This window comes from Myxine glutinosa, chromosome 9 (assembly GCF_964187855.1).
Source record: "Myxine glutinosa chromosome 9, kmMyxGlut1.1, whole genome shotgun sequence".
NCBI lineage: Eukaryota > Metazoa > Chordata > Myxini > Myxiniformes > Myxinidae > Myxine > Myxine glutinosa.
The window spans coordinates 58,899,251-59,156,012 of NC_136269.1; the positions used below are offsets into that span (position 1 = coordinate 58,899,251).

The following is a 256,762-nucleotide window of genomic DNA, read 5'->3' on the forward strand; positions in this document are numbered from 1 at the left end:
GGGCTAAAATGGCTTAATCGGCCTAAAATGGCTTAATCAGGCTAAAATGGCTTTATCGGCCTAAAATGGCTTAATCGGCCTAAAATGGCTTAATCGGGCTAAAATGGCTTAATCGGGCTAAAATGGCTTAATCGGGCTATAATGGCTTTATCCGGCTAAAATGGCTTAATCGGGCTAAAATGGCTTAATCGGCCTAAAATGGCTTAATCGGGCTAAAATGGCTTAATGGGGCTAAAATGGCTTTATCGGCCTAAAATGGCTTAATCGGCCTAAAATGGCTTAATCGGGCTAAAATGGCTTAATCGGGCTAAAATGGCTTAATCGGGCTATAATGGCTTAATCGGGCTAAAATGGCTTAATCGGGCTAAAATGGCTTAATCGGGCTAAAATGGCTTAATCGGCCTAAAATGGCTTAATCAGGCTAAAATGGCTTAATTGGGCTAAAATGGCTTAATCGGCCTAAAATGGCTTAATCGGGCTAAAATGGCTTAATCGGGCTAAAATGGCTTAATCGGGCTAAAATGGCTTAATCGGCCTAAAATGGCTTAATCGGGCTAAAATGGCTTAATCGGGCTAAAATGGCTTAATCGGCCTAAAATGGCTTAATCGGGCTAAAATGGCTTAATCGGGCTAAAATGGCTTAATCGGGCTAAAATGGCTTAATCGGCCTAAAATGGCTTAATCAGGCTAAAATGGCTTAATTGGGCTAAAATGGCTTCATCGGCCTAAAATGGCTTCATCGGCCTAAAATGGCTTTATCGGGCTAAAATGGCTTAATCGGGCTAAAATGGCTTAATCGGCCTAAAATGGCTTAATCTGGCGAAAATGGCTTAATGGGGCTAAAATGGCTTTATCGGCCTAAAATGGCTTAATCGGCCTAAAATGGCTTAATCGGGCTAAAATGGCTTAATCGGGCTAAAATGGCTTAATCGGCCTAAAATGGCTTTATCGGGCTAAAATGGCTTAATCGGGCTAAAATGGCTTAATCGGCCTAAAATGGCTTAATCAGGCTAAAATGGCTTAATTGGGCTAAAATGTCTTCATCGGGCTAAAATGGCTTAATCGGGCTATAATGGCTTAATCGGGCTAAAATGGCTTAATTGGGCTAAAACGGCTTCATCGGGCGAAAATTGCTTTATCGGGCTTAAATGGCTAAAATGGCTAAAATGGCTTAATCGGGCTAAAATGGCTTAATCGGGCTAAAATGGCTTAATCGGGCTAAAATGGCTTTATCCGGCTAAAATGGCTTAATCGGGCTAAAATGGCTTAATCGGCCTAAAATGGCTTAATCGGGCTAAAATGGCTTAATGGGGCTAAAATGGCTTTATCGGCCTAAAATGGCTTAATCGGCCTAAAATGGCTTAATCGGGCTAAAATGGCTTAATCGGGCTAAAATGGCTTAATCGGCCTAAAATGGCTTTATCGGGCTAAAATGGCTTAATCGGGCTAAAATGGCTTAATCGGCCTAAAATGGCTTAATCAGGCTAAAATGGCTTAATTGGGCTAAAATGTCTTCATCGGGCTAAAATGGCTTAATCGGGCTATAATGGCTTAATCGGGCTAAAATGGCTTAATTGGGCTAAAACGGCTTCATCGGGCGAAAATTGCTTTATCGGGCTTAAATGGCTAAAATGGCTAAAATGGCTTAATCGGGCTAAAATGGCTTAATCGGGCTAAAATGGCTTAATGGGGCTGAAATGGCTTTATCGGCCCAAAATGGCTTAATCGGCCTAAAATGGCTTAATCGGGCTAAAATGGCTTAATCGGGCTAAAATGGCTTAATCGGCCTAAAATGGCTTAATCGGGCTAAAATGGCTTAATCGGGCTAAAATGGCTTAATCGGGCTAAAATGGCTTAATCGGCCTAAAATGGCTTAATCTGGCGAAAATGGCTTAATGGGGCTAAAATGGCTTTATCGGCCTAAAATGGCTTAATCGGCCTAAAATGGCTTAATCGGGCTAAAATGGCTTAATCGGGCTAAAATGGCTTAATCGGCCTAAAATGGCTTTATCGGGCTAACATGGCTTAATCGGGCTAAAATGGCTTAATCGGCCTAAAATGGCTTAATCAGGCTAAAATGGCTTAATTGGGCTAAAATGTCTTCATCGGGCTAAAATGGCTTAATCGGGCTATAATGGCTTAATCGGGCTAAAATGGCTTAATTGGGCTAAAACGGCTTCATCGGGCGAAAATTGCTTTATCGGGCTTAAATGGCTAAATCGGGCTAAAATGGCTTAATCGGGCTAAAATGGCTTAATCGGGCTAAAATGGCTTTATCCGGCTAAAATGGCTTAATCGGGCTAAAATGGCTTAATCGGCCTAAAATGGCTTAATCGGGCTAAAATGGCTTAATGGGGCTAAAATGGCTTTATCGGCCTAAAATGGCTTAATCGGCCTAAAATGGCTTAATCGGGCTAAAATGGCTTAATCGGGCTAAAATGGCTTAATCGGCCTAAAATGGCTTAATCGGGCTAAAATGGCTTAATCGGGCTAAAATGGCTTAATCGGCCTAAAATGGCTTAATCAGGCTAAAATGGCTTAATTGGGCTAAAATGGCTTCATCGGGCTAAAATGGCTTAATCGGGCTATAATGGCTTAATCGGGCTAAAATGGCTTAATCGGGCTAAAATGGCTTAATCGGGCTAAAATGGCTTAATCGGGCTAAAATGGCTTAATCGGCCTAAAATGGCTTAATCGGCCTAAAATGGCTTAATCGGGCTAAAATGGCTTAATCGGGATAAAATGGCTTAATCGGCCTAAAATGGCTTAATCGGGCTAAAATGGCTTAATCGGGCTAAAATGGCTTAATCGGCCTAAAATGGCTTAATCGGCCTAAAATGGCTTAATCGGGCTAAAATGGCTTAATCGGGCTAAAATGGCTTAATCGGCCTAAAATGGCTTAATCGGGCTAAAATGGCTTAATCGGCCTAAAATGGCTTAATCTGGCGAAAATGGCTTAATGGGGCTAAAATGGCTTTATCGGCCTAAAATGGCTTAATCGGCCTAAAATGGCTTAATCGGGCTAAAATGGCTTAATCGGGCTAAAATGGCTTAATCGGCCTAAAATGGCTTAATCGGGCTAAAATGGCTTAATCGGGCTAAAAGGGCTTAATCGGCCTAAAATGGCTTAATCAGGCTAAAATGGCTTAATTGGGCTAAAATGGCTTCATCGGGCTAAAATGGCTTAATCGGGCTATAATGGCTTAATCGGGCTAAAATGGCTTAATCGGGCTAAAATGGCTTAATCGGGCTAAAATGGCTTAATCGGCCTAAAATGGCTTAATCGGCCTAAAATGGCTTAATCGGGCTAAAATGGCTTAATCGGGATAAAATGGCTTAATCGGGCTAAAATGGCTTTATCGGGCTAAAATGGCTTAAATGGCTTAAGCGGGCTAAAATGGCTTAATCGGCCTAAAATGGCTTAATCGGGCTAAAATGGCTTAATCGGGCTAAAATGGCTTAATCGGGCTAAAATGGCTTAATCGGGCTAAAATGGCTTAATCGGGCTAAAATGGCTTAATCGGGCTAAAATGGCTTAATCGGGCTAAAATGGCTTAATCGGGCTAAAATGGCTTAATCAGGCTAAAATGGCTTAATCGGGCTAAAATGGCTAAAATGGCTTAATCGGGCTAAAATGGCTTAATCGGGCTAAAATGGCTTAATCGGGCTAAAATGGCTTAATCGGGCTAAAATGGCTTAATCGGGCTAAAATGGCTTAATCGGGCTAAAATGGCTTAATCGGCCTAAAATGGCTTAATCGGGCTAAAATGGCTTAATCGGGCTAAAATGGCTTAATGGGGCTAAAATGGCTTAATGGGGCTAAAATGGCTTAATTGGGCTAAAATGGCTTTATCGGGCTAAAATGGCTTAATTGGGCTAAAATGGCTTAATCGGGCTAAAATGGCTTTATGGGGCTAAAATGGCTTAATCGGGCTAAAATGGCTAAGCGCTTAATCGGCCTAAAATGGCTTAATCAGGCTAAAATGGCTTAATCGGGCTAAAATGGCTAAAATGGCTTAATCGGGCTAAAATGGCTTAATCGGGCTAAAATGGCTTAATGGGGCTAAAATGGCTTAATGGGGCTAAAATGGCTAAAATGGCTTAATCGGGCTAAAATGGCTAAAATGGCTTAATCGGGCTAAAATGGCTTAATCGGGCTAAAATGGCTTAATTGGGCTAAAATGGCTTTATCCGGCTAAAATGGCTTAATCGGGCTAAAATGGCTTAATCGGCCTAAAATGGCTTAATCGGGCTAAAATGGCTTAATGGGGCTAAAATGGCTTAATGGGGCTAAAATGGCTTAATGGGGCTAAAATGGCTAAAATGGCTTAATCGGGATAAAATGGCTTAATCGGGCTAAAATGGCTTTATCGGGCTAAAATGGCTTAATCGGGCTAAAATGGCTTAATCTGGCGAAAATGGCTTTATCGGGCTTAAATGGCTTAATCGGGCTAAAATGGCTTAATCGGGCTAAAATGGCTTAATCGGGCTAAAATGGCTTAATGGGGCTAAAATGGCTAAAATGGCTTAATCGGGCTAAAATGGCTAAAATGGCTTAATCGGGCTAAAATGGCTTAATCGGGCTAAAATGGCTTAATTGGGCTAAAATGGCTTTATCCGGCTAAAATGGCTTAATCGGGCTAAAATGGCTTAATCGGCCTAAAATGGCTTAATCGGGCTAAAATGGCTTAATGGGGCTAAAATGGCTTAATGGGGCTAAAATGGCTTAATGGGGCTAAAATGGCTAAAATGGCTTAATCGGGATAAAATGGCTTAATCGGGCTAAAATGGATTAATCGGGCTAAAATGGCTTAATCGGGCTAAAATGGCTTTATCGGGCTAAAATGGCTTAATCGGGCTAAAATGGCTTAATCGGCCTAAAATGGCTTAATCAGGCTAAAATGGCTTAATTGGGCTAAAATGGCTTCATCGGGCTAAAATGGCTTAATCGGGCTAAAATGGCTTAATCGGGCTAAAATGGCTTAATCGGCCTAAAATAGCTTAATGGGGCTAAAATGGCTTTATCGGGCTAAAATGGCTTAATCGGGCTAAAATGGCTTAATCGGGCTAAAATGGCTTAATCGGGATAAAATGGCTTAATCGGGCTAAAATGGCTTAATCGGGCTAAAATGGCTTAATCGGGCTAAAATGGCTTAATCGGGCTAAAATGGCTTAATCGGGCTAAAATGGCTTAATCGGGCTAAAATGGCTTTATGGGGCTAAAATGGCTTAATCGGGCTAAAATGGCTTAATCGGCCTAAAATGGCTTAATCAGGCTAAAATGGCTTAATCGGGCTAAAATGGCTAAAATGGCTTAATCGGGCTAAAATGGCTTAATCGGGCTAAAATGGCTTAATGGGGCTAAAATGGCTTAATGGGGCTAAAATGGCTAAAATGGCTTAATCGGGCTAAAATGGCTAAAATGGCTTAATCGGGCTAAAATGGCTTAATCAGGCTAAAATGGCTTAATTGGGCTAAAATGGCTTTATCCGGCTAAAATGGCTTAATCGGGCTAAAATGGCTTAATCGGCCTAAAATGGCTTAATCGGGCTAAAATGGCTTAATGGGGCTAAAATGGCTTAATGGGGCTAAAATGGCTTAATGGGGCTAAAATGGCTAAAATGGCTTAATCGGGATAAAATGGCTTAATCGGGTTAAAATGGCTTTATCGGGCTAAAATGGCTTAATCTGGCGAAAATGGCTTTATCGGGCTTAAATGGCTTAATCGGGCTAAAATGGCTTAATCGGGCTAAAATGGCTTTATCCGGCTAAAATGGCTTAATCGGGCTAAAATGGCTTAATCGGCCTAAAATGGCTTAATCGGGCTAAAATGGCTTAATGGGGCTAAAATGGCTTAATGGGGCTAAAATGGCTTAATGGGGCTAAAATGGCTAAAATGGCTTAATCGGGATAAAATGGCTTAATCGGGCTAAAATGGATTAATCGGGCTAAAATGGCTTAATCGGGCTAAAATGGCTTTATCGGGCTAAAATGGCTTAATCGGGCTAAAATGGCTTAATCGGCCTAAAATGGCTTAATCAGGCTAAAATGGCTTAATTGGGCTAAAATGGCTTCATCGGGCTAAAATGGCTTAATCGGGCTAAAATGGCTTAATCGGGCTAAAATGGCTTAATCGGCCTAAAATAGCTTAATGGGGCTAAAATGGCTTTATCGGGCTAAAATGGCTTAATCGGGCTAAAATGGCTTAATCGGGCTAAAATGGCTTAATCGGGATAAAATGGCTTAATCGGGCTAAAATGGCTTAATCGGGCTAAAATGGCTTAATCGGGCTAAAATGGCTTAATCGGGCTAAAATGGCTTAATCGGGCTAAAATGGCTTAATCGGGCTAAAATGGCTTTATGGGGCTAAAATGGCTTAATCGGGCTAAAATGGCTTAATCGGCCTAAAATGGCTTAATCAGGCTAAAATGGCTTAATCGGGCTAAAATGGCTAAAATGGCTTAATCGGGCTAAAATGGCTTAATCGGGCTAAAATGGCTTAATGGGGCTAAAATGGCTTAATGGGGCTAAAATGGCTAAAATGGCTTAATCGGGCTAAAATGGCTAAAATGGCTTAATCGGGCTAAAATGGCTTAATCGGGCTAAAATGGCTTAATCGGGCTAAAATGGCTTAATCGGGCTAAAATGGCTTTATGGGGCTAAAATGGCTTAATCGGGCTAAAATGGCTTAATCGGCCTAAAATGGCTTAATCAGGCTAAAATGGCTTAATCGGGCTAAAATGGCTAAAATGGCTTAATCGGGCTAAAATGGCTTAATCGGGCTAAAATGGCTTAATGGGGCTAAAATGGCTTAATGGGGCTAAAATGGCTAAAATGGCTTAATCGGGCTAAAATGGCTAAAATGGCTTAATCGGGCTAAAATGGCTTAATCAGGCTAAAATGGCTTAATTGGGCTAAAATGGCTTTATCCGGCTAAAATGGCTTAATCGGGCTAAAATGGCTTAATCGGCCTAAAATGGCTTAATCGGGCTAAAATGGCTTAATGGGGCTAAAATGGCTTAATGGGGCTAAAATGGCTTAATGGGGCTAAAATGGCTAAAATGGCTTAATCGGGATAAAATGGCTTAATCGGGTTAAAATGGCTTTATCGGGCTAAAATGGCTTAATCTGGCGAAAATGGCTTTATCGGGCTTAAATGGCTTAATCGGGCTAAAATGGCTTAATCGGGCTAAAATGGCTTAATCGGGCTAAAATGGCTTAATGGGGCTAAAATGGCTAAAATGGCTTAATCGGGCTAAAATGGCTAAAATGGCTTAATCGGGCTAAAATGGCTTAATCGGGCTAAAATGGCTTAATTGGGCTAAAATGGCTTTATCCGGCTAAAATGGCTTAATCGGGCTAAAATGGCTTAATCGGCCTAAAATGGCTTAATCGGGCTAAAATGGCTTAATGGGGCTAAAATGGCTTAATGGGGCTAAAATGGCTTAATGGGGCTAAAATGGCTAAAATGGCTTAATCGGGATAAAATGGCTTAATCGGGCTAAAATGGATTAATCGGGCTAAAATGGCTTAATCGGGCTAAAATGGCTTTATCGGGCTAAAATGGCTTAATCCGGCTAAAATGGCTTAATCGGGCTAAAATGGCTTAATCGGTCTAAAATGGCTTAATCGGGCTAAAATGGCTTAATCTGGCTAAAATGGCTTAATCGGGCTAAAATGGCTTAATCGGCCTAAAATGGCTTAATCAGGCTAAAATGGCTTAATCGGGCTAAAATGGCTTCATCGGGCTAAAATGGCTTAATCGGGCTAAAATGGCTTAATCGGGCTAAAATGGCTTAATCGGCCTAAAATAGCTTAATGGGGCTAAAATGGCTTTATCGGGCTAAAATGGCTTAATCGGGCTAAAATGGCTTAATCGGGATAAAATGGCTTAATCGGGCTAAAATGGCTTAATCGGGCTAAAATGGCTTAATCGGGCTAAAATGGCTTAATCGGGCTAAAATGGCTTAATCGGGCTAAAATGGCTTAATCGGGCTAAAATGGCTTAATCGGGCTAAAATGGCTTAATCGGCCTAAAATGGCTTAATCGGCCTAAAATGGCTTAATCGGGCTAAAATGGCTTTATCGGGCTAAAATGGCTTCATCGGGCTAAAATGGCTTTATCGGGCTAAAATGGCTTAAATGGCTTAAGCGGGCTAAAATGGCTTAATCGGCCTAAAATGGCTTAATCGGGCTAAAATGGCTTCATCGGGCTAAAATGGCTTAATCGGGCTAAAATGGCTTAATCGGGCTAAAATGGCTTAATCGGCCTAAAATAGCTTAATGGGGCTAAAATGGCTTTATCGGGCTAAAATGGCTTAATCGGGCTAAAATGGCTTAATCGGGCTAAAATGGCTTAATCGGGCTAAAATGGCTTAATCGGGCTAAAATGGCTTAATCGGGCTAAAATGGCTTAATCGGGCTAAAATGGCTTAATCGGCCTAAAATGGCTTAATCGGCCTAAAATGGCTTAATCGGGCTAAAATGGCTTTATCAGGCTAAAATGGCTTAATCGGGCTAAAATGGCTTTATCGGGCTAAAATGGCTTAAATGGCTTAAGCGGGCTAAAATGGCTTAATCGGCCTAAAATGGCTTAATCGGGCTAAAATGGCTTAATCGGGCTAAAATGGCTTAATCGGGCTAAAATGGCTTAATCGGGCTAAAATGGCTTAATCGGGCTAAAATGGCTCAAATGGCTTAATCGGGCTAAAATGGCTTAATCGGGCTAAAATGGCTTTATCGGGCTTAAATGGCTTAAATGGCTTAATCGGGCTAAAATGGCTTAATCGGGCTAAAATGGCTTAATCGGGCTAAAATGGCTTAATCGGCCTAAAATGGCTTAATCGGGCTAAAATGGCTTAATCGGGCTAAAATGGCTTAATCGGGCTAAAATGGCTTAATCGGGCTAAAATGGCTCAAATGGCTTAATCGGGCTAAAATGGCTTAATCGGGCTAAAATGGCTTTATCGGGCTTAAATGGCTTAATCGGGCTAAAATGGCTCAAATGGCTTAATCGGGCTAAAATGGCTTAATCGGGCTAAAATGGCTTTATCGGGCTTAAATGGCTTAAATGGCTTAATCGGGCTAAAATGGCTTAATCGGCCTAAAATGGCTTAATCGGCCTAAAATGGCTTAATCGGGCTAAAATGGCTTTATCGGGCTAAAATGGCTTAATCGGGCTAAAATGGCTTTATCGGGCTAAAATGGCTTAAATGGCTTAAGCGGGCTAAAATGGCTTAATCGGCCTAAAATGGCTTAATCGGGCTAAAATGGCTTCATCGGGCTAAAATGGCTTAATCGGGCTAAAATGGCTTAATCGGGATAAAATGGCTTAATCGGGCTAAAATGGCTTAATCGGGCTAAAATGGCTTAATCGGGCTAAAATGGCTTAATCGGGCTAAAATGGCTTAATCGGGCTAAAATGGCTTAATCGGCCTAAAATGGCTTAATCGGGCTAAAATGGCTTAATCGGGCTAAAATGGCTTAATCGGCCTAAAATGGCTTAATCGGCCTAAAATGGCTTAATCGGGCTAAAATGGCTTTATCGGGCTAAAATGGCTTAATCGGGCTAAAATGGCTTTATCGGGCTAAAATGGCTTAAATGGCTTAAGCGGGCTAAAATGGCTTAATCGGCCTAAAATGGCTTAATCGGGCTAAAATGGCTTAATCGGGCTAAAATGGCTTAATCGGGCTAAAATGGCTTAATCGGGATAAAATGGCTTAATCGGGCTAAAATGGCTTAATCGGGCTAAAATGGCTTAATCAGGCTAAAATGGCTTAATCGGGCTAAAATGGCTAAAATGGCTTAATCGGGCTAAAATGGCTTAATCGGGCTAAAATGGCTTAATTGGGCTAAAATGGCTTAATCGGGCTAAAATGGCTTAATCGGGCTAAAATGGCTTAATCGGCCTAAAATGGCTTAATCGGGCTAAAATGGCTTAATCGGGCTAAAATGGCTTAATGGGGCTAAAATGGCTTAATGGGGCTAAAATGGCTTAATTGGGCTAAAATGGCTTTATCGGGCTAAAATGGCTTAATTGGGCTAAAATGGCTTAATCGGGCTAAAATGGCTTTATGGGGCTAAAATGGCTTAATCGGGCTAAAATGGCTTAATCGGCCTAAAATGGCTTAATCAGGCTAAAATGGCTTAATCGGGCTAAAATGGCTAAAATGGCTTAATCGGGCTAAAATGGCTTAATCGGGCTAAAATGGCTTAATGGGGCTAAAATGGCTTAATGGGGCTAAAATGGCTAAAATGGCTTAATCGGGCTAAAATGGCTAAAATGGCTTAATCGGGCTAAAATGGCTTAATCGGGCTAAAATGGCTTAATTGGGCTAAAATGGCTTTATCCGGCTAAAATGGCTTAATCGGGCTAAAATGGCTTAATCGGCCTAAAATGGCTTAATCGGGCTAAAATGGCTTAATGGGGCTAAAATGGCTTAATGGGGCTAAAATGGCTTAATGGGGCTAAAATGGCTAAAATGGCTTAATCGGGATAAAATGGCTTAATCGGGCTAAAATGGCTTTATCGGGCTAAAATGGCTTAATCGGGCTAAAATGGCTTAATCTGGCGAAAATGGCTTTATCGGGCTTAAATGGCTTAATCGGGCTAAAATGGCTTAATCGGGCTAAAATGGCTTAATCGGGCTAAAATGGCTTAATGGGGCTAAAATGGCTAAAATGGCTTAATCGGGCTAAAATGGCTAAAATGGCTTAATCGGGCTAAAATGGCTTAATTGGGCTAAAATGGCTTTATCCGGCTAAAATGGCTTAATCGGGCTAAAATGGCTTAATCGGCCTAAAATGGCTTAATCGGGCTAAAATGGCTTAATGGGGCTAAAATGGCTTAATGGGGCTAAAATGGCTTAATGGGGCTAAAATGGCTAAAATGGCTTAATCGGGATAAAATGGCTTAATCGGGCTAAAATGGCTTTATCGGGCTAAAATGGCTTAATCGGGCTAAAATGGCTTAATCTGGCGAAAATGGCTTTATCGGGCTTAAATGGCTTAATCGGGCTAAAATGGCTTCATCGGGCTAAAATGGCTTAATCGGGCTAAAATGGATTAATCGGGCTAAAATGGCTTAATCGGGCTAAAATGGCTTTATCGGGCTAAAATGGCTTAATCCGGCTAAAATGGCTTAATCGGGCTAAAATGGCTTAATCGGCCTAAAATGGCTTAATCGGGCTAAAATGGCTTAATCTGGCTAAAATGGCTTAATCGGGCTAAAATGGCTTAATCGGGCTAAAATGGCTTAATCGGCCTAAAATGGCTTAATCAGGCTAAAATGGCTTAATTGGGCTAAAATGGCTTCATCGGGCTAAAATGGCTTAATCGGGCTAAAATGGCTTAATCGGGCTAAAATGGCTTAATCGGCCTAAAATAGCTTAATGGGGCTAAAATGGCTTTATCGGGCTAAAATGGCTTAATCGGGCTAAAATGGCTTAATCGGGATAAAATGGCTTAATCGGGCTAAAATGGCTTAATCGGGCTAAAATGGCTTAATCGGGCTAAAATGGCTTAATCGGGCTAAAATGGCTTAATCGGGCTAAAATGGCTTAATCAGGCTAAAATGGCTTAATCGGGCTAAAATGGCTTAATCGGCCTAAAATGGCTTAATCGGCCTAAAATGGCTTAATCGGGCTAAAATGGCTTTATCGGGCTAAAATGGCTTAATCGGGCTAAAATGGCTTTATCGGGCTAAAATGGCTTAAATGGCTTAAGCGGGCTAAAATGGCTTAATCCGCCTAAAATGGCTTAATCGGGCTAAAATGGCTTCATCGGGCTAAAATGGCTTAATCGGGCTAAAATGGCTTAATCGGGCTAAAATGGCTTAATCGGCCTAAAATAGCTTAATGGGGCTAAAATGGCTTTATCGGGCTAAAATGGCTTAATCGGGCTAAAATGGCTTAATCGGGATAAAATGGCTTAATCGGGCTAAAATGGCTTAATCGGGCTAAAATGGCTTAATCGGGCTAAAATGGCTTAATCGGGCTAAAATGGCTTAATCGGCCTAAAATGGCTTAATCGGGCTAAAATGGCTTAATCGGGCTAAAATGGCTTAATCGGCCTAAAATGGCTTAATCGGCCTAAAATGGCTTAATCGGGCTAAAATGGCTTAATCGGGCTAAAATGGCTTAATCGGGCTAAAATGGCTTAATCGGGCTAAAATGGCTCAAATGGCTTAATCGGGCTAAAATGGCTTAATCGGCTAAAATGGCTTTATCGGGCTTAAATGGCTTAATCGGGCTAAAATGGCTCAAATGGCTTAATCGGGCTAAAATGGCTTAATCGGGCTAAAATGGCTTTATCGGGCTTAAATGGCTCAAATGGCTTAATCGGGCTAAAATGGCTTAATCGGGCTAAAATGGCTAAAATGGCTTAATCGGGCTAAAATGGCTTAATCGGGCTAAAATGGCTTAATTGGGCTAAAATGGCTTTATCCGGCTAAAATGGCTTAATCGGGCTAAAATGGCTTAATCGGCCTAAAATGGCTTAATGGGGCTAAAATGGCTTAATGGGGCTAAAATGGCTTAATGGGGCTAAAATGGCTTAATCGGGCTAAAATGGCTTAATGGGGCTAAAATGGCTTAATGGGGCTAAAATGGCTTAATGGGGCTAAAATGGCTAAAATGGCTTAATCGGGATAAAATGGCTTAATCGGGCTAAAATGGCTTTATCGGGCTAAAATGGCTTAATCGGGCTAAAATGGCTTAATCTGGCGAAAATGGCTTTATCGGGCTTAAATGGCTTAATCGGGCTAAAATGGCTTAATCGGGCTAAAATGGCTTAATCGGGCTAAAATGGCTTAATGGGGCTAAAATGGCTAAAATGGCTTAATCGGGCTAAAATGGCTAAAATGGCTTAATCGGGCTAAAATGGCTTAATCGGGCTAAAATGGCTTAATTGGGCTAAAATGGCTTTATCCGGCTAAAATGGCTTAATCGGGCTAAAATGGCTTAATCGGCCTAAAATGGCTTAATCGGGCTAAAATGGCTTAATGGGGCTAAAATGGCTTAATGGGGCTAAAATGGCTTAATGGGGCTAAAATGGCTAAAATGGCTTAATCGGGATAAAATGGCTTAATCGGGCTAAAATGGCTTTATCGGGCTAAAATGGCTTAATCGGGCTAAAATGGCTTAATCTGGCGAAAATGGCTTTATCGGGCTTAAATGGCTTAATCGGGCTAAAATGGATTAATCGGGCTAAAATGGCTTAATCGGGCTAAAATGGCTTTATCGGGCTAAAATGGCTTAATCGGGCTAAAATGGCTTTATCGGGCTAAAATGGCTTAATCGGCTAAAATGGCTTAATCGGGCTAAAATGGCTTAATCGGCCTAATCGGGCTAAAATGGCTTAATCTGGCTAAAATGGCTTAATCGGGCTAAAATGGCTTAATCGGCCTAAAATGGCTTAATCGGGCTAAAATGGCTTAATTGGGCTAAAATGGCTTCATCGGGCTAAAATGGCTTAATCGGGCTAAAATGGCTTAATCAGGCTAAAATGGCTTAATCGGCCTAAAATAGCTTAATGGGGCTAAAATGGCTTTATCGGGCTAAAATGGCTTAATCGGGCTAAAATGGCTTAATCGGGATAAAATGGCTTAATCGGGCTAAAATGGCTTAATCGGGCTAAAATGGCTTAATCGGGCTAAAATGGCTTAATCGGGCTAAAATGGCTTAATCGGGCTAAAATGGCTTAATCGGGCTAAAATGGCTTAATCGGGCTAAAATGGCTTAATCGGCCTAAAATGGCTTAATCGGCCTAAAATGGCTTAATCGGGCTAAAATGGCTTTATCGGGCTAAAATGGCTTAATCGGGCTAAAATGGCTTTATCGGGCTAAAATGGCTTAAATGGCTTAAGCGGGCTAAAATGGCTTAATCGGCCTAAAATGGCTTAATCGGGCTAAAATGGCTTCATCGGGCTAAAATGGCTTAATCGGGCTAAAATGGCTTAATCGGGCTAAAATGGCTTAATCGGCCTAAAATAGCTTAATGGGGCTAAAATGGCTTTATCGGGCTAAAATGGCTTAATCGGGCTAAAATGGCTTAATCGGGATAAAATGGCTTAATCGGGCTAAAATGGCTTAATCGGGCTAAAATGGCTTAATCGGGCTAAAATGGCTTAATCGGGCTAAAATGGCTTAATCGGGCTAAAATGGCTTAATCGGGCTAAAATGGCTTAATCGGGCTAAAATGGCTTAATCGGCCTAAAATGGCTTAATCGGCCTAAAATGGCTTAATCGGGCTAAAATGGCTTTATCGGGCTAAAATGGCTTAATCGGGCTAAAATGGCTTTATCGGGCTAAAATGGCTTAAATGGCTTAAGCGGGCTAAAATGGCTTAATCGGCCTAAAATGGCTTAATCGGGCTAAAATGGCTTAATCGGGCTAAAATGGCTTAATCGGGCTAAAATGGCTTTATCGGGCTTAAATGGCTTAATCGGGCTAAAATGGCTCAAATGGCTTAATCGGGCTAAAATGGCTTAATCGGGCTAAAATGGCTTTATCGGGCTTAAATGGCTTAAATGGCTTAATCGGGCTAAAATGGCTTAATCGGGCTAAAATGGCTTAATCGGGCTAAAATGGCTTAATCGGCCTAAAATGGCTTAATCGGGCTAAAATGGCTTAATCGGGCTAAAATGGCTTAATCGGGCTAAAATGGCTTAATCGGGCTAAAATGGCTCAAATGGCTTAATCGGGCTAAAATGGCTTAATCGGGCTAAAATGGCTTTATCGGGCTTAAATGGCTTAAATGGCTTAATCGGGCTAAAATGGCTTAATCGGGCTAAAATGGCTTAATCGGGCTAAAATGGCTTAATCGGCCTAAAATGGCTTCATCGGGCTAAAATGGCTTAATCGGGCTAAAATGGCTTAATCGGGCTAAAATGGCTTAATCAGGCTAAAATGGCTTCATCGGGCTAAAATGGCTTAATCGGCCTAAAATGGCTTAATCGGGCTAAAATGGCTTTATCGGGCTAAAATGGCTTAATCGGGCTTAAATGGCTTTATCGGGCTAAAATGGCTTAAATGGCTTAATCGGGCTAAAATGGCTTAATCGGCCTAAAGTGGCTTCATCGGGCTAAAATGGCTTAATCAGGCTAAAATGGCTTAATCGGGCTAAAATGGCTTAATCGGGCTAAAATGGCTTAATCGGGCTAAAATGGCTTAATCGGGCTAAAATGGCTCAAATGGCTTAATCGGGCTAAAATGGCTTAATCGGGCTAAAATGGCTTAATCGGGCTAAAATGGCTTTATCAGGCTAAAATGGCTTAAATGGCTTAATCGGGCTAAAATGGCTTAATCGGGCTAAAATGGCTTAATCGGCCTAAAATGGCTTAATCCGGCTAAAATGGCTTAATCGGGCTAAAATGGCTTAATCGGGCTAAAATGGCTTAATCGGGCTAAAATGGCTTAATCGGGCTAAAATGGCTTAATCGGGCTAAAATGGCTCAAATGGCTTAATCGGGCTAAAATGGCTTAATCGGGCTAAAATGGCTTTATCGGGCTAAAATGTCTTAATTGGGCTAAAATGGCTTAATCGGGCTAAAATGGCTTTATCGGGCTTAAATGGCTTAATCGGGCTAAAATGGCTTAATCGGGCTAAAATGGCTTAATGGGGCTAAAATGGCTTAATGGGGCTAAAATGGCTAAAATGGCTTAATCGGGCTAAAATGGCTTAATCGGGCTAAAATGGCTTAATTGGGCTAAAATGGCTTAATCGGGCTAAAATGGCTTAATCGGGCTAAAATGGCTTAATCGGGCTAAAATGGCTTTATCGGGCTAAAATGGCTTAATCGGGCTAAAATGGCTTAATAGGGCTAAAATGGCTTTATCGGGCTAAAATGGCTTTATCGGGCTAAAATGGCTAAAATGGCTTAATCAGGCTAAAATGGCTTAATCGGGCTAAAATGGCTTAATCAGGCTAAAATGGCTTAATCGGGCTTAAATGGCTTTATCGGGCTAAAATGGCTTAATCGGCCTAAAATGGCTAAATCGGGCTAAAATGGCTTAATCGGGCTAAAATGGCTTAATCGGGCTAAAATGGCTTAATCGGGCTAAAATGGCTTAATCGGGCTAAAATGGCTTAATCGGCCTAAAATGGCTTAATCGGGCTAAAATGGCTTTATCGGGCTAAAATGGCTTTATCGGGCTAAAATGGCGTCCAGGACGGAAGGTGCAGGTACCGGGTGCTTGGCACTCCCCAGCCGGCCTGCTCTGAAGGTTCGGATCGGGACACCGGGATTCATTCCGGTCGCCCGGTCGGCCCGGAGGTGGGGGTGCGGGGCCTGTCACGGAACGTCAAAACAAACGGCCTGCCGGGGCCGCCCAAAAGTCGGGCGTGAGGGGCGCGTCCACTAATGGAACGCCTCTCGCTTCCCAGATCGAGGGCCACGTGGTCAGGAGAACCTCGTCCCTTCTGGTTGCCCTGCCGTCCCACCGGGAGCGCTGGCAGGGTGTACTTCAAACTAAGCTTAAGTGTCAAGTGTTAAGTTCCTCCTTGCCCTCGCAAGGGAAAGGCTCGGGTCAAGCTCTTCCAAATTTCCAAACACTAGAAATCGGACGTCTCAAATTAATTAATTATTTGTTAATACATCTCAGTCGCCCGCGACCTCTCTAGCGCGGGCGTCGAACCAGTTCATTTCCGGGCGACCGGGCCGAGTATCGGCCCGGCCGTGGCCGAAGCCGTTGATTCCGCCGTAGCACGCTAACGCGTACGCTCGCGCGTCCCTGGTCCGCCGGGGCTCCGCGGGTGTCCTACCGTGCCCACGTCGCCATGCTCCCTGAATAAGAGAGTCAGACGTGGTGCCCGGGGACGGAGTTCGCTGTCTCAACATGGTAGCGCTAGGCCAGTGGGACCGCCGGGACCCACGTGCACTCACAAGTTGTTCTGCGCGTGGGCGGCAGTATCAGACCGGGGCGCCCAAACGCTCCCCGGCTAAAGTTCATCCTGAAAGCGCCCACATTGTGCGGACAAACCAAGTCAAGGGCCACGTGGTCAGGAGAACCTCGTCCCTTCCGGTCACACTGTGCCTATCGGCCGGCCTCGAAGACCGAAATTGTGACGGTGTCACCCGTCCCCGCCCCCACCAATTCAATTGGGGCAAATTCAAATTGGGGCAAATTGGGGCAAATTGGGGCAAAGATGGTTCAATTGGGTCAAATTGGGGCAAAGACCAAAGGGGGAAGAGGTCACCCCCCTCGGGGCGCAAACAAAGGCGTATTGGGCTCAGTGGCAGACCCTGGAGTTGAAAGGCAACATCTTATATCGCAAGTGGGTGGAGGTTCCCTCTGATAGAACTTCCTGGCTGGTGATATTCCCAGACAAATTCAAGAACGTCATCTTACAACAGGTGCATGGTACCCGCTCCGGCGGCCATTTGGGCAGGACAAAGACAATATCTCGGGTCCGCCGGAGGTTCTATTGTGTGAATATGGGGCGTGACATACAGGACTGGTGTCGGAGATGCGACGCCTGTTCTGCCAAAAAGGGACCAGCACGGAGGATGAGGGCCCCCCTTCAATTACATCAGGTGGGGGCCCCCCTTGAGCGGGTGGCTATGGATATTCTAGGACCGCTGCCCCGCACCCGCCAAAGTAATAAGTATATCCTCGTTGTAATGGACTATTTCACCAAGTGGCCGGAGGCCTACGCCCTCCCCAACCAAGAAGCCGGGGTTGTGGCGCAGGCCTTCGTAGAAGGATTTGTATGTCGGCACGGGATTCCACAGGAGCTGCACACCGATCAGGGACGAAATTTTGAGAGCCAATTATTAAAAGACGTGTGCAGACTCCTGTCAATTCGGAAAACCAGAACCACGCCCTTGCGGCCACAATCTGACGGGATGGTGGAAAGGTTCAATCGAACATTGATCCAACAACTGGCATTGTTCACCACCACCCGTCAGGATGACTGGGACGAACATCTCCCGTACATGTTGATGGCCTACCGAACTACCCAGCACGGGGCCACCGCATGCAGTCCAGCGTTGCTTATGTATGGCCGGGAGTTACGGGCTCCCGCCGACTTGCTATGCGGTCCCGTGCCAGACACCACGGATACACCGCCGAGGGAGGGTTACGCACGTCACTTGGAGGAAGGCATGGAGCGGGTCCATGCCTTCGCCCGCCGCCAACTCCATCTGGCGGGGGCCAAGATGAAGCGCAGGTATGACGACCGGAGCCAGGGGAGTCAATACGCTCCGGGGATGAAGATTTGGTTCTTTAATCCCCGGAGGCGGAAGGGCAGGTGCCCAAAACTCACCTCCCCCTGGCAAGGCCCGGGAGTCGTCCTGTCGCAAATCTGTGACGTGGTCATTCAGATCAAAATGGGGCCACGGGCCCCCCCTCGGATCGTCCATGCCGACCGGATAAGACCTTATGCCGGCGAGCAGGCGCCCTCATGGATCGCCTCGGCTCTAGATGCCGAGGCAGGACCCAGTACCTCTTGCGACGGGAGCTCGTAGCGTCAGAGGACTGGGGGGATGGTAGTGAGAAATGCCCCCATGTGATGGGATGGCCAATCCACCATCCCTCACAGCGGGGGGGCAAAGGAGCACTAGCTTATGGGGTTTATGGCAGTGTAAGCTCGCCGAGGGAGGGTTTGGATAAGGTGTAGGGATCTAGCGAAGATGACATTAGGTAACGTTAAGGTTAGGTAGTGACAATGACACCTGTAGTGGGGACGCAGGTAGATTAGTGTGGATAATAATGACGAGGGAGTGCAATAGTTTAAAGGGACGACTGGGAAGCGCAAGTTTCAGAGGGGAGTAGTTAGATGAGATGATGCCGTGTGAGTGTTGGAGGTGTATTCAGAAGTGTATTGTGGAAGTGTAGGGTGAACAGGTGTGATTGAACAGGTGTGATTGCACAGGTGTGCAACTGAACAGGTGGAAGGAGCAGTGTATGAGTAAGAGTGATAGTGATAGTGATGTGTGTTGTGTTGACCAACTGGTCCAGGAAGAGAAGGAGGGTGCAGGTGGCACCAGGTGTGATTGCACAGGTGTGCAACAACAGGTGTATGTGGTTGTGTGAAATACATGGAGTGTGGAGTATATGGAGTATTGGTATGGATGGTCGTGGAGTGAGTATGGTGGAAATTGTGGAGTGGAGTGGATGGTGCGAAGGTGTGAATGGGGGGAGAGTGGACCCCCATCACGGATACCCGGGGCGGGTAGTGTAAGTGTTAGGTAGAGGGTATAGGTAAATTGTGGTTGGATATTGGCATCTGTGGTGCGGGTGAGAGAATGGTATTTGGATGGGTGCATTAGTGTTGTGGAAATGGCTGGGCGTGTAGCCTGTTAGTGTGTGTAGTTGGTTTGGGCACTCCACCACTGTGAGGATGTCGGCCAGGTGAGGCCGCAGGTGGGCTCCGGGAGCCGGTAGAGTTGTTGTGGATGGGGCCCGAGGATCCGGAGGACGGACCCGGGTAGCCCAGTGCCAGAGGGCACCGAGTGGGGTGACAGAGCCAGGAGGGGACTTCCCCAGTTAGTTAGGTTAGGGTGAGGAGCTAGGTAAGCTCGGGTGGCAACTACAGTGGTGGAGGTGTGCAGGTGGGTAGACCTGCTGGGAGAGCTACACGTCACAGCCCAGAAATTGTGCAAGGGCACCGGGAGATGAATCGGGGGAGTGAGACCCCAAATTGAGAAGCACCACAGTTTGGTCAATGGGAATTGGTTTTTAGAACCCATAGTGTAAGTTGGCCAATGGATTGGCAGGGAGAGACCCCGGGTAGTGTGACGTGTGTTAAAGTCATTTAGAGGATAGTTAGGATTGGAGTCTCCTCGCACCATCTGCATCCACTCACCTGGGGTGACAGGTACTCCACACCATGCCATGTTTAATTATTTTTATGATGCAAATGTTTGGATTGTGAGATGCATCATGACGTGGGTGTGACATTGTGCTTGATGTTCTATCTCTCCCTCCTTGTGAGGATTGATGACGAATTGGGTGATGGCAAATTTTGGTTAGAGGGATTGTGGAGACGAATTTGGTATTGAAGAAATATGGGGAAGACGTGACAGTAGCGACGAATTTGTAAATGTGTAGATTTTGTACATATGGGGTAAGGGCAAGGGTAGTGTAGGTGACAGGGGGGGTGACGTACGGTAGGGATGAGCTTTCTCACTTCGCCCTCCGTATGCATTTCACCTTGCATTGCCTTATTGATGTGTACCCTTGTGACCTTACCCCTCGCTCATTTGTCTTCCCCCCTTTTGTCTCCCACATGACCTGTGCGCCATTGGGTGCCGAGGGGAGCGTGCGTGAGTCCTCCATTGTGCGCACGGAATTCCCAGAACCAGCTGTCTGCATCGATGCACCACATTATGGACCACATGTCTGTGGCCGAGCACCACTTATGGACCCCATGGGTTGGGGCATGGCCCCTCTGCTGGAACCGGCCATGAGGGCCCGAAATCTTGCTGGCGGACCTTGGCCACAGGGCACCGATGCCCCACAGGTGAACCACACGTAGTCGGCCCTGTGGGCCATAAATAAAATGGACACGTTTGGGCAAGCTTTATTGCAAATAGGCCGCCAGTAAGAAAATGAAAGAAAGACAACAACTGGAAGACAATAATAATAACCAGCAGAGGGAGCCGAAGAGCAAGAGACCACCTGCAGGGTTAGGGGTTGGTGAGTTTATTTTCATGCATTGAACACTGATGAACTGTGGTGACTGCACCGATTGGTGCTTGAGGGTGTATTGGTGCGTTTTTGGGTGCTTTCATGGTGCATTGATGCAGAGCAGACTGTCTCCCCCCCCCCCCCCCCCCAGAAAGAACAATTACAGGTCCTGGGTTAGTTTTGTAAATAAAAGCAGAGTCATTGTAAATAATGCTCCCCACCGTCAGTGTGTAGTTTGAAGACCATTCCGCAATTCGGTTAACTGTGGGCGTAAGTCTGTTCGGCAGGGTGCAATGGAGCAGCGGGACACATTTATTTATGTTTAAAAAATGTCGCACTCAGGGTCAGGTTAAAAGTAGAGGGAACTACACCTACGTGTCACACTAAATAAAACTTGTAGGCCCGGGACGTGCCTAAGAGAAGGAGGGTGCAGTGTTGTGGATATGAGGACTGTATTTTTTTTATTGTGTGCTTTATTATTATTATTGTTTATTCTGCGCCTCCTGCCTCCGGAGTTGTGTAAAGGTCAAAGGGCGTCCCATAATTAGTCCAAAAGCATGCACGTCAGCCAATCATAGAATACCCCTGTTCGATAGTTATATCTTATTATGTGTTTTAGGGTAAGGCTGTGTCTCCCATTAATTGAAATACTCCATTGCACCAGTGAAAGAGATAGATTCCCTTCATTCCCATTCCCAAAACCTCCATTCCCCCTTTCGTCGATTGGCAATTACCTCCCCTCCAATTGCCGCCATTGACCACGAGGCAGGGTCGGAGAAGAAAGGCGTGTCTCCACCTCGTCATAGAGGGGAGGAGTGAGCCAGCCCCACTCGACCAACCATGAGCCAGGGGTTTGGCTAGAGAGGGCGGAGGAAGAGCGATCGGGGAGGTTCGCAAAGGTTGAGGGGCGGGGCCTATATAACCCGCCGGCGGGGCGTTCCCAAGTGCAGACGAGAGGGAGTCCAAGCAGTTGGGTCCAAGAGATGCGCTTTGAGTTGAGTCCAAGAGATGCGCTTTGAGTTGGGTCCAAGAGAGGCGCTTTGAGTTGAGTCCGAGAGAAGTCCAGAGTTGAGCTGCAGCTCGAGCCACCAAAACTGCATTTACTGCAGCTCGAGCCACCGAAACTGCATTTACTGCAGCTCGAGCCACCGAAACTGCATTTACAGCAGCTCGAACCACCGAAACTGCAGCCACAGCAGCGTGGGCCTGGACGCAGTTTGGAGCAGGGCCGTGAAGGAACGGCGGCTGCCCAACGAGCCGATCGTGCTGCAGGACCAGTTGGACCTCCCTATCCCGCCAGCCATCCACCTGCCATCCCTATCATCATTCCCCGTGTAAGTGTGCTCGTAGTCTGTCTTTTGTCTTGTCCCTGGGAATAAGTTAAGCCTGTTAGATAAGCTAGTATTTTCCCTGTGTCTCTAAAAAGCTTCTGTATATTATTTTATTATCTTTCCTTCTCCTTGGTTATTTTGAGCCTGTAAATAGTAAATAAATTTAGTAGTATTTTCAACCCTTTTCTCGTCTTATTCCTTTTCCTCTTTGCATTCGGTCGCTTTAGAGTTTTCCCGATTGAATAGCGGTGGCGCGATCCGGCCAAAGTTTGAGGTAAATCGGGTTTTAGAGTCGGGGAACAACTGTTCGGTCGCGGAGCCTCCGCTCGGCAAATATAACATCTTTAACCGCGTCCGTAACAATATATATATATACATACATACATACATACATACATACATATATATATATATATATACATGAGAATCCGAATGCTACACAACCCCTCATCCACCGGACCGATTTCGTCGCTTATTGGCAAATGCTCAGCGACAACGCAGACAGAAACACGTACCATCGTGGCTCCCAAGCATGTACCAATGCAAACATCAAGCAGTCAATATATAAATGAACAAGTACAAAAAGTTTTAAAATAAAACAAAAGCCGCGTCGATGTTACACAATGCCTAGATGCAGCTGTGCCTATAACGTCGATGTTATAGGCACAGGTTCCTATTGATTCGATTACTTGATGTTATTTTTGTGCAAAGTGAAAATATATCTCGGCAATTTCCCGTGTGTGGCGACGAATTTTTTATATGTCTCGGCATTTTCCCGTCTGTTATTTCAGGCGGTGTATGACTGACCATGCCGCGATTTAAAAAATATATATCTCGGCAATTTCCCGTATGTGGCGACACGTGAACGAAGCTATGCTCCTCTCTCCACATTATTGTGACGGCGTATAAATTAAATATTTCATCGTGACGATTGTCATCAAATGGACGAATTTTTAATATATCTCGGCATTTTCCCGTCTGTTATTTCGGGCGGTGTATGACTGACCATGCCGCGATTTAAAAAAAAAAATCTCAATGGACTTGAAGTTACAGGCCTTTGAGAATTCATTTCGTTCTATAAAGGGCAACTTTCATCGGATTTTCTTCCCGTTTTTTTTCAACCAAGTCTAAAACTATGTTAGCGACTGTGAAAAATGAAATGATATATCGAATTTGATTTGAAATAAAACTGTGTGAGAGAGCAAGACACCACGGGCCTACAAAACAGGCCTCAAAGCTATGCGAGTTAATAAAATGGTGGATATTTGTTTATATGAAGCCTCTCCCAGAATGGGTGGAGCTATGGTTCCCAGAATGGGTGGAGCTTTGAGGTTTTGTCTTCTCTGCAAGAACAAGAACAAGAAGAACAACAACAACAGCAGAGGGCACTCTATGACCAGTGTCTGCGACGTGGCTAAAAAGAGGTGATAGCTAGTTGGTTATTCCTTCCATTCACAGGTGAGACATGCGGGTGGGTCTTGTTACAGTTTTACAGTTACAGTTGCTGTGTATATTTATTTTTACACAATTTTACTTGTAGATAATTACTAATAATTAATTACTTATTAATTACTGGATAATTTTATTTAATTTACACAACTTAACAATGTTGTATGCCCAATTTCTATATTGGATAAAATCATCATCCTTGGTGATCTCGGTTGTTTGTGACTTCAAATACTATGGACCTGCCTTAGGCAAATTTGGAAAAAGAATATGTAACACAAATGGAGAGCTCTTATTTGGCTTGTGCATTCCACAACAGCTTTCTATCACAAACACCTACTCTACCAGCCTGATAATCACTACTATACCTGGAAACACCCAAGATCCAAACATTACCATCTCCTCGATTACATTCTCACACAACATATTGACATGAAAGACATTCTTAACAGCAGAGCCATGCGAGGCCCTGAATGCTCTGCAGAACACTTCCTTGTAAAAACTTCCTGTGACTTTCAAGTGTTCATACCTAGGACAGCTCCAACTGCACCTCTAAACCTCGATGTCAAGAAGCTTAAGTCCATGGAGACTCAAATTGAAATTACAATCTACAATCACACAAGCTTCAAAACTGTAAAGCCATCAAATGAGGAATCAATTGAAACATGGAATTCCCTCAAACAAACTATCTACCATGTTGCGCATTCCACTCTTGGGCACCCTAAGCTCAAACAATGCCGACTGGTTTGATGATAACAATGTACGTATGTATACAAAAAATATTGCAGCAAAAACAAAAATTCTACAAAGATTATTTTAAAAAGAAAACACCCGAATCAGAGGAAAAGTTTAAAGCAGCTAAAGCACATCTTCCAAAAGAAAATTCGTGCTATGAAAGATACCCGGTGGGAAAACGAGGCAAAAGAGATTGAAACTGTAGATGCAAGAAACGAGTCTCAAGGGTTTTACAGTGCCCTAAAGGAAGCCTATGGCCCAAAAATAAATACAATTCTACCCCCTTAAGAGTTTAGATGGAAAACAACTTCTAACAGATAAACGTGGTATTGAAGGAGCTGGGGCTCCCACGTCGATCAGAAGAATGGACGCGACAAAAAGCTGGAATTCATCTGAGTTGCTTTATTGAAATCAAACACTCAGGCACTCTGAAAACCCGTTTATCGGTCAGCAATATATATCTATTAACCCAGGGGGTTTGCCCAGGCCCGGCGCCAGGGGGCGTGGCCCAGCGTCCTGGCTGCGGCCTGGCAAGTTGAGGGCGAGCCTGCCCGGGCATGCCCGGGCATGCCCGGGCGTCCCGACCGAGGCCTGGCAAGTTGAGCGCGGGCCTGCCCGGGCGTCCTGGACGAGCCCGGCATGGTGATCGCTCCGCGTCCTTGATAGGTGCAAGGCGATTGTGAAACCCCAGCGGCAGCCGCTACACACGTCCCCCCAGAATCGACTTGCACCGGCAGGGTCAACTTGAGGGGGGTCCTGATGACCCGGCCGAAGCGACCCCTGGCGGGTCGTGGGAGGGGGTCCGGTGAGGTGGTGGGCGGTCGAGTGGGGGGCCCCGTGGACGGGGGGCGGCCTCGCCGCGGCGGAAGGGCCACCCGTGGTGGGTGGTCGACGTCCACGTGCGCCGGCTTGAGGCGGTCCACTGCAATCCGGTCCGACCTGCCGCCGATGTCGATGACGAACGACTTGTCGTCCCGTCGCAGCACCCGGAAGGGCCCGTCGTACGGCGGCTGGAGTGGCCACCGATGTGCGTCGTGACGCACAAAAACATACTCCGCTGTGCGGAGTGCTGGGGGGACGTAGGACCGGGGGTCACCGTGGTGGGATGTCGGCACGGGGGCAAACCGTCGGGCGGCCTCCTGGAGGTCCGAGCGCTGGTGAGCTGCGGACCAGGGACTGGTAGCGTCGGGCACGAATTCGCCCGGGACGCGTAGCACCTGGCCATAGACCAGCTCGGCGGTGGATGCCTGGAGGTCCTCCTTGGGGGCCGTGCGAAGGCCCAAAAGGACCCACGGCAGCCGGTCGGCCCAACCGCCGTCTTGAAGGCCGGCCATGAGCGCGGCCTTCATGGAGCGGTGGAATCGCTCGCACAACCCGTTTGCTTGGGGGTGGTAGGCCGTAGTACGGTGGAGCTTGACCCCCAGGTTGCGGGCGACCGCGCCCCACAGCTCGGAGGTGAACTGTGGTCCGCGGTCTGACGAGATGTCCGCCGGTGCGCCGAAGCGGGCGACCCAGGTGGCGATGAAAGCCTGCGCCACGTCGGCGGTGGTGGTGGAGACGAGGGGAACGGCCTCCGGCCACCTGGTGGTCCTGTCCACCATGGTCAGCAGGTGTGTGAACCCCCGTGACGGGGGGAGGGGGCCCACCAGATCCACGTTGACGTGGTCGAAACGTCGTTCGGGCACGGTGAAAGGTGCCAGCGGGGCCTGGGTGTGTCGGTGGACCTTGGCCCGTTGGCAGGCCGTGCAGGCGCTGGTCCAATCGCGGACGTCCCGACGAAGGCCATGCCAGACGAAACGCGCCGACACCAGCTTCTGGGAAGCTTTCCGGCCCGGGTGGGAAAGGCCGTGGAGGGAGGCGAAGATGCGGCGTTGCCAGGTGACGGGCACGATGGGGCGAGGCTGGCCTTGGGAGATGTCGCAGAGCAGGACAGTGTCCGCGCAGGGGATGTCGGCCAGGCGGAGGCCCGTGTCCGCCGCCCGGAGGGCTTGCACCGTGGTGTCGGTGGTTTGGTCCGCCGCCATAAGCGCAAAATCCACGCCCAGGTGGACCGCGTTCGCGCTGGCCCGGGAAAGACAGTCGGCCACGGCGTTGTTTTTGCCGGCGACGTGCCGGATGTCCGTGGTAAACTCCGACACGGCGGAGAGGTGGCGCTGTTGGCGGGCCGACCATGGCTCCGTGACCTTGGCCATGGCGTAAATCAACGGCTTGTGGTCGACGAACGCCGTGAAAGGTCGGCCCTCCAGGAGGTGGCGGAAATGGCGGACGGCCAGGTGTAGACCGAGGAGCTCCCGGTAAAACGTGCTGTATTTGAGCTCGTTCGGCCGGAGCTGCCGGCTGAAAAAAGCGAGTGGCTGCCAAACCCCGTTCACCCATTGCTCATGGACGGCGCCCACCGCGTAGTCGGAGGCATCCGTGGTGAGGGCGATGGGAGCGTTGAGCACCGGGTGAGCGAGCAGTGTTGCGTCGGCGAGGGCCCGCTTTGAGCTTTGGAAGGCCACATCCATTGCTGCGGACCAGACGATGTCGTGCTTGGCCGGCTTGCCCCGGAGGGCTTCGTAGAGGGGCCGCATGAGGTGAGCAGCGCGGGGCACGAAGCGGTGATAAAAATTCACCATTCCCAGGAATTCCTGCAGGGCCTTTATGGTGCGGGGACGCGGGAACGTGGTGATGGCCTCGACCTTGGTTGGCAGCGGCACGGCCCCGTTCTTGGTGATGTGGTGGCCCAAAAAATCAACGGCCGTCGTGCCGAAGTGGCATTTGGCCGGGTTGACGATGAGGCCGTGCTCGCTGAGGCGCTCGAACAGTGTTCGGAGGTGGAGGAGGTGCTCGGCCCGGGACGTGCTGGCGACGAGGATGTCGTCCAGGTAAACGAAAAGGAACGGCAGGTCACGCAGCACGCCGTCCATCAAGCACTGGAACGCCTGAGCCGCGTTCTTGAGACCAAACGGCATCCGCAAGAATTCGAATAAGCCGAACGGCGTGATGACTGCCGTTTTAGGGACGTCGGCCACCCTGACAGGTACCTGGTGATATCCCCGTATGAGATCAATTTTCGAAAAAATGACCCGTCCCGCCAGACGGGCGGAGAAGTCTTGGATATGCGGGATCGGGTACCTGTCGGGGGTGGTAGCGTCATTCAGACGGCGGTAGTCGCCACACGGGCGCCATCCACCCCCCGGCTTTGGCACGATGTGCAGTGGCGAGGCCCACGCGCTATCGGAGCGCCGCACGATGCCGAGGTGCTCCAACGCGTCGAATTCGGCCTTCGCTACGGCGAGCTTGGCTGGGTCGAGGCGGCGGGCCCTGGCGTAGACCGGCGGGCCCGTGGTTGGTATGTGGTGCTCGATCCCATGCCGTACTGCGACGGCCGAAAACGTCGGCCGCGTGAGGGCCGGGAACTCCGTGAGCAGGCGAGCAAACTCGTTCGCCGCCGGGATGGTGCATGCCAGCTCGGTCGGCGCGGAGCTGCTCAATGTGCATACCAGGGAGCTGAAGGTTTCAGCGTTGATTAAACGACGCCGTTGGACGTCCACCAGCAGTCCGTGTGCGCAGAGGAAGTCGGCGCCTAGCAGAGCCACGGGCACGTTGGCGGTTACAAACGTCCAAGCAAAGCGTTGGCCGCCGAAGCAGAGGGTGACGTTGCGCGGGCCGAAGGTGCGGATAGTCGATCCGTTGGCCGCAACTAAGGAGGGGCCGCAAACCGCGGATTGCCTGTCCTGGTCAGAGGCGGGTATGACGCTCAGTTGGGCGCCGGTGTCGCACAGGAAGCGCCGTCCGGACGCTTTATCCGTGATGAACAGTAAGTTGCCCGCATGGCCGGCGCTCATGGCTGGTAATGAACGCCGGCCCGGCCGTTTCCCGGCCTGCCGAAGGTGCACGGGGGTCGGCATGTCCGGGCCTTTTGTCCGAACCTGGCATGATAGTAACACCACGCTTGGTCGGGTGGAGGTGGTCGGCACGGTAGAGCGGCCGCCAATTGCGTCGGCAGTTCGGCCGTCGACCGTGCCGGGTGCTCGGGCGCCATGGTTGTTGCGTCGGACGGCGGTGGGTCCCATGTCGCCGCTGCCATGCGCCGTCCTGCAGCGGAGATCTTGTCGGCTTCTCTGGCAAGGGCCCGGGGATCTGTGATCGTCGTGCTTGCCAGGGCGAGGCGTACCGGGTTAGGCAGCTGACGGAGGAACAGCTCCCGGAACAGGAATGCCGGAGAGTGCTCGCCGAGCAGTGAAAGCATGTAGTCCATTCGCTCGGAAGGGCGCGTGTCGCCGAGCTCAGGCAGTTCGAGCAGGCGCCGTGCGCGTTCCGCCGATGGGAGGGCGAAAGCATCGAGGAGAAGCTGCTTAATCGCGCCGTATTTGTCAGCGGCTGGCAGGCTTTCGAGGAGGCTCAGGGCGCGGGCTGCGGTAGCCGACCCGAGCGCAGCTACCACATGGTGGAAGCGGGTGTCGTCGGCCGTGATGCCTCGCAGGGCGAACAGGGACTCCGCCTGTGCGAACCAAACCGCAGCGTGAGCCTCCCAGAAGGTAGGCAGTTTAAGGGCGACTGCCGTGTCCATGTCGATAGGTCACCAATGAAGGAGCTGGGGCTCCCACGTCGATCAGAAGAATGGACGCGACAAAAAGCTGGAATTCATCTGAGTTGCTTTATTGAAATCAAACACTCAGGCACTCTGAAAACCCGTTTATCGGTCAGCAATATATATCTATTAACCCAGGGGGTTTGCCCAGGCCCGGCGCCAGGGGGCGTGGCCCAGCGTCCTGGCTGCGGCCTGGCAAGTTGAGGGCGAGCCTGCCCAGGCATGCCCGGGCATGCCCGGGCGTCCCGACCGAGGCCTGGCAAGTTGAGCGCGGGCCTGCCCGGGCGTCCTGGACGAGCCCGGCATGGTGATCGCTCCGCGTCCTTGATAGGTGCAAGGCGATTGTGAAACCCCAGCGGCAGCCGCTACAGTATCATTGATCGTTGGAAAGAGAACTTCTCTGCTCTGTTGAATCAAAATGCAAATGTCAGTCCAAATGTTTTAAACCAGCTCAAACAACTACCCATGCAAGAAGAAATGAGTTTGCCAATAAGTGCAAATGAGCTTGACAAAGCTATCAAAGGAACTAGATGTGGAAAGTCGCCAGTACCTGATGGAACCCCACCAAGAGAGTTTAAGCACGGTGGCCCAGAGCTCAGATCAAAGCACCTCACATTCTACAATGCATGCTGGGACAAGCAAAAGCTCCCACAGGACAACAAGGACCCACTCATCATCACTATATACAAACGTAAGGGGGACAGGACAGAACGTGCTATCCCTGAAAGTCAATGTGGGGTCCAAAGTCAACAAATAATATGACATTCACTTTTCAATAACTACAGGAAAAAGCCATAGGTGAGGGCGAGACTACCGGAAGTAAGCTGTAACACGTGCCCTTTTGTGGTTTGTTTTCAACGTGTCCAATCACGTGACTGTTGTCGCGAAGGGTGCACTAACCGGAAGTTACGTAGTTCCACGGGCGCCTATAGAACAGCATCATGACTTATCGTATATGTTGTATTTGTCGACTTTTCAAAATAATTCGACACTGTGGACAGGGAAACTCTGGAAGATACTCAAGATCTATGGCTGTCCAGACCATTGCATAAAGATCATGAAAGAGTGCCATGATGGGATGATTGGCAGAGTCTCTGTGGTGGGTAATGTCACTGACCCGTTTGGTATATGCCATGGAGTGAAACAGGGTTGTGTGTTAGCATCCACTCTGTTTACCTTGTTCCTAACTGGAGTCTTTACCAGCATGTCATACAATCTCAGCTCTGAAATTTATGTCCATACCAGAAGTACCGTAAAGCTATTTAACCGAGCCATACTGCCTGCCAACACCAAACTGTGAGTAGAATGTGTAAGAGAACTTCTGTTTGCTGATGATTCAGCCCTAATTGCCCTTTCACTTAGGGATATCGAATAAATCACAACTCATTTTGCAACGCAGGAAAACAATTTGGACTACAAATCAACACCAGCAAAACAGAAATTATCTTTCAGTCAAACTATAAACAGAACATTGACACGAATGTTCAACCTGAAGTCTTTGTCAATGGAGAATCCCATAGATGTGTCAACACCTATACACATCTTGGGAGTGCAGAAGCACATAACAACTCTCCTGATGCCGAAGTTGCACACTGCATGCATGCAGCATCAAAAGCTTTTGGAATCCAGACCAAACGTCTCTGGTCCCAGCATGGCACCAGAACTACAACCAAGATCAAGGTCTATCGTGTTGTGATGATGACTGTGCTTCTGTAATCATTGGAAGTTGTGACTCTCTGCGAAGAAACTCAAGCTTGCAACTGAGACACCTGCGGCGGCTTCTGTGAAACAAATGGCAAGAACAAGTCCTAAATACCACAGTCCAAAGGAGAGCTGTGAAACCCAGCATTGAGGCATTAATTACATCTGCTCAACTTAGATGGACAGGTCACGTAATTCCTATGACAGAGCAACGGCTCCCAAAAATATTAATTCATGGTAAACTGAAGGAGAGCAAATGTGCACCTGGAGGACAAAAGCTACGTCACAAAGACGTGAAAAGGCAACTGAAGAAAGCAAACATTAACATAGAAAAATAGGAAGAACTTGCCAGAGATTTTTTTTTAAAACAGTGGAGAATTGTTGTCTACGACGCAGTTCAGATGGTTGAGCAACAAAGAGAGGATGAATATCAGTGCCGTCATCTCCAACCAAGAGTCGCAACAAAAACTGACCGACAAATTTATTTTGCCCTCATTGCAACAGAGGACACTCTGGACTGGTCTCACTTCCCAATGCCCTTTCCCATTGCAATTTACATCCAATGCCCTTTCCCATTGTCGTGCAGGAAAGTGCTAACCCATATGCCTCCATGATCATAGTATGCACTGAGGGTTGTAGACAAGGAACTGGGGTTCAAGGTTTACTAGGAGGGAGACTTCTCGGACTCCTCCTAAACTCTGGCCCTGCAGACCATACACCTCGGATAACTCCTCGATTCATACCGCCAAACCTGGCAGGGTTCTCAATCTTTTACAAATGCGTTACCTTTCTGGTGGTTTGGTGAAGCCAATTGGGGCACATACGCTCAGTACTTACTTGTCTATTTATTCAGGTACAACAGAGCTGAACCGTCAATTATGCCCCGGCTAGGTGTGGGTAAGGGTATTCTTCATGAGAGTCCCTCTCCTATGTTTAAAGTTTTGCATCGACCGGACAAGCGTTTGCAGAGAAAACCATTTTCAAAGTGAAAATATTTTGATGCGGGCACGCGCACATGTACACGTACATGCACAAATGGGCATTGCATTAGTCTTGCATCCCCTTCAGACCAAAACAAAGCAGATTCATAGAATACTGTCCTGTCCGTGGCCGATGAAGACCGGCCTCAGATGAATAGCCGAAACGAGCTTTAACTCCAAGGCGTACTTCGAACCTTGGTGGGATTGTCTTTGGCGCGTGCGGGCTAGCCCGAATGCCTGACCTAATCGGAAAGGCCGACACTGGGTTAATCCAAACCCACAAACACAAAGACGGGACAGCAAAATCCACAATACAAGAATGAAATGCAAAAATAAAGGATTTAATGAAAATAAATGCAAGAGACCAAAATGAAAGGCAAGGTAAAAACTATAATTCCTAATTGAGACGTCTCCACTCAGACTCGTATGCAAACAAGGGGGGGGGAGATTAAATAAAAAATAAATGATGTTCCTGCTGGCCATAACTTAACTCTGGTCTCAAAGTGCATCGAGGGAACGTTGGTCATTGCTGCCGGTGCAGCCGCTTGTGCGGGACACACCCCGATAATGGCGCTGAACCCACGCTTCAGAAAATGCCCAGGCGCGAGCAGGCACTCAACCAGCCCTTCCTCACTTCCACCGCCAAGTGAAACGCGGTCCCATCTCCCCCGAAAGACACCACGGTCCAACAACACCCCCTCCTCCAACGTTGCAAAAGCTCCACAATGCTCTGAAGGTTCTCAAGAGGAGCGACCATCCGCCACACAGCTAGGATCAGATGAGAGAGACCAAGATGGCGAGATGGTGTCTTTTCCTTCCTTAGCTCTCGAATGTTCGACTGCTTACGTCACACTCTATCCAATCACCGAGCTTTGTTCATCATCCCATGTAGTCTAGATGGACATAGGGGTCCACGCCCCCCCCCCCCGGTTTTTTTTATGCCACCTGATTTTTCTTAATCCTCAAAGTGTCTACTTTCAGAATCTGCCAGGTATCAAGCTGAAATAATGTCCAAAAGGCTTAATTTTTAACCCTTTATTGCAACTAACCCGAAACCGAAAAAAAATAATTGATGTAGAAAGAGGCATAACTTTTGAAGTAAACAACATACAGAGACAAATTAATACACTTTTCCATACAATTCTGACCCCAGGAATTCAATGGGATGGTTATTTTAGACATTTGACAACATTTTGACTCTATTTCTGGACAAAAACAGCCAAAAAATGCCAAAAATGTGTGTATAACCAACTATCTTTTCATTTTTTAAAGCGCATAGGGTGAATTTTTGTTCACCACCAGTTTTTTCTTAATCATTTAAGTGTCTATTTGAAGATTATATTGGGTACCAAGCTGAAATAATGTCCCATGGGGTTTATTTTTAACATTTATATGTAGCAGTTATATTATGCTGTTGGCAGTTGGTTGACAGTTGGTTGCCGTTGGTTGGTACCTGCAGATGGCAGTCTCCCTCTCCCACTGCTCTATCTTTTGGAACAATCTCAAGGATTTTCTTAGTAAGTATTTGAAACTATTATTAAGATATACCTTGTAGTCATGTACAAGCCTGCAAGTAATTTTTCAACAGTTATTATTATTATCATAGGCCTACAGAAATCAAATCTGACTGTATTCTTGACTAGCTAGTGTTGGTAGCTAGCTAGATAAGTTGGTAGCTAGCTAATGTTTTACTTTATTTTCAGGCTGATGACTTCATACATACCGACCATGGGGAAAAGGAAACATTGTATCACAGCTGAAGTGCCTCCAAAGAGAATTCGATCCCAAACATGTATTTTACATGTATCAAGTCTTTCTGTCTATGGTAATTTTACTGCGTTCAACGCATGCAATGGGGGGCAAAGCGAGAAGCTATTATATCTACAAAGAATTCGTGATATGAGACTCTGTGAAGCAGCCACTTCACCATACCGCATGAAGAATATTTGTGACCAAATACCATTGACATTAGAGGGCTTGCCTTTGGATAAAACTGGCTATCATCAAAACTGCTACAAAAGCTTCTCAGGGAAATTAGATCGTTTACAAGTGTCAACGGCTTCTTTATCTGGTGAATCATCATCATCATCGATAAAGGACTCCCTGCGCCATCTCAAATCTCTGTCAAGTCAATCTGAAGAAGCTCGGTGTTCCTTCTTGTTTCCAAATCAGTGTATTTTCTGTGACAAAGCACTAACCAAGTTCAAGGGCAAGACTGAAGTGCTTACAACGTTTCAGAGTTGGAAACGCAAGGAACCAGCCTGGAAAGTTATCGAACCTAGGGCACAGGAATTGAAGAAAGAGGCTCTTTATCGCAAGGTGCAGGGCAAGGACCTCTTTGCAATGGAAGCTAAGTATCATCCATATTGCAGAAACAACTTCAATAGTGAGTACCAAAACCATGAGCGTGGAAGGAAGAGGGCAGAAAAGGCAGCAGACAACATTGACAGCCTGCAGGCCCGAAATATAGCAGCACATGACAAGTCCTATTGTGTAGTAAAGGATTACATTCTTAGGAATGTGATTGAACGCAAAGAAGTCGTCCTGCTAAGATCCCTGCGCAACTTGTACATGAAGACACTGGAAAGTGAAGGTTTTCCTAATCCTGAATACCGCAGTGAGAAATTGGCAAGACGGTTACAAGGAGACAAAGACATATCTCATGAACTCACATTCTCCAAGGTGCCCCACCGTGGTTGTATTGAGTTGAGCCTCATATACAGCTCTAGCATTACTGTAGATGAAGCAGTTGGATGTGCGTACAAACTTGGAACAGCTGACCAACTACAAGAAGCAGCACTCACCCTCCATTCTCACATTATAAAGGCATTCAAAGAGTCAAAGGAGCTACCATGGCCCCCAACAGCACAGGAGCTGGATGCTGTGAAGATGGATGAGCTGCTTCCAGAGCATCTTGTACAATTTCTGAGCTCAGTGGTGATCGGGATACTTGATGGAGAAAAGTGTGAAAGGACACAGAGGCTGGTCTATTCGATTACACAAGATGTGTGTCGAGCAGCAACTAACAGCAAGTGGAAACTTCCAAAGCACATCCTCCTATGTGCCACACTTCGTCACCTCTATCGAAGCAAACAGGTGAGTAATCAGCTAATTTACTGCTTATGAGGTCCTACATTGTCATTGCTTTACTGTGTTTGATACAGGTATTTGATATTGATATAAAGCAATTTTCTATCTTTGCAGCTCACAACCATCCTTTCACGACTAGGACACTCAGAGACATATGACTTCAGTATGGAACTTGAGACAGCAATGGCCAAGGCTTTTGATGAGATTTCCACCCACCTGACCCCTCAAATCATCACCGGCGAGGGAAACACTGTTTTTCACAGCGAGTGGGACAACCTGAACAGAATCACCACCAACGTTCATGGCTCAAATGTTGTAAACAGCGCCGGGGGAATCATGATTCAAGAGGTGAAAGAGAGCCATGTGAGCACCAAGAACAGGACCCTTCCTCTCTATGACAGGTCATCCAAGATGAGAAGCCTTAAGATCACGCCTCCCGAGACGCTGCCAGAGCTGGCATTCAAAAGAGTTGGCCCCAAATTCCCCATGCAGGCCAACTTTACCCCTCCTGCTGAAAACCAAGAGTCATATGATGCCTCAATGTTGCAGTACAACGCCCATCTCCTCTGCAGATGGTTAGGCAGCCAGGGCAAGCAGCAGGTTCCTGGATTTGGTGGTTTTATTTCAAGCACAGGGAAAGTGCCTCCTAGGAAATCTACAATTGACTTTTACACCCCCATCAACCAGCCCATTACAGACAACGCAGTGGTGTATGAGCTACTCAAGAGGTCCGAGGCAGCAACGGAGGAGGTTGGACAGCCATACACTATCAACACGTTTGACCTGGGAGTGGTCATGAAGGCCTGTCCTATAGTATGGAAGTATGGGGAGGAATTCAGTAAGCATGTGATCCTCATTGGCAAGTTTCACACGGCCATGAATTACATGGGCAGGCTCACTGGGCGCAAGTGTCTTGGAGCTGGCTATGCTGAGATCCTCATAGAAGCTGGCCTCGCAACCAGTGGTTGCCTGAAAAGCATCCTGAGCGGGAAGTCATATGCCAAGGCTCTCTTCAGTCTGAAGGTGGTCACAGAGGCACTTGAACGGTTGCTGTTCAATGTTTTCCTGGAGGAGGAGAAACCAGACATCCCATACGAGACCCTCATCAACCTCATCCACTGCTGCACTTCTGAGAGCCTTGACTCCACTCTGAAGGATCCCGCACTGCTCAAGCTGATTGATCAGTTCCTCCGATACCAAGACAAGGTACGCAGGGGCCACCTGGGCAAAACGGGCATGTTCTGGCTCTCTGTGATGGATCATGCAAGGCTGGTCTTCATGATGGATTTGGCTGTGAAAACCAACGATTTCGAGCTCTTCCATCACTGCAACGGTGCCATGGCAGATCTCTTCTTTGCGTATGATGGCCACAACTACGCCAGGTAATCTATACACTCATTCCCTTAAATACTCGATATATAAAAATGTGTAAGTGGAGCTTACTTGTAGTATTAACTTTAATTATTATTCATTTCCTACAGGTACCTGACCTGGTTTGAGGCCTTTCTCACAAACATAGACCTCTCCCATCCTGTTGCTCTTGATTACATCAAGCTTGGAGCCATAGCTGTTGCAAGATCACTGATCCCAGGGGCTCTCGCAGCAGTGGACAAGACCATGGAGGAGACATTCATGAGGTTTGCTAAGTCTTCAGGTATGTCAGTGTGTGGAGACAATAACTATATTATATATATATATATATCACCTATATTTAATTACAGGTTCATGTTGGTTGTGATGATAAAATTCAAACTTCTCCCTCTCTACATTGCAGGTGGTCTACTCGGTCTCTTCAACAACTGTGGCGCATACCAGAAGTGGTGCCGCACAACCTCTGCCCACGCTCAGCTCTATGAGCTTACTCTTGAGATGTGCGGCATGATTGACGACCCTGAGATGCCGAAGGCAGGCAAGCACCGTGAGCTGGAGCCTGCCCAAATCAAAAAGTCTGAAGAGGCCGTGCAGAGCGTCATCTCTGCCATCAAGGGCTTCACAAACCCCTGGAGAATCCCAGACAAAAACCGACTGTACTCCCGAGCATCTGGAGCTCCCATCGATCCAGAAGTTGAGGCTGACGTGCTGTGGGCCGAGGCTGCAGGCAGGGCTGCCAAGGAGCAGTTCATCCAAGAGCGCTTTGTTTCCAAGAGGAAGGAGTTCTTTGATCGCCTCAAGAAACTTAAGCTCAAGACGATGGATCACTGCAGCAAGAGGGTCAAACTTACATCCGCACAGGGGAAGGTGGATATTGATTCAACTTATACTAATTGCATATTTCATTACACAAAAAAACATTCTTCAGAAAGAAAATTAAACTGTTGTATTTATGCCTTCCTCATTTCTTTATTTTCCATTGCAGCTCTTTGTATACAAGGAGCAGAGCAACCTCGCCTTTCAGCTGCTTGTTAAATCGCAGATTATGGAGATGCCCATAAATCTTGAGGAACTCATGTGGTATCCCCTCTCACCTGTTCCTCATGCCCTTGGCTCTCCGGATGGCTATTTTGCCAAAACAAACAAGGCCACCATCCTTCACCATCTGCTGCAGGACAGGGACGAAGAGGTACCTTACCCCAAGGATGCCCTCTTAATACAGGATGGAAATGCCCTCTTCCACATGATGTCCAACCTCCCACCAACCTGTGGAGAGATTTGCATGCAGCTCCTGGACCAAATGGTTGCCAAGCACCATTTTGTGTTCTCCACAGATTGCTACCAGCCAGATTCCATCAAAGCCCAGGAGAGGCTCAGGCGCGGCTCTACTGAGAAGTACATAATTGATGGTCCAAACACCCGCAGGCCCTATGACTTTAAGTCATTCCTTGGCAATGAGCTAAACAAGAAGCAGCTATGTGACCTGCTTCTCAAGGTCTGGGGGAGCAATGCGGCAGCATCCCGGATTGAGAAGAGCATGAAAGCAGTGGTGTGTGTTGACGGGAGATCCTATGACTTAACATCAACAAATGGAAAAGTAAGTTGACAGAAGATGCGTGACTTAAGCAGTCACCCTATACACAATGCTTTGAAATACATCTTTAGACTCTACAATACTAGATAGACCAAATGGCTCTTGAAATGTGAATATTCTCGACTTCACACATGTACAATTGCAGACCATATTTGGGCTCTTAAACATTTTAAGTCATGCAGTTTTTGTCATATGTATTATTTGTTACACTGTGTAGTAGTATTTAGTTTCTTTATTTGTTACAGGTGCAGACTTCTGAGATCTACGAACTGCGGTCCAACCAGGAGGAGACAGACAGCCGTATTGTCCTGTACATCCACCAGGCTGTCAAATGGGGGTACAAGTCCTGTGTGGTGAGGACACCTGACACAGACATTCTGATGATCCTCCTCTACCATACCAGCAGGATCAACCTCTCCATCTACCTTGACCACGGCTCTGGCAAACATCGCACACTCATAAATGTGACGGAACTGTCTGAATCACTGGGCCCTGACTACTGTAGCACCCTGCTGGGATTCTATGTATTTACTGGGGAGGACTGTACCAGCGCTTTTAAAGGCAAAGGCAAGGTGAATCCCCTGAAGAAGCTGCAGAAGAATCCCAAACTCCACAACGCTTTCAGGCAGCTTGGTGCAGACTGGCTGGTCACAGATGAGCTACAACAGGAGATGGAGAGCTTCACGTGCATCATGTATGGCCAAGCACGGATGACATCAGTTGACGCAGTACGAGTGAAGATGCTTAAAATAATGGTCGGTGCTGACAAAGTCCTGGACTCAAAGTCAAAAGTGGACCTGGAACGCCTGCCTCCCCCCCAAGGTCTGTCTCATTCCACATGTGCAGCGAGCCAACTACAGAGTAGCCTTCTATAAGAGAGCAGACGAGGCAATAATCGAGAGCCCAAAACCATGTGATCCAGGCATGGGCTGGGAGAAGACAGGAGAAGAGGAGGTGTTGGAACCCATTTGGACAATTGGACCCATCCTCCCTCCTTCTCTTGTTGAGGTACTGGCTCAGAGAGCAGAGCCAGAAGAGCAGGCAGCTCTTGACAAGGTGGCTGATTACGCCAACAATAACTTGTATGTGGGTGAAGAGGATGGAGAGTACGAGCATGAGGATGAAGAGCTGGAGTTGGAAGAAATCGAATTAGATTTCTTCAGTGATGATGAGGACAATGAGTAGTTTAGGTCAGCTAGTTGGTAGTGACATGAAAACATAGGCCTATAATTGTCTTATTAACATTCATGGCTGTATTTTTGCTGTTTTTTACAATAAAGAGTCAAAATGTTGTCGAATGTCAATACATAATTAGTAATAAAGAATTCCTTGGGTCAGAATTGTATGGAAAATGTGTTCATTTGTCTCTGCAAGTTGTTTACATCAAAAGTTATGCAACTTTATATAATACTATGATTTTTCAGGTTTGAGTTTGGTGCAATAAAGGGTTAAAAATGAAGCCTTTTGGACATTATTTCAGCTTGGTACCCAATATAATCTTCAAATAGACACTTAAATGATTAAGAAAAAACTGATGGTGAACAAAAATTCACCCTATGCGCTTGAAAAAATGAAAAGATAGTTGGTTATACACACATTTTTGGCATTTTTTTGCTGTTTTTGTCCAGAAATAGAGTCAAAATGTTGGCAAATGTCTAAAATAACCATCCCATTGAATTCCTGGGGTCAGAATTGTATGGAAAAGTGTATTAATTTGTCTCTGTATGTTGTTTACTTCAAAAGTTATGCCTCTTTCTACATCAATTTTTTTTTTTCAGTTTCGGGTTAGTTGCAATAAAGGGTTAAAAATTAAGCCTTTTGGACATTATTTCAGCTTGATACCTGGCAGATTCTGAAAGTAGACACTTTGAGGCTTAAGAAAAATCAGGTGGCATAAAAAAAACGGGGGGGGGGGCGCGTGGGCCCCTATGTCCATCTAGACTAATGGCTTCTTAACCAGTCACAAAGCTCGGGGCGGAGCCTCCCCGTTACGAGTCATCAGGGGGCGGAGTCTAGTCGCTGTTCGGATGACGGGGCTCCCTTGCCAATCGGCAAATGCTGTTTTTGTCAGCCCTGGTGGCGTTGTGAGCGAATGGAGTCATTTGTTATAGTTGTTGTAATAGGCGGGCTTTTTAATTGTAATACAGATGGAGGGAAGATCACAGAAGGCAAGCACGTACAGAGGAATTTAACCCTACCTATATAACACAACTCCACTCCTCCGTGTGGAGACACATAGAATCACCTTTGGAGGCCATTTTTCCCCACAGGGCGGAGGTTGGCCTTTTTTGGGCACCATGATCCCCTTTTTGTCCCCCGTCGCACAGCGGAGCGAAAGGGGGACTATGGCTTTCCCCTCCGTCCGTGTGTCCGTCCGTCCGTGCGTGCGTGCGTGTGCAGGCGTGCATGCGGGCGTGCGTGCGTAAGCAAAGGACCGCATTCGAATTTGGTGTATGGGTGCAACCCACATCAAAATCCAAGATGGCCGCCGCCATGTATGTCTGATGCCATGTATGTCTGAACCTTGTAACCTGCATATCTTGAAAAATAAGCGAAGTACCAACTTCTAATCTGGTGTGCGGGTGTATCTAGGCATAAGGAAGAACGCTATTGAAAATTGGGTCGCCACGTCAAAATCCAAGATGGCCACCACCATATATATGTCTGAAACTTGTGAGCGAAATATTTCGAAAAATAAGCGAAGTACCAACGTCTAATCTGGTGTGTGGGTGTATCTAGGCACAACGAAGAACGCTGTTTAAAATCGGGTCGCCACGTCAAAAGCCAAGATGGCCGCCGCCATGTATGTCTGAACCTTGTGAGCGAAATATCTTGAAAAATAAGCGAAGTACCAACTTCTAATCTGGTGTGTGGGTGTATCTAGGCACAAGCAAGAACGCTGTTTAAAATTGGGTCGCCACGTCAAAATCCAAGATGGCCGCCGCCATGTATGTCTGATGCCATGTATGTCTGAACCTTGTAACCTGCATGTTGTGGAAAACCATTCAGGTCCGCACAACTTTAGTCCAACGGTTTGGTTTAATTGCATTTAGATCATCAGAACATTCCTGTAAGTAGAAATACACAATAAGCATACGATGCGACATCTCATAAAGCCATTCATATCAGTCAATGCAAGCAAGCTAGATATTCTATAAAGGCGTACCATTAACGAGGCTACCGATGTAACATGTCACAAGGGAGAAGTCTCGGAGCCCTGACACAGCAACGGGTCTTATAGTCACGCCCCTAGTGGGGACAACAATGACAGCGAGCAGCGAGCATCCCCACCCGGGTTCAGTACGGATACGATTTCACTACATTCACCCCCCCGTCAGAATTATACGGCCGCGTGGCTAAAAGCGAGTGAGCGTCAGCATGGGCGCGGAGTATCAGTCGGCCCATCCGTAGCGGGCCGGGCGGCGAATTTCTCTGCCAGCACGCGTTCGAAATTCCCCGGGTACGGGGTCTCGTAACCCTGTATCCCCGGTGTCAGAGGCGTCAACAGGGTCGGGTGATGAAGGGGGTAACGCCAAGTCGTCGGACCCGGGCAGTCTCGACGGGGGGAGGGTCGGTGGACTATCGGCGATGGGAGCGTCGGGAGAGGTCATAGTCTCATAGATGGGTTCGACCGGTTCGTTCGATTCCCTACTAAGGTCGTCGACCCCGCAAGGGGCAAGATGACGAACGGAGACAGTAGTCTCACGACCATCAGACGTCATCACACGAGCATGCTCAGGATTAGCCTGGAGAATCTGCACTTTGTCCACAAGGGGGTCGTACTTGCTCGCGCGAACTGCCCGTTTAAGGTAGGCCGGCCCGGGCCCAGCGAGCCAACTGGGCAAAGACCGTATACACCCCGAGCTCCTGGGGTGGTGGAAAAGACGCTCGTGGGGAGTTTGGTTAGTTGCCGTACTCAGGAGTGCCCGGATTGAGTTCAACGCCGCAGGTAGCGACCAAGCCCATTTATCGAGGCCCCGGCCGTGGGTCCGGAGATGGAGCATGACGGCCCTCCAGATAATCCCGTTGAAGCGTTCGATCTGCCCATTAGCCTGGGGTCTATACGGCGTGGTGTAACTAGACGCAACGTTGTTTTGGAGCAGATAGCCGCGCACCTCCTGAGACAAGAAGACTGCACCCCGGTCGGTATGGACATAGGCCGGGTAACCGAACATTGAGAACAAGTTCTGTAAGCAACGCATCACCGTGGCAGCAGTCATGTCCGCGCACATATAAGCAAAGGGGAATCGTGAGTACTCATCAACGATAGTGAGCAGATAGCGAGAGCCGCTCGACACCGGCAAAGGGCCCTTGAAATCCATCGCCAAGTGTTCCCACGGGCGTGTAGCCTTCACCAGAGTCCCCATAGGGGGGTTATAGAAACGCGGTTTGATTTCCGCGCAGATAGCGCAGTCGCGACAGATACGGCGGATATCGTCAATCGAGTAAGGGAGATTCCCACTCCGCACGAAATGAGCGAAACGCGTTACGCCGGGATGGCCCGCAGTAGCATGCAGCACCCGTAGGCCCTCCAACGAGGTGATACCAGCACATGTAGTGGGGCGCGATAAGGCATCGGCGGCCTGGTTATCCTTCCCTGGGCGATATTTGATGGTGTAACAGAAGTCGGCGAGTTCGATACGCCAGCGAGTGATTTTCTCGTTCTTAATGCACTGGGCGTGTAAGGTGTCGTACATGAACGCAACGCTTTGCTGGTCCGTGATGATTTGGAAGCTCCGCCCGAGTAGGTACGGGCGCCATCGCCGAATAGACTCGACGATCGCATACGCTTCCTTTTCAACGGACGAGTGCCGCCGCTCAGCGGAGGTAAGAGTCCGTGAAAAGAAAGCCACGGGACGTCCCCCTTGGGAGAGGGTCGCCGCGATGGCCTGATCCGAGGCGTCACTTTCGAGGACGAACGAGCCGCTCTCGTCGATGGTTGCTACGGCGGCTCGGGCGATGTCGGTCTTAAGACCTTCAAAGGCCGTCAATGCGGCCGAACTCAGGGGAAAAGTGTCGCAGGCCACAAGGGGGCGAAGTTTCGCGGAGAAATTTTGCACCCATTTGGAGTAATGGGCGAACAGCCCAAGGGCGCGTTTCAGGGACGCCCGATCGCAGGGAGGGGCCATGTCGAGCAAAGGTCGCAGACGTTCCTTATCCGGAGAGACAGAGCCATGGGTCACGGTGTACCCCAGAAGATCTATGGTGCGTAGGGAGTATCGGCACTTATCCTCGTTCATAGTTAAGTGATACCGTTGCGCGACCTCAAGGAAGCGCTTCAGATTAGCGTCATGGTGCCCTTGGTCATATCCACAAACCGTAAGGTTATCGAGGTAGACGAAAACATCGGTTAAGTGCTCCCGCGCAACGAGGTCATCCATGGCCCTCTGGAAACAAGCGACCCCGTTCGTCACCCCAAAGGGCAATCGTGTGAATTGGTACAACCGCTGCCCCGACTCGAAAGCGGTATAGATACGATCCGCCCTAGAGATAGGGATCTGGTGGTACGCACTACGGAGATCGAGAGTACTATAGACCGAATACTGGGACACCTGTTGCACTAGCGCGTCCATCCCCGGAAGGGGGTAGGCATCCAGCTGTGTAAAGCGGTTAATCGTTTGGGAATAGTCGATCACCATGCGTTTGCGATGGGCCTCACTGCGCACCACTAAGACCTGGGCACGCCACGGCGACCTACTAAGTTCTATGATGCCGTCTTTCAAGAGCTGAGACGTTTCGTCCGCAATGAATTGCATGTCCGCGCGAGAGTAGCGTCTCGATTTTACCGCGACAGGGGTACAGTCGGAGGTTAGATTGGGGAACAGTGAAAGCGGACGGACGTCCATTTGCGCTAGGGCGCACACCGTTAGCGCGTCGTCCGCCCCCACAACAAGAGTGTCAGGCCCACCGAACTCCATTACCAGACGTCCATGCAGCTTAAGAAAATCGTGTCCTAGCAGAATATCAGCACATAATGCGGGTAAAACCATAAGGTGTACATCAGGGAAAACCCGTCCCTTTAGCACTAGTTTCAATCGGCATTCCCCTTTTGTGCTAAGCCGGAGTCCCTGGGAAGCCATGAAGATCCGTCTCGTAGACCGCCCGATCCGCCATCCATGCCTGAGCACAAGTCGCTGGTCGATAAAACTATCCGTAGATCCGGTGTCCACCAAGGCCTGAACACAATGGCCCTCAACCATAAGGGGAATAAGGGCTTGAGCCAGGCCAGACGAGGCAGCTGGGAGCGGGACTGAGCCCCCCGAATGGATCGGACCAGCCTCGCGGGTGGATCCTACACCAGCAGCAGTTTTGCGATCGTGGCCGGTGTCTGCGTTGACCATGGGGAATCCATTATCGTCATCAGAGGGCTTTCCCCAGCATTCCGGTGTTTCGCGATTCAAAATCCGACGAGAAAAGGCCTCCGTAGTATTTGGCATCGCCTTTTGACACTCCTGGCAGATAAAGGCTTCCGTTGTAGCCGAAATCGCCTTTTTCGTTTGGTCGCTTTGACAAAAGGCTTCCGTAGTATTCGAAATCGCCTTTTTCGTTTGGTCGCTTTGACAAAAGGCTTCCGTAGTAGTATTCGAAATCGCCTTTTTCGTTTGGTCGCTTTGACAAAAGGCTTCCGTAGTATTCGAAAGCTGTTTCTTCCTTTGCGTGGCTCGAGGTTTGGCCAAGGACGCGGCCTTTGTCCCCGATGGAGAATGAGACGTTGGTGGCTGTCCGGTGGCGCCAGTCAAGGTTGTCTGCGCGCCCAGCGGGCCGCGGAGAGGGGCCCTCCCCTTCGAAGTCGGGTAAGGCGCTGGGCTCGTGGGTTCTGCTACAAGCCCGTTCAAGGTTGCCGCGCCTGCGCGACCGCGGCTGCGCGAGTCGAAGGGCCGCGAGCCGCGTGCCGATTTCTTGCACACTTTCGCGTAATGTCCCTTTAGCAAGCACAAATGGCAAATAGCGTCACGTGCCGGACACACGACTCGGGCATGACGAGGCCCTCCACAAAAAAAACATGCGGCCCCGCGCAAGGCCTTGGGTCTGCTGGTCGTAACGGCAGCTGTCAGGGTAGGGTCATCCTCCGGAGCATCCCGGAGTTCAGCAGGCGGATCCACGTCCTCGTCAGTGGTACTCTCCGGCCGGGCGTGTAGTGAGGTGCCCGCCAAAAGGCGCGTGCGATCATAGGCGTTCGATTGCATCCGCGCTTCGGTATACACCGTCGCTTGCTCAACCGCCGTAGCGAAGGTCAGGTCGGTCTTCTCCAAGAGTTTGAGACGTAGTTCCTGGGAGGAGACCCCTGCTATGAAGGCATCTAAAAGTCGATCATCTTTAGCCTGCTCGGGAGTCCGTGGCTCCTTGGCGCTGTCCAGCATGAGCTGCCGGAGCTCCTGGGCGTAATGATCCATAGGCTCGTTGGGCTGCTGCCGCCGCGTCTGCAGCAAATAACGCGCATACACAGGGCTTTTTTCTTTTATATAAAGCCGCTTGAGCTCCGCGATGGTAAGATCATACGTCGTGCATTGAGCGACCGCGTGGTAGACCCGGTAGTCGATTTTTGAGTGTAATATTGCCAGCTTCGCGGCAGGCGTCGGAGCGGTCTCAGGCTCATCAAAGAGATGCTCCAGTTGTCGGAGCCAGTGCTTGAGTTGCAAGCCTCCGTCCGTGGCTTGTGGGTCGGCGCTGAAAATGGACACCGTCAACGTCTTGTTGCCAGCCATGTCAGCAGATCTTAAATGCAATTAAGTGTTGTGGAAAACCATTCAGGTCCGCACAACTTTAGTCCAACGGTTTGGTTTAATTGCATTTAGATCATCAGAACATTCCTGTAAGTAGAAATACACAATAAGCATACGATGCGACATCTCATAAAGCCATTCATATCAGTCAATGCAAGCAAGCTAGATATTCTATAAAGGCGTACCATTAACGAGGCTACCGATGTAACATGTCACAAGGGAGAAGTCTCGGAGCCCTGACACAGCAACGGGTCTTATAGTCACGCCCCTAGTGGGGACAACAATGACAGCGAGCAGCGAGCATCCCCACCCGGGTTCAGTACGGATACGATTTCACTACACTGCATATCTTGAAAAATAAGGGAAGTACCAACTTCTAATCTGGTGTGTGGGTGTATCTAGGCAAAAGGAAGAACGCTATTGAAAATTGGGCCGCCACGTCAAAATCCAAGATGGCCGCCGCCATGTATGTCCGAACCTTGTGAGATGAATATCTTGAAAAATAAGCGAAGTACCAACTTCTAATTTGGTGTGTTCGTGTATATCGCCATAAGGAAGAAGGCTATTGAAAATTGGGTCGCCACGTCAAAATCCAAGATGGCCGCCACCATATATATGTCTAACCTTGTGAGCGAAATATCTTGAAAAATAAGCGAAGTACCAAATTCTAATCTGGTGTGTGGGTGTATCTAGGCATAAGGAAGAATGCTATTGAAAATTGGGTCGCCATGTTAAAATCCAAGATGGCCGCCGTCATGTATGTCCGAACCTTGTGAGATGAATATCTTGTAAAATAAGCGAAGTACCAACTTCTAATTTGGTGTGTGGGTGTATCTCGCCATAAGGAAGAACGCTATTGAAAATTGGGTCGCCACGTCAAAATCCAAGATGGCCGCCACCATATATATGTCTGAACCTTGTGAGCGAAATATCTCGAAAAATAAGCGAAGTACCAACTTATAATCTGGTGTGTGGATGTATCTAGGCACACGGAAGAACGCTGTTTAAAATTGGGTCGCCACGTCAAAATCCAAGATGGCCGCCGCCATGTATGTTTGAATCTTGTGAGATGAATATCTTGAAAGATAAGGGAAGTACCAACTTCTAATTAGGTGTGTGGGTGTATCTCGCCATAAGGAAGACCGCCATTGTAAATTGGGTCGCCACGTCAAAATCCAAGATGGCCGCCACCATATATATGTCTGAACCTTGTGAGCGAAATATCTTGAAAAATAAGCGAAGTACCTTCTGGTGTGTGGGTGTATCTCGGCATAAGGAAGAACGCTATTGAAAATTGGGTCGCCATGTCATAATCCAAGATGGCTGCCTCCATGTATGTCTGAACCTTGTGAGCGAAATATCATATCACAGCATGTTTTCTGCGTGTTCCACTTTGTCAACTCACATCACTTCCCCGACGGGGGACCTAGGCGTAACGCTTGTTGAAGCAATGTTTTACAGCTGGATGCCCTTCCTGCCACCAACCCTGTTAGTCGCCAACCCTGTTCGTCGCCAACCCTGTTAGTCGCCAACCCTGTTAGTCGCCAACCCTGGTAGTCGCCAACCCTGGTAGTCGCCAACCTGTTCGTCGCCTCTTGCGACACACAGGGAATTACCAGTGAACTGGTACTCAATTTGCCAACCTCAGAAGAATGACAGGCTGAGTCAACCCCCCTGGTGTTAATTCAGCGATCGGCCGGGAATCAAACCCAGGATCCTAGGATCCCAAGCTGGCACCCTAACCACGAAGCCAACACCAGGTGGTGTGGAGACACATATACGATCTTATTCTTTAAAGATTCCCTACTTATGTACATCGAGATGGCTTCTTCTTCTTCGCGACACTCGGAGCATGCTAATTTATACGATTCTGACTTTCCTAAGGTATTTCATTGTTTACCCCAACAAACGTAACAATACTTACCCCGTGCAGTTGACTTGGTGCGAGCCAACTCTTCTGGGTTTTTTTCGGGTTTTTTTCTTTGATCCAATATGGCTGCCAGACTACGTGACCGATGACATCACAAGTTGTCATTCTCTAGTATAATTGTTGCATAGATCATGTTCAAGCAATTTCCTGTGTTCTGTGGAATATCACCCTCAACATTATTGGAACCTCCATTGCACTGAAACACAAGTTTATGTTTGCACATTCCAGCCAGGTTGATGGCCTTTAAAAAAAAAAAATTTTTTTTACCACCTCTCCTCTGGTTTAGTGCCTCGAAGATTCGTAATTATATCGGTTGGTCTGGTCTGTTATTCTGTCGACTGTTGTAGCTACTGTTGTAGTTGTGTTGGAGCTAGACACATCACACGGTGGAACGGAATTGGTTGTGTGTGAATGACCGGACCGGCGGGCCAACAACTGATTCACATGACGTTTCCAGATAAGCCCGGCCGAAGTACGAACAAGGTAGTTAGCCGGACCGAAAACTCGGACCACAACAACCGGCACCCATTTCTGTCGGTGTACATAGTCCCGTGCCATAACTGGCTGGTCCACAGTGAATGAACAAACATTGGTCGCCGTAACAACTCCAGGTGCACCAGGTCGAAGCAAATCCAGGCACGACCGCAACTGTCGGCCATACATGCGGAATGCAGGCGTTTCCTGTGTAGTAGAATGCACTGAAATGCGATAGACATGAAAAAACACATCAACCCTTCCCTGCACAGATCGAATCGTTTGGCCTCTACGCAAGGCATGTTTCAACGCTTTGCCAAATGACTCAGCCTTGCCATTTGTAGCTGGGTGGTAAGGCGCCAACCTCAGGTATTTGATACCATTAGCACGCATGAACACAGCAAACACCTCAGATACAAACTGTGAATCATTATCCAAAACTAAAATATCCGGAACCCCCTTGTTCACAGAAATACTCCGCAGCTGTTCCACCGTGTTCTCTGCCGAGGTGGACTCCATTATCGCTACTTCTGGCCACTTTGAGTAAGTGTCGATCACCACCAGAAACATGCGGCCCATGACTGGCCCTGCAAAAGCTACATGAACGCGCTGCCACGTTCTATCAGCAGGCGGTCATAACATATGACACACGTGAGGGATTATGAGCATCATTTTGACACGTATCACATGCTTTTACCTTCCGCTCAATGTCTGCATAAAGCCCGGGCCACCACAACAAACTTCGGGCTAAACTCTTTGTTTTGACCTTTGTTTTGTAAACCTTTTCACCTGGACGATACCCAAATGACCCTCATGCAACTCATTGAGACAGCGCTGACGTAAAGCAGCAGGAATGAGCACCCTCATGACCGACATTACACACCCTTGAGCTAAAGACAGCTCGGACGCCTGTGATACATATGGAGCATATTCTGACGTCGAGGGCAACTCGCGCCAAGAACCTGACAAAACAACGTGGGCAACACGTGGCAGCACAGGACCACGATGAATGGCAGCGGCCACTTCCGCAGTGATTACCGGACCAGATTCAATCTGTTCCAACATGAACACCTCAACCTCATCCGCAGGATCGGTACTGGCCTTTGTAGACGGCAATCGAGACAGGCCATCACAGTTAGCGTGCCGTTCGGAAGCATGAAATTTGATTTCACGCACTGAGGACAAGACACCATCTCTGTATTGGAGCAGCGGTAGTGACTGGAATGCCTTTCTCAGGATTAAACAAGAACTGAAGTGGCTGATGATCAGTTTTGAGAAGAAAATGCCGACCTATCAAGTACTGACGAAATTTCAACACGCCCTATACCAAACTCAGCGCTTTACGCTCAATCTGAGTATAGTTCTGCTCTGCGGCTGTCAGAGCACGTGACGCCAAACACACTGGATGCTCAGCACTGTCACTCATTACCTGAGACAAGACGGCACCGATTCCGTATGATCAGCTCTCACACACAAGAATGAGAGGACGTGGAGGTTCGTAATGTGTGAGTACCTTGTCGGCAGTAAGGCGAGCTTTGACTCATTTGAATGCTACTTGTTCCACCAAACTCCACCTCCAATGAACATCTCGACGCAGCATGCAAGTCAGCGGAGCAAGCTCAGTGCTTAGGTTTGCCAGAGGCGACCTCTGGTAATATTGAGAAAGCTCAATGAAGGAACAAAGTTGAGCTTTGGCCCTTGGGCTGGGCATGCCGGCTATAGCCTCGACTTTCTGAGGGGCTTTTGACAGCCCCTCTGGGGTGATTACATGCCCCAGGTCCTCCACTCGCTTCTGAAAGAATAAGCATTTGTCCTTGTTCAAGCGAAGACTATGAGCAGCTAACTTAGACATCACCTTGTCAATGTTCTCAAGATGTTGTTCGGCTGTGGCGCCCACAATGAGGATGTCATCCAAGTAGCATTGTGCAAGTGAGTCGGTACAAAGACGATCCATCGCCTTACGCCACATTGCCGGAGCTGAACCAATCCAAAAACAAAGGCGGGCATACTGGTACATACCCTGGCACGTATTGATGGTAAGGAGGTGATGATCCTCTGGCGCGATCTCGAGATAAAAGTACAAATCTTGCAAGTCCAACTTCGTGAAGTACCAACTCCCCGCCAACTTTGAATATATCTCGTCAATGGATGGCAGTGGATACTGCTCCACACAGAGGTTGGGGTTAACAGTCGCTTTAAAATCACCACACAGGCAAATACCTCCATTGCGCGAAAGCACTGTGACCACGGGCGTTGCCCACTCAGAGGCCACCGGTTCAATGACCCCAATCTTTTCCAATCGATCAAGGTCTGCTTGGACCCGATCGCGTAGGGCATACAGCACCGGTTGAGGATTACAGATCGTAGACTGACACCCTCCTTCAGATGCAGGTGACCTTGAGTACCTTTGAGCTTCCCAAGTTCAGGCCCAAATAGAACTTGGAGTTTTCCCAAGATCCCCTCCAAGCGTGAAGGAGACGGAAATGACGTATGCACACTGTAAATGTTTGCCCAATCCAGACGAATGGTGTGCAACCAATCTCGACCAAGTAGAGATGGTCCTGAACCATCAATCACATGCAAGCGCAACACCGCTTGCTGGTCCCGATAATGAACCAATACATTCATCAAGCCTAATGGCTTTATCATCTCCCCTGTGTAAGTACGAAGGTTGTGTGTATCGAGGCTAACACCGGACAACCCAACTGACGCCAGATCCGTTTACTCACGAGACTGACTGATGCCCCGTTATCACTGTGAAGTTGACTGACCTGCCATTCACACTGACACCCACCACAAAGGGGTGATACGCAGCTGACGTCATCGGAAAAACGCCCTGTTTATTAAACTCACTGCCAGCCCCGACCACATCAACCAATGACGGTGCACGGCCCCAACAGACCCTCTACACATGGCCCATCTTACCACACTGGTAACACACCGCATTCCGAAATGGACAGCTCCCACGAGAATGTGAACCACCACATCCCTGACAAGGCTGCTGTGGTAGTTGTGCCTGTAACGCACTGCTTGCATGTATCCGGGAAGAAGAAGAAGAAGAAATTCCCTGATCCACCAACCCAGTTGGAGAATTGCGAGCACATGTCCCTCCCGCAGAATAATTTCAAACCCGTGACCCTCCAGCAGCTTATGGCATTAACCGCAGAGTCCTCCCCAACAATGGCGCGAACATCCTTTCTAGCTTGTTCCACAACAGCTGCAGTTTTAACCGTTTCAGCAAACGTAATCTCTTCAAACGTTATCCGTAAAATTGACGCGACCATCTTCTCATCTCGCAACCCCGCGATAAAACGATCCTTCAATCTTTGTGATCGTTCATCGTCACCAAAACGACAATCCCCCGCCAGCTGCTTGAGCCTGGCCACGAAATCAGCTACCCTCTCATCGGGAAACTGAACCAGGTTGTCAAACTCTTACCGCGATAATTGCGGTGACTTGCCTGGTTTAATATGATCGTGCAACGTCTTCACCATGGACTTGTAGGTAACAGCATCCATCATCCGACGTCCTCGCCAGCGAAATCAAATCACACAGCAAACGGAAAACCTACGCCGAGAGGGACGATTGAAGAATCACTTCCTGCTTTCCCGCCTCGACGATGTCGTTTGCGATGAAATAAAAGCTCAGCTGCCGTGCAAAAAGTTCAAAGTTGTCCCCAGCATACTCTGGGACCTTTCCATACGACGTAGCCATGGTCCGAAAAATCCTCGTCGCCAATTGTAATGTCATTGTTATAAAGATGCGGATACGCAGATAGGATCAAGCACCATCTTTATTCCAGGCAATGGCAAAGCAGGCCTCACTCGGCCGTACACGGTACTACAAGTAACTGTAGCTACTGTTGAAAAAAACCCTTTAGACCTTTTGACCCCTTTGAACTTAAAGACCCTTTAGAGTTTGTTAAGACCCCATTAGACCCTTTAAGACTTCTAAGACCCTTATACCTTAAGACCCTTTAGAAAGATAAAAGCCTGTATACCGTATCTAGACAACTCTTGTATGGTGCTGTTCTCTATTGCGTTCTCATCTTGTGTAATACTGCGCATTGTTATTTGCATATTCTGTATCTATTATCTTATTCTAATATCTACCATCGCTTTCTTTGTCTTGCAGATTGATTGTTCATCGTTGTTGCTAATAAACCTGCATTCAATTGATACATTCTTGTTTATGAACAATCAACTCATCTGAAGATGCCTGCTGCAGTCTGCCCCTTCCCGAGCTGTGTCTACGTTACTGACAGCACTGACAATGCCGTTGCTGCTATCCAGCTCTCCATCCACGCCATGACTCACACGTCCATTGCACCAGCCAAACCGGACAAAGTCAGCCGTCCTCGTATCCAAACCGGCGGTACCAGCGAAGATTGGCAATATTTCACCAGAAGATGGGATGGTTACAAGGCAGCGACCCAGATAATCGGCAATGATGTTCGCGTTCAACTCCTTGAATGTTGTGATGATAACCTACGACGTGACCTCCACCGCAGCAACCCACGCATTGAAATCAAGGACGAGGCAGCTATACTACAAGCCATTCGGTCCCTTGCTGTCCGAGAGGAGAATACCATGGTGTCCCGCGTAAACCTCCACAACATGCGACAGGACCGAGAAGAACCAATTCGTACCTACGCAGCCCGTCTGGCTGGTCAAGCTGAGATCTGCAAGTTTTCTGTTGTATGCTCATGCAATCCCCCTACTGATGTCAACTACACCAAGGACATGGTTCGCGATGTCCTATGTCGGGGACTCGCCGATCAAGATATACAACAGGACATTCTCGGCGATCAAAATCAGAACATGAGCTTGGAGGAAGTTCTCATTTTCGTCGAGGCCAAGGAAGCAGGGAAACGTTCCCAGAATGCCTTGCTCGATAGTGAAGGCGCTCATGGCGCAAGCCAATACAAAAACTGGAAGAACAAAAGAGCCCTGATCACTACCGACAAGCAGGCGGCCATTTGTAGTTATTGCGGCAAAACTGGTCATGGCAAACAGCCGAACATCGACCAAAGGCGTCAATTCTGCAATGCCTAAGGGAAAACATGCAGTAAATGCGCCACTCGCGGTCATTTTGCAAATGTCTGCCGGGGAGGCACGAAAAAGGCGGACAACAAACCTACGGACAAATCAATGGATGCTCATGATGTGGAAGAAAGCAGCCAGGTCCACGATCTCCTCTGCTCTGTCACGGAACGAGAAACGGCCATTTGGAAGCCGCAAATTAAAAGGGCCATGGCCACCTTGTCAACTCCACTACACCTCGACCACCATATATTTGACCACCTCTCTGGCTGGACCAAGAAGAAGTCTCAACCACAGCCGTACATAAAACTCATAGCACGGATCGATAAGGAATCTTATGACCATTTCGGCCAGCCACTGTCATCCCGACCAAAATCGGCCAGGCTCCAGGCCATGGCCGACACTGGCTGTCAAAGCTGCCTCACAGGACTTAATATTTTCCACAAACTCGGGCTGCGTAATGAAGACCTGTTACCTGTCAACCTGAAGATGAATGCTGTTAACAGTGGAAGGGTCCGGATTATCGGCGCCATGCTCCTACACCTGTCTGGTCGCACAGCCAATGGCGACATCATTGAAACCCGACAAATCTGCTACATCTCACCTGACACACGGAACATGTATCTCAGTCGTGAAGCATGCGTCGATCTAGGCCTCGTGTCTAGTAGCTTCCCAACCATTGGCGAATCCAACACAGTTGGTGCTGCAGTGGCAGCAGTTATCGATGCAAATTGTAACTGCCCGGAAAGATCGCTTCCCCCTACACTGCCTACATCTATCCCATTTCCGGCCACTGACGAGAACCGAGAGAGGCTGGAGAAATGGCTACTGGAGTACTACAAAAGCAGCACATTCAATGTCTGCGAACACCAGCCACTACCCCACATGGAAGGTCCGCCTCTCACACTGATGGTTGACCCTGAGGCAACACCAAAAGCGGTGCACACCCCAGTGCCTGTCCCCTTACACTGGCAGGCAGAAGTCAAGGCTGGTATCGATCGCGACATCAGGTTAGGGGTTCTGGAACCGGTGCCAATTGGTGAACCAGTGACATGGTGCAGCAGAATGGTCGTCTGTCCAAAGAAGGATGGGACCCCACGGAGGACAGTTGATCTGCAACCACTGAATGCGCACTGCACACGTGAGACCCACCACACCCAGTCACCCTTCCATCAAGCAATGGCGGTGCCACATAACACCAAAAAGACGGTAACAGACGCCTGGAATGGCTATCACAGCGTTCCAATCAGAGAATGTGACCGCCATCTGACAACATTCATCACACCATGGGGCCGATACCGTTACTGCACCACTCCCCAAGGTTACATCGCTTCAGGTGATGGATACTCCAGACGATTTGACGAAATTGTATCGGACTTCAAAAACAAGTCCAAATGTATTGATGATACCATCATGTGGAGCGACACATTGGAAGAGAGCTTTTTTCAGACATGCAACTGGCTCGACCTGTGCGGCCGTAATGGGATTACGCAAAATCCGACGAAATTCCATTTTGGTCAGGACACGGTCGAATTCGCTGGATTCGAGATCACCATGGACAGTGTACGACCATGCCAAAGGTATCTCCAAGCGATACAGGACTTCCCCACACCAAAAACAATTACTGACATTCGCTCCTGGTTTGGGCTAGTCAATCAGGTAACATACTGCTTCAGCATGACCGAGAGGATGCGACCTTTTCGGGACCTCCTAAAACCATGCACCCCCTTCTACTGGGATGCAACACTACAATCCCTATTCGAAGAATCAAAACGACTCATCATATCTGAAGTCGCAAATGGGGTCCGGATCTTTGACAAGGAACGGACAACATGTCTCGCAACTGACTGGTCGAAGGATGGGATTGGCTTCTGGCTCCTCCAAAAACACTGCAGATGCCCTGGTGAAACCCCACAGTGCTGCCCCGATGGCTGGAAAATCACCCTTGCTGGAGGCCGCTTCACCCATGCAGCGGAGTCGCGCTATGCTCCGATAGAGGGTGAAGCTCTAGCAGTGGCGGACAGCCTGGAAAAAGTAAAGTATTTTGTGTTGGGATGCAAGAACCTGATTATTGCCGTCGATCACAAGCCCTTAATCAAGCTTCTTGGTGACAGACGATTAGAGGACATCCATAACACGCGGCTTGCCAACTTGAAAGAAAGGACCCTAGCATATCGTTTCCGAATTATCCACATCCCGGGAAAACGACACTGCGTACCAGATGCGATTTCACGACATCCGTCGGGTGCCAGACCATCGGAACGACTGCCACTGGTGGATGACATTTCCTCCATTATGGATGTGGCCACATCGACTACACTAAGACAGCACACCTTGACTGGGCTGTGGACCACAGATGACGACACTGGCATGGAAATGGCTATTTCTATGGCAGCCATCAAGACACTCGATTCTGTGCGGTCCGTCACTTGGGACGATGTTCGGGACGAAACAGCAAGTGACACTCAGATGCTGCAGTTACTCAATTCTATTGAGCAGGGTCTACCTGCCAGTCGGGACGATTTCCCTGTGTCCATTTTGGAATACTTTCCCTTCCGTGAACACCTCTACACTATTGATGGCATAGTGGTCTACAAGGGGAGGATTATCATCCCACCGAAGCTACGGAAGCTTGTCCTTGAGAATCTTCATGCTGCTCACCAAGGAGTCACGGCTATGACCACCCGGGCCAGCAGCTCGATCTTTTGGCCTGGAATCACTCCCCAGATTCATGAGATGCGCAATCGCTGCTCACACTGCAATCGGATGGCCCCATCGCAACCAAGCGCTCCACCTACAGCCTCAGCTGAACCTGCCTACCCTTTCCAGTACGTTTGTTCAGATTACTTTCATCACAAGGGTCGGAGTTATTTGGTCACCGTTGATCGTTACTCTAATTGGCCAATCATTCAGCTAACAACTGGCGGGGCACAAGGCCTAGTGAAATGTCTGCGGTCGAACTTCGCCACTTATGGTATCCTCGACGAATTGGCATCTGACTGTGGGCCAGAATTCACGGCACATGACACCCAAGACTTCTTGCGTCGGTGGGGCGTTAACCATCGGTTGTCATCCACTGCCTTCCCACACAGCAACTGTCGTGCCGAGATCGCAGTCAAAACATCGAAAAGAATGATCACCGATAACACTGGTTCCAATGGTGAACTAGACACTGATCGGTTCCAACGTGCAATACTCCAGTACCGGAATGCACCGGATCAGGACACTAGGTTGTCTCCAGCCATGATCATCTTCAAGAGGCCAGTCAAGGACTTCATACCCGTAATCCCAGGCAGATACTTGCCATCGGACACCTGGCGGGAAACACGCAACAATCGTGAGGAAGCTTTGCGCATTCGGCATGCCAGGGAGATCGAAAGACTCTCTGAACACACGACAAAACTACCTCCACTGGCCGTCGGGGACCATGTCGGATCCAGAACCAGACCGGCCTGGAACCACGAAAATGGGACCGGACCGGAACCGTGATTGAGGTAAAACAATTCGATCAATACGTTGTCAAGGTGGATGGCTCCGGAAGAATCACTCTCCGGAATCGTAAGTTCCTGCGACGTTTTACGCCTTTCAGCATGACAACTCCCACTACGACTGGCAAAAGTGGCATGCTGCCAACCGTTATGCCAAGTGTTATGCCAATCGTACCGAAATACTTAATGTCTGGTACCCAACCCATCGCCGCTCCAAGAGTCTGTCTCAATCCTGCTACCACTCCCCAGAAGGGTGAACCCCAACATGTCATTGCGCCGGGCTTACCATCACAGACACTCCGCTCCACCACCGCGATGACACCACCCGCGAGAGTCGCTAACCAACCACATGTGCAGACCACCGCCACACCTCCACGGTCACTGCCTATTTCTGCCCCCTTGACGGTTCGGGTGATGATGGACCAGCTGGAGGGGACTCCGGCGTCGGACAGGGCGATAGTGAACCACCCACCGGAGACTCCCACAATGGACCAGGAAATTACGAACTGCCCTCAGAGGACTCCGACGATTGATCGGGTGGTGACGGGCCGCCCGAAGCGAATTATCAAACCACCAGCCCGATTCAATTCAGAAGAATATCAATTATAAACTCATGTGATCCTTTTTCTCGGTCTCCAGTTTCGTTCTATTCTTTGTCACAATTGAACGTTTTTGGGAAAGGGAGATAGACAACTCTTGTATGGTGCTGTTCTCTATTGCGTTCTCATCTTGTGTAATACTGCGCATTGTTATTTGCATATTCTGTATCTATTATCTTATTCTAATATCTACCATCGCTTTCTTTGTCTTGCAGATTGATTGTTCATCGTTGTTGCTAATAAACCTGCATTCAATTGATACATTCTTGTTTAGTATCGACCCCATTATAACCCTTGTACTCCAAAGACCCTTTAGGACTCTAAGACCATATAGACTCTGTTAGACCCCGAAAACCATCCCATAGACCCCGTTAGACCCGTTTGACCTGTTACTTTTGTTGGAACATACCCTTTAGTCCTTTATACCCCTTCAATGCTTTAGACCTTTAATATCCTTTAGACCCATTTAGACACTTTAGCTCCCTTTAGATCTTTAGGCCCCTTAAGACCATTTTAGACCCCTAAAGACATTTTAAGACTATTTAAACCCCTTGGCTTAGACCTTTAGATGCTAACTACTAATACTATTGGAAAATACCCTTTAGATCTTTAGACCCCTTAAGATCCTTATAGACCATTTTAGACCCCGAAAGACCTTTATACCTCTGAGACACCTTAAACTCGTTGACCCCTTTGGATGCACACCGCACAGACATCGATAGAGTATTCTTGCAAAATACAGACTAAACTTGTTTTACAACAACTAATTCGCAATCTCCACTCACCAGGAGGTACCTTTCCCACTACCTGGCACCTTTCCGACTCTCGAAAGTGGAACAGAATTTACATAATGAATCACCGAATTGGTTCACCAATCAAAACCTGGAAGCATATTCATTGTTTATTGGATTTCGCAGGTATCGTGTTATGCACGTAATTTCTGTTGTTTGCACGTTTGGTGTGTGTCTCAATCATATCACATAGAGTAGGTCCTTGTTTACGTGTTTCATCCAAAGCTCCATAGTTCCACGTTTTACAAAGTAACTCGACACAGTACACAGAAATTCCGTGTTGCTTTAGCTCCGCCCCATTGTGCTCTGTCTCCGCCCTCCAAACGAGGGCGGTTCCGCTTCCTCCTTTCCATTGGACGCCGAGCCCGATCCTCGTGTAGGACCGCCCCTAACTATTTCGAGGCGGCTCGCTTTACCTCGACTGCTTTCTGAACTGCTTACACCACGGTATTACTACGAAAGTGTTTCACCCCCGCATGCCACTGGAGATCACCAAAGCCGCTTTACCTTGCAGTCTCTTTTATACCGCAATTTGTCTCGTCAAGTGAGCGCCGACCGACTTTTAAACTTTATCCTGCATTTTAAACTGTTCTCTCTCCATTTATCCCGTTCAATTCTTCTCCTTAGTAGGGCTATCTGTCCGTCTGCGATCGTTTATATTCGTGTTCAGTAAAGGCATCTGCAGCGCGGTGCTCGATTGTTTACAATTACAACTCTCCTGTACCACCGTGTGCAGCATTCTCTTGATTCTGTATTTGTTTCCAGTTCATTTTCCAATCTGCTTCATATTGCTTCCCGCCGGGGACGACAGTCGGATCCAGAGGCGCGCAGGCAGCGCGGATGGCACTGGATTTCCTGGCGGGATGTTTGGGAGGTGAGAGGTGTGTGTGTGTGTGTGTGTGTGTGTGTGTGTGTGTGTGTGTGTGTGTGTGTGTGTGTGTGTGTGTGTGTGTGTGTGTGTGTGTGTGTGTGTGTGTGTGTGTGTGTGTGTGTGTGTGTGTGTGTGTGTGTGTGTGTGTGTGTGTGTGTGGCTTTACAAGTAACTGTAGCTTGGCACCTTTCGTTCATTATGGTACATATATCATACAATTGAATGAATGAATATGAATGATCGTTTTTTAAGGCCATTTTCCCGCGAGAGCGGGGGTTAGCCTTGCGGGCCCCATGACAATCATGGTTCCCTGTTTGAGGCAATGTTTTATGGCCGGATGCCCTTCCTGACGCCAACCCTTGGTCGCCTCTTACGATGCGCAGGGATACGGTGTACCTATTCTAAATCGGGGTACACACCGTGATCATTCATCCTAGCAAGCTGGTACTCAATTTGCCGACCTCGGAAGGATGACAGGCTGAGTCTGACTCACCCCCCCTGGCGTTAATTCAGCGATCGACCGGGATTTGAACCCAGGATCCCAAGCCGGCACCCTAACCGCTAAGCCAACACCAGGCTATATATATCATATAATTGTGGCAATTATTTTGAGGATCAAGTTTTCATGTTTGATAGTTTATCTTTAGGAAAGTTTTCTAGCGTAAGCTTTGGAGCCGTCTCATCATAGACAGGTTGGTGGCCCAGCTTCTCATCTTGCTCCCTTGCACTTTGTTGTTGGTCCTCCACAGTTTTCCCAGCAACTCTTTCATTGTGCAACTCCCAAAAACTTTTGGTTTTCATTGCTTTGTTGTGCTTCAATTCTGTGTATAAAGAGTAACCTAACATTGTTGGCATACTTGTATCTTTGAACAGTAATTGCTGTTTTTTAATGAAGTTTATTATTAAAACAACATTGAAATGTTCCAAATTGAGGTTTCATACCTTTGTGGGATGCCATTTGCTTCATATTCCCAGTGTTTTGGTTTATTTTGGCTGTGATGCCAGTTACCATGACAGACTGTTGTGTGACATTACCATCCTCTCGAAGCCAACTTAGGCTAAATTAAATACTTAAAACCTCTTGGCTTCAATAAATATGTAATTAAAACCTCGTCGCTTATTTCAATACCATACTTAACACCACCAAACTTATTTAAATGTGTAAAATCTTAGCTTCAGGGGCTTTGTTCCTTGAATCATACAGGGTATCCTGCCCCTTCTCCCCACAAGGGGGCCTATGGCCACCACCCTTTTTCATGAGAGTTGGTCACCTAGATATGACAAAAAATTGTTATATAGAGAATCCCCCCCCCCCCTCCCCGCCCCCGCCTCAGCTGCGGCCACATAGCCTGTGTTACCCCCACACAAAGTTGTATTTGTACCCCGAGTTTGGAACTTAAAAGATGTGGCCATGCATAGAACAAATACAGAGAGAAACAGAGACGGAGAGATTGAGATTTTTGCCTTTTATAGATCTAGAGTGTAGACTATCAAGAGTACCTGCCACTGTCGGGTGTATTTTTTGTTGTGGTGGCCTAAAACAATTTGCGACACCCACTAAGGAATGGGGTTTCTCCACACATAATAGAGCGATAAAAATTAAAATTCCCAAAAATCCAACTTTTCATTTTAATTTCAAAAACATTATTTTTTGTCTAAAACACTCCCCGGTGGAACTCGATGGAACTTCTGAAAGTTTGACAAAGATCCGTTTAGCCATCTCTGAAAAAAAAATGTCGACACACACACTTTTAGTATATATTTTGAATGACCGTGTTGCCAATACTACTACCACTACTACCACTACTACTTTAATCTTTCTTGTTGGTTTGGCCCAAGTCTTTCAGAAGCCGGCTGGCCGAGCCTGATGTTTCACTGAATTAAACGGAAGACCAAATACTGCATTGGAATAATCAGAAGGAACCCGAATAAGGGTGGTTTTGACAGGAATTTGTCATTTCTTCATGCTGCTAGCACTAACTCAACTACTCTTCATGAAAGACACCGTGGTATCCATTACATCCACCAGCTAATGCGCGAACAGATGGGACACGTGGCTTTGACGTCCATCGGAAGGACGGAACACTTTGTGACACAACACCTTGCCTGAAAACTCCGATAAATCAACTGAAGACCTGATTCGAAGAACTTTAAGTCACATTCTTCGGTAAAGTGAGTTAGAACCAGGAACTCCATTTGCAGTATGGTAAAAATTCATGTCTGTAATAATTTTAGTTATTTTGTCTGTAATAATTTTATAATAGTTATTTTGTGACTTAAGTACTTCTTCCACTCAGGTCTTCATTTGTTCTTTACAACCTTTTAAAACAATTCACCAATATGTTATTATTTATCATAAACTGCTTTGGACGAAAGGGGTTGGTAAGGAATGCTATTAGGCAAATGCAATAAAGCCATCTACTGTATGTCTGCGTATTCCAAAAGAGAGGATTTGATACTCCCCATCCCCATTCCCACTTTCCATAGTCTCCATTTAACCCCTTCGTGCACATGTACACTACCGGTCAAAAGTTTAAGAACACCTCAATTTTTCCAGTTTTTATTGAAATTTACGCAGTTTAATGTCCAGTGAATCACCTGAAATGGTACAAAGGTAAGCAGTAAACTGCATTGGTTAAAAAAAAAAGCTAGCAAAACAAAAGGTTTAAAAAAAGTTTAGGTTAGCAAAAACGGGAAAATAATGTAAATTGCACAGTTATATTGGCATTGTAAAAAAAAAAAGGCCTTCAGGGAACAAGTAATGCGTTAACAACTTACAGCTCTTCTGCAGCAATGTAAGTAAACAAGCGTTACGCCTAGGTCCCCCGTCGGGAAAGTGATGTGAGTTGACAAAGTGGAAGACGCAGAAAACATGCTATGATATGATGTTTCGCTCACAAGGTTCAGACATACATGGAGGCGGCCATCTTGGATTTCGACGTGGCGACCCAATTTTCAATAGCGTTCTTCCGTATGCCAAGATACACCCACACACCAGATTACAAGTTGGTACTTCGCTTACTTTTCAAGATATTTCGCTCACAAGTTTAAGACATATATATATGGTGGCGGCCATCTTGGATTTTGACGTGGCGACCCAATTTTCAATAGCGTTCTTCCGTATGCCAAGATACACCCACACACCAGATTAGAAGTTAGCAGTTCGTTTATTTTTCAAGATATTTCGCTCACAAGGTTCAGACATATATATGGTGGCGGCCATCTTGGATTTTGACGTGGCGACCCAATTTTCAATAACGTTCTTCCGTATGCCAAGATACACCCACACACCAGATTACAAGTTGGTACTTCGCTTATTTTTCAAGATATTTCGCTCACAAGTTTAAGACATATATATGGTGGCGGCCATCTTGGATTTTGACGTGGCGACCCAATTTTCAATCGCGTCCTTCCTTGTGCCTAGATACACCCACATACCAGATTAGAAGTTGGTACTTCGCTTATTTTTCAAGATATTCAGCTCACAAGGTTTTTTTTGGGGGGGGTTTTTTTGTATACTGAATCGAGGATCGTGAAAGAGCTAACATTTACTTCACAAACAAATCAACCAGACAAACAAAATATGTAAAAAGAGTGAGCGGAAGACGAGAGAAGGGGAAGCACACAAGCACTTGAGAGCACACAACATTTAAGAGCAGGGAGATGTGTGGGAGGGAGAGGGCTTGGGGGGAGGAGGCGTGGGAAGGGGGGGGGGGTGGGACAAGTATGAAACACAAGGACACCAAGGACTTCCAAGACAGAAGTTGGTATTTCAAAAAAGTGGAATTGGGGTGAAATTAGCGGGGATAGAAAAGATCAAGGTTTTGGATGGGGGAAGATAAGAGATGGTGGTGAACAGCTGTTTTAAAGACCTGGAGGGTGGAGTGGGATTGAAGAGAGTGAGGGAGTTTGTTCCAGAGGCGGGAGAAAAGAGGAGTGAAGGTGAGCAGAGAGTCTTGATTTTGGCAGTTTAACCATAAGAGGGTTGCAGGCAGATCTTGTGCGACCTGTAGGAATATTTGCGGGACACAGCCCAGAGAGAGCTGGGGGGCAAGGCCAGAGAGGAGTCTGTAGAAGACGGAAAGACCACCAACCTGCCTGCGGTGAGTGAGTGAGAGGCCCTTGGAGTTAGCTTCATCGTGGGAGATTCCAATGATTCTGAATGCTTTGGTTTCAACAGCGTGAAGGCGAGGTAGGTGTGAGGCAGGAGCACCAGCCCAGAGGGGAGACATACATGACCAGAGGGGAGGTTCAGACATACATGGCGGCGGCCATCTTGGATTTTGACGTGGCGACCCAATTTTCAATAGCGTTCTTCCTTATGCCGAGATACACCCACACACCAGATTAGAAGTTGGTACTTCGCTTATTTTTCAAGATATTTCGCTCACAAGGTTCAGACATACATGGCATCAGACATACATGGCGGCGGCAATCTTGGATTTTGACGTGGGTTGCATCCACACACCAAATTCGAATGCGGTCCTTCGCTTACGCACACACGCACGTACGCACGCCTGCACGCACGCCTGCATGGACGGACGGACGGACACACGGACGGAGGGGAAAACCATAGTCCACCTTTCGCTCCGCGGTGCGACGGGGGACAATTAAGCCTTGAAAGTTGATGCAAACAATTCCTACAAGTGTCCCAACCTCTGCTGATTACCTGATTACAAACCCCCTGTCCGTATAAAAGCAGTATTGGAACAGACTGTTATTACACCCTCTGAAGCATTATTTGGACAATATATGCCAGTACGGCAGGAAGTAGTATATTGGAAACTGGAGGAAACTCTGACAGGAAGAGGTCTGGCAGACCCAAAGCCACAACAGAATCAGAAGACAAGTTTCTGAGAGTCAACAGCTTGCGTGATAGGCGGCTCACAGGACAACAGCTTCAAGCACAGCTGAACACTGGTCGAAGTAAGCAAGTCTCAGTTTCAACTGTGAAGAGAAGACTTCAAGCTGCAGGTTTTACAGGTCAAGTGGCAGTAAGAAAGCCATTGCTAAAATGGCAAAATATGAAAAAGAGGCTTGACTGGGCCATGAAGCACCGCCAGTGGACTACTGAAGACTGGAAGAAGGTCTTATGGACCGATGAATCAAAATTTGAAATCTTTGGTTCATCACGCAGGGTTTTTTTTACGCCGTCGAGTAGGCGAAAGGATAGTTCCTCAGTGTGTGACACCAACTGTCAAACATGGAGGAGGAAGCGTGATGGTCTGGGGCTCCTTTGCTGGATCCAGAGTCGGCGACTTGCACAGAGTGACTGGCACCCTGAACCAAAAGGGCTACCACAGCATTTTGTAGCGCCATGCAATACCCTCTGGTATACGCCTAGTTGGTCAGGGGTTCATCCTACAGCAAGATAATGACCCTAAACACACCTCCAGGCTATGTCAAAACTACCTTCAAGGAAAATAACAAGACGGTAGGCTTCAAATCATGGAATGGCCAGCACAGTCTCCATACCTAAACCCCATCGAGCTGGTTTGGGATGAGCTGGACAGAAGGGTGAAAGCAAAGCAACCTACAAGTGCAACACATTTGTGGGAACTTCTGCAACAGTGTTGGGAAGAACTTCCCAAACAATATTTGATTTCCATTGTAGAAAGAATGCCACGAGTGTGTTCGGCGGTTATATCTGCAAAAGGTGGCTACTTTGCTGAGTCAAAAATTTAAATTAAATTTTGTTAAACAAAATGATTCTATGATTTCTTTCTTTATCTCCAATTGTTTATTTGTTTTGTGCTTAATTTCAGAGTACATTGAGACATTAAACTACATAAATTTCAACAAAAACTGGAAAAATTGAGGTGTTCTAAAACTTCTGACCGGTAGTGTCAATGTAGCTTGCCCTGAATCCCATTCCCAAGTCATGACTGCATCAGAAATTATGTTGAAGTATATTTTGTTTGAAGATTTTTGTTTCTAAAATCTGACGTGTGCCTTTTTAAATTTATTTTATTTTTCCACATCCCTCCGATCCCTTCTTCACCCGACTCCGCAGGGGCTGTGGGTGTTATGGTAGGGCATCCTTTTGACACCGTCAAGGTTCGTATTGCTCAATCCAACAGGACGCTTTACAACTCCACAATCAGATTCCGATTGAATGTGATCTTCATGGATAATTTGTATCACATTTACACTTAATTTTCAACATTCCACACACATCCCTCTGAAATCACTTCCTTATTTCATCAACAATCCACATGTATAAACTCAGATTTTGCTTTTCCTACATTGTTGTGAAACATTTCACAATTGCAAAGCTTCTTTATGAAGGGAATGTCAACATGAAATCAATACCTTTATGTTCACACACCTATTCTCCTTTGGGAAATGTAATTCCAAAATAAGCACGACAACACTCCAGCTTTCCAGTTGAAGAATGATATTTTATTAAGTCGTAATTCATGTAATCGCATTCATGTAAAATGCACATTTATGCAAAACTTTTGCATTTGCTGACTTTGTTCGGTAGTGTTATGGAATCAAGTCGAGGCCTCGTTTCCAGAAATGAGGCTTTATTGAAATATATCTCCACATACCCTATAAGCACAGGATATAATATATAAAAATAACCACCTTTAGAGGCCATTTTTCCCCGCAAGCGGGGGTTGGCCTTTTTCGGGAACCGTGGTTGTTGTTGTTTTTCGGTCCCCTTTTTGAAGCAATGTTTTACGGCCGGATGCCCTTTCTGACGCCAACCCTTTTTGCCGCCTTTAACGACAAACAGGGAATTACCAGTGAACTGGTACTCAATTAGCCGACCTCGGAAGGATGACAGGCTGAGTCAACCCCCCTGGCGTTAATTCAGCGATCGACCGAGATTCGAACCCAGGATCCTGTTATGAGGCCACAGTTAAGGCCTGCCTTTTTTACTATGAAAAAAGGTAAAAAGTCAAACATTTGAACAGCCTTGGACATGCACCTTGACCCCATGGCCAAGGCACAACGTCAACAAGGCTGTCCCAATAACATTACACATGCACCTCAACCCCAAGGCTGAAGCACATGGTCATTCAAACACATGCATCATGCCCCCGAAGGGCCACAATGCATGGTCATACAATTGGGACCACTCCTCTCAATAGGAGTAAGACCCCTTGATCCACTGACAGGGGAATTACTCCTGTCAGGTAACCAACGGCAACTCATCTTAAAGATTAAGCCGCCATCCTAGGATCCTAAGCCGGCACCCTAGCCGCTAGCCCAACACCAGGGTTTCGATCCCAAGTGGATCCTAAGTTTCGATCCAACACTCTGGCTACATAAGCACAGGATAAAGAATAATATTAGAACAGCATTAAATATTATACTAGCATTTATTAAACCCATAAGCAAGTAAATGATCATTCCCTTTCATACCTTACTCAAGCGTCTGCTCTCAGAATACAGAAACGAAGCCAATCTCCTCCTCTACCCGACATCCCGTTATATCCTCTTCTCAGGGCCATTCCATCGAATCTTCTTCTTCATATTTCTTCACTGGTAGAATTACTTAAGGTGGCAGCTATGCTTGCTTAAGGTAGGTTTTCAAGTTTCCATTGTTACCTCCGCCACCAAAGGTGGATGGAGGTTATGTTTTCACCCTTGTCTATCTGTTTGTCCGTTTGTGAACAAAATATCTCAAAAAGTTGTGGACGGATTCGGATGGAATTTGTCAGAGATGTAGCGTATGTGACAAGGACGAAATGTTTCGATTTTGGTGAAGATCCGGGTTCGGATCCAGATACTAGAATTTTTCAAGTGATTATTCACCATTGTGAGATAGGGCCAAAAACGATATATAGCAGGATATCTCAGAAAGTTGTGCACGGATTATGACAAATCTCGGTGGATGAGTTGGTTATGTGACAGGAACAAGCTCATTAGATTTTGGTTTGGATCTGAATCCAGATCTGGCCAATCAGGGGATACAAAACGTAAACTTTTCAGCCTTGCGGGGGTGTGCGCTCTACTGAGTGCCAGTCTCGTTACCAAATGCAATTACTCTGCATGAATGTAACTTGTGAATTTTACATTCTAACTTTAACCTTTACATACTTTTGATTTATTTTTTTTCCATAAACTTATACATAGTTCTTTCTCCCTGAAACCCCTACCCTCGCAGGTGAGATTGCAGGTGCAATCAAGCGCTAAGCCTCGTTACCGAGGCACATTCCACTGCTTCAGCTCCATCATACGGCAAGAATCGGTGCGTCATTCGGGATGGAGTTGGGGGGGGGACACACACGATGTGATTATACACATATTATACGTGACACACACACACACAAACTAACGGAGGTGTATACCTTGAGATCTGCTAAGTCTCCATTCCACCTGTTGAAACCCACCCATGTGTGGAGATAGTAGTCAACAACAGCAACATACACACACACACACACACACATGAAGGTGAAGACTTTGAGACCTGGGAGGGCTCCGTTCCACCTTCTGAAACCCGCACATGGAGATAACAACCAATGACACACGTTGTCAGAGTTTCCTCTTCATGTTTTCCCCGCACCTAGACAATCGGAGGCTGTGTCGGGTTCAGTGATATGAAAGCAGCAAAACATAACAACTTGGTCCTAAAAACGTGATCCGAGAAAAAGAAGCCGAATACATTGGGCCCTGAGAGGACTTTGTTCCACCATAAAGATGGTACCACCAACACACCCGCAGACACCTCAAAACAGATAAAATCAAACAAACAAACATGCACTCACTTATACACACTCTTACTTACATATTGAAAACAAAGTTTAACTTGTAAATATAATTTAACATGAATGCGTTGAAGGAATGCCTCTGCTCACATTGGATATCGACCCACTGTTACCTTTGACGTGAATGAAAGGTCGCATTAAAAATTAAAGGTCACACGAGAGAGAAAAGAGAGATAAGTAGAAGAAATCTCGCGAGATCTCGCGAGATCTTGGAGACGGCGGCAGGGATTTTCGAAGCTCCACACGGTCTCCACGTTTTTCGAAGTTAAGTCTGTTCACAATTGTATTTTGTCGAAACTGTATTTATCTTTCGGTGTGTGAAGTTATTGTGTGCAACTTTGGTTGTTTCTCGGTGTTTATCTTTCATAAATTGATCGTCTGTTTGCCGTGTCGCGAGCAAGGCCTTGTACAGTGTGCACTGTACAACCTTGAGGCTTTGTTTTTCTCTCAGTGGTCCGTCGTTTGTGATCCAATAACTTTCGTTCTCTGTATTCCCAGTCTTTTCACCCATAGCCTACTTCCTTGTGTAAATCTCAACTCAAAAAAAACAACAAAAAAAAAAAAACATTTCCTTCTCTGTTCTCATTCGTTTATTCATTCTTATTCGTTCGTTCGTTCTTCGACCACGTGTTTCTCCCCCATTTCCCCAGATAGTTTTCACTCATTAACCTTCAATGTTTACACTTTCCCCTCACGTTATGTATTCCGTCATATTTTATAACACCTTTTTCTTCTTCTTCTTTAAAAGTCTGCTTTCGACTTGCTCACCAAATCAATTCATCCCAAAAAAAATATCCATCTCCTATAGTGCCTTTTTTCTACATTCCCTAAACTCTCCTGCACTCCATCCTCCATCCAGCATCCTTAAACGTATTTTTAACTCGAAGGTCACAAGAAACTCATTTTGCAATAAATGTTCGTTTCCCATAAATCGTACACTTTCAAAAATCCAATCTCACCCCTCCCCTCCAAATCTTCCCCATAACCCCTCCCCTCCAAATCTTCCCCATCACCCCTCCCCTCCAAATCTTCCCCATCACCCATCCCTTTCAAATCTCCCCCCTTGCCCCCTCCCTCCTAAACTACCCCCTCACCCCTCCCCGCCAAGACGCCCCCTCGCCCCTCCCCTCCTAGACTCCTGCCTCACCCCTCCCCTCCAAATCTCCCCCATATCCCATCCCTTTCAAATCCCTCCCCTTGTCCCTTCCCTCCCAAACTCCCCCCTCACCCCTCCCCTTCAAATCTCCCCACCCTCATTGCTTCTCAATTTCCCCCCGCTCACTCCCCCTCCTCAAAGCGTCCTCCCCGCTTCTTCCCCCTTCAAACTCTCACCTCCATCTCCCCCAACCTTCTGCCTCGCTCTTCCCCCTCCTCAAATAACACCTCATTGTGGCTCACCCAATCACCATCAAACCTTTTGTCCGCCCCATCCTTCCCTTTCTCCGAGCTATTCTGAAATCTCTGACACACCTTCAACAGCTCTCCCTTCCTCTTCCACCTCTTCCACATCTTACCCTACCCCTCCTCCCCCCTGTTCTGTATCTGATGCTCCCCCTTCCTCTTCATTAACGGTATGGACCTCAAACATCCGGGGCCTTCGTTCAAACTTAACTGATCTCTCCATACAGGTTGCTTCTGTCAAACCAGACGTGATCTGCTTAACAGAAACTTTCCTCCTTTATGATGTCTCTGATTCCATAGTATCTCTCCCGGGCTACTCCCTCCTCCGGTATGATAGACCTGAGCCTCGTCCTGGAGGCGGGGTTGCTATCTTTATCAAAAACTCTCTTCCTCACTCGCCCTGCACTGCACTCTCTCCACCTCACCCCCAGGAATACCTCTGGCTACGGCTTCCCCTTCGCTCCCACCTCTTGTTCATATGTGTGTTGTACCGTCCACCAAACAGTGATGACTCCATCTACATCTCGCTGTCTGATGATATGGACCAACTTCTATCTACTCATCCCAACTCTCTCTTCCTCATATGTGGTGATTTCAACTGTCATCATGCCAGTTGGCTGGGTGTGGGTACCTCTCTCACCAGCTATGGCTCCTCAGCAAAGGACTTCTGCGACTCACTGGGACTGACACAATCTGTCAATTTCCCGACCCGGATCTCAGTCAACGGAACATCTTCTCTTCTGGACTTGGTTATGACTAACTTCCCTGAAAATGTCTGCTGCTCTTCTTCTGCTCCGATCGGATCATCTGATCATGTCCTTGTTAAAGTGGACATCTCTCTGACCATCCTCAGGGAGCCTGCTCAGTGTCGACGAGTCTGGCATTTCACTCAGGCCAACTGGCACGGTCTTCAAGCAGCCATCAATCATCTGGACTGGTCTCCCATCTCTACCACCTCTGACATCAACTCATCCTGGGAATTCTTCCAAAGTAAATTGCTCTCTCTCATGCACAGATTTATCCCATCTCGTCTTCAGTTGTCATACCCTTCCTCCCGTCCATGGTACACGGAATCTTGTGGTGAGGCTGTTGCCCAGAAACAACTTGCCTTCGTCTCCTGGAAAGCAAATCCAACGGAAGGAAATCTCATTTCCTTTCACAAAGCCCGAAACAAGTGTGTGTCCACCCTCAGGAGAGCCAGGAAACAATATCTCTCCGTTCTCAAGACCGAACTCTCTTATCTGTCTCCCTCTTCCAAATCCTGGTGGCGTCTGGTCAAATCCGTTTCTGGTGTTTGTTCCCCCTCCATCCCCTCCCTTACCTCAAACGGCTACACAGCTGACTCCGCACGTGAAAAAGCTGAATGCCTCAACTCTGTGTTTGCCTCTAAATCTTGTGTCCCAAACCCATCCCTCTCTGTACCCACCATACCCAGTCGTACCCTGCTGCTCCTGGACTCCGTGTCCTTTCCCCCTGACAAGGTGGAAAAGTTTCTGTCAACCCTCGACTCTGATTCTGCAACTGGACCCGACGGCATCAGCCCACGGGTCCTAAAATCCTGCTCTGCTGCTCTATCTCACCCTCTCTCTGTTCTCTTCACCCTCTCTTTTGCTCAAGGTCAACTGCCATCTGCTTGGAAATCAGCCAACATCACCGCTTTGCACAAAAAAGGTGCAAAAACAGATCCTAGCAACTACAGACCAATCAGCCTTCTCCCAATTATCAGCAAAGTCATGGAATCCATCATTGCTTCTGATATGAAATCTTTCCTCTTCTCCAATGGCTTGATCTCTGATCATCAATTTGGTTTCAGACCAGGTCACTCTACTCTGGACATGCTGCTTCTGCTGTCTCAACAATGGATGGAGGTCCTCAATGCCAAACAGGAAATTAGAGCTGTCTCCCTCGACATATCACGTGCCTTCGACACGGTCTGGCACCCCGCTCTGCTCACCAAACTCTCCTCCTTTGGTATCCATGGAAATCTCCACGCATGGCTGGCGGAATTCCTCTCTAGTCGTCGTCAACGTGTGGCCCTGAATGGGTTTCTCTCATCTCCTCTTCCTGTTCAGGCTGGAGTTCCCCAAGGCAGTGTTCTGGGCCCCGTGCTTTTTCTGGTCTTCATCAATGATCTCTCTGACTCTCTCGAAAATCCTCTCTATCTCTTTGCTGATGACTCCACTCTCTGCCGCTCCATTCCTCTTCCCTCAGATCGGCAGTCTGCTGCCTCCTCACTCTCTGAAGACCTGGACAAAATCACAGACTGGTCAAACAAGTGGAACATGTCTTTCAATCCTGACAAATCTCACACTCTTACTATGTCTCTCCGAAAAGATCGACTGGACAACCCTCCCATCTACTTTCTCAACAATCCTCTCCAAGAAGTTCTGTCGCTCAAGATTTTGGGTCTCACTATCTGCCATGATCTTTCTTGGGAAAACCACATTTCCAAGCTGGCCTCCAAAGCCAGTCGCCGACTGGGCATCCTCCGTCGTGCGAAGTCCTTCCTCGGCACACCTGAGCTCCTCACCACATACAAGGCTTTCATCCGCAGCTCAATGGAATACTGTTCTCCCCTATGGGCCGGTGCTCCTGCCTCACACCTAGCTCGGCTTCACGCTGTTGAAACCAAAGCTTTCAGAATTATTGGAATCTCCCGCGATGAAGCTATCTCTGAGGGCCTTTCACTCACTCACCGCAGGCAGGTAGGTGGTCTTTCTGTCTTCTACCGACTCCTCTCCGGCCTTGCACCCCCAGCTCTCTCTGTGCTCTGTCCCCCAAATATTCCTACAGGTCGCACAAGATCTGCCAGCAACCCTCTGATGGTTAAACTGCCGAAATCTCGGCTCTCCGCTCACCTTCACTCTTTCATTCCTCTTTTCTCCCGCCTCTGGAACAAACTCCCTCACTCCCTTCAATCCCACTCCTCCCTCCAGGTCTTTAAAACAGCTGTTCACCACCATCTCTTATCTTCCCCCATCCAAAACCTTGATCTTTTCTACCCCCGCTAATTCACCCCAGATCCACCTTGTTTGAAATTCCAACTTCTTTCCTGGAAGTCCTGGCAGTGTCCATATGTTTTATACCTCTCCCACTGCCCCCTTCCCACGCCCCCCCCCCCAAAGCCCTCGCCCTCTCTCAGATCTCTCGATGTCTCCATGTCTCTCGGTCCCTGCTCTCAAATGTTGTGTTTGTGTCCTTCCCCCTCTCTCCCCATCTTGTCTACCGCTCCCTATGTTATATGTTTTATGTGTCGGTTTGTCTTTCTGTGTGATTAATGTTCGCTCTTTCACGAGCCTCGATATTGTATACAAAAAAAAATAAAAAATAAAATAAAATAAAATGAGGTGATTGTAACTCGAGTTATGGGATGCAAAATTATTTTCAAAGGGAATATAACCTTTGACCCATTGAACCTAAAATCGAATTGGTTCATCATTGTAATATCATCGTACATACTTGTAGAAAGTTTGGTCAAAATCCCTTCAACTGTTCACAAGTTATGCAATGAAAATCTGCGATGCACGAACAGCTGGAAAGACGACCCGGAGGCATAAAACACACGCACACACCAACAAAGAAGCAAGACCTAAGTGGTGTCGGCATTTAAATCACACAAACAGTTTCCATTAATACACCACAATGCTTTGTGAAGGCGTGTTTAGGGCGCACTGTGGCGCTATCTCAGGCGAGCTGACAGAGATAGGCGCAACACGATTGGCCTAGAGTAAGGGTGTGTGCCTCGTGGTAAAACCTATCCAGTGATGCCAGGAAAGGGGTGGCGTGTATGTTCATGGCTGTTATTTGGTTGCAGCTTGTGGCTGGTCACCAAGTCACGTGATCATCAGAATACCATGGTGCAGAAGTAAGCAATAACATACTGAGACTCAATGGCTGTGCGTTTAAAGGAATCGTCCAGAATTAAATTTACATACTGGTAATATTTGTCGTCGTTTTCAGATGTATTGACGAATGTACAAATGTTCAAGAGAATCTGTAAATGTTTGCGAAGGAGCCATATATTTATTACGAAGTGAGGGTAAATGCAAAATTAGTAAAACCAAAATGGGGAAAAGGAGTTAAAGGAAGGATTAGAGAAGAGAAAGGACAGGGGTGTGGAGAGAAGGGTAAGAAGAGTGGTAGAAGTTCGGGACAAAGGGGAGGGGCATGTGCGGAACACATATGGAGTGGGGGAGGGGTCAAATTGCCTTATTTGCATACGTCATAAATATATGCTCTCTCCAGTATGCTTCCACCTCTGAAGTCTTTTCCAAAGCGTGAGACTGAGGTGGTGCCGAGAAAATATCAACAGACTTCAAATGCTGCAATCTGGGGGTATTTTGATGGTCTCATTTTTGAGTTTGACTCTCTTTTCTGCACAAAACTATCTTTTAAAATGAGGTGAACTCTTCCCGGTGAGTATTTGGTGAAATATTCCTGGTGAGAACTTCCCAAACATTGCAGCAAAATCAGACCAGGCTGTCTTCGGGGAACTCTTGAAATGGATACTCCTGAACCAATGTCTTGTTGAATTGACACTTGTGTTTTGCAACTTCAAAGAATGATGCAATCAGCAGACAGGTGCTGAACACAAGTTGATTAATCTGCTGCAAAACTCTTTCCTTCTCTTCTTCCGTCTCCCTCCTTTTTTTCTCCATTCTTTTCTCAATTTAGCATCTCCTGATGATAACAAATAGACAAATATATACAATATACAATAGACAAACAAAATAGACAAATATATACAATAAAATAGACAAACAAAATAGATAACAAATAGATGGCCCCCCGCATTCCTCCACCACCATTAAACCCCCCTCAAGAAAATCAGAGCGACTCAGTCTACAAGGCTGGCAGTCCCGCCAACCACAAATATATATGTATATATATATATATATATATATATATATATATATATATATATATATATATATATATATATATATATATATTGTTACGGATCCCAACGTCGGCCTCGGATCCCTTCTCGAGGGGGGATTAGTCCCCTCGTTTGTGACTGACCGACATGAGTCCTGAAGCTGCACAAGCTCCCTCCAGAGGCAGGTGAGCAGCTTCATTCGCGACCGCGGATAAGATGTTAATTTGCCGAGCGGATGGCAGCCGCGGCACGAACCGTTAACAGAAACTAGACCCGATTCTCAAACGTTGGCCAAAATCGCGCCACAGGTTTTCAATGAGGGAAAAGACAACAACGACGGATGTAGAGGAAAGAAAGGCAAAGGGTAAGAAATACAAATATGATTTATTTGTTATTTACACAATTGAAAGCAACCAAGGAGTAGGAAAAGACAATGAAATAAAAACAGAAGAAGAAGAAGCGGACACAGTGAAAATGCTAGCTTATCTATTACAGTCTTAATTAACCCAGGGACAGCACAAACAAAGACAGACTCACATGGGGAATTGCAGAGTGGATTGGCTGGAAGGAGGAATGGGAAGGCCCAGGCCACTTTAGGCATCGAGGTCCGGCTCCAGGAGTCGACTCGCGTTCTTGGTGGGAAAACCTTGGTGTCCAGCGGCGCGTATCGTTCACCGCGAGCGGATGGACGCTTCGTGCTGGACTCCGGGCTCCTCAGCTCCACTTCAGCGCCACTTCACGCCACACTCAATGTCCTTCCCTTACGCAACTCAGCAACTCTCCAGCGCAACTCTCCTTCTTCAGCCACTCTTGAACCCTCTCACTCAACTCTTAGAACTCTTCACTCAACTCTGAGAACTCTCTCACTCAACTCTTAGAACTCCTCACTCAACTCTTAGAACTCTCTCACTCAACTCTTAGAACTCTCTCACTCAACTCTTAGAACTCCTCACTCAACTCTTAGAACTCTCTCACTCAACTCTTAGAACTCCCCTCTTGACGCATGCGCACGCGTTTTATATCGCGCCTCGACCTCTCTCCGCGAGCTCTCTGGGCATGCCTACCGGGTCGCTTACTGCCGTGCCGGTTGGCTCGCACGGCCTCTTTTGGCTCCGCCCTTGATGATGAGGGGTGGCCAACGCCCTGGATTCGGCGGCTCCTCCCCCTTCTTCTCCGAGCCCACCTCGTGGCTAATGGAGTCGCGGTGAAAACCGCCAAGCAGCTGCGGCAAAAACCACAAGCCCAAAGAACAGCGTAATGCAGCAAACCGCGCAGAGGAATTTGTTAATGCGGCTGACAAAAGGGGGATCCCATAGAGGTTCTGAGGAAATTGAAAGGGGATACTACCTTTGTTTGAATTTGATGCAATGCAGTGTTAACTAGATGGAAACAGAGCCTTAACCTAATACACAGAATAAGGAAATAACTACCAACAAGGAGGAAATCTATGATTTGGCTACGTGATGGTATATGACCTAACTAAGGGATGCCCTTTGACCTTTATACATAACAACTGGAGGAAGGAGGGTGATATTTTACAATTTATTACACAATAAAAAAACACAATTCTCATATCCACAACACTGCACCCTCCTCCTCTTAGGCACATCCCGGGCCTATTACTTTTACTTTTAGTGTGGCACGTAGGTGTAGTTCCCTCTACATTTAACCTGACCCTGAGTGCGACACTTTTAAAACACAAATAAGTATGTCCCCCTGCTGCATTGCACCCAACCTAACAGTTTCACACCCACAGCTAACCGAATTGCGGAATGGTCTTCAAACTAAAACATGAACGATGGGGGAGCATTATTTACAGTTGACGCTATTTTATTTACAAAACGCAACCCCAGGACCTGTGATTGTTATTTTGGGGGGGGGGAGACAGTCTGCCCTGCATCGACGCACCAGAAAGCACCAAAACACCATCAAGCACCATCAAGCACCACAAAGCACCCTTTGGTGCACAGTCATCACAGTTCATGAATAAAAATAACCAAACAAACCCTGCTGGTGCTCTCTTGCTCTTCGGCTCCCTCTGCTGGCTAGTGTCGTTTTTCCAGATGTTGTCTTTCTTCATTTTCTTACTGGCGGCCTATTTGGACATAATAAAAGTGCAGAAAACGTGTCCGTTTTTTATTTATGGCCCACAGGGCCGACTAGGGGTGGTTCACCTGTGTGGCATAGGTGCCCTGTGACCAAGGTCCGCCAGCAAGATCTCGGGCCTTCATGGCCGGTTCCAGCAGAGGGGCCATGCCCCAACCCATGGGGTCCATCAGTGGTGCTCAGCCACAGACATGTGGTCCATAAGGTGGTGCATCGATGCAGACAGCTGGTTCCGGGAGTTTCGGGCGCACAATGGCAGACGCCCACACGCTCCCCTCGGCGCCCAGTGGCGCACAGTCCTCGTGTGGGAGACAAGGGGGGGGGGGGGAAGACAGGTGAGCGAGGGGTAAGGTCACAAGGGTACACATCAAACAAGGCAATGCCAGGCGAGGTGCGTTTGGAGACGGAGCGGAGAAAAGCTCGTCCCTACCGTACGTCACCCCCCCCCCTGTCACCTACTCTACCCTTGCCCTTACCCCATATTTACAACAATCTACACATTTACAAATTCGTCACTAATGTCTCGTCTTCCCCATATTTCCCTACACCGAATTCGTCCCCACAATCCCTCTAACCAAATTTGCCATCACCCAATTCATCATCAATCCTTATAAGGAGGGAGAGATGGAACACAAAGCACAATGTCACACCCATGTCATGATGCATCTAACATTCCAAACATTTGCACAATAAAAATAATCAAAACAGCCATGGCATGGTATGGAGTAGCGTCACCTCAGGTGAGTGGATGTAGATGGTGCGAGGAGATTTCAAACCGAACTACTTCCTAAATGACTTTAACACACTTTACACTACCCGGGGTCTTTCCCTGCCAATCCATTGGCAATCTTACTCTATGCGGTTTTAAGAACCAAATTCCCATTGACCAAACTGTGGTGCTTCATCAATTTGGGGTCTCACTCCCCGGATTCAACTCCCTGTGCCCTTGCACAATTTCAGGACTGGGTCGTGTGGCTCTCCCAGCAGGTCTACCCACCTGCACACCTCCACCACTGTAGTTGCCTCCGAGCTTACCTGCTCCTTAACCTAACCTATCTACTGGGGAAGGCCCGCTGGCGCTCTCCGCACTCGGTCCCCTCTGGCACTGGGCTACCCGGGTCCGTCCTCCGGACCCTCGGGCCCCACCCACAACTCTAACGGCTCCCAGAGCCCACCTGCGGCCTCACCTGGCCGACATCCTCACAGTGGCGGAGTGTCCATTCAACTAACCACACTAACAGGCCACACGCCCAGCCATTTCCACGTCACTAATGCACCCATCCAACCATCATTCTTCCACCACGCACCACAGATGCCAATATCCAACCACAATTTACCTGTACCCTCTACCTAACTCTTACACTACCCTCCCCGGGTATTCATGATGGGGTCCATCCTCCTTTCCCCCATCCACACCTTCGCACCATCCACTCCACTCCACTGTTTCCACCATACTCACTCCACGACCATCCATTCCATACTCCATATATTCCACACTCCATGTATTCCACACAACCATTCTCCATTCACCTGCAGTTGCACACCTGTACAATCTCACCTGGGGCCACCTGCACCCTCCTTCCTCCCTGGACCATTTGGTCAACACAACACACATCACCATCACTCACTCATACACTGCTCCATACACCTGTTCAGTTGCACACCTGTGCAATCTCAATCGTTCCTCACTCACTGCTCCATACACTTCCACGCTCAATGCACCTTCGATTCTCAACACACGGCATCATCTCATCTAACTACTCCCCTCTGGAACTTGTGCTTCCCAGTCGCCCCTTTAAACTATTGTGCTCCCTCGTCATTATTATCCAAACTAATCTACCTGCGTCCCCACTACAGGTATCATTGTCACTACCTAACCTTACCGTTACCTATGGTCATCTTCTCTAGATCCCTACACACTATATCCTAACCCTCCCGGGCTAGTTTTCATTGCCAACCCCATAACGAGTGCTCCTTTGGCCCCCTCTGTGAGGGATGGCAGAGTTGCCAACCCACCACATCGGGCATCTCTCACTATAAATTTTGCTCACCAAATTCCAGCCAATTAAAAATTTGCCAATCACTCTACCAATCATTTGCCAATCATCAATCTGCCAATCCTTTGCCAATCATCAAATTTTGCTTTTCAATTTTGGGTCAAAACACTATCATCATCACTGTCCATTAAACTGAGCCTCGGTGCGTCGTTACATCATTAAAACTCGGCCTCGCAAAGCCGAGCAATGAATCCGGGTGGTTTGGTCGCCTGCAGGTTGAATCCGTCTGGCATTCGGTTCAGGGGGGGGGGGGGGGGGGGGCTTGGTCGAGCCGAGATTCCACGCATCATCGCGGCGCGGAACCTTGCGGTCCTCCGGCCCGATGATCGAGGCTCGCCCGGTCGGAACCCCGTCCCCGCCACCAGGGGCACCGCTCCGCTTCCTCCTACTTGCCCTTGAACCGGACCCGGTCGCCTTGCCCAAGGCCCGGACTCGACCGTGCGGGGCCTAGCATCCAACAAAGCGCGATCCGCACGAAGCTTCGCATTCAACAAAGCGCGATCCGCGCGAAGCTTCACATCCAACAAAGCATGCCGTGCACCGAGCGCCCGCGTCGGCTATCCGTCACCCTAACTGCTAACCCGGTTAACGTCGACGCCTTACTCGCATGCCCACACGCACACGCGACCCTTTCCACACTCACCAAGCCCGGCGTTCCAACGCCGCCCGTCCATTCCACCTCCGCACTCCCTGTTACACACCACACCTCTCGTGCCCTCTCTTGCGCACACTTTGTTCCACACCTCTCCTCCGTTACGTCCTCCGTAACACTCACCCTGGGCGTGCACTCTTGCATCCACCCACTCACGCGTTTCCATGGGCTCTCCCGCGCCCCAACCAACTCAGGTGTGCTTCTTCGCACACTCACCCCAAGCGTGCATCCTCGCACCCGCTCCTCCACCAACTCACTCCCCGAGTCACTCTCACCCTCGCACGTACACTCCGTCGTGCATTCCCGCTCACACTCGGCTATACTGCCACACTTTATAACACACCCACTCGCTGACGCACCCTTTTTCCTCACAAGCGCGCCATTTTCTTTAATACAACACACAATGGACCTTCCACGAACGCCCGGGTGCCATATCGATCCCAAGCGCGCGAGAATCCTGTTGTCACCAAACATCCTTCCACAAAATCTCCCCGCACAATACACAGCACGACTCACCTGGGGGATCCTTTTCTCCACGCGCACCTGCAAACTTCCATTTGGGTTAAGCACAGCATCGTGATGTGAGCAGGGACTTTGAGCATTATCCATTCCTTCCTCCAATTCCCGGGCTACCTCCGTCGTTTTTCCAATTTCGATTATTCCCACTACTGCTTTTTCTTTATTCACATCGACAACCGTTGGCTTTAATAAAATTTTCTCTCCTACCTCAGCGGTCGCCGGCTTTTCCAAACCCCGGTTCGCAATTTCTACAACCGTCATCTTACCCTCGCTTTCCTCCACTTCACCCAACCAGTGGTCCTCGACCCGCGTTGCCTCGTCGTGCACCGATGTGACCCCCTCGCCCAACCTGCGGTCCCTGTCCCTCTCCGCTTCCCTTACCTCATATGCGGCTTGCCCCCTCGCCAACTCCTCATTAGTTTCTTTAATTTGGTTTCCCAATTGCTTTCCATTGGCCCTTATTACTCCAATCATTCTGCTTTCCATTTCTTTCATTTCCCTGCTAAATTTATTCCTTTCTTCACTCTGCTCGGTCATGTACGCCAGGCATTGTCATGAACTGCTGCATGTTAAACGGCTGCATGTTAAAGCCCGCTGGTACAGCGGGCTCGGCTACCGTGCGCTCGTGCGAGGCGCCATTTTGCGCCTCCCAAACCACGTGCGCGAGGGCGCCATTTTGTCACCTGAAACTCCCTCAACCACCTCCTCATTGCTCTCCTCCATTTCTTCCCTCTGGTCCTGGGTTAACCCTAACCCCTCTTCTAGTTCCCCCACCGGCATCCCGTCGCCTTGACCATCCATGGCACGATTTTAAATTTAAGATTTTATAAAACAAAATTTTGCCCACTCGTAATTTTGAGCGCGCTTTTCGCGCTTCAGGTCCGAATCCCGCTCCTGGCACCAAATATTACGGATCCCAACGTCGGCCTCGGATCCCTTCTCGAGGGGGGATTAGTCCCCTCGTTTGTGACTGACCGACGTGAGTCCTGAAGCTGCACAAGCTCCCTCCAGAGGCAGGTGAGCAGCTTCATTCGCGACCGCGGATAAGATGTTAATTTGCCGAGCGGATGGCAGCCGCGGCACGAACCGTTAACAGAAACTAGACCCGATTCTCAAACGTTGGCCAAAATCGCGCCACAGGTTTTCAATGAGGGAAAAGACAACAACGACGGATGTAGAGGAAAGAAAGGCAAAGGGTAAGAAATACAAATATGATTTATTTGTTATTTACACAATTGAAAGCAACCAAGGAGTAGGAAAAGATAATAAAATAAAAACAGAAGAAGAAGAAGCGGACACAGTGAAAATGCTAGCTTATCTATTACAGTCTTAATTAACCCAGGGACAGCACAAACAAAGACAGACTCACACGGGGAATTGCAGAGTGGATTGGCTGGAAGGAGGAATGGGAAGGCCCAGGCCACTTTAGGCGTCGAGGTCCGGCTCCAGGAGTCGACTCGCGTTCTTGGCGGGAAAACCTTGGTGTCCAGCGGCACGTATCGTTCACCGCGAGCGGATGGGTGCTTCGTGCTGGACTCCGGGCTCCTCAGCTCCACTTCACGCCACACTCAACGTCCTTCCCTTACGCAACTCAGCAACTCTCCAGCGCAACTCTCCTTCTTCAGCCACTCTTGAACCCTCTCACTCAACTCTTAGAACTTTTCACTCAACTCTTAGAACTCTCTCAGTCAACTCTTAGAACTCCTCACTCAACTCTAGAACTCTCTCACTCAACTCTTAGAACTCTCTCACTCAACTCTTAGAACTCCTCACTCAACTCTTAGAACTCTCTCACTCAACTCTTAGAACTCTCTCACTCAACTCTTAGAACTCCCCTCTTGACGCATGCGCACGCGTTTTATATCGCGCCTCGATCTCTCTCCGTCGAGCTCTCTGGGCACGCCTACCGGGTCGCTTACTGCCGTGCCGGTTGGCTCGCACGGCCTCTTTTGGCTCCGCCCTTGATGACGAGGGGTGGCCAACGCCCTGGATTCGGCGGCTCCTCCCCCTTCTTCTCCGAGCCCACCTCGTGGCTAATGGAGTCGCGGTGAAACCGCCAAGCAGCTGCGGCGAAAACCACAAGCCCAAAGAACAGCGTAATGCAGCAAACCGCGCAGAGGAATTTGTTAATGCGGCTGACAAAAGGGGGATCCCACGGAGGTTCTGGGGAAATTGAAAGGGGATACTACCTTTGTTTGAATTCGATGCAATGCAGTGTTAACTAGTTGGAACAGAGCCTTAACCTAATACACAGAATAAGGAAATAACTACCAACAAGGAGGAAATCTATGATTTGGCTACGTGATGGTATATGACCTAACTAAGGGACGCCTTTGACCTTTATAGACAACAACTGAGGAAGGAGGGTGATATTTTACAATTTATTACACAATAAAAAAACACAATTCTCATATCCACAACAATATATATATATATATATATATATATATATATATATATATATATATATATATATAATTATAAATGATATATATAGATATATATAGATATAGATATATATATATATATATATATATATATATATATATATATATATATATATATATATATATATATATACAGTGCGTATCAAAAAAAAGGTAATCCGAATTAAAGGGGTTATATGCAAAGGTTATTTAGTTTGACAATTTACATGTGGTTTACCAATTATGAGGAGATCCTCAGCTTTCCATTGATGCCTTTCATGCATCATGGCTGTCACACATGACCGAGTACATGTTCATTGAAAATGACATGTTAAAATCGCATTTTTACAAGTTTGGCTAATCAATTCAATGCAAGACAGTTTGAAATGGACGCATTACTTGTAGACTGCCAAGTTGATAATGTAAAATTGTTAGCTGGTCTGGTACTCGTCAGTTGTGTCATCCTTTCTTTAAGATGGGTATTTAAGATGGGCCTTCAGTGTATGGGTTTAGAGACAGTCTGAGTCATTGAAAAGATGGTTCAACTTACGACTGAACAGCAGACCTTCGTGGTTACAACCTTTCACCAAACTGGAAGTTTGCAGCGAACTCGTGATGCGTTCAGGGAACGTTTCCCAGAACGGGAGCCTCCAGCAGCCAAAACCATCTGGGCGAATGTTAGAAAATACCAAGAGCATGGCACTAGGCTCAACCGCAACAAGGGGAATTCTGGTAGGAGGCGCACTGGGCGATCGGAAATGAACATTGAGCAGTAAGGCAGCAAGTTTTGGAGCATCCTAGGGATACCAGCGCAATACGAAATGGGACGGGATTGCCTTCGGCAACATTCAACTGAATCACAAGACTGGACCTCCACCAACATCCATATCGGATTCATATCCGGCATCAACTTACGCCAGGGGATTTTGCCAGGAGGCTGGTGCTTGCCAGATGGTTGATAGCACGTTGCAAAAGCAAATGTCAATTTCCTGTGGTATCTCGTTATCGGTGACGAAGCTGCTTTCGCCATAGACGGCAAGGTCAATACCCATAATGTTCTTGAATATGCACCGACAGGACAACCCCCGGAATTTAATTTTGACACCAACATGAATCGACAAAAGTGGACTGTTTGGTTGGGACTTTGTGGAAGTGGTCAGGTAATCAGACCATTTTTCTTTCAAAGGAATGTCAATGGTAACAGGTATCTGCAGATGATCAATGATGAAGTTTTACCGCAGCTGGAGGAGAACTTTGAGCGACAGGTTTGTGGTGTCTTCAGATATCTCTGGTGGGCCCAAGACGGCACCCCAGCACATCGTCTTATCGCTGTCCGAGATCGACTGAGGGAACTCTTTGGAGACCGAGTCATCGCCCTCAACCATGCAGTGGAATGGCCGCCAAGATCACCTGACCTCACACCATGTGATTATTTCCTTTGGGGACATTTAAAGAACAAGGTGTTCGTAACTCCTCCCCGTGATCTTGACGAATTGCAGGGCCGTATTCGACATGAAGTGGATGCTTTGCACAATGACCTGGCTATGGTGAGAGGAGCAGTTCAGTTCAGGGCATGCTCCGCCGCTGTGAGCTTTGTGTTGAAAGGGGAGGTGGACATGTTGAAGGTGTGGGTGCATAAAGGCCAATCATTCCTGAGAAAAGTTCACATCTGACGTTCATTTTGCACCAATTATCCTGACTTGCATCGATTAGCCAAACTTGTAAAAATGCGATTTGAACTTGTCATTTTCAATGAACATGTACTCGGTCATGTGTGACAGCAATGATGCATATTAACCATATTTAACCTCTTTTTGCATATTAACCTCTTTTTGAAACGGTTTTATTGTTGGGATCAACTCCTGTGGGGTTAATGAACTTTGAGGATGAACTTTGATTACCAATGATGAAGATGAACTTTGAGGTTCTGTGCAAAATTATATTTTCATGTCCAGTAAGTACATTTTCCCCTCGTACTGATGTCTCTCTCTGTTGTTCCTTCCCAGATATGGGGGCTGTACAAGGGCATAGGTTCTCCAATGATGGGTCTTGCATTCATAAACGCCATCGTTTTTGGAGTACAGGGCAATGCGATGCGCCTTTTGCAAGAAGATTCTCCTCGGAATCATTTCTTGGCCGGGTCTACGGCGGGAGCTATCCAGTGCATCGTGTGCTGTCCCATCGAACTTGTTAAGACGAGAATGCAGCTACAAGGCATGGGTGAAAAAGGTCGCAGCCGTACCCGTACCTACAGGAATTCTTTGGATTGCCTACGAAAGATATATCGACATGAGGGTGTGCGAGGAATGAACCGTGGCCTGGTGTGTACATTAATCCGTGAAACTCCTGCTTTCGGCCTGTATTTCCTAACGTACGACGGGGTTACCCGTGCACTCGGATGTGAACCCGAGGATCCTCATCTCGTTCCCAAGCTCCTCGTGGCCGGTGGCATGTCTGGGATTGCTTCATGGCTATCTACGTATCCCTTCGATGTGGTTAAATCAAGGTTACAAGCAGATGCGTTTGGATCGAAAGCACGATACAGAGGCATTGTCGACTGTTTCGCACAAAGCTACCGTGAGGAAGGCTTGCGTGTATTCAAACGAGGCTTGGTATCAACTTTGCTCCGGGCATTTCCTGTCAACGCGGCCACTTTTGCAACCGTCACACTCTTCTTGGACTACATGCGCGCAGGAGAGAAAGATGAAGACCTTGATGGGAATGCTGGACTTCCCACTCCTGTTGCGACGACAACAGGCACGCATGTTCCCCAGCCATCCAATCTTTAAATTTTCTATTCTCTCCATTGTGTCTACCATTTTATTTGGGCGGCCTTGGCCAGGACACAAAAGGATGGAAAGAGGTAAAAAAAAAAAAAGAGCTCTGCCTGGTATATCATTAATTTGGAAACAAACTATAACTATTTACTTCCCTCCAAAGGAAAATTATCCTGTCCGTTTGAAAAGCCGATGCCGACCTGCCACTTCACCTTAACTCCATTGATGTCCTCTCCTTTGTCTTGTGTCCACAAGGTTGCTATTTTTAAGCAGACTATCTTTAACAGAAATATTTTCTACAAGATTTTCCATCACAAGAGCAGGTTTTAACACTATAAAATACAAATTGATATATAAATATGTATATTTGTTAGTCATATGCCAAAACTGTGAAATTTTAACTGCAATATTGTGCTGCTTTTTCATTCTCCTTCTTTCAGTGGCCACAATTATTCCCACGTTATTGTGAGGTTGGCTGTGGAAGTTTGGCCTGCATTTTTCACGAACCGGCTGGCCAGGCCTATCGTTCAACTAAGGTTGGGGCAGGAATTTGTAATTTGTTCATGGTGCCGGCGATAGCTTGCATACTCTTTGTGAAGGACACCGTGGGGTCTTTAACATCCACCAACTGATCCTGGCAGACGGGATGTCCGCTCAACGTCCATCCGAGGACGGCACACACTGATGAATCGCCTTGCCTTTGACACACCAGGATGACAATTTATAGCAGGGTCGGGATTCAAACCCAGGCTAGACAGCTTAGAGGGGAGTGTGCGTCGATTTGAGTTACACTAACTCCCATGGGCAGCAAGGACAAGTTGACAGTTCAAAACTCATAAACAGAACATTATCTGCTTCTAACGAAGGGTTAACATCTGAAACTTCAGCTTCTTGCTTCCCATGGAGGTTAGTCAACCATCAAAGAACGTCTTCTCAATTCCATCCATTGTTTTTTTTTACCTGTCCACCGATTGAAGGTCGACATTATCATTTATAAAGTACAAATCCTATTTTTCCAGCCTATTGTCAAGATAAACGTACCATGTTCTAGCTATCTTGACATAAAAAATTATTTGTTGTGTTATTGGAAATTATCGGGTATGGTCGTTACTCCACCGAAAGACCTTGGGCAGATGTATTTATAACAGGGGTGAATAAACAAAAAGCACATGACCTGCAGAAAGGGGTGCGACAACAATGATCTTCAATGTGCCCTCGCAGAACGTGTGGCACTGAAATGAGATAGTTGTAAACCAGGCAGGGATAGCTGTGGTATTGAAGGGGTCAGAGTAAGATGAAGAGCGGAGTTTGTTTTGAAGTGTTGGAGACATGAAAACATCATCTGTTGTAACATAATTATGACTTTCACTCCAAGCATTTGTGGACTGCACACGATGTGCCTATTTGTGCAATTAAACCACGCATATGTACAAGGCAAAGCACAGTCAAACGTATATTCACACCAACAACACCACTCGTAAGGAGAAATGTACAAGTACTTATCTTGTATAATATAATAAACTTTCATAGAGCCATAGCTGTAAACACCACATCAAATGTATGACTATCCTGCCTGTATTATGAGAGTCATCCTTTCATGTTTGGTGTAAATGAACACGAACACGTACATCTACCCAATAGAAAATCTTTGTTTTACCTCCGTTACCGAAGGTGAACGAAAGTTGTTTTCACCCCAGTCAGTCTGTCTGTTTGTCTGTGAACAGGTATCTCAAAAAGTTGTGGACGGATTTGGACAAAATTTGGCGGAGAGGTTGGGTGTGTGACAAGGAAGAGTTTATTAGATTTTGGTGAAGATCCGGATTCTAGAATTTTAAAAGTGATTCTTCACCATTGAGAAATAGGCACAAAAACGATGTATAACACAAAATCTCAAAGTTGGGTGCATTCAAACGAAACGTGGTGGACAGGTTGGGTGTGTGACAAGCAAGAATCCATTTCATTTTGGTTGAGGTCTGGATCCAGATCCGGCCTATCAGTGGGATACAAAATGTAAACTGATCAACCTGGCGGAGGTACGCGTCTACCGACTGCTGTTATCGTTTTTAATGCATCAGTTGTACATACAAGTTTATTTTCTACATCGAAATGGAGACTCATGGAAACATTTTCTTCAAGCCCTAAAGATTTGTGCAATATATTTCACATGTTATGAATCTAAATCGCATATAAAAAGTATCGAGGAAAGTAGTGAAATAAGTAGGGTTAATAAATCAAAATCTGATGTCAGAATACAAAGTGTTTCCACCTTTGAGAACACAAAGAGTTTGTGATCGATGTAACGTACAGTCACGTGAAAAAGTAAGTACACCCCATGTAAAGTTTTGACTTTTTCAACATATTTCAACATACAGCTATTTGATCTTCATTTCAACAATATTGATAGATAAAGGTGATATAATATAACAAATATCATGAAACATTTACATTTTGTAGTCCATTGTATAATATAAATAAACATAAATGCAAATTTCACATGTGGAAAAAGTAAGTACACCCCTACATTTATCACTACTTCAAATACCTAAAATTACAATCAGGTGCACCAGCTCAGGTGCAAATGATTAGAACATCGTTAGAGAGGATCTTGGAGGAACTTGTCTTATTTAAACCTCCGACATTTAGTTTGGTTTGCTCTTTGTTGTTGAAGTGTGCGGCGTCACCATGCCTAATTCAAAAGAGCTCTCTGAGGCCTTCAGAAAGAAGGTTATAGATGCCTACGAGTCTGGGAAGGGATTTAAAAAGATCTCCAAACAATTTGAAATCAACCATTCGACTGTCCAGAAGATCATCTACAAGTGGAGAAGATTCCAAACAACTGCCAACTTGTTCAGGCCAGGCCGCCCCAGCAAGTTCAGCCCGAGAGCAGACCGCAAGATGCTGAAAGAAGTCTCGAAGAACCCCAGAATGTCATCACGGGACCTACAGGTAGCTCTTGCCACTGTTGATGTCAAAGTGCACGAGTCTACCATTAGAAAGAGGATGCACAAATTTGATCTACATGGGAGGTGTGCCAGGAGGAAACCTTTGCTGTCCAGAAAGAACATAAGGGCAAGACTAAAGTTTGCTAATGAACACCTCAGCAAAGACCAGCACTTCTGGAACAATGTGCTCTGGACAGATGAGTCAAAGGTAGAGCTATTTGGCCACAGTACCAGAAGACATGTTTGGTGAAAACCAAAGACAGCATTTGACCACAAGAACCTGAAACCAACTGCAAAGCATGGTGGTGGAAATATTATGGTTTGGGGTAGCTTTGCTGCATCAGGCCCTGGGTAGCTTACATCATAGAATCCACTGTGAATTCTTCATTTTACCAGAGGGTGCTTGAGGATAATGTGAGGCCATCTGTCGGGAAGTTGAAGCTCAACCGAAGGTGGACTTTGCAACATGACAATGACCCTAAACATACCAGTAAATCCACCAAGGAATGGCTGAAAAGAAAGAAATGGAGGGTTCTGGAATGGCCAATTCAAAGCCCGGATCTAAATCCCATCGAGATGTTGTGGGGGGATTTGAAACGAGCTGTGCATGCAAGAAACCCCTCAAACATCGCACAGCTGAAAGAATTCTGCATGGAGGGTTGGGCAAAGATTTCTCCCAGTCGATGTCAGAGACTGGTAGACAGTTATAAGAAACGCCTACTTGAGGTTGTTTCTGCCAAAGGGGGCAATACCACCTATTAGAGCCAAGGGTGTACTTACTTTTTCCACATGCTAAATTTGCATTTATGTTTATTTAAATTATACAATTGACTACAAAATGTAAATGTTTCATGATATTTGTTATATTATATCACCTTTATCTACCAATATTGTTGAAATGAAGATCAAATAGCTGTATGTTGAAATATGTTGAAAAAGTCAAAACTTTACATGGGGTGTACTTACTTTTTCACATGACTGTACATACCATTCAACATTTTCGGGTTTTCAAAATACGCCTGTTGTCCCATTCCGAAGGATGACCCACTCCGTTTGTTAGGTCCGATGTGACATCAATGTCACATCCTGCACTTAGGAAACCAAATAACATTCCACATTGACGGGCAGTTAGTTCTTTACAGGAATGATGACAGGTTGAATCAACCCAACTGGTGTTGCTTCAACGACATGACAGCGGCTTGAACTCAAGACCTTGTGGTCTTAAGCCAGCCACCTTAACCGTTAAGCCAACACCAGGCATAACATACACATTACTTGAATCCAAAGGTATAACAGCCATGGGCTAACAAGCCATCATCAAAATTAATGTTGAACACTAAAATGACAGAGGAGCAACTGATCCAAATGTACAACGGCAGTTCGAGGTTTTTGTATGGATGCAAAGTTGAGGCGGGTGACAGGGTAGAAGGCAACGCACTGGTACGGCAGCACAAGGGGATGAAGATGAACAAACAGAAGTGAGAAAACAGAAGGAAACATAGAAACCCGCAAAAAGATGGGGCGAGGTATGGGAGGAGAGGAGAAAAGAAAAAGATCATGGGCGTAGATGAAGTATGACCTGAGGTGGTGGTGTGCTGCCAGCTTTAAACCATGGAAGGAAGAGAGTAATCAAACAAACTGGTGAAGGAGGCTCTACGAGTGGGAGACGAGCGGAACAGAGGAGTGGATGTGGGAAGAGCAAGCCCTGGATTAGGGGTTTCACAAGGGGTGGGTTACTCGAGAAACGTGTGCAACCTAATGGAAAGGAGGGATGCAAGATCAGAGGGAACATTGAGGCATGACTATCAGCTGCAGAAAACACGTTTTGTGCAATTATATCGTCTATCCTCAGCAAGTTATACAGGAAGTGACTGGTGGTCGAACATTTCTGGGTAAAACAAAGATGCCAGCCAACAGCCACGTGTGCTGTGGGTAATTTCCTTGTGAAGGACCATCAACAAACCAGCGGAAATTTACAGAAGACAGTCGGCGCAATTCAGAGATGTTTGTCTCACATAGTGTGCATTTAAATATTGCAGAGTGATCAAAAATGGCCAGAAATTGGAGAGCGATCAAAAATGGCCAGAAATTGGAGGGCGATCAAAAATGGCCAGAAATTGGAGGGCGATCAAAAATGGCCAGATATTGGAGAGCGATCAAAAATGGCCAGAATTGGAGAGCGATCAAAAATGGCCAGAATTGGAGAGCGATCAAAAATGGCCAGAATTGGAGAGCTATCAAAAATGGCCAGGTATTGGAGACCGATCAAAAATGGCCAGAATTGGAGAGCGATCCAAAATGGCCAGGTATTGGAGAGCGATCAAAAATGGCCAGAAATTGGAGGGCGATCAAAAATGGCCAGATATTGGAGAGCGATCAAAAATGGCCAGGTATTGGAGACCGAACAAAAATGGCCAGAATTGGAGAGCGATCCAAAATCGTCAGGAATTGGAGAGTGATCATAAATCGTCAGGAATTGGAGAGCGATCATAAATCGTCAGGCATTGGAGAGCGATCAAAAATGGCCAGGAATTGGAGAGCGATTAAAAAACGGCCAGGAATTGGAGAGCGATCAAAAATGGCCAGGTATTGGAGATCGATCCAAAATCGTCAGGAATTGGAGAGCAATCATAAATCGTCAGGCATTGGAGAGCGATCAAAAATGGCCAGGAATTGGAGAGCGATTAAAAAACGGCCAGGAATTGGAGAGTGATCAAAAATGGCCAGGTATTGGAGACCGATCCAAAATCGTCAGGAATTGGAGAGCAATCATAAATCGTCAGGCATTGGAGAGCGATTTAAAAACGGCCAGGAATTGGAGAGCGATAAAAAATGGCCAGGAATTTAGTACATGGTGTTGTCATTGTAGTGCAAAATTTTCTACACTAGTGGAACCAATGTTTTTTGGAATCCTTATACCCTAGGCAACAAGACCTGAGTTGGTTCCATTTTTTTCAATGGCGTATTTGGCGGCCATTTTGACTTTCAAAATGGCCGCCATTTTTTGCAATTTTGTATGTATCTTTTCACATAAAACACTTTGATTAACCATTTTTTCTGGCATTTTTGTCATTCCTTGTACAGAAAATCCACCAGAACACTTATATCCAGTTAACAGACGTTTTTTGAGAAATATCAGTCATCTTAAAATTCAAAATGGCCGCCATTTGAACCAATTTTGCCATTATTTTCATTTTGAAAGATGTATCTTTTCACATAAAACACTTTGACCATTTTTTCTGGCATTTGTGTCATTCTTTGTACAGAAAAGCTACTAGAACACTAATATCTCGTTAACAAAAACTCTTTCGTGGAATATCAGCCATCTTGAAATTCAAAATGGCCACCATTTGAATTATTTGCTGTGCTTCATTTGCACAAAGGCAAGCAAAAGCATATTATAAGTAAATTTTATTATTTATTTAATATTATTTGTCTTGTCAAGCTATGCCAAAGTGTGTTAATGTTAATACCAAACAAAACTGCAACCCAAAGGAAGGTATCATTAGTCATCTTGAATTTCAAAATGGCTGCCAAATATTAAAGTTACTACTACTATTCAAATATAAGGTAACATTGAATAATGTTCCTGGTATAATCATCTCTTTAGACAATAGTGCAATACATTTTGACAATGGTCAAACATTCAAAGGTCCATAATTTTGTAAATATCAGTTTTGTTTTCTTCATTGTAATATCTATGCCTAGTTGTCATCATCAGGGTTTTCAAGTTCCTCAGTTTGTTGCACAGCCGTGTTGGCACATTCTTCATCTGCTCCACATGCACATGACTCTGTGCATGTCAGATTGTGTTGCTTACAGGAACATCTTCTGGAGCATTTGCTTATTCCACATCCACACCTAACAAGCTCGACCACAGATTCGGGAGCTATTGCAATTTCTGAGAGGATAGGTATTGGAATGTTATCTGCATCACATGACCAGCCTAGCTTAAACGGTTTTTCTCTCTGTTGGTTTCTTTTTCTGTTGCCAAGCTTTCTAACACATGTATCAGATCACTTTTACTGTCTGAAGTTATCAGCGACCCATCAGTTTTCATAAGAGTTGAATTGATGGCGGTGAACTCGTAATTTGAGATAACATCTTGAAGGTCGATTTCACGACTTGACTTTGCTATCATTAGCAATCTGGCAAAGTGTTTTTGTTGCTTTCAATTCAACTTCCCCCTTAGTTCCTCTCAGTTTGAGGGTTTTGCACATGTCATCCCAGTTGAGATACTTAAGTTTGGTCATGCGGTCCCGTAGGTTTGTTGATCCACATATGCGCTGTTCAACAAAGGATTTGAATGCTTGCTGTCCACGGACCTCCATGTTCAGTATGTCCTTCTCAATGTTCTCAGGCACCACCTGTCTTGTCATCAAATTGTACAACTTAGCTGATTTGTCAGCAAATGGATTACAATCCTTCAATGTTGCCAATAACTGATTTACACTCTGTTCCCGTTGATTGAATTTCGCTGACGTCAGGTGATGATGACGAGCACTGGCTTCTTTTGACATACCAATCATCATCTCAGACTCCATGGCCAGTCTTGCTAACTCTGGGGCACAAAGACAGTATTTCAGGAGAGTTGCAGGCTTATTGGTGATTCCTTTTAGTCCACCATCCCCTTTGAGAACTTTATTCAGGAACTCTTGTCCTTGATCTATACCGACACCTGTGAATGGCACATCCATGTTTTGGTGGTGGCTGCTCCCTGGATGATCCATCTCATCATACAGAACAGTTGTTCCGGTATTCCAACTTCAATACTGTCCTTTAGCGACCCCTCAAATTTCCAAGGATTTTGCCTCGCCTGTGTTATTGCATTTCTTATAATCTTTCCACTTTGAAAGAGAATTTTGAACTTTGCTTGCATATCCTTCTGTTCAGCAGAAGCTGCCCGAATAGCTGCAGCACCAGCATCACTGGAATGAACTGTTGATAGTTTTCCAGATATGCCTGTGATTTCGACATTATCCAGGTTGTTCTTCAGTTTCTGGTTTAAGTATAGCCTCTTGTTGGGATCAAAACCAGGAACGTTGTGGTTCTGGAAGATATCTTTATACAGAAGGTGCACATCAGGCATGGGGATGAACTCTCCTTCATCAATCCTTTGCTGTATGATGCTTGTAAACTCTGCTTCAGCTGCTATGGATTTCAGGTTCACTTCCTGTTTGGCTTCAAAGGACAACTCACCACCCTTACGATGTGGACGTTGAACATATTTTTCCCAGTTACGAGTGTAACAAATGTGATGGTACACAATATCTCTAGCAAGTAAATCACCAGAAGTTAGCACATCACCTAGGTTTACCTGCCAAGTCTTGTTTCCACTCTTATTGACAATATCTGTGAAATGCGAGCCTCTACTATAACTAGTACAAGGATGGAGAACCTCATTAGTATCTTTCTGGCAAAAGAAACATTTATCTCTGAAGAATGAGTCACTTTTGCTTTGAGATCTTGTAACTGTTGACACAGTTGTTGCTGAAGTTGACGGTGCTGCTCGGTTTTGAGGATTCGACGGGTCCCCTCTTGCGGTTGGTCAGATTTGAAATATTCTTTGATTCACAAGATTTACTAAAGTTCACTTCATCACGTTTGATATGAGCACGATTTGTCACTGCCTTGTAACATTGCTTGTGCCATGTAGCCTTTTTTTCTTTAAGTACTACTGAATAAACATCACATAGTCTCTTACTAGTTGACGCAAAGCTTAAGTTGCCAAGTTGCACTCTTTTGTGGAAGCTGCCAAGAAATGTTTCATATGAAGCACATTTGAAATTGGCATGAGCAACGTCAACCAAAGGTTCAGGAATTCTCTCTTGGCAGAATACACAAAGTTCGTAACTTGTGCATTGCTTCTTAGAAGGCGGCTCTTCAAACGATGACATTATGCGGCGGTGAGGCTGAAATCCAACTTGTCTATGAATACCTGTAAGATAAAAAAGAATAAAGTAAATGTTCATATTTCTTTCATTATTGTAATTATAGTTATCTATGTGTAGTTTAAGACTGTAGAAATTAGAATACATACAAAATTGCAAAAAACGGCGGCCATTTTGAAATTCAAAATGGCCGCCGAAGACGCCATTGAAAAAAATGGAACCAACTCAGGTCTTGTTGCCAAGGGTATATAGATGCAAAAAAACATTGGTTCCACTAGTGTAGCAAATTTTGCACTTACATATAATAATTCTACATAACACCATGTACTAATTAGAGAGCGATCAAAAATGGCCAGGAATTGGTGAGCGATCAAAATGGGCAGAAATTGGAGAGCGATCAAAAATGGCCGTGAATGGCGAGCGATCTTGAGAGTTCTCATCTGCAATCAACTGCTGTCGCTGAAGCATGCAGTAAACTTGTTGAAAAATTATTTTTAGAGAATTGTCCAGATCACTAAACATGAGATTGCAAAATAATTCGACTTTAGTTTTTGAAGTATGGAAACAACCATTCATTTCACAACGTTCAAGAAGGTTCGTGTAAGGTGGGAGACCAAAAGTACTGTCAAGTCACGGTATAAAACAAATTGACACTACTAGGAATTTCAGGAATGAAGTCGGAGATTGAAAGAGGTGGATTTGGGGTCAATTAGCGGGGGTAGAAAAGATCAAGGTTTTGGATGGGGGGAGATTACAGATGGTGGTGAACAGCTGTTTTAAAGACCTGGAGGGAGGAGTGGGATTGAAGAGAGTGTGGGAGTTTGTTCCAAAGGTGGGAAAAAGAGAAATAAAAGAGTGAAGGTGAGCAGAGAGTCTTGAATTTGGCAGTGTCACAAGAAGAGGGTTGCTGGCATTTCTTGTGCATCCTGCAAGATTATTTGGGGGACAGCACAGACAGAGCTGGGGGAGCTAGGCCAGAGAGGAGTCGGTAGAAGACAGAATGACCACCAACCTGCCTGCGGTGAGAGAGTGAAAGGCCCTCAGAATCAGCTTCATCGCGGGAGATACCAATAATCCTGAAAGCTTTGGTTTCTACAGCATGAAGCCGAGCTGGGTATGAGGCAGGAGCACCAGCCCAGAGGGGAGAGGAGTATTCCATCAAGCTGCGGATGAAAGCTTTGTATGTGGTGAGGAGCTCAGAGATGCCAAGGAAGGACTTCACACGCTGGAGGATGCCCAAGTCGGCAACTGGCTTTGTTGGCCAGCTTGGAAATGTGGTTTTCCCAGGAAAGATCATGGCTGATATTGAGGCCCAAAGGCTTGACTAACAGAACTTCTTCAAGAGGATTGTTGAGAAAGTAGATGGGAGGGTTTTCCAGACGGTCTTTTCGGAGAGACATCGTGAGAGTGTGAGATTTGTCAGGATTGAAAGACATATTCCACTTGGTTGACCAGTTTGTGATTTTGTCCAGGTCTGCAGAGAGTGAAAAGGTGGCTGCCTGCCGATCTGAGGGTTGAGATATGGAGCGGCAGAGAGTGGAGTCATCAGCAAAGAGATAGAGAGGATTTTCCAGTCAGAAAGATCATTGATGAATACAAAAAAAGGCACAGGGCCCAGAACACTGCCTTGATGAACTCCAGCCTGAACAGGAAGGGGAGATGAGAGAATTCCATTCAGGGCCACAAGTTGACTGTGACCAGAGAGGAGCTATGCGTGGAGATTTCCATGGATACCATAGGAGGAGTGTTTGGTGAGCAGGGTGGGGTGCCAGATACTATTGAAGGCACAAGATATGTCAAGGGAGACAGCTCTAATTTCCTGTTTGGCATTGAGGACCTCCATCCATTGTTGAGAAAGCAGAAGCAGCATGTCCAGAGTAGAGTGACCTGGTCTGAAACCAAATTGATGATCATAGATCAAGCCATTGGTGAAGAGGAAGGATTTAATATCAAAAGCGATGATGGATTCCATGACCTTGCTGATGATTGGGAGCAGGCTGATTGGTCTGTAGTTGCAAGGATCTGTTTTTACACCTTTTTTATGAAAAGCAGTAATGTTCGCTTATTTCCAAGCTGATGGCAGATGACCTTGAGCAAAAGAGAGGGTGAAGAGAACAGAGAGAGGGTGAGATAGAGCGGTAGAGCAGGATTTTAGGATCTGTGGGCTGATGCCGTCTGGTCCAGTTGCAGAATCAGTCTTGAAGACCATGCCAGTCGGCCTGAGTGAAATGCCAGACTCGTCGACGCTGAGGAATGGCTGAGAATGACCAGAGAGATGTCCATTTGTTGAAAGTTTTTGATGTTGTGAGACCTGGGTGCATTTCATCACAAAGTCAAAGTGCCAGCATGGAGTGGAGACATTCTCCATGCACACCTCATATAATTAAAGGTTCAGCCAGAAACATTATGGCAAATGTTTTGTGATCCTCAGGTTTAATTTGTGTGGAATTTCTTATTAATCGTGGAAAACAATCAATGCACGGTTGTACAGCGACTTGTCACAAAATGAAGCGATATGAGCAATACTTGGACAAAGGCCAGGCATGCTGTCGCACGCAGGACATGAATGTACTGCACGATAATGCTCACCCTCACACAGCAAATATGACCATTGCTGCTTATGATAAGATGGATTGGGGTGGTGTTATAAATAATCCCCTACACACTCCAGTCTTGTTGCTTTGTGATTGTTATCTATTTGAACCACTCAAAGTTCATCTGGGTGGCTTTAGGTTTACGAATAACGACCTCCCAGCACGTGGCCTGAAGTGGCTCTGTGCCCATCCTAAAGGGTTCAAAAGCAGATGGCATTAATGTAGGACCACATTGATGGCACAAGCATGTACACACAGTACACACCAGGGGAATGCGTTGAGAAATGGGTGAAGTTTCAATTCCCTCGCACTGTTTCACTTTATCGAATAGAAAGTCCACATACATCAACCTTCATATCTTTCTGAAAAGATCAACATGATTCATAACCATTATTGGGAAATGGAATGTCACCAAATTAATAAAACTAGCAGGGTACCCTCCTTATGGGTGTCTTGTTCTGATCATGCAACACGTTCTTTTCACACATACCTTTATTTGGGCGGTGTACAGGCAACTGAAAGCTGCTTCAATCGCTCCCGAAAAGAACAAAAAAAACAAGCGTTACGCCGAGGTCCCCCGTCGGTGAAGTGATGTGAGTTGACAAAGTGGAAGATGAAAGGCGGCCATCTTGGATTTTGACGTGGTGACGCAATTTTCAATAGCGTTCTCCCTTATGCGTAGACACACTCACACACCAGATTAGAAGTTGGTACTTCGCTTATTTTTCAAGATATTCCACTCACAATGTTCAGACATATATATGGTGGCGGCCATCTTGGATTTTGACGTGGCGACCCAATTTTCAATAGCGTTCTTCCTTATGCCTAGATACACCCACACACCAAATTAGAAGTTGGTACTTCGCTTATTTTTCCAAGATATTCCACTCACAAGGTTCAGACATACATGGCGGCGGCCATCTTGGATTTTGACGTGGGTTGCACCCACACACCAAATTAGAATTCGGTCCTTCGATTACGCACGCATGCACGGACGGACGCACACATGGACGGAGGGGAAAACCAAAGTCCCCCTTTCGCTCCGCGGTGCGACGGGGGCCAAAAATCCCTGGGTTACGTGCATGAAGCAAAAACATAACTACTGCTTACAATAAAAAACACCTCACTGCCCTGAAAAATATAGGGATAGGAAACAATCTGCTTCTAGCTTTTGATTGGTGAACAAATTAATTGACCAATATGCAAATTATTAAACTTTCAGGTCAATCGCATGAAAATTGATGATTTTATGTGACGCTGACCTTTGACCTTTTGACAAAATTATTAATTTACCTTCTCCATATTTCTTTGGTGAAAGCTTTGAATTGGTGAAAATTTTGGTGAAATAAGCTTTGGTGAAAATTTGATGACAAAACACAAATGGTAAAAGATTACAGGCCTGACATGGACACTGCACACACACAGGGACACACACACACACACACACACACACACACACACACACACACACACACACACACACACACACACACACGGACACACACACACACACACACACACACACACACACACACACACACACACACACACACACACACACACGTCAATGAATTATAGCAAGGACATTAGTTCCTTGAGGCTCAGAGGTACAACTGCAAAACGTGGGAATGTTCAAACAAGACAGCCAGAGCAGCCAAATAAAATTAACTCCTCAGTTATAAATTAGCATGTCGGAATTGTCACAAGACGGCTAGACATCAAAAATCTTGCAGAGGTAATGTGAAAATACAGACTGCTCAGGAGTTTGAGTCATCTGAAAGTTATCATTTGCTGTAATGGTTTCAAAATGAAACAGTAGAACTGTACAAAATGATTTATTCATCAAGATACATGTACAAACTGGTTCAACTAAGGCAGGGCAGGTACACAGGGATAGAAGGAATAGTGATAAATGGCACCCTCAGAAGTAGTGGTTGCAGTGGAGGTCGTTCAATGGTGTGAGCATGCCGCAATTAGTCAGAAAAGTGCGAAATCAGCAACCCACAGAGGCGCTGTTACAAATTGGTGAGCACAAAATCTCTTGGGTTTGAAATCAACAGGACAATGAGATATCAGTTTGATATTGGTAGGCTTAGAATTCATAATAGGTAACCAAGCATAAGCGGGATTCAACCCCAGGTACGGTATAACCACAAACTGTATGTACAAAGGTCAGACAAATGGGAAGGTGTGTAATTTGTCAATGTAAGCAATTGCTCATCCCTTACTGGGGGTTTGCATTCCCAATGTTAAAATGTATTGATTATTCAACCTCTTGCAAACTTTAATGACACCCAATACATTGCGAAGCAAACCCAGACATTTGAATTGCCAGGCAATGACAATGGTTGCAAAAACGACCAGGTGATTTGGTTTTTGAATGAGGATATAATAGTTCATTAAATAACCTTATAGCCAAACCTCCAATCAGCCATTCGGTGATCATAAAGGAGTGGAGGAGCTGTCTGCCAGAATGAGTTGGTGGACGAACAATAGGTGAGTTATCACCTGCACCATAGCTAAATTCCAAATTATTGCCTTGACTACTGCTGCAACGGCAAAGGCAAACCATCCAGTGAAATCTTTGCCATGTGACTGCTTTTGCAGTACTGAACCTGGAGAGACAGACAGAGACAGAGAGACAGAGAGACAGAGAGAGATAGATAGATCGATCGATCAATCGAGATCCATAGACAGGTACATTACCAGCTGCTTTAACATGAAACAAGCAGTTCACTCTCGCAAGGTAAGAAAAGACACAAGAATAACTCATCACTGGTGTGACTTTATATCCTCTGGTGCATGACTGTGTACAAAGCTGAGTATGTCCTCCTGGCTCAGCTTGCTGTTCCAACTCCAGAAAAGCTGCCCAGCATGGCAAACACTGCACTCGAGAATTACAATTACAGAAATCGATTAATTCATGCATCTTCCTTACGATCTACAAGTTGGGTTATGTCATACTGTTTAACTTGTACATTATATTCAGGGCAACACATTCGGAGGAATATGGAACCACAAAATGGTATATTGTCACCAATGCAGGCTCATTGAAAAAAAACAAAAAAACAAGAACAACACTCTTCGACGTCGACCATGATATGCCTCTGCCCACATTATTGCTACATTATAATACTTGTACCAAGTTTGATTTAAATCCATTCAGCTATTCTGAAGTTATCACATTTTACCTGACACAACCGCTGACCTCTTGACCCCAAAATGTATCAGTTCATGCCTACATCATAAAAATACCTGTACCAAGTTGTAATTTAAATCCCTTCAGCTGTTCACAAGTTATCACATTTTTACCTGACATGACCTCTGACATTTGACCTCGGGACCCCAAAATCTAATCTGTTAATCTTTACATCATTATACATACCTGTACCAAGTTTGAATGAGATCACTTCAGCCGTTCTCAAGTTATAGACCTATTACAGACTTTGACCTTTGACCTCTTGGCCCCAAATTATATTCAGGTAATCTTTACATCATGATACATACCTGCACCAAGTTTGAATTGGATCACTTCAGGCATTCTTGAGTTATAAACCGATGACAGACTTTGACCTTTGCACCCAAAATCTAATCAGTTAATCGTGACATCATTATACACACCTACACCAAGTTCGAATTAGATCACTTCAGCAGTTCTCAAGTTATAGACATATTACAGACTTTGACCTTTCACCCCGTGAGCCCAAAATCTAATCAGTTCATCTTTACCTCATTGTACACACATGCACCAGGTTTGACTAAGATCCCTTCAGCCGTTCTCAAGTTATTGCGGTAACGAAAACCTATCATGGATGGACAGACGGACGGACAACCTGAAATCATAATGCCTCCGGCGACGGCATACAAATATATATATGTGTGTGTGTGTGTGTGTGTGTGTATGTATGTATGTATGTATGTATGTATGTATGTATGTATGTATGTATGTATGTATGTATGTATGTATAAATATATATATATATATATATATATATATATATACTCAAAGGCAAAAGTTATTGTGACACGGAATTTTTTCATTGGTAATCTTGTGAATGAATTTTTGGATTTGAACCAGAGAAAGAGTGTTAAAATGGTCGAAGAAACGCAACCAAGCAGTTGTTGTTCGAATTGCACGAAATTTGCAAGAAGCATGACATATTCGAGAAAAATGGCCAGCAATGTTCACTTCAAAAGGCCAGACAACCAGACGCTGATCATTTCCACTCAATGCAGTCTTAAGAAGTGCAGAAGTCAGAAAAACACCTCTATTCATCGTTCTGGAACAAGATCGACATGCCACGCCTCGGGGAAAATGACAGATGGAGAGCTATAGGTATGCTTCAGTCTGGTACCTCGCAGCGAGACGTTGCTCGTCGATTCAACGTCCATAGAAACACCATTTGGCACTTATGGCGACGTTTTCAGCAAAACAATCAAGTTATAGACCATCCCCGTAGTGGCCGCCCACCAGTAACGACCCCACGTCAAGAACGATGGATTCGAACCACGCACCTCCAACACAGGTTCCAGCCAGCAACCCTTACAGCCCGTACCATACCTGGCTACAGAGATGTATCTGCAAGAACAGTTCGACGACGTCTACGCGTCTACGGCATCCGTGCAAGACGCCCAGCCCGACGGCCAATTCTGACGCCAGAACATCGACGTCGACGTCTCCAGTGGAGCAGACAACACTTGCGATGGGGAGCACGTGAGTGGAGAAGAGTTTTCTTCACCGATGAGTCACGTTTCCTTCTTCACCGAGCTGACGGCAGGACACGTGTCTACAGGCGCACAGGTGAACGTTACATCAGGCCATGTGTTCTGGAAGGGGATCGTTTTGGAGGTGGGGGCGTTATGATCTGGGGTGGGATAACAGCTGCAGCAAGGACGCCAATGATTGTGATTGAGGGGATCTTGAATGCTTTGAGGTACCGAGACGAGATTTTGCAAATGGCCGCTTTACCGTTTTTGCAACAGAACGGCCCTGGAGTGACGTTTCAACACGATAACGCCAGACCACACGTTGCTCGAGTTGTACAGCAGTATCTTAATCAGAACAATGTTAATGTGTTACCCTGGCCCGCAAGATCCCCTGATTTGTCACCCATTGAACACGTCTGGGATGAAATGGAGCAACGTTTACGACGTCATCCGAATCCTCCAACAACGCTGCAGGAACTCCGCCAAATCCTTCCTCGGATATGGAATGATATTCCCCAGGACTTTCATCGACGTTTAGTGGCCTCAATGAGGCGAGGGTGCCAGGCCTGCATCAATGCACAAGGTGGACACACTCGCTACTGACCGTGTGAACTTGCTTGTGAACCCCCTCTTGTGTTGTGGCTCATTTGCATATGCCAGGTGCGCTGTTCTCATGGACTGTTGATCGTTACCATACCTTGAAACACTTGTCTTTCCATGTAATAACATTTCATTCGCGGCAGTAAAAGTTTAACACTGATTCTGTTTGTTGTTTGTGTGTCACAATAACTTTTGCCTTTGAGTGTGTGTGTGTGTGTGTGTGTGTGTGTGTGTGTGTGTGTGTGGTGTGTGTGTGTGTGTGTGTGTGTGTGTGTGTGTGTGTGTGTGTGTGTGTGTGTGTGTGTGTGTGTGTGTGTGTGTGTGTGTGTGTGTGTGTGTGTGTGTGTGTGTGTGTGTGTGTGTGTATGTATGTATATATATATATATATATATATATATATACGTATATATATATATATATATATATATATATATACAGTGAAACCTTGACTTACGAGTTTAATTCGTTCTGTGACCGAGCTCGTAACTCAATTTGCTCGTTTCTCAAATTAAATTTCCCCATTGAAATGCTATTAATCCGTTCCAGCCCGCCAAAAACCACATATATATTTTTAAATATACAGTATATATAAAAATATCTCGCGCTTTATATTTCACCTGTATGCAGCATACAAGTTGGCAGGATGGCCTGGACTGGAGGTACGCACACTTGACTCTAAACTGTCCAGCCTGGGTTTGAATCCCGACCCAGCTATAACCTGTCATGGGTGAATCACAGGCAGGGTGATTCATCAATGTGTGTACCGCTAAACTGGGCGCCCCGTTTGCGTCCCATTAGTTGTTGGATGTTAAGGATCTCACCGTGTTTTCCACAAAGAGAAGGCGAGCTATCGCCGGCAGTCTGAACAAGTTGTGGCCTGGCATGCTCTTCTCTTCTGCCGTTATATACGTCCTCCTCGGCATCCTGCGAGCTGCTTCTCCGTCAACCACACAAACAACAACTTCTCCATCTCTTCATGGATAGAGGTCCGGAGCTTTGAAATAATCGTAACGCCCTTGGCTGGCGTTATAGCCTTTATCGACTCCTTCTGCTTCAAAATCGTACATATCGTAGAGGTACTACGATCGTACTGCCTCACCAAGTCGACAACACGCACACCTCGCTCATGTTTTTCGACGATTGCGTGTTTTATATCCAAGCACATCATCCTCTTCTTCTTCTCAGTACTGCCGTTGGCACTCAATTTCTTAGGACCCATGGTTAAAACAAAGAAATTTTCCAAAATAACCAAAATGCGAAAACAAAGCAGCAGCGATATACGGCAGACATGCTTGCACGGCAAGATAACCACGTGACCGGAACCCACCTGGTGGCGGGTGGCGTAAGCTCCAAAATAACCAAAATGTGAAAACAAAGCAGCAGCGATATACGGCAGAGATGCTTGCACGGCAAGATAACCACATGACCGGAACCCACTTGGTGGCGGGTGGCGTAAGCTCGTAACTCAGATCTCGGCTCGCATCTCAAAGCAATAAATCGCCCGAGCGACGGCTCGTATCTCGGAAAACTCGTAAGTTGGTGCACTCGTAAGTCAAGGTTTCACTGTATATATATATATATATATTGTAATCGATTTGAGAATCCTGTAATTTTTGTAAATACCACCCTTTGTAAATGTCATGATCTGTGTAAATACCTCCATAATTGTAAAGGTCAAAGGTCGTCCCCCTTAGTTCATTCATCGCATACACCGAGCCAATCTTAGAACCTCGAAATAGTTATTCCCTTATTCTATGTAGTTTAAGGCTCTGTTGCCCAGTAATTGACACTCGATTGCACCGAATCAAATAAGGATAGCTCCCCTTCAATAATTACATTTCCCAGCCAAACTCTCCCTCTCTGGGTAAAGCAGCTTGACAAGTGTGGGGTGCGCGCCCTCTCAACTGGCCTGGGTTTGGAAGCGGCGTTCGCTGCTATGGTGAATATGTGCTCCGTGCTCTGTTTGGACAGGAAGGGGCGGGGCTGTTCAGCCCCATGCCCAAATAAGGATACAAGCCCAGGGCGCGCCACGAGGGGCGGGGCTGTTCAGCCCCATGCCCAAATAAGGATACAAGCCCAGGGCGCGCCATGAGGGGCGGGGCTGTTCAGCCCCATGCCCAAATAAGGATACAAGACCGTGGCATTGCCATATAAGGCCACCAACACAGAGTACGGGGGCGGTACCCAAACGGCCGAGGGCGTGTCACGACCCCGCTTGATATATGCGCGTGACAATCGCGCAAGAGAGAACCGCAGCAGATGACCGAAAGAGCCCGAGGCGTGTCGAGGCAAGAACGAGCCCTGCCGCGTGGAACGAACGAGATACGTGTGCCGCCGCCACCCTGCTTGCTCCCAGCCCGGAGAGGACCTGCTTGCTGTGCGCCCTGCCAAACCTTCCAGCCTTGTGGTCCTACCTTCCTCTCCCTCCAGCCAATCCACTCTGCAATTCCCTATTCGTGTGAGTGAGTTCGTTCTGTCTGTATTGTCCTGGGTATAAGTAAGACTGCATAGATAAGCTAGAAATTGCTGTGTCCTTCTGCTCCTTCCATTTCCCTGTAAATTACATTTCTTTTCTTCCCTGTTTTGGTTGTGTGTAAATAATAATAAATCCTGTTCTTCCTACCTTGCCTTCTTTCCTTCACATCCGTTCGTCCTTGTCTTTTCCATCATTGAATACCTGTGGCACGATTTGGCCAACGTTTCGGATTCGGGTTAGTGAATGCTAATGACTCGAACTTCGGGTTGCTAAAAACCGCTCGGCAACTAGACTATCTAAAACCGGGGTTCGAGCGGGAGTCCCTCCCCTGCTTCACGGTCAGGAGTGGCACTCAGGTCCTTGGGACTTTTCGTAGACCAAATACCCTGGCTGCTCCCAACCGGAAGGAGCGTTGGGACCCCCAGGACTCACGTCGGTCAGTCGCGGACAAGGGGATTAATCCCCCCTTTTTAAGGGGAAAAGGGGCCGACGTTGAGATCCGCAACAATTGGTGTCAGCAGCGAGATTCGGACCTGAAGTGCGCTTAGCGCACTCAAATTACGAGTGGCCCAAAATTTTAATTTTATAACATCCAAATTGAAAAAATCGTGCCATGGATAGTCAAGGCGATTGGGTGCCGGGAGGGGAGTTAGAAGAGGGGTTAGAATCAACCCAGGACCCCAGGGAGGAGGTGGGAGTAATAATGGAGGAGGAAAGCAATGAGGATGTGGTGGCGGAGGCTTCAGGTGCAGAAGATGGCGCCCTTGCGCACAAGGTTTCGGACGCACAAAATGGCGGCTCGCACGTGGTTGTGGCAGCCGTGCCCGCGGCGCCGATAGACATGAACCTCTTTCTGATTCAACTCGCGGCAAGCCTGGAGAAGCTAAATGATAAGATGGATGCTCAGGGTGAGCGATTGGGGAGGCCAAATGGGAGCAATGAGGGAGGAAGCAAGGGGTACTAGTGCCCAAATTGGGGAATTGAGGAATGGCGTGGGAAACCAAATTGTAGGATTGGAAAACAGAATGGGGGAGCGATTAGAAAATCAAATCGGGGGGCTAGAAGCAAAATTTGAAGGGTTAGACAACAGGTTGGAAGGGCTAGAAGGTAAATTAGGGGGACAACTGGAGGACATGGGTAATCAAATGGGGGAAATGAAGGAGGGGTTAACGGGGTTGGAAAATAGAATGGCTGCCCAGGAGAACCAGATGGAAGGGGTGAAGAATTGGTTAGGGGGGTTAGTAAACACTATGGAAGGCAAATTGAGGGAAATAGGGGAGCAATCCGCCCGGGAAATTAAACAAATGGGAGATCAGATAGAGGAGGTGAAAATCGGGTTGGAAACTAAATTGGATGCCCAGAGGAATGATTTGGGACAGATGAGGGCAGCATCTACCAAAGAGATGGGAGAAATGGGGGAGGAGATCAGACGAGGTGTGGGCGAGGAGGTCGCGGGGGTACGCGAAGAGGTAAAGCGAGGTGAGGAGCGTATGGAGAAAGAGGTGAGAAATAGTACGGCTAGGTTACAGGGGGGAATAGAGCATCTGACGAGGGGAGTAGGGCAGCTGACGGTGGGACAAAAGGAATTAGTGGAGCAAGTGGAAAAGAACACGGCGGTAATCGGGGGGTTAAAGGCGACACAGAAAGAAATAAAAAAGGAACTCGTAGCGACGAAGAGGGAATGTCACATGGTACATGAGGGGTTGACAAAGAGGTTGGACGAGGTAACAGAAGCAATGGAGACGAAAGAACGGGAAGTAAGGACGCACATAGAAATGACCAAGGTGGCATTAGAGGAAGAAATTGAGGGGGCACACCGGGAAATGAAAGAGGTGAAACAAAAATTAGAGGAAGTGGAAGAGGGGGTGAATGAAATTAAGAAGAGACGGAGGGAAACTAAGAGAGAGATAAAGGAGGAGGTGATGGAATTGGTGCAAGGTCTGTGCTCAAATCGTGATGATGTGCTTACTAACCAAATAAAGAGTTTGCAGGTGGTGGAGGAGGAGCGAAGACGAGGTGCCGAGGTGAGTGGCGATATACTCGGAAATGTATATGGTGTGAGGGGAGATTCAGTCGGCTTGGGTGTTGGTTTAGACCCGGGTGCTCGTGAGGGACCAATGGTGAGGTGTATGACTGGTCCGGAGTGTATGGAAAGAGGAGGTGTGCGAGGATGTCCGACTATGGGATGTGTGAGGAAAAAGTGCGCGCCGAGGAGTGAGTGTGCTGTCGAGAGTGAGTTGGTCGGGGCGCAGGTGCGGGAGGGCACATGGAAGCGCGTGATGGGGAGTGTTACAGGGGATGTAACGGAAGAGTGCACACCTGTGGTGAGTGTTACGGAGGACGTAACAGGAGAGTGTGCACAAGAGGATGCACGAGAAAGGTGTGTAACGGACGGGTGCATGATTACAGAGTGCGCTGTCGAGAGTAAGGGTGAATGCGCGACCGAGTGTGGTGGGGAGAGTAGTGAGAGTGACACGGAGCACGAGTTGGTTGTGGCAGGTGAGAGAGAATGTACACCTGGAATTGAAGGATGCACACCTGGAATGGAAGGATGCACACCTGGAATGGAAGGATGCACACCTGGAATGGTCGAGCGTATGTGGGAATGCACACTTGAGTTGGTAGTGAAGCACGTGATTGGGTGTGCAGGTGAGTGCACACCCGTGGTTGTCACAGAGGATGTGACCGAGGAGTGGGCGCGAAGAGGTGTGTTGGTGAGGTGTACGAACGACGAGTGTGTGCCAAGCTGTGCGGTGGTCAGGTGTGTGACGAAGTCTATGAGTGTACCTGGCGGGTGTGTAAGAGAAGGTGCAATGACGGAGAGTATGGAGACAGCTGGATGTGTGAGCAAGGAACGGAACGCGGGGTGTGAGCATGCAAGTGAAGCATCGACGCTAAACGGGATAGCGGTTAGATCGACTTTTAGCCGAAGCGAGCCCCCGGTTCGTGCCGGGCTTTGTGTGCAGCGGGAACCAGCGGGGATCGTAACCACGGCGGTTTCGAAAGAACCGCCGTATGCGATCCACGCCGGGCCTCGCTCTGCATGGTCGCGTCCGTGCTCCACTAAGCGGAGCGGGCGGCCCGGTTTGAGGACACCTAGGAAGGGTCGACACGGCGACCCCTTGTGGTTGCAGCGCTCCGGCCGGCCGGGATTGGGGCATCGGACGGTTCTGTGCCGAGATGGTGCGTGGAATCTCGGCCCGAGTAAACCTCCTTCCCTGCACCGAATGCCGGACGGACCCAACCGCCGGCAACGAACCACCCGCATTCATTGCTCGGCTTTGCGAAGCCGGGCTTTGAGAATGAATTGACGCACCGAGAGGCTCAAGTGAGTAGACGTGTGAGGGTGATAGCAGTAGTGAATTTGAAAAGCAAAATTTGATGATTGGCAAAAAATTGATTGGCAACTGATTGGCAAATTTTTGATTGGCTGGAATTGGATGGGCCAAATTGATAGTAGAGGATGCCCGATGTGGTGGGATGGCAAATCCACCATCCCTCACATACGGGGCACATGAGCACTAGCTATGGGGTTTATGGCAGTGTAAGCTCACCGAGGGAGGGTTTCGATAATGTATAGGGACCTAGAAATGACCATAGGTAACGGTAAGGTTAAGTAGCGACATTGTACAGGTAGTCGGGGACATAGGGAGGTTAGAATGGATGATAACGACGTGGGATGTGCTTAGTTTAAAGGGGTGACTGGGAAGCGCGAGTTTCAGAGGGGAGTAGTTAGATCAGATGATGCCGTGTGTGTGTGTGAGAGTCTTAGTATTGAGCAAATGAGGCAATGCTCGTGAATGGTGCCGTGTGTGTGTGTTGAAAGTGCACTCAGCAGCGTATTGTGAGAAGTGTGAGATGAGTGACATTGTGTTGGGTGAATGAGCTTGCATGGGGTGCAAGTGACGAACAGGTGTGTGGAACGCTTGGTGGGTATGTCTGAGGTGCAGCCGGGGGGTGTGTCCGTGGTGCAGCCGTTGGGTATGTCTGTGGTGCAGCAGGTGGGTGTGTCCATGGTGCCGCCGGTGGGTGTGTCCGTGGTGCAGCCGGTGGGTGTGTCCGTGGTGCCGCCGATGGGTGTGTCCGTGGTGCAGCCAGTGGGTGTGTCCGTGGTGCAGCCCGTGGGTGTGTCCGTGGTGCAGCCCGTGGGTGCGTCCGTGGTGCAGCCGATGGGTGCGTCCGTGGTGCAGCCGATGGGTGCGTCCGTGGTGCAGCCGATGGGTGCCTCTTGGGCTTGGTAAAATGAGGAATTGCTAGGCAATGCTCGGGAAGGATGTGTGTATGAGCGTGGGAGAATCTGGGTGCCTGAGGCAATGGTTTAGAGAGTTAGAAGTGTATTGTGAAAAGTGTGAGTTGTATTGAGCGTGGAAGTGTATGGAGCAATGTATGAGTGAGTAATGATGATTGTGTGTTGTGTTGACTGAATGGTCCTGGAGGAAGGAGGGTGCAGGACGCACCAGGTGTAGGAGTGATTGCACAGGTGTGCCAATACAGGTGAGCATGGTTGAATGAAATGAATGGTATGGAATATATGGAGTATGGAATGGATGGTGTGGAGTGAGTATGGTGGAAACTGTGGAGTGGAGTGGATGGTGCGAAGGTGTGAATGGGGGAAAAGTGGACCCCTATCACGAATACCCGGGGAGGGTAGTTTAAGAGTTAGGTAGAGGGAGTAGGTAAATTGTGGTTGGATATTGGCATCTGTGGTGCGTGGTGGAAGAATGGTGTTTGGATGGGTGCATTAGTGACGTGGAAATGGCTGGGCGTGTGGCCTGTTAGTGTGTGTAGTTAAATGGGCACTCCGCCACTGTTAGGATGTCGGCCAGGTGAGGCCGCAGGTGGGCTCTGGGAGCCGTTAGAGTTGTGGATGGGGCCCGAGGATCCGGAGGACGGACCCGGGTAGCCCAGTGCCAGAGAGGCGTGTTATGATGATTATAATGATGATTGAGACAGTCATCATAGTTTGTGCAATTGATAAGACCTGTACATGCTGCTCAGTGCTGTGCATCCAGTGTGCATGATATTTTATTCATATACTGGACAAAGAATATCGTTTACTGAACAATGCTGTACTTGTATGTACTTTGTGAATGTCTCAATCATTATCATGATTGAGACAGTCATCATAGTTTGTGCAATTGATAAGACCTGTACATGCTGCTCAGTGCTGTGCATCCAGTGTGCATGACATTTTATTCATATACTGGACAAAGAATATCGTTTACTGAACAATGCTGTACTTGTATGTACTTTGTGAATTAGGCTCACAAGATAATGACTTGACCTTTGAATCACACTTCTGGCTGCCAACTTAATATCCCATGGGGTTTTCAAGTGTAAGTAGTTTGATGCCACATGCATTTTTGTCCTTCATGGATAAGTCAAGCCGAGTGTACGGACAACAACAACAACATGCATTTTAAAGGCCATTTTCCCGACAAGAGCGGGGGTTAGCCTTGCGGTCCCCATGACAATCTTCTCCATTTTGCCCTATTTTCTGCATCTCTCCTTGTTAACCCCCTTGCCCGCATTTCGTCTTCCACCATCTTTAGCCAAGTGTTTCTCGGTCTTCCCCGTCCTCTACCTCCTTCTACATTAATTTTCATCACTCTTCTCAACCAGTCACTTTCATCCTTCCTCAACACATGACCAAACCATCTCAACCTGTTCCTCTTCACAGCATCAATCACAGGCTCTATTCCCATCATCTTTCGCAATTCATCATTTGTCTTCCTCTCTCTCAACGATATTCCGCACATCCGTCGAACCATTCGCATTTCCACCCTTTCCAACCTTCGTTGCTGCTCGACATTCATTACCCATGTATCGCTCCCATAAATCATAACACTTCTCACACATGCAGCATACACCTTTCCCTTCAGCTTCAACGACACTCCCATCATCAGCACGCCACTCAGTTCCCGAAACTTCTTCCATGCACATCTCACTCCAGCAACCGTTGCCGAGTCTGATCCACCTTCTCCATTCAGCATGTCTCCGAGGTAGCAAAATGTTTTCACACCTTCCAGCTTCACGCCGTCTCCAAGATCCAACTCAACATTTCCTCCATCTGCAGCTCCCTCTGTGCACACCTTACATTTGAATGTAGCTGCCACACTGGTTAATGACCCTCTCAGACCACTACATTTTTGATGAACCCACTCAGCGCACATTGTACATTGAATGGAGTTCACTCCGACACCCTTCCTACACACAGCACAGGGCCACTTCCCAGTTCTTTCCACCTCACCACATTCTTTACCACTTGCCATCACCTTCGTCTTTCCGATATTCACCTTCAGACCTTTTGTCTCCATACATTCCTTCCACTTGTTCATCTTTTCCTTCAGTCCATCCATACTTTCCGCAATCAACAACAGATCATCTGCATACAACAACTCCCACGGTAAACCCTCCTTTACGTTCTGAGCCAGCACCTCCATCACAGCTACAAATAGTCGTGGACTTAGTACCGACCCCTGATGCACTCCCACCTTCACCTCAAACTCACCACTGTTCCCGCCCTTCGTCCTTACAGCTGTGCGCGCTCTTTTGTACATTGCCATCACGACTCTGATCAACCATTCCTCCACTCCTAACTTCCTCAATGCCCATGTCAATACTTTGCGTGGAACCCTATCGAATGCTTTCTCCAGATCAACAAACCCAAGAAACAACTCCTTCCTCTTCTCCATGTACTTCTCCTGCAACTGCCTCACAATGAAAAGCGCGTCTGTCGTTCCTCTTCCTGGCATAAATCCAAACTGCATTTCTTCGATCTTCACTTTCTTCCTTATCCTCCTCTCCAACACCCTTTCCAATACCTTCATTCCATGCTCCAATAACTTTATCGCTCGGTACGAGCCACACTCCAGAGGGTCACCTTTCCCCTTGTATAGAGGGACGAGGGTACTCAGTTCCCAATCCACTGGAATGCGGCCTTCTTTCACCACCAGATTACAGATCTCTGTCATTCTCTTCACACCCCAACTTCCTGCTGCCTTCAACATATCTCCCACAACTCCCGTCGGCCCTCCCGCTTTTCTACCCTTCATTGCTTTTATCGCTTCCTCAACTTCCTTCTCAGTTATCTTCTCTGCCGGTCCTAAAACTGGGTTACTCTCTATGTTGCCATCCCATTCATTCTCTGTATTCAACAGCATTTCCATATATCTTTTCCATCTTCCTTTAATTCCATCTGGGTCGACAACGATTTGTCCCACTTCATCCTTCAAGCAACTCACCCCCATCACATCACACCTCTCTTTCGCTACCTGCTTTGCAATCCGGAATACTGCTCTCTGACCCTCTTCCAAATCCAAGCGTTCTCCGAACATTTTCCTACATGCCTCCTGCGCCTTTGCTACCTCTTTCTTTGCAGCCTTCCTGGCTGCCTTATAACTTTCATGCTCTGCTGTTTCTGCTCCTGTACCCTTCGCCTTCTGCCACTCCTTGAACTTCTTCCTCTTCTCGTCAATCCTCTTTCCAACTTCATCATCCCACCACCATGTTTCCGAGTGCCTCGGTGGTCCTTTTGTCCATCCACATACCTCACCAACGGCTCCCAACAGACTAGCTTTCATTGACATCCAACCACTTTCAAGCTCAACCACATCATCCTCGACCCTACTCAGCCTCTCTTTTAATGCCTCCCTTACTGTCACCTCTTTCAACCTCCACACCTTCATTCTCGGTTGGTACTTCACCCGCCGAGCTCTCCTCGCACCTTTCACCCTTATGTCGCAGACAACCAAGTGGTGCTGTGAAACAGCCTCCTCCCCCGGGATCACCTTTGCGTCCCGGAAGTGCCCCCTATCTCGCCTACGCACCATCAGGTAGTCAACGGTTGACTAGTCTTGTACATACGTCTTGTAAATGGGGCTTCACCAAACATGTGTGTGAAAATTCTATGCATGTAGGCCTACTCGTCATTTTGCCTTGATATTTTGGCATGACAGCTTGGGCTGGCGTACAGATGGCGGGCGATGATTTACAGTATTTGTGTACAGTTGCAATGCAGATTATGCTTGAAGATTCAATGCAGATTATGCTGTACATAATAAATACAGCAGTATTAGAAGAAACATGTGCGTGTTTGTTTCCCATAAATTCCAATTAAAATCAGTGCTGGTCACAACTCATTGCTCGGGAAAAAAGTGAAAAATACAGAATATTGGCAAGGTGCTAAAAAACAAAATTGGCACTCGGCCAATAACTCTTATGGTACTTTTATTTACTTTACTTGTCCAAAATCATGCTTGAAAAAAACCTTTAAACCCTAGAAATTGATTCTGATTGTAAATTACTGGTTGGTATTTTTTGCGAAATTTTCTAGATTTCCTGGCATGAAAAGTTGAAAAACTTGACATTTTGGGGAACACATGAATATTGAAATTTTTGTTTTAATGAATTTGTAATTGCCCAATTTGACCAACCCTGCTATTTTATGAAGGTACAGGGTTGGTACTTTAATGTTGCAGGTATAACTCGAAATCCATAATTTGAGCATCTGGTACAAGAATCTGGTAGCGTGACACATATACAGTGAAACCTTGACTTACGAGTGCACCAACTTACGAGTTTTCCGAGATACGAGCCGTCGCTCGGGCGGTTTATTGCTTTGAGATGCGAGCCGAGATCTGAGTTACGAGCTTACGCCACCCGCCACCAAGTGGGTTCCGGTCACGTGGTTATCTTGCCGTGCAAGCATCTCTGCCGTATATCGCTGCTGTTTTGTTTTCGCATTTTGGTTATTTTGGAGCTTACGCCACCAAGTGGGTTCCGGTCACGTGGTTATCTTGCCGTGCAAGCATCTCTGCCGTATATCGCTGCTGTTTTGTTTTCGCATTTTGGTTATTTTGGAGCTTACACCACCAGGTGGGTTCTGGTCACGTGGTTATCTTGCCGTGCAAGCATCTCTGCCGTATATCGCTGCTGTTTTGTTTTCGCATTTTGGTTATTTTGGAGCTTACGCCACCAGGTGGGTTCTGGTCACGTGGTTATCTTGCCGTGCAAGCATCTCTGCCGTATATCGCTGCTGTTTTGTTTTCGCATTTTGGTTATTTTGGAAAATTTTCTTAGTTTTAACCATGGGTCCTAAGAAATTGAGTGCCAAGGGCAGTACTGAGAAGAAGAAGAGGATGATGTGCTTGGATATAAAACACGCAATCGTCGAAAAACATGAGCGAGGTGTGCGTGTTGTCGACTTGGTGAGGCGGATGTGAAGGCAGCTGAAGATTTTATTATAACTTTTGCCGAACTGATAGAAGCCGAACGATACATCCCCCAGCAAATCTTCAACTGTGACGAGACAGGGCTCTTCTGGAAAAAGATGCCGAGGAGGACGTATATAACGGCAGAGGAGAAGAGCATGCCAGGCCACAACTTGTTCAGAGTGCCGGCGATAGCTCGCCTTCTCTTTGTGGAAGACACGGTGAGATCCTCAACATCCAACAACTAATGGGACGCAAACGGGGCGCCCAGTTTAGCGGTACACACATTGATGAATCACCCTGCCTGTGAAACACCGACATGACAGGTTATAGCTGGGTCGGGATTCAAACCCAGGCTGGACAGTTTAGAGTCAAGTGTGCGTACCTCCAGTCCAGGCCATCCTGCCAACTTGTATGCTGCATACAGGTGAAATATAAAGCGCGAGATATTTTTTATATATACTGTATATTTAAAAAAAAATTGGTGTGCTTTTTGGCGGGCTGGAACGGATTAATAGCATTTCAATGCATTTTAATGGGGAAATTTAATTTGAGAAACGAGCAAATTGAGTTACGAGCTCGGTCACAGAACGAATTAAACTCGTAAGTCAAGGTTTCACTGTATTTATATACTTATATATCTCAAGTCATTGGGATGAAAATTGATTATTTATGTGAGTTTGACCTTATGAGCCATTGACGTCAAAAACCAATAGGCTTCCAGCTTGTCACTACCTCTACCAGGTGGTTAGGTTTCATTAAGATCAGAGTAATATTGTGACCTGTAGGTGATTGACGTACAGACAGACAGAAGTAGATTAGCATACCAGATCAACTAATATATTTGCGAATATTCAAATTCGCAAGTAGCAAACTTGAACATCCTTTACGTATAAACTCTTCAACCTGTAAACCAATATTGTAAATGCAAGACATTTTTGATTCATGGTGAAGAAGATGGAAGAAAATAATATACCCCACCTAAAAGATGCAATCGACTCTTTTGGGACTGTGTATGTCGATTCCTTTGTCTCGTGGTTGAAGAAATACTTTCTTCCACATTTTTTGCTGAATGCCATGTTCCATGGTTCTACAGTTTCCAGGCAGTGCGAGGGGAAAGACAGGTAAGAAGAAAACGAAAAGTTAACGTGCTGTTAAATACAGAGTAAAAAGTAATGAAAGAGGGCATAGTGAGACATCAGATAAGAAAGCAAAGACAATAGTAGACATTGTACAATGAATATGGTGTAAAATGAATTCCATACAACTAAAATGGTTTAAATAGCTCATTTTCCACCTCTGGTCACTCAGCATAGTCATTTCCATAATGTAAGGTTAGAATAGTCCCTCTCCCTGGTGTATTGGGTTGGAATGTGATACAATGCATTGGTGAGGATTAGAGAGGATTTCCTCTTTTCTCCCCATTTCCTAGTTACTCGCGGAGCTCCATAGCGTGTCATGGCTGAGCGACCGACTGGACAAAACTCAATGGTAGTCCCTTACCCAGACCCCAAAATTTCCGTCATTGGTATCAGTCACAGGGAGCAAGGCTAATTGTTATTTTCAGCAAGGCTAGGGTCGCTAGAGATGGAAAATGTGTGATAGCAGTGTGCTCTTAGCCTTCTCTGTATTATCACTCAATATACAACCCTACCCCATATGGTTGCCAGATTTTTCACTCAAATGTACAGGGTCATTCATCATTGTCAGTTTATGGTGTATAAAGAATGTATACAACTCCTTTCATCAAAGCTTTGCTTTGTTGGCAAAGATATTAAATTCCTCATATAATGGTATAAAAATTATGCACCAGTGATAAATATAATGGCCACAATGAATTTTCAAATGTGATTGAAAAAAATTAATTTTGAGCGGATTTGGGTGCGTATTTCTATCATATAGTTTTACATTTAAGTATTGAAAGACATAATGCACCCAAAAAAATTTGCGCTCTAAAATTTGAACATTGCACTCCAAAATGCCTGGGTAATGTCCTGATTTCATGATGCCATGCACACATTCAAGGCCCCCAGTGCGAGAGGCAGCACAGCACCCCCAAAACATCACTGAACCTCCTCCATGTTTGACTGTGGGGAAGGTGTTCTTTCTTTGAAGGCTTCATTTTGTTTTCTGTAAACATAGAGATGATGTGCTTTACAAAAAAGCTCTAATTTGGTCTAATCTTTCCACAGGCTATTCTCCCAGAAGAATATGGCTTGTTCAGGTATGTTTTGGCAAACTCCAGTCGGGCTTTCTTATGTCTCTCTCTCTCAGCAGTGGGGTCCTCTTGGGTCTCTTATCATAGAACCCCCTTTCATTGAGTTGGCGACGGATGGTGCGAGTTGAATCTGTCGTACCTTGTGTCTGAAGGTCAGCTTGAATCTGTTTGGCAGTTGATTGAGGTGATTTATCCACCATTCAAACAATCCTTCGCTGCAATCTTCGATCAAGTTTCCTCTTGCAGCTACGTCCAGGGAGGTTGGCTACAGTGCCATGGGCCTTAAACTTCCTGATAACATTGCGTACTGTGGACACAGGAACATCAAGGTCTCTGGAGATGGACCTGTAGCCTTGAGATTGTCCATGATTGGCTACAATCTTGTGTCTGACCTCATACAATTCTCTGGTTTTCTTTCTTTTCTCCATGCTCATTGCGGTCCACAGTGACACAAAACAGCAGAATGACTTCTTTTCTCTATTCAAACTGGTTGAATGAGTGATTTTTATATTGCAGGCACCTGTGTCTGAAGGTCAGCTTGATTTATTGACTTGAACCACAAGTGAGTTCAATTCCAAAGGAAAGGAGAATCACCTGCTTGAAATCTAATTATTTCTAACAACTTCGAAAAGGTGCCAATAATATTGTCCGGGCCATTTAAGGATGTCTGTGTGGAATAAGCTATGATTTCGTAATTTTTTCACCTTTTTTTGTTTTGTTCCACTGCAAACCAAAGAAATACTTATGTGAATACCAAAATATTTTTTAATTTCAACAACTTTCTGGAAAGATGGTGCATTATTTGAAAAAAAGTGCAAGGGTGCCAATATTCTTGGCCACGACTGCATATATTTCAAGACATCAGTGGACACATACTCCATTTACACTATTTCTTGGAAGCATCGATTGTATGGTTATACATGTACATGTAAAAGTGATGTTTATCCTGATTTCAGCACTTGTATCTGTTCGTACAGTAATATATCTGTTTAACACAATACATGAATAGACACAAGCCAAGGTGTGCAAGTCACATAAGTTCTTGTGAACTAAAACTATAAATCATACAAGTGGAAATACAGTCAACCCTCGTTAATCCGACCCCGTTTAATCCGGAAATCTCGCTATCCGACCAAAACATCCAGGAACAGATTTCCGCCATTCATTTTATACCTCTAATCCGCAAAATATTTTATCCGACAATCTCGCTAATCCGACATTGGGTGCTGGGAACAAGGTAGTCCGGATTAACGAGGGGTGACTGTACACTCAAAGTACACTGCCCCCATGCCAAATAAATAAATAAATTAATAACATCCTCCAGTGCGGAAATGCCAGGGCACCTTAGGTGCCTGGGGATACCGCCGTGCAGCACATAGACTGTATTGGGAGGATGAGGTGTGGAATAATTGATTAATTGCTTAATTAAAATCAATAAATAATAATCGTAAAATAATTTCTTAATCAATTGGCTAATAGCATACATACCTCCACCACCAGTGTTTCATCTGAAGGTGTAACTTTTTGAAAATAAATTAAATCAGTCATTAATTGGAAAAAATAAATAATTATTTGATTAATTGACGAATCAATAAATAAAAATATCCATTATAGCCACATCACTGTCGTGTCCGAATATCAGCTTCTTAGCTCAAAGGATAGCTGAGATATCGCCCGGACAAAGAAACAAGAAAACAAACAAAGAAACAAGAAAGAAAGAAACAAGAAAGAAAGAAACCGGAGTGAAAACTGAGTACTCCGTTTCCGCACGCATCATCTCCGGGCCCCCTTTGGTGCCCGGTGATGACGTCATGTAGCGCCTGGAGATGGAATAGGAAAGGAGCGGTGTACAAAACTATGTGTGGGGTATGGTCATCAAATTGTTCTAGTTATACTTGAAGAAATGGCTCAGAAGTCATCGTCCTCATCATCACATGGCTCATCTTCGGCAGAACTGTCATCAATCTCGACAGATGTTCGTTGATTGTCACAGATACTGAGTTTGCACATGTCTGTGCACTTCAGGCCACTGGCCGTGCATACACACTTGGGAAGCTTGCAGCTTTTGGGACGAGTATAAGCCAATTGCTCCCGCACAGCTTTAGGTGTGGGTTTATCCATCCATCCAATCTACTGCCAGCAGTCTCCCAGCACCAGCCTCTCTTAATGGGACTAGGTGCCTCTGGGTTCTTCTGCAGACTCCTTTTCCCGATGGCAGCTTGATAGTTGGCCCGTTGTGCATGCTTGCATAAGCAATCTTTGCAAGGTGGCAGTAGGTGACTCTTGATCTCACCGTTTTGGCACAGAATAGGTGATATCTCAGATCATTCACTTTTGTTGCACCAGATTTAGCTTCATACAGGAGGCACGTGAATTTCTTAAACATGAGTTGTCACTAATATCCCATTTTTTCTTTTGTATGTCATTGTTGGTACTGATGATTTTGAGTGCACTTAGTTTCCCTTTGCCTGCAAATGTGTTGACTGTGTCATATCCTGTATAGGTAGGTATGCCAATGAGAATGCCAACAACTATACATTTTGAGTGAAAATTCTGTCAACCAGCGACCTTAGGGGTAGGGTTGTATATAGGGTGATAAAACAGAGAGGCAAAGAGCTGCACACTGCTATCACATATTTTCCATCTCTAGTGACAATAGCCATGCTAAAAAAATCACAATTAGCCTTGCTCCCTCTGACTGATACCGACCAACCCCATTGGCTCATAGCCTATGGCAGGGCTAAGCAGAGGTGCGCCAATAGGCGTCCAGGATGCGACCAAGAGCTCGTTTTGCTCCACTTTCAAGCCCCACCCCTAACTAAGGGATTATAAAAGTGCTGCAGGTGAAAGTTAGGTGCGTTGGCTCCTGGCTTTGGTCCTACATTGGTTCGGGGTTGGTGTTTGTCCAGTGTGCTTCACAAGCGGCGATTGAGACTCGAGTGGTGGCAATGACGTTGGTGAGGCCGAGTTGGGAGACAAAGTCTTGGGGTGGACGGAGCGAGTGCACCGGTTAGGGCCGAAGCCAAGCCATGCATACGTACTCTTCTAGTTCTTACACAGTAGGCTATTTATCTCATGCATTCATTTCTTGACTGTGAATATAAAATTGTTCTACTGAACGCATGAGCTCAACAACGGCACAGTCCACCAACTGTCCTTTTCGGGGTATCATCAACTGGCAGCACTGCAGCATCCTAACTCCTCAGGAATGACAATTACTGATAACGCACCTTCACAGTTTCTCTTGCATCACACCACTGACACACATGACATCCTGCAACTCTACGACTCAACACAACCTGGACACCACAGTATTTCTTCCCCTTTGACCACTACCTTTAGCGTTTGGGTTGTGGGAGCACGAGGCTCCTGCCCGGTAAGATAAAGAGGCCAATAACCCTCGCACTTTCTGTTCCCTCCGCAGATAGTCTGATTGGGTACTCACGTTGTGTATGGCCGGTAGGTAAGGCATAGGTTAAGTTCTGCTCTTGTCCATTTTCTTTGTTGTGTAAATATCGCTGCACTCTCCATTGCTCGCGATTGATTGTACATTTTGAATTGCATTCACCCTTGTTGGTCCATTTTGATTACCCTTGCTGTACATTAAAGTCCTTGAGGTCCCTCCCCCTTTACATGATCCCGTATCCCACATTTTACACCATTGGTTCTCGTAATAATAAATCCCTCTTGTTAACCTTTATTTTCAATCTGTCTGTGTTCGTCATTTCCCTATTGATCCAGTGCTGTTTGCACATAAGTTAGACTGGGAAGTTATAATTCCCCCAATTAATTGGCCCTTCAGGTCTGGCATGCACAAGTGATAAGCTCGGCTGCCCTATTTAAGATCCAATTAAGATATGATTGGTACATAGCCAAAGGCGCGTCCCCCGATTGGAAAGCCATGTGGCTCAGGTAAACGGTTGTCAGACGGGGAAACCTGGGACCACGTGGTAGACCAATTGGCACTCGCGCTTGCCGAGCAATCCGCCGCGGTATGAAGGTATTGATGATCGGTGGCCTCAAGCCCAGTTAGTTTGAGGGGAACCAAGGACCCTCTCGTTGTAGACCCGAAACCCATGGCGGTGTGGCTGTAACAATATATTACACAAGAGGCCTTTCCGCCCTGTTACAGCTCAATAAGGCCCTCTGGCCTAGCTCCCCCAGCTCTGTCTGTGCTGTGTCCCCCAAATATTCCTGCAGGATGCACAAGAACTGCCAGCAACCCTCTTCTGGTGAAACTGCCAAAATCCAGACTCTCTGCTCACCTTCACTCTTTTATTCCTCTTTTTTCCTGCCTCTCCCTTCAACAGATCTCCCAATGTCCCTGTTCTCTACTGTTGTGCTTGTGTACTTCCCTCTCTCTCCCCATCTTGTCTCCCCCTCCCTTTATTGTTTTATGTGTCCGTTTATGCTTTTTGTGTTTTATGTGCTCTCTCTGTGCTTTGTCCCCCAAATATTCCTACAGGTCGCACAAGATCTGCCAGCAACCCTCTGATGGTTAAACTGCCTAAATCTCGGCTCTCTGCTCACCTTCACTCTTTCATTCCCCTTTTCTCCCCCCTCTGGAACAAACTCCCACACTCCCTTCAATCCCACTCCTCCCTCCAGGTCTTTAAAACAGCTGTTCACCACCATCTCTTATCTCTCCCCATCCAAAACCTTGATCTTTTCTACCCCCACTAATTCACCCCAGATCCACCTTGTTTGAAATTCCAACTTCTTTCCTGGAAGTCCTGGCAGTGTCCATATGTTTTATACCTCTCCCACCCCCCTTCCCATGCCCCCCCCAAAGCCCTCTCCCTCCCACAGATCTCTCGATGTCCCTGCTCTCAGATGTTGTGTTTGTGTTCCTCCCCCTCTCGCCCCATCTTGTCTACCGCTCCCCATGTTATATGTTTTATGTGTCGGTTTGTCTTTCTGTGTGATTAATGTTAGCTCTTTCACGAGCCTCGATCTTGTATACAAAAAAAAAGAAGAAAAAAAAGTGATAATGTGTGTTTGATGTGCTAGCGCTTACACGAGCCTCGATCTTGTATACAAAAAAAACAAACAAACAAATATTTCATAACGAATATATTTTTAAAACTTTATAATATAAAAAAAAAAAAATGGCAGGGCCATATGACGTGGTCAGGTCATGGTTACGCTTCAACAGATAAACTCTAAGCTGTGTCACTCCCTTTCCTCTATGCCAGTGTCATTACTAACTCGAAATTTAAGCTACAGCCAGCTTGGTTTAAGTAAAATAAAGAATGGACAAGACAACCATTGGACAAGACAAGAAAGACAACCCATGTTACTAAATATAAGGTATACTCGTAGACCCCCCATTTATGTTCACATACTTTAAGATTATATTTGCCTGTAATAAGTACACATGGTTCAGGTGAAGCTGTCTCATGTAGGTCAGCTGGGTGGGTCAAGTTATGTTAGTGTAGTGAGGTTGAAGATATCTTGTCATGTGTCCCTGCATGTGGAACTGGCTGGGAACCGGATCAAGGGTCGGTGTCTGTTTGGGACTCGCCGACTGACCTCGGGCCGGCAGAACAACACAAGTTCTTGCCACCGATGCGGGAGATAGCTCAGCCTCAATAGCCTCCGATCAGTGCTGTGCCAATGCAAATGCTGGTCATCATTAGCTGATGGCCATTGCGATATTCCTAAAAATGCCCCAAGGGTGAGAACTTGTGACGGGTGTCGGGCACAGAAGGTGCTTTAGAAACTTTGTGCCTCCACTCAGCGGTAGGATTTGCTTGGACTTCGTGGCCTGACTGAGCTCGCGCCTCTTGTTGTGTCTCACCGGTGTGCCTGCTTGTCGTCTCCACACCCCCTCTCTTGCCACCCTTGCCTCAATCCTGTGAGCCTTCCTGCTTTTACACAGCTATGAAGACCATCCTTCCCCCTGGTTCCATGTGAATTCTTGTTGGGTGTGTGTGGTACCTCGGAGGGAGGGGTGTCATTTAAGTGTTGTAATTATTTTGGTCTGCCTTCGTCTGGTATTTCCATATCAGGTTGTCTTGTGCTCATCAAATGATATATATTTCAAAGACTGCATGCATTTTGAATTACTGTCATACTTTCCCTGATTCAGCTCAATGAATGTTCCTGTCGGATTAAATTCCGTTCAGTACAGTAATTTATAACTGACATGTTTTAGACCTGTTCGGATTCAAGGCTCATTCCCTACTTGCATGCGTTTTATGTTAAATTTCTTTACGCATGGTTATCCGCCGAGAGATCTCCGCCACATTTGTTTTCCATGTCAGCTGTGGTTGTGGCGATGGTAAAAATGGTTGACGTGGGGCCGTACACGCAGCAATACTTTTATGATTTATTATTGATTGAAGTGAAAGCTTTAAAATCTCTTTATGGTTACCGGTAACTATTTTGTTGAGTTAAGGGATTTTGTCAAGCTTTCCTTATGTAAAACCAATTATGTTTATTGTAAGATTTTTGTAAAATATGTCAAAATTAAATAAAGCAGTCCATTGTCGTAAACGTACTGGCATTGTTCTCTTCATGTTAAAGGATTAACTTACATAAAGTAAATTTTCAGTTGCAACCACAGGGATCCATCGTTTGGCAATCTGTGAAATTGAATCACAGGAAGAAAGTTATTTTGACTATGGGGCTGTGGCACATAATTCCTTTAACATAGGCAAATAGACCTGTGGGATCATGATGAGACCCAGTTGTAACACTACATCTTCATTTAGTTGTAAACCATAAAATAAAGCCAAAACAGAGTAACATGGAAACCAGCCAGAAAATGTCTTTAGCCTATGGAAGTATATGTGAGCAGAAAGTACCTTTCGTAGTTTTGATGAAGTGCAGGCCACTCGGGAGAAAGTGCCGTGAATCTTGTCCCGTGTAAGCCAAGCGAGGACCACCACCACCCTTCATCACCTTCTTCTCCAACCTGTGACGATCACATTGTTCAACTCCTTCTTTGTCAAATACTCCTTAAACTATGATGACGGTAGAATAAAATACAATTTAAGTTGCTTCCTTTTGCAGTCATTTTAGTTATAAAGAGGACTTGTAGGGCAGGGGAGGGTATAAAGGTCATTTTTATTACTAAACATGGTTTGTTTATAACCAATCATAGTAAAACAGACAAATAATCGAAAGATTGTGCAGCAAGATGAATGAATAAATAAATAACTAAATAACGAAAACAAATAAATAAATGACTGCCAAAATCGTGCAAGGTAGCAAAAGAGACTTAGATGTGCTATACTGGAAACAACACAGACGTATGCTGCATATCAAGAGGCTTAGGATGGGATGTGGGTTCCCTTGGTGGCAGAAGAAAAGGAAATGTGCCGCAATTTGCAAATCAAACATCTGAAGGAAGTCAAGCATCAACATGAGGACTTTCAGCTTGGCATGGTGACAATAAAGAGGGCTTTTTCTGCATTTTGTTATGGCTTATATTTTGCAATCATAAACTTTTTCATGAACATTGATCTTGCTTCACACCATATGGTATTTACTGGCAAACCCATGTGTAGCCTGCCAAATTAAACATACGGGCAAGCAGTACAGTGAGAAGCAAGTCGAAATGCAATACTTTTAAGCATAACGTTTTGATGACAAAATACATACCTTCTAAAAATTTTGTCAATCTCCTCTAAGCGGAACACTTCCTTCACCCTGTCCAAAGAAAATGCAAAAGTCAAGTACACATACAGAGACAAGGAGAGAGAGGAAGAACAAGTCCGTATCAAGTCCCTAACAACACCATAAAATCGGAGGTGTATATTTTACATTCAATAACTATCTAAATAAAAAAATATGTTGATAGTGGAGATGGTAAAGTCTAAAAAAAACATTATAGGGGGGATGTAGGTAGCAGTGATGGTAAAGTGTACGGTACTGTACTATACATCGATAAATAAATAAACAAATAATTAACCATGGTGTGTAGGTAGTGGAGATGGTAAAATGTATACAAATGCATAATTCAAGGTGGTATGTAGAAAGGTTAAAAGCATATAAATAATAACGAAATAATTCACGGTGATATGATGGCAGTGTATATAAACAAGCATTCTGAGTATTGCGCTGCAATACATGTCCCCTACCGGCAGTCTGTCATCTGGAAAACTGTTGGGGAAATTACCAAAGTTCAAAGTGCCATAACTTTGTCAAAAATGATCGAAACGTCGTGAAGTTCGAACTTGATCTGTAACTTATCATGAGGAAGCCATGTACCAAGTTTGAAATCATTAGCCTTAAGAGTTTAGGAAAAAAGTCCGGAAAGCTGTTCTTTGCGTGACGGACTGACAGACGGACAGACAGACGGACAGACTGACAGACGGAGGGCAAACCTATAGTCCCCTCCGGTGTACACCGGTAGGGGACTAACAAGTATTCTGAGTATTGCGCTGCAATACATGTCCCCTACCGGCAGTCTGTCGTCCGGAAAACTGTTGGGGAAATTACCAAAGTTCAAAGTGCGATAACTTTGTCAAATATGATCGAAACGTCGTGAAGTTCGAACTTGATCTGTAACTTATCATGAGGAAACCATGTACCAAGTTTGAAATCATTAGCATTAAGAGTTCAGAAAAAGTCCGGAAAACTGTTCTTTGCATGACGGACGGACAGACGGAGGGACGGAGTGCAAACCTATAGTCCCCTCCGGTGTACACCGGCAGGGGACTAATAAACAAGAAGACGTCATGCAGAGCACAATACTTGCAAAATCCCCCCCCACCCCCCCTCCCCAAGAATTTTTTTTCCATCGATACAGCAAATTGTCCATTTCATCAAGATTAAAATTGACAATCTTGATCAAAGCTCGGGTCAATAGGAAGAAAAGTGACGATTTTTCAGATGAAAAATTATGATTTTGGAAGGTTGACCTTTGACCTCAAAAATAGTATGCTTCCCAATTTAGTGACTCGATATGCAAATGCTGTTCAATTTTCAAGTCAATCGGTTGAGAATTGACGGCTTTTTAGATGAAAATTGATGAGTTTTAAAATTTGACCTTGAGTTGACCTTTGACCTTTTGACCTCAAAAATAGTTCATTTCCCAATTTAGTGACTTGATATACAAATGCTATTCAATTTTCAAGTCAATCGGACTTAAAATGGCGAATTTAGAAATTTGACATCCAGATGACCTTTGACCTCAAAATCAATAGGCTTCTCAATTGGGACGACTTATACAACTTGGTGAAGTTTTGTGACGATCGGTTTAGAATTGTGACCTGTAGGCCGGTGACAGACAAACAGACAAACAGATGAAAAATCGGTCAGTTGCCGGAATGTACTATTTTATCGGCCATTTTGGACAAATATGGCGGCCGAACCACGTGACCGATGACGTCATCATTATTTGTTTTCTAAACTAATTTCTTCCTTGATGATGCTCAAGAAATTTCATCTTGATCGATGAAGTTTTGTACTTGTCGAATTATGACGCCATAATGGAGGCACCGATGACATCATCATTAAATTATTTTATTCCCCATGGAGTTCTTTACAATGAGCCATGTCTCAATTTTTTCTATTCAGCACTTTCGGAGATATAGAGATGCTACGTTTTCCGGTTTTTCCAAGATGGCAGTGGAACAACGTGACCGATGACGTCATCATTCTTTTTTTCTACACCAGATATGCAAGTCCTTTTCAAATTTCAAGTCAATCGGATGAAAATTGAGGATTTTAGAAATTTAGCAAAGTTGGTGACCTTTGGCCTATGTTGACCTTTTGACCTATTGACCCCAAAAACAATAGGCTTCTTGCTTTTGAGCAACTCTACCATTTGGTGAAGTTTCGTGAAGATCGGTTTGTTTGTTTTTTTGTTTGTTTTTTTTGTATACAAGATCGAGGCTCGTGAAAGAGCTAACATAAATCACACAAAAAGTCAAACCGACACAAACCGACACATAAAACACAAAATAAGGGGAGCGGTAGACAAGCTGGGGAGAGAGAGGGAAGGACACAAACACAACATTTGAGAGCAGGGACATCGAGAGAACTGTGGGAGGGAGAGGGCTTGGGGGGAGGTGGGAGAGGTATAAAACATATGGACACTGCAAGGACTTCCAGGAAAGAAGTTGAAATTTCGAAAAAGTGTATCTGGGGTGAATTAGCGGGGGTAGAAAGATCAAGGTTTTGGATGGGGGAAGATAAAAGATGGTGGTGAACAGCTGTTTTAAAGACCTGGAGGGGTGAGTGGGATTGAAGGGAGTGGTGGAGTTTGTTCCAGAGGCGGGAAAAAAGGGGAATGAAAGAGTGAAGGTGAGCAGAGTGCCTAGATTTTGGCAGTTTAACCATAAGAGGGTTGCAGGCAGATCTTGTGCGACCTGCAGGAATATTTGGGGGACAGAGCACAGAGAGAGCTGGGGGAGCAAGGCCGGAGAGGAGTCGGCAGAAGGCAGAAAGACCACCAACCTGCCTGCGGCGAGTGAGTGAAGGGCCCTCGAAGTTAGCTTCATCGCGGGAGATTCCAATGATTCTGAAAGCTTTGGTTTCAACAGCGTGAAGCCGAGCTAGGTGTGAGGAAGGAAGGACTTCACATGACAGAGGATGCCAAGTTGGCGAATGGCTTTGGAGGGCAGCTTGGAAATGTGGTTTTCCCAGGAAAGATCATGGCAGATTTTGAGACCCAAAAGCTTGAGTGACAAAACTTCTTGGAGAGGATTGTTCAGAAAGTAGATGGGACGGTTGTCCAGTCGGTCTTTTCGGAGAGACAGTGAGAGTGTGAGATTTGTCGGGATTGAAAGACATGTTCCACTTGTTTGACCAGTGTGTGATTTTGTCTAGGTCTGCAGGGAGTGAGGAGGCTGCAGACTGCCGATCTGAGGGATGAGGAATGGAGCGGCAGAGAGTGGAGTCGTCAGCAAAGAGATAGAGAGGATTTTCCAGAGAGTAGGAGAGATCATTGATGAAGACGAGAAAAAGCACAGGGCCCAGAACACTACCTTGGGGAACTCCAGCCAGAAGAGGAAGGGGAGATGAGAGAAACCAATTCAGGGCCACACGTTGACTACGACCAGAGAGGAAGTCTGCAAGCCATGCGTGGAGATTTCCATGGATACCATAGGAGGAAGTCAAGAGAATAAGAGAAAATGTCGGGGTGAGCGTACTTTTATACTCAAGGCTCTGACATCATCCGTGCCTCCTCCACCAATCCCAAAGTCCCATCTTAGCAGTCCTTTGAGCCAATCAATCCCGGACCAATCACTCTTCTTCGGGACGTGGCCTCCCGGACATGCCTGCTTGAGTTGTGTGACGGCTGTGGAACCAGCGGCAGTTGAATGTCCCAGTTCCGGTCGCTTTTATTTCGTGTTATAAATGCGGGATTTCCTGCTTGTGTGTGTGCTGCTGGTGATGTGCATGGAAGAAGTTTCGGGACCTGAGTGACGTGCTGATGAGGAGGGGAGTGTCGTTGAAGCTGAAGGGAAAGGTGTATGCTGCATGTGTGAGAAGTGTTATGATTTATGGGAGCGAGACATGGGTCATGAATGTAGAGCAGCAACGAAGGCTGGAAAGGGTGGAAATGCGAATGGTTCGATGGATGTGTGGAGTATTGTTGAGAGAGAGGAAGACAAATGATGAATTGCGAAAGATTATGGGAATAGAGCTTGTGATTGATGCTGTGAATAGGAACAGGTTGAGATGGTTTGGTCATGTGTTGAGGAAGGATGAAAGTGACTGGTTAAGAAGAGTGATGGAAATGAATGTGGAAGGAAGTAGAGGACGGGGAAGACCGAGAAAGACTTGGCTAAAGGTGGTGGAAGAAGAAATGTGGGCAAGGGGGTTAACAATGGGAGATGCAGAAAATAGGGCAAAATGGAGAAGATCGTCATGGGGACCGCAAGGCTAACCCTCGCTCTAGCAGGGAAAATGGCCTTAAAATGCATGTTGTTGTTGTGTGTGCTGCTGGTGTCATAAGGAACAGAGGAACAGAGGCCATTACATACAGGGGATTAATTACCCAAAATCCCTGACTAATTAACATAACTCCACCCCTTGTGATGGGAACGAAGATACGCGCTTGCACGACATACGGTCTACCGGATTCCTACTTATGACACATGGAGTTTCTTCTTTTCCACAACAGTCGGAGCACACTACCTCTGCAATTCTACCTGGATGAAGGTAATCACTCCCGACCCCCTATAAACATAACGTGTCCTATTTATAGCAACCCTCAGATCCTTCAGCCATTGGTGACTGGTGTCCTATGAAACCATCTCGGTTTGTATTACTACAACGACTAAGGACGCATTGACCCAGCATATTTGTTGGAATTCGAAAATTATTGCGCACCTGGAAGAATGGTTGGACCTTGGACCTGGGACCTTGGACCCAGGTTGAAAATGTGACCTGTAGGCCGGTGACAAACAAACAGACAAACAAACAAACAGACAGACAGACAGACAGACAGACAGACAGAACCACAAACACAACCGACCAATATACTTGAAAAATCTTCGATTTTGCAAGTAACAAACAGACAGAACCACAAACGGAACCGACCAATATACTTGAAAAATCTTCGATTTTGCAAGTAATAAATAATTCAATGTTGTGTGATGGTAGAGATGGTAAGTGCAGAAAAACAAATAAATATTTCAAAGTTGTGTTATGACAGTTGAGGTGAAGTGTATATAAATAAATAAATAATGGTCCCCAAATGAATGGTTCCTGTACTATTTTCCCCTATTATTTTCTTTAATTGTCAAAATTCCAAATTAGCTGCCATCCCAAAATAATTTGACATGCCTCAGTGAGCTTGCCTCACACCCAGATATTATGACAAACAGTCACGTGAAAAAGTAAGTACACCCCATGTAAAGTTTTGACTTTTTCAACATATTTCAACATACAGCTATTTGATCTTCATTTCAACAATATTGATAGATAAAGTTTATATAATATAACAAATATCATGAAACATTTACATTTTGTAGTCCATTGTATAATTTAAATGAACATAAATGCAAATTTCACATGTGGAAAAAGTAAGTACACCCCCACATTTATCACTACTTCAAATACCTAAAATTAGAATCAGGTGCACCAGCTCAGGTGCAAATGATTAGAACATCGTTAGAGAGGATCTTGGAGGAACCTGTCTTATTTAAACCTCAGACATTTACTTTGGTTTGCTCTTTGTTGTTGAAGTGTGCGGCGTCACCATGCCGAGATCAAAAGAGCTCTCTGAGGCCTTCAGAAAGAAGGTTATAGATGCCTACGAGTCTGGGAAGGGATTTAAAAAGATCTCCAAACAATTTGAAATCAATCATTCGACTGTCCGGAAGATCATCTACAAGTGGAGAAGATTCCAAACAACTGCCAACTTGTTCAGGCCAGGCCACCCCAGCAAGTTCAGCCCGAGAGCAGACAGCAAAATGCTGAAAGAAGTCTCTAAGAACCCCAGAATGTCATCACGGGACCTAAAGGTAGCTCTTGCTACTGTTGATGTCAAAGTGCACGAGTCTACCATTAGAAAGAGACTGCACAAATTTGATCTACATGGGAGGTGTGCCAGGAGGAAACCTTTTCTGTCCAGAAAGAACATCAGGGCAAGACTAAAGTTTGCCAATGAACACCTAGGCAAAGACCAATACTTCTGGAACAATGTGCTCTGGACAGATGAGTCAAAGGTCAAGCTATTTGGCTGCAGTACCAGAAGACATGTTTGGCGAAAACCAAAGACAGCATTTGACCACAAGAACCTGATACCAACTGTAAAGCCTGGTGGTGGAAATATTATGGTTTGGGGCAGCTTTGCTGCATCAGGGACTGGGCAGCTCACCATCATAGAATCCACTATGAATTCTTCATTGTACCAGAGGGTGCTTGAGGATAATGTGAGGCCATCTGTCGGAAAATTGAAGCTCAACCGAAGGTGGACCTTGCAACATGACAATGACCCTAAACATACTAGTGAATCCACCAAGGAATGGCTGAAAAGAAAGAAATGGAGGGTTCTGGAATGGCCAAGTCAAAGCCCGGATCTAAATCCCATCGAGATGTTGTGGGGGGATTTGAAACGAGCTGTGCATGCAAGAAACCCCTCAAACATCACACAGGTGAAAGAATTCTGCCTGGAGGAGTGGGCAAAAATTTCTCCCAGTCGATGTCAGAGACTGGTAGACAGTTATAAGAAAAGCCTACTTGAGGTTGTTTCTGCCAAAGGGGGCAATACCACCTATTAGAGCCAAGGGTGTACTTACTTTTTCCACATGCGAAATTTGCATTTATGTTTATTTAAATTATACATTGGACTACAAAATGTAAATGTTTCATGATATTTGTTATATTATATCACCTTTATCTATCAATATTGTTGAAATGAAGATCAAATAGCTGTATGTTGAAATATGTTGAAAAAGTCAAAACTTTACATGGGGTGTACTTACTTTTTCACGTGACTGTACATATGCCGAATATTAAAGAAATGTGTCGTCATTTTTGAGTCGAGGCTGCAGACAGAGACATGGACAAAACCCCCAAATATAAGCCCCCAGGCAGTTGGGAGCTAAAAAGAGGAATAATGAAAGAGAGACTACAACGGTACATCTATGGAGAGGAAAAAAAGGCTCGCTCACCTTATGGGATTCATGTCTGGGCAGCTACGCTTTGAGATCGAACGTACAAATTTCTCAGCCATTGACATCCTACAGGGTAAGGATACAAAGTGAAGAGGAATGGAAACAGCTGGTGAGTATAGACAGCAAAAGAAAATGGAGTGAGTAAAAATACAATAAAAAAGGGAGGCATGTGCATAAAGAAAGGGAAATCAGGAAGGGAATCCAGTGCTAACCGCTGACTAAAGTGATCGGTGCGCACATCGGTGCCATTGAGGAAGACAGCGTCGAGTACATGGACAGCATTGACCTTTCGCTGAGCCCGACCCTGTGAACAGAACATTCAGGAACCAAAGTGCACAATACTTGTAGTACACACTGCATCCTAATCACTTTCCAGCATTTTACCATGTCCAATGGCTGGGCTGGAAAATGGAGGCAATAAGTATAGAACTTGTTTAGGCCTCTTTGTACTCCCATTGCATCTTCTGAAGGTAATACAGTAAAACTAAAAACAAACCACCCAGAGCCATCTCTTACCTCACCACGCAACTCGGGAACCGCCTCAGTGAGCAGCAGCGTGTCCCGAGGAAGATCACAGTGCAGCATATCCTGTTTCTGCCATCGCATAGGTAATGTGCCTGCCCATGTGTAAAGCTGTTTCCTCTGCAAACATTGCATGTACATTAAACCAAATATGTACACAAATATCTCACATGTAAATTCACCCTCATATGAAAGTAGTTAACCCACTCATTATGCTTATGATGTCCAGAGATGAAAATGCCGATATTTTGTTTGCCTTTCTTCTTTTTAGTTCGCTTGATTTTTATCCCTTCGCTTTAAAAAAAATTAAAATGGGGTGATATTGCATTGCATTCGACCCCGTTCATCTGTTTGTCTGTCCGTCCATCACACTATCTCTTCCGAAAGTTTAAACGGTTGTGCAGAAATTCACCAACCTTGGTAGTACTGGGGTGCCCGGCATGGGTGAATTTTCATTTTAAGTTGCTGCAAAACTTTACTTTTCAGTATCACCTTGAAGGTTGGGGTCTATAGAACAATTTTAGTCAGAGTGGACAACGATCACCTCCCATGGGTGGCAATGGTGGGCATGGGGGATCCCTGACCCCCTCCCGGGCGGCTATGTGAAATAATGAAACTGTTGTAACTTTTGAACCAATGATCCGACCTGAACATATGAGGTCTCTAAATATTTCGGATGAGAAGTAGCAACGTTTATATTCTACAGGGTGAGTCATTGAATGTTCATTCATTCATTCATTCATTCATTCATTCAGGGTGAGTCATTAGACTCAGGTCACGGTTTTAGCTATTTATACAAGATTTGTTTATACCATCCATCAGGGTGATATATAAGGTCAAATCCCCAAAAATGCAATTACAGGCACATTTTAAAACATTTTAAAAAATAAACTGTATATGCAATCAACACTGGGGGATGCATGAAAGTAGTAACGATTTTTTGAATTTGAATCCTGGTTCATGCCCAGGGGGTGGGAACTTGGAGTCATAGGGGACAAAACAGAAGATTTTTTCAACTATAAATTTGACATTGGGTCATCCTTGCTGGACCTCAAACATGAAAAAGCAGATTGCCTATGTCCATAAATTTGTTCTAGAACCACCATGTAGTAGAGGTACAGGTGTCGAAAACAGGAAAACATTAATGACACAAGTTCCATCACCTACAAATTGGTTATGCTCACTCCCCTCCCGACACATTTTTACATATTTATTTGTATGCAACTATTTTCAACTGCCTCAAGAAAAGCAAGGTGAGAAACGGGAGCACCGGCCTACCTCTTCCAGTGGGTGTACAAAGAAGGGGATTGCACAGTTTCATTGCTGATCCTTGTGGAAAAACAGTGTGAGAGCATGTGACTTGCCTGCCTGCATCATGTCCCAACAGCTTCTCTGCCATTGAATAGTCTGTCACAACCTGGAAATCTATCTATATTTAATTATTTGTACAGCTGCATTTCACCGACTAGTACACCCACTCCATACAGGAGTGACAGGAGGGAGTCATGTTATCGTCCTCTTTGGGGTACATAGACTACAGTAGATCTAGGCTCGGGCTGCAAGAATGTCTAGGGGTGTATTCTGTTACCTGTAGAGTGCAGAGCACTCGCCAAGTGACTTAAGTATTCAAGCAAGAACTCAATTTGAAACTGGTGTTAAGGAACGGCTGGCTTGCAAAGCACTAGATAGTTGCTTGGTAACTGAACACACCCTGAGTTTCCTCCCTTACAATTGAGTGTTAAATAGACTCTTTTTTTTACGATTGAGAACCAATATTATTATATTATTGAGAATATATTTACCTCCGCCACTGAAGGTAGATCGAGGTTATATTTTCACCCTGTCTGTTTATTTGTCTGTGAACAAGATATGTAAAAAAGTTGCGGATGGATTCGGACTAAATTGGGTGGAGAGGGAGGGTGGGTAACACGGAAAAAATGATTAGATTTTGGTGAAGATCTGGATATGGATCAGGATCAGAGATTTTAAAAAGTGATTCTTCATCATTGAGTGACAGGGATAAAACCAATAGTGCATTCAGAAAGTATTCAGACCCCTTCACTTTTTTCACATTTTGTTATGTTGCAGCCTTGTGCTGAAATCGTTTAAATTCATTTTTTCCCTCATCAATCTACACTCAATACCCCATAATGACAAAGAGAAAACAGGATTTTAGAAAGGTTTGCAAATTTATTAAAAAGAAAAAACTGAAATATCACATTTACATAAGTATTCAGACCCTTTGCTATGACACTTGAAATTTAGCTCAGGTGCCTCCCATTTCTCTTGATCATCTTTGAGATGTTTCTACACCTTGATTGGAGTCCACCTGTGGTAAATTCAATTGATTGGACATGATTTGGAAAGGCACACACCTGTCTATATAAGGTCTCACAGCTGACAATGCATTTCAGAGCAAAAAACCAAGCCATGAGGTCGAAGGAACTGCCTGCAGAGCTCAGAGACAGGATTGTGTCGAGGCACAGATCTGGGGAAGCCTACAAAAAAATCTCTGTTGCATTGAAGGTTCCCAAGAGCACAATGGCCTCCATAATTCTTAAATGGAAGAAGTTTGAAACAACCAGGACTCTTCCTAGACCTGACCGCCTGGCCAAACTGAGCAATCGGGGGAGAAGGGCCTTGGTAATAGAGGTGACCAAGAACCCGATGGTCACTCTGGCCGAGCCCCAGAGATCCTGTGTGGAGATGGGAGATACTTCCAGAAGGACAACCATCACTGCAACACTCCACCGATCTGGGCTTTATGGCAGAGTGTCAAGATGGAAGCCTCTCCTCAGTGAAAGATACATGAAAGCCCACAGAATGTTGTTTCTCACAGTATGAGAGTCCTTTAGTTGCTTTTTTGCAAACTCCAAGCGGGCTTTCATGTGTCTTGTGGATGGATTTTCGACAAAATGAGGTGGATGAATTGGTGAGGTGACAAGATCAAGCCAACTAGATTTTGCTTCAAGTCCGGATCCAGATCCGACATACAAGTGGGATACAAAACGTAAACTGTTCAGCCTGTCGGAGGTAAGCACTCTACACAGTGCCGTTATAACTGTTGGTTTTGTCGCCGACAAAATGTTGTCTTTGTCTCTATTTATTCAATTAGTCGCAGAAATGTTGTTGTTGTTCTATGCCCCCCCCCCCCCCCCCCCCCCGTCCAATGCCATTTCATCCCATCACCAGTCATTGATGGGTATATTCGCTAGTTTACTAATAAATGGAGAAGCATGAACCTCATAACATTTTTGAAAATGTGATTATTGGTTGATGTGCTGTTTAACCATCACTGAATTAAAATAATATTTTCCTGTAATGGATATTACTTTCTTTTTTTCATTGCCTTATAATTAGTATCATTAGAAGTTCATGAAACATTTTTTTATTGGGACTGATTGAGGAACTACAATACAAATCATGCACACTCATGTAGACAAACACGTGACAACACCAGACTCGACTTCAAACAAACACAGCTGCTGAAATTGAGGGAAGTGAGGTGATTTCCTGGGGCACTCTGGGCACTGACACACCATCTTTGTGATGTCATTTTTCTCTCCACAGTTAGCAGCGCAATTCAGGAGTCACACTGATAATTCAACTGTCAATCTTACATCAGGCATACCTCACTTAAAGCTAACATACAAACAAAAATACACAATAACTAACCACATTATCTTGGCCCTCCATGCCATAACTCATATCTCACCCCCAGGCCTAGCAGGAAGGTCGCTGTCCCACCAGCAACCATGCAACGAAAGTCGAGCACCACCCTCATCCTCTCCAGATTGTCTTTTTCCAGCAAAGTAGCCTGACAAGCCATTTCCTTCATTTCTGCTTCCTGTCAAGAAAACCATACGCTTTCAGCTCTATTTACACAGTCAGGAACCATGCAAGAGGCTCAGACAAATTGTTTTCTGAAGTGAAAGTTTGGATTCTAAAGACCAAACTAATTTTTCATTCCCTGCAAGTTAATAGAGTTTGAGACCAAACCTTAACCAAAGAGATGAAATTAAATGATGTCCAAGAATATGTTAACCCGCTTAAGTACACAAAATCAAAAGAATATGCATGTTCTCCAATCTCTACACAACTGTTCATAAAGGTTCTGGGATTTAAGGATGGAAACCTCAACGATGGACAGTTCTCAGATTATTATCCACATGGGCCATCAAAGCTTCGGCTTCAATGGAGGACCAACTGAGCTATTTGGAGCATCCTTGGTTGTGGCACACTGTTTTTGTAAGGTCTATGAGCTCCTATAGAGCAGTTCATCCCTCTAGCGAATCATCACAGCAACACTGGAGCGATTCTTAGCGGTTAAGCTGACGTCATCAGTCTAAAAGTATTGTACACTTTGCATAGATAAACTAATTAAGCACCGTTTTTCAGCACCATTGACCTTGTAACATTATCGTCGTCTGCTGCTTCATCATCTTGTTCACAATCGCCTTTGTTATCAATTCTGACGATATCTACTGCGCACTGCACTGTCAAGTTGACCAAACACTGCTTTAAAAAAAAATTAGAGATGCAATTACTCAAGTCGATCATCACATGCTTGATACTACGTCTTAATATGCCTACACACTGTGACTGCTGCCCTGGCTTCAGAATTCAGAGATTGTGCTGACACATTCAATGAACTGTGTATTTGCTTCAAGGTAAGGATAGGCTAAAGGAAATTTGGTAAAGTACTATACAGTATGTAAATTATAAATAAAGATTTCATTTATATCACCAACATTGTCGGATAAGTCCTGTTTACTCCAACTGATTGGAATCTGGGCCACAACTGGCTCTGTGACTTAGGGTATGGTTGTCACCTCTTGGATATAGTCACCTGATTGTGCCCTGCGGGTTACCGTGACTCCCGAGCATACTATAGTATGAAAGACATATTTACTCTGGGAAGGTTACACCTTGGACTGGTTTGTGGTGCTTGTGTTTTTTGTTTTTTCACAGGGCAGGTGTACACGTCTTGTGCTGTAGTAGGGCGTGATGTGGTTTACCACTCATTGCTTTTAGCTATGGCTGCCGGATAGCTCTGCACGCAAAATGAAGGCCGAGTGTGTAAGCTTTTCCTTCTGGTACATAACCTCTACCCTTGCCAAGACTTTCAGACTACCTCCCAGTGGTGCACCATGGTAACAGTGTTCTTAAGGGCACTGGCTAAATGTCTGGAGGATCTCAGAGAAGGTTGGTACCCTAGAGGTGTAGTGTGCATGGCCCTCAATTGTGAGGACTTGCTGTGACACTCACTAATCCAACCAGCGTTGGTTGGTGGAGCTCTTTAGCCTTGGTAGGCAGTCCACCTCGGAGAAGGCAACTCTGATTGCAAATCCCCCTGCTGCCTTGCAGGGTATGTCTCTTTAGTTAGACAAAGGCTAGGTCCACAGCTGATTCTGTGGTGGCATCAGGAAGGGCATCCAGCCACAAAAAAAAACATGCCTCAAAGATGCCTTTTGGCGAAGCAGCCATGAGGTGAATCACAGCTTGCACATGCAAGCATAGAAACAGCCGTAAAACGACGATGATGATGACTGGTCCACAGATTAGCTGCATCAGACTAGTCATCAGCTTAGATAGGTCCTCAGCTTAGTTAGGTCATCTTGAGCTTAGCTTGGTGGTCCTCAGCTTCTTGGTCCTGGTCTTAGTCTAGAGCTTCAGTCTTGCCTTTTACTCGTTTGACTATTCAATGAGACTTGCTGTGCCTCTCCTGAAGTGTGACAGTTGGAGCTGACTTGCTGCGTTTCACTGGGAGCACACTGACCTGGACCAGCGCTGCGCACGAGGATCGAGACTTGTGGGGAGCCCTGACAGTCTTCACATCAGAGAGGTTGCGTCAGCTCCGCAAAGCTGCCGTAAAGTGCGGATGGGTTCGGCCACACACACCCCATCTTTCTCTTTTCTCTCGGATGGATGAGGCCAGCCATATTGTAAAGTGATAAGTGATTGCTTAGAAATCTGAGGGCCGGTATGTACACGTAGGGGATAAGGGGAATGTGTTATTTCCTTGTAATTATGTGCTTGTGCATTGCTTTGATAATATGTGCCAGATTTGATTACATGTATAAAACACATTCATGTCCTGACTATTGCTGTTTATCCCAATGGTGGCATATGACAGCTGATGATCTATTGGTCCAGCACAATTTGGCTGTAGATAAGAACGCAGTATGTAACGTGGTCCTGTTTAGCTGATCAGGTAAGTTCCATCATGCACGATACCCGTTCATAACGGTAACCTCACCTGCAATGGTAACACGGCTTTGGACCTGGGAGCTGGCTCGAGATTAATGGTACGAAAGGCAATTGTGGTCTTTAAAGATTCGTCGTGCACGGAGTTATCCACGGGCAACTACCGTCACAATATATTGTTGTGGAAATGGCTCCGAGGGGTTAATGAATGCATAAAATAGAGCAAATATTTCCTTAATGAATGTTAAGAATAAGCATGAAGTAATTAAATGTGACTTCAGATATGTGTCACTAATTTGTATAGACTATAGATAGAGACATCAAACCTACCCCAATGTGTGTGTCTATAAATCCTCATTTCAGTGATCCTTTATTTAATGTCCGAATCCTGTTATCTGTCCTAAATGTCTTTTCCAATCGCACTTGGCATTTTTTCACGTCTGGGCAGGAAAACATAGTCTTTGCCACAGGTCCATAATGCCTTGCCAGGTCAGGGGGAGAAAGAGGTTCACCCAACCCATCGGCCAGGCCGCACACCAATAGTGAGGGGGAGGGGAAAAGTGTAAATCGTCAGTGGTGACGTTAGTGGGCGAGGTTATAAAAGGTAAAGACTGTTAGGAACCCAAGGGAGAACTTGGAGGACACGATGCTGGAAGGCTGCATAAATTAGCATCTCACCCAGCAGAAGCCATGCCACATCCAGACTCCACACCAGGACCAGCTGACGCCACGCTCACCTCACCCATTCACGTCTCTCCCCCGTTGCTCCAGCACTGGGGGGTTCTCAAGAAATCAAAGCAGGGTGATCCTGCACGACCTCACTGGGTATGGCACAAGCTCTCTTCTTGTCTAGTGATTTCCCTAAGTATCTCTATCATGTGCTAACATGTCAAGGTTAAATAAGTAAGAATTTCTGATCGTTCCTTTGGTTCGTGGACATGTATGGTTCGGTCGGGGTAAGGGGTTTATTACAAGTAGCACTTTATTGTGATTGTTTAATTTTGGATTCCCATCCTCCATGTGCCATTTGCCAAATATATTACAAACCCGACTTGGTCTCTGGGTGGATTCTGTTTGTTCTGGTAGCTTCATCTGGTGGTTTATAGATCTTGTTAAAGGCAGATTGATGAGGAATAAAATGCATCACATGAGCATAAGGCTATTCAGCCTGACTTAATCGGTCACGTGGTCTCCTATCAACGCAGAGCTTGGGTGGCTCCGCGCTTCCAATGGATACGGTAGCGGAGTTAAAAGACCACGATCCGACTCAGAGCTGTGGACTCACCTGACCCCTGTGGTCGTTTTGACAAGACTCGCTGGATTTGAACCAAGCAATCGCAACGGTCTGGTGACTAACAATATTGTTGCGGATTCGGGGGTCGGCGCACCCCTTATCAAGGGGGGGGTTAATCCCCTTGTCTTTTAAGCTGGCCGCCCCCCAATCCTGGAAGCTATGACGCTCCTTCCGGTCGGAATTCGCTTGGATGATTGGTCAATGAAGTCCCAAATACCTACTTACTAACCCGACCGTAAAGCAGGGAAATAACTCGCGCTCGAACCACGGATAAGATGGAAATTGCCGAGCGGTTAGCAATCCGCGGCCCGAGCCATTAACAAAGACTAACCCGATCCTGAGCGGTTTCCAAATCGTGCCACAGGTACTCAATTGAAAGAAAGGACGGAGGCGATCGGATAAGAGGAAACCAAGAAAGAACAAGGTACATTTATTAACAAGCCACAGAGGAAACGGAAGGAATATACAGGAGGAAGAAGTAACAAAAGGACACAGGGCAGGCTTACCTAAACAGTCTTAACTTATTACGACCCCAGTACAGGACGAACAGACACATTCACACGGGATTGTAGTGGTAGGGGAGGAAGGTCCAGGCAGATGGTCCAGGCGATGGGATCCGGTTTTTCTGGTCCACTCTGGTCCACTCCAGTCCAGGCTCCGGTTCCGCGGGCGAAACCCGGCAGCCAGCTTCGCGCGTATCGTCGGACGCGAGCGGACCTTACGTATCTCGGGGTTACATATATCGGGGGGACTGGGATGCGGCGTACGTAATACGTAGCTTGTGCCAGCTCTCTCTCTCTCTCTCTTCCGATCAATGGCTCGTATCACAGGCAGTTCGCGCAATCAGCGTCTCCACGCAGTCCTTTGAAACAAGCGCGCCTCCCGATCAATAAGTTCATAAAGCGCCTTTCCCAACGAGTCCGTAAAAGGGCTTTGCGCGCGCGCTTATATAATGCGCTTTGAGATCAATGCGCGCACTTCGAAACCACGCCCGCCAGTGGCTCACCTCAGCCCTGGTTGGTTGGTGAGGGCTCACCGGCTCCGTCCTTGACGGCGAGTTGACAGGGCCACGCCTCGTTCCCGGCGCTCCGCCCCCTTCTTCCTCGAGCTTGACCGCGTGGTTAATGGCGTTTGTTTGAGCAAACTTCAGCTCAACGCAGCGAACGCTGCTGGCAAGCGAAGGCGCGTTTATAGAATTGGGAGAGAGAGATTGGAAAGGAAGTGAATGGGGCCTATCTTATTTAATTGATGCAACGCATATTCAACTATTGGGAACACGGCCTTATCTGACACATAATAAGGAAATAACTAAAGTTCCTATGGTGGCCTACGTGTTGCATATGGACTAACTATGGGTGCGACCTTTAACCTTTTAAATGATGGAATATTATTTACAAGTATTTACAAAGTGAGGGGTTCTCAAAACCGCAACAATATGTTGACCATAATCCCTAATTCCATTCGCACTAAATTGACTGTTTCATCCAAAATTTTGCTTGGATATCAGATAACATGATGAATACATAGGGTTTTGGCATGCAAGAGGGTGCAGGTGCTAAGTTTTTAAGAGCCATCCAACCAAAATTCTATCACTACTTTTTATCACGCCATACTTTTAATCACGGCATATTGCACTACTTTTTATCGCGCCATACTTTAAATCACGGCATATTGCACTACTTTTTATAGCGCCATACTTTTAATCACGGCATATTGCACTACTTTTTATCGCGCCATACTTTAAATCACGGCATATTGCATTACTTTTTATCGCGCCATATTTTTAATCACGGCATATTGCACTACTTTTTATTGCGCCATACCTTTTTATCAAGCCATATCACACTACTTTTTAACGCACCACACTTTTTATCGCGCCATATCACACGACTTTTTATTGCGCCATACCTTTTTATCACGCCATATCACACTACTTTTTATTGCGCCATACATTTTTATCACGCCACATCACACTACTTTTTATTGCGCCATACCTCTTTATCACGCCATATCACACTACTTTTTATTGCACCATACCTCTTTATCGCGCCATATCACACTACTTTTTATTGCGCTATACCTTTTTATCACGCCACATCACACTACTTTTTATTGCGCCATACCTTTTTATCATGCCATATCACACTACTTTTTATTGCGCCATACATTTTTATCATGCCACATCACACGACTTTTTATTACGCCATACCTTTTTATCACGCCATATCACACTACTTTTTATTGCGCCATACCTCTTTATCATGCCAGATCACACTACTTTTTATTGCGCCATACCTTTTTATCACGCCATGTCACACTACTTTTTCCCACGACATGGATTTACACCTGTGACTCCGTTGGCGATGGTAACATACAATTCCAATTTTAAATACATTTCATTATTGATTCACCGACGAACATTAGATGAAAAATATTTTTGTAGATAAAAATTGATCTTTCTTTCTTCAGGCCATGCATCCACGTAAAAGACCAAACGAATGAGAAGCTGCATTTGAATGTGAAAAGGGAGACTTCTCGAAACAGAGGAAGAAAAAAAGAAGCATGATTAAGAAGAATCGAGAGAATAAGGCAAGAAGAGCAAGTTTGTCTGTAACTGACTTAAATGCACTTAGAGCACATAAACAGAGAAGATCAGCAGAGATTTGTTTATCAACAAACATGATAGAGAGGACATCAAGGCAGACAAAATCGTCTCCAGCATCAGAGAAGGTGGCAAGCAACGTCTGAACAGGCAGCTAGCTGACTGCTAGGCCACTAGTGTTAATATCTGTGAGCAAAGTAATTTGAGCATTTAATTACTTCAAAATCAACTTGATGGATCATCATTGCTGATTTGCAATTGAATGAATGAATATGAATGAATGATCGTTTTAAGGCCATTTTCCCCGCTAGAGAGGGGGTTAGCCTTGCGGGCCCCATGACAATCATGGTTCCCTATTTGAGGCAATGTTTTTTATGGCCGGATGCCCTTCCTGACGCCAACCCTTGGTCACGCTCTTCGATGCGCAGGGATACGGTGCACCTATTCTAAATCGGGGTACACACCGTGATCATTCATCCCAGCAAGCTGGTACTCAATTTGCCGACCTCGGAAGGATGCCATAAAGTCCAGATCGGTGGAGAATGGTTGCTCGCAGCCTGCAATTTCCAACCTGGCCAGGCGTTACGGTGAAACTGGAACTGTGAATGATGGTCCACGAAGAGGAAGACCACAGGTAACCACCCCAAACCAAGACCGCTGGATTGTGCTGCAGCATCTCTGTGATCGTTTCCGCCCTGCGATGCAAACAGCTGCAGTGACAAAAGGTTGCCACAACAACTAAAATCAGTGTCTCCACTGTGCGGAGACACTTGAGAAGTTGGGGCCTGGTGGCAAGATGTCCTTGCAGAGGTCCAGTGTTGAACGCAGTGCATCGGCAGAACAGACTAAGATGGTGTCTGCAGCATCGCCGCTGGACACAGCAACAATGGTGTGCAGTCTTGTTCAGTGATGAGTCCAGATTTTGCCTCCATGCTGCTGATGGGCGTCAATGGGTATGGCGCAGAGGTTGGGAAAGGTATGCATCATGCTGTATTCGCCAGATAAATTGTTGGGGAGGACCCAGTGTGATGGTATGGGCCGGCATTTCCACCTATTTCAGGACAGGTCATCATCGAAGGCAATCTCACTAGTCAGCGTTATGTTAATGTAGTTTTGAGACCTCATCTGCTGCTATTTCTCCAGGCTCATCCTGACATCGCAGTTTTCCAGCAGGCCAACGCTCGACCCCATGCTGCTCGCCTGACCACCAACTTCCTCCAGGAACAGGGTGTTGAAGTGATGCCTTGGATGCCTTATTCCCCTGACCTCAATCCCATTGAGCATTTATGGGATGAGCTTTGTCAACATCTTGCATCGAGGAGATCAACGGCTGTCAATCGGCAAATGCTCATTCAAGGCTTGCAGGAGGAGTGGGACAGACTTCCCCAGGACCGCATGAGATGCCTGGTACAGAGCATGCGTCGGAGGTGTACAGAGCATGCGTCGGAGGTGTACAGCCTGCATCACAGCTCAGGGAGGACACACACGATATTGAGGACTGCTGTCGTTCTGTCCTTGACTGTTAGGAGTGTTGCGTCCAATCCTGTGTCATTTTGTATTGAGTGTATTTAGGTGTGTGCCTTTGTGTTGCAGTGCTGTGACTTTTGTTGCACCACCCCTTGTGATGTTCATGCTTTTTGCTTTTTTGTGATTGAGGCAACCTCTTGTTTATTGACATGTGTGAAGGAGCTCGGGCTCCCACGTCGATCGGAAGAATGGACGCGACAAAAAGCTGGAATTCGTCCGAGTTGCTTTATTCAAACAAAACACTCAGGTACTCTCCAAAAGCCCGTTTATCGGGCAGCAATATATATACACACATTATCCCGGAGCGTTTGCCCAGGAAAGGCGAGAGGGAGTGTGGCCGAGCGTCCTGGCTGCGGCCTGGCAAGTTGAGGGCTAGCCTGCCCGGGCGTCCTGGACGAGCCCGGCATGGTGATCGCTCCGCGTCCTTGATAGGTGCAAGGCGATTATGAAAACCCAGCGGTAGCCGCTACACACGTCCCCCCAGAATCGACTTGCACCGACAGGGTCAATTTGAGGGGGGTCCTGATGACCCGGCCGAAGCGACCCCTGGCGGGTCGTGGGGGGGGGGGGTCCGGTGTGGTGGTGGGCGGTCGAGTGGGGGGCACCGTGGATGGGGGGCGGCCTCGCCACGGCGGAAGGGCCACCCGTGGTGGTTGGTCGACGTCCACGTGCGCCGGCTTGAGGCGGTCCACCGCAATCCGGTCCGACCTGCCGCCGATGTCGATGACGAACGACTTGTCGTCCCGTCGCAGGACCCGGAAGGGCCCGTCGTACGGCGGCCGGAGTGGCCCCCGATGTGCGTCGTGATGCACAAAAACATACTCCGCTGTGCGAAGTGCTGGGGGGAGGTAGGACTGGGGGTCACCGTGGTGGGATGTTGGCACGGGGGCAAACCGTTGGGCGGCCTCCTGGAGGTCCGAGCGCTGGTGAGCTGCGGACCAGGGACTGGTAGCGTCGGGCACGAATTCGCCCGGGACGCGTAGCGCCTGGCCGTAGACAAGCTCGGCGGTGGATGCCTGGAGGTCCTCCTTGGGGGCCGTGCGGAGGCCCAAAAGGACCCACGGCAGCCGGTCGGCCCAACCGCCGTCTTGAAGGCCGGCCATGAGCGCGGCCTTCATGGAGCGGTGGAATCGCTCGCACAACCCGTTTGCTTGGGGGTGGTAGGCCGTAGTACGGTGGAGCTTGACCCCCAGGTTGCGGGCGACCGTGCCCCACAGCTCGGAGGTGAACTGTGGTCCGCGGTCTGACGAGATGTCCGCCGGTGCGCCGAAGCGGGCGACCCAGGTGGCGATGAAAGCCTGCGCCACGTCGGCGGTGGTGGTGGAGACGAGGGGAACGGCCTCCGGCCACCTGGTGGTCCTGTCCACCATGGTGAGCAGGTGTGTGAACCCCCGTGACGGGGGGAGGGGGCCCATCAGATCCACGTTGACGTGGTCGAAACGTCGTTCGGGCACGGTGAAAGGTGCCAGCGGGGCCTGGGTGTGTCGGTGGACCTTGGCCCGTTGGCAGGCTGTGCAGGTGCTGGTCCAATCGCGGACGTCCCGACGAAGGCTGTGCCAGACGAATCGCGCCGACACCAGCTTCTGGGAAGCTTTCCGGCCCGGGTGGGAAAGGCCGTGGAGGGAGGCGAAGATGCGGCGTTGCCAGGTGACGGGCACGATGGGGCGAGGCTGGCCTTGGGAGACGTCGCAGAGCAGGACAGTGTCCGCGAAGGGGATGTCGGCCAGGCAGAGGCCCGTGTCCGCCACCCGGAGGGCTTGCACCGTGGTGTCGGTGGTTTGGTCCGCCGCCATAAGCGCGAAGTCCACGCCCAGGTGGACCGCGTTCGCGCTGGCCCGGGAAAGACAGTCGGCCACGGCGTTGTTTTTGCCGGCGACGTGCCGGATGTCCGTGGTAAACTCCGACATGGCGGAGAGGTGGCGCTGTTGGCGGGCCGACCACGGCTCCGTGACCTTGGCCATTGCGTAAACCAACGGCTTGTGGTCGACGAACGCCGTGAAAGGTCGGCCCTCCAGGAGGTGGCGGAAATGGCGGACGGCCAGGTGTAGACCGAGGAGCTCACGGTCAAACGTGCTGTATTTGAGCTCGTTCGGCCGGAGCTGCCTTTGCTTTTCCTTTGCTTTCCGGCCAGAGTTGGCCGGAGCTGTGTGTGTGTGTGTGTGTGTGTGTGTGTGTGTGTGTGTGTGTGTGTGTGTGTGTGTATGTATATATATATATATATATTGTTGCGGATATGGGATTTGGCCTCCATATCCGCTTGTAAATATTCCCCTATTTCCCCAATACTCCCCAACTATCCCCAATCCCCCATTCCCTAGTCCCATTGTCTGTAAACAACACTCTGTAGAACCGACCTTCCCCTTTTTCCCCCATTAAATGTCGTGCCCAGGTCCACCGCATCTCACGTAGACAACTTTAGGACCTCTTGCTAGTTATTCTTAGTCTATGTCAGTTAAGGACTCGTTTCCATTAATTCTGACTCTTCGTTGCACCAGAATGTGATTGTATGGCACCAGTAGTGAGTTTAGGACCTCCCCATACCTCCTCCCATCTTCCTCATGAAACAATAACAACAACAACAACTACAACCACAGCGGGGGCGGCGCGGCCGCGGTGCGGGGAGTGTGCGTCCTCACACCGGCTTGGTTAGCCGCCATTGCCATGTGCGCCCACGGGGTTACCACGAAGGGGCTGGCTGTCAGCTCCTCGTCAAGGGCGGAGCTCGGTAACCCCCGCACCCAATAAGAAGCAACGGGCCGATTCCATCTGGGGCGGAGCTAACGAGCCGAGGGCGTGTCACTCCCCGCCGGATATACGCAGCGACTTACCGGACGTGACGTCAGATGCGCCCCGAGCTTGAAGAAGAACCAGTCGCGACCTCCGAGCGCTGAGAGACCTCCCTGCATCTTTCGGACCGTGTGGATCCTGTCCCTGAGCCAAGAGTGCACCTTGTGCTGTCCACCGACTACCTGCCCTTCCTTGCCATCAATCCCGGTGTGAGTCAGTCTTGTCCAGTTTATCTGTCGTCTGTCGGGGTTACTATAAGACCGTGATTAAGTGCCTACCTTTCTATGCTGTCTCTCTTGTCCTTGTAATCTAACGTTCCGAACTATTATAACCTCCTCCGGAGGTCTTGAGAACTGTACCCCTGGTGTCGTGTCATTTAATCCAGCCGTTGTGTCCTTTCCTTAATTGATTTAGCATAGCGCGACTCGGCCAACGTTCGAGTATAATCGGGTAAACTGTGCAGACGCGGTCATACCAAACCGCTCGGTAAACCAACATCCACAACCGCGTCTGTAACAATATATATATATATATATATATATATATATAATCGTTAGATTAAATAAGACACGGACGTAGCTTCAGGACGTCGATCTTTAATTGTCGACAAGCTTTCGACCAACAAAGGTCTTCTTCTGAGTCTACAAAAACAGCAGGCATGTATATCAGTCAAGTGTGTATGGTGATATGTGTGTGAGATGTGTGATGTGAGTAAAAAATTGCATACAGAAGGAAGAGCCACGCCAAAGTTCACTCACCAGCCCCAAGTTCGACGGAAGTGACCGTTTGCGTCACGGTCACTTCCGTTAGGGTGCACGTGTATATACAAATATAGAGATATACATACATAAACACACAAGCATATATTCATATCCCATTTATATTCATATAATATATTTATATATTTATATAAATGACATATAAAGGTAGAATGAATGAATGAATGAATGATGAATGAATGAATGAATGAATGGGTTACGGTTAACAATTTGATTGGGTTGATGTGGGAACATGCTTTAGTCATCAAAATTTATGCCATGAGGGACTTTTGTCCGAAGTTTGTGTATCCAAAAGGACTCACGTTTCAGAATCGTGGTGTGTGATCGATTTGTGATTGATTCAATGGCAGAGATCTGAATGTCATTTATAGAGTGATCCGGTTGATTAAAGTGTATCGTGTAAGGTAGAGATTTGCCCTGACTGGTGTGGAAGTTATTGATTTCTGACCGGGTGTTATTAAATCGTGTGTAGAGTGTATTTTCAGTTTTTCCAACATATTGTTTGGTGCACTTTTGGCAAGTGATTAGGTATATGACCCATGTAGATTTGCAGTTCATATAGGAGGTGATGGGGAATTTTTGTCCAGTGCTAGAACTACAGAATTTGTTTCCTTCTAGTAAATGTTTGTGAATAATACATTTGTTTGCTGTGCATTTGTAGAAGCCAGGGATCCTAGTTTCTTTGTTGTGGGGCTGTGGGTGCTTTGCTTTTACCAAGAGGTCCCTGAGTGTCCGACCACGTCGAAATGATGTTAGTGGAGGTTGAGGAAATGTGGTGCCGAGTGTTTCTGATTGATGGAGGAGAGGAAGGGCCTTATTCAGAATACTTGGCAATTGGGATGAGGTAGCAGAGTAGGTGGTTACCAGTGGGACACGGTTAGTTGCAGGTTTGGGTTTGTAAGTCAGAAGGTCTGCTCTCGGTATGCGTTTTGCTCGGGTTATTGCTTCTTGCACAGAGTGAGGGTCATAGTTTCTTGCAATGAAGTGTGTTTCTAATTGGCAGAGAGAAGTTTCTTCTGCCATTTTTGTTGAGCAAATGCGTCTTACTCTGAGTGCTTGACTGTATGGTATGCTTGCAATTGTATGTTTAGGATGAGATGAAGAAGGGAGAAGGTAAGAGTGGGTGTCTGTTGGTTTGGTGTATAGTTCTGTTTCGAGTCTGTTATTTTGAAGCGTGAGTGATGTGTCTAGAAAGTGAACTTCGGACTGTGAGCTGTCGAATGTGAACTTGATGGTCGGATGAATCAAATTTAATTCATTTTGGAATTGTGTGAGACTACGGGGGGATTTTGACCAGATGAACTGGATGTCATCAATATAACGTACCCAGGATTTTTCCAAGATTCCGTGATGAGGTTGTGCATTGATCTTGGCCTCTATCATTCCCATGAAGATGTTAGCGTACGATGGTGCAACAGGGGTACCCATAGCGGTACCTTGAGTTTGAATGTAATGTCGTCCGTTGAATTGGAAATTATTCAGTTTGAGTGTCAGTTCTAATAGGCGCATAAGGTCTTGAGTAGGTGGCATTGGGACTTGTCGTGTATCGAGGGCTTTGCGGCATGCAGACAGGCCTTCTGAATGTGGAATATTAGTGTAGAGGAATGTAACATCTGCTGTGACTAAAATGGTTTGGGAGTTGAAAGGTGAGTATATTCTGTTCAATCCTTGGATGTGGGTCAGAAAACTGGTTGTGTCCTTGAGGTATGAGGAGAGCTTCAACACGAGAGGACGTAAATGACAGTCAACAAATTTTGATATGAGAACAGTTGGACATGTGCAGCCAGATACGATTGGTCTACCTGGATTGTTTACCTTGTGTATTTTAGGAAGAAAATAAAGGTTAGGGCAATGGGGATCTTTCGGAACTAAGCGAGATTTGATGGTTTTATCCACCCGAATAGAATCTACTACCTTTTTAACCTCTTCAAGATGTAAAAGGGTAGGGTCGGATGGGAGCTCTTTGTAAGTATCACTATGTAGTTGACGATTACCTTCTGCAACGTAATCGGTAGTCGACATAATGACAATGCCAGTACCTTTATCTGCTGGCTTTATGACTATCTTTTCATTGTTTTGGAGATTGTGAAGTGCTCGTCGCTCTGCCTTTGTAAGATTGGCCTTATGTCTGGAACAATTATATTTTTGTGCCACCTTTTTGTTTTTGTAGACTCAGAAGAAGACCTTTGTTGGTCGAAAGCTTGTCGACAATTAAAGATCGACGTCCTGAAGCTACGTCCGCGTCTTATTTAATCTAACGATTATATATTCAATACAAATGAGACGCCCTGCTCGTACTTTGGAGTTTCTACTATTTCTTACAGTTATATATATATATATATATATATATATATATATATATATATATATATATATATATATATATATATATATATATATATATATATATATATATATATATATATATATATATATATATATATATATACATATATATATATAGATATATATATATATATATATATATATATATATATATATATATATATATATATATATATATATATATATATACATACACACACACACATACAGTAAAACTTCCTCCAATGCGGGGGATACGTTCTGGGATAACCTCATGTTGGAGGAATTTGCGTTGGAGGAATCATTAAGCGTATGGGGAAATTGGGGATATGTTCCAGGCTCCTAAAAAACTGACCCTAAAACAGCCTTTCTTGCTTTTTTTACATGTTTGTTTGTATGGAATGGTGCAGCATTATTAAATATACATTAAAATAAGTGTTAGTATCATAATAGTACTGTATTATTGCAATGGTGTTGAATTGCTGGTGGAAGGGGTTGAAGTGCTGCTGGTAGATGTTGAAGTAGGCCTAAAGAATTGTGTTATAGGCACTTGCTTTGCCTTCTGTTTTAACTCCCTGTGAAGTTCTGTGTATGGATTTCAAACTATTAAATTTATATTAAATATAAATTAAATCGTAATTAAGCAAGGTAATAAGGAATAAGGAAAAATAATAAAATCTTTGGGGCAACGCCGGCCGTTTTTGTCGCAATTAATCCAGAATGTAAAATCGAACTGCGATCGCCGATGATGGCAGGTGGCGACTCGTATCATCGTATGTATAAATTAAATATTAATTAACCCTTGTCCACACAAGGGGGGTCTTTTTAGCCTTGTATTTAGCTTAAGAACACCTGCCTTGTGTGTACAAGGGTTAAGTAAAGTACAGTACAGTAACAAGGAATAAGAATAATATAAATCTTTGGGAAAACACCAGCCACGATCGCATAAATGCGAAACACACCCTCGCGTTGGGGAGGTTTTGACGCATTTAATTCAGCGCGTAAATTGTAAACCGCGTTCGAGGAAGTTTTACTGTATATGTATATATATATATACACACACACACACACACACACACACACACACACACACACACACACACACACACACACACACACGAGTATATATGTTGGAGGCTGTACAGATTATATTATTTTAACATTTGTACTCATATTCCATGAATCCTTCCATAATAACCAAGACTCAGCTGCCTATTTAGACAATAAAAACAGCTTTTCATATGTTGTGTTTTGCTTTGTTCAAAAATTCTAAATTTGGTGGTGTCTCATAGTTCCTTCTTTCAACTCTACATATTCTTATTTGGAAGCCTTGGATTGCAAGTTTGCTAGCAAGTCGTCTATTTTGTTTTTGAATTCACCACTCATTTGTTAATAAGCACATGTAAACTATAAATCAAAAATACTGTATCTTGGTTACTTTCCTGCAGAAAAGAAAAGTACTTGAGAACGAAAGCAAAACAAAGAGAAAATAATTAAAGAGATAAAATTACAAAAAATCGATTCTGGAAAGAATAAATAAAATGAAAGCCAAGTGCAATAAATTGAAAACAATGGTAGTTACCGTGACGAGCTCAAGAAAGCTGTACAGTGGATCCCTGAAAACCGGAGCCAAACGTGCTTGGTCAGGTACCTGTGACCACAGCAGAGTCATTCCCTAAAGGGTCCATAGTATCAGGCTGGGCAGCAGATAAAGGATTGCAAAGTAACCATGGTAAAGTAAAGGTAATGAAGAATCAAATAAAGATCGCCAGAATGGGGTTATAGAAACATGATGAAAATTGAATTACATAAGAGATGTGAGGTACAATTATGGTTGAGGATTGTCAAAGAAAAGCAAAGGCTTACATCCCATCTCAGCAGGCAAGCTCTGCGTATCTCTGCCTGGTGAGGCTCGTGCAGGTTTCTGGCAAAAACAGGATCACTCTGTAACCATGGCAACATATAACAGTTCACATCATTCACACAGTACTTGTTTGCGTTGGTCTTTTAGTGTTGTGCTAAGATTGCTTGTTTCGAGTGAAGATGTGAACAACAGGGAAGGGTCTCATATTCTATTGATTTACCCATCATTCTCGAATAGCTTGGTGCATGAATATTATCATGCACACAGCCCCAAGTCAATCGCTTTGACCACAAATGCTACCGCAGCTGGAGTGGAGACAGAACACGCCAGAGATGAACGCAAATGACTGCGCGCAATTTGGTGGCAAAATGCACACGAGCGGAGAATGCACTTTGCACTCCGAACAGGTCTGAACCACGTCAGTTATTAATTAAGGTAATTTTGCCAATTAAATGACCACAGTGGTAATTAATTAAACAGAATTGATTTGCATTATGAGCACGTCCACTTAAAAAATAGAAATAATTAGTCTATTTAAATAATTTAAATAATGATATTTAAATAATATTTAAATAATAATAATAATTAATTGACCGTAAAATAATAATTAATTAATTACTTAATTTAAACAAAATAATAATTAATAACAATTAATAATTAATATATTAATATAATTAATATATTAATAATAATTAATAATTAAATAATTAAATTAAAATAATAATTCATTTAAATAATTAATTTAAATAATAATTTAAACAATTAATTTAAACAAGCATTCTGAGTATTGCGCTGCAATACATGTCCCCTACCGGCAGTCTGTCGTCCAGAAAACTGTTGGGGAAATTACCAAGGGTTATTTATCCACAGGTTCTGAATCGTTCCCAATCGCTAATTACCTCAGGACGGGCTCACCTGTGATTCGCACTCGGGACTTCGATTTATACACCTTGCAGACAGGTCAGCAGAAGCACGAAAAAATAAGTTGTTGATAAATAACCTTTCGAGTCGCTAAATATGAGTAATTTATTATATTTTCCGGTTCACGATCAATGAATAAATATGAATATGAATGATCGTTTTAAGACCATTTTCCCGGCGAGAGCAGGGGTTAGCCTTGCGGGCCCCATGACAATCATGGTTCCCTGTTTGAGGCAATGTTTTTATGGCCGGATGCCCTTCCTGATGCCAACCCTTGGTCACGCTCTTACGATGCGCAGGGATGCGGTGTACCTATTCTAAATCGGGGTACACACCGTGATCATTCATCCCAGCAAGCTGGTACTCAATTTGCCGACCTCGGAAGGATGACAGGCTGAGTCAACCCCCCTGGCGTTAATTCAGCGATCGACCGGGATTCGAACCCAGGATCCTAGGATCCCAAGCCGGCACCCTAACCGCGAAGCCAACACCAGGCTCTTCACGATCAATGATCGATGTGTATATATATGTTGCTCGGCTTGGCTCCGCCCCTCCGGAGCGCTGTGTGCGCTGTGTCACGCTGTTGACGTTCGCGAGCCGAGGCTGACGGCGCGCGGTGCGGCTTGAGGAGAACTAGAATAAACATGAGATATCAATTTATTTATTTTTTTCGTTCAATGAACGATATCTGCCAAACCGCATGCCCTATCGCAAATTCCAAAAGGACATTTTAGTAGATTGACATGCTGAACAGATCTGTGAAGTTTCCCCTCGATTGGATCAAAAATGAGGGAGGATCTCGGTTTTAAAGGTTCATGCTTAAAAACGTAAAACTCTGAAATCATGTGACGCATGACGTCATGCTCGTTGACATTTTTGTTCATCATGGGGATACGATTCTGCCTGCAAATTTCGGCCTCGATCTGTTCAGCCGTTGCAGAGAAAAAGGGGTTTTCGTGTTTTCACGAAAAACAATATGACGGCCGAACCACGTGACCTGTGACGTCATAATTATCATTAAAATATTATACAGACCGAGTACCTCCTATGGTGAAAATTTGATCTCAATCGGTCCAATTATTGCAGAGAAAATCTTTTTTAAAGGAAATTAAAACTTAAAATGCCACTGAGTTAAGGATCATCAGAATTATCAGAATTACCAAAGTTCAAAGTGCCATAACTTTGTCAAAAATTATCGAAACGTCGTGAAGTTCGAACTGGATCTGTAATTTATCATGAGGAAACCATGTGCCAAGTTTGAAATCATTAGCGTTAAGCGTTTAGAAAAAAAAGTCCGTAAAACTGTTCTTTGCGTGACGGACTGACGGACTGACAGACTGACGGACGGAGGGACAGCGTGCAAACCTATAGTCCCCTCCGGTGTACACCGGTAGGGGACTAATAATATTTAATTAACTAGCAACGGTACCCGCCCCAAAGGGCGGGGCTTCAATTAGGAGGCTCAAATGAAAAGGTAAAATATCAGAAATTGAAGGCTTTTTTTATTTTAAACGATTCATATAAACATCCGTTAAATCATATCACACGCAAATCATCAAAATCTAAACAGTATTTGTAGAATTTCAATAAAGGCCACATCACTGTTCATATCGGTAAATATTATTTCATCGTGTTTCAAATAGGTGTTACGGCATATTAGCGTATACACCGCCCAAATGGTCTGTTAGCGTACACAACAACAACAACAACAACAACAACAACAACAGGCATTTTAAGGCCATTTTCCCTGCTAGAGCGGGGGTTAGCCTTGCGGTCCCCATGACAATCTTCTCCATTTTGCCCTATTTTCTGCGTCTCCCCTTGTTAACCACCTTGCCCGCATTCATCTTCGACCATCTTTAGCCAAGTCTTTCTCGGTCTTCCCCATCCTCCACTTCCTTCTACATTCATTTCCATCACTCTTCTCAACCAGTCACTTTCATCCTTCCTCAACACATGACCAAACCATCTCAAACTGTTTGTCTTCACAGCATCCATCACAGGCTCTATTCCCATCATCTTTCGCAATTCATCATTTGTCTTCCTCTCTCTCAACGATACTCCACACATCCACCGAACCATTCACATTTCCACCCTTTCCAGCCTTCATTGCTGCTCTACGTTCATTACCCATGTCTCGCTCCCATAAATCATAACACTTCTCACACATGCAGCATACACCTTTCCCTTCAGCTTCAACGACACTCCCCTCCTCGTCAGCACGCCACTCAGTTCCCGAAACTTCTTCCATGCACATCTCACTCCAGCAACCGTTGCCCAGTCTGATCCACCCTCTCCATTCAGCATGTCTCCTAGGTAACAAAATGTTTTCACACCTTCCAGCTTCACGCCTTCTCCAAGATCCAACTCAACATTTCCTCCATCTGCAGCTCCCTCTGTGCACACCTTACACTTGAATGTAGCTGCCACACTGGTTAATGACCCTCTCAAACCACTACATTTTTAACGAACCCACTCAGCGCACATTGTACATTGAATGGAATTCACTCCGACACCCTTCCTGCACACAGCACACGGCCACTTCCCAGTTCTTTCCACCTCACCACATGCTTTACCACTTGCCATCACCTTCGTTTTTCCGATATTGAAAAAATGAAAAGCGCGTCTGTCGTTCCTCTTCCTGGCATAAATCCAAACTGCATTTCGTCGATCTTCACTTTCTTCCTTATCCTCCTCTCCAACACCCTTTCCAATACCTTCATTCCATGCTCCAATAACTTTATCGCTCGATACGAGCCACAGTCCAGAGGGTCACCTTTCCCCTTGTGTAGAGGGACAAGGGTACTCAGTTCCCAAACCACTGGAATGCAGCCTTCTTTCACCACCAGATTGCAGATCTCTGTCTTTCTCTTCACACCCCAATTTCCCGCTGCCTTCAACATATCTCCCACAACTCCCGTCGGCCCTCCCGCTTTTCTACTCTTCATTGCTTTTATCGCTTCCTCAACTTCCTTCTCGGTTATCTTCTCTGCCGGTCCTAAAACTGGGTTACTCTCTATGTTGCCATCCCATTCATTCTCTGCATTCAACAGTATTTCAATATATCTCTTCCATCTTCCTTTAATTCCATCTGGGTCCACAACGATTTGTCCCACTTCATCCTTCAAGCAACTCACCCCCATCACATCACACCTCTCTTTCGCTATCTGCTTTGCAATCCTGAATACTGCTCTCTGACCCTCTTCCAAATCCAAGCGTTCTCCGAACATTTTCCTACATGCCTCCTGCGCCTTTGCTACCTCTTTCTTTGCAGCCTACTTGGCTGCCTTATAACTTTCATGCTCTTCCTTTTCTGCCCCCATACCCTTCGCCTTCTACCACTCCTTGAACTTGTTCCTCTTCTCGTCAATCTTCTTTCCAACTTCATCATCCCACCACCATGTTTCCGAATGCATCGGTGGTCCTTTTGTCCATCCACATACCTCACCATCGGCTGCCAACAGACTATCTTTCATTGACATCCAACCACTTTCAAGCTCAACCACATCATCCTCTACCATACTCAGCCTCTCTTTTAATGCCTCCCTCACTGTTACCTCTTTCAACTTCCACACCTTCATTCTCGGTTGGTACTTCACCCGCCGAGCTCTCCTCGCACCTTTCACCCTTATGTCACAGACAACCAAGTGGTGCTGTGAAACAGCCTCCTCCCCCGGGATCACCTTTGTGTCCCGGAGGTGCCCCCTATCTCGCCTACGCATCAGCAGGTAGTCAACCACCTGACGTGTATCGTCGACCCACCACGTCGACCACGTGACTGGCACCACGTTGTCGTCGACCCACCTGACGTGTATGTACCAAGCTTATTATCCTCTTTCTGGAACTGAGTATTACAAGTCTGTTAGCGTATACACCGCCCAAATAGCTATGTGGAATTCTCTTATGTAGAGATTAAACGTCGTTTGACCTTTGGCCGAGGCCATTATTTACTTTTAATGATGTTTATGTATGAATGATGTTTAATGATGTTTATATTGGTTTTGGGTCGTCCTTTCCGCATATCTCGTGGGATTGTGAGTTGGAGAGACGGCCGTGATGGTGGGGAGGGGGTTGGAATTCTCTCAAGCAGGGATTCAACCCGTGTCCTTATAAAAGGTCTTTGTCCGATGTCACCGAGTCTGATCGGTGGAGACGTGCAGCGTTCGGTGCAGCCGTTTGTGCGGCACCCGGGAAAACAACATCGTCACAATGAAAACATCGTCACAATGAACGTTATGCCAACGCGAATGTTATGCGGGAGTCCAAACCTGAGAATGCTGGAGACCAAAGCTGAAATTGGAAAAACAAAATAGCCTATTTTACTCCTGGAGATCCCAGGATTACCCACCCAAAATATCGTTGCGATTGGTTCAGCCGTTTTTGCAGTACCTTCGAATGGACAGACAGACAGACGGACAGACAGACAGACATTTGGTGAATTATAGTAAGATATAAATAATTAAAATATAACACATAAACTATGAAAAAACAAGTGTTACACCTAGGTCCCCCGTCGGTGAAGTGATGCGAGTTGACAAAGTGGAAGACGCAAGGCGGACATCTTGGATTTTGACGTGGCGACCCAATTTTCAATAGCGTTCTTCCTTATGCCTAGCTACACCCACACACCACATTAGAAGTTGGTACTTCGCTTATTTTTCAAGATATTCCGCTCACAAAGTTCAGACATACATGGCGGCGGTCATCTTGGATTTTGACGTGGCGACCCAATTTTCATTAGCGTTCTTCCTTATGCCTAGATACACCCACACACCAGATCAGACGTTAGTAGTTCGTTTATTTTTCAAGATATTTCGCTCACAAGGTTCAGACATATATATGGTGGCGGCCATCTTGGATTTTGACGTGGCGACCCAATTTTCAATGGCGTTCTTCCTCATGCTTGGATACACCCACACACCAGATTAGAAGTTGGTACCTCGCTTATTTTTGCAGATATTCCGCTCACAAGGTTCAGACATACATGGCGGTGGTCATCTTGGATTTTGACGTGGCGACCCAATTTTCAATAGCGTTCTTCCTTATGCGTAGCTACACCCACACACCAGATTAGACGTTAGTAGTTCGTTTATGTTTCAAGATATTTCGCTCACAAGGTTCAGACATATATATGGTGGCGGCCATCTTGGATTTTGACGTGGCGACCCAATTTTCAATAGCGTTCTTCCTTATGCCTATATACACCCACACACCAGATTAGAAGTTGGTGCTACGCTTATTTTTCAAGATATTCTGCTCACAAGGTTCAGACATACATGGCGGCGACCATCTGGGATTTTGACGTGGGTTGCACCCACACACCAAATTCGAATGCAGTCCTTCGCTTACGCACGCACGCACGTATGAACGCACGCATGGGAAAACCATAGTCCCCCTTTCGCTCCGTGGTGCGACGGGGGACAAAAAGTGATCTGGGAGAAATTTTTGTTATTTCTCCTGAACATCCATTGATAGGAAGATTGATTATTTTCTGTCAGTACAGCAGAAATTGTATTCGCACGAATAACGAAAATAAAATCACAAAATATTCAATTTATATGAGCTTCAATTTCTGTTACAGAATCTATTAAAAAAAGCATTTACAGCATTTTACTATCAAAAAAGAAATGAATACTGAATACTACCTACCCTTCCAGGACTTTTGATAAACTAGTGGGCCCATTGGTCCAATGGACCAAATTTTCATTGGTCTTCACAGCCTTATAGCATACCTGCGTGCTGTGCTGTACTGCGTTTATGAACAAACATATTAACAAACATAGCTTACCAACATATTTTCAGGAACACATTGTGTTTGTAACCCGGGGACTCCCTGTATTGTTAATAGCCCAACGCCCGCACAGTGGTAGACGGCATTTTGCAATCACTTCTGTTTGTGTGTGTCTGTATGTGTGTCTGTGTCCGTGTCTGTCTGGGGCATAACTTTTTTTTCCATTTGAGCGTTTGTCATCAAATTTTCAGCAAAGCTTTATTATGAGAAAATGGAGGAGACAAATGAATAATTTGCATTAAGTTGCATGCTAATCCATTAGCTTTCAATTGATAATTAGAATGGAAGTTTGTTCAACACTACGAAACAACACTAATGGAAGTTTGAAGTTTGTTCAGTAGAAATGTTTGTGCTACTCACGGGTCCAAAGTGAAAGCATGGATCTTCGCAAGGGCTTTCACCTGCATCTTGGCCAAGCTGAAAGGTCAAAGTCCTATTAAAACCACCACGGAAAAACTATTTCCTGTGCAATGTCCTGCATTTCAAACAGTCACGTGAATTTGATACTTACACGTTTGTTTTTCAATCAGGCCAGTTATCTCTAAGCAGGGCGAGTCTCCAGTACGGTTGAGATACAAGGGTACATGTTAACATGCCACATTAGGAAAAGGAAGATCTAATGTTACCTCTGATTTGAGTTTCGAATGTGTTGACAGAAATCCTGTTCGGTAGCAAGATGATCAGAAGGAACAATTTGAAGAACGTCGTTTTTTGTGTCTTTCAACCTGCACAGCGTCTCATTCACATGAAAGAGGTAGTCGTGCACCATGATGGAGCCCGGATGCAGGTGACAGCACACTAAGTACCTGTCATGAACACACTGTTATTCCACCAATATTCTCCAACCAATAAAGTAAATTAAAAAAAGACGACTTAAAATGTGCAATTTTTGTGTCCTCCAATATCAGCAAATCCAAGCAAAAGCATTAATCATTCACTTTACAAACTTCATGTCATGTGTGCGCAGCACCTGATTGTTGGTTGCATATTTCTGGGAGCATGGCGATGGTGTTAATTAAGTGCTCCTTGTAAGTTACGGCAGCAATTTGGAATATAGTTCGAGTATTAGCATACAATAAACAAATGCTGGCAGAGGGCAATGGGCATCCTGACTTTTTATGAATTTAGATTCTTCTTACCTTTTCTCTTTGTAAAGTGCTTTGATTCTACTTCAAAATAAAAAGCACAGAATAAGAAATTGATTGATTGAAAGCTCAAAGGTGAGGAGTATGCTTTCTCTGAGCTAGCCTGTCAGCTCCACATGGATTACGAGGGGCTATGATTACTCATTGTGTGCATTTTAATTATCAACCTGCAACTATAACTAGCGTATCAATCCGACTATTCATTTGGAATTGGTCACTGGCTTTGACACCAATACTGCAACTATAACTAGCGTATCAATCCTACTATTCATTTGGAATTGGTCACTGGCTTTGACACCAATACTGCAACTATAACTAGCGTATCAATCCTACTATTAATTTGGAATTGGTCACTGGCTTTGACACCAATACTGCAACTATAACTAGCGTATCAATCCTACTATTAATTTGGAATTGGTCACTGGCTTTGACACCAATACAAATTTTTATTATGGACTCAAGGGATCAAAAAGCTACATATATATCGAAGAAAGCGTTTCAAATGGAGCACCTCACCGCCATCATAGCACTGGAATTGAATCAGATGTGGCAATAAAAGGGAATTATTGCCCCCAGCTTGCTGGCTCAATGACAGAAGACGTCACTTGCATTTTTGCACCCTCCATCCCGACCACGTTTAGATTCCCGTGCGGGCAGGAGCAACCTGCTAGTGATTATAGTAATTGAGTTAGTTATATACATCTTCCAAGTTCTTCTTGGAAGATACTATATACATTCTTCCATCTTCCTGTGATTGATGCTGTGAAGAGGAACAGTTTGAGATGGTTTGGTCATGTGTTGAGGAAGGATGAAAGTGACTGGTTGAGAAGAGTGATGGAAATGAATGTAGAAGGAAGTAGAGGACCGGGAAGACCGAGAAAGACTTGGCTAAAGATGGTGGAAGAAGAAATGCGGGGAAGGGGGTTAACAAGGGGAGATGCAGAAAATAGGGCAAGATGGAGAAGATTGTCATGGGGACCGCAAGGCTAACCCCCGCTCCAGCAGGGAAAATGGCCTTAAAATGCATGTTGTTGTTGTTGTTGTATATACATATTCAAAGTTACAAAGGTAGGGTCCAGAATCACACAATCAACTAGAACGGCACTCCTCGATGTTGCGGCATCGACCGATATGCCTTTGCCCATACAATTACATCATAATACATACTTGTACCAAGTTTGATTTAAATCCCTTCAACTGTTCTCAAGTCTCACATTTTTACCTGTCATGACCTCTCACATTTGATGCCGAAATCTAATCAGTCCATCTTTGCATTGAAGCACGCGGTGCTACGCGCGCGACTTGCTACCAAGGAGGAAGCGGACAACGCGGTAAGTTTAATGCTCTTTATTCAAAGAGGTCACTGTAGCACTGGCGCGCTCCGGGCTGCGCGCCCGGTGTATATCCTGAGGCCACGCCTACCCCTCGGGCGTGGCCGCCGCCCACTTGGTGCGCGGAATGATGTCACCACGCCAGTGGGCTTTCGTGTCCGCCACACGCGCCCCCCCAGAATTCCCGCGCACCTGGAGGGCCAGTTTGCGGGGCAAATGGATGACCAGGCCGAAGCGCCCTCTGGCGACCGGCGGCGTCCGGGGTGCAGGGATGCCAGGTGGGATGCCCCCGGCTGTACCCGGGATGGGTGCCGGACCGGGGGGCGGCGTGCCTGCGGTGCTGGGCGGTGCCGGGGGTCCGCCCGCAGGGGGGCGGCCCCGACGCGGGGGCCGAGCCACCGGCGGTGGGTGGTCCACGTCGAGGTGGGCCGGCTTGAGGCGGTCTATGGAGACCCGGTCAGGAGTGCCGCCGATGTCCAGGGTGAAATGTTTCACCCCGGTCTCCAGCACGCGGAAAGGCCCGTCGTACGGGGGCCGCAGTGGTGTCCGGTGGGCGTCGTGCCGGACGAAGACGTACTCCGCGGTGCGAAGCTCCGGGGCGACGTGTGTAGGAGGGTGCCCGTGGTGCGCCATCGGCACCGGGGCGAACCTCCGGGCGGTCTCCTGCAGCGCAGAACGCTCCTGCGCCGCGGACCAAGGTGCCGTGGGTTCGCGGAGGAACTCGCCCGGCACCCACAGCGGTTGTCCAAAGACCAACTCCGCCGCGGATGCGCGCAGGTCCTCCTTGGGCGCCGTCCGGAGGCCCAGCAGGACCCAAGGGAGCCTGTCGACCCAGCCGCCGTCGCGGAGGGGGCCCCGGAGCGCGGCCTTCAACGAGCGGTGGAACCGCTCGCACAGGCCGTTGGCCTGGGGGTGGTAGGCCGTGGTTCGGTGCAGCTGGACCCCGAGCCCCCGTGCGACCGCGGCCAGAGCTCCGAGGTGAACTGGGGGCCGCGGTCGTACGAGATGTCCGAGGGGGCGCCGAACCGGGCGACCCAGGTGGCGATGAACGCCTGCGCGACGTCTGCCGCCGTCGTCGCCGCCAAAGGCACGGCCTCCGGCCACCGGGTGGTGCGGTCCACCATGGTAAGGACATGGGTGAAACCCCGCGAGGGGGGCAGAGGTCCCACTCGGTCCACGTGCACGTGGTCGAACCTACGTGCCGGCACCGTAAACGGGGCCAATGGGGCCTGGGTATGCCGGTGCACCTTCGCGCGCTGGCCCGCGAGGCACGTCCTGGTCCAGCCGCGGACGGCCTTCCGGAGGCCATGCCAGACAAACTTGTCGGCGACCAACCTCTGGGAGGCCTTCGTGCCCGGGTGGGACAGGCCGTGGATGGCGTCAAAAACCTGGCGCTGCCAGCCTGCGGGCACGATGGGGTGGGGCCGCCCGAGGGAGACGTCGCAAACGACGGCCGTGCCCGCGCCGTCGAAGGGCACCTCGGTGACGCGGAAGCCCGTGACGGCGGTCCGCAAGGCCTGGACCCCGGGGTCGGCGGCCTGGTCCGGCGCCATCCGGGCATAGTCGATGCCAAGGTGGACTGCGTGGGCGACGGCCCAGGAAAGGCAGTCGGCCACCGGGTTGTCCTTTCCCGCGACGTGTCGGATGTCCGTCGTGTACTCGGACACGGCCGCGAGGTGACGCTGTTGCCGGGCCGACCACGGCTCGGCGACCTTGCCCATCGCGAAAACCAGCGGCTTGTGGTCGACGAAGGCCGTGAACGCACGGCCCTCGAGCAGATGGCGGAAGTGCCTGACCGCCAGGTGAAGCCCAAGCAACTCGCGGTCGAAGGTACTGTAACGGCGTTCGGGCGGGCGAAGCTGCCGGCTGAAGAACGCCAGCGGTTGCCAAGCACCACGCACCCATTGCTCGTGCACCGCGCCCACCGCGTAGTCCGAGGCGTCGGTGGTGAGGGCGATCGGTGCATCGGGCGCCGGGTGCGCGAGCATGGTGGCGTTGGCCAAGGCGAGCTTCGCACCCGAGAACGCCGCGTCCATCTGCTCGGTCCAGGTAACGTCACCTTTGCCCGGCTTCCCTCGAAGGGCCTCGTGTAAGGGGCGCAGGAGCTGGGCGATGCGGGGCAGGAACCGATGGTAAAAGTTTACCATGCCCAGGAACTCCTGGAGCCCCTTGATCGTGCGGGGGCGCGGAAACCCCTTCACCGCCTCCACCTTGGCCAGTAGGGGGATGGCCCCGTGCCTGGTGACACGGTGCCCCAAAAAGTCGATTTCAGCGACACCGAACCGGCACTTGGCGGGGTTCACGATCAGGCCGTGCTGGCCCAGACGTTCGAAGAGCGTGCGGAGGTGACGAAGGTGCTCTTCGCGGGATGCGCTGGCGACGAGGATGTCGTCCAGGTAGACGTACAAAAAATCCAAGCCGTGCAAGATGCTGTCCAAGAGGCGCTGGAACACCTGAGCCGCATTTTTCAAACCGAAGGGCATCCGAAGAAATTCGAAAAGCCCGAATGGCGTGATGAAAGCCGTCTTCGGGATGTCCTCCGGCCTGACAGGGACCTGATGGTAGCCGCGTACGAGGTCCACCTTTGAAAAGAAGGACATCCCCGCCAACCGGGCGGAGAGGTCCTGGATGTGGGGGACGGGGTAGCGGTCGGGGGTGGTGGCGTCCTTGAGGCGCCGGTAGTCCCCGCACGGTCGCCATCCCCCGCCGGGCTTGGGCACGATGTGGAGCGGGGACGCCCACGCGCTCTCGGAGCGCCACGCGAACTCCGCTTTAGCTACGGCGAGCTTCGTCGGCTCGAGGCGGCATGCCCGGGCGTAGACCGGTGGCCTGGCGGTGGGGATGTGATGTTCCACCCCGTGCTTGACGGTCCCCGCCGAGAAGGTGGGCCGCGTGAGGGCCGGGAAACCCGCGAGGAGGCGGGCGAATACATCCGCTGCCGGAAGCGTACAGATGAACCTGGCCGGAACGGAACCGCTCAGCAAGCCGCTCGGTGAGCCGCTCTGTGAGCTGCTCAACGAGGCGGGCAGCGCGCACGCGAGCAAGCTGAACGCCTCAGCCTGGACAAGCCTTCTGCGCTTTACATCGACCAGTAATCCATTAGCACATAAGAAGTCCGCGCCGAGCAGTGCCATGGGCACGTCGGCCGTAACGAACGACCAACGGAAAACCTGCCCTCCGAACCGCAGAGAGAGACAGCGTTTTCCGTACGTGCGTATAGACGTACCATTGGCCGCAAGCAGCGCGGGACCTTGGCCCGCGGTGTGCTTGTCGGACGTACCGGCAGGAACGACACTCACCTGCGCCCCCGTGTCGCACAGGTAACGGCGCCCGGACAAGGTGTCCGTTATGTACAGAAGGCTGTTTGAATTGCCGACGCTCACCGTTGCCACCGAGCGCCGGCTCGCCCGTTTCGCGACCTGCCGAATGAGCCCAGCGGGCGACACTGCCGAGCCTCGTGGCCGAACTTGGCGTGGAAGAAACACCAGGCGGGCAGCTGCGGCGTCAGAGGCTGCAGTTTTCTTCGCGGCGGCGGCGGTGGTGGTGGGCGGGGCGTGGCGGCGGACACGACGTGCGGTGCATCGGGGAAAGCCTCGGGAGCGGCAACCGCGCCAAGACTCGCCTGCGTGTCCAAAGCCGCGTAGTATTTGTCGGCCTCGGCAGCGAGCGCACGGGGTTCCGTTAACGCGGAACCAGCCAAAGCGAGGCGGACTCGTGCTGGCAGCTGGCGTCGAAATAACGCCCGGAATAGAGCGTTCGGGGTTTCGTCGCCCATGAGCGCCAGCATATGGTCCATACGGACCGACGGTCGCGTGTCCCTGATCTCGGGGAAGTCCAAGAGGCGATCGGCCCGTGCGTCCACTGTAAGGCCGAACGTGGCGAGGAGGAGACGCTTGACCGCCTCGTACTTGCCATCGGCAGGTGGATCCCTTAGGACCGATACGACGCGGGTGGCCGTGCCGGGCCCGAGGGCGGCGACCACGTGGCAGTACATGGTCTTGTCCACCGTGATGCCTCGAAGTCGGAACTGGGCTTCTGCCTGCAGGAACCAAACTTCGGCTTGTGACTCCCAGAATTCGGGGAGCTTGATGGAGACCGCGTTGGGTGCCATTGTTGCGGCGGTTTCGGGTGGTCAGCGACGGCTGACTCGAATGTCGGTCACCAATGAAGCACGCGGTGCTACGCGCGCGACTTGCTACCAAGGAGGAAGCGGACAACGCGGTAAGTTTATAGTTCTTTATTCCAAAGAGGTCACTGTAGCACTGGCGCGCTCCGGGCTGCGCACCCGGTGTATATCCTGAGGCCACGCCTACCCCTTGGGCGTGGCCGCCGCCCACTTGGTGCGCGGAATGATGTCACCACGCCAGTGGGCTTTCGTGTCCGCCACAGCATCATAATATATACTTACTAGAAAAAGTATCCGGTGTTGCCAGGTAACAATGAGTCGCTTCCTGACGGGAATATGATATAGGAAATCTGGGTCCATCACCGTGAGGGAACTTTAAAAACAGATCGCAAGTAGACTGGAGCAGTGGCGCATCGAGGAAAAATGACGCTCGGGGCGAGATTTCAAATTGCCGCCCCTCGTAACTTCCCATAAGTCTGAATGGTGTGTGTGTGTGTCCTTGTGTGTGTGTTTGTGTGTGTGTGTGTCCCTGTGTGTGTGCAGTGTCCATGTCAGGCCTGTAATCTTTTACCATTTGTGTTTTGTCATCAAATTTTCACCAAAGCTTATTTCACCAAAATTTTCACCAATTCAAAGCTTTCACCAAAGAAATATGGAGAAGGTAAATTAATAATTTTGTCAAAAGGTCAAAGGTCAGCGTCACATAAAATCATCAATTTTCATGCGATTGACCTGAAAGTTTAATAATTTGCATATTGGTCAATTAATTTGTTCACCAATCAAAAGCTAGAAGCAGATTGTTTTTTTAGATCTAAAGCTCAAAGGTCAAGGCTGCATAAAACCATAAATTTTCATTTTGTGTTTTTTTTTTATTTTACTATTTTCGTTATTTTTAGCATACAGAAGAAAAAGAAGAAGAAGATGATGATGTCTCAATACAAACGGACGCGGACGGGCTTTGCACTTTCAGATGCTTTCTGGTTTAGCAATTGCAACTGGTCCTACCCCCACAACCCCCAAATCCCCCCCCTCTATTTCATTTCCGCACACGGTTAAAAACCACAATGCGATAAGCTCCACAAACTCTTAATCCGAACTGATCTTAGAAATTCCAACTTCAGAATTAACTCTAACAGTAACAGCTGTCCCAAGTACTAAAAGTGTTCTTTGCTAAAAACGTTTCATTCAAAAACGCGTCTCCGAGCAGTTCCCACCAAAGATCGTAGAGCGGGTTCCCACGGAAGTAATAATTAAGTTAAAAACGATTATCAAGTTAAATTAACAAAAACTAACCCCAGAATGAGAATCACAGCCTCACTTAAATAAATGCATATATACATTTGGTTATAAAATTGGAGATATGGTAAATTTTGTCAGATTTCATTCCAGATTTGGAAATTATTTAGTTTACAGCATCCAATCCTCATATCAGAAACCAGATTTTGATGATATGCTTCAATTATGTAATGATAATAATCGATCGTGTTTCCAAGGCAAGGCATGTTTGAGTAGGCCGAAACAAAATGGCGGCTTAAGAACCCAGTGAGGGGCAGTGGGATGATCAAGATGGTGGGCCGCCATATCGGTTTCAAGCCACATCAGTTTCCGGATTCGCGGCAGGTTCGTATCGAGTTAATTTCAAAATCTAGTTTTATTGAGGAATTTTTGAAACCTTCGAACATCCACTGGGACCCCAAAACGTTCCACATGAGGTTTGGCGGGGCTAGCCCCAAAACTGAGGGAGTAGTTTGGAGATGGACAGACGGACAGACAGACACTTCTGTTTTATAATATAGAAGATACCAAATATAGTCAAAATCCCATCCCTGGTTCACAAGTTAGCATGGTAACAGAATTTTAACCAAGTTTGCTTTAAATCCATTCAGCTGTTCTCAAGTTATCACATTTTTACCTGGCATGACCTCTGACCTTTGACCTTTTGCCCCCAGAATCTAATGAGTTCATCTTTACCTCCACCACCAAAGGTGGGCAGAGGTTATGTTTTCACCCCTGTCTGTGTGTTTGTGTGTTTGTCTGTCTGTGAATTTTTATTTTTATTTTTTTTTGTGTACAGAGTCGAGGCTCGTGAAAGAGCTAACATTTATCAAACAAACAAATCAAACAAACAAGCAAAGTATATAAAAAGGGGAGCGGTCGACAAGATGGGGAGAGAAGGGGAGGAAGCACACAAACACAACATTTGAGAGCAGGGACATCGGGAGATGTTTTTGGAGGGAGAGGGCCTGGGAGGAGGCAGGATAGGTATAAAACGCAAGGACACCAAGGACTTCCAGGAAAGAAGTCAAAAGTCACCTCAAAAAAGTGGATTTGAGGTGAAATTAGCGGGAGTAGAAAAGATCAAGGTTTTGGATTGGGGAAGATAAGAGATGGTGGTGAACAGCCGTTTTAAAGACCTGGAGGGAGGAGTGGGATTGAAGAGAGTGAGGGAGTTTGTTCCAGAGGCGGGAGAAAAGAGGAATGAAGGAGTGAAGGTGAGCAGAGAGTCTTGATTTTGGCAGTTTAACCATAAGAGGGTTGCAGGCAGATCTTGTGCGACCTGCAGGAATATTTGGGGGACAGAGCCCAGAGAGAGCTGGGGGAGCAAGGCCGGAGAGGAGTCGGTAGAAGATATTGTTGCGGATATGAGGATTGTATTTTTTTTGATTGTGTGTATTGTAGTGGTAAATTGTTGTGTAACATTGGTTGGATATGGCCCCTCCTGCCTCCAGAGTTGTGTAAAGGTAAAAAGGGCGTCTCGGTAGTTAATTCCATGAAACACCACATTGAAGGACACGATAAAACCCTTGTTCAGTAGTTTATATCTTATTATGTGTTTTAGAGTAAGGCCTTGTCTTCCATTAGAATGACACTCCATTGCACCGAATCAATTAAGAATAGCTCCCCTTCAATACTTCCATTTCCCAGCCAAACTCTCCATCTGCGGGTAAAGCAGTTCACAAGCGTGGGGTGCACGCCCTCTCATTTCGCTGCTATAGTGAATATGTGCTCCGTGCTCTGTTTGAACAGGAGGGGCGGGGTCGCCTGGGAGAGGCAAGCCCAGGGCGCGCCACGAAGGGCGGGGCTGTTCAGCCCCATGCCCAAATAAGGAAACAAGCCCGTGGCTCGCCACGAGGGGCGTGCCGTCGGCGCCATGCCCAAATAAGGAGACAAGCCCGTGGGATTACCATACAAGGTCACGAAACAGAGCACGGGGGGGGGGGGAGGGCGGTACCGAAACCGAGGAGGGCGTGTCAGACCCGCGCTGAAGGTTTGGACAGAAGGGTGCGACGATCGCTGGGACAAGCTACACGAGGGATACGGCAGATGAGTCCAGGTGTGTAAGAGGGTTGGCAGTCCACCGGGAGAGAGTTTAGAGTTGCACCGGAGTTGCGTGAGAGATACGAAAAGCCTTTGACAAAGAGCCGCTTCAACCAGCCCCGTTTCAACCAGCCGAGTGACCCTGCCGGCGTGCGCTGTAAAGCCGAATACAAGGAGCTGCCGGCGTGCGCTGTAAAGCCGAATACAAGGAGCTGCCGGCTCCCCGCTTCGCGCCCGGAGTGGACCCACTCGCTGTGCCCTGTGATCCCACCTGCTCATCCCTCCAAACGATTCCTACCCTTCCATCCATTTGCGTACGTGAGTTTGTTTTGTTCGTGCTGTCCTGGGTAGGTAATTAAGTCCGTATAAGCTAGTAATTTTCACTGTGTCACCTGCGTTTTCATGTCACCTGTAAATAATCGTGACTGCTCTTTTTGCTTATGTGTGTGTAAATAATAAACCCCGTTACTCTTCTGTACGTCTTCTTCTTCCTCTTTGCATTCGTCGTCTTAGTCTTTTCCATATTGAGTAGCTGTGGCGCGATACGGCCAACGTCTGGGTGAATCGGGTTTAGTCGGGGAAAAACTGCTCGGCCGCGGCGCCTCCGCTCGGCAAACAACATCCTTAACCGCGGACCGTAACAAGATCATAGGATATCTGTCTGACAAGGACGAATTGACTCGATTTTGGTGAAGATCCGAATCCGGATACGAGAATTTTTAAATTTGTTAAGTGATTCTTCACCATTGAGTGAAAGGGCCAAAAATGATATGTAGCATGGTATTTCAAAAAGTTGTGGATGACTTATGACAAAACTTGGTGGATGAGTTGGTTCGGCGACAAGAACAAGCCGATTAGCTTTTCGTTCAGGTAGTCTATATACCCGACCATGGTTAATAACACCACCCTTCCTGCAGCTTCCATGGTGTTTTTCCACGGCCGCTTCGAATAACAAAAGTAACAAGCATTCTGAGTATTGCGCTGCAATACATGTCCCCTACCGGCAGTCTGTCGTCCGGAAAACTGTTGGGGAAATTATCAAAGTTCAAAGTGCCATAACTTTGTCAAAAATGATCGAAACGTCGCGAAGTTCGAACTTGATCTGTAACTTATCATGAGGAAACCATGTACCAAGTTTGAAATCATTAGCATTAAGAGTTTAGAAAAAAAGTCCGGAAAACTGTTCTTTGCATGACGGACAGACAGACTGACAGACTGACAGACGGAGGGACGGAATGCAAACCTATAGTCCCCTCCGGTGTACACCGGTAGGGGACTAATAACAGTACTAATGATAACAGCATAATATCAATGTATCCCCCCTCCCCAAAGTGTTTTGTGACTTGCGCCATTGCTCCCACCGCCCTCCTCCCCCCCCCCCCCCCCCCCGCCCCAACCCCCCACCCGCACCCTTGAAAGGGAATTTTATTATAGGAAATTTAGAATGGTAAGGCATGGTCTGATCCTTTCAATGACATGATCTAACATATTATAATGTCATGCACAGTCTGATCCAAAATTAAAACAAGCCTGTACACCAGTAACAACACGTGGTGAGGCAAGCATAGTAATGAGCCAATCCACGCTATTATGTAAAATGGAGGAAATTACATTACATGAACAGCTATGTATGCGTGTCTGCATATATTCATTATTACTTTATATCACAACTTATTAAAAGAACCTTTCAGAGTTGGCGGGTCGGCTTGTTACTGGTTTGTAGATGCATATGCACTTGAAGCAGCGCCAGAGAAGATATACCAGGCCCACACTGAATGGTGTAAATAGGTCAAAGGTCTTGCAAACAAAATGTCCACCTGCAAAGGTGAAATGTGTGAGATTTGTTTGCAGGGTGAGAAAGAATAAGAGTCGACACGTAAGCAATACCAAAGTTTTCTTTATGTCAGCTCCAGTCCTCTACTTTCCCTCGGCTGACCTTCCCTCCCTCCCCTCGCCCACATTTCCTCCCACCTTGCCACTGCCCTTAGCTGACCTATTCGTAAGGTGGAGAGCGCCGTCAAGCACTGGCACAGCAGCAGCTGCTTGCTCAACACTTCTTGCAAGTTTTCCTGGCCCTCAACAGAAAAACCCTGCACAGGAAGCAGCATCAATACAATCATCATATAACAATACAGCTCGACAAAGGAATGTACACCAAGTGCCAAAAGGACCTTTTCGGTTCATTTTTGAAATTGCGTTAAGACAAATTAGCAAACAGTAACCAATCCTATTCATCAAACAGGTTTGTGCCAAGCAGGAATTTTGGGGGATTTAAGGCTACATACGACTCAACTTTGTTATGCCAAACATGCATTGGGCACTGCAAGTACCTGAAGGATAGACGTTTATCTGTGTACTGTATACCCACTAAATAACTAGTCTTGCTGGTGAAGGCTAGTGTCAGTCGATCTGCGTCGGCGGACAGGTATAACGATAGATGAAACCAACAGGACATTCATCGAGGTATGCTAACCATTGTGGGAAGGATAAGCTGACATTTCAGAGACGTTAACCCTTCGTCAGAGCAAAAGAGGTGAGGTTTAAAGCCTGAAACATCAGCTTCTCCTTGCTTCACGTGGCGGTTGGCAAACCTCAATGGATGCCCCGTTGATTCCGTCCATTGTTTATCGGTATACGTTACATACCTAGAATATAATACAAGAGTATTGTGGTCAACGTCAAAGCAATGGCTTCAAAGATGAGTTGGGCACCCCAGGAGATGTGCACTCAATTTTACCATTAATTTGAGTGAAGGAGGAACGGAGGGAAAAGACTTTTAAAACAGTTTGGTGTCACCAACATGAGGGATAGTAGTTGTCTTTTCATAGCTGGTGTTGGCAGAAGGGATAGTAGCTAAAAACAACTCAGACTGTATATAGCCAGCCATACTTGTCATTCTTGAACTATGAGAACACCATGATTCAGACTTGGGCCCAATGCTTGGGCAAGCAAGATGCGATAGCCTTATAACTCACTGCCATCTTGTGACTTTTATCAAGTCTGCATCTCCATATGACGGCAAAAGTTTTCTGTTTACACCATGGACTGGTCTTCGGGTCAAATTGAAAAGCAGAAGCTTGATAATAAATAATAAAACAATAGCAGCTATGAACTAGATCTTTATGCATCAAAGTCAAATAATTCAACACACATTGGTAAAAACAAAATGGCAATCGTACCCCGTCTGCCATGAGAAAGTGCAGTCCTCGTCCATCAGTTCCCTGGGAAACAAACTTTTGGAACTCGCGTAGGTTTTCGGGTTTTGTAACATCACCATCCCCATCCACACCGCCCACCCCTGCACACCACATTGTACATAGCGCAGTCGGCCACACCAGACCCAATGAATAAAACCAGAAAAAGTGGTTATTGACACCACGCTGAAAAATTCATTGGCCACAATTGTGCAAAACATCACGATACAAAGGTAAGTTGTAAACATGAGAAAATAGTAGTAAAAGGTGAGCTGATGAAGACAGAAGGAAACACACCATAAAATGGCTCAAACATTTCACTGGGTGCAGCAAAGAAATCTTCAAGCTTGAAGTCATTTGCTCCACGCAGTGTAAAGCCAAAACCCTTGGCATGCCAGCGACGGCGCCACAGGATATATTCCGAGAAGCCCCCTGGCCCGGCGCATACATCCCCAAAGTAGAGTGGCTCTTTACCTTGATCCGGAGCAAGTTCCTCCTGCTCCACATAAGAAAAAGCAACAAACAAACAACCGATGAGCACGAATAAAACGCTACTTAATAAATCAGGGTTTTCACGCACCGGTTCATATTGTTGCCGATCCCGTGTCTGTCGACGTAATAAGGGGTTAGGCGGGAGTGGGGGTGGGGGGGGGAGGGGAGGAGGGGGTTAAGACCCAGTTTCCCCACAGACACCGGGTCCACTGGCCGTCGACTACGACAAAGCTCGCGCCCGGTGGGTTGCGGAGCAACTCCAATCGACAATCCCCCAACCACGGGCCGTAGGGTTATCGACCGTGATCCGAATACCTTTGAGACCACGTGACCGGGAAGACCGGGTATTGAACACCTCGCGATCCCACACCTATTTCAATCAGGCGCGCCGAGCAAATCGCGCGGTGCGGGTCACGGTTTTACACAGCATGATCTACGGACCTAATCGAGCAGCCAAATTCGGTTCAAACGATGCTGGGTCAATGGGGGAAAAGGACGCACACGAGCAGGTCAAGAGGAAACAAAATGTACACGTCTTTATTCACAAAAAAACACATAAAAAGGACGAGAAGCAGGCTTAACATAAATCCGTACCTAATTATTCCCAACACAGGTGCCTGGCACACTCGCACACAGGGTAAATCACACACAGGTTAGACTCGTACCGGAAGGACGTGCGGACGCCGATTCGGGTGAGGGCAGTTCCTGCGCGTGGCGTATATATCGATCCGGTAGACAGCACGAAGGAGGATCAGCACGAAGAATGATCAGCTCGGAGGACGACCAGCTCGGAGTAAGGTCCAGCTCAGAGGACGGCCAGCTCGGAGAAAGGTCAGCACAAAAAAAGAACCAGCTCGGAGGAAGGTCAGATCGGAGAACGATCAGCACGGAGGAAACCACCAGCATGGGGAACGATCAGCACGGAGGAAGAACCCGCTCGGAGAAAGATCAGTATGGACTTTTATCGGGGAGAAGGGGGATGCCCTTCTGGAAGGTTCCACGGCCTACCATTGGTCGCTGTTGGTCACGTGCGGTCATTCAGCCAAGCCTCCCTCTGTATGGTTCCACGGCCTACAATTGGCCGATGTTGGTCACGTGCGGTCGTTCATTCAGCCCCGCCTCCTTCTGGAAGGTTCCATGTGGACCATTCTCGCCCACCCATGAACCAACGTCTTCTTTCCACAACACGAGGGGTTGGAATTTTGCCTAACTCAATGCATATATGCTTTAATTATTACACAATGGAAAGGGAGCTGATCTTTACATTTAATAAGAAATAACTGACTAATGCAGGCTACATGTTGTCATGTAATAAACTAGAGGGGGTTGCTTTTATTGCTCAACCGTAACACTACCCCCTCCTCTCGCCTCGACGTCTCGAGTCGTCCACAGGAGGAGCAGCTGGGGGAGCTGGGCATTCATTTAACATGACCATTAGTGTGACACGTATATGTAATTTCCCTAACATTTTAACTCTAACCCCAATGTGTGCGACAATTTTAAGCTAAATATGTCCCTCCAAATGCGTTGAGAAGCTACCTAACAGACTCACACACACAACCTTATACTGTTCGCGTATTGCCGGAATTTTGAAACTAAAGACATATCCGGTGGGCAACATTTTTACATTTACTCACTACACACGGTATATTTACAAAAGCTATGACCTAGGACCTGGACTCAAAAAAGAAAGAATGGGAGGCCCTCGTTGCTGGGATCATCTTGTCACTTCTTGCCTTGGTAGGCTACCTAACAAAACCGGCTGGCCCTGACCGGTATACAGGCCATTTCAAGATCATAAGGGCCATCTAGTTTTCACCTTCCCACACATGGGCCATTTTATTTCGTGAGCAGGGCCACTGACACGTGGTCCAAAGGTTGTGGCATCAAGGCCACCCAACAGGTGGTCCACCCAGCAAGATGATGGAGGAAGCCAAGAGCTGCAACAGCAGGAATGTGTGGCCACTGGGCTAGTGGTCCATAATGTGATGATGGATGGCAGCAAGACACTGCGACAGCAGGGTGAGTCCTCATGATGGTCCTGTGGCAAGGAAGAAGACAAAGCGCAACGAGCACAAGGAAAGGGCAACGGTGGCACATGCAAAACAAAGGCAAACCAGGTATTGCCATACCTGTTGCGGTGAGGGGAACGCCGGCAGAGTGAGCTTGAGCTCGGCCTTAACCGTTCGCACCCCAACTGTCTACTACACTACCCTAGCCCTCCTTGTATTTAGGGAAAGGCGGAATGAAACACAATGTTTTGCACCCACGTCGTGATGCATCTCACCCATCAAACATCGAGGCCCGTGGCACAAAATTCATCCCCCTGTGGATGATGCGAAGGGGGTCCTCACAAATCCTAACTACACCAACATCATTACACATTTAACCTCCCCGAGGTCGTACCCTGCCAATCGGCCTTCTTTAAACTATGCAGTTCTAAGAATCAGAATTCCCATTGCCCACACAGTGGTGCTCCTCTGAATTTGGGTCTCACCCCACAATTTGTCTTTTTTTTTTTCTTTTTTTTTTTGTATACAAGATCGAGGCTCGTGAAAGAGCTAACATTAATCACACAAAAAGACAAACCGACACACAAAACACAAAAAACAAGGGGAGCGGCAGACAAGATGGGGAGAGAGGGGGAAGGACACAAAGGACAAAAGGACACAAAAGGACACAAAACGAAGGACACAAAAGAGAGGGGGAAGAGGGGGAAGGACACAAACACAACATTTGAGAGCAGGGACATCGGGAGGACTTGGGGGGAGGTGGGAGAGGAATAAAACATATGAACACTGCAAGGACTCTGGGGTGAATTACCGGGGGTAGAAAAGATCAAGGTTTTCGATGGGGGAAGATAAGAGATGGTGGTGAACAGCTGTTTTAAAGACCTGGAGGGAGGAGTGGGATTGAAGGGAGTGGGGAAGTTTGTTCCAGAGGCGGGAGAAAAGGGGAATGAAAGAGTGAAGGTGAGCAGAGAGCCTAGACTTTGGCAGTTTAACCATAAGAGGGTTGCAGGCAGATCTTGTGCGACCTGAAGGAATATTGGGGGGACAGAGCACAGAGAGAGCTGGGGGAGCAAGGCCGGAGAGGAGTCGGTAGAAGACAGAAAGACCACCAACCTGCCTGCGGTGAGTGAGTGAAAGGCCCTCGGTGTTGACTACATCGCAGGAGATTCCAATGATTCTGAAAGCTTTGGCCTCAACAGCGTGAAGCCGAGCAAGGTGTGAGGCAGGAGCACCAGCCCAGAGGGGGGAACAGTATTCCATTGAGCTGCGGATGAAAGCCTTGTATGTGGTGAGGAGCTCAGGTGTGCCAAGGAAGGACTTCGCACGACGGAGGATGCCCAGTCGGCGACTGGCTTTGGAGGCCAGCTTGGAAATGTGGTTTTCCCAAGAAAGATCATGGCAGATAGTGAGACCCAAAAGCTTGAGCGACAGAACTTCTTGGAGAGGATTGTTGAGAAAGTAGATGGGAGGGTTGTCCAGTCGGTCCTTTCGGAGAGACATTGTAAGAGTGTGAGATTTGTCAGGATTGAAAGACAAGTTCCACTTGTTTGACCAGTCTGTGATTAAGTTTATTTGACCAGTTATTGTATTGTATTTGACCAGTATTTGACCAGTATTTGACCAGTCTATCTATGCCCTTGCACAATTTCGGGGCTGGGTCGTGTGGCTTCACCGGCAGGTCTACCCGCCTGCGCCCGGGTCATGTCCTCTCCCGGACAGTGCCACCCCCCGTCCACTGGAGCTGCCTCCCGAGCTTGCCGACTCCTCACCCTAACCTATTTGGGGAAGGCCCTCCTTGGCACTTAACACCTGATGCCCACCTTGGCATTTGGCAACCCGAGTCCTCTCCCTGGATTCTCGGGCCCACTCGCACGCTAACCTAACTGGCTCCCTGAGCCTACCTACGGCCTTACCTGGCCAACGAGTGACCGGGGTGCCTCGGTCAATCATCTCTACCAACCAAGCCACACCCCCAGCCATTCTACTGCCTCATGCACCTCACAAAACACTACCATTTCCACAATCAGCACCACAGGTGTCAATATCCATGATAATTTACCTATACCATCTATCTAACTTTAAACTAACCCCCCAGGCCTCCGTGAATGGGGTCCCCTCACCCCATTCAATCCTTCGCACCATGCATTCCACACCATGCATTCCACTCGTACAACTTAAACAATTATTTTCACACAAACACAATGCGGGTACCGGGGGTCCGAATACCGCACGCCGGTCCCTTAGGGACCGGCGTGGGGCTGAAGCCTTCGGGTCCCCACGGTGCACCACTCATGGGGGGCTCGCATCCACTCATGGGAGAAATGAAATATAGGAGCTAGGCCTAGCCCCAGACCCGCCCTTTCACACCCTCTGTTCCATTCGTACCCTTCACACTGGGCCCTCCACGAACTCCCGGGTCTGTCCTTACTCCCAAGCTCATCGAACATCCGATCGCACCATACACATTTCCGAAATCATCGCACTCACCTCGGGACTTACCTTCTCCCGGCTCTCTCCAAGAACCTGTAATCTTTTAATTTGATTAGCAAGTACTTCATCACGCTGTGAGCACCACCCTTGCATACATTCCATCAATTCCTCCCGTATTTCATTCCCCGTTTCCCCTTGTCTCTTCTTAATATCACTTATTTCACTTTCCACCTCCTCCATTTTTTCTTTAACTTCCGTCATTTCCTGATGCGCTTCCGAGATCTCCCCGTCTAACGTTACCTTGGTCGTCTCCATTTGCGATTTTATTTCCCGTTCCTTTGTTCCCATCGTCTCTATTATGTCATCTACCCTCTTCGTCAGCTCTTCATGTACCGTTTTCCATTCGTATTTTTGCTGCCACAACTTCCTTCTTTAATTCCTTTTTGAGCTGCCTTTATCCCACCGATGATATCGGTATTCCTTCTTACTTGTTCCCTTAATTCTTGCTGGCCCATCATCAGTTTCTCTACCTCTCGCGTCAGTCCTTCTATTCCCCCGCCCAGTCTGGCCGCGCTCTTCTTCAACTCTCGCTGGCCGGGTATCTCACACCGCTTCACCTCATCACGCACGACCGCGATATCCTCGCTCATCTTACGCCCAATCTCCTCTCCCATTCTTTTCATTTCACAGCTTCATTCTTTACTCATTTTATCCATCCGATCACCCATTTTGTTCATGTCACAGCTTGATTCTTCCCTCATTTTCTTCATTTCACAGCTTGTTCTCTACTCATTTTATCCATCCGATCACCCATTTTGTTCATTTGCACCTCCATGTATGCGCCGAATTGTGTTATAAACAAGTCCATATCGAACAGAGCCTGCACCGCGGGTTCAACCAACACCGCCGGCCCCGGGTGGGGAACGAAGCCATTATCCCGACCCCATTCTGCGCCCTCATTAACTCCATGGTCCATCTGTACATTTTGTTCCTGGGCCATTAATTCATCCTCAAGGATATTTTAGCTTGATGGGTTGAGAGACTCTCTTAAGAGAACTTTAGGGTTGAGAGTTCAGGTTAGTCACATTGCTGGTATCTCCACATTGTTGCATGCCATCATTTGCAAATAAGAGGGATAATTGTACAAGGTACAGAGTGGTAAAGTCAGGCGTCTCACCTCCATTGCACCCATCCTATCCCTGTATGACCCATACATACATCCCCTCGAATAACCCTATATCTTCTAACTCCTTTAAACCTGTTTTTATTTTTCTCCTGCTCTCCCGTCCGCTCCGATTTCTTCACTCAAGCAAGAAAAGGTGCTCCTAAAGTGTCCAAGACAACTGGATGTTTCCATCATTTGCACAATGTGACAAAAATCCACTTTTCCAGATAGCTCTTAGTCCATCCACATCACGACCTTCACCTGCTATAATTAGAGGGCTCAAGAAAGGTCTGTCTGTCTGTGTCCCCATTTTTCTGAGAGGTGGCTGAACGGATCTTCGTCAAACTTTAAGAGGGTCATCAGTGAGTGCCTGGGAGTGTTATAGAAAAAAAAAAAGATTTTTAAAATAATTGCTCTATAGTGCCTGTCTTTTTGATTAATGACAGTTATATATAAGTACACATTTGCATAAATAAATACAAAACAATGACCAGACATTTGAACACAAATAATCAAACAATTCCGGAAGCGGTCGAAGTTGGTGGTAAGGCTTCTTCTTCTTTCTGAATGTCAACAGACTTAACTCAGAAACGTGATGAACGGCACATTCACCAGCATATATTCAACAAAAAGGTAAAATGATGATTTGACATTTGTGATTGATTCTGATATGGATGTAATTGGTTTTCCATTATATTTGCCCTCATTTCAAATACTAGGGCATGCCCGTACTATATATATATCTAAAATTATATCCCCCCCCCCCCCCCCTCTATTTACATGAAATGGTTTGGTCCATTCGCAAAGCCAAAGCGAACGGCTTGCGAGTACGGTGACAATCCCCCCCCTCTATTTACATGAAATGGTTTGGTCCAAAGCGAACGGCTTGCGAGTACGGTGACAATCCCCCCCCCCCCCCCCCCCCTCTATTTAAATGAAATGGTTTGGTCCAAAGCGAACGGCTTGCGGAGTTTGGTAAAGAAATCGCCATAGCGTGCACAAACGCGCAGGAAAGCGAAAGAATCGCAAATTAGTTTTAATTAGTTTTCAAACATAGTTTAACGCCAACATAGTTTGCCAACGTGAAATAAATGAATACGCTCTCAAATGTGCCGTCCGAGGCAGAGTCTGTTCGCCACGTTCGGCACACGTGATAGCTCGCTGCTCTCTGATTGGTTGAATCGTTTTTTGGACATAGCTCGCTAACTACTTGTCCGATTAATATGAAACCTTGAAAAGGCACATCCTCGGGTCCCCAGCAATATACCTGGCAAGTTTCAAGTATATCGGACCCGTGGTTGTCGAGAAACAGCGGTCACAGACAGACACACAGAGATTACTGGCATTATAGATAGATGTTAATGTTTCTTTTTCGCTTTAGCAACGCCGCCGGTTACTCCAGCTATAAACACTGTGATGAAATATGTTGTATTGTCTCGAGCTGTGTGGCGAGACTATCTGCGTGAAGGGATGACCTTGAGGGGGCTTAGATAGACTGTGTCCATTCGGTGCACTAGGGCCAGGGGTGGCATACTGTATCCCTGCGCAGGAGACCACCAAGATTTACGTAAAGGTACGTAAAGGCTGGCTTGCAAGGAACTAGAAAGAGATGTATGCTTTGATTGCCTTTATATGGAACTAATCAGAGAGTACGCTAGTACTCTCTTGTGGCGTACACGAAAGCCCACTGGCGTGGTGACATCATTCCACGCACCAAGTGTGCGGCGGCCACGCCCGAGGGGTAGGCGTGGCCTCAGGATATACACCGGGCGCGCAGCCCGGAGTGCGCCAGTGCTACAGTGACCTCTTTGGAACTATAAACTTACCGCGTTGTCCGCTTCCTCCTTGGTAGCAAGTCACGCGCGTAGCACCGCGTGCTTTATTGGTGACCTCCGACATTCGAGTCAGCCGTCGCTGACTACCCGAAACCGCCGCAACAATGGCTACCAACGCGGTCTCCATCAAGCTCCCCGAATTCTGGGAGTCACAAGCCGAACTTTGGTTCCTGCAGGCGGAAGCCCAGTTCCGACTTCGAGGCATCACGGTGGACGAGACCATGTACTGCCACGTGGTCGCCGCCCTCGGGCCCGGCACGGCCACCCGCGTCGTATCGGTCCTAAGGGATCCACCAGCCGACGGCAAGTACGAGGCGGTCAAGCGTCTCCTCCTCGCCATGTTCGGCCTTACGGTGGACGCACGGGCCGATGGCCTCTTGGACCTCCCCGAGATCGGGGACACGCGACCGTCGGTCCGTATGGACCATATGCTGGCGCTCATGGGCGACGAAACCCCGAACGCTCTATTCCGGGCGTTGTTTCGATGCCAGCTGCCAGCACGAGTCCGCCTCGCTTTGGCTGGTTCCGCGTTAACGGAACCCCGTGCGCTCGCTGCTGAGGCCGACAAATACTACGCGGCTTTGGACACGCAGGCGAGTCTTCGCGCGGTTGCCGCTCCCGAGGCTCCCGAGGCTTTCCCCGATGCACCGCACCTCGTGTCCGCCGCCACGCCCCGCCCACCACCACCGCCGCCGCCGCAAAGAAAACCGCGGCCTCCGACGCCGCAGCTGCCCGCCTGGTGTTTCTGCCACGCCAAGTTCGGCCACGAGGCTCGGCAGTGTCGCCCGCCGTGCTCATTCGGCAGGTCGGGAAACGGGCGAGCCGGCGCTCAGTGGCAACGGTGAGCGTCGGTAATTCAAACAGCCTTCTATACATAACGGACACCTTGTCCGGGCGCCGTTACCTGTGCGACACAGGGGCGCAGGTGAGTGTCGTTCCTGCCGGTACGTCCGACAAGCACACCGCGGGCCGAGGTCCCGCGCTGCTCGCGGCCAATGGTACGTCTATACGCACGTACGGAAAACGCTGTCTCTCCCTGCGGTTCGGAGGTCAGGTTTTCCGTTGGTCGTTCGTTACGGCCGACGTGCCCATGGCACTGCTCGGCGCGGACTTATTATGTGCTAATGGATTACTGGTCGATGTAAAGCGCAGAAGGCTTGTCCAGGCTGAGACGTTCAGCTCGCTCGCGTGTGCGCTGCCCGCCTCGTCGAGCAGCTCACAGAGCGGCTCACCGAGCGGCTCGCCGAGCAGCTTGCCGAGCGGTTCCGTTCCGGCCAGGTTCATCCGTACGCTTCCGGCAATGGACGAATTCACCCGCCTCCTCGCGGGTTTCCCGGCCCTCACGCGGCCCACCTTCTCGGCGGGGGCCGTGAAGCACGGGGTGGCCCATCACATCCCCACCGTCGGGCCACCGGTCTACGCCCGGGCACACCGCCTCGAGCCGACGAAGCTGGCGGTAGCAAAAGCGGAGTTCGCTACGCTGGAGCGGCTCGGCATCGTGCGGCGCTCCGAGAGCGCGTGGGCGTCGCCGCTCCACATTGTGCCCAAGCCCGGCGGGGGATGGCGACCGTGCGTGGACTATCGCCGTCTCAACGACGCCACCACCCCCGACCACTACCCCGTCCCCCACATCCAGGACTTCTCCGCCCGGTTGGCGGGGATGTCCTTCTTTTCAAAGGTGGACCTCGTACGCGGCTACCATCAGGTCCCTGTCAGGCCGGAGGACGTCCCGAAGACGGCTGTCATCACGCCATTCGGGCTTTTCGAATTCCAGCGGATGCCCTTCGGTTTGAAGAATGCGGCTCAGGCGTTCCAGCGCCTCATGGACAGCGTCCTGCGTGACTTGGATTTTTTGTACGTATACCTGGACGACATCCTCGTCGCCAGCGCGTCCCGCGAAGAGCACCTTCACCATCTCCGCACGCTCTTCGAACGTCTGGGCCAGCACGGCCTGATCGTGAACCCCGCCAAGTGCCGGTTCGGCGTCGCCGAAATCGACTTTTTGGGGCACCGCGTCACCAGGAACGGGGCCATCCCCCTACCGGCCAAGGTGGAGGCGGTGAAGGGGTTTCCGCGCCCCCGCACGATCAAGGGGCTCCAGGAGTTCCTGGGCATGGTAAACTTTTACCATCGGTTCCTGCCCCGCATTGCCCAGCTCCTGCGCCCCTTACACGAGGCCCTTCGAGGGAAGCCGGGCAAAGGTGACGTTACCTGGACCGAGCAGATGGACGCGGCGCTCACGGGCGCGAAGCTCGCCTTGGCCAACGCCACCATGCTCGCACACCCGGCGCTCGATGCACCGATCGCCCTCACCTCCGACGCCTCGGACTACGCGGTGGGCGCGGTGTACGAGCATTGGGTGCATGGAGCTTGGCAACCGCTGGCGTTCTTCAGGCGGCAGCTTCGCCCGCCCGAACGCCGTTACAGCACCTTCGACCGCGAGTTGCTCGGGCTTCACCTGGCAGTCAGGCACTTCCGCCATCTGCTCGAGGGCCGTGCGTTCACGGCCTTCGTCGACCACAAGCCGCTGGTTTTCGCGATGGGCAAGGCCGCCGAGCCGTGGTAGGCCCGGCAACAGCGTCACCTCGCGGCCGTGTCCGAGTACACGACGGACATCCGGCACGTCGCGGGGAAGGACAACCCGGTGGCGGATTGCCTTTCCCGGGTCGTCGCCCACGCAGTCCACCTCGGCATCGACTATGCCCGGATGGCAGCGGACCAGGCCGCTGACCCCGGGGTCCAGGCCCTGCGGACCGCTGTCACGGGCCTCCGCGTCACCGAGGTGCCCTTCGACGGCGTGGGCACGGCCCTCGTTTGCGACGTCTCCCTCGGGCGGCCTCGCCCCATCGTGCCCGCAGGCTGGCAGCGCCAGGTTTTTGACGCCATCCACGGCCTGTCCCACCCGGGCCCGAGGGCCTCCCAAAGGTTGGTCACCGACAAGTTTGTCTGGCATGGCCTCCGGAAGGCCGTCCGTGGCTGGACCAGGACGTGCCTCGCGTGCCAGCGCGCAAAGGTGCACCGACACACCCAGGCCCGTTGGCCCCGTTTACGGTGCCGGAACGCTGGTTTGACCACGTCCACATGGACCTGGTGGGACCTCTGCCCCCCTCGCAGGGTTTCACCCACATCCTCACCATGGTGGACCGCACCACCCGGTGGCCGGAGGCCGTGCCCTTGGCGTCGACGACGGCGGCGGACGTCACGCAGGCTTTCATCGCCACCTGGGTCGCCCGGTTCGGCGCCCCCTCAGACATCTCGTCCGACCGCGGCCCCCAGTTCACCTCGGAGCTCTGGGGGGCGGTCGCGCAGGGGCTCGGGGTCCGGCTGCACCGAACCACGGCCTACCACCCCCCAGGCTAACGGCCTGTGTGAGCGATTTCACCGCTCATTGAAGGCCGCGCTCCGGGCCACCCTCCGCGACGGCGGCTGGGTCGACAGGCTCCCCTGGGTCCTGTTGGGCCTCCGGACGGCGCCCAAGGAGGACCTGCGCGCATCCGCGGCGGAGTTGGTCTTCGGGCAACCGCTGCGGGTGCCGGGCGAGTTCCTCCCCGACTCCACGGCACCATGGTCCGCGGCACAGCAGCGCTCCGCTCTGCAGGAGACCGCCCAGAGGTTCGCCCCGGTGCCAACGGCACGCCACGGGCACCCACCGACGCACGTCGCCCCGGAGCTTCGCACGGCGGAGTACGTCTTCGTCCGCCACGATGCCCACCGGACACCACTGCGGCCCCAGTACGACGGGCCTTTCCGCGATCTGGAGACCGGGGTGAAGCACTTCACCCTGGACATCGGCGGTACTCCTGACCGCGTTTCTGTGGACCGCCTCAAGCCGGCCCACCTCGACGTGGACCATCCACCGCCAGTGGCCCGACCCCCGCGTCGGGGCCACCCCCCTGCGGGCGGACCCCCAGCACCACCCAGCCCCGCCGCCCCCCGGTCCTGCACCCATCCCAGGGGCAGCCGGAGGCATCCCAGATGGCATCCCTGCATCCCAGACGCCGCCAGTCGCCAGGGGGCGCTTCGGCCGGGTCAGCCGTTTGCCCCGCAAACTGACCCTTCAGGTGCGCGGGGATTCTGGGGGGGCGCATGTGGCGGACACGAAAGCACTGACGTGGTGACATCACCCCGCACACCAAGTGGGGGTGGGCCACGCCCGGGAGAGAGGCGTGGCCTCACGATATACACGGGGCGCGCAGCCCTGAGCAGCTCAGTGTTACAGTGAGCTCTTGAATAAAGACTCTTACAAGTTACCGCGTTGTCCGCTTCCTCCTTGCTCACAAGCAGCGCGCGTAACGCCGCGCTTTATTATCTTATTTTGATAAAGTTCTTCATTGAAGTTAATTTTACAAAACTATTATCAGAGAGAGTGCTGGCACTCTCGACTGTATAATATGTTTTATTGACACTTCAAGTAAGCAAAACAGTAAAACCCACGAGAGTGTCTTTCACGTCCGGCCATGCATAAATTCCTCCCGAGAGGCTCCGCCCCTCCCCTCTGTCCCCACCCTATTGGTTGGAGGGAAACCTTCAAACCACAACAGTTACATTCGAGGAGCGAACGGATGTTATCTGGTCTATCAAAGGGAAAGAACCGCTACAGCAGCTACCTCCAATATGCCTTCTGCTCAGCAAAAGAAAAGAGCTCAAAATAGAAAATATTATGCAAATAACAAGCAGATGATTTTATCACGGGCACGTGACAAGTACCTCGATGAACGTGAGGAGAAAAAGGCTACCTCTAAAGCTAGCTCTGCAGTTGGCCCTGAAAAGCGCAAAGCTGCTTTCAATAAATACAATAGTGCTCACAGAGACGAGCTCAAAGCTGCTTGTAGTGAGTACAATAGTGCTCACAGATACGAGCTCAAAGCTGCTTGTAGTGAGTACAATAGTGCTCACAGAGACGAGCTCAAAGCTGCTTGTAGTGAGTACAATAGTGCTCACAGAGACGAGCTCAAAGCTTCTTGTAGTGAGTACAATAGTGCTCACCGATACGAGCTCAAAGCTGCTTGTAGTGAGTACAATAGTGCTCACAGAGACGAGCTCAAAGCTTCTTGTAAAGAGTACAGTAGTGCTCACAGAGACGAGCTCAAAGCTGCTTGTAGTGAGTATAATAGTGCTCACAGAGACGAGCTCAAAGCTGCTTGTAGTGAGTATAATAGTGCTCACAGGGACGAGCTCAAAGCTGCTTGTAGTGAGTACAATAGTGCTCACAGAGACGAGCTCAAAGCTGCTTGTAGTGAGTACAATAGTGCTCACAGAGACGAGCTCAAAGCTGCTTGTAGTGAGTACAATAGTGCTCACAGAGACGAGCGCAAAGCTGCTTTCAATAAATACAATAGTGCTCACAGAGACGAGCTCAAAGCTGCTTGTAGTGAGTACAATAGTGCTCACAGAGACGAGCTCAAAGCTGCTTGTAGTGAGTATAATAGTGCTCACAGAGACGAGCTCAAAGCTGCTTGTAGTGAGTATAATAGTGCTCACAGAGACGAGCTCAAAGCTGCTTGTAGTGACTACAATAGTGCTCACAGAGACGGGCTCAAAGCTGCTTGTAGTGAGTACAATAGTGCTCACAGAGACGAGCTCAAAGCTGCTTGTAGTGAGTACAATAGTGCTCACAGAGACGAGCTCAAAGCTGCTTGTAGTGAGTATAATAATGCTCACAGAGACGAGCTCAAAGCTGCTTGTAGTGACTACAATAGTGCTCACAGAGACGAGCTCAAAGCTGCTTTTAAAGCAAACTACATTGCTCACAGCAATATAATAAAAGCTGTTCATCATGTGTACTGCAGTACTCACAGACATAAAGAACTAGCTGCTCGTCGTGCACACTATCTAAAGAAGGCAAAGTCGATTCTAAAGTGTGCTCGGACATGTCACACAAAGAACAGAGCCCAGCGTTGTGCAGACATGAGGCCGAGGTATGAACTAACTGAACCTAAGCCTTATGCAAAGCATCAGTATGTTTTTGAGGTGAGCAAGAAACAACTCTGCAATGCTGAAGCTTTAGTCAAAGCTTTCAAAAAGAAGCACCCAAATATATCCCAAACAATGACTATAGTTACTCTTGTAAGAAAGCTGTGTCATCTCCAGCAGCTAAGAGATTGGTAAACAAGGCCCTTCAGATGCGTAAGCAGTATGCTTCAGGCTATCAGGTCAATATGTAGCCTTGAGATAAAAGAAAGGGGAGACTTTGGTGAGGGTTTGCACTGTGCTCATAATGAGCTTGTGAGTGCTTTTATGAGGTGCATAACTGTGCTTTTATGAGGCAGCCTACCTGTTTAATGTGGAAGGTAATACTGTTGCAGCTAAGTCCATCTACCTGAGACACACGGGCAGTCATTATGATGGGATCATCTCAACTAAAGAGGTTCGCAGTTCAAGTGCTAACCCACCTAGGAAAAAGAAACGCACCAATTCACAGCAGAATGTCAATGATGGAAAGTCAGACAAGAAAAAGAAACCTGTTAATAACAGCAACCCCCAGACAGCCAATATACAGGAATGGCCTGATCATAGGTACTATTCCATCACTGAGAAATGGCAGCGCCCAGCATGCAATATGCTCGGTCTCGTTTTCTTCAGGTCCAATGGTATGAGTTGTGGTGGTCCAAATGTTATTCTTACATGTCCAGACCATCACAGATTTCAAAAAATCAAAGGCGACGGTAACTTTATTTCGCTCATTTGCACATATCACTGGCTCGCAACAACAACACGGAGCTGTGCGTTCTGCAATTGTCACACACATGTCTGATATTGAGCCATTCATACTTTCCTCTGGTGTGTCCAGTGTTGAAGCCGACATAAGAGCTTCTCGTATGGACAGTGCAGGTACTTGGGTACAGAAAACGAAATTCTTACTCTTGCACATTTGCTGAATACCCCAGTGTATGTGTACAACAGAGAGAGTATGGATTGGGTAAGGTACTCCCCTATGCATGTTGACAAAAATTTGCATGAAAATGTCACGCAGATGGCTATGTACATCAGGCTGCAGCATGATCACTTTGATGTTGTTCTCTCGACTGTAAATCCACAGTAACTATTTTGGCCGTTTCTAAGTGCAGGTCATTGTGTGGCATGAGGCTGGATGAAGACATTACTCTTTGAGAAACGAGCAATAAGACAGAGCTGAAAGATACAGTCAGGGTTAGGTAAGACAATATAGGAACATGTGCAGTGTTTGACATTGCTGACTAAGATATCTTGACACTTTTGCTCCAAGATTGGGTATCCTCTGAGTACCATATACCATTGTGTTATTCCACATTGTAAAAAATTAGAGAAACAAGTGAATAAAAAAAAATTATTATTGTCTATGGGCTAGGCCTAGCTAAAAGTATTAGAAGCTCCTACATTTCATTTCTGCATAAGTATAAGAAGCTCCTACATTTCATTTCTGCATAAGTATAAGAAGCTCCTACATTTCATTTCTGCATAAGTATAAGAAGCTCCTGTATAATTTCAGGGACTTCTTGCAGCTTCAGTTGTCTTTCCTACTTTTCTTTTTTATCAACTTCGAGTAACCAATCACAAATGCAGATAATTATAGAATGCTGTTATTGGAGATGTCCATGCAGTTTGTAAGAAGTTGATGATCATGTACTGAAATTATAACATTGTACTTGGGCTGCTAATTTGTAGAGTCTCAGTATGTGGCTACACTACAGGAGTAATCAAGTACTGTTGTAACCAGTGGAGTGTTTGTGGAAGCTTGAAGCAGTAACTGATGAAATGTAAATGAGGCGGTGATGTAGGGATTGTTATGTGATGGCAATACTGTTAGCTACTCTCTAAACCAACATCATCCCTATCTTGTTTAGGACCTTTTTTAGACTGTAGTTTGTCATCCCTACATTGCCATTTTAATTTAGCATATATTTTTAACTCAACTGGACTACCGTCCAGTTGAGTTCCTCACATACTGAACCCTCCAGCGTCCGTCGTCGTCGTCTGTCGTCCGTTAACTTTTCGACGTCAACACTCCTTCCGTTCGACGTCCGTAACCCCCCCCTTCCCATGCCTCCCCCCCAAAGCCCTCTCCCTCCCACAGTTCTCTCGATGTCTCCATGTCTCTCGGTCCCTGCTCTCAAATGTTGTGTTTGTGTCCTTCCCCCTCTCTCCCCATCTTGTCTACCGCTCCCGATGTTATTTGTTTTGTGTGTCTGTTTGTCTTTCTGTGTGATTAATGTTCGCTCTTTCACGAGCCTCGATCTTGTATACAAAAAAAAAAAAAAAAACCCCAGCGTCCACAAATATCAACCGATTCTGATCAAACTTGACATGCAGCATCCTTACCCCAAGGACCAGGTTGGTATTACATTTCAGCCCGATCCGTTGAAAAATGGCGGATTTAGGCGACCATTTTGTTTTTGGTCTTGAAAACGACGTTAACACTCTAGCGTCCACAAATATTAATAGATTTTGATCAAACTTAGAATGTTTGATCAAACAAATATTAATAACCCTTACCACACAAGGTAGGTTGCTATTGCATTCCAACCCGATCCGTCACAAAATGGCCGCCATAGGCCGCCATATTGTTTTCAGCTCCAAAACGACGTTAAGACTTTAACGTCCACAAATATTTGTGGATTTTGATCAAACTTGGTGTGTGAGACTCTTACCACACAAGGTAGGTTACTATCTTAAGTCAAATCTAGTACAGACAACTGACCTACTTTAAAGTTGTCCAGTCAGTTCAGTTGAGTTCTGCTTCCCTGGAAGCTCTAGTTTTTATTCACTTGTCAACTGTATTGTGTTGTAGGATTGGTATGAGAAATAGTTCAACAAAGTCTCACTTATTGCCAGAGGTCTGAGTTTGATTCCACAACAAACACTTTTATAGCTCATTCAGGGGCCGCAGCCTCATTCAGGGGTGTGGGGGACCGGGAGAGGGGCGGAAGTTCTCTATGTAAATGTGTACCATGTAGCGCCACCTGGTGATGGTGGCAGAAGGTATTACAATTTCCCTTTTTACCTGTGCAACAATGAGGTTATGAAGCACTCTGCACTGGAAAAAATTTCCTCCTTCCCTTCCCTCTCCTCTCCCAAAACGGAGGGGCCTGTCAAAGCCACCCTCCGCTGCACCCACAACGCCGGGTACTCCTGCAAGTTATATGTAATATATATATATATATATATATATATATATATATATATATATATATATATATATATATATATATATATATATTTTCAGACTTGGCAATTAATAAAGAAATATTTTTTTTGTGGGGGTGAACTTACTTTTCAAGATGTCTTAGAACCAAAAGTTCATTGGAATTATGTTGAAATTATTCTAGATTTTGTTAATGTGACCTTAAAAAGAAACAAAAACCACATTTGACATTTTGAAACAAATAAATTGATCCTTGAAAGTGATGTAAACTGATATCGAACTCAATTCATGGACAGTACTGTGTTAAACTTCTGTACGTTTTCCAGAAGTATCTCTTTATTTTGCACATTAGGCAAAAAAATTTTTAACAAAAACAAAAGTTACATTACGACTAGGATTACGGACAGTAAAATTACAGTTCAGTACTTCATGTAACCCGCACAAGCATTCAGGAGAGCACGTACACGTTGAGGCATGCTGTTCACGAGATTCGCCAAGGTTTGGACAGGAATCGCTTGCCATGCAGTGACAATAGCCTGCTGCAATTCACACACAGAGGTCGGCTGCTGGTCCAAGTGGTCGATTTGACGCGTTAATTCTGCCCACAAGTTCTCTATCGGATTCATATCCGGGGACATGGCAGGCCACTCCATATGCTCTACACCACGGTCAGCAAGAAAGTGTTGGGTCACGCGAGCACGATGAGGCCGTGCATTGTCATCTTGGAAGATAAGGTTTCCTCGAAAGGCTGCACGAGCAAATGGAAGCAATGTTTCTTCCAGAATGGCCCTGTACTTGAACTGGTTCAAGTTTCCATTCAGAACAACCAGGTCAGTTTTGCCCCCTGCATGAAAAGCAGCCCAAACGGTCACCCCACCACCTCCAGCTTGGACTCTTGGCACTATACAATCTTTGTTGTAGGCTTCATGCACTTGTCTGCGCACTCGGACGCGGCCATCTTGACGATAGACCAGAAATCTAGACTCGTCACTGAAGATCACGTGATTCCAGTGTCCTGGCTGCCATTGACGGTGCTCTCTGGCCCACTGCAATCGGCGCTGGCGGTGTTGTCTGGTCAGGCGTGGCTTTCTCAGGGGATGTCTGGCACAACAGTCTGCTTGAACCAGTCGTTGGTTGACTAGCCTTCTGGATATAGGCACATTTGTCAGTTGCTGCCACTCAGCCCTAAGCCGATTAGCTGACTTGGTACGGCCATTGCGGACTAACCGGTGCAGCTGGCGATCATCCCTCCTTGTGGTTCGGCGGGGACGTCCTGGCCTCGGTATTGGAGTAGGGACACCCCTCTGAACATTTCCTTTCAGGATCTTTGACACCTGACCTTGAGTGATGCCATACTGCCGAGCAATAGCACACTCTTTCATGCCGTAATTTCGTAAAGCCACCACTCCATGACAAACAGCATTGTCGAGTTGACGGACCATCTCCAAAGGAAGCGGCAATAACTTTTGGAGACGTGCAGCAGTTGTTTTCCACTAATACAGAATGCAACAACCCTTGTATACCCGACTGTGAAGCCAATCGTCAAATGCACCTGTCCGCACATTTTGCCACGCCACCTGTTATATAATCCTGTTGTTGACTTCTTGCTGCGACAGACAATCAGTGACATGGTTCTTTTAACAAATAAATCACCAAAGTGTAAAAGAAACTCACCAGATTGATATACTGAGTTAAGAAAGTAAACCCAAGTCAAGAAAAATATATATATTCCATATTAAATGCCAAGTCTGTATATATATATATATACAGTGAAACCTTGACTTACGAGTTTAATTCGTTCTGTGACCGAGCTCGTAACTCAATTTGCTCGTTTCTCAAATTAAATTTCCCCATTAAAATGAATTGAAATGCTATTAATCCGTTCCAGCCCCCCAAAAACCACACCAATTTTTTTTGAAATATATATATATAAATATCTCGTGCTTTATATTTCACCTGTATGCAGCATACAAGTTGGCAGGATGGCCTGGACTGGAGGTACGCACACTTGACTCTAAACTGTCCAGCCTGGGTTTGAATCCCGACCCAGCTATAACCTGTCATGTCGGTGTTTCACAGGCAGGGTGATTCATCAATGTGTGTACCGCTAAACTGGGCGCCCCGTTTGCGTCCCATTAGTTGTTGGATGTTAAGGATCTCACCGTGTCTTCCACAAAGAGAAGGTGAGCTATCGCCGGCACTCTGAACAAGTTGTGGCCTGGCATGCTCTTCTCCTCTGCCGTTATATACGTCCTCCTCGGCATCTTTTTCCAGAAGAGCCCTGTCTCGTCACAGTTGAAGATTTGCTGGGGGATGTATCGTTCGGCTTCTATCAGTTCGGCAAAAGTTATAATAAAATCTTCAGCTGCCTTCACATCCGAGCTTGCTGCCTCACCAGGCCTGACGACGGAGTGAATGCCGGTCCTCTTCTTAAAATTATCAAACCATCCCCGACTGGCTTTGAATGACTCTTCCGATGCCTCGTCCGTTGATGTTCCCGCCGTCTGCTGCACCAAATCCCCGTAAATGTCTCGTGCCTTCTCACAGATGATGCTCTCGGTCACGGTATCTCCTGCGAGCTGCTTCTCCGTCAACCACACAAACAACAACTTCTCCATCTCTTCATGGACAGAGGTCCGGAGCTTTGAAATAATCTTAACGCCCTTGGCTGGCGTTATAGCCTTTATCGACTCCTTCTGCTTCAAAATCGTACATATCATAGAAGTACTACGATCGTACTGCCTCGCCAAGTCGACAACACGCACACCTCGCTCATGTTTTTCGACGATTACGTGTTTTATATCCAAGCTCACTCGCTCGTAACTCAGATCTCGGCTCGCATCACAAAGCAAAAAATCGACCGAGCGACGGCTCGTATCTCGGAAAACTCGTAAGTTGGTGCACTCGTAAGTCAAGGTTTCACTGTATGTGTGTGTGTGTGTGTGTGTGTGTATATGTATGTGTATGTATATATATATATATATATATATATATATATATATATATATATATATATATATATATATATATATATATATATATATATATATATATATATATATATAAATATATATATATATATATATATATATCAGTAAAAGTGCGTCTCAAAGGTTTATCAGGTTAAATGAATCATTGGCTAGTTCAGTTGTGCCAATTAACTGATGAAACTGATCCTTGTGAAAGGCAGTTCCTGACAAATTTGGCTGACAAGGGCAAGACAAATTGTCAGCTCGATTTGAACTTCCACATTCTCTAGTTTTGTACCATCACTTTTGCAACCTATTTGTCACCTTTACGTTGTCACTTCATGTCAGTTTTGTGACCTGCCTCGTTAAATTTAAACCTGAATCTAAAACAATTTCTTGAACCCTTTCCCCCAATTGTGTACGACTGGATACTTACCCCTTTTTCATTCTTTGGTTTTGTGAACATGAAGTCAAACACAGCATCCATGTTTGCCATCTTCATTGCGGCCCTGCAACATATTACAAAATGACGTTATTTAATGGTTCATTGTCCCTACGTTGCTTTACAAGTTCGAATTCTACCTTAATAATGATCTCATCAGAGCATGATGTGATTCATAATTATATGTCTTGTAATAATTCTGGTCACCACCTTAAAATACCACTGATGGCACAAGTTTCAGCGAAGACAAGGTGGTGGCTTGGGGGGAGATGTTTAAAAAAATAAAATAAAATAAAAAAAAAAGAGGAGAAAAACATGGTATGAGGCAAGAAAATGATGCTCGACTTAAATCGGGACCCTTGTATCAAGAAATTTCAAACTGATCGGATCAAGCGTTCTACTTGTCTAATTATGACATCATAATGAAAGCACCATTGACATCGTCATCAATAATAATAATAATAATAATTCATTTATTTTGTATAGCGCTTTTCCAGAAGCCCAAAGGCGCTTTGACAGAGTGGAAAACATAATGCATAACAATACATGAAAACAACAATTGCAAAAAGACAAGAATCAAGAAAACAAACAGCAGCGATATACGGCATATATATAAGACAAGAATCAAAAAGACAAGACAAGAATCAATAGGGAAATATTTAAAGCAAAAGGAGGGAGAAGGAGAAGAGATAGTCAGGGGTTAAATGCTGTGGGTTGAATGTTGAATGCAGCGTTGAACAGGTGGGTCTTTAGTGATGTTTTGAATGTGGTGAGTGAGGAGGAGTCTCTGATGGTGTGAGGTAGTGAGTTCCAGAGGGTGGGAGCAGCGATGGAGAAGGCCCTGTCCCCCCAGGATCTGAATTTGGTCCGGATGGAGGGGGTCAGGAGGTTGGTACCAGCAGAGCGGAGGTTGCGGGTGGGAGTGTGTCTGGAGAGGAGGTCAGCCAGGTAGGATGGGGCCAGGTTATGGAGGGCTTTGTATGTCAGGAGGAGGATTTTGTACTGGATTCTCTGGGGGATGGGGAGCCAGTGAAGCTTGTAAAGGACGGGGGTGATGTGGTCACGGGTCCGGGAATGAGTGAGTAGACGGGCAGCGGAGTTCTGAATGTATTGGAGTTTATTGGTGATTTTTGAGGGTGAACCATAGAGGAGGCTATTGCAGTAGTCCAGACGGGAGGTGATGAAGGCGTGGATGAGGGTTTCTGCAGCCGTGGAGGAGAGGGATGAGCGGAGACGGGCAATGTTTTTCAGGTGAAAGAAGGCTGACTTTGTGATCTGTTTAGTGTATTTGTCGAAGGAAAGGGTTTGGTCAAAGATGACGCCAAGATTCCGGATGTGAGGGGAGGTGGATACTGGGATACCGTCGATGTTGAGGGCAAAGTTATGGGTGGATTTTGTGAGCGTTTTTGGGCCAATGATGATTATTTCAGATTTATCACAGTTAAGCTTGAGGAAGTTGATTTGAAGCCAGGATTTTATTTCAGTGATGCAGTTTGTCAGGATAGAGTGGGTGTCGGTGGAGACGGACTTGGTGGAGATGAAAAGCTGGATGTCATCGGCGAAGCAGTGGAATTGGAGACCATGACGGCGGATTAAGTGACCGAGCGGGGACAGGTAAAGGATGAAGAGGAGGGGGCCAAGAACTGAACCTTGGGGGACACCTTGGGGGAGGGGAGCAGTGGGGGATTTGCAGTTATTGATGGAGATGAACTGGCATCTGTCAGAGAGGTATGATTTAATCCAAGAGAGGGCAGTGCCGGTGACGTTAAAGGTGGATTCAAGTCGGGTGAGGAGGATAGTGTGATCGATGGTGTCAAAGGCAGCGCTGAGGTCGAGGAGGACGAGAATGTTGAGGTTGCCAGCGTCAGAGGAGAGGAGAAGGTCGTTGGTGATTTTGAGGAGAGCAGTTTCAGTACTGTGGTTGGAGCGGAATCCGGATTGGAATGTTTCATACAAGTTATTGGCAGAGAGATGATGTTTGAGTTGAGTGGCTACAGCGCGTTCCAAAACTTTTGACAGAAAGGGTAGGTTGGAGATGGGTCTGAAGTTGTTTAGGGTGTCAGGGTTTAGACCAGGTTTTTTTAGAATGGGGGTAACAGCAGCAATTTTGAGGGAAGGTGGGACGATGCCTGTAGACAGGGAGGAGTTTATTGTTGCAATGATAAGTGGAGAGAGAGCAGGGAGGGAGGCTTTGACAAAGCTGGAGGGGATGGGGTCAAGAGTGCAGGTGGCAGTTTTCATTCCTATGAGGAGTTCAGAGAGGTCAGTAGGAGAGATTGGGGAGAACCGAGACAGGGGATGGCAGGACAAGGGGGGGCAGGTGGTTGGAGGGGGAGCGGGTGCGGCGGTGGTCAAGCTGTTGTAGATGTTGTCAATTTTGCGTTGGAAGAAAGAGAGGAAGGAGATGCAGTTGTCTACTGTGAATGACTGGGTGGTGGTGTTCAGGGGGCGGAGGAGTTTGTTTATTGTCGAGAAGAGTGCTTTTGGGTTTCCGGAGCCAGAGTGGATAATTTGAGAGTAGTAGGCAGAGCGGGCGCGGGAGAGGGCATCTTTGTAGTGTTGTATGTGGTCCTTGTAGGCTTGGGAGTGAACTGTGAGACCCGTTTTATTGCGGAGTCTTTCAAGTTGGCGAGCACGAGTTTTCATCAGGTGGAGTTCAATATACAATATACAGTATGTTGTTCCCCAAGGAGAGTTCTTTACCATGAGCCATGTCTCAATTTTTTCTATGCAGTGCTTTCGGAGATATAGAGGTGCAAAGTTTTTCGGTTTTCCCAAGATGGCGCCAGTACCACGTGACCGATGACGTCATGATTATCAATAAAAATTCTGCAGGAGGAGTTGCACCTATGGTGAAAATTTCCTGTCAATCGGACCAATGGTTGCAGAGTATATCATATTATTCTATGCGGACAAACAGACAGACAGAAACAAACAAACAGACAGACAAACAAATGAAAATTGAGGATTTTAGAAATTTGAAATTGTTTTTGAACTTTGCCTATGTTGACCTTTTGGCCTATGCTAATCTCAAAAATAGTGGCTGGTTGAATTCAGTTAGCCGATATGTAAATCCCGTTCAAATTTCAAGTCAATCCGATGAAAATTGAGGATTTTAGAAATTCGAAAAAAGTGGTTGACCTTTGGCTTATATTGACGTTATGACCTATGTTGATCAAAAAATAGTTGGTGGTTGAATTCAGCTAGCCGATACGTAAATCCTATTCAAATTTCAAGTCAATTGGATGAAAATTGAGGATTTCAGAAATTCAAAAAAAAGTGGTTGACATTTGGCCTATGTTGACCTTTTGGCCTATGCGAATCTCAAAAATAGTTGGTGGTTGACTTCAGTTAGCCGATATGTAAATCCTTTTCAAATTGCAAGTCAATTGGATCAAAATTGAGGATTTCAGAAATTCAAAAAAAGGTGGGTTGACATTTGGCCTATGGCGACCTTTTGGCCTATGCTGATCTCAAAAATTGTCGGTCGTTGAATTCAGTTAGCCGATATGAAATTCACATTCAAATTCCAAGTCAATCGGATGAAAATTGAGGATTTTAGAGATTTGAAAGAAAGCGGCTGACCTTTGGCCTATGTTGACGTTTTGACCCTTGGATCTCAAAAATACATAGGAATTTGTCGGACCACGAACTCGACCATTTGGTAAAGTTTCATGAAGATCTGTTAAAAACTGTAACCTGAAGGCAAGTATAAGTGAGCGGACACACACGGACTGGTACCCTCGGTCCCCCGCCTTTTGGGTGATATGAGGGATAGATATCTGTAATATGAAAGCTAAATCTTGAATGTTTTTTGAAATATCGAGTACACAAGCCAGGTTGTGTGCCATGGCAACATAATTTAGCCAATCACTGTCATGACCTAATGAGATTGAGATAAATTCATATGGAGAATATATCTGCAATATAAAAACTAATTGTTCAACGGTGTTTAAAATATCGCGTGCACAAAAATACATGGACAGATGATTGGTGGTCGGTTGGATGGAGCACATTTTAATGTCCCCTGTATCCGATTTTGGCGGAAGGGCGGGGGAAAAAATGCTGATCATTTTTTTTATCTCTTGTGAAAAGAACCAGTCAGTGGGTTTTATCTCAGTCTATCTCCCCCGCCCTTCCGCCATTCATACTCGTGATATTTTTTACCATCATTAACCCTCCCCAAGCCCACCTCTTTCAGTGTTTCCATGTTATCAGGTTTCACTCACTCCCTAACCCTCCTCTTCAGTTTTTGTCTTTTGCTGCATTTGAGGCTTCCGACTTCCGGTCCCTCGAGCGACGAGGCTTGCTTCGATCTCTCCACGGCATCAAAGTTTCAGTGTTTTCCCGTTCGTGTCTTTGTCAAATTTCCGCTGGGTATTTTGTTGTGTATGTGTTATTGTGCATTTCTATTTGGTTTTGGTTTTGTAGTTGTTGCAAATTTGTGTGTAATTAGTCATTTTTTTGTTCGCGCCAAGTGCGCGGCCTGGTCTCCGGGCTCCCTCCCCCCCCCCCCCCCCCCGTCAGTGTTTTGTGAATATGGGTTCTTTCCTTCATAGTATTTGCTTGTTTCTTTGATTTTCTTTTCTCCCCCCTACCTCTCACGAACATCTTACCCTTTGTCCAGCGTTTTGAAAACAGAACAAACAAATAAACAAACAAAAAAAATTCTATATTAATTATTTCTCTCCTCCCGGACACGTGCTTGTTCACTCTCCTCCTCGTCTCGACTTGTGCCCCGCCCCCTATATCTCGTTTTTCTTCCACCTCTGCTCCTGCTTTCTCAAATCCACATTCTCACTTAGAGACTTTTCCCAGATTGTTTTTCATGGTTTTGTTTAAATATTATTTAAATATGTTTAAACCGCAGCCGTGATGCTGACGCCGCCCTCCCCCCCTCCCCCCCTCCCCCCCTCCCCCCCCCCAGAATTTCCATGTTTTAAACATTTCCCAGTGTGTACCCTGGATTAGAATAGGTACACCGTATCCCTGCGTGTCGTAAGAGACGACTAAGAGGGTTGGCGTCAGGAAGGGCATCCGGCCATAAAAACATTGCCCCAAAAAGAGAACCATGACAATTACAACTACATATGGGCAGGGTACAGCCCGAAGTGGAGATCGGTTTCTGAGGTTTGGGACATGGAATGTAGGGACAATGACAGGGAGATCAGGAGAAGTGGTGGAAGTATTGGTCAGAAGAAGAGTGGACATATGTTGTGTGCAAGAGACGAGATGGAAGGGAAGTGGTGTGAGAATGGTGAAGGGTAGGCAGGGACAGAAATACAAGTTTATGTGGCAAGGGTGCCTGAAGGGCGTGAATGGTGTTGGTGTCCTGTTTTCTGAGGAGTTTGTAGACAGTGTGGTGAGTGTGACTAGAGTGAGTGATAGGTTGATGATGGTGAAAATGATGATTGGAAAGCTCTTGGTGAACGTCATCTCGGGATATGCTCCGCACATTGGTCGAAGCGATGAAGAGAAGGACAAGTTCTGGTGTGCGATAGAGAAGCTGATGGAAAACTTGAAAGATGAGGAAGTTGTTGTGGTAGGAGGAGACCTAAATGGACATGTGGGAAGGAGTATGGATGGTTTTGAGGGAGTTCATGGGGGTTACGGATATGGTGTGAGAAATGGAGAAGGTGAAAGGATTTTGGAGTTTGCTGATGGAGCTGATTTGTTGATTTGTAATACTCAGTTCCAGAAAGAGGATAATAAGCTTGTTACATACACGTCAGGTGGGTCGACAACAACCGTTGACTACCTGATGGTGCGTAGGCGAGATAGGGGGCACCTCCGGGACATAAAGGGGGAGGAGGCTGCTGTTTCACAGCACCACTTGGTTGTCTGCGACATAAGGGTGAAAAGTGCGAGGAGAGCTCGACGGGTGAAGTACCAACCGAGAATGAAGGTGTGGAGGTTGAAAGAGGTGACAGTAAGGGAGGCATTAAAAGAGAGGCCGAGTAGGGACGAGGATGATGTGGTTGAGCTTGAAAGTGGTTGGATGTCAATGAAAGCTAGTCTGTTGGGAGCCGTTGGTGGGGTATGTGGATGGACAAAAGGACAACCGAGGCACTGGGAAACATGATGGTGGGATGATGAAGTTGGAAAGAGGATTGACGAGAAGAGGACGAAGTTCAAGGAGTGGCAGAAGGCGAAGGGTACGGGAGCAGAAACAGCAGAGCAGGAAAGTTATAAGGCAGCCAGGAAGGCTGCAAAGAAAGAGGTAGCAAAGGCGCAGGAGGCATGGAGGAAAATGTTCGGAGAACGCTTGGATTCGGAAGAGGGTCAGAAAGCAGTATTCAGGATTGCAAAGTAGATAGCGAAAGAGAGGTGTGATGTGATGGGGGTGAGTTGCTTGAAGGATGAAGTGGGACAAATCGTTGTCGACCCAGATGGAATTAAAGGAAGATGGAAAAGATATATGGAAATGCTGTTGAATACAGAGAATGAATGGGATGGCAACATAGAGAGTAACCCAGTTTTAGGACCGGCAGAGAAGATAACTGAGAAGGAAGTTGAGGAAGCGATAAAAGCAATGAAGGGTAGAAAAGCGGGAGGGCCGACAGGAGTTGTGGGAGATATGTTGAAGGCAGCAGGAAGTTGGGGTGTGAAGAGAATGACAGAGATCTGTAATCTGGTGGTGAAAGAAGGCCGCATTCCAGTGGATTGGGAACTGAGTAGCCTCATCCCTCTATACTATGGAAGTACCCTCATCCCTCATCCCTCTATACTATATCTATGAAATGAAGGTATTGGAAAGGGTGTTGGAGAGGAGGATAAGGAAGAAAGTGAAGATCGACGAAATGCAGTTTGGATTTATGCCAGGAAGAGGAACGACAGACGCGCTTTTCATTGTGAGGCAGTTGCAGGAGAAGTACATAGAGAAGAGGAAGAAGTTGTTTCTTGGGTTTGTTGATCTGGAGAAAGCATTCGATAGGGTTCCACGCAAAGTATTGACATGGGCATTGAGGAAGTTAGGAGTGGAGGAATGGTTGATCAGAATAGTGATGGCAATGTACAAAAGAGCGCGCACAGCTGTAAGGACGAAGGACGGGAACATAGGTGAGTTTGAGGTGAAGGTGGGAGTGCATCAGGGGTCGGTACTAAGTCCACTACTATTTGTAGCTGTGATGGAGGTGCTGGCTCAGAACGTAAAGGAGGGTTTACCATGGGAGTTGTTGTATGCAGATGACCTGGTGTTGATTGCGGAAAGTATGGATGGACTGAAGGAAAAGATGAACAAGTGGAAGGAATGTATGGAGACAAAAGGTCTGAAGGTGAATATCGGAAAGACGAAGGTGATGGCAAGTGGTAAAGCATGTGGTGAGGTGGAAAGAACTGGGAAGTGGCCCTGTGCTGTGTGTAGGAAGGGTGTCGGAGTGAACTCCATTCAATGTACAATGTGCGCTGAGTGGGTTCATCAAAAATGTAGTGGTCTGAGAGGGTCATTAACCAGTGTGGCAGCTACATTCAAATGTAAGGTGTGCACAGAGGGAGCTGCAGATGGAGGAAATGTTGAGTTGGATCTTGGAGACGGCGTGAAGCTGGAAGGAGTGAAAACATTTTGCTACCTCGGAGACATGCTGAATGGAGAAGGTGGATCAGACTCGGCAACGGTTGCTCGAGTGAGATGTGCATGGAAGAAGTTTCGGGAACTGAGTGGCGTGCTGATGATGAGGGGAGTGTCGTTGAAGCTGAAGGGAAAGGTGTATGCTGCATGTGTGAGAAGTGTTATGATTTATGGGAGCGAGACATGGGTAATGAACGTAGAGCAGCAACGAAGGTTGGAAAGGGTGGAAATGTGAATGGTTCGACGGATGTGCGGAGTGTCGTTGAGAGACAGGAAGACAAATGATGAATTGCGAAAGATAATGGGAATAGAGCCTGTGATTGATGCTGTGAAGAGGAACACGTTGAGATGGTTTGGTCATGTGTTGAGGAAGGATGAAAGTGACTGGTTGAGAAGAGTGATGGAAATGAATGTAGAAGGAAGTAGAGGACGGGGAAGACCGAGAAAGACTTGGCTGAAGATGGTGGAAGAAGAAATGCGGGCAAGGGGGTCAACAAGGAGAGATTCAGAAAATAGGGCAAAATGGAGAAGATTGTCATGACCGCTAGGCTAACCCCCGCTCTAGTAGGGAAAATGGCCTTTAAAATGCATGTTGTTTGTTGTTTGCTGCATTTTTAATTCTTACCCAGTTCTTCCCCTCCTTCTATCTTGTCCCTCTACCCTGCTGCTGGTGTCCCCCCTCTATTAACACTGTTCTTTTTATTCTGTTATGTCCACGAGCCTCAACTCTGTATATAAAATAAATAAATAACCCCACAAGACCCAGCATGTGACAAACAAATAACCTTAATTGGCACCAAGAAACAAACAGATGATAGGACAAACAGAACAAGGAGGATGTGATGACCTCCGAATTTTCAACCCAGAAAGCCCAAAATTACCTCTTGAACTAACTGTGAAAATAAATGACATTAATCAGCCAATCGGAGTACTTGCACAAAATAAAGTGAGCTCGCATATGTGCCACTGAGGTTGAAGATTACACGGCAAGAGCTCACGGCATGTTAGAGCCCTTGTTATCAGCCAAAATGTGTGTCACATGCAACACAAGAGTTTTTTTGTGAAATCTAATAATTACATATGCAAGGACGTTGGAAAAGGGAGGGAAGTCAGTTTCCATCACATTTGCTTATGTAATAAATAGATGGCCCCTTAAATCGCTACACATACCACCAGCACATGCAATTTACTTCTGGAAAAACAAATTATACATTAGACCAGAACATTTACTTTTTCGAAAAAAATAATAATCTTTTTTTGCGAAGAAAAGTAGACATGTGAAACTTTAATAATATTACTTGTGCAGATTCCTTGTAAAAGCAATCTCACATTTTGTTAACAAGTACACCTACTCCCTATGGAAGTGGCAGGAAGAGTCAGTATTTGGGGTATATAGATTACAATAGATCCGAGCCTTGGTCCGTTAGTCTGTGGTGGACACGATAAGCAAATAAGGCCTCAAGGACGTCGGGATTCCTCCAAATTTATTTCAGTTTTGTGTTAAAGGGATTTTTTTTTTCCTGAACACCATTTAAAATCAATAATCACGGTCTAATTTGAAGGGTAGCTTTATTTGAAATTTTTTTGCCAATCAGAAAGTGTCGACAATAGACCTTAAGTTTCCATTTTCTATTTTTTTTTTTTTTTTTTTTTTTTGTATACTGAATCGAGGCTCGTGAAAGAGCTAACATTCACTTCACAAACAAATCAACCAGACAAACAAAATATATAAAAAGAGGGAGCGGAAGACAAGATGGGGAGAGAAGGGGAAGCACACAAACACAACATTTGAGAGCAGGGAGATGTGTGAAGGGAGAGGGCTTGGGGGGAGGAGGCGTGGGAACGGGTGGGGTGGGGTGGGGGGGGAGGGAGAAGTATAAAACACAAGGACACCAAGGACTTCCAGGACAGAAGTTGGTATTTCAAAAAAGTGAAAAAAATATTTCAAAAGGAATTGGGGTGAAATTAGCGGGGGTAGAAAAGATCAAGGTTTTGGATGGGGGAAGATAAGAGATGGTGGTGAACAGCTGTTTTAAAGACCTGGAGGGTGGAGTGGGATTGAAGAGAGTGAGGGAGTTTGTTCGAGAGGCAGGAGAAAAGAGGAATGAAGGAGTGAAGGTGAGCAGAGAGTCTTGATTTTGGCAGTTTAACCATGAGAGGGTTGCAGGCAGATCTTGTGCGACCTGTAGGAATATTTGCGGGACAGAGCCCAGAGAGAGCTGGGGGTGCAAGGCCAGAGAGGAGTCGGTAGAAGACGGAAAGACCACCAACCTGCCTGCGGTGAGTGAGTGAGAGGCCCTTGGAGTTAGCTTCATCACGAGGGATTCCAATGATTCTGAATGCTTTGGTTTCAACAGCGTGAAGACGAGCTAGGTGTGAGGCAGGAGCACTAGCCCAGAGGGGAGAGCAGTATTCCATTGAGCTGCGGATGAAAGCCTTGTATGTGGTGAGGAGCTCAGGTGTGCCAAGGAAGGACTTCGCACGACGGAGGATGCCCAGTCGGCGACTGGCTTTGGAGGCCAGATTTGAAATGTGGTTTTCCCAGGAAAGATCATGGCAGATAGTGAGACCCAAAAGCTTGAGTGACAGAACTTCTTGGAGAGGATTATTCAGAAAGTGGATGGGAGGGTTGTCCAGTCAGTCTTTTCGGAGAGACATCGTAAGAGTGTGAGATTTGTCAGGATTGAAAGACATGTTCCATTTGTTTGCCCAGTCTGTGATTTTGTCCAGGTCTGCAGAGAGTGAGAAGGCTGCAGACTGCCGATCTGAGGGATGAAGAATGGAGTGACAGAGAGTAGAGTCATCAGCAAAGAGATACAGAGGATTTTCAAGAGAGTCAGAGAGATCATTGATGAAGACCAGAAAAAGCACAGGGCCCAGAACACTGCCTTGTGGAACTCCAGCCTGAACAGGAAGAGGAGATGAGAGAAACCCATTCAGGGCCACACGTTGACTACGACTAGAGAGGAAGTCCGCCAGCCATGCGTGGAGATTACCATGGATACCAAAAGAGGAGAGTTTGGTGAGCAGAGCGGGATGCCAGACCGTATCGAAGGCACGTGATATGTCAAGGGAGACTGCTCTAATTTCCTGTTTGGCATTGAGGACCTCCATCCATTGTTTAGAAAGCAGAAGCGGCAAGTCCAGAGTAGAGTGTCCAGGTCTGAAACCAAATTGATGATCAGAGATCAAGCCATTGGAGAAGAGGAAAGATTTCATATCTGAAGCAATGATGGATTCCATGACTTTGCTGATAATTGGGAGAAGGCTGATTGGTCTGTAGTTGCTGGGATCTGTTTTTGCACCTTTTTTGTGCAAAGCGGAGATGTTGGCAGATTTCCAAGCAGATGGAAGATGACCTTGAGCAAAAGAGAGGGTGAAGAGAACAGAGAGAGGGAGTGAAAGAGCGGAAGAACAGGATTTTAGGACCCGTGGGCTGATGCCGTCAGGTCCAGATGCAGAATCCGAGTCGAGGGTTGACAGAAACTTTTCCACCTTGTCAGGAGGAAAGGACACAGAGTCCAGGAGCAGCTGGGTACGACTGGGTACGGTGGGTACAGAGAGGGATGGGTTTGGGACACAAGATTTAGAGGCAAACACAGAGTTGAGGCATTCAGCTTTTTCACGTGCGGAATCAGCCGTGTGGCCATTTGAGGTGAGGGAGGGGATGGAGGGGGAACAAACACCAGAAACAGATTTGACCAGATGCCACCAGGATTTGGAAGAGGGAGACAGATAAGAGAGTTCGGTCCTGAGAACGGAGAGATATTGTTTCCTGGCTCTCCTGAGGGTGGACACACACTTGTTTCGGGCTTTGTGAAAGGAAATGAGATTTCCTTCCGTTGGCTTTGCTTTCCAGGAGACGAAAGCAAGTTGTTTCTGGGCAATAGCCTCACCACAAGATTCCGTGTACCATGGACGGGAGGAAGGGTATGACAACTGAAGACGAGATGGGATAAATCTGTGCATGAGAGAGAGCAATTTACTTTGGAAGAATTCCCAGGATGAGTTGATGTCAGAGGCGGTAGAGATGGGAGACCAGTCCAGATGATTGATGGCTGCTTGAAGACCGTGCCAGTTGGCCTGAGTGAAATGCCAGACTCGTCGACGCTGAGGAGGCTCTCTGAGAATGGTCAGAGAGATGTCCACTTTAACAAGCACATGATCAGAAGAGCCGATTGGAGCAGAAGAAGAGCAGCAGACATTTTCAGGGAAGTTAGTCATAACCAAGTCCAGAAGAGAAGATGCTCCGTTGACTGAAATCCGGGTCGGGAAATTGACAGATTGTGTCAGTCCCAGTGAGTCACAGAAGTCCTTTGCTGAAGAGCCATGGCTGGTGAGAGAGGTACCCACACCCAGCCAACTGGCATGGTGACAGTTGAAATCACCACATATGAGGAAGAGAGAGTTGGGATGGGTAGATAGAAGTTGGTCCATATTCTCAGACAGCGAGATGTAGATGGAGTCATCACTGTTTGGTGAACGGTACAACACACATATGAACAAAAGGTGGGAGCGAAGGGGAAGCCATAGCCAAAGGTATTCCTGGGGGTGAGGTGGAGAGAGGGCAGTGCAGGGCGAGTGAGGAAGAGATCTGAATGGAGAGATCAATCAGGTTTGAGCGAAGGCCCCGGATGTTTGAGGTCCATACCGTTAGTGAGGAGAGAGGGGGAGTATCGGGTGCAGGACAGGGGAGGGGAGGGGTAGGGTAAGATGTGGAAGAGGAGGAAGAGGTAGGGAGAGCTGTTGAAGGTGTGTCAGAGATTACAGAATAGCTTGGAGAAAGGGAAGAATGGGGCGGACAAAAGGTTTGATGGTGATTGGGAGAGGCGCAGTGAGGTGTTATTTGACGAGGGGGAAGAGCGAGGCAGAAGGTTGAGGGAGATGAAGGTGAAAGTTGGAAGGGGGAAGAAGCGGGGAGGACGCTTTGAGGAGGAGGGGTGAGAGGGGAGTCTAGGAGGGGAGGAGCGAGGGAGAGTCTCGGAGGGGAGGGGTGTGGGGGGAGATTTGAAAGGAATGGGTGATTGGGAAGATTTGAAAGAGATGGGTGATGGGGATGATTTGGAGGGGAGGGGCAAGGGGGTAGATTTAGAGGGGAGGGGTGATGGGGAAGTTTTGGAGGGGAGGGGTGATGGGGAAGTTTTGGAAGGAAGGGGTGATGGGGAAGATTTGGAGGGGAGGGGCAAGGGGGAAGATTTGAAAGGGATTGGTGATGGGGAAGATTTGGAGGGGAGGGGCAAGGGGGAAAATTTGAAAGAGATGGGTGATGGGGAAGATTTGGAGGGGAGGGGCAAAGGGGTAGATTTGGAGGGGAGGGGTGATGGGGAAGTTTTGAAGGGGAGGGGTGATGGGGAAGATTTGGAGTGAAGGGGTGATGGGGAAGTTTTGGAGGGGAGGGGTGAGATTGGATTTTGAAAAGTGTATGATTAATGGGAAACTAACATTTATTGCAAAATGAGTTTCTTGAGACATTCGAGTCAAAAATACGTTTGAGGATGCTGAAGGATGGGTGGAGTGCTGGAGAGTTTAGGGAATGAATGAAAGATGCACTATGAGATGGAATTTTTTTTTGGAATGAATAGATTTGGTGAGCAAGTCGAAAGCATCCTTTTATAGAAGAAGAAGAAAAAGGTGTTATAGAATATGACAGAATACAGGTCTTCAGGGGACAGATTCGACATTTTTTAACAACGTGATCACGTGATCACAAACAAGGTGGTCGAAGAACGAACGAACAAATAAGAACGAATAAACGAATAAGAACAGAAGGAAATATTTTTTGTTTTTGTTTTTTTTTGAGGAGATTTTAAAACAAGGAAGTATGGGGTGAAAGGACCGGGAAAATCAGAGACCAGAAAGTAATTGCAGCGCGATCGAAGAACCGCTGAGGCAAAAACAAAGCCTCAAGCCAAGGTCGGACATGGTAGCCTAGAACTACACTTAGGCCTCAGAATACGCGATACGAAAGACCGACGATTCTGTACACAGGTATGAAAAACCAACACCAAGAATACTATTAAAGACACACCAATAGTTACATACACCGAGAGAAAGATACAGTTTCGACAAAAACACAATTGTGAAAAGTTACTTAACTTCGAAAGCGAGCGCGCATGGACAGCTTTGAAGAGACGACCCATTAGTTAGTCATAACCAAGTCCAGATATTTTGCCGATGATTTCACATGCTGAACTCACCTTGATCCAAATGGCGCATTTACATCAAGAAGAGCGTATTCTGAGCTTGGATTCCGATATCTATTCCTCTGTCATTAACAACTCTGAAGGTTCTCAGCATGGTCATGGGTATTGACAGCTAGGGTTTTTGAGCTCTTCAGATGCGTAGGGCAAGGTGGTGACGATGCTAGCCAGCGCATCTAAAGAGGTGAGATCGGTGGCTGGCATGCCAACACGTGTTCGATTTACCACTCAAATTGACAGTGCCCCCATGCCTGGTAGCTCGGCAGACATGGCATTACACTTTTGTGCGACGGTCGTTTCTTATGCTTAATTGCGAACCATTACATCCTCTCTCAATTGTGGCAGAAAACCACAAGATCTAGAAATTTCTGCTGTTTCATAACAGTTCTTTGTAACATGCTCCGAACACAAAACCAAACATCTTGTAGGCCCGATCCACACTCGGGTATTTTGGACAAACCTTGTCCAATTTCTGCAAACCCTTGGATCTATCTACCATTGGTGTAGCATGAAACCATCTCAATTTGTATTGCTCCAACCACCAAAAACACATCAACGAGTCATATTTGTAGAAATTCGAAAATTATTCACTGTTTGAGTTCAATCGTTCCTTGATGTTACCCACACACAATACGGAAGTGACGGTCACCTTCCTGGTGCGACGTCAGAGCTAAATGTGAAGAAGACAATTGCGACTTTTAATTGCAAAATTACCAACTTTACAAATCGGAAATCGGAAAAAGAGACACACCACATCTATTTTGTAGGGTGTCGAGGAATACATTAGTGTTGAGGTGGTCTGACATTTGGGTTGCCCTTTAAACAGCAGTGGCAACTTAAAAAAGGTAATCATACGTTTTTGTGGATTATAATTTTTATATATTTTTTTCTTTTTGGTTGGCTTGCCACACGATATGCCACGATAAGCTATATATTCATGTTAACACGGCGTTTGTCCAGAGGAAAAATCGCTTGGTGAGAGGCGATATTATTAGTTTGAATATTGTTTTGTAATAACATTAATATTATGCTATTATCATTAGTGTTGTTAGCTCAACTAGACTTTAGTCGGTGAGCTTATGCGATCAAGCAGTGTCCGTGGGTCAGTGAGTGAGTAAACACTTCAGTCATTATCGCTTCAACCAAACACACAATTTTAATGAAACTTCAAATCTGATGCCTCATGAAGGTGTATTGAATGCATCGAAATCTGCACTCATCGAGGAGGTTTACGGAGGAGCTTCTTACCTCCCAAAATAGATATTTGCCCTCTTCTCCAAAACTACACACACGATGTTGATATGAAACTTGGCTACAAGCTTCATATCTGATGCCTAACAAAGGTGTATTGACCGCATCAAAATCTGCGATCGATAAGGGGGTCTACGGGAAGGGGGAGGGGGGAATTAAGTCGCTACAACCTCCATCGTGTGACCATTAATCCTCTTGTCAAGTTTTGACGAGATTGCATAAGTAACGACGGAATGTATCGCAGATAGACAGACAGACACCAATTTGCGTATTTTACTGTGATGATAAATAAAACACTTGGCCAGATGAATGATGATGATTGGAGGAGATAAGCCATGGCTACCTGCTATTTCTGTCGTACTTTGCCTGGTAGAAGTGAATGCATGATGAATGTTAGGCCGACTTTGATATGTATTTGATTTCAAAACAACGGTGATGGCAAGTACATGGATACACAGTCACTTCCACTCTGATAACGTACATGTGAAAGTATTTTAAAAGGTGAATAAACTGTGTAAGAAAGGGTGAGTAAGAAGGTGAAAGCAAAAGGACAAAAGAAGAGAGAAAAAGGAGTATATATTAAAAACAAACAGGTAAAAAATACGAAAAGAAAGAAAAGAGACAAACTGAACAGAGATTTTTTTAAAAGTTTGTAAGAACGACTTCTGTGAGTGCAAAGACAAGGAGTCCAAGCTTACCTGTTGAGAAAAATGGCTCCACGAATGGTCTCAAATGCATTAGCTCTTGTGCGTGCCTTCCTCATCTCTTCGGCATCCAGCTCATCAAACACACTCTAAGGGGAGACAAACTGAGAGGCTAACAGGAACCATGAAAGATTTTGTTTTCACAGACACACGCAGGACACCCCTCCCGACAACCTTCCCCTCTTCCCTGTCCATTTCCCACCTTACATTGAAGAACGTTCATCAGAAACTCTTCATTGCAGAACTCTGTCTCATCATCGATATTTATTTTTCTCTGCCAAATGGGATCACAAAAAAATACAACAAAGGTGAAAATACATCAACAGTACATAGGAACAGAAAGGTAAGCAAGGAAAGAGAAGACATGACGAAGTAGTTTGTACTGCAAGAGAGTATACCGTTTGAAGGGCTGTGATCGAGCGATTATGGTATGAAGGATTGCAATGGAATCACTACTTGTACCAAACTTGGGGAAGACAGCGAGGTTCAAGATACTGAGGGTAAGTGATGATATGAAAACTCTAACCTCTCCTTCGGCATCCCAACCATTCAACTCTTCTGCTGTTGGTAGGACGTACATACACTTTGGGAACCATTCCACAGGATTATCCTCGTCAGTCTAAAATAAAATAAATAAAGACAAATCATACAAACAGAGTTAACACTTGGTTAAGAGCACGACCGCTTCAAAAACACCAATGTTCATCCTCAATACCTTTTCATGTTTCATCAATATTTTCTGTATCCACACCACGTGCTCCAACCTTTACACCCACCGTACCAAGCACATCCTCATTACGTTCCTACATCCATGCCATGTTATATATTTAAATTCTTTAACATCCTGTGACCAATGGGAATTTGTAAATGAAGCTGAAACACACTTGCACAACCTGCTCCGTTTTCCAATCAATGTCCATCTTCGCTTGGAAAGCTCTGAGTTTGAGGCCGAGACCTCGGCGCCCACGATGATCGGATGGTTCCACAATCTCTTGCCGTCCCTGCTTGTTCTTCCCCAGACCCTCACCTTCCCGAAAACCCATTTTAGCCTGAACAAGGACGCAGGAAGAATGGCAGACACGACACATTGTTACACACAACAGCAAACCGATGTACGGCACACATCACATTTGCAAAGGTCATATGAATGAATGAATGAATGATCGTTTTAAGGCCATTTTCCCCGCCAGAGCAGGGGTTAGCCTTGCGGGCCCCATGACGATCATGGTTCCCTGTTTTGAGGCAATGTTTTTATGGCCGGATGCCCTTCCCGACATAGCAAACTACATAAATCCAAGTGAACGATGTGTATCGATGTAAATGTGAATCCATGCTTCCTGTTTAAAGACACAGCAAGGCAAACCACATGGAACGCCGTCCGAGTGCGTGTGCAGTAATATAATTATAGTTTTGTATCACAGTATAGCAGATTCCATTCTTTTCTTATCTCTGATATCTTCTTTCGTACCCCGTTTAGGCCGAAAAAAATATATTGCTGGTCTCTGGTCAGACCAAAGTTCCAGAACTGATGCGGCGATGCGGGGTTTTTTTTCTTTTTGAAAAGCATGGATTGCACATATAAATGTGTTGTTTTTTGTGTCCTCATGCCTTGCGGTTCTCATCTGCCGTGGTGCCGTCCAGACAAAAATTAAAGACAGCCAATGGGACTGGTAGGCCTTTTTGTAAATAATGAACACAAGCTTAATAAGTTATTTTAAAATGTATTTATTCTGAAAATCATTAAAGTTCTTCAAGCATATTATAGACTGCCATTTCGTTCTCGAGATCGCCTCGCCGTACCGTCAAACATTCTAATGTGTTGATCGCGTCAACACTGCACATGCGCAAGTGGTCGAACAGGCGATTGCCAAAGCATTTGAATGCTGAAAAAACCACGCATGCGCAAATGACTACACCTCGGACCAATCTTCGTGTACGGGATGACGCTGCATGTGTATCAAAGCCACATATGCGCAGATGGGCTGTATGGTGTGGTTCAACTCCCACAATCTCTTCTCCCAGTCCACCAGATTATCACAGACACTTACAACTTCATGACAAACGACATAGGATCCAGGCCTAACTAACGAGACCACCCACAGCTCTCTCGGCTTTCTGGTTGCTTCACACGAACCCGACAAAGAACGTCTTCGTTTCAATAAATTACAATATGAATATACAGCCGATTGGATTCATGACGTCACGGCACACAAAACTACTCATATCTTTGGAACGGCTGTTTGGATTTGGACAAACTAAACGTAGTTTTGTAGGGGAGAACCGTGCGTGAACGTCGATAGCCGAGATCTTTCATATTTCCCAAGATAGCGCGCCTGCCCGGCGGCATACATACATTATATGGCTCCTCACGCTCGAAATCGCGTTTTCGGCGAGAACGTGACGTCACGGCTCACTTAATTGCAATTATCTCGTCTCGGCGCCGCCTCAAGTATACGCGAATACTTGAGGCGGCGCGGCATTGTTTATGTTTAATGTGCTCTATAATTTATGATGTGCTCTATATTATATAGATGGCGCGCGCTGTTGTCGGCACCGTTGGAAATTTGAAAAAAAAAAAATGTTGATGCGCAGGGTCAAAATCGATGCGCGCGCTGACCAGAGACCGGAAATATATATTTTTTGGCCTTATCCCTATGCCACCTCCTGTTGATATGCACATCATTTTCAGGCTCAGTTTTTCTACATTATGATCTTCCTCTGTCATAAAGTGATAACAGCTTCAGAAATTGCCAGTCATGTAAAGTTCTGCTGTGATTGTGTCTCATATCCTTTCAGCGTTTGTCGTTTGTAATTTATATGCACGTGCTTCAGTGAACAATTTGATTACCTTGATACGGATACAGCTTAAGGGTTAAATGAGAATATACAACAAGTTCTTCTGACACATACCTTTATTTGGGTGGTGTATAGGCAACTGACAGCTGCCTCAATCACTCCCAGAAAAAATAATAATAATAACCCGGGTTACGTGCATTAAGCAAAAACATGCTTACTGCTTATAATTCAAAACACCTCACTACACTATAAAACGTGGGGACAAGAATACTGCACTGTAAAGGATGGGGACTTGTAATACCCCCTCCCACCTGGAGGAGGCGCTACACGATAAACATTTACATAGAGAATATGCATCCTCCCCATTCCACCTCCCCCCAAGACCATCGGCAAAGATAAAAACACCCCTATACACTAACTGGGGTCATGCTGATCCGATGCAGGAAATCTTTATGTAATCATGAAACAATATACGAGTGCATACCCCACCAGTGTAAAGAAGAAGGTTTAGCACCTTCTTTACACTGGCGTGAGTTTAGCTGCCGCTCTTTTCAGCTCTGAAATTTAAACAACTTTCTTAATGACTGAACTTACTTTATTCATTGCAGTTACCTTCCCTCCTGTGCATTGTTGTCTACCTGCTAATCTTGACCTTTCTCTTGTAACGTGAGACGGTTATCTCGCTACTTCCGGATCTTCGTGCTGCAGCGCGTATTCTACAGGGGTACCATTGAGAGCATCCTGACCAGCTGTATCACTGTCTGGTATGGGAATTGCAATGTCTCGGACCGCCAGACTTTGCAGCGGATAGTGAAGACAGCTGAAAACATCATTGGGGTCTTTCTCCCCTCCATGCAGGGTATCTATTACAAACGCTGCACACGCAAGGCCACCAGCATAGCTGACGACCGTTTCCACCCATCCTATGGAATTTTTGCCCTCCTGCCGTCTGGGAAAGGGTACCACAGCATCCGAGCCAGATCTGCCAGACTCTGTAACAGCTTGTTCCCCCAGGATGTCAGGCTCCTCAACACCCTGTTACCTTCCACCACCCGCCTTAATCGAACTAACAGGGTCTAAACGCCCTCCTCCTCCTCCCCCTCCCCCTACTTGCACTACAAATATCATATGCTGCTATACATAATATGTTTCTACATAAATGGTTTACTTCTCAGATGTAACCTACAGTCAACTGTTCATCTCTATACATTTTGTAAAATAATTTATTTTATGTTGTCTTGGATATACTCACTTTGCCATGGATATTCATTGTGTATTTACTGTATACTATCCAGTATATTTATAGTATTGTTCTGTGTATTTATGGTACTGCATTACACTTGTCATGTCCAATTGCACTATGTGTAGTCTTGCTTGAATGTTTATATTGCACCGAGGTCCAGGAGGAACGTCATTTCGTTCCATTTTATACTGTATTGTATATGGATGGGATGACAATAAAGTTTATTGTATTGAATTGAATTGAGACAGAAATCTTTTTCCATCTGGAAGCTATCTCAGAGGCATTTCGAATCGAGGTCACCGTCTCAGCTAAGAAAAACAACAGTGTGCTGCAGAACAAGCTTCACGAAGACCAAAGTATACTCACCATGAGCTTTTGTGCAACAGGGGTGTACATGGAAAAGCGCGATGGCAGGCTGTCGTCCTGGGAAACACCATCTTGGAGTTCTTCTCCTTCTGGGGGTGGACTGCCTCCTGCTTCTTGCTCAGGGTCCTCATCTCCATCACTGCTCAATCTTTCTGTGCATGTGAAAAATAGTGCGAAAGAGGTAACGTGACACGATGCAATTCAGGAAATGAGAAGTTGAGACATATATGTGAAACATTAGGCCAAACAAGCGACAACCAGTTGCCAAATATATGTAGTCAGATGCATATAAACCGTCATGTTAAAAGCAAGAGGGTATGTAGATCAGGAATCGGTTACTGATAATAGCCAAACCACAGCAAGCCATCAATGCTACAGCCACAACATTTATAATTTCAAAAAGGCAAGTAAAACGATGTAAAAAACAAACACTAAACACAAATTAAAGGCATATTCAGTTGATTTATACTAGGCATGGGGGGAACCTCTTGCCCACGGGCTAGATCCCAGATACGGCCTGCGACATAATTTGATCCAGGCTGCGTGGTGATATTTTGGTCAGTATTTTACAAAGCTATTAAGTATTATGTAAGAAGGGCAGGCAGAATAATGTGGAGGTATGCAGACTCGCTTCTGAGCTGTCTAGCCTGGATTTGAATCTCGACCAAGCTATAAACCGCCATCCTGGTGTTTGACATACAGGGCGATTCATCAATGTGTGCTTCGTCCCTCACAAAGAGGTTAAACTAGGCGTCCCGCTTGCTAGAATTAGTTGGTAGACGTTAAAGACCCCACGGTGTCCTTCGCGAAGCGTCGGCAAGCGATCACCGGCACCATGAGCAAATTACAAAATCCTGCACTTGCAGTCGAATATCCTGTGTCAGAGTGGCGACCCGTCCAGGTTTCAACCCCAAGCGGCCTAGCCAATGAAACTGCCTCAGCAACCCTGTGCACCTAATGGTGCAAGGAGAGAAAGAAGAAGACAAATTATGTGGGAATATTAAAAGTCACATAAATATTCTTACCGAAGAAATGTTATAACTTCTTTAATCCAACCATGTTCACCACTACAAGCGATAGCAACATTTTTGGCAGGAAGTGAACAGGAAGACAGGAAGGACTAGCTTTGCAACCACACACGTGCTCTGGATACTGGAACATATTGTTGCCAGTGTATAACTTTGTATTTCCAAATAGAAGCGAGTACGAAGAAGAATTATTTTGTATTACCATTGCCTTAAAAAAAAGTCTGAATAGTGCGAGATAAAAAGTGTTAGTGAAATGAGTGAATATTTTGTTTATATCACTGGCTGTAGTTGATATAATGGCGAGCGTTACGAAGAGGGACGTTGACTTAGTGGAGGAAAAATAATTTTAGGTGAGAAAAATTGGGGACAGAGATGAAAATTGGCTGAAATGACCTAAATACCCTATAAAAGCTTTGCAGAAAATTCCCCATAATTCCTGGGGGTGGAAGGTACCTAATTTGCATATTTTCAAGATGGCGGACACCGGCGAAGGTAGAATTTATAACTTTTGAACCGAAGAGGATAGAAGCATATTTAACATGTCTAGTTCCACTAATTTTAGGGTGGAGAACTCATTTCCGAGGTTTTTGGGTGGCTACAGGGTCATTGAGGGGGTCAAATTAGGCAAATTAGGCACCTAAATTTGCATATGTTGAAGATTGCCACCACTAAAAAGCTGTAATTGTGATAATTGTGATAATTGTGGAACCAATTGTTATAGAATAATAAATGACACTTCTGAATTCATAGCAGATTTTAATATAAACAACAGGAAATTGGTTGTGTTAAGCTGTCGTGGGGTTTTTTTTAGCATACAAAACATACAAAACAATTCAATTATTTAGTGCATCCAAGGGAATACAAGCAAGTAAGTAAGCAAGCAAGTGCAAGTACAAGGGGATTTAAGGTAATCAAATCAATCTCCTCAACAACTGCGGCATTATAACAGTTCTCTCCTAGACATGTTTCACACATTGGTGTGCATGCACGACCTGCCTGCCTGCACTTGCAAAAGGCTGTCTTGCATCCCATTTTACAGTTGCAGAATATGAGTTCCAGGAGTCTCTCAGGGGCAGATGGGTTTGCTGAACCCACTGGACAAAGTACATCTGCCCACATCTCCCAGCCCCACTGGGTACAATCAAGCTCAACACCCTGCCTAGCACTGCTGAATCAGTAGATATGCCCGCAGACTATGCTGCTTGGCTGAACCAGATGTGGGAGGGAGGACAGCGAGGTTCATGACATTTGTCACAGACTGCTTCGCAATCATTTGCTTAAGCTTGAAGAACCAAGCATTGTTCAGTGAGGCAAATTTTTCGGCACCATACCAGGCAAGAAAGAAATGCTCACCCACAACACCGATTTCTTCCTGAGACGCGTCCTTCTTATAGAATATAGACATCTCGTCTCTCAGAGTGGATCTGTTTCTCAGCAGCTGACACACTTGAGCCTTACCTTGGCAGTATGCTGCTGATGTCGGGTCAGTCCCCGTGAAGGCATGGGCAAAAAGAATCACTTCCTTCAAAGGGCCCAGAGAAACTTGGAGCTTGTCAATAGCTACATACTTAGGCTCCAACCCACCCGATTGAGGATTAATGAGTATGATCGACTCACCAGATGGCTTACGATGAGGCAGAGATATCATGACATCTGCATCTTTGGAGACAACATGAACCCCCAGATCGACATTGCTGTACTCCAGAGCTGTGCTGACAATGAGGTTATCAGCATCAGCTTCTGCTTGACAGGTAAGAATGCCAACAGCCCTCAGCTCTGTTGAGACCAACTTCATCAGCGATGTCTTGTTTGCTCCATTCCCCAGAAACTCTGCTTGTGTTGTGGATGTGTTGATCTGTGGTGATACAGCAATGGCTGCAGATGTAACCTTGCTGGCTCTCCTGGACTGCTCGACAACCTTGGTGCTGAGTTGAGCACCATACCCATCAAATACCACGATGACAAGGCGGTTTGGGTAATGCTTTTGCACATAGCTCCCATAGCTTTTATCACATCTGCATCAGTACCGGGTGTATTCCATACAACGGCGTGCAGAAAGTGATCCCCATCTATAACTATGGGAACTGGGCCTATAACTGTTGAGTCAACGAGGTGTGAATTCACGTCAACGATACGATTCAGAGCAGCCTTTGCTGTCTTACGCATGGACACAGCATCGAACAGAGCAGGGGCGAAGTTCACGAATTCATACTGAACAAAATCTCTCGTCATTGCTTGATTGTAGAACAGCCAGAATCCTGTTCAGCATCTGCTGCTCATTGACAACCAAGGGCTCATTCCGCACTTTGACAGTGGAGCGCATGGCTGACAATGACTGAACTCTTTTCTTTTTGCTGTAGCTTCAAGTCTGAAAAGTTCTGCCCCATCATCTGCATGTGCTGTTCGGAGCCAATAGTAACAGCATTGTCACAGTTTATACTGGAATCCGCCTCAACTCCAGTGAAGATAGATACCAACTTGTCTCTGTACTCAAAGGGATTGTGTGATTTGAGCCATCCAACTTCTCTTTGACTCTTTCAATCAGCATCATCTTGAGTCTGTCTAGCCTGCCCCAACTCAGCATGGTCCTTATGTAGTGAGTGTTGGTCGGATGGCTCACAGCACTTGCCTGAAAGCTCTTCCAGAGCCTCACATATCGGTATACAAAGGGGTAGAGCGCCCACCCACTGGGCGAGAGTACTGTCAGTGATGCACCGACCACGTGTGAGCCCTCCAGTGGTCTTCATCGCCCTCATCGCCAGAAGTGACTCCGTAACCCACTTTTTACCATAACTTGCATATTCTTTACCTCTAAATGACCCCATTACCACCCAAAATGACCTCTAAATGACCCTGTAGCCACCCAAAAACCTCAGAAATGAGTTCTCCACCCTAAAATTAGTGGAACTAGACGTGTTAAATAGGCTTCCATCCTCTTCGGTTCATAAGTTATAAATTTTACCTTCGCCGGTATTGGCCATCTTGGAAATATGCAAATTAGGTACCTTCCACCCCCAGGAATTATGGGGAACTTTCTGCAAAGCTTTTATATGGTATTTAGGTCATTTCAGCCAATTTTCATCTCTGTCCCCAAATTTTCCCACATCATGCCAATTTCTAGCTAATTTTCCTCCACTATACGAGTGCCGTGCTTTTCAGTCAAAAGTCAAAATGATTAGTTACATTACGTATCTAGATATGTGCTGTTTACATTACCAACAAATAACTAAGGATACAACGGCATGCAAAAGTATTCACCCTTTACCAATAATGCCACATTCATATGAATTACAAATTAACTAGAATCAATTTTTCAAAATTAACCTTTTAATCATAACTGAAGAGATCAAACGAAAGGCTCTTATACAATAGTTGAAGGAGGTTACACGTCATGAATACCTGCAAAAAACATCAAAATACGAAAAGAAAGAAAAGAGACAAACTGAACAGAGATAAAAAAAAAATCTGCGAAATCAAAATTCACTGGTTACAAAAGTATTCAGCCCCTTAGGTTAGTACTTGGTGAAGCACCTTTTGCAGCAATGATGCCGATGGGTCTTTCTGGGGTAGGTCTCTACCAGATTTACACAGTGAGATGATGAAATCTTTCCCCATTCTTCACGTGAAAATTGCTCGAGTTCTGCCAAGTTTGATGGGGATCGTCGATCGACTGCAATCTTCGTCTCACCAAAAATGTTCAATTTGGTTCAAGACAGGAATTTGGTTCAAAGAACATGTATTTTCTTCTTCTTCAGCCACTCCAGTGTGGCTTGAGCTTTGTGCTTCGGATCATTGTTCTGCTGAAAAGTGAAACCCAGTTTCAGATTCATGGCCGACTCAAGCAGGATTTCATCAAGAATTCTCCTGTACTTTGCACCGTCCATTGTCCCTTCTATCCCGACAAGCTTGCCAGTCCCTGCTGATGAAAAGAAGCCCCATAACATAATGCTGCCACCACCATGCTTGACAGTAAGGATGGTGATGACTGGGTTATTATTATTTTCTTTTTTTGTATACAAGATCGAGGCTCGTGTTAGAGCTAACATTAATCACAAAAAAAACATAAACGGACACTTAAACATATAATATAAAGGGAGCGGGAGACAAGATGGAGAGAGAGAGAGGGAAGCACACAAGTACAACAGTAGAGAACAGGGACATCAGGAGATCTGTGGGAGGGAGAGGGCTTGGGGGGAGGGGTAGGGGAAGGGAGGGGTGGGAGAGGTATAAAACACATGGACACTGCTAGGACTTCAAGTAAAGAAGTCGGTATTTCAAAAAAGCGCATCTGGGGTGAATTAACGGGGGTAGAAAAGATCAAGGTTTTGGATGGGGGAAGATAACAGATCGTGGTGAACAGCTGTTGTAAAGACCTGGAGGGAGGAGTGGGATTGAAGAGAGTGAGGGATTTTGTTCCAGAGGCGGGAGTAAAGCGGATGAAAGAGTGAAGGTGAGCAGAGAGTCTTGATTTTGGCAGTTTCACCAGAAGAGGGTTGCTGGCAGATCTTGTGCAACCTGAAGGAATATTTAGGGGACAGACCACAGACAGAGCTGGGGGAGCGAGGCCAGAAAGGAGTCGGTAGAGGACAGAAAGACCACCAACCTGCCTGCGGTGAGTAAGTGAAAGGCCCTCAGAGTCAGTTTCATGGCGGGCGATTCCAATGATTCTAAAAAACTTTGGTTTCAACAGCGTGAAGCCGAGCTAGGTGTGAGGCAGGAGCACCAGCCCAAAAAGGAGAGCAGTATTCCATTGAGCTGTGGATGGATGCCTTGTATGTGGTGAGGAGCTCAGGTGTGCCAAGGAAAGACTTTGCATGACGGAGGATGCCCAGTCGGCGACTGGCTTTGGAGGCCAGCTTGGAAATGTGGTTTTCCCAGGAAAGATCATGGTACAGAGTGAGACCCAAAAGCTTGAGTGACAGAACTTCTTCAAGAGGATTGTTGAGAAAGTAGATGGGAGGGTTGTCCAGACGGTCTTTTCGGAGAGACATAGTGAGAGTGTGAGATTTGTCAGGATTGAAAGATATGTGCTACTTGTTTGACCAGTCTGTGATTGTGGCCAGGTCTGCAGAGAGTGAGGAGGCTGTTGCCTGCTGATCTGAGGGATGAGGTATGGAGCGGCAGAGAGTTGAGTCATCAGCAAAGAGATAGAGAGAATTTTCCAGAGAGTCGGAGAGATCATTGATGAAGACCAGAAAAAGCACAGGGCCCAGAACACTGCCTTGGGGAACTCCAGCCTGAACAGGAAGGGGAGATGAGAGAAATCCATTCATGGCCACAAGTTAGTTGCGACCAGAGAGGAAGTCCGCAAGCCATGCATGGAGATTACCATGGATACCATTATAAAGGAGAGTGTGGTGAGGAGAGTGTGGTGAGCAGAGCGGGGTGCCAGACCGTATCGAAGGCACGTGATATGTCAAGGGAGACAGCTCCGATTTCCTGTTTGGCATTGAGGACCTCCATCCATTGTTGAGACAGCAGAAGCAGCATGTCCAGAGTAGAATGACCTGGTCTGAATCCAAATTGATGATCCGAGATCAAGCCATTGGAAAAGAAGTAGGATTTGATTTCTGACGAAATGATGGATTTCATGACCTTGCTGAGTATTGGGAGCAGGCTGATTGGTCTGCAGTTGCAAGGATCTGTTTTTGCACCTTTTTGTGTAAAGTGGTAATGTTGGCTGATGTCCATGCTGATGGAAGATGACCTTGAGCAAAAGAGAGGGTGAAGAGAACAGAGAGAGGGTGCGAAAGAGCGGCAGAGCAGGAGGTTAGGTCCCGTAGGCTGATGCCGTCTGGTCCAGTTGCAGAATCAGAGTCAAGGTTTGACAGAAACTTCTCCACCTTGTCAGGAGAGAAGGACACAGAGTCCAGGAGCAGCTGGGTACGACTGGGTAAGGTGGGTACAGAGAGAGATGGGTTTGGGAAACAAGATTGTGAGGCAAACACAGGGTTGAGGCATTCAGCCTTTTCATGTGTGGTGTTAGCTGTGTAGCCGTTTGAGGTAAGGGAGAGGATGGAGGGGGAACAAACACCAGAAACAGATTTGAACAGACACCACCAGGATTTGGAGGAGGGAGACAGGTGTGAGAGCTCATCTTGAGAGTGGAGAGCGTGTTTCCTAGCTCTCCTGAGGGTAGACACACACTTGTTCCGAGCTTTGTGAAAGGAAATGAGATTGCCTTCCGTTGGATTAGCCGTCCAAGAGGAGAAGGCAAGTTGTTTCAGGGCAACTGCCTCTCCACAAGATTCAGTGTACCATGGACGGGAGGAAGGGTATGACAACTGAAGACGAAATGGGATAAATCTGTGCATGAGAGAGAGAGAGAGAGAGAGAGAGAGAGAGAGAGAGAGAGAGAGAGAGAGAGAGAGAGAGAGAGAGAGCAGTTTGCTTTGGAAGAATTCCCAGGAAGAGTTGATGTCAGAGGCAGTAGAGATGGGAGACCAGTCCAGATGGTTGATGGCTACTTGAAGACCATGCCAGTCAACCTGAGTGAAATGCCAGACTCGTCGGCGCTGAGGAGGCTCTCTGAAAATGGCCAGAGAGATATCCACTTTAACAAGGAAATGATCAGATGAGCCGATTGGAGCAGAAGAAGAGCAGCAGACATTTGCAGGGAAGTTAGTCAAAACCAAGTCTAGAAGAGAAGATGCTCCGTTGACTGAGATCCGGGTCAGGAAATTGACAGATTGTGTCAGTCGCAGTGAGTCGCAGAAGTCCTTTGCTGAGATGCCATGGCTGGTGTGAGAGGTACCCACACCCAGACAGCTGGCATGATGACAGTTGAAGTCACCACATATGAGGAGGAGAGAGTTTGGATGAGTGGATAGAAGTTGGTCCATGTTATCAGACAGCGATATGTAGATGGAGTCATCACTGTCTGGTGGACGGTACAACACACATATGAAATATGTGGTGTGCAGTGTTAGTTTGCGCCAGACATAACGCTTTGAATTTAGAACAAAAAGTTCAATTTTTGTCTCATCTGACCACAAAACATTTCACCACATGCCTGCAGTATCATTAAGATGCTTTTTCACAAAGTCCACATGAGCTTTTAGATGTGTCTTTTTCAGTAATGGCTTCTTTCTTTCCACCTGTCAATAGAGCCCAGCTTTGTGAAGAGAACGGGATGTTGTCGATTGATGAGCACTGACCCGTTCATCTCGGACATCGACCCTTGCAGATCTTTCAAAGTCATTGTTGTATTTACCGTGACATCCCAAACCAGCTTCCTGCTTGCCCGGCTGCTGAGTTGGGATAAGCGACCAGATCTGGCTAGACGCTAGAGCCTGGGTGGTATGATACGTCTTCAACGTCTTAATGATGGATTTCACCATTCTCAAAGGGATAATGCATGACTTTGAAATCTTCTTATAACCCTCTCCTGAACGATGCTTCTGCACCACTTTATGTCTGACTTCTTTGGAAAGCCCCTTGGTTTTCATGTTTGCCTTGTTTGTTGACGAAGTGAGTTGCACCTTGAAACTCCTTGGATTAGTGGGGGAGCTTAATTTTTAAGTTAAACCACTGATTACATACAAGTGAAACCTATTGTACTTATTTTGTAAACTTTCAAACAAATAATTTGCTGATGAAGTGATTCAGGGTTAATTAGGCAAAGGGTTTGAATACTTATGCAACTGAGAATCATCTGATGTTCTCTATTAATCTAACTTATTCACATTTTATGTGCATTTATTAGCTTTAGTACTTTGGAGTAGTTTGTGAAGACGATATATATCAAGTTTGATTTGAAAGCATCGTGAAATAAGCTCAGATGGCATCAAAATGTGAAAACTTTGGAAGGGGGTGAATACTTTTGCAGGCCATTTTATATCCGACCCGAACCAAGTTTTATAACAAGAGCCGTTATGGCCTTTGGACTAGAAAAGCTTCCCAACCTCGGAAATATACAAGAAAATAAAAAAAATAGGTCAAGGTGTCACCTTGCTAAACTTCCCTCCTCGTAATTTAAACCCAAAACATTTAATGAAGTGTAAAAGTCACAGTATTTGCAATATCGACATGCCTCAAAACATAGCACGGCATTCAAAAACTATCCAACAAGGTCCACAAAAAGTATCAACGATGCTTGGACGTCAACGACCTGCGCAGGTTGGCAATTAGACCAGTTACCATGTTGGACCAAACCACGACGGACATCTCAAACTAAGGCCCATCTCATTGCCAATCAAGGTGGCCCTTCACCAACATGTCTCACTTGAGTACAATTTCTTGTTTCATGGTGCAAAATGGCTTGGAACAAAGGAAACAATATTCAAAGTTATTATTACTGAAGTTTAAGATGAAAGTTCTGAGTCGATGTGCATTATTAAATGTGAAAAATGTTTGGGAAACCTCTTGCAGACGGAAATGTATTTATTATTTGATCTCTTCAGCTACTTCGATGGGAAAATACAGGCCAAGCATTGCAGTAACAATAACAATGTAATGCTCTATGTAGTAAACAGTTCTCAATCGTCACTGAGCACCTGCTGCAGCTCTTCCGTCGAGCCTGGCTTTCTTCGGGCTCCTAGTGTCGTCTTCGTCAAAACGTTTTTTCGAATACCACTGCTTAACTTCGCTATCCCTTTCCTCAGAACATTCCATGCTGTTCCAGAAACCGGCCCTGCACGAACTTCCTCAAATGTCACCACACAAATCGAGGAAGCAACCATTTGATCTCATCGACTTCGCCTTCACTTTTTCGGTCTTGCGTTTTAGACTTTAATCTTGAATTTATGATGTGCCACAACTTATTTGGTAAAAAAAAGAATTCACTTCTCGGAAATTACCAAACATGAACCAGACGTGAAAATACGAACCCAGTATCGCTTTATGCAACTGTCGCTATACACCTCAAATGGCAACCTTGCGTTTCCATGATTAAAAAGACTTTTGTCAGAATTAGAAAACTAACTAAAATTGACAGATTATAAAATATAGCAATAATTAAACCAAATTACATGGGGTTAACCAATCAACAAGTCATATAAGAGGGATAATTGTAAAATCTTCGAAAGAGCGGGATTTCGATTTTCGAGCCTCGCGGAAATGAAAGTGCCAGTAATGAGTAAACTCCTAAGAGAAGAAAATTCCGATTTTACCAGATAATATGTAATCAGGAGTGTTTACTATTATCAACTACATAATTCATAAGAACACGATATATTACGCAGTGTTCAAATATATACTCCAATTTTAATAAAATTGTGATTTTAAGATCGTTTAAAATCCGGATATTTAGTGTTCGCTTATTATACACCGCCTTATGTAACATTTTCATGTACAGTAAAATTGGAATGCTTAAGCCACTTGACGAGCGCTCTACAATCTGATGGGAAATGGAACACATCCCTGATATCGCCGACGGCGTTCGACGAGCAAATCTGATGTGTACACGAGTAGACTAATCAAGCGTCACATTTATGCCTATGGTTGTGAACGCAGAGGCCGAATTCGAAATTAATTAATCCAACCCATCGATTATTCTCCCTTCCATCCTCCACCACAAAGCACAAAGAGAATGTACTCGATTCAGTGGTGTTTGAACACCGGCTGCGAGTCTGGGAGGTCGGCGGTACGAACCCGGCCGAGTCTAACACTAACACCATGGAACGTTTACCCTGCTTGACACAGTGTTTAAAAAAAAATCACACGTGTCCGAAGGAAGCGGGTCAGTTAGGCATTTTAATATGAAATAGGCAAAGCCAAGAAACTAACTAAACCCTTTAAACCCCATTAGAAATACCCTTCAGAGTAACCTTTACATCCCTTTAGAACCCACTAGGATTACTTTTTAGACTCCTTCAGAAATCAGAATTAAACATGGTGGGTTAGAAAGGTTCTTCTTCATTTTTGAAGGACAGAGCCAAATATTGAAGCAGCTTCACCGCTTAAAAAGGATGGAGCATGGAAAAATAACCATATGTTGGCAATCATTGCACAGGCTTTCATCATCATCATTATTTATACCTATAAAAGGCCAAAAAAAAAATCTCTCTCTCTCTCTCTGTGTTCCATGCATGGCTAGATATTTTACGTAAAAAAATGCAAACTCTAGGTCTACTATGTAGCACCACCTGGTGCTACAGGGTATTACAAATCCCTTTTTACTTGGGCAACGCTGAGGTTACAGCACTACACACGGGTAAATTTATTTTGGGAAACAGGACGACTAATTGGTCCATCAGGGAAGTGATGGATAGACTCGTCTAGTCTATACTATAATGGGAAGTGTTATCCGCAATTGAGCATATATCGAGAACCGTTCAACGGAGGAAATTTAAACTTTACCACTTGTTACACGACTATTTGATATAGCGCATAATTGAGGGTACATCGAAAACCGTTCAACGGAGGAAATTTTAACTTTACCACTTGTTACATGACTATTTGATATAGCGCATAATGAGGGTACATCGAAAACCGTTCAACGGAGGAAATGTAAACTTTACCACTTGTAACATGACTATTTGAGAAAGCGCATATTGAGGGTACATCGAAAACCGCTCAACAGAGGAAATGTAAACTTTACCACTTGTTACATGACTATTTGATATAGTGCATATTGAGCGTATATAAAAAACTGTTCAACGGAGAAAATTGAAAAAGTGTGTGTGTGTGTGTGTGTGTGTGTGTGCGTGCATGCGTGCGTGCGTGCGTGTGTGCGTGTGTGTGTGTGATGAGATGGCTATCCCTGCAGCCTGATGTTGGCTTCACGGCTAAGGTGCCTAGCTTGAGATCTTATTTAGGGTCCTGAGTTTTCGAACCCTTGTCATGCCGTTAAAATAACACGACGTGGGTTGACTCAGCCCATCATCCTTCTGAGGTTGGCAAAATGAGTACCAGATGACTGTTAATCGGGGCACTGCATCAGCGGCACAGCATGTTGTCAGCAGATGATGGAGCCAAGCAGCCTCAGGCTGCACACAAACAACCTCCAGATATCCCTGCCACAATAAAATGTCAATGTTGAAACCAACAAGACTCCCAGGAATAGGCGCAGTGATGGCGGGGCAGACCGGGCGACCGCCCTGAGCGCGAAGTGGATGGGGTGCCAAATGACACCCCTCAAAACACGTTTTAATGCTCAATTTGGTTGTATACAACAGACTCCTTGTGAGAGCAAGAGACGTAACTTTCAGAACCACATTTTACATTTCAAACTCTGTGCTAAGTCTTAATGTCATGATGTTTACAAACTCTTTCCATCCGGTTTTATATTTTTCGTAATTCCTAATCACCTCCACACAGTAAATAAATCCGTATTAGTAATTATGAGGCTTGCAGCCTGTACTGCGTACATATCTTATCAAATTGTTTGATGGAACTTCGAACAGACCAGGATATGCATTCTGTCATTCAGAGAGAGAGATCGCCCATGATAGGCCAAAGGGATAGAAGGGTTATAATCGTCGGACAGATATTTCATAATTACGTGTCGATCATATCCGATGTCTCACACCGTAAGAATCCAATTAGCAATGGCCAGGATCACATGACAAGTTAGTTCTTTAACAATTCCTTAAGTCCCTCTCTCTTTTCCTGTGGACGTCTTGGATTGGAAACCACCGATCTCTGTACTAACTGAATAGGGTGCTTAATGACAATTGGTCGGGCGGTCCTGCAGGCACCGGAAGCCCTCCATCCACCATATTCCTTCTCCCACAACACAGAAATTCCCGTTTGCGTCAATACAAAAACAATACATATTTCCTATGAAAATTCCACCTTCCTACTTGATTTTATCCCATTCCGACTTGATTTTAGTCCATTTCTGGGGTTAAAATATATTGTTATACTATTTATGAAATGCCACAGCGGGCTGCTTTTGGTTGTAAAAACCAGGTGTGAATGGTTTTTCCATTCACACCTGGTTTGGCCACGACGGCCGTGATGAACGGAGAAGAGGAATTACATATCATTGGTAGTGGCATTCACCATAGTTACTATGAAACTCATGGGAACTCATAGGAGAGCAAAGATGGCAGACAAATGGCTTCAAAAAACGAGCCTTTCGATTTAGTATAGAGATCAGTGTTGGAGTCGCCCCTTTCCTATCATTTCACCCTATTTATAATGTGTGCGGCCATTCGAGGATAATTCTGATTTTTTTTTTCTCTCTCTCTCTTTCACGGGTTCCTTAACATGCACTTAACATTAAAGAGTTTCCTTAACATGCACCAACTAATGCTGGCAGACAGGACGCCACGTTTAACGTCCATCCGAGGGACACACACATTGATCAATTGCTTTCCCTGCAAAACATGGTGAGAGTTTATAGCTGGGCTGAGATTCAAACCCATGCTAGACAGCTCAGGTGAGTGCATACCGATAGGCAGATTTGGTGACTCAGACTCAAGTCGCAAAATGTTATGACTTTCGACTTGACAAAATTGACTTGAGATTCGGAATTGGTGTCTGCGGACTTGCAACTTGCTTACGAATTACATGCAACTGGGGTTTATAATGACTTGTTGGCAAAGTTCGGAAAATAATCGTTGAATAAGCTTTGGATGAAAACCAGGTTTAAAATGAATGGTTATGATTTTCAGTTGGACGTGCATGGTTTGGTCAATGACGACGTAGACATTGTACATGTATACTGATCTCCAGCACTCATGGCCGCCAGATGGCATATCGTTCTAAACTAAGGTTAAAGGGAGTGTCTGCTCTCTAGACAGCACAGAGCACACACACCCTGTCCAGGTGGCAAGCACCAGTCTTACCAACTTTATTCTTTTCTTTATGGGAATTTTATATTTAGCCCGTACCCTGCGCAGCATCACATTTGGGAATGAGGTGCGTGAACATCACATTTGGGAATGTGGTATGGCCTTGATCTACTAACCTGCTTTATTTCATTGGGTTTTCCAAGTTTTTGAAGGTTTCAAGAGATGATAGATTACGCATTCTATCATCAAATGAATGCGTTTCAGGAATTTCAGGAGATGTTTTTCAGGAGTTTCAGGAGTTTCAGGAGATGAAAGGAATTGATTACAAGATCTTGTATTTTAAAAAAAAAACGTTTTCAAATAATGAAACACATTGATAAGATAGATGCAGGAACGCTTTTTACCAGGGGGGCAATGTAGCTTGAGTGAGAATGTTCTCAGACCCATTCTCTTCGTCAGTGGCGTAGTGATGGGGGGGGTGTGGGGGGAGGGCGGAGGGGGCGACCGCACCAGGCACAAAGTGGATGGGGTGCCAAATTACACCCTCAAAAAAACGTTTTCATGCTCCATTTGTTTGTATTGTATATAAATTATAATACAACGAACTCGTGAGATGACGAGAAGCAACTTTCAGAACCATGTTTTACTGTTTAAACTTCGTGCTATGTGTCAATGTGTCATGTCCATGTTTACAAACTCTTTACATCCAGATTCACTTTTTTCAGAATTCCTATCGCACAGTAAATAAATCCGTATTACGGTGTTAGTAATTATCGGGCTGCCTGCTGCATTGATCTCTCATCTTGTATAATGAGGTTTAATACGTACTCTAACATGGAGATCGCCCATTGGCCCAAGGGCTGGAGGGGTGTAACTGTTGGATGTGTTATGTAATGACGTCGATCAAATCTAGATATCTCAGTGTTATGTCTCAATCAGCAACGGCCAGTATCACGTCAAGCGAGTTCTTTAACTTCCTTTTCTTCCTCTGCTGCTCTGTCTCATCAGTCTCTAGTCTCTGGGCCATATAAATACCACACCATGCTGCATGCGTGTTTGATGTAGTTTTTGTTAACGGCATTGTAGCATACCTGCCTGCTCTACTGCTTCAGCATTAGTTTACCTTTCACCAAGCCCAGGTGTGCTTGGACCAGGGTGGGGATTATACTGTTGCAGTTCTGTGTTTTTGAAATAAAGGTTAATTTTCCCCCTCATAGTTAGTCACACTACAACACATAGCCTTGCGATAGTTCAGTTATTTCATAGTAAATGTAAGCATAGGCCTTTTCCTGTTAGTTTTGCGTTGAGTAGAATAATGAGAGTTAGGTCCCCTTCCAATGCTTTATGCCGCCTCGATGCTTTGAGTTTTGGCGCAAATTACCACGAGGCCGGCCTGACAAGTCGAGGCAAGCCGAAGGAAGGCGGAACAGGAGGAGTGGGGAGTGACCGGTAAGCACGAGCCGCCAATCAGGGCTCGAGGGGAGTGGCTTAGCACTGCGTCAAAAGGCGTGGTTTGGAACATTCGAGGCAGGCCAGGGCGTGTCAATATAACCCTGTGCCCAAAAGCCCCCACCTCAGTTATGAGGGGAGAGGCGCTGGTTGACCAAGTTACGAGGGGAGAGGCGCTCGTTGAACAAGTTATGGGGAGAGGCGCTTGAGCGTTCTCAGTTCTGAGAGGTGCGCTGAACAAGTGAGAGAGTTTGAGGAGGACCTGCGCTGAGTGATGAGCTTGCGTTATCAGTTCGAAGCACCGTGTTGAATTGAGTTACAAGTTAAATGCTCGGTTGAGCTAGAGGCAGATCCTCTGTTGAGTTACGAGGGTGAAAGCGCGCCGTTATATAAATCGCGCTGTGAGGAACCGCCGAGCCAGGCGAGAGACGCGCATATTCGCCTGCCTGCCTTTGTTCGAGATACGCGCTGTGAGGATCCCTCCCGCCTGCCTTCGTCGGGGGACGTGCTGTGACTGGCAGAGGGCCACGCCGGGCGAGCTGTTCCTGAACAACAAAACTGGCGCGTTCAGCGCATGAACCATCCTTCCTTCATCGCCCCTGTGAGTGTGAATGGGCCCATTGTCTGGGTGAATAAGCTAAGACTGCTTAAGTGCCTGCTCTGTGTCTCTTCGCCTTGTATAGCTGTAAATAAACCTGTGTTCTTCCTTCTATTTGATCGTTCCCGTCATTTCCATCTATTGACGAAGCGTGGTACGAATTATATCGCTCTAATCGGGTTCCAATAATAAGGGAACTGCACGGATATGCACATGGTACGCCATCCGCTCGGACGTACTCAAATTACGCGTGGTTCGTGCGAGACTTGATCCCCGCTTGCGCGGCGGCGTAGGTACTTAGGTACGCGCGAGAATCGTCCCGAAACCCTGTCCTGCGTCTGCCCGGGAGTGGCGACTCGAGTCTCGCAGTTACGATGACCCAAAAAGAACAAGGGGTTTAATCTCCCCTTGGTAAGGGAGAGAGGGTCGTGCAAAACCGTAACAATACGTTCGTTTTATTATTGCCAAATGGTACGAATATTATTATTGTTGTAAATATTATTAGTATTAATAAATGCTTTGTTACAATGTTATCATTGTTTTTGTTATTTATTTTATAATAGGAATACCATGCCATGGAAGGACCTATTAAACTGCTCTATACACCTTAACATGGCGATTGTTTAGAAACAAAGGAATTCTTCCGGATTCTTTGTAGTCAATAAGCCAAATCATCTCAGGAGGTCATATCTAAATCTATCCTCATTTTGAACAGATTCCAGGGCTCTGCTGCTGATCCCAATGGGGAAGCTTAAGCTCTTTCGTGTCCCCCCCCCCCCCCAATAGGAATTTCTGACTATGGCAGTGCCTGCAGGGGGCGCTATTTTTTTTAACCTTCCCCCCGAGCGCCACAAACCATCACTGCGCCACTGCTCTTCGTCGTCTTTATTAATGACTCGCCAGACTCGGAGGGACGGGCCCAGCTTTGATCACTCGTCCTGCAGTTTATATCTCGGTCGAGATTTGAACACAGGCTACACAGCTCAAAGGTGAGTGTGCATTACCTATAAACTATCCTGCCAGCCAAACTTGGGTTGTTACCTACAAATTAAATGTATCAAAATAGTATTCTCAAAGAGATTTCAGATACAAGGATAAAAAAAACAAATTAAATTCCTCTGTGCCACCCTTTCTACACCATCCAAGACTCCATGCACTTTTTTTAAAATCACGTCAATGTTATATCATGCTTACGTTGTACCAGAAAGTATCGGTTTGGAATAAAAGAATTTCCCAAATAAATGTTTTCCCCACTGTCAGCATTATACCTTGCTCTCCTATGAGCATCGCTCCTGTAAAGAAAGACGAGCGTTACGCCTAGGTCCCCCGTCGGGGAAGTGATGTGAGTTGACAAAGTGGAACACGCAGAAAACATGCTATGATATGATATTTCGCTCACAAGGGTCAGACAAACATGTAGGCGGCCATCGTGGATTTTGACGTGGCGACCCAATTTTCAACAGCGTTCTTCCTTATGCCTAGATACACCCACACACCAGAAGGTACTTCGCTTATTTTTCAAGATATTTCGCTCACGAGGTTCAGACATATATATGGTGGCGGCCGTCCTGGATTTTGACGTGGCGACCCACTTTACAATAGCGGTCTTCCTTATGCCGAGATACACCCACACACCAAATTAGAAGTTGGTACTTCGCTTATCTTTCAAGATATTCTTCTCACATGATTCAGACATACATGGCGGCGGCCATCTTGGATTTTGACGTGGCGACCCAATTTTCAATAGCGTTCTTCCTTATGCCGAGATACACCCACACACCAGATTAGAAGTTGGTACTTCGCTTATTTTTCAAGATATGCAGGTTACAAGGTTCAGACATACATGGCATCAGACATACATGGCGGCGGCCATCTTGGATTTTGACGTGGGTTGCACCCACACACCAAATTTGAATGCGGTCCTTCGCTTACGCACGCACGCCGCACGGACGGACACACGCAAAGGGGGAATTTCAAAACAAGTGAGATTTGCACTGTAATTTATTAAGAACATTCATTTTCAAAACATACATTTGTATTATTAAAATGCTTTGCCATCAGTGTTGGATTCCAGTATTGTGGTCTTTTTTTGTGCAATGAACATTTACAGTGAAGAATGTAAACAGGAAAGAAAACCGCTCGTTGTCACATGTCCACGCGTGTTTGCATGCACCGCACACCCTTTGCTATGAAACGATGGTAGATGACATGTGCAAATATCTTAATATTAAAACAATTCATATCCTGATCATGTTCAAGTGTTGGAACTCGCACACAAAAAAAAAAAAAACAGCAACAACAAAAAAAAACAATCAATGCTGCACTGCAGAACCCTCCAACAACAATTTATCGAAAGGAAATGTTTGGTGGAAATAACAAGGAGAGCTGCATCGTTGCGCATTCCCAACATAAACACAGCTAAATTTAAACAGCAATGCTGTAAATAGGTTGTTGCACCATAGAGCAAAAGAAAGAAAGCAAGGGAAAAAAATGAGATACGAGGAAAGAAGGAATAAAGGAAATGGAAGAAGAATGAAAGCAGAAATGAAGTGAAACCCAAGGTATCAAAAGTTAGAAATGCACAATACACTATGTATACAACTGGAATGGCACTCGGTAGAGCACATACCTCCACCATGTTGAACAGTTTACATTTTGTATCCCACTGATAGACCAGATCTGGATCCGGAACTGAACCCAAATCGAATCAATTTGTCCTCGTCAAACACCCAAGCAAACCACCAAGTTTCATCCAAATCCGCACACATATCCTGTTCACAGACAAACAAACAAACAGACAGTGGTGACAACCTCTGCCCACCTTCGGTGGTGGAGGTAACTCCACAATTGGAGACGTCAGAACGAGAGTTAGAGGAATGAAATACCATCTCAAGAGAAAGGTCACTCACCACGTGACAATCAGCTTAGATGTTTTAAGACCACCGTTTGTCGTCGAGTGATTGCACACTTACCATGTGCGGTTGGCATCACTGTCGGTATAAAACTTCAGGAACTGTTGTACCTTCTCACAGTGGAGCTGATATGCTTAGGGATGGAAACAAAGTTTAAATTTGAGCCATTACCGGCCTCGATAATGATAGAACTACATTACTACCACATACTATTCAAAGAGCTGTGGACAGATGAGGCATAAAGTTTTTGTATATAGACACAGGTGAGGGGCATGTATGCAACATATGGGGAAGGGAGTTAAAGAGGATTCCATCACATTGGTATCCATGATAGCTGCACCAACATAGATGACCAATTGTGCCAAGCAACGTCGTATCATTCCATGAACCAATACAATCTGGGCCTGTTGATTGACGTCACTACTTTGTAGGGATGCCTAGTGTGGGAGTACCAGGGCATCGCTCCACGTTGAATGCTTGCAGTGGCTTTGAGTTTAGTGATCAACAGCATTTTAATGGAAGAATCTTCGATTGGCTCGCATGAAGACAGTAATGTATGAAACATTAACAAAGGTGACATTGCAGCTCAAGTAAACTTCATAAAAGTCAAGACACCATGTTTCCATGAATATGAATGCAACCGTAGCAAACTAATAATTTATCGTTTCTATCAATAGATTTGATCTACTTATTATGTATGCAAGGGATGTAGAAAGGGAAGCGGGTGGGTGTTTTGTGCGTCATGGCGAGTATGGAAAGGGAAGTGGGTGTAGAGAGAAGATGAAGTTCAGAATTCCACTACACAGTACTTGCACACATGATCATGTAAGATGTTTTGACAAAACGATGAGAAAAATAAACAAATTTTCAAAATTCAATTCAACAACCCAGTTTAAGTAAAAAAAAACTAGAACAATGCGACTGTGTCGCCAATATGCCTCCGCATAGTTCCACAACAGGTGGTAGATGCCATTGTTCACTGTCCTAAAAATAAATAATTTTGATCTAAATCCCTTCAGCTGTTTTCAAGTATCACATTTTCACCAGCCATGACAGGTTTCACATCGATCGGTGAAGCGGTTTCAGAGAAGGGATTTTTTTTTTTTAATCAGCTTTCAAGCTAATATGGCTGCCATACCACATGACATATGACCTTAAAAATGTACACTCTGCATATGTATGGGTAGGGTAGGGGATCACGTTTGTGAAGTTTTGTGTTGATCGGACAACGTTCTTTTTCTATCCAATATGGTTGCCAAACCACATGACCTACGACATCATTAACTATATGCAACAGTGCTGTTGGATGATATTTGTAAAATTTCACATCGATAGGGTGAGCGGATTCAGAGATATAACTATTTAAGTTTTTCGTTCAATCCAATATGGCTGCCACACCATGTGACCAATGATGTTTTCGTGATCATGTTGTAATCGCCAGGCCTGGTCAATTTTTTTTTTTTTTGGATACTGAATCGAGGCTCGTGAAAGAGCTAAAATGAAACCAACAATCAAGCAGGATGATCATTGACCAATGACACGTAAAGTTTCGAGTCAATCGATTTGGTGATTTGGGAGAAGATGTTTTTTTAAGGTTGTAGGATAAATCCAATATGGCTGCCAAACCATGTGACATATGATGTCATAAGTTTAATATTTCAATACAAATGGGTCATAGATCATGTGCATGCAATTTCAGATTTTTAGGATAAGGAATTCGATTAAAACATTTTTGGCTGGTATACCACTTCACCTATGATGGCATTATTATCATGCTTTTGTTCCCCATTGGGAGTACTTTACAATGTGTCAAGTTAAAAAAAAAATTCCATTCAGCAGTTTCCGAGAAATAATTTTTTCACCAATTATTTGCTTTTAACCAAAGAGGTTAAATTGCATTGTGCATATGGCTGCCACGTGGTATGGCAGCCATTTTCGGCTGCCATACCACGTGACCTATGACATCAGTTATCATAAAAAACATTCTGCATGGATGTCACTCCTACCCTGAAAGTTTCGTCTCAATCAGATATATGGTTGCTGAGAAAAAACGAGGTTTAGCCCGTACGGATGGACGGACAGACAGCCCAAAAACATAATGCCTCCGGCGCCTTCGTCGGCGGAGACATTATTACCTTTTATGTTTGGTCCCCAAAAACACAACCCAGCAGCTTCTCCAAAGTTTAACTTACATTTCAATCTTGAAAAAACAAAAAGAAAGAAACAATTCTCAGGTGCTTCATTATGCTTTTCCACACAATTATTTTTGTCATTACAGTATCTTAAAAATTATACACTCTTGGAATCAAAGGCAAGATCAATGGATGAAATCAACAGGAAGTTGATCGAGGTAAGGTAACCACTGCTTGAAGCAAGGATAAGTTGGAGAAGTTGATGTTTCGGGTCTTAACTGTTCATCCAAGCAAAAAGTATTTTTGACCTTTTTTCTTTTTTTTTTTCTTATTATTTATTTATTTATTTTATGCTCCGCTGAAGGATTAACACCTAGGTGGTTAGCTTTTCCTTGCTTCCCACCGCGGTTAGCTTACCTCATGATTGACACTCGCCTTCACCAGCGAGACTAGTTATTCATTCTTCATAAAAGCAAGGTTTAAAATAAATATCTCGATCAATCCTGTGTTCTATTGTTAACTCTGAACGAACAATGCATTGTGCATATTCCTGATGTATTGTAATTGGAGCATGTCTTGCCTTTGATAAATTACAAAATGATGGCATCAAAACAAGAACCCCATAGGGATACATAATCATCAAAATTACTGCACTCGGCTATCGGAACATAGTTTGAAAGCTGTGTTTGGATGGATGATCAAGAAAATTCACCTATTACTTCACACAGAATTTGATCGTTTTAGTGTGGACTTTTTATTTTAAAATATATATATATTTATTATTATTTTAAGTTTTTTATATTAATTTTTAATTTTTTGCATGTTTCTTTGCTTCGATGCAACATGTTTTTGCATGTTTTTAAAAACTTTTTGCATTTATTTATTTTTAACCAATGAAATTCGTATTCATGGAAACACTTTCCACTGAAAAAAACATGCCACCGTACAACAAATTGCTTCATTAGAAATGTAGGGCTTATCAAAACCTGGATATGCAAAACAAGATAACATCCAAAAACTCATGGTTTGAAAGAAAAAAAAATAGAAGGAAAGCCATCAACGTTAGAAACATTTTCTTTTACAGAAAATATGAAGGGCAATGGATGCGATCAATGTCCACACGAGGCCATTTTGTTAAGAAAAAAATAAAAATAAAAATCAGGCAGGTATGAAATTAAAAATGTATGAGAACTTTGGGTTAAAAAACAACATTGGCCTTATTTTTTATGTTTTGAGAAAAGTACAGAAAATGGCTAAAGATGGCCAGAACATTTTAAAATCAAGAAAAGAAAATGTAGAAAACAAAGGAGGTACTAAAGCTTGAGTGACAACAATTTTATCAAATATGGGGCAACGAGCAGTGTGCACTAATGAAAGATAGTTGTGTGGCACCAGCGATGGGCCAATCCTGTCTTTGATGCAACAACCTTACAGGTGGTGGCCATCATTCGAGCTTTATTTTGACAAAAAGGTGAGTGCACAAGAAGCCAGTGGAAGGAGGGAATGGGGTTGGGGTGTGGTGAGAAGTGCTCCAAAAAATAAAACTGTATGGCGTGTCTGTTACTACTTCAGAGGGTCCATAGCGGCCTTGAACCAAAGTCAATAGATTGCCATGTTAATCCTACTCCAAGACAGTGCACTCATGATTCTGCCAACAAATATGGCACGGAAATAAAAAGGGTAGCAGAAAAGGAAATGAAAGAAGAGGCACCTCAAGGAGTGCCATCACCAAGTAAAGCGCAAATAAGTGACATCATCCATAAAATGTCCTTTTCAGTGTAAGTCTGGCATCCTGCGGCAGAGCTCATGGTCTCTGGGGTCTGCCCAGCCACCATTCACAGCAGGTGGGTGCACCGCAATGGGATAATGCACCTGAACCACACGCACAGTATCGGGGAAGAGGTATCGAGATGCGCCTGAACTCACCGCCTCCAGACGCTCACGTGCCCGAGCTGCATTGCAGACCTCGCCAGCAGGTGCCCCACAGTCAGCACTGTGAAGCACACGTGGTGCACGCAGCACCATGACGATTAACGGATGTGCGAGGCACGTTGCAGAAACCTGCTGGAAGCTCCAATCCCAGTTGTAATCATCATACGAGCAAAACTCTTGTGTGCAGGAACGTAGCAACTCATAAGCATGACGAGTTATTGCGAGGCCTGCTGCATGGCGAGAGCTTTGCCAGCTTGCTGTGTCCGCAGCATCCGCTGCACCGGCAAACAAGGCAGACGCTGGACCAGGACCATTTGTGCTGCTTTCACGAATACCCAGACAGAATACATCTGGAGCAGCAACTCCACTTTGCACCACTCTCATTAGATGCAGAGTCGGCAAAAAGTCTGGTAGTACTGCCTGGGCCTCGTCTAGGAAAAGCACAAGGCCATTATTTCCAGTATTGGCACGTAACCGTGACCACACAAAATTCAGGGTCCACCACCAGTGGTGTTTGGCCTGTGTAAAAGCTGCTTCACGATAATGGCCATGCCTATCTGGAAATTGGGCATTTATGCAGCGCATTTTCTGGGCATCTTCATGTGTTGCATCTCGTGGGCAGCCAGCAGGGTCAGGTCCTGGGAAGTCATTTGGGTACAGTTGTAGGCTAAATGGAAAGTATATCCTTATAAGTTGGCAGAAGTCTACAGAACGTGCAAGAGTATCCAGTTCAGCAGAGACACGATCATGGCTCAACACGAGTAGCACATCAGATATGCCGCGTGCACTGTGTAGAGATTCTATGGTGATGCGAAGCAGCTCTGGGCTAGAGCCAGTTGCAACCACAACAATAACACCATCATTTGGTCGTTGTGGAAAACGCTTCTCATTATATAGTGTCTGAGCTAGATTTGCTGTATAAACAAAGTGTTTAAGTTCTTCTGCAGAGTTGTTGGCACGGGAGATGTTTCTTGCAAGTCTTGAGCCACTAGCTTTCACCTTTCCTGCTAGATTGGTGAACAGGAAGCTGGGGTCTTGATAAGAGTGCAACGATCTTTCTCGAAGCACACTCCACGTAGCCACAGCAATAGCTGCAAACAGCAGCATAAGCAGCAGTACCTTGCGCTTATGAACACGACAGCGCATGCTGGTGAAAGAGCTGTTGGACTCAGTGTGCACAGCATATATTTAGAGGTCCTGCGGCAAACAATATTTCCATTAGATACACATACACTACCACATGACGCCAAATTATATAACCATTATTTGAAAACGATTTCCAACTTAACAATTTTGGGGGGGGGGGGGTTCCCCCTTCTTTCATTCACTCACCTGATATATTTATCAAGACCCAATCACGTATATCACCCGTAATTGGAGAGAATAACCAGAGTTCTCACCGAATCAATTAGCCTAGGTGGTGAGAATTTCCATAATTAACCCCCATGCTCTTTGTCAAGAAAGCTGTATAAAGCAACCAAGAAAAGTCACACAAGGTAAGTAAGCCATTTGCCATTTCAAACCCCACACTGGGTTCCTCTACAGCTGCAGACATTCACAAGTATCACATTAACTGCTTCGAAACATGAACTACTATTGGCATGGTATATGGTACATGCTTGGGAGCCTTGAACAACGTTTCTATCTAAGCTGTTACTGATGATTGGCCCATAAAGCGATGAAACCAGTCCCGCGGCTGAGAGGAGCGTGCAGCATTGGGATTCTCTTGTATTACTTGTTATTCTTATGTAATCTCATGTAATTCTTATGTAATCCAGGAAGAATTTTAGCATCGACCCACCCATTCGGAACCCTCAAGTGTGGGGGAGAGGGGAGGGGGATAACCAACAACAAAATTCATCGACCAAAGATGGACACCAAATTTTGTATCATTACAAGGAAAGGTGCATCGTAATCCTTTCTGAGTATACACAATTTTTGTTTTTTGACCAAAACAGTGTGTATATGTGTCGTTGGTTGTTGTTGTCTCCATTTTCGGGTTTTGGGAAGTGGAACGGAGTCCTCTCAGGACCCAAAGTATCCACCCCCTCTTCCGTAAGGGATCACAGTTCATGGACCAAGCTGTTCAACTTTTTTAGAGTTTTCTTTTCCAAAGGTTCTTTTCAGGAATTGTCACCGAACCCCGGATTGCCTCCAGTTGTAGTTCATTTGTGGTAATATTCCCGGGGATGGTTTTCAAATATCAGTGAGGTTCTTCTTCTTCATCGTTCCTGTTGCTGCAATTATCACTGTGACAATTTTGATGCTCTTCAGCTTCCAAGATCGCTTGATCTCATTTTTGAGGTCCTGGTTGGTATTTTGTCATTTTCTTGATTTCTGTGTCCTTTAGGCTAAAATCGCTGGGTACTGATATCTCAATCATCAATGCTGTATTTTCCTTTTTGTTCCTGAGTACAATGTCCGGACGCAATGCTTTGTTTTCGATGTTCACACTTGATGGAATCATCAGGTCATACGTGAGCACGACATCCTCATTTTCAATGATTGCCCTTGGTTCGCGTTTCCATGAGTTTTCTGGAACTGGGATGTTTACATTTTTGCAGATTTGCCAATGGATCACCTTGCGCACTTTGTTGTGCAGTTGTGTGTAAAGTTGTTCTGATAATAGTTTTTTGCATCCCAAGAGCAGGTGACTCGTACTTTCTGTTTCTGACTTGCAAAATCTACACTTGTCCGTCTGTCTCGGTCCTGCCATCTTTTAAAATCCATTGGTGTATTGTCCTTGATCTTGGGCATTTATTATGATTCGTTTGCCATCACAGTTGAGCTAACCTCTTCTTAGCCATTCCAATGAGCCTTATTTGTCTATCCCCACTCTGTCCAATTCTTTTTTGTGTTTTCCTGCTCTTTTGTCATTCTCCCAGTTGTTGGCATATATTTCTGGATATTTCCCTTTATATATATATTTTTGTCTTTTTTTGTAATTGTTGGGGAATGGAATTGTTGCTCTTTCATTTTCCTGTATGGCATCTTCTATTCGCACCTGTTTTTGGAAATTATTTGCAAGGTAAGTCAGGTTTATTGTGTTCATGGCTGTTTCCAAAAGTTCATATTAAAAATGCCAAACTGAACAGCTTCCTTCGGACACGGGTGTGATTTATATGTTGTCTGTCCATTTTAGGTAAGCATAAGTATTGGAACAAATGACTGACAGGTGTATCTTGTTGGATTGATTGTTCACACATAAAAGAGCTGTGAACGTCTCGTCCTCTTTTTTATAAATAGGTTTTATCTCGGTTTTATCCTCTGTTTTTGCCTTGGGAGTCTGTAGGCATAAACCAACATGAAGACCAAAGAACTGTCTTTGAAAGAAAAACAAGCAATTTGGAAGCTGAAAAAACCAGAATAATTCAATTAGAACCATAGCACAAACATTGGGGATAGCAAATACAATTTGGAATATCTTGAAAAAGAAAGAAACCACTAGTGTACTGAGCAATAGACAACGGCCAGGTCAGCAAGGAAAACAACTGCAGTTGATGACAGAAAAATTATCAGAGCTGTGAAGAAAAACCTTAAAACAACTGTCAGTGACATCACCAACAACCTCCAGAGTGCAGGGGTTGAAATTATCACAATCTACCATTCGTAGAGGACTTCGACAGCAGAATTACAATGACCAAGTTAATCTGCTCCAATACTTATGCTTACCTGGGGCAACTGAACATTAAAATTGCTATTGTTCTACAATGGTAAAACATATATCCATAGAAAAACCAAGAAAAAAAGCTGACCTTCTGTACTCTTGCTTCATATTCATCTTTTGATTTCAAATCCAAATTTCTTGAGTATATAGCAATAACAAATTTGACTTCAGTATTCCAATACTTATGGAGGGACTTTATAAGACTGCTTCAGTAGCATTAAACTTCCGGATTTTTTAAAACGATCTTTAACACGTTGATCGCCAGCTCTTACAATATACCCCACTCCCATTTGCAAGCCAAGCGAGCATGTGGATATCCTTTATTTTCAAATTTTACCCTTCTATTAGCAAATCTAAGTTAATTTCTTGTCCTTTGTTAGTGAAACCCCACGTTATGAGAAAATTATTAGCAGGAATGCAGTGGGACAAGATTTTCAATTCCGTATGCCAGGTACGAGCTATCTGCTAGGATTATGTTTAGCACTAAATTGAAGTTGGTGTTGCATCATTGAATGGAAGAAAGTGTGCTGAGTACCAAGTGTTTTTTCTTTTTTGCTACAACCCTTCAAAATGGCACGTATGAATGCAGATGAAGTGGAAAAACTTCTAATGGAGACTGATAATGATGATCATGATTATTACACAGATTTATGTTCATTAATCTTGCAGCAGATTGCTTATTACGTTATCTGGCACAGCAGCATGCTCTGTTTACAACACAATAGTGTTATCCTTTCTACGAAAATACTTGTGGTGGCAGAATCTGGAACACCTAGCACTACGAGTATACTCATAGTCAGCAGTCAATGTGTTAAAATAATTATTTTCTTAAAATTGAAGTATACACTTCAACAATGCTCAGGGTATTGTGTTCTATGAACTCTAGTTTTGCTCATGCCATTCCATCCTTCATAGTTTGCCATATAACAGTCAAAATAGCACTTTGGTGGCTGTAAAGCTCAGAATATAATTTGATAGCGGGTGTACTTTCAAAAGTTAGTGAATCTTAAAAAAAAAAAAAAAGAAGAAGAAGAAGAAGAGGCGGAAGCAGAAGAAGAAGAAGCAGAAGAGGAAGAAGAAGAAGAAGAAGGGGAAGCAGAAGAAAAATGAAGAAAAGCCAACTTGTTAAAACTTTTCTTGAATTTTGAACAATATCAAGAGAAGTCATGATGGCACTCGCATACAAGACCCAACTCGACGACGTAAATACCAAACTTGGCTGCGATGGCTAACCTATGGGACAAGCACAAAAAAGGATTCCTGGGAGATCCTGCCCTCTGTGAGGAGATAACCAGCATCACAAGTTGGGGTTTGCAGTTTTGACACGTGTGCCCATGTACCATGTACAAGAAACTGCTTCGGCAGAACCAACACACTGTAACACAATGCTCCCGGTGGGAGTGGGTATTACAAGTCATCCCACACTAAAATAGTCCAATTCTGGGGTACTTAACTGGTCCTCAAGGACAGCTTATTCTCTTGTGAAGACAATCCACTCTCTACGTACACAGTATTTCATATGACGATAGACTGCATATCTTTTGTGAATCAGCGGCATATTTTCCGATCGCAGATTCACTTCCAGGGTCGTCACCGCAGACAGCCAAGTCTCACAATTCTACACCTTCTCAGAATATTTCATTACATTTGTCAACACTCAAATCCTTCAATTTAGCAAATAATCTCGATTATTTAAATAAGTGCAAATCGACCCAAAGGTTTTAGTACAATCACGACAACAGCACACAACCGGGTAACACTACACTACAACAGCACACAACTGGGTAACACTACACTACAATAGCACACAACTGGTTAACACGACACGACAACAGCACACAACCGGGTAACAGTACACTACAACAGCACACAACCGGGTAACAGTACACTACAACAGCACACAACCGGGTAACGCTACACTACAACAGCACACAACCGGGTAACAGTACACTACAACAGCACACAACTGGGAAACAGTACACTACAACAGCACACAACCGGGTAACAGTACACTACAACAGCACACAACTGGGAAACAGTACACTACAACAGTACACAACTGGGTAACACTACACTACAACAGCACACAACTGGGTAACACTACACTACAACAGCACACAACCGGGTAACACTACACTACAACAGCACACAACCAGGTAACACTACACTACAATAGCACACAACTGGTTAACACGACACTACAACAGCACACAACCGGGTAACAGTACACTACAACAGCACACAACCGGGTAACACTACACTACAACAGCACACAACCAGGTAACACTACACTACAATAGCACACAACTGGTTAACACGACACGACAACAGCACACAACCGGGTAACAGTACACTACAACAGCACACAACCGGGTAACAGTACACTACAACAGCACACAACCGGGTAACACTACACTACAACAGCACACAACCGGGTAACAGTACACTACAACAGCACACAACTGGGAAACAGTACACTACAACAGCACACAACTGGGTAACACTACACTACAACAGCACACAACTGGGTAACACTACACTACAACAGAACACAACCGGGTAACACTACACTACAACAGCACACAACCGGTTAACACGACACTACAATAGCACACAACTGGTTAACACGACACTACAACAGCACACAACCGGGTAACAGTACACTACAACAGCACACAACCGGGTAACACTACACTACAACAGCACACAACCAGGTAACACTACACTACAATAGCACACAACTGGTTAACACGACACGACAACAGCACAAAACCGGGTAACAGTACACTACAACAGCACACAACCGGGTAACAGTACACTACAATAGCACACAACCGGGTAACACTACACTACAATAGCACACAACTGGGTAACAGTACACTACAACAGCACACAACTGGTGACACTACACTACAATAGCACACAACCGGGTAACAGTACACTACAACAGCACACAGCCGGGTAACAGCACACTACAACAGCACACAACAGGGTAACAGTACACTACAACAGCACACAACTGGGTAACACTACACTACAATAGCACATAACTGGGTAACACTACACTACAACAGCACACAACTGGGTAACAGTACACTACAACAGCACACAGCTGGGTAACAGTACACTACAACAGCACACAACTGGGTAACAGTACACTAAAACAGCACACAACTGGGTAACACTACACTACAATAGCACACAACCGGGTAACACTACACTACAACAGCACACAACCGGGTAACAGTACACTACAACAGCACACAACTGGGTAACACTACACTACAACAGCACACAACCGGGTAACAGTACACTACAACAGCACACAACTGGGAAACAGTACACTACAACAGCACACAACTGGGAAACAGTACACTACAACAGCACACAACTGGGTAACACTACACTACAACAGCACACAACCGGGTAACAGTACACTACAACAGCACACAACCGGGTAACACTACACTACAACAGCACACAACCAGGTAACACTACACTACAATAGCACACAACTGGTTAACACGACACGACAACAGCACACAACCGGGTAACAGTACACTACAACAGCACACAACTGGGTAACAGTACACTACAACAGCACACAACTGGGTAACACTACACTACAATAGCACACAACCGGGTAACACTACACTAAAATAGCACACAACTGGGTAACACTACACTACAATAGCACACAACCGGGTAACACTACACTACAATAGCACACAACTGGGTAACAGTACACTACAACAGCACACAACCGGTAACACTACACTACAATAGCACACAACCGGGTAACAGTACACTACAACAGCACACAGCCGGGTAACAGCACACTACAACAGCACACAACTGGGTAACACTACACTACAATAGCACATAACTGGGTAACACTACACTACAACAGCACACAACTGGGTAACAGTACACTACAACAGCACACAGCTGGGTAACAGTACACTACAACAGCACACAACTAGGTAACAGTACACTAAAACAGCACACAACTGGGTAACACTACACTACAATAGCACACAACCGGGTAACACTACACTACAACAGCACACAGTGGGTAACACAACACAACAACAGCACACAGCGGGTAACACTACACCACAACAGCACACACCCGGGTAACACGACACTACAACAGCACACAACCGGGTAACACGTCACGACAAGAGCACACAGCCGGGTAAAACTACACAACAACAGCACACAGCGGGTAACACTACACCACAACAGCACACAGCTGGGTAGCACTACACTACAAGAGCACACAGCGGGTAACACTACACCACAAGAGCACACAGCAGGTAACACTACACTACAAGAGCACACAGCAGGTAACACGACACTACAAGATCACACAGCGGGTAACACTACACTACAATAGCACACAGCAGGTAACACTACACTACAAGAGCACACAGCAGGTAACACTACACGACAACAGCACACAGCGGGTAACACTACACTACAACAGCACACAGCGGGTAACACTACACTACAACAGCACACAGTGGGTAACACTACACTACAACAGCACACAGCGGGTAACACTACACTACAACAGCACACAGCAGGTAACACTACACTACAAGAGCACACAGCGGGTAACACTACACTACAAGAGCACACAGCGGGTAACACTACACTACAACAGCACACAGCGGGTAACACTACACTACAACAGCACACAGCCGGGTAACACTACACTAAAGCAGCACACACCCGGGTAAAACTACACTACAACAGCACACAGCCGAGTAAAACTACACTACAGCAGCACACAGCGGGTCACACTACACTACAACAGCACGCAGCGGGTAACACTACACTACAACAGCACACAGCGGGTAACATAACACTACAACAGCACACAGCCGAGTAAAACTACACTACAACAGCACACACCCGGGTAAAACTACACTACAGCAGCACACCCCCGGGTAAAACTACACTACAGCAGCACACAGCCGGGTAACACTACACTAAAGCAGCACACACCCGGGTAAAACTACACTACAACAGCACACAGCCGAGTAAAACTACACTACAACAGCACACAGCGGGTAACACTACACGACAACAGCACACAGCGGGTAAAACTACAATACAACAGCACACAGCCGGGTAAAACTACAATACAACAGCACACAGCCGGGTAAAACTACAATACAACAGCACACAACCGGGTAAAACTACAATACAACAGCACACAACCGGGTAAAACTTCACAACAGCACACAGCCGGGTAAAACTACACTACAACAGCACACAGCGGGTAAAACGTCACCACAACAGCACACAGCGGGTAAAACTTCACCACAACAGCACACAGCCGGGTAAAAACTACACTACAAGAGCACATAGCCGGGTAACACTACACTACAACAGCACACAGCCGGGTAACACTACACTACAACAGCACACAGCCGGGTAAAACTACACTACAACAGCACACAGCCGGGTAAAACTACACTACAACAGCACGCAGCCGGGTAAAACTACACTACAACAGCACGCAGCCGGGTAAAACTACACTGCAACAGTACACAGCCGGGTAAAACTACACTGCAACAGAACACAGCCGGGTAAAACTACACAACAGCACACAGCCGGGAAACACTACACAACAGCACACAGCCGGGTAACACTACACTACAACAGCACACAACCGGGTAACAGTACACAACAGCACACAACCAGGTAACACTACACCACAACAGCACACAACCGGGTAACAGCACACTACAACAGCACACAGCCGGGTAGCAGTACACTGTAAGGGCACACAGCGGGTAACTCTACACGGCAACAGCAAACAGCCGGGTAACAGTACACTGCAACAGCACACAGCCGGGTAACAGTACACTACAACAGCACACAACCAGGTAACACGACACTACAACAGCACACAGCCGGGTGACAGTACACTACAACAGCACACAGCCGGGTAATAGTACACTACAACAGCACACAACCAGGTAACCCGACACTATAACAGCACACAGCCGGGTAACACTACACTACAACAGCACACAACCGGGTAACACTACAACAGCACACAACCGGGTAACAGTACACTACAACAGCGCACAGCCGGGTAACAGTACACTACAACAGCACACAACCGGGTAACACTACACTACAACGGCACACAGCCGGGTAACACTACACTACAACAGCACACAACCGGGTAACACTACACGACAACAGCACACAACTGGGAAACAGTACACTACAACAGCACACAACTGGGTGACACTACACTACAATAGCACACAACCGGGTAACACTACACTACAACAGCACACAACCGGGTAACAGTACACTACAACAGCACACAGCCGGGTAACACGACACTACAACAGCACACAACCGGGTAACACGACACGACAAGAGCACACAGCTGGGTAAAACTACACAAGAGCACGCAGTGGGTAACACAACACAACAACAGCACACAGCGGGTAACACTACACCACAACAGCAAACAGCCGGGTAACACTACACTACTAGAGCACACGGCGGGTAACACTACACTACAACAGCACACAGTGGATAACACTACACTACAACAGCACACAGCGGGTAACTACAAAACAACAGCACACAGCGGGTAACACTACACTACAACAGCACACAGCGGGTAACACGACACTACAACAGCAAACAGCGGGTAACACCACACTACAACAGCACACAGCCGAGTAAAACTACACAACAGCACACAGCCGAGTAAAACTACACTACAACAGCACACACCCGGGTAAAACTACACTACAACAGCACACACCCGGGTAAAACTATACTACAGCAGCACACCCCCGGGTAAAACTACACTACAACAGCACACAGCTGAGTAAAACTACACTACAACAGCACACAGCGGGTAACACTACACTACAACAGCACACAGCAGGTAACACCACACCACAACAGCACACAGCCGGGTAAAACTTCACCACAACAGCACACAGCCGGGTAACACTACACTACAACAGCACACAGCCGGGTAAAACTACACTACAAGAGCACACAGCCGGGTAACACTACACTACAACAGCACACAGCCAGGTAACACTACACTACAACAGCACACAGCCGGGTAAAACTACACTACAATAGCACACAACTGGTTAACACGACACGACAACAGCACACAACCGGGTAACAGTACACTACAACAGTACACAGCCGGGTAAAACTACACTGCAACAGTACACAGCCGGGTAAAACTACACTACAACAGCACGCAACCGGGTAACACTACACTACAATAGCACACAACTGGGTAACAGTACATTACAACAGCACACAACCGGTAACACTACACTACAACAGCACACAGCCAGGTAACAGGACACTAAGGCCACGCAGCGGGTAACTCCACATGACAACAGCACACAATCGGGTAACAGTACACTACAACAGCACACAGCCGGGTAACAGTACACTACAACAGCACACAGCCAGGTAACAGTACACTACAACAGCACACAGCCGGGTAACAGTACACTACAACAGCACACAACCAGGTAACACTACACGATAACAGCACACAGCCGGGTAACACTACACTACAACAGCACACAACCGGGTAACACTACACTACAACAGCACACAACCGGGTAACAATACACTACAACAACACACAACTGGGTAACAGTACACTACAATAGCACACAACCGGGTAACAGTACACTACAACAGCACACAACCGGGTAACAGCACACTACAACAGCGCACAGCCGGGAAACAGTACACTACAACAGCGCACAGCCGGGTAACAGTACACTACAACAGCACACAACCGGGTAACACTACACTATAACAGCACACAGCCGGGTTACACTACACTACAACAGCACACAACCGGGTAACAGTACACTACAACAGCACACAACTGGGTAGCACTACACTACAATAGCACACAACCAGGTAACACTACACTACAACAGCACACAACCGGGTAACAGTACACTACAACAGCACACAACCAGTAACACTACACTACAACAGCACACAGCCGGGTAACAGTAAACTACAACAGCACACAGCTGGGTAACAGTACACGACAACAGCACACAGCCGGGTAACACTACACTACAACAGCACACAACCGGGTAACACTACACTACAACAGCACACAACCAGGTGACAGTACACGACAACAGCACACAACTGGGTAACACTACACTACAATAGCACACAACCGGGTAACACTACACTACAACAGCACACAACTGGGTAACAGTACACTACAACAGCACACAACCGGTAACACTACACTACAACAGCACACAGCCGGTAACACTACACTACAACAGCACACAGCCAGGTAACAGTAAACTACAACAGCACACAGCTGGGTAACACAACACAACAACAGCACACAGCAGGTAACACTACACCACAACAGCACACAGCTGGGTAACACTACACTACAGCAGCACACACCTGGGTAACACTACACTACAACAGCACACAGCCGGGTAACATTACACTACAACAGCATGCAACCGAGTAACACGACACAGCAAGAGCACACAGCCGGGTAACACGACACTACAACAGCATGCAACCAAGTAACACTACACAGCAAAAGCACGCAGCAGGTAACACTACACAACAATAGCACACAGCCGGATAACAACACACTGTAAAAGTACGCAGCCGGATAACACTCCACTGTAAGAGCACACAACCGGGTAACACTACATTGTAAGAGCACACAACCGGGTAACTACACTAAGAGCACACAACCGGGTAACACTACACTGTAAGAGCACGCAGCCGGGTAACACTACACTGTAAGAGCATACAGCCGGGTAACACTATACTGTAAGAGCACACAGCCAGGTAACACTACACTGTAAGAGCACACAGCCGGGTAACACTACACTGTAAGAGCACACAGCCAGGTAACACTACACTGTAAGAGCACACAGCGGGGTAACACTACACTGTAAGAGCACACAGCCGGGTAACACTACACTGTAAGAGCACACAGCGGGGTAACCCTACACTGTAAGAGCACACAGCCAGGTAACACTACACTGTAAGAGCACACAGCCAGGTAACACTACACTGTAAGAGCACACAGCAGGGTAACACTACACTGTAAGAGCACACAGCCGGGTAACACTACACTGTAAGAGCACACAGCTAGGTAACACTACACTGTAAGAGCACACAGCCGGGTAACACTACATTGTGAGAGCACACAGCCGGGTAACACTGCACTGTGAGAGCACACAGCAGGGTAACACTACACTGTAAGAGCACACAGCCGGGTAACACTACACTGTAAGAGCACACAGCTAGGTAACACTACACTGTAAGAGCACACCGTCGGGTAACACTACATTGTAAGAGCACGCAGCCGGGTAACACTACACTGTAGGAGCACACAGCCGGGTAACACTACACTGTAAGAGCACACAGCCGGGTAACACTACACTGTAAGAGCACACAGCCGGGTAACACTACATACACTAAGAGCACACAGCCGAGTAACACTACATTGTGAGAGTACACAGCCAGGTAACACTACACTGTAGGAGCACACAGCCGGGTAACACTACATTGTGAGAGCACACAGCCAGGTAACACTACACTGTAGGAGCACACAGCCGGGTAACACTACATTGTGAGAGCACACAGCCGGGTAACACTACACTGTGAGAGCACACCGTCGGGTAACACTACATTGTAAGAGCACGCAGCCGGGTAACACTACAATGCAAGTGCACACAGCTGGGTAACGCTACAAATACAATGCAAGAGCATACACTATACAGCTGGGTAACACTACACTTTAAGTGTAAGAGCACACAGCCGGGTAACACTACACTCACTGTAAGCGCACATAGCCCGGTAACACTACAAGGGTTGAAAATCGCGTACAAGTCAATCTCCTAATTGCGGTGGTGTAGTGGAGCCATGCAGCTTGGCAGACCGAGATCAAGATATGGGAACCAAGGAACCCACCCACGACTTAAATGTCACTACAAGCCAGGAGAACCCCAGCGGCACCAGAAACCACCACCTCCACCACCACCACCACCACCTCCACCTCCTCCACCTCCTCCTCCTCCACAGTAAAGTTCCTTTTGCCTCAAACAACCTGTTTTTCTTGATTATTTGTTAACAATGGCCATGTCTACTTACCATTTACCCTTCGTACCATCAGACCGATCACGATGACCATGCCTGCTTCAGAAACACTCGGATCGGGCGCCATCAGAGCTAAAGAAAAAAACAAAAAACAACAACAACAACAGACAACGCGAAACGAAATAAAGAGAGGAAAGTGATTATTAAAGACACGAAACTGGGGGGGGGGAAGGATGAGGAATTCTGGTCCAACTCGAGGCGTTCGTTGCCTCTTCCGAGGTGCAGGGCGCAGGGCGTGGCTAACAAGTGGCTGGGTGTCGGTCGCAGGGCGTGGCTAACAGGTGGCTGGGTGTCGATCGCAGGACGTAGCTAACCATTGGCTGTGTGCAGGTCGCAAGGCGTGGCTAACCAATGGCTGGGTGCAGGAGGAAAGGCGTGGCTATTGGCTGGGTGCGGCGCCGTTCTGCTTCCCCATTGGTTGTGCGATTGACTTTTTTAAAAATCGTGTGAAAAAACATTCCAATATTTTTGAGGACGTAGTATGTACATGGCCCATAATAACTAGAAAAAAACACAGGTGGGCCGGAGACCAAACCTGTAGTCCCCTCCAGTGAAAATAAACGAGTAGCTTCTTGCCCCGGCTTTTTTTTAAAAAAAATTTTAAGGATGCCTTACTATTTGATATTTTTTTTCCAAGATGGCCGCTACATGGTGAAGTCTACTCGACCAAAGACGAGCACTACCCTACCACCAACAGACCTTCCATGTACCATTAAAATGACGTTGGTCATATACCCGATCCGATACATCAACATCTACTGCAGCATTAGTACTGTCTGCTGAACTGTGCGATTGTACGTACTGAACCGGTACTAGATCTTTGCAGACTCGCACTACTGTTGACCTAAGCTGGCTGGTAGTTCATATCGTCGATGGGCGATCCGTGGTGGAACGAGAATGGGTTCCGTCGAACACCGTACGAGCGTACCATGGCTTCAAAACCTGCCAGTCTTGTGGGTGCATATACAATTGAAGACTATTTTTAAGACCTAGGTCGACTGTACTTCGTCAGCTGCTCAATTAAAGCTACCGAGAAAGTTTGCTCTTGAGATCGATAACGCGCACACCATTACTAGAGATTGCTAACTTAACTGTACACGTGTCGTACATGCACTAGTGTCGAAAATCGCAATCGCTGAGCGTGCAGTGTGGTGTGAGGAGGCGTACTAACAGACGAGATTGATTTCATTTGCGTGAGTGCTAGGCCTACAAGGACCTCAAAATAATTATTTAAAAACAAAACTATACATATATATATATATATATCTACATACACATATATATATACTATTACGTGCTCCTCCCCGACCCCCTGGTCACGGTGTACCTCCGAGCCCCGAGAGGGGTCACGGCAGAAAAATGTGTTATTCTGTATGTCAAAGATCAATGGAGAAGCCACCCCAATTGTTACTCACAAACAAATATTGTATTAAGATCACACAAGAATAACAGTACAACAATAATAGTATTCAATAGTACAATCAATATGTCCTATGATGGTACCATCAGTTTTGTAATATATAACTCACTGTGCTCCAAGTGAGTGAAACAAAAGAACATTCCCCAATGTCACTATAGCTCAAAGTTGATCCCCTCCAGTGATCATTAGAGCGAAGTCGAATCGAAACCCGAACCCCGTTCAGATGACGGGCCTGGTCACACCGCCAAAACAGCAGAAATGCGTATGCGGCCGAAGCGGCGCAAAGAGTCACGTGGTCCAAAACTGCGTAAAGCAAACTCAAGGGGAATGGGAAATCCAAAGGCGCCCTCCAGTTCTGAACTTTCACGGCTCAGTCGGCGAACCGCAAATTAATCTTCCAAAAGCCACGGTGCACACACACACCTCAGATACGTCTGAAAGCGGTGGAAATGGCTGACGAAGCAAATAGCTTGCTTGACGCGCGAAGCGCACGAATCAAAATGGCCGACGGCTCGTTCTCGACTCGCGACGACCCGGCGATGATTCTTCAGAATCCCAACGCCAAACCTGACACCCAGGTTGATCAGTCACAGCGATAACCCCTATCGCAGGAATTCCTATCCAGGAAATTCAAAGTTCACTCGTGACTCTTGCTCGACAACGTTCGATCCAGAACGCAAAGCAACCAGCTTCTTGTCCGACTTTTTTTCCTTTTTTTCTCTCACCTCCTCTTCTTCTTCATCTTCCGGTACCCGATCCGGTTTCCTGTTTCATTTAACATTAACCTTTTTACCTTTTGACAATAATAATGGCTATTTCCCTCAAACAATAATAATAATAATACATAGAACCAGAAATGTTTCAAGTGGATGAAAACCACAACACTGGAAGTGACGAATCCGTAACAATACACACAGTCGTGGCCAAAAATATTGGCACCCTTGCACTTTTTTCAAATAATGCACCATTTCTTCCAGAAAATTGTTGAAATTAAAAAATATTTTGGTATTCACATATGTATTTCTTTGCTTTGCAGTCGAACAAAACAAAAAAAGCTGAAAAAATTACCAATTCTTAGCTTATTCCATACAGAAATCCTAAAATGGCCCGGACAATATTATTGGCACCTTTTAGAAGTTGTTAGAAATAATTAGATTTCAAGCAGGTGATTCTCCTTTACTTTGGAATTGAACTCACCTGTGGTGAGTTGCAGGTGCCTGCAATATAAAAATCACTCATTCAACCAGTTTGAATGGAGAAAAGGAGTCATTCTGCTGTTTTGTGTCACTGTGTGTACCACAATGAGCATGGAGAAAAGAAAGAAAGAAAACCAGAGAATTGTCTGAGGTCAGACACAAGAATGTAGCCAAGCATGTACAAGCTCAAGGCTACAAGTCCATCTCCAGAGACCTTGATGTTCCTGTGTCCACCGTACGCAATGTTAACAGGAAGTTTAAGGCACATGACACTGCAGCCAATCTCCATGGACGTGGCCGCAAGACAAGACTTGATCGAAGATTTCAGTGAAGGATTGCTCAAATGGTGGAGAAAGCACCTCGATCACCTGCCAAACAGATTCAAGCTGACCTTCCGACACAAGGTACGACAGTTTCAACTCGCGCCATCCGTCGCCAACTCAATGAAAGGGGGTTCTATGGTAAGAGACCCAGGAGGACCCCACTGCTGAGAGAGAGACATAAGAAAGCCCGACTGGAATTTTTCAAAACACAACTGCACAAGCCAAAATCCTTCTGGGAGAATGTCCTGTGGACAGATGAGACCAAATTGGAGTTTTTTTGGGAAAGCACATGATCTCCAAGTTTACAGAAAACAAAATGAAGCCTTCAAAGAAAAGAACACGTTCCCTGCAGTCAAACATGGAGGAGGTTCAGTGATGTTTTGGTGTTGCTATGCTGCCTCTGGCACTGGGTGCCTTGGATGTGTGCATGGCATCATGAAATCAGGAGATTACCAAGGCATTTTGGAGCGCAATGTTCAACCCATTGTCAGAAAGCTAGGTCTCCGTCAAAGGTCATGTGTTTGCAGGAAAACAATGACCCCAAACACACTTCAGAAAGCACCCAGGAATGGTTCAAGACAAAACGCTGGACTGTTCTGAAGTGGCCAGCAATGAGTCGAGATCTAAATCCCATTGAACACCATTTCATTGTGTTATATGTTACCTCCCAATAAGCCCGGTTGCGGTGCACCTCAGAGTCTTGAGTGGGAACACAACAGAAAGTCTTATTATTTTAGGTGTTCTAATAAACCATGGTAAAACCACACCAATGCAATTGTGTAGAACAAAACAAGTAATTGTGTTAATAACTCTCACATACACAATAATAACACTATTAAAGAAAGTACTGTAGCGGTTACCGCTGGATGCACACAATCGCCTTGCACCGGCCAGAACACGGCCAGACGCGCCTCTCCCGGGCATGCCCGGACTCACTGTTCCCGGGCACGCCCGAACCTCCCGGGCACGCCCGGTCTCGTCTTTCCCGGGCATGCCCGCTCTCGCCTTTCCAGGGCTCGCCCAGAGCGTCCGGGCATGCCCGCTATCGCCTTTCCAGGGCTCGTCCAGAGCGCCCGGGCACGCCCAGCCTCGACTTGCCAGGCCGCAGCCAAACACGCCCGGGCAGGTCCAGACTCGCCTTTCCAAGGCTCGCCCTTGACACCCGGGCATGCCCGGTATAGCTTTTGCCGGGCAAACTTCCCGACATAAATGTGTATATATATTGCTGCCCGATAAACGGGCTTGTCAGAATACCTGAGCTGTTTTGTTTCAATAAAGCAACTCGGACGATTTCCGTCTTTGGTCGCGTCAATTCTTTCGACTCGCGTTGGAGCGCAGTTCCTTCATTGGTGACCTACCGACATGGATACGGCAGTGACGCTTAAACTGCCTACCTTCTGGGAGGCTCACGCGGCTGTTTGGTTCGCTCAGGCGGACTCTCAGTTCGCCCTGCGAGGCATCACTGCGGACGACACCCGCTTCCACCATGTTGTGGCGGCGCTCGGTTCCGCCACCGCGGCCCGCGCCTTGAGCCTCCTCGAGCACCCGCCGGCTGCTGACAAATACGACGCGCTGAAGACACTCCTCCTCGACGCTTTCGCCCTCTCAACGGCAGCACGCGCACGGCGCCTGCTCGCTCTGCCCGAGCTCGGCGACACGCGCCCGTCCGAGCGCATGGACTATATGCTCTCGTTGCTCGGTGAGCACTCTCCGGATTTTCTGTTCTGCGAGCTGTTCCTTCGCCAGCTGCCTCACCCGGTACGCCTCGCCCTGGCTGGCACGTTGATCACGGATTCCCGCGCCCTCGCCAGGGAAGCCGATAAGATCTCCTCGGCGGGCCAGCACATCGGCGCGGTTACCTGGAGCCCGCCGCCGTCCGAGGCGACGCCCACGACACCCAAGCACCCTGCGCGGTTGGAGGCCGAACTCCCGGTGCAACTGGCGGCCGCCACGCCGCACCGCCCGCTTCCGACACGATGGCCGGGGCCTCCACCTGACCGGGCGTGGTGTTATTACCACGCCAGGTTCGGACACAAGGCTCGGATGTGCCGGCCCCCGTGCACTTTCGGCAGGTCGGGAAACGGCCGGGCCGGTGTTCATTCCCAGCCATGAGCGCCGGCCACTCGGGCAACTTGCTGTTTATTCGGGACAAAGCGTCTGGGCGGCGTTTCCTGTGTGACACTGGCGCCCAACTGAGCGTCATACCCGCCTCCGAGCAGGACAGGCGGGACGCCGTTTGCGGCCCCTCTTTGGTCACTGCTAATGGCTCGGCCATACGCACTTTCAGCCCACGCGTCGTCACCCTCTGCTTCGGCAGCCAGCGTTTTCAATGGACTTTTGTGACCGCCTGCGTCCCCATGGCTTTGCTGGGCGCCGACTTCCTCTGCGCGCACGGGCTGCTGGTCGACGTCAAACGTCGTCGCCTTGTCAACGCCAAGACCTTCAGCTCCCTGGCGTGCACGATGAGCAGCTCCGCGCCGACCGAACTGGCGTGTGCCCTCCCTGCAGCGAACGAGTTCGCTCGCCTGCTCGCGGAATTCCCGGCCCTCACGCGGCCGACGTTTTCAGCCGTCGCGGTGCGGCACGGGATCGAGCACCACATACCCACTATGGGCTCGCCGGTCTACGCCAGGGCCCGCCGCCTCGACCCAGCCAAGCTCGCCATGGCGAAGGCCGAGTTCGACGCGTTGGAGCACCTCGGCATCGTGTGGCGCTCCGATAGCGCGTGGGCCTCGCCACTGCACATCGTGCCAAAGCCGGGGGGTGGATGGCGCCCGTGTGGCGACTACCGCCGTCTCAACGACGCTACCACCCCCGACAGGTACCCGATCCCGCATATTCAGGACTTTTCCGCCCGTTTGGCGGGACGGGTCATCTTTTCGAAAATTGACCTGATACGGGGCTACCACCAGGTACCTGTCCGGGCGGCCGACATCCCGAAGACGGCCGTCATCACGCCGTTCGGCCTGTTCGAATTTTTGCGGATGCCATTTGGCCTCAAGAACGCGGCCCAGGCGTTCCAGCGCTTGATGGACGGCGTGCTGCGCGACCTGCCATTTCTTTTCGTCTATCTGGACGATATCCTCGTCGCCAGCACGTCCCGCGCCGAGCACCTCCTCCACCTCCGAACACTGTTCGGTCGCCTCAGCGAGCACGGCTTAATTGTCAACCCGGTCAAATGCCACTTCGGCGCGACGACCGTTGACCTTTTGGGCCACCGCATCACCAAGAACGGGGCCGTGCCGCTGCCGACCAAGGTCGAGGCCATCACCACGTTCCCGCGTCCCCGTTCCATCAAGGCCCTCCAAGAGTTCCTCGGCATGGTGAATTTTTATCACCGATTCGTGCCCCGCGCTGCTCAGCTCATGCGGCCCCTTTACGAGGCCCTCCGGGGCAAGCCGGCCAAGCATGACATTGTTTGGTCCGCGGCCATGGACGCGGCCTTCACCAGCGCCAAACGGGCCCTTGCCGACGCAACGCTGCTGACTCACCCGGTGCTCAACGCGCCCATCGCCCTCACTACGGACGCCTCCAACTACGCGGTGGGCGCCGTCCATGAGCAATGGGTGGACGGGGTTTGGCAGCCACTCGCTTTTTTCAGCCGGCAACTCCGGCCGAACGAGTTAAACTACAGCACGTTCGACCGCGAGCTGCTCGGGCTATTCCTGGCCGTTCGCCATTTCCGACACCTCCTGGAGGGCCACCCGTTCACGGCTTTCGTCGACCACAAGCCGTTGGTCTACGCAATGGCTAAGGTCACAGAGCCGTGGTCGGCCCGCCAACAGCGCCACCTCTCCGCCGTGTCGGAGTTCACCACGGACATCCGGCATGTCGCCGGCAAAGACAACGCCATGGCCGACTGTCTTTCTCGGGCCAGCGCGAACGCGGTCCACCTCGGCGTGGACTTCGCGCTCATGGCGGCCGACCAGACCACCGACGCCTCAGTGCAGGCACTCCGTGCGGCAGACACTGGCCTCCGCCTGGCCGACATTGCCTTCGCGGGCACCGTCCTGCTCTGCGACGTCTCCCAGGGCCAGCCTCGCCCCATCGTGCCCGTTTCCTGGCAGCGCCGCATCTTCGCCTCCATCCACGGCCTTTCTCACCCGGGCCGGAAAGCTTCTCAGAAGCTGGTGTCGGCGTGTTTCGTCTGGCACGGCCTTCGACGAAACATCCGCGACTGGGCCAACGCCTGCACGGCCTGCCAGCGGGTCAAGGTCCACCACCACACCCAGGCCCCGCTGGCACCTTTCGCCGTGCCTGAACGGCGTTTCGACCACGTCCACGTGGACCTGGTGGGTCCCCTGTCCCCCTCGCGGGGGTTCACCCACCTGCTCACCATGGTGGACAGGACCACCAGGTGGCCGGAGGCCGTGCCCCTCGCCTCCACCACCACCGCCGACGTGGCGCAGGCGTTCATCGCCACCTGGGTCGCGCGCTTCGGCGCACCAGCGGACATCTCGTCCGACCGCGGCCCACAGTTCACGTCTGAGCTTTGGGGCGCGGTCGCCCGTTCGTTGGGGGTCACGCTGCACCGCACCACGGCCTACCACCCCCAAGCCAACGGGTTGTGCGAGCGGCTTCACCGCTCCATGAAGGCCGCACTCATGGCCGGCCTTCAGGACGACGGTTGGGCCGACCGGCTGACGTGGGTCCTTTTGGGCCTTCGCACGGCCCCCAAGGAAGACCTCCAGGCATCCGCCGCCGAGCTCGTCTACGGCCAGCCGCTCCGCGTCCCGGGCGAATTCGTGCCCGACGCTACCAGTCCCTGGTCCGCCGCTCGCCAGCGCTCGGACCTCCAGGAGGCCGCCTGACGATTTGCCCCCGTGCCGACGTCCCGCCACGGTGACCCCCAGTCCTACGTCCCCCCGGCGCTTCGCACAGCGGAGTACGTCTTTGTGCGTCATGATGCGCACCGGGGGCCACTCTGGCCGCCGTACGATGGGCCCTTCTGGGTCCTGCGATGGGGCGACAAGTCTTTCATCATCGACTTCGGCGGCCGGCCGGACCGGATTTCTGTGGACCGCCTCAAACCGGCGCACATGGACGTTGACCGACCACCACGGTTGGCCCTTCCTCCGCGGCGAGGCCGCCCCCCGTCCACAGTTCCCCCCGCTCGACCACCACGTCGGACCCCTCCCCACGACCCTCCAGGGGTCGCTTTGGCCAGGTCATCCGGACCCCCCTTAAATTGACCCTGCCGGTGCAGGTCGATTCTGGAGGGGCGTGTGTAGCGGTTACCGCTGGATGCACACAATCGCCTTGCACCGGCCAGAACACGGCCAGACGCGCCTCTCCTGGGCATGCCCGGACTTCGGATGAAGCACTAGTGGTTTAGTTATGCGATTAGCCAATTGATTATGAAAATATTTTGTGATAATCTTTTATTGATTTTAATTATACAATTAATCAATCAATTAGTGTGCACCTCTCCCTCCCAATGCAGCCTCAATGAGCTGCACTGCGGTATTGCCGGGCGACGGAGGCACACCGGCAATGCCGCGCTGCAGCATATTTAATTATTTGGCATGGGGCGGTGTACTTTGAATGTATCTGTACTTGTTTTCTTGTTTTCTTGTTTTCTTGTTTTCTTGTTTTCTTGTTTGTTTGTCCGGGCAATATCTCAGCCATCCTTTGAGCTAGGAAGCTGAAATTTTGGCACAATAGTGAGAAAGTGCTTTGTCAAAAACCGTATTTTTTTTTTTGATTAATCAATAAATTGAGGAGTTATTTAATTATTAGCGATTAATGAAGTACTTATTTAATTAATCAAATTTCCTTTCTCTTCTGACCATTAACTCAGGCACCTTTTGAGTTAGGAAGCTGATATTTGGACATGCCAATGACCAGGTGATTTGTCTGCAAAGGATATTTTTGATTTATTAATTAATCAATTAATCGATTAATTATTTAATTATTCGATTAATGACCAAAAAATTTTTTTTTTTTTAAGTTACAGATTCTGATGAAATAGTGGTAGTTTATGTGTTCTCTGCCAAATTGCTAAATAATTTAATTTTTTTATGATTATTATTTATTTATTTTTATTATTAATCATTTATTTATTTTCTTTCTCATTTGGCCAATATCTCAGGCACCTTTTGAGCTGGGAAGCTAATATTTGGACATGAGTGACCAAGTGATGTGGCTATTGTACACCGCTCCTTTCCTATGCCATCTCCAGGCATTGCAAATCGTCATTGCTGGGCACCACCGAAGGGGGCTCGGCAGTGATGCACGCTGAAAGGGAGTACTCAGTTTTCACTCTGTTTGTTTGTTGTACACCGCTCCTTTCCTATGCCATCTCCAGGCATTGCAAATCGTCATTGCCGGGCACCGAAGGGGGCTCGGCAGTGACGCACGCTGAAAGAGAGTACTCAGTTTTCACTCTGGTTGTTTGTTTGTTTGTTGGTTTGTTTTCTTTCTTTCTTGTTTTCTTTCTTGTTTGTTTGTCCGGACGATATCTCAGCCATCCTTTGAGCTAGAAAGCTGAAATTTCGGCACAATAGTGAGCAAGTCCTTTGACAAAAACGGTATTAGTCCTGCGGCATAGCAGACCAATTGTTCAAATTGTTCTAAAAGCACCAAAATTGGCACACATGTAGATTAATATATTCTAAACATTTTTGGATATGGAGGCATTCAAGATTAGCCCTGTGGAAGATATGGCGGCCATTGTTCAAAATGGCCGCCATTTACCATTAGCGTCATTACATAGACTTCATTATGTGTCGTTAGTATGGTGCTAGATGGGCCAAAATTCCTTTTTTTTACATCAGAATTAACATCAATAAGTGTTTAACAGATATTTAGATACAAAATATCTGTTATCTGTTAAATTTAAATATCTGTTAAATAACAGATATTTAACAGATATTTAGTTTAACAGATACAAACCTCTCGATGACATGCATTGTATCCTCTTGGATGCTTGTGGGTGCATTTGCCAGACTCAGCAGGGCATCAGTGAGTTCTGGCAGCGTGTTCCATGTTGCCCAGGCAGATTTCTTCCCATGTCCGACGAAGGCTGACACAGTATCACACCCTGTGATGGCATGAAACATTGGAAGAGTGCATTTTGAATGAATCTTGAATGAATGAAAAGAGAAAGAAAAAAAAAAGAGAAAAAAAAGAAAAAAAAAAAAAAGAAAAGAAAAGAAAAAAATAAGAAAAAAAAATGAAAAGAGATTCTTGAATGCCTCCATATCCAAAATTGTTCAGAATGTATTTTTTTTTTTTTTTTTTTTTTTTTTTGCTTAATCTACATGTGTGCCAATTTTGGTGCTTTTAGAACAATTTGAACAATTGGTTTCGTATTTTTTACTATGCCGATGGGCTATATATATATATTTTTGATTAATCAATAAATTGAGGAGTTATTTAATTATTAGCGATTAATTAAGTACTTATTTAATTAATCAAATTTCCTTTCTCTTCTGACCATTAACTAAGGCACCTTTTGAGTTTGGAAGCTGATATTTGGACATGCCAATGACCAGGTGATTTGTCTGCAAAGGATATTTTTGATTTATTAATTAATCAATTAATAGATTAATTATTTAATTATTCGATTAATGACAAAAATTGTTGTTTTTTTTTAAGTTACAGATTCTGATGAAATAGTGGTAGTTTATGTGTTCTCTGACCAAATTGATTAATAATTTAATTTTTTTATGATTATTATTTATTTATTTTCATTATTAATCATTTATTTATTTTCTTTCTCATTTGGCCAATATCTCAGGCACCTTTTGAGCTGGGAAGCTAATATTTGGACATG

At 46.4% G+C, this 256,762-nt stretch overlaps 3 protein-coding genes across 7 annotated transcripts; 1 reads left to right on the forward strand and 2 right to left on the reverse strand.

Annotated features, from left to right (window-relative positions):
• Positions 1-57,875: 57,875 nt before the first annotated feature.
• SLC25A29 (solute carrier family 25 member 29) lies at positions 57,876-85,350 on the forward strand. 2 transcript variants are annotated; one of them, XM_068100809.2, is made up of 5 exons: positions 57,876-57,950; positions 58,269-58,377; positions 64,388-64,431; positions 66,494-66,577; positions 83,141-85,350. In XM_068100809.2, exons 2-5 carry the CDS (start codon positions 58,344-58,346, stop codon positions 83,921-83,923), a joined length of 945 nt encoding a protein of 314 aa, XP_067956910.1. In that variant the 5' UTR covers positions 57,876-57,950; positions 58,269-58,343; the 3' UTR covers positions 83,924-85,350. The 2 variants fall into 2 exon arrangements, with proteins under 2 accessions (XP_067956910.1, XP_067956909.1); XM_068100808.2 differs by having other exon boundaries at positions 57,923-58,047.
• Positions 85,351-97,157: 11,807 nt separating this feature from the next.
• CMTR1 (cap methyltransferase 1) lies at positions 97,158-219,333 on the reverse strand. 3 transcript variants are annotated; one of them, XR_010982023.2, is made up of 23 exons: positions 218,984-219,220; positions 209,461-209,612; positions 205,940-206,104; positions 205,582-205,674; positions 205,258-205,329; positions 205,050-205,144; positions 189,328-189,400; positions 169,165-169,363; positions 168,853-168,971; positions 167,667-167,763; positions 167,358-167,490; positions 156,380-156,559; positions 156,114-156,170; positions 149,044-149,101; positions 148,760-148,828; positions 133,372-133,503; positions 129,651-129,776; positions 129,373-129,438; positions 129,132-129,200; positions 122,161-122,208; positions 121,362-121,471; positions 113,316-113,424; positions 97,158-98,222 (listed from the first exon to the last, which is right to left on the reverse strand). XR_010982023.2 is itself a non-coding variant. In XM_068100807.2 (23 exons), the coding sequence occupies exons 1-23, from the start codon at positions 219,099-219,101 to the stop codon at positions 98,111-98,113; spliced, it is 2,469 nt and encodes an 822-aa protein (XP_067956908.2). In that variant the 5' UTR covers positions 219,102-219,333; the 3' UTR covers positions 97,158-98,110. The 3 variants fall into 3 exon arrangements, 2 of the variants coding, with proteins under 2 accessions (XP_067956908.2, XP_067956907.2); XM_068100807.2 differs by having other exon boundaries at positions 129,347-129,438; positions 205,949-206,104; positions 218,984-219,333; XM_068100806.2 differs by having other exon boundaries at positions 129,347-129,438; positions 218,984-219,275.
• Positions 219,334-231,198: 11,865 nt separating this feature from the next.
• On the reverse strand, positions 231,199-246,278 carry LOC137415220 (alpha-1,6-mannosyl-glycoprotein 2-beta-N-acetylglucosaminyltransferase). Of its 2 annotated transcripts, none has more exons than XM_068100804.2 (2): positions 246,041-246,278; positions 231,199-233,388 (listed from the first exon to the last, which is right to left on the reverse strand). In XM_068100804.2, exon 2 carries the CDS (start codon positions 233,335-233,337, stop codon positions 232,033-232,035), a length of 1,305 nt encoding a protein of 434 aa, XP_067956905.1. In that variant the 5' UTR covers positions 233,338-233,388; positions 246,041-246,278; the 3' UTR covers positions 231,199-232,032. The 2 variants fall into 2 exon arrangements, with proteins under 2 accessions (XP_067956905.1, XP_067956906.1); XM_068100805.2 differs by lacking the exon at positions 246,041-246,278 and adding an exon at positions 233,524-233,589.
• Between the last annotated feature and the right edge of the window lie 10,484 nt (positions 246,279-256,762).

Excerpts from the sequence above, each read along its gene's own strand:
- CMTR1 (XM_068100806.2), bottom strand. The coding sequence starts at position 219,101 with ATGGAATGTTCTGAGGAAAGGGATAGCGAAGTTAAGCAGTGGTATTCG. Across the intron at positions 205,330-205,581 it reads GTTGGGATGCCGAAGGAGAG|AGAAAAATAAATATCGATGA; the intron begins GTTAGAGTTTTC and ends CCCATTTGGCAG. Across the intron at positions 129,777-133,371 it reads CCTTCCTGCTAGGCCTGGGG|AGGAAACAGCTTTACACATG; the intron begins GTGAGATATGAG and ends CAATGTTTGCAG.
- LOC137415220 (XM_068100804.2), bottom strand. The coding sequence starts at position 233,337 with ATGCGCTGTCGTGTTCATAAGCGCAAGGTACTGCTGCTTATGCTGCTG.
- SLC25A29 (XM_068100809.2), top strand. The coding sequence starts at position 58,344 with ATGGCACTGGATTTCCTGGCGGGATGTTTGGGAG. Across the intron at positions 58,378-64,387 it reads CCTGGCGGGATGTTTGGGAG|GGGCTGTGGGTGTTATGGTA; the intron begins GTGAGAGGTGTG and ends CCGACTCCGCAG. Across the intron at positions 64,432-66,493 it reads ATCCTTTTGACACCGTCAAG|GTGAGATTGCAGGTGCAATC; the intron begins GTTCGTATTGCT and ends CTACCCTCGCAG.